We start from the raw sequence: 288,358 nt of genomic DNA, 5'->3' as shown, positions 1-288,358 counted from the left end.
TTGAGGCTGTAATTGCTGCCAAAGGTGCATCAACAAAGTATTGAGCAAAGGCTGTGAATACTTACGTACGTATGATTTCTTAGTTTATTTATCCCTTCCTGACCACTCGAGGCCTCCACAAACTGTTGAAACTTTTAAAAAAGCCTTAAGATGTACCTGTTTAGACAGGCCTTTCACAGCTCTCCATAATTTTGAACTGCTTGCATCTTACTCTTTTATTTCATTTTTATTATCCATTTTAGGTTTTATCTTAAGATTTTCTGCTTTAATCTCTTGTTGATCCTTGGTTTTATTACCTGAGGCCATCAAATAAGTTCCGTATTTGACCAGAATATGCAATCATTGTGAAAACCTTTTTTCCGACAATAAGTAAAACCATAGAAATCGATGAGTGTAACTCGCCTAAACCATCATCATATAAACTGGATATTCGCACTCACTGGACAAAAGCCCCAATGCTTTTAAATGGTAAATGGACTGCATTTATATAGCGCTTTTCCATCTGCATCAGACGCTCAAAGCGCTTTACAAATAATGCCTCACATTCACCCCGATGTCAGGGTGCTGCCATACAAGGCGCTCACTACACACTGGGAGTATTGGGGGATTAAAGACCTTTCCCAAGGGCCTTTAGTGATTTTCCAGTCAGGCTGGGATTTGAACCGAGGATCTTCTGGTCTCAAGCCCAACGCCTTAACCACTAGACCATCACCTCCCCTTTTGTATGGTTTTCCATGTAATAAACCCCATATATACTCGATTTTGTATAAAGGATTTTCACTCACATGGGACAAAATGTCCTGTCTGACCGCAATGTATTTTCATTAAAAACCCCTTGCATATACTGGACAGAGCAGTCTGGACATGCACAGTAACAGAGGTACGAAATTAACTTCAGCACTGACACCAATATGAGGAAAGTGGGTACTATATTTCCGTGATTAAAAAAACCAGCGTTTATTTTTATTTTTTTCAAACTGTGCTCAGACCCAGGACCGCAGTGTCACATTCTGTTCCAATCTGTTCGGCTTGTTTATTAGCAGCGGGGGTGACAGCCAATCAGAGTAGAGCTGCACCGTGACATCAGTGGCTGCTCTCTCCAAAACCGCTTTGTTTTGTGTGTTTATATGTGTGTTTATATATATGTTTGTCATGTTATGAAAAGCTAGCGAGAAATAAACACGTCTAAAACTGAAAACGCTGTTTTTGTAACCTGATAACACCTCTGGAGTCATTTACAAGACATTTTGTGGACGTTAGCATGCACGCTAACTAAAAGCTAACTTCCTATAGAATTAGATTTGTCTCATAATACCTGCAAATGCACAAAGGATGAACTACAAATATTCCTTCATTTGCACAACTTCCGCGCTTGTCAAAAGCTTATGCACACACACAAGGTCTCCTGTAGACCCCGTTAAAACGTAACTACTGTTTTTGATTGATTCATAGTTGGGCTTTATTGAACATGTACAAATTGTACGTAAAACAATAATTAAACAACTGTAAATGATAACACATTGCTCATACAGACAAGGGTATTTTAGCATCATGTTACGTATATTTTTTTCCTGCATCACTTTGAGATTTTTATTAATGAAAGGTGCATTATACATAAAATGTATTATTATTATTAATAATTTTGCAAAAATGTAAAAACAAAAAAAAACTCATGTTGTCATTATGGGGTGTTACATAACAAAACAAACATAACAAACATAACAAAACATGGAAAAAGTGCTGTGAATATTTTCTGGATGCACAAAGGATGAACTACAAATATTCCTTCATTTGCACCGTATGTCAAAGAAATTGTGCTATGGATGTTTGTTCTGTGGGTTTAGACTGTAAATTATCATTTAAAAGATTGAGTAGTGACGTTCTGTCTGAGGAAGAAACATGAGCATGACCTTTGGTTTTGTTTTTCGTCAGTGGTATTTGTGGAAACAGGCCATTTTGCCTCTGATTGGATTTAAACATTCTTTTACAAAACCATATTATTTCTCGTTAGCTTTTACATAACATATGACAAACATATATAAACACACAAAACAAAGCGGTTTTGGAGAGAGCAGCCAACATTTTACAATAATGAATGTTTACCGCAACCTTCTGCCAGTATTTTTTAACTTTTGAACATAAATTTGTTCAAATGCAAAAGGGGAAATTGTGACTCAAACACTTTTTTTTGTGAAATTATGATCATAATTAGAAAAATGACTTTAATTCCTTAATGAATTAAAAGATTTCTCATAAAGCCTTGTTTATATTTGTCATTTTGTTTGTAGAGGGTCAGCAAGAGAGTCACCTGCTGGCTGGAGGGAGTACTGTAACGTTGTGAGTCTATTTTTCCCTGAGGCCATCAAAATATGGTCATCAGGTATTGCGAAGGCTTTGCGTCCGTCTGTCTGTGCTCAGCATAAGTCCAGACCTTGGACAAGTTCAAAGATGGCTAACCTTGACCTATTTTAAGAGGTCAAAATGTCACATTGTTTCCTATTGTTATGCTCATACAGCCAAGGGTATTTTAGCATTGTCTTATATTTTGATTATTCTTCCATTTTGGATTATTCAACCAAAAATGTCAGTGTTGAAAAATATTTTTGAAACTTGCCTGTAATGGAGAATGTAAATGAAAAACAGCTGCAAGATATAAAGATACTTAAGCACTGGGATTTTTGACAGCAAATGTTTATATTTTCTTCCTCACAAAAATGATTTTGTTCACCAGTTTGACCTGTGAAAAAGTTAAAAGCTAAAATCCGGAATACAGACAGCCAGGGACATGGTGGAAGCTGAAGAAGGAAAACTGTTGTGTGAAATTCAGTGAGTAGGTAAGACAGGCACTGGATGAAGGTGAAGTGATTTTGGACAAGTGGAAAAGTACTGCAGATATAGTGAGGTAGACAGCCAGAAGGGTGTGACATCCAGACACAGTGGAAGGAAGACAAGGAGACTGGTGGAACGAAGATGTTCAGGAAAGTATAAGGAGAAAGAGGTTGGTGAAAAAGAATTGGGATAGGTAAAGAAGAGAGTGCAAGCAGGGTGGAGTGGGTGAAGCAAGGATGGATGCCCCTCCACATCTGATGTGGGTTACTGTCCGTCAGGTACCCCTCTATTTTCTTTTGTAGGAGTCCTTAGCCTGTTTGATACCTCTCCCCAGGTCAGTTCTGGCCGTGTTGTAAAGAGCTCTGTCTCCCGTCCTGAAGGCCGAGTTATGAGCTCTAATCAGGGTCTGGATTACCTCTGTCATCCAGGGCTTCCTGTTTGGAAAGACCCGGATGTGTCCTTGGTGATGTTTTCTACACAGCACCTGATATCGAAGAGGACAGACTCAGTGTGTGTGTTTCCAGCTCCTGCTCTTCAAATATGCTCCACTCTCTGTAAGCAAAGCAGTCCTGCAGGTGGGCGAGGGTATTTTCAAACCAGGCATTGATGGTCTGGGTGGCTGGTTTTGTTTGCCTCCTGAGGGGGGTTTAGGCAATCTGTGACTGCAGCTCATCCATCTTGTTTGAAAGGTATCTGGTGTTTGTGAAGAAGACAGATGGTAGCGGAGGTCTGTGCAGTTGGTTCCTTAGCTGGGCTAGCAGGCCTGCCCAGCATCCGTGCTTCTGCTTCCTCTGCCTGCATTGCCTCCGGCGCCTGCGGGGCCCAATAACAAACCACAGGGTGCCCGGCAATCTCGCTGTCTCTGGTGGAATGTAGGTCTGAAAAGGCAGTAATAATTTACATTTTGCCTGAAATCCAATGTCAGGTCTTGGCAGCTATAGGTTCCTGAAACATTCAATAACTTCTTGTCTGTTCTGGAAAGATTTAGTTAGTGGTTTCAGCATACAAAAAACGTAGGGTCCCCAGAAGTGTAAAAAATGGCAGTTTCACAACTTATCCAGTATAACAGATTTCGAGGGGGCAGTGATGATGGCCAAGTGGTTAGTGCACTTATTTTCAAAGTGGGTGGTTTCTGGTTCAAGGCCTACTAATGCCCTTTTGCAGTAACTTTAAGGTCACTTTATAAATAAAATTCTATTCGTTCAATTTTTCCTCAAAAACATTCAGCCCTTCGTTCTTTCTGAGAAATTCTCTCACCCATGTCCAAAGACCGCTTCATCCTCCTGTCGAGTAGATGGCGATAATGTAGCCAACAACCAGTTAGACTAAACGAAGAAGAAGCAGCGAGTCGTGGTTCAGGTCTGGATTCGGATTCTGGTACTGCAGCGATGGTCCAGACATGCTCGGCTTACGGCTGTAAGAACCGGTACCACAAAGACAGAAACATCTCCTTCCACAAGTACGTGAACGGCGCAGCTAGCTCTAGTCGCTATTAGCGGGAGCTGCTTTTAGCTAACGTGACCTTTATAACGCTCCAGGGTTTGTAACGATTTTAAAATAATTTATTACATCACTTTGATCTCTTTCAAAATTATTTAGAACTGTTGAAAACATTAAAGAACAGGCTACAGTTATGGGACATGGAATACATGTGATTGGCTGATAATTGTCACGTGACAACCCCTGTGCCGCCCGATTTGTTAACACGAAATGAAAGTTCTGTTGTGCTCCATGGAGACAAACTGAACCCTGACTAGTCAGGGAGCATGTGAGATTTTTGTGGTGAAAGAAAATAAGCCATCCAGATATCTTGATAGGACGTCACATAATGTGTATACATATATATATATATAAAAACTTGTTGGCAGTCTAAGTTATTGTTTGTTAGTACAGCAGCCTGCATGACAAAGAATATAATTTCTGAGGCTTTGGTACATTTTGTGACTGCAGTTTCTGAATACGACTTATGAACACTGCCATGGGTGTATATATTTTGTGTTGTTTTCTTTCAGAATCTATGTTTCAGTTGCATTCGTGGTTCAAACCTGTCCTTCACACAATGTATTCCATAATTACTGACATAAATATTCACAGCTAGTCAATGGGCCAAGCAGGTTTTTGGTACCACTTATGGTGATTAAACAACACTTAGAATCCAGCCTCAGTGTACCATGGCCTGACACAAAAATGTATGATAGCCATCCCAGGGTTGTAGCTGCAGCCAGGTAGGGGTCAATGAAGAATTACACAGAGGTCAAAATTTAAAAATGCGCCAATCACGTTGAAAAATACATCACATTATTTGTCTGATCATAACAATTTAAAAAAAGTATAGTTTGGACTACCTATGATGGAATGTTCTGGAGTTATGGGGCAAAAACAGCAAAAAGGGTGACAAAGGTCAATTTCAGTTTGTACAGGGGGCAAAATTTAAAGTTGCTCCACTTTAAATAAAAAATTATGTAAACCTTCAGTGATACAGATTAGGTCAAAATTGATGACTGGCTCATGGACTAAGCTATGTCATCAGTGTATTGAGGATTACTATAAAAATAAAAAAAAAATAAAAAATGATATTTTGGTACATTAGAGGTCAACCAGATAGTAACACTGCCATATATCTGAAATGTCTGCAGAGAAAAGACTTTTTCCTGAAATCTAAATTTTTGTGGTGTGGTGTGAGTAAATTGGTGCTGGCACTAACATTTCTTCTACTGCATCTGATAACTTTTTTAACTACTTGTGCAATGTACAGCCAGGTTAAGTTGGATATGCTAACTGTCAAGGTAGCAAGATATGATAGACTTTTCACTTTGAATTATTTGTCAAAGAAAAATAGATGAACTGCTTGTGGTGAAACCTGCAGCACACAACAAAGTCTTGGAATTCATAAGGGAGCGGGAAAAATTTGGTGATGCAGACTATTCTGAAATTAGCAGGTACCTTGGTGGTTTAAAAACTCAAGACCTTGAGTCTCAGACAGGTTCATGGCACCGAAAATGCTATCAGATATCAGTTCATACATGTTCAAGACAGCCAAGGAAACGTATGATAAGCAACAAGCTGCCAGGAAAGGGCCCAGCAGAAGGTGCTCATCTGATCGCCAGCTGTCTGATGGTGGTACTTTTACTCACTCAAAATCAGCTCCATATGACAAAGACTGTTTCTTCTGTGAACATGGAGCATCATACAACAATCCACTGCACATGGTTGCAACAGAAAATGCTGGTCTAACACTCAAAAAGTAGTTGAAAAAAGTGGCAGTGGTGCACAGGAATCAGGGTAGAAGATGCCCATGCCATTGACATAAAATACCACAAGCATTGTTGGGCTACAAATGTCACGCATGTTCTCCACAGATCAGACCAAGCATCTACAAAGTCCGGGATTGTGGATGAGTTTGCTGCTGAGGTTGAGTTTCTATCTCTGGTGGAAAATGAACTACTGAATGGTCAAGTAATAAGCATATGTGTGCACCAGGATGCATACACAAGCAAATAATATGAGGGAACCCACCTGCAGTCGCAAGAAGGTGAAGCTGCTCCTTCAGGGGCAAGTACCAGATATTGAATTTCATAAGCCCAAAGGTGTTGCAATTCAGCTTGCAGAAGACAAGTCTTCAGAAAGTGATGCCAACATGAAAACCCTGTATAATGCTGCACATGTCCTTAGAAGAACTATAAGCAAAGCACACCTCTGGTCTTTTAAGGGATCATTGACAGATGTGAGTGAGGAACATCTTCTAAAGAACATATTGGATGGATTAGCAATGCGTCAAGCCATCATGTGTAAGAACGTGATAAAGCTTTTACATGGCTTTGATATGTCCATTGAGTATAACAAGATCCTGCATGCCGAGTCTCAGATTGCCTCGAGTGTTCTGAAGAGAATGTTAGACAACGATGGAATCTATTTACCACCTGAAATTGTCCCTGGAAGGTTAATTGTTTTTGCAATTGACAGTGTTGACTTTACAGAAGACACCCCTGATGGAAACATACTCTTCATGCAACTGCCATGGCCATATACCAGAGATGCCAACATGGAGATGAAGCTACACAACTGGAGTTAGATGAGCCATCTGGTAGGCGTTTTCATAGTACAGTGACATTACTAGATTGTCCTAAGCCAGCATCTGTGCCACAAAGTCCAACATACTCTACATTTATGGCAAAAGATGATATGCAGCAATATGTTCATGCCAGTATTCCTGACGCAGCTTGGTTTCTGCGGCGTACCCTGCGCAACATAAAGTTGGATTCTGAAGATCCAGAAACACGGTCATATGAAGATGCTTTTCAAAGAAACCTCCCAACTTGGGCTGGGTATCACTCCCTCACTAGCCAAAAGTTAGCTGCAACCAGGTTTGGCACACCACCACTGCTTGCTGCTCCAGCACATGAATTTTCAACTCTTCTTGCCATTCTGAAGAAGGCACAAAGGCTCAGTGAATTCTGTAACAATGATATAATAGTAATATCAACGATCCCATCTCCTACAAACTATGGGTGGAAGCAGGGTGACCAGATCTGGACCCCAGTCATGATGATACAACTGCCAGCACCAGAATCTGTCCTCTACTAATTGTAGCTGCTAGAAATGGTGCCCAACAGGAACACCGTCCTGTTGGGCACTGCAGACATTTGCGGTTGATCAGATGGGGAACATGTCTGTGAGAACTCGGAGAAACAGTTGAAGTCTGTGATGAAATGGATGATGATGATGATGAGATTGAGTGATGATGATGATGAGTGATTAGCAGTACTCACTCACTTATGTGTGCTTTTAGCAACATGTCTGCAAATTTTTATTCATTTGTTTGCTCACCCAAGGCAGTTATGTCATCAACATTTTTATTATTTGTTTCCCCCCAAGAGACATACTTAGTAGTACCAAATGCATTTGTTAGTTGGGTTTTATTTTTCAAATCTTGTGTAACTTGATCCACATGGTCTGTTTTGATTTGTGTATTTATTTTTGTTTATTTATCTCCTCCCTTGGTTTCTTCGTGCATGTTTGGATGTTTGTGGGTGTGGTCTGTTTGATTTGTTTATTTATTATTGTTTGTCGCTGCCCCCCACCCCCGCAGATTTCCTCTGGCGCGTCCGGATGTTTGTGGAAAGTGGGTGGCGGCGATGAGGAGGAACAATTTCAAACCAACTAAGTACAGCAACATCTGCTCGCAGCACTTCACTAAAGACTGCTTCAAGCGAGAGTGCAACAACCGCGTGCTGAAGGAAAACGCCGTGCCGTCGCTTTTCACCTTTAACCTCAACGTCAAGGTCAGGCTCATTTCCATCATGCATCTGCTGACAGCTGTTAGTTTGCTCATAAAGGTCACCATTTAACCAGCTCCTGAGAGTCAGTGATCAGACTCGAGTCATAATCATGAATAATTTATTGTACGAAATATTTTGCCGGTGTTTATAAAATGGGGCGGAGCCAGAAGATGGTAAGTTGACAGACTTGTCAGATGGAACAAAAAATGTTTTGTGTGTTTTCCACCCAACAGCCTGGATCTCTGGAGGATCGTTTCCACCCTGAGATCCATTTCCCCCTCGCTCTGTCTCTGACCTCTGACCCCAGAGTCAATGGGGAGGAGTCTGAGCCCAGGCGGAGCCAGGTTGACTATCGCAGTGACACGGCAGCAGTCTCTTGCGATCACAACTACACAGCTGAAGACTCTGCTCGGCTGAAGACGCGCATCGAGCAGCTGGAGGAGCAGCTGGTGCGCATGCGAAAGAAGCTGAAGACCACGCAGCAGAAATGTCGGCGGCAAGAGCGGCAGCTGAAGAGGATCAAAGCTGCGTGTGAGGCGGCGGCGTGTAGTGAGGGATACATCGTTTTACCCAAACACATCTACCACACACTCAAAGGCAACGAGTAACAGAGATGTGACTAGATGTAGGCGTGGCTAAAAGTCAGTGGAGCATAATGTTGCACAGACTTCAGGTGGCTGTAAAGTTTACCATGATGAAGAACTCTGTCACGAGATAGGACTTGCTGTGATGCCATGTTTAGCGAGACAGCTCACTGAGTTACAGTAATCTGGGGGAAAAAAAAAAAACAAGCTGATGACATCATTCACCTAATGTGACAGCGAAATCATTGTTGCAACTGGCTGATTTCCACCAGGTTGCAATGATACGAGGACATTTTATTGGAGTTCAGCCATTAAGGAATAGAAAGGTTATGATAAATTTGTCTAAAACACAAAAGAGTCGAGTGAGGGAAGCTACCACGACACCCGTACCAGTGGCTGTGGCTGGAGACTCTTGTGGCTGCGGCTGGAGACTCTTGTGGCTGCTGCTTCTCCTGTCACAACTACATGTGAGAGTGGATCTCGGTCACGGGAAATCTGAGACACTGCCAGCTTCAACTTTTTTATGTAATAAATATATATTTAAAGCACAAAGGGAGTGTGGACCTTTTTTATTTAAGGCTAATTTAAAAAAATAAACCGGACTGGATTTAACTGCAGCTGTTTTCACTTCCTAGCTGGTGACTTCAGTTTGTCTCTAATAGTTTTCATAGACTGGCGTCCTTTAAAAGAGGAGTTGTGTGCACAGAGTCACCCGTCAAAGGGGCCAGATTCAGGGTTTCTTACATGCATTTGGTGATGATGAGCAGCAGGTGGCACTGTAGGGCTGTGATGGAGTGAAGGTCTCCTTTAGTTTCTCCTGTGTTTAGGGTGGTTCTGGAATGAAGTCTGTTTTTGGAGATAAAAGCCTTGGCGGCAGCAGAGTTACTCCCACAGAGTGTTAATCCCACCTTCAAGTTTCGGAACAAGGACACGGACTGAGGAGTTGTTTGAGATTCTGTGTTTGACTTCCTTTTTGTCCTCATGGTCCTGTGAGGTACATGTGTTGGGACTAACCCAAAGACACAGCTAACCTGTTTTCCTAATCTGATGTCAGGGGTCAAAGGTTGGGGACTTTCATATTCTGAGACTAGAGAAAAACTGTTTCATTGTTCTGTGACAGCAAAAATGTAAAAGCATGAGCTCTGAAAGGAATCACTGATCACCCATGCTCACGTTAGTGCACAGTTGTAAGATTTGAAGGCTTGTAACCATTGATCCTGGTAATTATGAAATCATTTCATCTTTGTGACCTCATCATAGCAATGCATCATTTGATTAGAAATGACTGATAGAAGCTTCATGTCACCTCTCTAACCCTGTTAGTTGCAACAAAATCCTGAAAAATGTTTGACCAGGGCTGCCCAGATTCTCACACTAAACCAAAGTCCTTGTGTATTATGTGCAAACATGAACCTGTGACTGGTGTAGCAATAGACAAATATCTGTACAATCAAAGCAAAATCTTGAAACTCCTTTGGAGCTGTCGCAGGCGTGTTGGTGGCTCCCCTCATTCATCTCCATGCACTCTCACTCACCTTTAGACACTCCTTTGCATTTTTTTGATTAATTGCTCTAATTAATTTTTGTTTCATTAATTTTTTTGAAGACAGCTGTAAAATTGGTTTATTATAATGCAGGTCTACATTTAAGCAACATTATACCTTGTGTGTCAGATTGAGTTTCAGTAGAAAGACCAGAAATTAAAAAATAAATCCTACAAATGAATATGAAAAGTTTTTATTTTGTGAAGGTAAGCATTGACAGCAGACTGTTTTCTTTATTTTGGTTCTGGTTGAATAAATGTGTTTGACCCAGATACAAACAAATGGCTTCACTTTTTATTTGTTCCTGCGTTCAGCCTCCAGCATCACGTTAGACGCCATGACTGTGATGATAATCTATGCAAATAGAAACTGCCGTAAATAAAATAATCCGCTGCGTTTTGCCCACGGGGGGGGGGGGGGGGGGGGGGGTTGGCTGCTGCTGGTTTGACAGTCTCAGCATTCTATGTTCCTAGCTTTCATGAACTACTCATCTGCTTTGATGAACACTTTGCTCTCATCAAGTGTCTTGAATACACTCTTCAAAAAGTGCATTGTAATGAAAATTTGTCTTTTTGTCATTGATTAATTATGACTATAAAAGTTGCACTGTGTATTTAAAAGAAACATTTGTCTCTGTGTTTGCTTCCTAAGTGTTGGATGTCTTTGGTACCAGGTCTGTTTGGAGGACCCTTGGTGCTGGAATGTCTTTGGTACCAGGTCTCTTTGGAGGAACCTTGGGTACTACTGGAATGTCATTGGAACAAGGTCTCTTTGGAGGAACCTTGAGTACTGCTGGAATGTTGTTGGTACCAGGTTTCTTTGGAGGACCCTTGGGTACTACTGGAATGTCATTGGAACAAGGTCTCTTTGGAGGAACCTTGAGTACTGCTGGAATGTTGTTGGTACCAGGTGTCTTTGAAGGATCCTTGGGTACTGCTGGAATGTCTTTGGAACAAGGTCTCTTTGGATGACCCTTGGGTACTGCTGGAATGTCTTTGGTACCAGGTCTCTTTGGAGGACCCTTGGGTACTGCTGGAATGTCTTTGGTACTAGGTATCTTTGGAGTATCCTTAGGTACTGTTGGAATGTCTTTGGTACCAGGTCTGTTTGGAGGATCCTTGGGTCCCACTGAAATGTCTTTGGAACTAGGTCTCTTTGGAGGAACTAACTGGGGTAGCGCCGAGATGTCTTTGGCTACATCAGCTGAGCTACCACATTTTGTCCACATGGGGTGTTTCTTTGGCCATGATCCAGCGCACAGGGCTCAGTGTTCAGGACACAAGGGCTGGAGAAGGTCAAGGGCATGCCCATTGTTAACCTGGCTGTAGCAGATAGATGTTTACTTTGGCGATGGACCGGTTGTCTGCCTAGGTGTTTGCCATGCAGGGCCCACGGCAGTTCTGTTGTGTGGATGCTTTGACAGGTGGCACCAGCACATGCTCCCACACCTGAACTTCCTACATGTTAGTATTGGCATTTGTACAGTTATTACATTTTCACATAGTAATTATGACAAGATCATCGAGGTTCTGAAGCACCTGAACCATTTTCTTCATGACCAGAATTAAACTTTGTTACTGACTGAAGATGGTGGGGTTCGTACAGGCAGTCTTTTCCTGCAAAGGGCGCTGCAGCACATATGAAATCAGACTTCCTTACCATATTTACCAACACAAACCTGGATGGGTTTTCCGTGATGGGTTATGGTCCTGATGTCCTGGTTCTGGATGCGTCTGAGCATCAGGTGGTGCAGTGCCTTGCTCGAGGGCAGTGTGGGGGTTGGTAGTTTTTCTTGCACACTGATCACCGGTTTGTGTTTAACCTACTTATGCAGAGCGAGTGCTGAGCCGACGGCCTGCAGGATTTAACATTTGCAGCTGTCAGGACAAATTAAACGCCGGTAATCGTCCCGGTGACTCACGTCGAGGACGACGAGGCCGCGCTGATCCATGAAACAGCCCCGATCGTTCCACCGAGACGCCTTCGTCACACACTTCAACAAATATTAATCCATGTGAAAACTGGGACCCGAGCACTTTGATCTGCTTCTATACCGGCCTAAATAATTTGATTATTGATGCTCATGTCCGTATATGAGAGGAAAATTAGATTTGTTTTTCCATCTTTAAATAATATACATTTATTTAATCGTAACAGGAAAAAAGGAAATTTTGAAAGGTAGTTCTAATTTCTGTTTGCCGGTTAAAGTTAATCCCTGCCTCTTTAAATCAAGCCATGTAAAATGTAAATTTATATCATCTTCTCTGAGCCAAAGCCTTGAATTAGAGATGCGCGTGCAAAGGATTAATGGCGCGCTCAGGTCGAGCACGAGCTCGAGCTTAATTGGGGGATAATTGAGACCAAATCAGAAGTGGAGGAATGTCTGCACCCATTTTAAAGGGTCCAGAAGTAATTGGACAGGTGATTTGTTTCCTGTCCGGCTGTTTAACTAGTCGGAAAAAAGACAGAATGGAACATTTTCACAGTCATTTCTAAACGGACCAGAATGCATTGCGATGATAGCCCAAGTGTGTTTCAGACCTGTGACTTCATATCTGATATCATTATAGTTATTTGACAAGATTCTAACGTACCAACAGATTATATTAGCACTTACTTTAATATTAATTATTGTTCTGACTGATCAAACATTATCAGTAATGTTTGCAAAGATTAAAAATGTTTAGAAAACTTTTATTCAAGACACAAAAATGTAGCTTTGAAGCTTTTTGGATATTAAAAAACTAAACCAAACTTTGTGTTTCAGATTATTACAGTGTGTTCTGCTCTGACCTCGCAGATGACAGACCACAGAGCTGTGAGGAGACTCATCTTCTCACTTTGCTGACATTCAGATCAGGTACATCACACACTGTCAGAGTGGGCGGAGGCCTGTGTTGACTCAGTGTGTCTGTGGGTGGAGCATCTGACTCATGCAAAGAACCACAGCCAAAAATCATCTCTCCATCATCCCTCTTTCATCTTTCCATCATCCCCCTTTCATTTCTCCATCATCTCTGTATCATCTTTCCATCATCTCCATAATTCCTCCATCATCCCCTTATCATCTCTCATCATCTCTGTTGTTCATCCACTATCATCTCGCTATTATCTGTCATGTTATCATCATCTCTCCATTATCTGTCCATCATCCTTCTGTCATTCCTCTATCATCTCTCCATAATTCCTGTATCATCTCTCCATCATCCCTCTATTATCATCTCTATTGTTCCTTCACCCACCCTCTGTCATATCCATCATTTGTCTATCATCCCTCTATCGTCTCTTCATAATCCTTCTATCATCTCTCATCTTTTATTATCCTTCCATCATCCCTCATCATCTCTCCATTATCTGTCCATCATCCCTGTATTATATCTCCATTATCTGTCAACATCCCTCTGTCATGTCCCCATCATCACTCCATCATCCCTCTATCATCTCTCCATCATCTCTCTGTCATGTCCTCATCATCACTCTATCGTCTTCCCATCATCTCTCTGTCATGTCCCCATCATCTGACTTTCATGTGGATGATGGTGATGATCAAGTGGTTAAAATGATGGGCTTGTGACTAGAGGAACCTCGGTTCAAAACCCTTTTAGAGTGGAAAATTACTCAGCGACCTTGGGCAAAGTCCTTAATCCCCAAGTTGCTCCTGGTATGTAGTAAGTACCTTGTATGGCAGCATCATGACATCGCTGTGTGAGTAGTTGAATGTGAGGCATCACTGTAAAGCGCTTTGGCCATAAAAGTGCTGTATAAATACAGTCCATTTACCATTTATTCATCATCTCATCATTCCTCCATTATCCTTTGTCAGCACCATGATGAAGCAGTGGTTACTCATCATACATCACAACAAGGAACTCCTGGGGTGATCCCAAGGCTCTGCTCATTCATACCTCACAACAAGGAGATTCTAAGGCAGTGGTGTACAAAGTATTCCAGAAAGGGCCAAGAGGGTGCAGGTTTTCTTTGCAGCCACTGACTCCATCGGGTGATTTCACTGATGAACTCATCACATCTGCTCAAAGTGATGTTAATCAGTGAAATCACCTGCTGGAGTCAGTGGCAGCAAAGAAAACCTGCACCCTCTTGGCCCTTTCTGGAACATTTTGGACACCACTGTTCTAAGGTGAATCTCAGGCTCCGTCCACTTGAACCTTAAAACTGGGAGCTCTCGGGGTGATTCTCAGGCTTCACTAGTTTTTCAAGTATGTAGTACCATGTGATATAACAGTATGATGTGTTACACCTGGATAAATACAACCCCAATTCCAATGAAGTTGGGACGTTGTGTGAAATGTAAATAAAAACCGAATACAATGTGTTGGGAAAGTGTCAGTACACGGACCCACAACAGGGGGCGCAAATGAACGGACAATGGAGAAAGTCAAATAACAAGGCTTTACTGTTGTGAACGTGCACAACGAATACAACCAATCATGGAAATGGACAACAGTCAATTCACAAAAGTGTCGTGTGGGCAGGCTCAAAGATAGGAGACGCCTCTCCAAGGTAAGACCGGAACCACATGGCTTCCTCCGCCACAGGACCCCGGGAATACTGGAGTCGCCAAGTCCCGAACTCCCAGGTGGCCACTGCCTCCGCGTGTCGGACCTGGTACTGCTGGCGAGGAACAAAGAACAGTTAGATGGGGGCGCGTTTGCACCCAAGACTCCGAACAGCAGGGAAGTTACCTCCACCTCTCGTTGGAACAGTAATCCACAATCTAAGCACTAATCCAAAAGGATACACTCCGTCAGCTTTGATACGTTACCTTTCAGGTAGAAACGATATCTCGGCAATGAGGTGGAGATGCTGTCCTGCTGATATACCCCACTGATGATTGCTGTCAGCTGTCTCAGGTGATGGGTGACAGCTGTCACCTTGGCTGCTCCTGTGAGGCGGCGGCGCCCTCTGGTGCCTGGAGCCCGCACTCCAGGCAGGGCGCCCACTGGTGGTGGTGGGCCAGCAGTACCTCCTCTTCAGCGGCCCACACAACAACGATTTGGAAATCCTCTTCAACTTATATTCAATTGAATACACCACAAAGACAAGATATTTAATGTTCAAACTGATAGACTTTTTTGTTTTTTGTGTAAATATTTGCTCATTTTGAAATGGATGCCTGCAACACTTTTCCAAAAAGCTGGGACAGCAGCAACAAAAGGCTGGGAAAGTTGATGAATGCTCAAAGAACACCTGTTTGGAACAATCCACAGGTGAACAGGTTAATTGGAAATAGGTTAGTATCATGAATGGGGATAAAAAGAGCATCCCCAAAAGGCTCAGCCATTCACAAGGAAAGATGAGGCGAGGATCACCACTTTGTGAACAACTGCTTAAAAAAATAGTCCAACAGTTTAAGGACAATGTTTCTCAACGTTCAATTACAAGGAATTTAGGGATTCCATCATCTACAGTCCATAATATTATCAGAAGATTCAGAGAATCTGGAGAACTTTCTACACGTAAGTGGCAAGGCCGAAAACCAACACTGATCGATCCCTCAGGCGGCACTGCATTAAAAACCGATATCATTGTGTAAAGGATCTTACCGCATGGGCTCAGGAACACTTCAGAAAACCACTGTCAGTTAATACAGTTCGTCACTACATCTACAAGTGCAGGTTAAAACTCTACCATGCAAAGCGAAAGCCATACATCAACAACATCCAGAAACGCCGCCACCTTCTCTGGGCCAAGCTCATTTGAAATGAACAGACACAAAGTGGAAAAGTGTGCTGTGGTTTCAGGTTGTTTTTGGAAATCATGGACGCCAGATTGTTACCAGCGCAAAGTTCAAAAGCCAGCATCTGTGATGGTATGGGGGTGTGTTAGTGCCCATGGCATGGGCAACTTACACATCTGTGATGGCACCATCAATGCTGAAAGGTACATCCAGGTGTTGGAGCAACACATGCTGCCATCCAAGCAACGTCTTTTTCAGGGACGTCCCTGCTTATTTCAGCGAGACAAAGCCAAGCCACATTCTGCATGTGTTACAACAGCGTGGCTTCGTAGTAAAAGAGTGTGGGTACTAGACTGGCCTGCCTGCAGTCCAGACCTGTCACCCACTGAAAATGTGTGGCGCATTATGAAGCGCAAAATACAACAACAGAGAAGTCGTACATCAAGCAAAAATGGGAAAGAATTCCACCTACAAAGCTTCAACAATTAGTGTCCTCAGTTCCCAAATGCTTATTGAGTGTTGTTAGAAGGAAAGGTGATGTAACACAGTGGTAAACATACCACTGTCCCAGCTTTTTTGAAATGTGTTTCAGGCATCCATTTCAAAATGAGCAAATATTTGCACAAAAACAATAATGTTTATCAGTTTGAACATTAAATATCTTGTCTTTGTGGTGTATTCAACTGAATAGGTTGAAGAGGATTTGCAAATCATTGTATTCTGTTTTATTTACATTTTATACTCGTACAACGTCCCAACTTCATTGGAACTGGGGTTGAATTACCAGAGCAGTAAGTTACCAGTTCCACTGCCCATTTTACATAAAAGGTGGAGTTGCACCAGGAATGGCATCCAGCATAAAACTTGGGCCAAATCAACAAGCAGATGCATCTCCTATCTCTAGTAATGTTATGTATCATCGTTTCGTAATTTTTTGTTGTTGTTTTTTGTATTGCAGCACTGTGTATTTAAAGTAGTATTACTCATTTATCATGATGGACTGCAGTATTTTGTGCAGAGTATGTGGTATTGCATTTGCGTGCAGTCTTTTAATCTGTTGTGCTATTGCAGTTTTCTGAATATGTTGCAATATTGTCTTGTATTTGAGCAGCTGCGACATGTTTGTGAGCACATCAATGTTCACTGTCAGATCACGTTATTTTGTTTTGTTCTTAACAAACAACATCATCAGAAACACTGAGAAACATTGAGACAGCAAACACAACAGGGACACAGTTCACTGAGCGTGAGTGTGCGCGTGTGGAGGTGTATTAGTCACACAAACAGCAGAAAGCCTCCTGTTTTCACCAAGTGGGTCACTCCATCTGGACCAGAATATGGAACAACAGCAACACAACAACTTCTACTAAACACAGCCTGACTCGCCATAAAAACCAGGAAACATCATCATAAAAAAACAGGAAACAAGAAATCACAAAACAAGACCTTTAAAGAAAAAGTACTTCTACTAAACACAGTCTGATTCAAGAGTAAAACAGAAAATGTCACTGTATTAACCAGGAAACAAGAAATCAGAAAAAACAGAGTTTGAAACCATAAAAACAGGAACTTGAAACCAGCAAGAAGTAGAACTTGAAATGAGAAAAATAAAACTACAAAACAATTCTTGGGTTAATTGTCAGATTTAATCTTGTTTTGTTTTTACACTATAAAAATGTACCACATTATGAAGTGATTATACCTCAGTTCATAAAAGTGCTTTCCTCCCTCAAACAGAAGTTATTTCCCCCATCAAAATTCAGTTTTTGAAGATTTTTATTTATTCATTCATTTGGGACCAAATCCATATTTATTTTCAGACATTTAAACAGTATCTGCTGTGAATCAGACTTTGTTTTAAATGATAGAAAGAAATAAACTCTAACTTGGACATGAAATTATTATTACTAACATTAACATTAATGTTTAACATTAAATGATTTTATTAGCATTAACTATTGTTTGTGTTACTAATAGTGCAACGAAAACCATTAAAAATGTTAACAACCTTGACATTGGTAGTATTCATAACACTGACATTAACATTAAAACATTATTTTTTAATAAACATTCCCATGAAATGACAAACATTTAATGATTTTATTCAACAGTCATGTTTGCAGAATAGTTAACAAATTGAGTTTGTTCTTAATTCCACATGTTTATGGCTGGAAATTGTTAAAATACAAATTCATTTTGAAATTATACACGTTTGTTTGTTTTGTTTTGTTTTTTCCTGTCCATGTGCAGATGGTAAAGCCATGTTCAATCAAACTGTTCTTCAGTCCTGCAGAATAAAAACATGCATGTGATCCAAGTGTCACTGCAAAAAGATAAAAGTTCTGACAAAATGTTTAATCTGCTTCATCTGTTTTGACAGATTCTAATCAGATTATAGTAATTCCTTAAACTCTGAGAATCAAACATGCAGCTGCTCTGGAATGTCAGTGCTTCAAATTATTTAAACTGAACATTTTTACATCTCTCACATCCACAAAATATTTTGAAATGCTCCAACTTCTTCTTAAGCCACATTCAACCCAAAACGTAAGGATTCAACTGCAGAACTGATCCAACCGACTCACCAAGATTCCTGCAACAAAATTTAAATCATCCTGAAAACAGGCGCAGGTAAATTATCAAGCTACAAACGAATCCAAACAGTGATCCAGATCGATTTAAGAGATTAGTCATTTCCACCATGATATCTTAAGACCGGAAAACACCAACAGAGATCCAAAACCAGATCATAGCTTGAGTCGCAACATATTAATGATCTTTGAACTCTCACAAACCGGTAAACATACATGTTTAAGGGTGTCTCAATCTGAGCCGAGTGTCCACAGCGTCCTACTTCCTGTCTGCAATGCCGTTACACAAATCAAAGTATAATGAGCTCAGACTCAAACTTTGAACCCAAACCAGTCCAGACGACTAACATTAGGTAAAAATGAGGAATCAGATCCTCAGAACAAAGACTGAAGTCATCTGAAAACACAGAAACTCAAACAGAAATACATCTTGCCTTTAAAGCTTCGAAATTCAAAAACTTCTACCGGCTTCAAAGATGACCCCCCCCCCCATCTTCATTGTGCTAAACTCCGCCCCCTCGTAACTGGTTTGTTGACAGTATCAGATTAAATCCCACTAAACTGACATCATAAGATGTTTGTAAAAGCTTCCGTCTCAGCTTTTCCTCATGTTGTAATTGCCTGATTTTCTTGCCTCCTCAGCAGCTGGACACCTCCCTCCTGGTGCCTCCACTTCCTGCAGATTTGGCCACAGTTGAATTGACTGTGATTTGGCAGCCGTTGGTCACATGACTCATAACCTTCTGTTTGAGCTGAGTGACCTGTTCGCGTAACATGGAGGCAGTGGAGGCAAGGTCTGAGTTCTGGTTCTTCAGGATCTTAACCTTCTCCTCCAGCCGTGAGATCCTCTCCAGCTTCCTCCTGCGACATTTGGATGCAGCAATGCGGTTGCGAAGCTTCTTGCGCTCAGCTTTGATGCGCTCTTGTGTCTCCAGGTCAACTGGAGAGAGGGAGAGTGGGGAGCTTGTGGGGTCACCTGCTGGGTGAGGTACCTCAGGGACAGTCTGAGGAGCGTCCAGGCTTCGGCCCTGAGACTGGGGAACTCCACTACTTGGACCAGAGCTGCTGCCGTATGCCATCTGTCCGCCAGAGTATGCCATCTGTGTGGGGTTATAGCTGCTGAGGTTTGTGTAGACAGGAACCTCACCAGCTGACATCAGGTTCCTCTGGTAAGATGCCTGGGGATAGGCTGTGCTGGAGGAGGAAGCAGACATGGGGCCTGCTGCCACCAACTGGTTCTGCTTATGAAGATCAGCTAGTGCTTTGACAAAGCCGTCGGCAAAGCCCTCTTGCTCGTTGGTGGCCTGGTTGCGGTAGATGAACGGATTTGTGGTGTTGGAGGCTGTACTTGTGGGTACCAGTCCCTGATTGGACTGGATGATGAGGTGCTCCATGTCAGGAGGCCCCAGCTTCAGCAGGTTCATGTCTGCTGAGGATGACGCTGAAGAATTGCTGGAACCTGTGGAGAACCCAAAGTTGTTAGGGATTCCATCCCTTCCCACAACCACGCCGCCACCACTGAAGTGATGACTTGCTGAGACAGCCTTCTTATTCATCAGCAGCTTGTTTTCTTGGTAACGCTCATATTCACCCATCTGGCTGAAGGTGGCTTTGGCAGGGGAGTCATCATGGTAGAAAAGCGTGTCCATGTTGGTTGTCATTGATGAAGAGCGGTCTCAGAGGAACTCTTCATAATCAGATTAACCCAAATATCAGAGGATTGAAATGCTGTGCTGAGGTCAGCGGGGCGAAGGTGGCATGCTGACCACGGCCCAGTGAGTGCTGCAGGAGGAACAAGAGGACCAAACAGTCAAGGTTGACCTCTGACTTCAAACAAGGAACATCTCCAAAACAATATCTGATGGTTCCTTATGGTAACTACGTTTATTATATGCACCAATAGTGAGTTTTAAGCCACATTAGTAGAGATCTTAAACTACAAATTATAAAAATCAAGTGTAAAAAATGTACAACTTCTAGAAATAATAATAGTTTAGTTTCTTTTTTAAGTACAATGAGATAAATAAGTATTTGAACACCCTGCGTTTTTGCATGTTCTCCCACTTAGAAATCATGGAGGGGTCTGAAATTTTCATCTTAGGTGCATGTCCACTGTGAGAGACGTAATCTAAAAAAAAAAAAAAATCTGGAAATCACAATGTATGATTTTTTTAATAATTTATTTGTATGTTACTGCTGCAAATAAGTTTTTCAACACCTGTGAAAATCAAATCAAATCAATTTTATTTATATAGCGCCAAATCACAACAAACAGTTGCCCCAAGGCGCTTTATATTGTAAGGCAAAGCCATACAATAATTACGGAAAAACCCCAACGGTCAAAACGACCCCCTGTGAGCAAGCACTTGGCGACAGTGGGAAGGAAAAACTCCCTTTTAACAGGAAGAAACCTCCAGCAGAACCAGGCTCAGGGAGGGGCAGTCTTCTGCTGGGACTGGTTGGGGCTGAGGGAGAGAATCAGGAAAAAGACATGCTGTGGAGGGGAGCAGAGATCAATCACTAATGATTAAATGCAGAGTGGTGCATACAGAGCAAAAAGAGAAAGAAACACACAGTGCATCATGGGAACCCCCCAGCAGTCTAAGTCTATAGCAGCATAACTAAGGGATGGTTCAGGGTCACCTGATCCAGCCCTAACTATAAGCTTTAGCAAAAAGGAAAGTTTTAAGCCTAATCTTAAAAGTAGAGAGGGTGTCTGTCTCCCTGATCCGAATTGGGAGCTGGTTCCACAGGAGAGGAGCCTGAAAGCTGAAGGCTCTGCCTCCCATTCTACTCTTAAAAACCCTAGGAACTACAAGTAAGCCTGCAGTCTGAGAGCGAAGCGCTCTATTGGGGTGCTATGGTACTATGAGGTCCCTAAGATAAAATGGGACCTGATTATTCAAAACCTTATAAGTAAGAAGAAGAATTTTAAATTCTATTCTAGAATTAACAGGAAGCCAATGAAGAGAAGCCAATATGGGTGAAATATGCTCTCTCCTTCTAGTCCCTGTCAGTACTCTAGCTGCAGCATTTTGAATTAACTGAAGGCTTTTCAGGGAACTTTTAGGACAACCTGATAATAATGAATTACAATAGTCCAGCCTAGAGGAAATAAATGCATGAATTAGTTTTTCAGCATCACTCTGAGACAAGACCTTTCTAATTTTAGAGATAATGCGCAAATGCAAAAAAGCAGTCCTACATATTTGTTTAATATGCGCATTGAATGACATATCCTGATCAAAAATGACTCCAAAATTTCTCACAGTATTACTAGAGGTCAGGGTAATGCCATCCAGAGTAAGGATCTGGTTAGACACCATGTTTCTAAGATTTGTGGGGCCAAGTACAATAACTTCAGTTTTATCTGAGTTTAAAAGCAGGAAATTAGAGGTCATCCATGTCTTTATGTCTGTAAGACAATCCTGCAGTTTAGCTAATTGGTGTGTGTCCTCTGGCTTCATGGATAGATAAAGCTGGGTATCATCTGCGTAACAATGAAAATTTAAGCAATACTGTCTAATAATACTGCCTAAGGGAAGCATGTATAAAGTGAATAAAATTGGTCCTAGCACAGAACCTTGTGGAACTCCATAATTAACCTTAGTCTGTGAAGAAGATTCCCCATTTACATGAACAAATTGTAATCTATTAGATAAATATGATTCAAACCACTGCAGCGCAGTGCCTTTAATACCTATAGCATGCTCTAATCTCTGTAATAAAATTTTATGGTCAACAGTATCAAAAGCAGCACTGAGGTCTAACAGAACAAGCACAGAGATGAGTCCACTGTCTGAGGCCATAAGAAGATCATTTGTAAACTTCACTAATGCTGTTTCTGTACTATGATGAATTCTAAACCCTGACTGAAACTCTTCAAATAGACCATTCCTCTGCAGATGATCAGTTAGCTGTTTTGCAACTACCCTTTCAAGAATTTTTGAGAGAAAAGGAAGGTTGGAGATTGGCCTATAATTAGCTAAGATAGCTGGGTCAAGTGATGGCTTTTTAAGTAATGGTTTAATTACTGCCACCTTAAAAGCCTGTGGTACATAGCCAACTAATAAAGATAGATTGATCATATTTAAGACCGAAGCATTAATTAATGGTAGGGCTTCCTTGAGCAGCCTGGTAGGAATGGGGTCTAATAGACATGTTGATGGTTTGGAGGAAGTAACTAATGAAAATAACTCAGACAGAACAATCGGAGAGAAAGAGTCTAACCAAATGCCGGCATCACTGAAAGCAGCCAAAGAGAACGATATGTCTTTGGGATGGTTATGAGTAATTTTTTCTCTAATAGTTAAAATTTTATTAGCAAAGAAAGTCATGAAGTCATTACTAGTTAAAATTAAAGGAATACTCAGCTCAATAGAGCTCTGACTCTTTGTCAGCCTGGCTACAGTGCTGAAAAGAAACCTGGGGTTGTTCTTATTTTCTACAATTAGTGATGAGTAGTAAGATGTCCTAGCATTATGGAGGGCTTTTTTATAGAGCAACAGACTCTTTTTCCAGGCTAAGTGAAGATCTTCTAAATTAGTGAGACGCCATTTCCTCTCCAACTTACGGGTTATCTGCTTTAAGCTGCGAGTTTGTGAGTTATACCACGGAGTCAGGCACTTCTGATTTAAGGCTCTCTTTTTCAGAGGAGCTACAGCATCCAAAGTTGTCCTCAAAGAGGATATAAAACTATTGACGAGATAATCTATCTCACTCACAGAGTACTCTGCCCTGTGTTGTATATGGCATTGGAGAACATAAAGAAGGAATCATATCCTTAAACCTAGTTACAGAGCTTTCTGAAAGACTTCTACTGTAATGAAACTTATTCCCCACTGCTGGGTAGTCCATCAGAGTAAATGTAAATGTTATTAAGAAATGATCAGACAGAAGGGGGTTTTCAGGGAATACTGTTAAGTCTAATTTCCATACCATAAGTCAGAACAAGATCTAAGGTATGATTAAAGTGGTGGGTGGACTCATTTACATTTTGAGCAAAGCCAATCGAGTCTAACAATAGATTAAATGCAGTGTTGAGGCTGTCATTCTCAGCATCTGTGTGGATGTTAAAATCGCCCACTATAATTATCTTATCTGAGCTAAGCACTAAGTCAGACAAAAGGTCCGAAAATTCACAGAGAAACTCACAGTAACGACCAGGAGGACAATAGATAACAACAAATAAAACTGGTTTTTGGGACTTCCAATTTGGATGGACAAGACTAAGAGTCAAGCTTTCAAATGAATTAAACCTCTGTCTGGGTTTTTGATTAATTAATAAGCTGGAGTGGAAGATTGCTGCTAATCCTCCGCCTCGGCCACATGCTACGAGCGTTCTGACAGTTAGTGTGACTCGGGGGCGTTGACTCATTTAAACTAACATATTCATCCTGCTGTAACCAGGTTTCTGTAAGGCAGAATAAATCAATATGTTGATCAATTATTATATCATTTACTAACAGGGACTTAGAAGAGAGAGATCTAATGTTTAATCCAAAGTGGGATGGATGCCGTCTCTCCTAACAAGACCAGGTTTTTCCCAGAAGCTTTGCCAATTATCTATGAAGCCCACCTCATTTTTTTTTTTAAATCAATTTAAAATCAATGTTAATATTTGGTACAGTAGCGTTTGTTTGCAATTACAGAGGTCAAATGTTTCCTGTAGTTTTTCACCAGGTTTTCACACACTGCAGCAGGGATTTTGGTCCACTCCTCCATACAGATCTTCTCCAAATCTTTCAGGTTTGGAGTTTCAGCTCCCTCCAAAGATTTTTTATTGAGTTCAGGTCTGCAGACTGGCCAGGCCACTCCAGGACCTTGAAATGCTTCTTACGGAGCCCCTCCTTAGTTGCCCTGGCTGTGTATTTGGGGTCATTGTCATGCTGGAAGACCCAGCCATGACCCATCTTCAATGCTCTTAACTGAGGGAAAGAGGTTGTTTGCCAAAATCTCACAATACATGACCCCATCCATCCTCCCTTCAATACGGTGCAGTCGTCCTGTCCCCTTTGCAGAAGAGCACCCCCAGAGTATGATGTTTCCACCCCCATGCTTCACGGTTGGGATGGTTTTCTTGGGATTGTTCTCATCCTCTAAACATGGTAAGTGGAGTTGATTCCAAAAAGCTCTATTTTGGTCTCATCTGACCACATGACCTTCTCCCATGCCTCCTCTGAATCATCCAGATGGTCACTGGTGAACTTCAAACGGGCCTGGACATGTGCTGGCTTGAGCAGGGGGACCTTGCTGCCCTGCAGGATTTTAAACCATGACAGCTGTTATGTGTCGGACGCAGCCCGGAGAACCGACCAGCGTTTGAAGGACCCAGTATAAAATAAGCAGAGCACGGTACAAAGGATAACAGAGTTTAATGAACATAACAGTGCTGTGAAAAATATAAAAGTGCACGGTCTGACGTGGTGGATTGCGGTGCGCTCCCAGCAGCGCTCAAATCAGTATTCGGTAATGGGTTCTCCAACGCGCACCATCCGGGCGGAGAGCACCCGTAACTGATCCGGATAACTTCTGAACGTCTGCTGCCGCCTTCCCGGCGCGTTACCGTCTCTGCTACCGCTGGGTCCGTGATGTTTGGCCAGAGACTACTGTTATGTGTCGGACGCAGCCTGGAGAACCGACCAGCATTTGAAGGACCCAGTATAAAATAAGCAGAGCACGGTACAAAGGATAACAGAGTTTAATGAACATAACAGTGCTGTGAAAAATATAAAAGTGCGCGGTCTGGCGTGGTGGATTGCGGTGCGCTCCCAGCAGTGCTAACGGTCCGGAGCCAGAACTGGTTCGGACCCAAGGACCCCGCTGACACCCCCCAGGTGGCCGCGACAAACCGAGTCTGTGAAAGAAGGAATCATTGTGAGTCCACACTCAACACACAGAGAGAACGCTCAAAGGTGCACAAACAGCAAACACTTCCTGGCTTAATTACTAATCAGCTTCCCACCCTGCAGGCATGGAACATCCAGTTCACAAACTCACTGCAGCGGAAGCTGATTTAAACGACCAACATACAGCTCAATATAATAAGGTGTGAGGGACACCACATTTACTGACTGTATAAATGTTAGTCACAAAATCTAACGTACCTCAGGAAGTGTGCTGACGAGCATGAGACCTCACCCTCTCCTCTTTCACAGACCATGCATCAAACCTGGATGTTCTCTGCATCCACTGATGATGAGATGGCTCCCGAGACGACGATCTCACCCGTCTGGTCACAAGGTCGAGTCTCTGGCAAATACACACTGTGTACTCCAGTCTTAAATGCCACCATGTTCCAATCCATGTAGATGCACCACAGCTGTGAGTCCTGACGAGCCGCAGGTGATCAGCCTCAGGTGATCAGGGTGAGGTCCTGATAAACTCAGCTACACAGCCACTCAGTCCCAAATGCAAGCCACCTGGAAGGAAAAACAAAAGACAGAAACAAAAAGGCAGCCAGGCCCCCCAGCCATACAACAACAGCATCATGTGTTACTAATGTAATCTTTGTGACTGTGGTCCCAGCTGTCTTCAGGTCATTGACCAGGTCCTCCTGTGTAGTTCTGACCTTTCTCAGAATCATCCTTATCCCACAAAGTGAGATCTTTCATGGAATCCCAGACCGAGGGAGATTGACAGTCATCTTGTGTTTCTTCCACCTTCTAATAAATAATCATAACAGTTGTTGTCTTCTACCAAGCTGCTTGCCCGTTGTCCTGTAGTCCATCCCAGCCTTGTGCAGGTCTACAGTTTTGTCCCTGGTGTCCTTAGACAGCTCTTTGGTCTTGACTATGGTGGACAGGTTGGAGTGTGATTGATTGAGTGTGTGAACAGGTGTGTTTTATACAGGTAACAAGTTCAAACAGGTGCAATTAATACAGGTAAAGAGTGCAGAATAAGAGGGCTTCTTAAAGAAAAATTAACAGGTCTGTGTGAGCCAGAATTCTTGCTGGTTGGTAGGGGTTCAAATACTTATTTGCAGCAGTAACATACAAATAAATTATTAAAAAAAATCATACATTGTGATTTCCGGATTTTTTTTTTTTTTTTTTTTTTTTTTTTTTTAGATTATGTTAATTCTATTGGCTTGTCCTTTTTCTCTTCTGGGTTTCAACAGCAAATCCAATAAACACATAATATTAACATAATTGTGCCGTGGCTTTTTTTGGGGGGGGGGGGGGGGATTTTTTTATTGAAATTTCATTTTTTTTTTGCACCAAACCTAACAAGCTTTGTTTAAAAACTGCAATTCTCTGTATGTGCTGTATTTGTCCCCACCAAATAAACAAACTAAATATGCTTTGATGAAGTATTTATAGGGTGTCCCAAAAAAGTGCCACAAAAATAAAGCCATAGAAAATCTATACACTTTTGGATACTGACATATGTCATCTTGAATGATATCTCAGGGAATTTTATCTCTGGTGTTCATTTCTAATTTCACCTCAGTTTATAAGTTTGGCATTCACAACTTGTGCTTAATATGTGCACCGCTCCTCCAGTTTGGCCAGATTTCCCCTTGTTAACACTGTGAACAGTTCTATCAGTTTGTCTGGAGCTTTTCTAACTGTAAAATGACATTGATATTGTCGTTGGGTTTGCACAATCTATTTGGTCTCAAAGTAGAATTCCACCAGTTTCCCTTTTTGCTAGATTGTAATTTGCATCTTCATTGGATCAGTCTCAAACTACATCAGAAGAAATTCCTCACTGTATAGCTTGATGTTTGAAAAAACAAAACAAACAAACAAACAAACAAAAAAAAAAAACATGATTCAGATTAGATGTTACATAATTAGACTCAAATGATTCTGTGGCACTTTTTTGGGGATACCCTGTATGACCCACATAAGAATTTAAAGAAAAAAAAACTGTGAGAAGAAATAAAGAAAAAATACTGTTAGTATGAGCTCTACAGAAATAATAATTTAGTTTACTATCAGACAATATTGACATTATTATTATTATTATTATTGTAGAGTTTAGCATCAAGGTGTATAATAACTGTTCTACGACATACTAATAATTAAAAATCACAACAGGATAGAAATGTATTACTTGTAATTTACATGTAATAATGAAGACAATTAAAGAAAACCTATAGCTATAATGATAATAAATTAAGGAACAAACTACACAAAACATCAGCTGCATCAATTATCGACCATCTGTGAATCCTCACAATGAATTATTGTTATTGTTTGTAGTAAATATACAGAAAATTATTCGATAAAGATTATAGGCATAATCATGCAGCGCATCTCCATGTTTAGTAATCATTATTATTGATTGCTGAAACGCTTCTCTTCAAGCTCAGATGAATTTGGATCAGTTTTCTGCCAGACCCTCTGATCTGGTCTGTGCAGGATCCAGTCAGGTTGAAAACCGATCAGTCCTCATCACAAACAAACAAACAATAAGATAAGATAATCAATAAATAAATAACTAATACTCACAGAAAGAAAGAGATTGAAAGCTGGTGAGTGATCCCATGAGACAGAAGCTGGAGAATAGAGAGAGAGAGAAGAGAGAGAGAGAGAAGAGAGGGAGAGAGAGAGAGAAGAGAGGGAGGGGGGGAGGTGTATCTGCAGGTCCATTTCAAACTGAAAAGCTGGTTTTTACTGATATTTTGCTTCCTGCAGGGTTTGGTTTGTTTTTTGTAAATCCTGTGTACTGAGAATATTGTCTTGTGGGATCGTAGGAAATGTATTTGGGCTGTTTCCCGTAAAGACGCATTGATAATCCCATGTTTATCATTTCATACTAATATTTACATTTGTTTTTATATAAATGACACTTGTTTTAATCAGAAAACATAGACGAACCCTAGTAGCACCAAAAATTTGAATTTAACATGAAAAAAATTTCCTTCAGAAAAATGCCAAAAATATGCAAATTTTCAGTTCTATTTCGAGGATATGCCATATCTGAGCAAAGATGTTGCATTTGTGAGGCAACTCAGTCCAAAAGAACATGTAAATTTGAATATTAGATAAATTTACTGACAGAGTTGGAAAAACAAAATGCAAATTGCATCATTTTTGCGAAAGTTTTGTCATAATTTTTGCGAAAGTATCAAATACAGTACTTTTTCTGCCAAATAATGTTTTTGTGGCCATACATCTTCTGAAAAATATGATGGAAACCTTGAAATAGCTTAAATAGTTCACAGTTAACCTCTTATATCTCCTAATTGTACCTTAACTAGCAACCACTCAAACCTACAGTTCCAATACTTTTAAAGTATTTGTGAAACATTGAGAACATTATTGGGAAATAGCGTCAAAACATGTCCACTCCAACACATGACAATAAAACATTAGTATGCATTTGCATACATTGCCAGTGATAGGTCCTACCCAGATTTGATAATATGTCATAAAATACATACATAAGTGAAATAAATCTGAAAAAAAAATATGATTTATATATTTATGTATAATTCTCAACAAAAGATTTGATATCAGTGTCCACTCCAACACAAACATCCTATCATGGATATACCATTCAGTGCGGTTAAGTGTATTTTGCTCATCCTACATTTAATATTTATGTGACTAAATTTGCAAATGATCCAGTAAGCATATATTAACAAATATTGTTGGTTATTTGTATAATATAAAATGTTACTGTATTTTATTTTAGAATATGTTATGCTTATCTACCATAAAATATTGTAGTAATTTTTTCCCCAGTGAATTTTTTCCTCAGACACTGATCAGAAATTCGTAAGCAAAATGTATGCATAAAATGTCTTTTTTTACAGAGACATATAATAAACCTTAATGGATGTCCTGTCATGTGGGGCTATGTTAATTTTTGGTTTTGTATTTTCTTTGTATTCAGGTTTGGGTTTTTTTCATTGCTTTACTGCACTCTTGTATTGTGCCTGGGTGTGTCTTGTTCCTTCTCTTTGCCACACCTCTTTGCCAGTTTGTTGTATCTCGTGTCTTTGCTACCAGCCATTTTTACAGTCCTTGTTCCTAGTCATTGCCCCGCTGTGTTTTCTGAACCTTTTGCCTGTTTTTTGACCTCAAGTTAGTCTCATGATTTGGATACTGCTGGTGTTTTTGGCTTCTCTTTTTGTGTACTGACCATTACCTGTATTCTCAGTAAATCTGTTTACTCATTCCACACCTCTGTGTGAGTCTCGCATTTGTGTCTAGCCTTTTTTGAGTACAAGTTCCTGACAGAATTAACTGGCCAAAAATAGACACAGCAGTCTCATCTCCAGTCCATGTTATGCTCTGCGCTCAGAGACAGAAACCTGCGCAGCAGAAGGAGCTTTTGCAGACTCTGTGCTCCAGCATGAGCAAGTTAACAAAGTAACAGGGCCAGCTCATGTCCACCTTAGGCACACAGGTTGGTCTCCTTGTGGAGAGGCTTGAGAAGAATGCACCTATCATAGCGACACCTGAGGCTACGGCGTACCCGCCATTGGGGCGTCAGCAGGAGGCCCATCCTGAATCAGAGACTTTGATTTTTGCAGTCAGCTTTACCACCCAGAGCATTTCTCCGGGAAATCAGGAGCCGTGAAGCCATTCCTCACCTAATGTGAACTGCACTTTTCAAGGCCATTTTGAACTTTTCATCCGATAGCATTCATCATCTCACACCTGTCTGGATGCAACGAGGCTTGGGTCATGGCTGAGTGGAGCTGTCAATCTGACACCTGCTTGTCACTGAACAGCTTCATCAAGGTGTTCAAGCAGGTGTTCCAGTGCATGTCTCTGGTTTGGGAGGCTGCAAGGTCTTTATTGACATTAAGACAAGGTTCGCACCAGATGGCCGACTACAGTATCGACTTCCGCACTTTCATCGCTAAAAGCGAGTGGAACATGGCGGCAATAACCGATGTATTTTCCAAGGACTGTCAGGTTGGATTAAGGACCAGCTTGCAGCAGTCGAGTTACTCAAGGATTTGGACTCTTTCATTGCTCTGCTCATTAGAGGGGACAGAATGCTATTGGAACGACACCAGGAGGTGGGCCACTTCTGTGACTGAAGAGCAGGGATGTCGAGGGGTCAGAACATCTGCAAGGACCTGTCATATCGGGTGACGAGGCCCAATACCCACTACAGAAGATCCAGTGTAGCTGGGACAAACCTGCCCAACTACAGAGGAACATCAGCATCATCAGCAAGAGGGGTGGTGTTTTTACTGTGGCCAGCTAAGGCAGCTGGTTTCAGAATGACAGGTCCGTGTTCCATGCCACCTTCTTCAGTGAGGGTGAGCCAGAACCTGTTAGCACAGAAATGGAACTCAACAAAGTCAAAGCCAAAATTGCTTTCTAAACTACTTCAGAAACTGTTTCCGTATTAATTGACTGGTTCTGGTTCCGTATTAATTGACTGGATGCTAATCTCCTACACCCATCTTTTGCCTGGGAGACAGGTGCAGGAGTCATCTTCTTTTGCCACACCCCCTTAGGTGAATGCCTTAGATGGTAGTACCTTAGTGAGAATCACTGTCCACTCTCTGCCTGTGCAGCTGACCTTTATGGATGGTCACACAGAATCCTTGAGCTTTCATATTTTTGTTAATATGTCACATCCAGTTATTTTAGGGCACCCATGGTTAAAGAAACAAAACCCAAATTTTGATTGGTCCAATTGGCAGATCCTGTCTTGGGGGCTGACTTGCCTGCATATATGCCTGGCCTGATGAGAGGAATCTCAGACACCTCCTAATCCAGATTTGACAGGTGTCCGCACTTGTTATCATGACTTGGCCACAATATTTAGCAAGGCTATGACCAAGTCCTTACCGCCCCACCGTCCATATGATTGGGCTATAGACTTGCTGCCTGGAACCACGCCCCCAAGAGGCAAACTGTATTCACTTTCAGGACCCGAACGACAAGCCATGGATGATTGCATCTAGTAGTCGCTCACCGCTGAACTAATTTGACCATCCTCGACCCCTGCTGGTGTGGGTTTTTTTTTTTTTTTTTTTTTTTTTTGTGGAAAAGAAAGATAAGACACTATGACCTTATCGATTACAGTGGACTTAAATGACATTACAGTGAAAAATATATACTCCCTCCCGTTACTGATGTCAGCTTTTGAGTCACAAGAGGGAGCCAAAGTATTTACCAAACTGGATTTATGTAATACATACCATTTAGTCAGGATACGGCAGGGGGATGAGTGGAAGATGGCGTTTAATATGCCCACAGATCATTATGAATATTTAGTCATGCCATTTGGTCTCACCAACGCTCCCACCACTTTTCAGAACTTGGTTAATGATGTGCTCAGGGATAGTTTTAACTGTTAACCGTTTATGTGTTTGTGTATTTAGATAACATCCTGATCTTCTCCTCCATTGAAGAGATCCATGCACAGCATGTCCGATCTATACTACAGCGGTTACTTCAAAACCAGCTGTACGTGAAGGCGGAGAAATACGAGTTCCAAAAATCCTCAGTATCTTTTCTTGGGTTTGTGCTGTCTGAGGGGGAGGTCAGGATGGATCGTGCCAAGGTAGTAGTTGTGGCTAAGTGGACCTCATGCAGAAAGGTTCAGAAAACACGCACCCGCAAGGAAGTGCAGAGGTTCTTGGGGTTTACTAATTTTTATCAGACGTTCATTCACAATTTCAGTACTGTAGCCTCACCTTATATAATCTCACCTCACCCCAAAGGTCTTTTGTTTGGTCTCCAGAATGTGATGCCTCATTTCATGAACTAAAGCAGTGTCTCACGTCTGCTCCAGTGCTGCTCCTTTCGGATCCCGGTCAGCAGTTCATGGTCAAGGTTGACACCTCAGACATTGGGATAGGAGCCGTGCTATCTCATATATGCCCTACAGATGGTAAACTTCACCCATGTGTCTTATTGTCCAAAAAGCTATCTCCGGCAGAACAAAGTTATTACATTGGTGACAGCGAGCTGCTGGCTGTCATAGTGGCCCTGGAGGAGTGGTGCCATTGGTTGGAGGGGGTCCAGATGCCTTTTCTGGTTTGGACCAACCACAAGAATTTAGAGTATCTAAGATCAGCTAAGCATCTTAATGCTAGGCAGGGCCGCTGGGCACTGTTTTTCAGCTGCTTTGACTTAGTGCTATCTTATCGTCCTGGCTCCAAAAACACAAAACGGTCAGAGAATTTGTCAATGCTTGTCAGTTATGTGCTATGTACAAGCCATCTACTCGCAGCCCACAAGGTCTGTTGGCACCTCCACCTGTTCCTCGGCAGCCTTGGTTGCCCATTTCTGTGGACATTGTCACAGGTCTCCCGAACTCCGTGGCAACACAGTCATCCTGACTGTGGTAGACCAACTCCCCAAGATGGCCCATTTCATTCTTATGCCAAAAGTACCCTCGGCCAAGGAGACGGCCGAGGCAGTTGATACTTATGTTTTCAGATACCATAGTTTCCCACAGGACATTGTATCTGACAGAGGGCCACAGTTCGTGTCTTGGTTCTGGTCCGAGTTTTGCTGGTTCCCGGGAACCATGGTTAGCCTGTCTTCCGGCCATCGCCACGAGTCCAATGGTCAAACTGAACAAATTAACCAAGAATTGGAGAAGGGACTCGGCGTCACGTCCGCTCAACATCCCGCGACCTGGTCGGAACACCTGCTTTGGGTGGAACTTGCACACAACACATTACCATTCTCATCTAGCGGTCTCTCACCTTTTCATATTGTCCATGGTTTTCAACCATCACTGTTTCCATCCACAGACTCAGATTCCCTGGTCCTGTACGCATTGGCGCTGGTAAGGAGATGCAGGAGAACCTGGGAGCAGGGCAGCTGGTCCCTCGTCAAGTCATCGGCCACCTACAAGACGACTGCGGTTCGCAAGAGGACGCCCGCTCCAACCTGTGTTCCAGGCCAAAGAGTTTGGTTGTCTACCGAGCACTTGTTGCTCTGGATGGACTCCAAGAAGCTAGCTCCCAGGTGTGTTGGTCTGTGTCCAATTTCCAAGAATATTCACCCTGTGACTGTCCAGCTTAAGCTCCCCAGGGCCATGCGCGTCCATCCAACGTTCCATGTCCAGCACCAGCACCCTCCACCCACCCAGTTCATCGACGGCGGTCCAGCGTTCACTGTACGGAGGCTCCTGTCTGCTCGTCGTTGGGGCCGGGGATCCAGTATCTGATTGACTGGGAAGGGTATGGTCGGGAACCTCCACGTCTCATACCCAGACGCTTCTGGGCTGTCCGAGGCCAGCCTTTGAGGGGAGATGATGTCATGTGGGGCTGTGTTCATGTTTGGGTTTTGTATTTTCTTTGTATTTAGGTTTGAGTTTTTCATTGCTTTTTGTTCATGGTTTGTTTTGCTTTGTGTTTTTCTTACTGCACGTATTTCTCTTGCGTCTGGATGTGTCTTATTATTGTTGCCCCTTTGTCTTCCCTCCTGTCTTTGCCAGTTCGTTGTACCTTGTGTCTTTGCTACCAGCCTTTTTCACAGTCCTAGTTCCGAGTTATTGCACTGCCATGTTTTCTGAACCTTTTTTGCCTGATTTTTTTACCTCGAGTTAGTCTCATGATTTGGATACCGCTGCTGTTTTTGGCTCGCCTTTTTGTGTACCAGCTATTGCCTGTTTTCTCAGTAAATCCTTTTACTCATTCCACGCGTCTGTGTGAGTCTCACATTTGTGTCCAGCCTTTTTAGGTTCAAGCTTCTGACATGTCCTGGAGTGGACATTTTGTTTGACTGTTTGCAAGGATTGATTTTGATTCTCATTTGAATGAAGGGCAAAAATGATGCTTCATATGTTTGTGAGCAAAGTATGAAAATCCACCACACTCATAATATATAATATGAGGAAATACAACTCAGGAACACTTCGGAAAACCATTGTCAGTTAACACTGTTTGTTGCTACATCTACAAGTGCAAGTTAAAACTCTACCATGCAAAGCTAAAGTCATACATCAACAACATCCAGAAACACTGCCACCTTCTCTGGGCCCGAGCTCATTTGAAATGGACAGACGCAAAGTGGAAAAGTGTGCTGTGGTCTGATGAGTTCACATTTCAGATTGTCTTTGGAAATCATGGACGTTGTGTCCTCTGGACAAAAGAGGAAAAAGACCATCCAGATTGTTACTACTTCAAAAGCCAGCATCTATGATGTTATGGGGGCGTGTTAGTGACCATGGCATGGGCAACTTACACATCTGTGATGGCACTATCAATGCTGAAAGGTACATCCAGGTTTTGGAGCAACACATGCTCAACACATACGAGGTCTGTTAGAAAAGTATCCGACCTTATTATTTTTTTAAAAACCATATGGATTTGAATCACGTGTGATTGCGTCAGATAAGCTTGAACCCTCATGTGCATGCGTGAGTTTCATGCCTGTCGGTTGCGTCATTCGCCTGTGAACAGGCTTTGAGTGAGGTGTGGTCCACCCCTCTCGTCTATTTTTTATTGCAAATAAATGTCTGAACGATTTGGAGCTTTGCTGCATCAATTTTTTTCCGGAAACTGTGAGAGACCTCCAGGTGGACACCGTTCAAAAAATTAATATGGCTTTCAGGGACGATTTTATGGGGATTAAACAGATTACGGGGTGTTACTGCCGCTTTAAGGACGGCCCACAACTGCTGAGAGCGCGGCGCGCTCCCAGCCCCCATCGACAGGCTGACACCCCGCTGGAACAACCAGATCATTTCCAATGTGAAAGCTTTGTTGATCCGGGACCTCGTCTGACTTTCACAAAAAGGCAGAAGATGTGGACATCAGCACTTTTTCCAGCACATTCCACCGTTACAGGAGTTTTTCTTTCATGGAAAGAAAAGCGGAGGGACGCGCCACGGAGCCGTTCATTACGCGGGACAAAACCACCTCGGTGTTGGTCTCTCAGGACAGCTTTCAGGTGGATTTCAGACGGATTCCGGTTGCTTTCCAGTCGTGTGAATATCCGATTGTGATTGTGCATGAGCTGGACATGCCAGAACATGTCCCGTGAGGCTTCATCACAGCGTTGCTTTGCGCCGAGCGGCTGCACCGCGACGCGTGAAACTCCTCCGCACGTCTGTCTTAATGTGCCGGAAAAGTGCTGATGTCCACATCTTTTCACAATTCCTGTGCTAGTCAGATGACATACCGGATCAAGACAGCGTCCAGTTTAAAAATGAATGGCACATTTCACTGTTACAAGAGTTTTTGTCATGGAAAGAGAAGCTGCTCCACCGCGCGTCGCGGTGGAGCTGCTCGACACAAAGCAGCACCGTGATGAAGTCTCACGGGACATGTTCTGGCATGTCCAGCTCATGCACAATCACAATCAGATATTCACACGACTGGAAAGCAACCAGAATCCATCTGAAATCCACCTGAAAGCTGTCCTGAGAGACCAACACCCAGGTGGTTTTGTCCCGCGTAATGAACGGAGCCGTGGCGCGTCCCTCCGCTTTTCTTTCTGAAGCAGCAGGAACTTCGTGGCCGGGACGACGGTGGGGATCGAACCCACGCGGCTCGCACAAAAGACCGTTCCTCTACCAGGTCAGCCAAAGGGGAAAAGACGTTCCCGCTAGCTTGGCTAACGGGAACGTCTTTTCAATTGGGATCCGGGACTTTCATCCCGCTACACATCTCCCCACCATTTGGACTTTCATCCCGCTACATTTCCATGAAAAAAACTCCTGTAACTGGCGCGCAAGGGATTATGGGTTATCTCAATAGGGTGAATGGTTAGCATACCTTTGTGGTATGGAGTTGTGCTTCCTCTCCTTTTAAATTGTATTATTAACAATGGAACACGTCTCAGTCTCACTATATCTAAATTCTGGGTCTGTTAGTGAAGCACAGGTTTAATTGCTGGCAACTACTTTAGTAATCTTTGTGCTTCTCTGTTGATTTGCTGCTGATGAACTAATGCCTTAGGTACTGTTTTCTCAATCTGACTGATTCTGCTCTTTTTCTCTCTGTCTGAGGTGCCACTGCAGGAGGCTGGGACCTAGAATGGAGTAAGCTGATGCTGCATGCTGAAGAATCAAGAACAGACCCTGCTGATAACATCTACAACATCCATCAGGAATCAAGACCTTGAGAGTCTGTAGGCTCGGCTTTTGAGATGGACTTTATACCATTATTTTCTTTTTCTGAGCTGTTTGTAACTTTGTGACTGTTAGAATGGTTTAAGCAGTGGGTCACCCCTCTGAATCTGGTCTGCTTTAGGTTTCTTCCTCAAAACTCCAGAGGGAGTTTTTCCTTACCACTGTCACCTGTGTTCTTGTTCTAGAGGTGGGTAAGGTTAGACCTTACTCATGTGAAGCGGGCACTTTCTTTTTAAATGATGCATTGTATCATTTATAAAGAAAGTGCACTGACCTAGGTCAATAGGTTCTTTTTTGGAGTGGCCAAAGTTGCCCCCTAGGGCCAAAGTAACCCGGATTTACGGTACTACAAATTTGTAAAACTAAGAAAATTGTTGTGTAAAAGTGTAATGACACGGACCCACAACAGGGGGCGTAAATGAACGGTCAATGGAAATAACAAGTAACACTTTTAATGTTGTGAAATGTGCACAACAGTTACAGATGTTGTATGTTGGGGGGTTTGGCTGGATGTTTTTGTGTTGGTTTCTTTTCTTTGCTCTCCAGGTGGTATGCAAACTGGTTTTTGTCTGTGGAGAAGGTGCTGGCAGAAGAGTCCTTCACCCTCATCAGTATGATTTGCAGCACCTGTGGATGATGCTCACGTGCAGACTTAAAGACTTTCAGCTGAAGCAGATAATGAGATGGCGTTCTGCATTTAAGCCATGAGTGATTCAAGCAGAATTGCCGGGAACTCGACCTTGTGACGTTCGTTTGTGAGACGCTGAGGACCGCGCCTGGGTTTGACACATCGTGCCTGTGAAGGAGGACGGGTGAGGGACACATGCTGTCAGCACACATCAGAGGTGATTGATTGTCTGAATAAGTGTTAACAGTAATTTGGTATTTTGTTACGCAGTATATGTGAATATTGATGAGAGTTGTGCAGCTCGCTTCTCACGGCCGTGGCATGCGGACAGATGATCCTCCACCTGTTGTGAGAAGCTGCTCATTTACATAAAGCTTAAATTCAGACCTGAATGTGTTGCTGATAGTGTGTGCCTTTGAAGGATATTAGTTGTAGCTGTTGACTTACCTCACCTCTTCTATCCTTCACAGAGTCAGTTTGTCGTGTCCACCTGGGGGGTGTTCGGCGGTGAATGTGAGTCCAGAAGTGCCGGGCTTCGATCCCTTTGGGCGCTGGAGAGCGCGCCATCCTTCACTCCGCCAGACAAACGCACTTTATGTTATACACTGAGTTTGGCACAAGAGGGGAATAATAAAATTGTTTTGTTTTTTGGAACCGCTTTCTGGTTATTTAGCGCTGGGTTCAGTCAGACGCAGGTCCGCTCCTCAACCCGCGTCGGCACATAACAGTAGTTCCCGGCCATTCTAAAATGGACCCAGCGGCAGAAGTGGTTCCATTTGCCGAAAGAGTTCAAGAACACTTGGAGAAAATATGGGAGCAATTACAGCATCTTGCAAACCAAATTAAATTAACAGATGCCCGCGTTACAGAGCTTGCAGTGCAAGCCGTTCCGCTTCCTGCTGCTCCAGCTGCGGCACCATCGATACCGGTGCAGATAACTCCGTCACCCAGAGATTCAGCTTCCGAACCGATTATTTGTCATCCGGAGCCTTATGCGGGAAACATTGAAGCCTGTGCTCCGTTTTTGATGCAATGTTCTCTGGTTTTTGCTCATACCGTTGCCCAACGGTTGCTGAATCTCAGGCAGGGGAGGCGGAGTGCGGCGGATTATTCTGTGGATTTCCGAATTCTTTCTGCTCAGTCCGGTTGGAATGCCGCAGCTTTACGAGGAGTGTTTGTGGATGGTTTAAATGATTCATTGAAAGACGAGCTAGCAGTCCGTGACGAACCAAAAGATTTAGATGAGCTAATATCTTTGGTTATTCGTCTAGATGATCGGATAAAGGAGCGTGGACGCGAGAGAGGGCAGACATCAGAGCGGGTCTTTTCGTCTCGGGGCTTTCCCCAACACAGATCTGGGCTGCCTCTTCTTCGCCCCACTGAGACTCCTCCGACGGGACCTCTGGCTCCTCTTGCGGATGAGCCCATGCAGCTCGGACGAGCTGAAGTCGCCATATTGCCCCGTCACATAAGCGTCAAGAAAAATAGTGATGACGTATCTCCAGGTGTTCTGGGACAGGCAAAATAATGGACACACAAAAAAAAAAAATTATTTGGGCTGTTTTTGTTTTTTTGTAAGGGGTTATAAATTGTTTGGGGATTTAGAGGCGGTTCTGGTGGAGTGAACGACTGGCGGTTCGGAGCTCGGCTGGACTCAGCCAATCGTTGATTTTTATTATTTGAATTTAGGTATTTTCTGTTTGGGATTGGGTCGTTTTGTTTTGTTGTTTTTTATTTCCCTGCTTCCCTAACCCTAACCTCACTCGCCCTAAGACCGATCGTCTTGTGGGTTGTGGGGTGGTGCAGGTTGGTCACGCTGAGTGTTTCTCAGAAGACCTCTGCACCTAGGGGGTGTTGTCAGGGGCGTTTTTTTTGTGGGTTTGGTTAGGGCCCGGTTCCACTCCAGCCTCGGTCGGCCTTTGACCGTTCGTCATTGGTGTTACCGGGGTGTGGTGCAGCGGGAACATACCTCAGTTGGAGCGGTGGGCCGATCTGTTGCCGTTCGCCATTTCGGTAGTTCCGCTGCTCCCGATAGGCTGGTGGTATGGTCAGGTAGGGGCACCGGACGTATTTCCGGTTTTCCGCTGCGCTTCGGGGTTGGGACCGGGTTAGTTTTTCCTGTTTCCTTCCCCAGCTTGGTAGTTTTGTGCCGTTCGCCAAAATTGAGCCGACAAGGGGCTCTGGGAGTGATCTGGGGTCTTTCGGGGTGCTGGGGGAGGTAACAGGGTTTGTCGGTTGTTTTATTTGCCCCCGGGGTAGTTTAATGAAGTCCGCCGGGGGTTGGATTTTTGTGTTTCTTATGTTTGCTTCCAGGTTCCACCTCCAGGGTTGATGGGACGGTCCTCTGGGGGGGGAATTGGCTTGTGGGGCCGACTAGTCAAGTGTGGCCGGGTCTGGGGTTCCTGGGTTGTGGGGAGGGTGCCTCCTGGGGTTGATGGTACGGTCCTCTGGGGGGCGCTGTTGCTCCATGTGTACCTGGGGACCTCTGTGGGATTCCGGCTTTGGCTGTTTCTCCTGGAACTGGCGGTACAGGTCTTCTGGGGGGTGTTGGGCTCTGCAAGTCATTCTGGGGGGGTTGTTTGTTATTTTTCTTTGTGAATTTATGTTTGTATTGTGTTGTTGGGGCTGTGTTGGGTTTTTCGCTTTGGGAGTTTTTCTTTTCTTCCTGGGGTTGGATGGGATGGTCCCCTGGGGAGGTTTTGGGTGGGTTTTGTGTTTTTCTTGTGTGTTGGGTTGTGTATGGGACTTTTTTGGGGTTTTGTTGATGCCGGCCGGCCTTCCAGCTGCGGTGCCCTGTCCTGCCGTCTGCTGTGGACCTTGGGAGCGTTACGCCGTCTGCTTGCTGTTATGGACCCCGGAGGGAGGTGCTGTTCTCGGGCCTGGTTTGTTCGGTCGCCGGGAGGCTTCCCGTTGATGGGGGGGGTACTGTTGTGTGTTGGGGGGTTTGGCTGGATGTTTTTGTGTTGTTTTCTTTTCTTTGCTCTCCAGGTGGTATGCAAACTGGTTTTTGTCTGTGGAGAAGGTGCTGGCAGAAGAGTCATTCACCCTCATCAGTATGATTTGCAGCACCTGTGGATGATGCTCACGTGCAGACTTAAAGACTTTCAGCTGAAGCAGATAATGAGATGGCGTTCTGCATTTAAGCCATGAGTGATTCAAGCAGAATTGCCGGGAACTCGACCTTGTGACGTTCGTTTGTGAGACGCTGAGGACCGCGCCTGGGTTTGACACATCATGCCTGTGAAGGAGGACGGGTGAGGGACACATGCTGTCAGCACACATCAGAGGTGATTGATTGTCTGAATAAGTGTTAACAGTAATTTGGTATTTTGTTACGCAGTATATGTGAATATTGATGAGAGTTGTGCAGCTCGCTTCTCACGGCCATGGCGTGCGGACAGATGATCCTCCACCTGTTGTGAGAAGCTGCTCATTTACATAAAGCTTAAATTCAGACCTGAATGTGTTGCTGATAGTGTGTGCCTTTGAAGGATATTAGTTGTAGCTGTTGACTTACCTCACCTCTTCTATCCTTCACAGAGTCAGTTTGTCGTGTCCACCTGGGGGGTGTTCGGCGGTGAATGTGAGTCCAGAAGCGCCGGGCTTCGATCCCTTTGGGCGCTGGAGAGCGCGCCGTCCTTCACTCCGCCAGACAAACGCACTTTATGTTGTAGACCGAGTTTTGCACAAGAGGGGGATAATAAAATTGTTTTGTTTTTTGGAACCGCTTTCTGGTTATTTAGCGCTGGGTTCAGTCAGATGCAGGTCCGCTCCTCAACCCGCGTCGGCACATAACAACAGATACAATTCAATACTACAGTCAATTATACAGTTGGTGTCGTGTGGGCAGGCTCGAGGATAGGAGACGCCTGTCCAGATAGGAGTCGGGACCCACACGATTTCCACAGCCAACGGATCTGGAACACACCGGAGCCGCCATGTCCCGAGTCACCAGGTGGCCACCGTCTCCAGCTGTCAGATCGGGTACTGCTGGCAGGAAGCAGAAACAGTCAAGAGTGGGTGTGTGAGCACACACCCAGTAAACAGTCAGCAGAGTTCTGATGATAAAGGGGAGAAAACACCACCTCCCACTCTCACAATATCCACAGTTCGTGCAGATCCCAATTTACACTTAACCGCTGAGGAGCGGGAACGCCAACTCCTCCCGACCAGCTGCAAGTGTAATGGGTTACGTCTGCAAACTCAGAATATATAATTAAACAGCTCTCCATGCCTAGATGCAAAGGATGTTACAACTACGCTTAGCTGCAAGCTTAATGTGTGCAAATTGCACAAGACGGCTGAGTCGTTTACCTGAATACTTCAGATGATTTCTCGGCAGGAGTGTGGTGTCTTCTCCAGGCTTTTATGGATGGCATGATGAGATGATGAGTGACAGCTGTTAGGGTCCCTGAAGCTCCTGGCGGCGAACTGCGCCCTCTGGTGCCTGAAGCCCGTCTACAGGCAGGGCGCCCTCTGGTGTTGGCCAGCAGTACCTCCTCTTCGGGCGACCCACACAACAGGACCCCCCCCCCAACGGGCGCCTCCTGGCGCCCAACCAGGCTTGTCGGGGTGTCGGGTGTAGAAGTCGGCCAGGAGGACCAGGTCCAGAATGAAGCTCCGCTTCACCCAGGAGCGTTCTTCGGGTCCGTACCCCTCCCAGTCTACCAGATATTGGAACCCCCGGCCCCGTCGACGGACGTCCAGAAGCCTGCGGACAGTCCACGCAGGCTCTCCATCGATGATCCGGGCAGCAGACAGTGCGCCACACCCGACGGCATCTCCTGAGGTGGGCCTGGACCGAGGGGACCTCAACCTCTCCCCCCACAGCTGGAAACAATGGGGGCTGGTACCCCAAACACGCGTCAAAGGGGGAGAGGCCGGTGGCAGACGAGACCTGACTGTTATGGGCGTACTCGATCCAGGCCAGGTGTTGACTCCAGGCCGTCGGGTGTGCGGAGGTGACACACCGCAGGGCCTGCTCCAGGTCCTGGTTCGTCCGCTCTGCCTGTCCATTGGTTTGAGGGTGGTACCCGGATGAGAGGCTCACGGTGGCCCCCAGTTCCCTACAGAAACTCCTCCAGACTTGCGAGGACAACTGGGGACCACGATCTGAGACTACGTTCGTGGGGATACCATGCAGACGCACGACATGGTGGACCAGGAGGTCTGCAGTCTCCTGGGCCGTCGGGACCTTCGGGAGGGCCACGAAGTGGGCCGCCTTGGAGAACCGGTCCACTATCGTCAGGATGGTCGTCATACCCTGGGACGCAGGGAGACCCATGACGAAGTCCAGGCCTATGTGGGACCAGGGGCGACGAGACACCGGCAGCGGCTGGAGGAGTCCTTGGGCCTTCTTATGATCAGCCTTGCCCCTGGCACAGGTGGTGCAGGCCTGGACGTACTCCCGGACGTTGGTCTCCATCGACGCCCACCAGAAGCGCTGTCGGACCACTGCCACGGTTCTACGCACCCCTGGGTGACAGGAGAGCTTTGAACCGTGACAGAAGTCCAAGACCGCAGCCCTGGCCTCTGGTGGGACGTACAGCCGGTTCTTAGGTCCATCTCCGGGGTCCGGGTGTCGTGTCAGGGCCTCCCGGACGGTCTTCTCCATGTCCCAGGTGAGGGTTGCGATGACAGTGGACTCGGGGATGATGGTGTCCGGTGGATCCGACAGCTCAGGCCTGACTTCCTCTTCATGCACCCGGGACAGTGCATCGGACTGTTGGTTTTTAGTCCCGGGGCGATACGTGATCTGGAAGTCAAACTGACCAAAGAACAGTGACCAACGGGCTTGCCTGGGGTTCAGACGCTTGGCGGTCCGGATGTATTCCAGGTTCCGATGGTCCGTGAAAACCGTAAAGGGAACCGTGGCTCCCTCCAGAAGGTGTCTCCACTCCTCTTGAGCCTCTTTCACCGCCAGAAGTTCCCGATTGCCGACGTCATATTTCCTCTCAGCCGGGGTCAACCTGTGGGAATAGTAGGCACAAGGATGGAGTACCTTATCGGACTCCCCACTCTGGGACAGCACGGCTCCTATCTCTGAGTCAGAGGCATCCACTTCGACAATAAACTGGCGATCAGGGTCAGGCTGCACAAGAACTGGTGCAGTCGAGAACCGACGTTTCAACTCCTTAAACACGGCTTCGCACCGATCCGACCAGGTGAAGGGAACTTTGGAGGAGGTCAGGGCTGTCAGGGGGCTAACTACCTGACTGTAGCCCTTAATGAACCTCCTGTAGAAATTTGCAAAACCGAGGAACTGTTGCAGTTTCCTACGGCTTGTTGGGTGGGGCCAATCTCTCACCGCCGCAACCTTGGCCGGATCAGGGGCGACGGAGTTGGAGGAGATTATGAACCCCAGGAAGGCCAAAGAAGAGCGGTGGAACTTCTCGCCCTTCACGAACAGCCGGTTCTCCAACAACCGCTGCAGGACCTGACGTACATGCTTGACATGGGTCTCAGGATCCGGAGAAAAGATGAGTATATCGTCCAGATATACAAAGACAAACCGATGCAGGAAGTCCCGCAAGATGTCATTAACCAACGCTTGGAACGTCGTGGGTGCATTGATGAGGCCGAACGGCATGACCAGGTACTCAAAATGACCTAACGGGGTGTTAAATGCCGTCTTCCACTCGTCTCCCTCCCGGATCCAAACCAGGTGATAAGCATTCCTAAGATCCAGTTTAGTGAAAAATTTGGGCTCCATGCAAGGGCGTGAACACTGAATCCAACAGAGGTAACGGGTATCGGTTGCGAACCGTGATCTCGTTCAGCCCTCTGTAATCAATACATGGACGGAGTCCGCCGTCTTTCTTGCCCACAAAAAAGAAACCAGCACCCATCGGGGAGGTGGAGTTCCGGATCAACCCGGCAGCTAAAGAGTCCCGGATGTAGGTCTCCATTGATTCGCGTTCCGGACGTGAGAGGTTGTACAGCCTGCTGGACGGGTACTCAGCGCCCGGTATCAAATCAATGGCACAATCGTACGGATGGTGCGGGGGCAGCGTGAGTGCCAGATCTTTGCTGAAGACGTCAGCAAGGTCATGGTACTCAGCTGGCACCGCCGCCAGATTGGAGGGGACTAAAACCTCCTCCTTAGTTGTCACACCGGGTGGAACCGAGGATCCTAAACACTCCCGGTGGCAGGTTTCGCTCCACTGCGTCACAACCCCAGACGGCCAATCAATCCGGGGATTGTGTTTTAACACCCATGGAAAACCCAAAATCACTCGGGAGGTAGAAGGTGTTACATAAAACACAATCTCCTCCCTGTGATTTCCAGACACAACCATTGTCACTGGCTGTGTCTGATGTGTGATTAGTGGAAGAAGGGTGCCATCTAGTGCCCGTACCGACAGTGGTGATGGTAAGGCCACTAGAGGGAGCCCAACCTCCTTTGCCCATCTGCTATCCAGCAAATTCCCCTCTGACCCCGTGTCCATCAGTGCTGGGGCGTGAAGGGTTAGATCCCCACTCAGGATCGTAACTGGGATGCGTGCAGATCGTCGGGTTCTCCCCGCGTGAGTATTATGACCCACCCTTAGCCCAGTCTCTAAGGACGAGTGCTGCTGTTTTGATCGTTTGGGGCAGTTTTTCTGTGTGTGCTCGGTTGAGCTGCAGAAAAAACACTCCCCACGGACCAGCCTCCTTTGTCTCTGATCTGATCTCATTTTGGTCCTGCTCGTTTCCCTAACAACGGCAGCAGGGGATGCTGTCGTCACGTGGAGTACCCTGGCTGTGGAGCATGGGAAAGACGGCTCCCTTTCGGACCCGGGAGTAAGAGGGACGGCTTGTGCCTGACCACGCCCTTCGTCTCACTCCCGTCGGTGTTCTGTTAATCGGTTGTCTAACCGTATTACCAGGTCGATAAGCCTGTCTAAATCCCGCGGCTCGTCCTTCGCCACCAGCTGCTCCTTAAGGACCAGAGACAGTCTGTTTACAAAGACGGTGCGGAGCGCAACAGCATTCCAGCCGGCTCGCGCTGCAGCGATGTGGAAGTCGACTGCATACTTAGCTGCGCTCCGGCACCCCTGTCTTATCGACAGCAGCACGCTCGAAGCGGTCTCGCCTCTATGAGGGTGGTCGAACACCTGTCTGAACTCCCTCACAAACCCAGTAAATGTCGTTAGGAGCCGGGAATTCTGCTCCCAGAGCGCCGTAGCCCAGGCGCGTGCCTCTCCTCGAAGCAGATTTATAATGTAAGCCACCCGGCTAGCGTCTGATGCGTACATGACGGGACGCTGTGAAAAGACAAGCGAACACTGCATTAAGAAGTCTGCGCACGTCTCGACACAACCTCCGTACAGCTCCGGAGGGCTTATGTATGCTTCAGGGGAAGGAGGGGGGGTTCGTTGAACGACCACTGGAATGTCTGTATCTGGCATTTGGTCAGCAGGAGGAGGTGCTGCAGTGGCACCCTGCGCGCGCGCTTTCACCTGGGCAGTGAGAGCATCCATCCTCCGATTAAGAATCACGTTCTGCTCGGTTACCAAGTCCAACCGAGCAGTGAAAGTGGTTATGATGTGCTGCAGCTCACCTAACACGCCTCCTGCTGGCGCCTGGGCACCTTGCTCTTCCATTGGCTGTTCAAATGATGGTTGACGCCCCTCGGGATCCATGACGATGGCCGAGAAATCCTGTTGTGTAAAAGTGTAATGACACGGACCCACAACAGGGGGCGTAAATGAACGGTCAATGGAAATAACAAGTAACACTTTTAATGTTGTGAAATGTGCACAACAGTTACAGATACAATTCAATACTACAGTCAGTTATACAGTTGGTGTCGTGTGGGCAGGCTCGAGGATAGGAGACGCCTGTCCAGATAGGAGTCGGGACCCACACGATTTCCACCGCCAACGGATCTGGAACACACCGGAGCCGCCAAGTCCCGAGTCACCAGGTGGCCACTGTCTCCAGCTGTCAGATCGGGTACTGCTGGCAGGAAACAGAAACAGTCAACAGTGGGTGTGTGAGCACACACCCAATAAACAGTCAGCAGAGTTCTGATGATAAAGGGGAGGAAACACCACCTCCCACTCTCACAATATCCACAGTTCGTGCAGATCCCAATTTACATTTAACCGCTGAGGAGCGGGAACGCCAACTCCTCCCGACCAGCTGCAAGTGTAATGGGTTACGCCTGCAAACTCAGAATATATAATTAAACAGCTCTCCAAGCCTAGATGCAAAGGACGTTACAACTACGCTTAGCTGCAAGCTTAATGTGTTAAAATTGCACAAGACGGCTGAGTCATTTACCTGAATTCTTCAGATGATTTCTCGGCAGGGGTGTGGCGTCTTCTCCAGGCTTTTATGGATAGCATGATGAGATGATGAGTGACAGCTGTCAGGGTCCCTGAAGCTCCTGGCAACGAACTGCGCCCTGTAGTGCCTGAAGCCCGTCTACAGGCAGGGCGCCCTCTGGTGTTGGCCAGCAGTACCTCCTCTTCGGGCGACCCATGCAACAAAAATTACTGTAAATTTGTAAAACAGGTTTTTTAAAGTCCTCAATTAAATTCTATGCCAAGATATCATAAAATCTTAAGATAACTGATAATAATTGTAACATTGTAAAGAGGTTTGACAGTGTCCTCACATGCAGATTTCTTAAGATGCAACGTCCTTCAGCAAGCATCCTCGTATAATAAACTGTAAATTACACACGTGTAAATGTTCTGTATTCTATATTTGATCGCTATGGGTTTGTGCCCAAATATATATAGTCAAGTCAGTGTCTGTACTTTTTATGTTCAGCTTGTTTATGAGTTTTGCAGTCACATTTTGCAGTCTTGTTCAACCCTTCCCCCACCCCTCCCCAACTTGCTTTTTTATTTGCAAAAATAGTCTGCAATGCTATTGGCATCTTTGTAAGACAATCCAACGCATTGACAATGATACCACTGTTGGCATCATGTGCATGATACCCATTCTAAACCTCATATAGAAGCTGAACATAAAAAGCACAGACACTGACTTCTTTATACAACCCCTGGCAAAAATTATGGAATCACCGGCCTCGGAGGATGTTCATTCAGTTGTTTAATTTTGTAGAAAAAAAGCAGATCACAGACATGACACAAAACTAAAGTCATTTCAAATGGCAACTTTCTGGCTTTAAGAAACACTATAAGAAATCAGGAAAAAAAAATTATGGCAGTCAGTAACGGTTACCTTTTTAGACCAAGCAGAGGGGAAAAAATATGGAATCACTCAATTCTGAGGAAAAAATTATGAAATCATGAAAAACAAAAGAACGGTCCAACACATCACTAGTATTTTGTTGCACCACCTCTGGCTTTTATAACAGCTTGCAGTCTCTGAGGCATGGACTTTGTTGGGAAAGTGTAGAGACACGGACCCACAACAGGGGGCGTCAATGAACGGACAATGGATAAGCCAAAAACAACAATTTACTGTTGTGAAGTGCACAACGAAATACAAACAATCACAGATTTTGGAGTCAATCAATGTACAACGGTGACGTGTGGGCAGGCTCGAGGATAGAAGACGTCTGTCCAGAGAAGAGCTGGGTCCCACACGATTTCCACTGCCAATGGATCTGGAGCACACTGGAGCCGCCAAGTCCTGAGTCCCCAGGTGGCCACCGTCTCCAGCTGTCAGATCTGGTACTGCTGGCAGGAAGCAGAAACAATCAACGGTGGGTGTGTGTGCACACACCCAGCAAAACAGTCAGCAAGCAGTTCCTTTCCAGTGGGGAAAACACCTCCACCTCCTGAAACAGGAACAATAACGTGCAGCGCCTGAGTGACTACTTATCCGAGGAGCGAAGAACGTCATCTCCTCCCAGCTTCCAGCTGCGGACCAGTCAACAGGTTCGCCTGCAAAATGTCCAGAACAACTGTGTGCGTACGGCACCAAAACTACGGCTGAGTGTTTACCTGAATGGTTTGATGATTTCTCGGCAGGAAGGTGGAGTTGCTGCCTGGCTTTTATGGGATGTGGTGATTGATGGTTGATGTGTGACAGCTGTCACTCCAGGCTGCTTCTGGGAGGTGGCTGCGCCCTCTCATGCCTGAAGCCCGCACTTCAGGCAGGGCGCCCTCTGGCGGTGGGCCAGCAGTACCTCCTCTTCAGCGGCCCACACAACAGGACCGGGTCCAGGATGAAGCTCCTCTTCACCCAGGAGCGTTCTTCGGGTCCATAACCCTCCCAGTCCACCAAATACTGGAATCCCCGGCCCTGACGACGGACATCCAGGAGCCTGCGCACAGTCCAAGCAGGCTCCCCGTCGATGATCCGGGCAGGAGGCGGCACCGATCCGGGGGCGCAGAGGGAAGAGATGTGGTACAGTTTGATGCGGGAGACATGGAAAACTGGGTGGATCCGCAGTGAAGCTGGCAGCTTCAGCTTCACTGCGGATCCGGACTGAGAACCTTGAGGATTGTGAATGGTCCAATGTATGGCCGGATCAGGGGCGACGGAGTTGGAGGAGATTATGAACCCCAAGAAGGACAAAGAAGTGCGGTGGAACTCGCACTTCTCGCCCTTCACAAACAGCCGGTTCTCCAACAACCGCTGCAGGACCTGACGTACATGCTTAACATGGGTCTCAGGATCCGGGGAGAAGATGAGGATATCGTCCAGGTATACGAAGACGAACCGATGTAGGAAGTCCCGCAAGACGTCATTAACCAAGGCTTGGAACATCGCGGGCGCATTGGTGAGGCCGAACGGCATGACCAGGTACTCAAAGTGACCTAACTGGGTGTTAAACGCCGTCTTCCACTCGTCTCCCCTCTGGATCCGAACCAGGTGGTACGCATTCCTAAGATCCAATTTAGTGAATATTTGGGCTCCATGCAAGGGCATGAACACCAAATCCAACAGAGGTAATGGGTATCGGTTGCGAACCGTAATTTCGTTCAGCCCTCTGTAATCGATGCATGGACGGAGTCTGCCGTCTTTCTTGCCCACAAAAAAGAAACCTGCACCCATCGGGGAGGTGGAGTTCCGGATCAACCTGGCAGCTAAAGAGTCCCGGATGTAGGTCTCCATTGATTCGCGCTCAGGACGTGAGAGATTGTACAACCTGCTGGACGGGTACTCAACGCCTGGGATCAAATCAATGGCACAATCGTACGGACGGTGTGGGGGAAGAGTGAGTGCCAGATCTTTGCTGAAGACGTCAGCAAGATCATGGTACTTCTCAGGCATCGCCAACAGATTGGGGGGGGACTTTAACCTCCTCATTAGCTGTCACACTGGGTGGAACCGAGGATCCTAAGCGTTCCCGGTGGCAGGTTTTGCTCCACTGCATCACTACCCCAGACGGCCAATCTATCCGGGGATTGTGCTTAACCATCTATGGAAATCCCAAAATCACTCAGGAGGTAGAAGGTGTTACATAAAACACAATCTCCTCCCTGTGGTTCCCAGACACAACCAAGGTCACGGGCTGTGTCTGGTGTGTGATTAATGGGAGAAGGGTGCCATCTAGTGCCCGTACCTTCAATGGTGAAGGTAGAGCCACTAGGGGGAGCCCTATCTCCCTTGCGCATCTGCTATCCAGCAGACTCCCTTCTGACCCCGTGTCCACCAGTGCTGGGGCGTGAAGGGTTAGATCCCCACTCAGGATCATCACTGGGATGCGTGCGGATCTACGGGATTTCCCCGCGTGAATGTTATGGCCCACCCTTAGCCCAGTCTCTAGGGGCAGGCGTTGTAGTTAAACCGCTTGGGGCAGTTCTTTTGTATGTGCTCACTCGAGCCACAAAAAAAACATTCTCCGCGGGCCAGCCTCCGTTGTCTGTCATTAGATTTTACTTTAGCCCTGTTCGTGTCCATGGCTTCGTCAGCAGGGGGAGCTGTAGCCACACGGAGCTCTCCGGTTGTGGAGCATGGGGACGGTGGCACCCTTTCGGACCCGGAAGGAAGAGGGACGGCTCGCGCCCGGCCACGCCCTTCGCCCCGCTCCCGACGATGTTTCTCTAATCGGTTGTCTAACCGTATGACCAGGTCGATAAGCCCGTCAAAATCCAGTGGCTCATCCTTAGCCAGCAGATGCTCCTTCAGGACCGGAGACAGTCCATTTATGAAGGCGGCGTGGAGTGCAACAGTATTCCAGCCGGACCTCGCAGCCGCGATGCAGAAGTCGACTGTATATTCGGCTGCACTCCGACGCCCCTGTCTCATTGACAGCAGCACGGTCGAAGCGGTCTTGTCTCTATTGGGATGATCAAACACTTGTTTAAACTCTCTCACAAACCCAGTATAAGTGGTTAGGAGCTGTGAATTTTGCTCCCAGAGCACCGTAGCCCAGGCGCGTGCCTCTCCTCGAAGCAGAATTATAACATAAGCCACCCGGCTGGCATCTGACGCATACATGACGGGACGCTGTGCAAAGACGAGCGAACACTGCATCAGGAAGTCTGCGCATGTCTCCACACAACCTCCGTACGGCTCCGGAGGGCTTATGTATGCTTCAGGGGACGGTGGGGGGGGATTCGTTGAACCACCACTGGAATGTCTGTATTCGGCACCTGAACAGCAGGAGGAGGAGCTGCAGCAGCGCCCTGCGTGCGTGCTTCCACCTGGGCGGTGAGAGCCTCCATCCTCCGATTGAGAATAACATTCTGCTTGGTCACCAAGTCCAACCGAGCAGTGAAGGCGGTCAAAATTTGCTGCAGCTCACCTAATACGCCTCCTGCCGGCGCCTGTGCACCCTGTGTTTCCATTGGTGGTTCACCCGATGGTTGACGCCCCTCGGAATCCATGACGCTGGCCGAGAAATCCTGTTGGGAAAGTGTAGAGACATGGACCCACAACAGGGGGCGTAAATGAACGGACAATGTATAAGCCAAAAACAACAATTTACTGTTGTGAAGTGCACAACGAAATACAAACAATCACAGATTTTGGAGTCAATCAATGTACAATGGTGACGTGTGGGCAGGCTCGAGGATAGAAGACGTCTGTCCAGAGAAGAGCCGGGTCCCACACGATTTCCACTGCCAACGGATCTGGAGCACACTGGAGCCGCCAAGTCCTGAGTCCCCAGGTGGCCACCGTCTCCAGCTGTCAAATCTGGTACTGCTGGCAGGAAACGGAAACAATCAACAGTGGGTGTGTGTGCACACACCCAGCAAAACAGTCAGCAAGCAGTTTCTTTCCAGTGGGGAAAAACACCTCCACCTCCTGAAACAGGAACAATAACGTGCAGCGCCTGAGTGACTACTTATCCGAGGAGCGAAGAGCGTCGTCTCCTCCCAGCTTCCAGCTGCGGACCAGTCAACAGGTTCGCCTGCAAAATGTCCAGAACAACTGTGTGCGTACGGCACCAAAAATACGGCTGAGTGTTTACCTGAATGGTTTGACGATTTCTCGGCAGGAAGGTGGAGTTGCTGCCCGGCTTTTATGCGATGTGGTGATTGATGGTTGATGTGTGACAGCTGTCACTCCAGGCTGCTTCTGGGAGGTGGCTGCGCCCTCTCGTGCCTGAAGCCCGCACTTCAGGCAGGGCGTCCTCTGGCAGTGGGCCAGCAGTACCTCCTCTTCAGCGGCCCACACAACAAACTTAATGAGTGACAAACAGTACTCTTCATCAATCTGGCTCCAACTTTCTCTGATTTCTGTTGCCAGATCAGCTTTGCAGGTTGGAGCCTTGTCATGGACCATTTTCTTCAACTTCCACCAAAGATTTTCAATTGGATTAAGATCCGGACTATTTGCAGGCCATGACATTGACCCCATGTGTCTTTTTGCAAGGAATGTTTTCACAGTTTTTGCTCTATGGTAAGATGCATTATCATCTTGAAAAATGATTTCATCATCCCCAAACATCCTTTCAATTGATGGGATAAGAAAAGTGTCCAAAATATCAACATAAACTTGTGCATTTATTGATGATGTAATGACAGCCATCTCCCCAGTGCCTTTACCTGACATGCAGCCCCATATCATCAATGACTGTGGAAATTTACATGTTCTGTTCAGACAGTCATCTTTATTTAATCTCATTGGAACGGCACCAAACAAAAGTTCCAGCATCATCACCTTGCCCAATGTAGATTCGAGATTCATCACTGAATATGACTTTCATCCAGTCATCCACAGTCCACAACTGCTTTTCCTTAGCCCATTGTAACCTTGTTTTTTTCTGTTTAGGTGTTAATGATGGCTTTCGTTTAGCTTTTCTGTATGTAAATCCCATTTCCTTTAGGCGGTTTCTTACAATTCGGTCACAGACGTTGACTCCAGTTTCCTCCCATTCATTCCTCATTTGTTTTGTTGTGCATTTTCGATTTTTGAGACATATTGCTTTAAGTTTTCTGTCTTGACGCTTTGATGTCTTCCTTGGTCTACCAGTATGTTTGCCTTTAACAACCTTCCCATGTTGTTTGTATTTGGTCCAGAGTTTAGACACAGCTGACTGTGAACAACCAACATCTTTTGCAACATTGCGTGATGATTTACCCTCTTTTAAGAGTTTGATAATCCTCTCCTTTGTTTCAGTTGACATCTCTCATGTTGGAGCCATGATTCATGTCAGGCCACTTGGTGCAACAGCTCTCCAAGGTGTGATCACTCCTTTTTAGATGCAGACTAACGAGCAGATCTGATTTGATGCAGGTGTTAGTTTGGGGGCTGAAAATTTACAGGGTGATTCCATAATTTATTCCTCAGAATTGAATGAGTCCATATTTTTTTCCCCTCTGCTTGGTCTAAAAAGGTAACTGTTACTGACTGCCACAATTTTTTTTCCTGATTTCTTATAATGTTTCTTAAAGCCAGAAAGTTGCCATTTGAAATGACTTTAGTTTTGTGTCATGTCTGTGATCTGCTTTTTTTCTACAAAATTAAACAACTGAATGAACATCCTCCGAGGCCGGTGATTCCATAATTATTGCCAGGGGTTGTAAATGATGCATTGTATCATTTATAAAGAAAGTGCACTGACCTAGGTCAATAGGTTCTTTTTTGGAGTGGCCAAAGTTGCCCCCTAGGGCCAGCCAAGGCAAAGTAATCCCGGTTTACGGTAATTTTCTTTGCATAAATTTGACATTTTGCTAAAAATAATTTTTGTGAAGTTAAAATATACCGAATATGTTATTTGTAATGTGGCACCGTTTCAAACCTTCAAGATATTTTGGTGGTACTTAAAATGTAAAGTCAAAATTGTAAAAGATACTTAAAATTGTTAGCCAGGTACTTTTTTTTACAGTTGATACACCTTTTGCAATTTCCTTGAGTTTGGAAATCATGCACTTTCCCGTATCAAACTACGTGTTTTACTATAGCCGTGCATCAAGTGTCTTCGGAACCATTCGGGTATTTCCGGAAGTAAACGAGTAATTTTCATCATGGCGGCAGGTCGGAGCGATCAAGTGTCTTCGGAACCATTCGGGTATTTCCGGAAGCAAACGAGTCATTTTCATCATGGCGGCTGGTCGGAACTATCTTTCCCCTGTGCAAATCTTGAGTGAAACAAGGGAGGACCTGAAGGGACTTATACTGTACCTCTAGTTATGATTATTTATTTATCCTTGGATGTCTGTGACCTTTTTTAAAATTGGAAATAAGCATCTTTTGTAAAAACTTTATTGCGTTAATCACTGGTAATAGATTTTATGTTTGTTTTTTCAAGTTTTTGTTTTTTGCTGTCAAAACACGTCAAGTCCGTTTATTCCGTCAGTCCAGGTGGGGGCGCTATTAGATTGTATTATGCAACAATCCAACAAAAGAAAAACCAGCTGCAGACCAAGTCGTTCTACCAATTCCACAAAAGTTTAATTTTCATCATATTTGTTTTAAAATAATAATAATTTCTCGTGTGGTTTCCAAGGTAACAGCACAGACACGGGGCACGAAGGGGCGCGAGGCCTGGAGTGCGCGAGCAGGCGGAAGTAGGAAGTTCTGCAGGTCAGAATTTAAACTTATTAAAATATGTATATGTTAATTTTCTCTGCGCGGTCGTTTGGTGTAAATTAACTCTCTGAGATTGATCCTTCAGGAAAACATTAGTAAAATATTTCCTACTTACTACCCGTTTGTTTGTGTCTTGGATTGCGCCAGTGAGCGTTTCAAAATCACAAACAGCTGTTCAGAAAAAAGTAACTTGTTGAAAGCGCAGTGTCGGAAAATAAAATATATATCACAGGAAAAAATTGCTTAGTCTCTTCTTGCAGCCTGAGCAAATTCACAACTTAAAGAACACTTTATTGTTATGTTTGAAAAATACATACTGCACAGTTTGCCAGAGTTCATAGTGTGCTGTATTTTGGACAATACCTGATCTGTGTTTTTATGTTCAAATTTTCACATTTATAAATGGAATTATGTATCTGTTCATGTGTCTGGGTCCTCGACCTGTGACCTCAAGAGACAATGGGGAAGATCTTCTGGAGTTATGAAATCAAAGGTTGGAGGTGTTTGGTGATGCTGACATCTTTGAAGGAGAAGGAAGGTCCAAGCCTTTAGGGCCTAATTATTAGTTGAGTTAACAGGGTTTTAAAAAGGAATAGTTTGGACCATGCTTAGTTATCATGTTACAAGGTAACATATGTCACATGGCATAGAATCCAATAGACGTTGACCTTGTTTGACCTTTACTTTGGAGAACAAGCATTCAACACAGTCAAAACTTTTTGCATACCAAAATTGGAGCAACTTTAACTTTTGACCCCTGTACAAACTGAAATTGATCTTTGTCACCATTCTTGCTGTTTTTACCACGTAACTCCATAACATTCAGTCACAGATGGTCCAAACTATACCTTTTTGGAATATTTATGATCAGACAAATAATTTGGTGTAGTTTCCAATTTGATTGGAGCGTTTTTAAATTTTGACCCCTGTGTAATTCTTCAATTGACCCCTACTTGACTGCCGACTGAAAATTCCAGTGGCCAGTCGGTTTTTTCAAGAGTAATGTCTAAGACAAATAATGTCGTGTAGTTTTCAATTTGATTGGAGCATTTTTAAGTTTTGACCCCTGTGTAATTCTTCAATTGACCCCTACCTGACTGCCGACTGAAAATTCAAGTGGCCAGTCGTTTTTTTCAAAAGAGTAATGTCTGAGGTGTATTTGTGCCAGATTTGGTGTATCACCATCTGAAGAAATGTTTTAGTTATCTGCTGTACTAGGAGCTGCTTTTCCCTGAGCAAACTGTCTCTGCATTCATATTGAAACTGTTAACACACTTCCACATTTCACAGTCTGTGTAGTTTAGATGTTGATCTTCAGACCATCAGAATTTTTCTGGTGCTGCTGCTTTCAAAATAAAAGCCTCCAATACATGTCGAAATTGTCATTGTTTATTTATTTTTTGTTTTGTCTGTTTTGCAGTGATGAGGACCAGCCGGGCACTGTCCGTTCTGGTGGGCGGAGTCTTCTGCGTAGCGATGATGTCACTGTTCCGTATGCTTGAGCTCATGCAGTGGTCGGAGCGCAGGAGGTCGCCCCCTGATGGACAGCTGGATGTGGTGAGTTTCCTGTTTTCCACGTAAAAATCATGAGTCACACTGTCACAAGTATTGCCTGTTTATTTAAAAAGTGTTAGGTCTGGAACTTCTCAGATTTGTCTTTCTTTAAAATTACTTTTAACTGTTAAAATATAGTTCTTGTATCCAAATTTTTGTCTTTACATTTTAAAAGATAGAAAATACTTCTGATTTAAATTCACTGCATTTGTTCACAGTATGATTATATACATATTTTAAGTGTGTTGTCATTTTTTATAGTGTCTGACCAAATTTCATTTTAAAATGACATAATTAGTTTGTGGTTTTTAGGATTTGTCCCACCTCCTGCATAAGATGAACAGGTTGGAACATCTCCTTGATGAGAATAATCACATGGTTGCTGGACTCCGTGACTCTGTTCTCCGCCAGAGAGCATCATGGGAAGCAGCACATTTAGAATCAAAGGCAGAGGGCGGGACAAATGTGACCTCAGACTATGGCCCCAGACCAGGTGACATGGTTCCTGGTTGCCATTTGGCCAAAGAGATCAAGGACAGGACCAATGGTGTGCAGGTACACTGTTATTTTTGTCCCTTTTCAAAGCTGTGTGACCAAGTGTCAGTGTTTTCAACGGCAAAAGAATGATGCATTTATTTTCATGGTTTTTGCTTTTTGCTTTTGTTTGTTTGTAGCTGCTGGATGTATACAACCTTTTGGCTTTTGACAATCCCGACGGTGGCGCCTGGAAACAAGGATTTGAGATCCGTTACCAAGGCAATGAGTGGGATGATCAGCCTTTGGAGGTTTTCCTGGTTCCTCACTCACACAACGATCCCGGTGAGCAACAAAATATCAGAAATGCCCCAGAGGTGAAAGGAAAATGATTATAATTACTAGCTGAGTTACCCGTTCTATGCACGGGTGATAAAGAAGAATTTTAGCCATGTCATTGTGTATTTCATGTGACTTTAGTTGAGGTGTAGTAAGTTGCATTGCATTGAGTGTATATTGTCATCATTAATTTTTCCAGCAATTTGTAACATCCATGAGACTCAAGTGAATGATGATTAAAAAGGTGACAGCATGTCATATCACAGCAATACTCTGGCATGTTGTATACAGCAGGTACATTTTAATTGAAAAAAATGCACGTGTTAACTCGCACGTGGTGGGCGCTGACCTATTTGGATTGTAATTAAAGTGCACCCTAGCCAGCTGCTCCTACGTAGTAAGTAAACTGTGATGCTTGCTACCTGACCTGAGTACCACGTGAACTGCGAAAATAAGGGCTCCAGTGCGTGGGTCGTGATCTAATATATAAGGCTGACCGTGTGTGTGTGTGTGTGTGTGTGTGTGTGTGTGTGTGTGTGTGTGTGTGTGTGTGTGTTTGCGCACGTACGCTTTCAGTCAAAGGGCCCCATTGACCATACCAAGTTTGGTGGTGATTGCTTATTTACTTTGGCTGTGCATAGTGAGCACACATGCAGTCAGCTTTATATATTGGAATAAAACATTAATCAAACAAGTGTACAAAAATGTTGGAACAAATCAAAGTGTCATATTTACAGTTTTGAAAACTTGCAGTTCAGATGAAATACAATATAAATAAATTAATATCTTCCAGGCTGGTTGAAGACATTTGATGGGTATTATCAGGATCAGACTCGACACATTCTCGACAACATGCTGATTAAACTGAGTGAGGACAGCAGGTACTCATCATCATAATTGTTATCATCATCACTGTTGTGATTTTTATGTCTATTGTCAGTGATAATGTGTAAACTGAAGAGAGTATTTACTCTCTGAATTTAGTCGTTAATGCTTAAAGCTGTTTTCTATACATAATAAATGTCAGAAAATAGTTTAAAAGTTTTCCAGTGACCAAAAACTGAAATTTACATAGCTGTTGTATTTGTGCAGCCAGTACAGTCTGAGTGCTGGACCCGAGCCCCGATAAATGAGGAGGGTTGTGTCAAGAAGGAAATTGGGTGTTTAAAAAAAAGCCAACACAACCATGCAGAGTAAAATTTGAATTTCCATACCAGATTGGTCAAGGCCTGGGTTAACAATGACCACCACCAGTGCCATTGCCCAGCAGGGTGCCAACGAAAATTGGGCTGCTGCCGGGCAAAAAAGTAGAAGAGGAGGAAAACGTCTCCAGAGACAGCAGGAAAAGAGGAAAACTAGAAGGATGGAAGTGAGAGTCAGAGCTGTAAATATTGGTAGTATGACTGGTAAAGGGACAGAGCTGGCTGATATGATGAAGAGGAGAAAGGTAGACATATTGTGTGTGTGCAAGAGACCAAATTGAAGGGACGTAAGAGCAGACGTACAGGCAGTGGGTTCAAGTTGTTGTATCATAGTGTGAATAGGAGGAGAAATGGTGTTGGGGTAATTTTTAAAGGAAGAGTATGTGAGGAGAGCTTGGAGGTGTAGCGAGTGTCTGACAGGGTGGTGAGTATGAAGTTGGAAATTGAAGGGGTGATGATGAATATCATCCGTGCATATATTCCACAGGTAGGTTGTGAGAGGAGGAAGGAGAAAAAAGACTTCTGGAACAAATTAGATGAGGTGGTGGAGAGTGTACTCAAGCATGAAAGAGTGTTGATAGGAGCAGACTTCAATGGACATGTTGGTGAAGGGAACAGAGGTGATGAGGAAGTAATGGGTAGATATGGTATCAAAGACAGGAACGTGGAAGGACAGATGATAGTAGATTTTGCATAAAGGATGGAAATGGCTATGACAGGGGTGATGGCCATGCAATTAAATACACTTATTTCCAGTGCGGAAGGTTCTCAGTTCCACATTGCATCAGGAAGGGCATCCAGCATAAAGCTTGTGTCAAATCAACATGCAGCTCCATCTCTGTTCTCCTGTGGCGACCCTGAGTGAAAACAAGGGAGATACCAAAGGGAATTGCTATGAAAATGGCTGTAGTGAATACCTACTTTAACAAAAGGGATGATCACCAGGTGACATAAGAGTCAAGGAAGGTGTGCACAGGTGGACTCTATCCTTTGTTGGAGATACAACCTAAAATAAATTGGAGATTATAAGGTGGTGGCAGGAGAGAATGTAGCCAGACAGCATCAAGATGGTGGTTTGTAGGATGACTTTAGAGGTGAATAGAGTGTAAGCTTAACTAAGGATCACATGGTGGAAACGGAAGGGGGAAGACGTGTGTGAAATTCAGGGAGGAGGTGAGACAGACTGAATGGAGGGGAAGCCTCTTACCCTCTGCAAGAGTGAAGAGAAAGTCTGCAAGGCAGTAGTGTGACCAGTTATGCTACAGTTTAGAGACGGTCAGTGACCCTAACAAAAAAGACAGAAGGCAGAGCTGGAGATATTGTGATTTTCTTTGGGAGTGATGAGGATGGGCAGGATTAGGAATGAACATATTAGAGGGACTGCACAGGTGGGACAGGTGAGACTGAGATGGTTTGGACATGTGCAGATGTGGAACCCAGGCTACATAGGGAGAAGGATTCTGAGGATTGAGCCACCAGGCAAGAGGAGAAGAGAGAGGCCAAAGAGGAGGGTTATGGATGTGCTGAGGGAGCACATGCAGGTGGTTGGTGAGACATGAAAGTGCAGAGCACAGGATGAGATGGAGATGAATGATCTACTGTGGCGCCCCCTAATGGGAGCAGCAGAAAGAAGAAATTACTGTTCAAAGAACTTTATGGTTTGCATCATCAATGTGACGTTATGATGATCGAGAAATAAAAGCAGACACCGTCAACGTGCAGACTAAAATTCTGGTTACGGGAATTAATAGATCAATGAGAGTCAGATGTTTTACCCACAATGCAAAGTAACCCTCCAATCAGAGTGTTAGACAGGAACTAATTTTAGTGCGCAGTTCTGCTTTCTACCATCAAGAAAGCTTGTTTCAAAACATTAAAGGAAATAATGTTTTGAAACAAGTACACAAATGGCTTGTTTCAAAACAAGCCGTCGGCTGTGCGCACGTCTGTGAGAAAGTTTCTTGACAGTTCTTGTTATTGAACAAAACCGCGTCTCCCTAACCGGATAGAGTTATGACGTCATCACGCTTGCGCGTAGGCGCTGTCTAGCGGGATCTTGAAAATTGTTCATTGAATTGACAAAGTGTGTGTGTGTGTGTGTGTGTGTGTGTGTGTGTGTGTGTGTGTGTGTGTGTGTGTGTGTGTGTGTGTGTGTGTGTGTGTGTGTGTGTGTGCATTTTCTTAGGTCCTACGACTTGAGCATTTAAAGAATTCTTGTTGGCTAAATGATTAACACTGTTTTTGTGTTGTTTTTTGTTGTTCGATTTGTCAGGAGGAAGATGATTTGGGCAGAAATCAGTTATTTTTCCAAATGGTGGGATGACATCGATGACCAGAAGAGGGCAACAGTCAAACAGTAATGTCAGGTTTTTCTTGCCAAATGTTATTATATAGGATATACATATGATATTATATAAATGTTATTATATGGTATATTTTTTTATTTGTGGAAAAAATGCATCCTTAGATAAATTTAAAAACCTCTTTAAATGAGAACTCATGATTAAAAATGGAAAATAAAAGGAATGACACAGTGCATTGCTCTAATAGCGCTATCTCCAGTGCTGCGTGCCGTAAGATGATTGGTTCATTTGGATCCACCTGATATTTTACATTCTAATCCAATTACATTTTTTCTGCAAATCTGATTGGTTAATCGTGTGAGATTTCAGACTGTATAATATCGGGTGTAATGTTGCAAAATATTCGACCGTTTCACATTTAATGTATTACTCCGCACCCTGAACGTCAGCGCATGCTGCTACGCAGATGTCAATCATGGCACTGTTAGCTGAGAGCGAGAGAAAGTTGTGTACTGACGACTATACCAAAATGGGTGAATTTAAGCTACCATACTAAAGTATTAATGGATTACGGTTGCAAATATCCGTTTTGCATTCAGGACTTGACGCACATTAGTGGAAATACCCTGGATTTGGTTGTAGCACGTGGTATTGCTGTCACGAATATTGACATCATGCCGCTAACATCAGTGTTCTCTGATCACTCGTTTATTAAGTTTACAGTTTCGCTGCCGTGCTTTGTGGAACAACAACCTTATTTATCACTATAGCTCAACTCATAACTAAATAACTCAACTCCTCAACTAAAACTGAACGCGAAGCTAGACTGCCTGATGTGTTAGCTTCACATTTGGCAAATACCCAATCAGTAGACAGTCTTGTGGATAGTTTAAACTCAGTGCTCAAAACTACACTCGACATGATTGCCACCTTTGTTAAAATTACGCCCCCTCGAAACAGTCACCTTGGTTCAATGATTACCTGTGTGACCTCAAGCATAAGGCTAGAGGTCTAGAACGGAAATAGCGTAGTTCAAAATTAGAAGTATTCCATCTTGCGTGGCATGATGCTATCTTAGACTGTAAGCATACATTACTGGCTACAAAGCGGACCTATTACTCTGATCAACAAAAACAAGCAGAACTCAAAGTTCTTGTTCAACATGGTGGCAACACTTAGTCATGGACTGTAGTTCGCTCTCATTTTACAGCACAAGATTTCCTGGATTACTTTGGGAAGAAAATAGAAGACATTAGGTTAACCATATCACAGCATGCCTTAACCCAGCCACTACAACTTACTATTGAGGTGGGCTCCATTACTGAGGTATTACCTAGATTTACAGAATTTTATAGTATCTCTCTAGGCATGCTGACGAAACTCGTAACGTGAACAAAAAGCACAACCTGTCTATTTGATCCCATACCAGCAAAACTGTTTAAAGGCCTGTGGCCCACTCTTGGGCCAACTGTGCTGGAAATTATTAATCTTTCTTTAACCTCTGGATCTGTTCCTAAATGTTTCAAATCTGCAGTGATTAAACCATTACTTAAGAAACCTAATCTTGATCCTAGTGTACTGAAAAACTGTCGGTCGATATCAAATATTATTTTGCTCTAAAATTCTGGAAAAGGTGGTTTCACCGCAGCTCGTGGACTATCTTACTGAGAATAATCTCTTTGAGCCACTGCAGTCTGATTTTAGAAAATATCATTCCACAGAGACGGCTCTCACTAAAGTGGTGAATGATCTGCTTGCAATGGATTCAGACACCACTATGGTTCTTGTGATGTTAGATCTCAGTGCTGCATTTGATACCGTGGATCATCATATTCTACTTGATAGGTTGGAAAATCATTTTGGGATTACTGGGAGTGCCCTTGCATGGTTGACGTCATACATGACCAGTCATTCTCACTGTGTTTTGTACAGTAACAGTACCTCTAACCTTAGTGACATGAAATTTGGGGTTCCACAGGGGTCCGTCTTAGGCCCCCTGCTTTTCTCCCTTTATATAGCACCCCTTGGGCACATATTGTGGCGCTTTGGTATTACCTTTCACTGCTGTGCTGATCATACTCAGTTATACATGCCGATAACTGCTGGTCATCTCATCTACATAAAATCCTTAGAAGATTGCCTTGCATCAGTGAGAAGCTGGATGTCTAGAAACTTCCTACTTTTAAACTCTGATAAGACTGAAATGATGGTTCTTGGTCCAGTGAGACATCGGCATCAATTTGACCAGTCAACTCTTAGGCTAGGCTCATGTGTCATACATCACATGGACAAAGTGAGGAACATTGGGGTAATTTTTTATCCTATGTTGTCCTTCGGCCTCCACATTAGGAATATTACGAGGACTGCTTTCTTCCACTTGCAAAATATAGCGAAGCTTCTCTTCTAGATTGGACTACTGCAATGTTCTATTTTCTGGTTTATCACAGTCCAGCATTCGGGCTTTCCATTTGGTTCAAAATGCTGCAGCCACACTTTTGACACGAAGCAGAAAGTTCAACCATATTACACCCATTTTGGCATCCCTTCACTGGCTTCCTGTCCTAGGGAGATCAGATTTTAAGGTTCTGCTACTAGTCTATAAAATTGTTCACGGACTGGCACCTCCTTACGTAGCTGACCTAATTAAACCTTACATACCGGCCCGGGCTTTGCGTTCTCAGGGTGCAGGACTACTTTATGTCCCTAGGGTGAATAAGAAGTCTGCGGGTCACAGAGCTTTCTCTTATCATGCCCCTGTTCTGTGGAATGATCTCCCTGTGTCAGTAAAACAGTCAGATTCTGTGGAGGCTTTCAAGTCCAGACTTAAGACACACTTATTTTCCCTTTCGTATGGCTAGTATACTGGCATAGTATAGTTCTACGCTTTTCACTCTTTTAATTCATCTTATTAGGAAATGGAGCGTGCCACCGCCTCAACTTTACCTAAATTCTGGGTCTTTTAGTGAAGCTTAGGGCTAGTGGCTGGTGTTTTTCCTGTTTTTCCTTGTTGTTTAATGCTGACAAATTATACTGTATTTCTTGTCTTTCTGATGCTTGATTCTGTTTTTTCTCTCTGTTTAAGGTGCAGCTCCATCCAGAGATGGGTGTGGTAAATGTGCTGGAGACCCTCCTGTCCTGTGCACCAACAGCTTTTCCTGTATATTTGTTTTGTGAATTGTTCTGTAATTTATGTCTGTAGCATGACCCAAGCAGAGGGGTCATCCCTTTGAGTCTGGTCTGCTTGAGGTTTCTTCTTCAGAGAGAGATTTTCATTACCACTGCTGTTCTGGGGGTTAGTAAGGTTACACCTTACTTGTGTGAAGCGCCTTGAGCCTACTCTGTTGTAATTTGGCGCTATATAAATGAAAATAAATAGAAAATTGAAATTGTTTTACCGCTAACGTGTCACCGGTAAAGCTCACGTTGTGACTCTGTAACCAGAATGAATGTCCGCAAATCATCAGACAAAACAGGGTTATTCCCTAATTTTCAGAGCCACGAGGCAGCAAGTTTGGTTAGGTTGCCAAACTTACACAGGTGCATCCAATCATGACCTTGAATATTGACTGACAGCAAGTATTTCTCATTGGGTGAACTCATTTAGTGTCTGGTTTTATCACATCAGATTTACAACCCTGCTTCTTACCCAAAAGCTGCTGGGATAGCCCCACCCCATGTTATTTTTAGATTAACGATGTTGTCAAACTGCTACAGACGATCCTCCATTAATTATTAATTTATATGATACTACCTGAAATAGATACTGAGAAACTGCACATTATTTTCTTTTCATTAATTTTTTTTTGTCTTGTTTTAAAAATATATATATTTTCTTTACATTCAGTTTTTCCATTGTTTTGACAGTTTGTTCATGTTTAGGGTTGGAGTTTGGTTTTCCTGTTCTTTTAGCTGTTTGTTTTTCTGTTAATTTTTTTCTTCCCCTCTTGTGTGATTGATCAGGCTGCTGCGGGCCGGTCAGCTGGAGCTGGTGACGGGAGGTTGGGTGATGGCTGATGAAGCTAACTCGCATTATTTCGCTCTGCTCGACCAACTGATGGAGGGACACCAATGGATGCAGCGCCACCTAGGTTCAGATACCAGCTTCTCCACTTGTGTTTTAACAGCTGTTAAATTATGTTAATTTACTAATGTCTTATAAACATTTTTTTAATGAATGCAGGTCTGAAGCCAAGCAACGGCTGGGCTGTGGATCCCTTTGGTCACTCCCCCTCCATGACCTACCTACTGAAGGGGGCGGGGCTTAATGCCATGGTTATTCACCGGGTGCATTACGCTGTCAAGAAGCACTTTGCTCAGCAGCAGACGCTTGAGTTTCTATGGCGACAGAATTGGGGTGGGTATTGGTTTAAAAAGAAAAAACACACATACAAAAAACCCCACTTAGGTTGTCAAATTTTTAAAGCAGAAACAGCCACCCATTCTCCACTCAGTTTTCCCTTGCTCCAAAGAACTCGCTCACTGCTCACTTCAAAACAAAAAACAATCTGCATTGTATTTTACTTTTAGCTTAAACTATAGGCTGACATCAAAATAACAGAGCAGACAAAGTCACACTGAAGCTGAAATGATTCATTTCAAGATGCACTAATGAAATAAAAACCAAAGCTTTCTGTAAAATTAAAGTAACAGACACATATTAACCCCTATCTACATGGATTACATCCGATTATTCACATTTTTGTGGCTCCCTATGTGTCTCATCACAAATTTTAACATGTTTAAGACTTTCCCAGTTGCTCACAATGTTCTATAACTGCGCTTTTACCCCAGATTATACCCGACTGGGTATCCAAATTTAATTTTTAAAATCTTTTTATTTATTTAATTTAATTTTCTACATAAAAAAAATACACAATTGGGTGTCAGATAACAGCAACAAGAAATGACAGAGCTGCCGAGGGTTGTACTTCCTTCAGAGTTGTCTTTGCTGTTTTGGTGGCTTGCCTGACTCGTCTCCTTCACATTTAGTCAGGTTTTGACCATCAGTGTACTGTCCCGTACTTTTCTTTTCTTGACTTCTTTACTCTGATCAATAATAAATTCAGTGACTTTTTGTTCTCTGACTATTAAAGTGATAACTTAGTTGTCATTGTAGAGATTTCTTTTAAAATTATCAAGAATTCAGATTTTTTTAATTTGGCCACATTTGTTTTCAGACCTACTAAACTTCTGATCCAACTCTTGGTCCACATTAATGCGATGACATCACACAGGGCCTGTGGTCTGTTTTCCGTCCTGTTGGTTGTGTGAAAATATTTACATCATATAATGATGTGGAATGGATTCGTAAAAGTGCTTAAGCAGTGTTTTGTTTTTGTGTTTTTGTGTTGTTGTGGGTTTTGTTTGTTTGTTTTCATCATTCTCTGTAGATGGTTGTGGGTGAAAATCCTGTTCAGATTAACGTTAATCATCTTTCTTCATTTTGACACTTGGTTTAAACTGTTCGCCATGTGTTTCTGTGCTGTTTTTTGCCTCCTCATTGGTTGTTGAGCAGTTGAACAGGTGTAACTAATGAAGTGACCTGTGTGTGTGGGGGGGGGGGGGGGGGGGGGGGGGGGGGGGGGGGGGGGGGTGGGCAGCTTCAAAATCAATGTTCTGTTTCTCTTTATATTTGTGTGGTTTAACTTCATTTCTTTTCTGTTTGCTTTCCCTGTAGACTCCTCCTCTCATAGTGACATCACATGTCACATGCTGCCATTCTACAGCTATGATGTTCCGCACACATGCGGACCAAACCCCGCCGTCTGCTGCCAGTTTGACTTCCACCGGCTGCCAGGTGGACGGGTCTTCTGTCCATGGCGGGTGTCGCCTCAGCCAATCACAGAGCAGAACATCAAGGAGAGGTAATGAGGGTGCTCAACCTGTGCAACCCATGATAATCATAATAATTAATCAAGAGCATGTGTCAGTGGCCTGTAGGGGGCGCTGACTTTCGAATGGCCCATTGGTGTGTTTCTGATCAGATTAACAGAAATGTTATATTTAATCTGTAATAATTCATGAAAATGTTTTATACATGTTGAGACCCAAAAGGAGGAAGTTAAACTTTTTAATTCCTGAAGTTTCTTGAAATTAAATTTGTATTTTCTTGAAGCCTTTATATTTAGGAATGTTTTTATTTCATTGTGAATTTAAAAGGAATGTGTTTTTGGGTAACTGTTTGCTTGGTGCTTTCATTTTATCCTGAAGACTCAATGCTTAATTCACAGTTTTGTTTAAACTCAAAAAACCTGAAGTTCTTTCATGTATTTTAAATTTATAAGTATTGTCTGTGTGCACTTCATTAAAAAAAGGGATCTTTATTTTTCCCATCCTTTCAGAGCGAGCCTGCTACTGGACCAGTACAGACAGAAGTCCCGCCTTTTCCGTTCTTCTGTGCTACTTGTTCCTCTCGGAGATGATTTTCGATTTGCTGAGTTGGCTGAGTGGGACGCTCAGTTCATCAATTACCAGAAACTATTTGACTACTATGACCAGCACCCGGAGCTCCACATCAAGGTTAACACAGGGGGCGAAGCCTAAAGCTAGACTGACAGCAGGTTTCATTTTCATTCAGGTGACCTGTACAAATGTGCCAGCTGTGACAATGTTTCTGTGTAGGCTCTCAGTTGTCCAGGTGGTTTCCATAGTAGAGAAGCTTGAATCTTCGACTGGACTGGGTTGCTTGACGCGAGTACGTTTTGCTTCAAATCGCAGAAGCTTCCTCAGCTAAAATTCTTGCTCTGGTGGTCTGACTTCTGTCTTGACTGCTGTAGGCCAGTGACTAAACAGTAGCTCTAATTAGCACCTATTGTGCTCTAGTTAGCACCCTCCTAATGACAGGGCAGCTGTCCCTCTCCTGATGGCTCCCTTGACGACTCTGCTGATGAGGTGAATGACTCATTACCATGAACAAAAGACTGAAACTGCTTTGACCTGAGTACCCCATTGTAAACAGGGGATAAAGCGTGTCTCAGACCCCCTCCCCGGTTAAGGCTGGGTTTCAAACATTTCACAAAGAATGCCTCCTTGACCCTTGATGTATTGGAGTCACTGAGCAGGTTGTTGATCTTGACCTCGTAGTCCGATGTGTTCAGGACCACCGTGCATCTGCCTTTATCCGCTGGCAGGATAAGGATGCTTTGGTCCTTTTGCAGTGCTGACAAAGCTTTCTGTTCTTCTCCTGTGATGTTGGACGGAGGAGGCTTAGCACTGTTCAGCACTGCTGTGACTCTTATTCGGAGGTCCCCAGCTTCTGACTCTGACAGACTTATGTTTAATGGCTGACTCTACTGCAGTGATGTAATCTACTGTCGGTATATGTTTAGGGGTCACTGAGAAATTTAGTCCTTTAGCGAGCACATCCTTTTCTGTCTGTGTAAGAACCCTGTTGGAGAGATTCTTTACCCAATTTTCCCTGTTGTCACTAATTTGTCTGGGTGTATCTTTAAAAATACTCCCACTGAAAGTACGCCTTTTCTGCACTAAAAGGTTGTGAAACTTCCTGATTTGCCGCTCCTTACTTTTTAAATGCTCAGCCATTTGAATTTTAACTATGAACTTTGTGATCTTATTATGGGCCTCTTCCTCCACTAAAGTTTCTAACATTTTGTGCAGACTGTCAAGATTATTTTGGAGGTCTAATATTTTAAAATGAAGCCTTCTAATTCTAAGACCCAAAATCCTCCTAAGGTAACTGTGCTGGATCTTTTCTGCTTTGTGACCTGCTTCTAGTGCCTTTTGCTTCATGCATTTGGGAATAACATTGTTTTGTTTGCATCTCAGGTTAAATTTTAAGTAGTTTCTAAAGTTAGCTATCTTTTTAGCAGTCTTTTCCAGCTTACGTACCAGTGCCAGGGCCTCATGCCCACAGTTGGTCGCAATGTTCTGTGTAGGCTCTCAGTTGTCCAGGTGGTTTCCATAGTAGAGAAGCTTGAATCTTCGACTGGACTGGGTTGCTTGACGCGAGGACGTTTCGCTTCAAATCGCAGAAGCTTCCTCAGCTAAAATTCTTGCTCTGGTGGTCTGACTTCTGTCTTGACTTTTGTAGAGAAGAATAATCAAGAAGTCACAAAAGCTGGAGTTTTAAACCTAACCAGACCCCTCCTACTGAGAGGCAGACTGCTATAGGCCAGTGACTAAACAATAGCTCTAATTAGCACCTATTGTGCTCTAGTTAGCACCCTCCTAATGACAGGGCAGCTGTCCCTCTCCTGATGGCTCCCTTGACGACTCTGCTGATGACGTGAATGACTCATTACCATGAACAAAAGACTGAAACTGCTTTGACCTGAGTACCCCATTGTAAACAGGGGATAAAGCGTGTCTCAGACCCCCTCCCCGGTTAAGGCTGGGTTTCAAACATTTCACAAAGAATGCCTCCTTGACCCTTGATGTATTGGAGTCACTGAGCAGGTTGTTGATCTTGACCTCGTAGTCCGATGTGTTCAGGACCACCGTGCATCTGCCTTTATCCGCTGGCAGGATAAGGATGCTTTGGTCCTTTTGCAGTGCTGACAAAGCTTTCTGTTCTTCTCCTGTGATGTTGGACGGAGGAGGCTTAGCACTGTTCAGCACTGCTGTGACTCTTATTCGGAGGTCCCCAGCTTCTGACTCTGACAGACTTATGTTTAATGGCTGACTCTACTGCAGTGATGTAATCTACTGTCGGTATATGTTTAGGGGTCACTGAGAAATTTAGTCCTTTAGCGAGCACATCCTTTTCTGTCTGTGTAAGAACCCTGTTGGAGAGATTCTTTACCCAATTTTCCCTGTTGTCACTAATTTGTCTGGGTGTATCTTTAAAAATACTCCCACTGAAAGTACGCCTTTTCTGCACTAAAAGGTTGTGAAACTTCCTGATTTGCCGCTCCTTACTTTTTAAATGCTCAGCCATTTGAATTTTAACTATGAACTTTGTGATCTTATTATGGGCCTCTTCCTCCACTAAAGTTTCTAACATTTTGTGCAGACTGTCAAGATTATTTTGGAGGTCTAATATTTTAAAATGAAGCCTTCTAATTCTAAGACCCAAAATCCTCCTAAGGTAACTGTGCTGGATCTTTTCTGCTTTGTGACCTGCTTCTAGTGCCTTTTGCTTCATGCATTTGGGAATAACATTGTTTTGTTTGCATCTCAGGTTAAATTTTAAGTAGTTTCTAAAGTTAGCTATCTTTTTAGCAGTCTTTTCCAGCTTACGTACCAGTGCCAGGGCCTCATGCCCACAGTTGGTCGCAATGTTTCTGTGTAGGCTCTCAGTTGTCCAGGTGGTTTCCATAGTAGAGAAGCTTGAATCTTCGACTGGACTGGGTTGCTTGACGCGAGGACGTTTCGCTTCAAATCGCAGAAGCTTCCTCAGCTAAAATTCTTGCTCTGGTGGTCTGACTTCTGTCTTGACTTTTGTAGAGAAGAATAATCAAGAAGTCACAAAAGCTGGAGTTTTAAACCTAACCAGACCCCTCCTACTGAGAGGCAGACTGCTATAGGCCAGTGACTAAACAATAGCTCTAATTAGCACCTATTGTGCTCTAGTTAGCACCCTCCTAATGACAGGGCAGCTGTCCCTCTCCTGATGGCTCCCTTGACGACTCTGCTGATGACGTGAATGACTCATTACCATGAACAAAAGACTGAAACTGCTTTGACCTGAGTACCCCATTGTAAACAGGGGATAAAGCGTGTCTCAGACCCCCTCCCCGGTTAAGGCTGGGTTTCAAACGTTTCACAAAGAATGCCTCCTTGACCCCTCTCTCAAACCATTTCTTCTCTCTGGCTAATATTTTAACTTCCTTGTCCTCAAATGTGTGGTTAGTGTATTTAAGGTGGAGATGATCCTGGCCTTAGGGTGAACTAATTTCTGTCTCAAGGTGTTAACCGGTTTAAAGTAAACTGGGATTTTGTGCTGTCTGAAGATCCTCTGTAGTTTTTCCCCGAGACACTCCTCTTCTTCTTGTCTCCGTCTCCTGTCTATCTGGTCTCTTTGTTCTCTGTGACTTCTGCACTTTGTTCAGATGCAAACAAAACAATGTTATTCCCAAATGCATGAAGCAAAAGGCACTAGAAGCAGGTCACACAGCAGAAAAGATCCAGCACAGTTATCTTAGGAGGATTTTGGGTCTTAGAATTAGAAGGCTTCATTTTAAAATATTAGACCTCCAAAATAATCTTGATAGTCTGCACAAAATGTTAGAAACTTTAGTGGAGGAAGAGGCCCATAATAAGATCACAAAGTTCATAGTTAAAAGTCAAATGGCTGAGCATTTAAAAAGTAAGGAGCGGCAAATCAGGAAGTTTCACAACCTTTTAGTGCAGAAAAGGCGTACTTTCAGTGGGAGTATTTTTAAAGATACACCCAGACAAATTAGTGACAACAGGGAAAATTGGGTAAAGAATCTCTCCAACAGGGTTCTTACACAGACAGAAAAGGATGTGCTCGCTAAAGGACTAAATTTCTCAGTGACCCCTAAACATATACCGACAGTAGATTACATCACTGCAGTAGAGTCAGCCATTAAACATAACAGTCTGTCAGAGTCAGAAGCTGGGGACCTCCGAATAAGAGTCACAGCAGTGCTGAACAGTGCTAAGCCTCCTCCGTCCAACATCACAGGAGAAGAACGGAAAGCTTTGTCAGCACTGCAAAAGGACCAAAGCATCCTTATCCTGCCAGCGGATAAAGGCAGATGCACGGTGGTCCTGAACACATCGGACTACGAGGCCAAGATCAACAACTTGCTCAGTGACTCCAATACATACAAACGTCTGAAGAGAGACCCCACGAGCGGCTATAAGAAGAAAATCATTAGCTACCTCCAAAACCTGGAGAAAGAGGGGCTCATCGACAGGCAGACATACTACAGACTGTACCCTGGGGACGCCACTCCGTGCATCTATGGACTGCCCAAAATCCACAAACAGCACGTCCCACTCAGGCCTATTGTATGTAGCACAGATTCCATCACGTACAATTTGGCCAAGCACCTCAAGTGGATTTTGGCTCCTCTAGTGGGTAACTCAGAACACCATGTGGAGAACACACAAGAGTTTGTGAACAAGATCAAGGACCTGCAGCTGGGGGCAGATGAAACAATCGTGTCATTTGTTGTGACTTTGTTGTTCACCTGCATCCCCACCGCTGAGGCCATGTCAGCTGTGAGGCAGAGACTGCTGGAGGATGTGTCTCTACTTGAAAGGCCCAAACTCACACCAGACCACATCTGCCAACTCTTGGAGATCTGTCTTACCACGTATTTCCTGTTTAGGGGGAATTACTACAGGCAGATTCATGGTTGTGCGATGGGGTTTCCGGTATCCCCCATTGTGGCCAATCTGTACATGGAGCGAGTGGAGAAGACAGCCTTGATGTCTTTCACGGGCATCTCTCCCAGTCACTGGTTCAGATATGTTGATGACACATGGGTTAAAATCAAGCAACAGGAAGTTGAGGACTTTACAGAACACATCAACTCGGTGGACACCAATATCAAGTTCACACGTGAGGATGCCAGTAACAACCATTTAGCCTTCTTGGACTGTGATCTTATGATTGGAGAGAACAGGCAGCTCCAGACAGGGGTTTACAGAAAACCAACTCACACTGACCAATATCTGCTCTTTGGCTCAAACCACCCCCTTGAACACAAGCTCAGTGTGATCAGGACGCTTCAACACAGACCCCTACAGGCGCCCACAACTGCAGAGGGAAGGGCTAAAGAACAACAACTTGTCCGGAAAGCCCTCACAGTATGTGGGTACCCACGATGGTCCCTGGACAAAGTGCAGAAGTCCCAGAGAACAAAGAGACCAGATAGACAGGAGACGGAGACAAGAAGAAGAGTGTGTCTCCTTTATTTAGCAGGAGTAGGGGAAAAACTACAGAGGATCTTCAGACAGCACAAAATCCCAGTTTACTTTAAACCGGTTAACACCTTGAGACAGAAATTAGTTCACCCTAAGGACAGGATCCCTAGTTACAAACAGAGCAATGTAGTGTATTCTATCAGATGTCAGGAAAACTGTAACGAACACTACATAGGTGAGACTAAGCAACCTTTACACAAAAGGCTATACCAGCACCGCAGAGAGGGCGCCAGTGGACCTCAGTCTGCAGTTCATCTCCACCTTAAAGACACTAATCACACGTTTGAGGACAAGGAAGTTAAAATATTAGCCAGAGAGAAGAAATGGTTTGAGAGAGGGGTCAAGGAGGCATTCTTTGTGAAACGTTTGAAACCCAGCCTTAACCGGGGAGGGGGTCTGAGACACGCTTTATCCCCTGTTTACAATGGGGTACTCAGGTCAAAGCAGTTTCAGTCTTTTGTTCATGGTAATGAGTCATTCACGTCATCAGCAGAGTCGTCAAGGGAGCCATCAGGAGAGGGACAGCTGCCCTGTCATTAGGAGGGTGCTAACTAGAGCACAATAGGTGCTAATTAGAGCTATTGTTTAGTCACTGGCCTCTAGCAGTCTGCCTCTCAGTAGGAGGGGTCTGGTTAGGTTTAAAACTCCAGCTTTTGTGACTTCTTGATTATTCTTCTCTACAAGAGTCAAGACAGAAGTCAGACCACCAGAGCAAGAATTTTAGCTGAGGAAGCTTCTGCGATTTGAAGCGAAACGTCCTTACGTCAAGCAACCCAGTCCAGTCGAAGATTCAAGCTTCTCTATTACAGCTGTGACAACATTCTCCAAGTTACACACAAATGTTGGTTTCACACATCATGTGTATGTGTGTGTGCTACTTCATTAATACCTGGCTACTATGGATGAGCTGATTAGATGTTTTTTCTTGCATTGGTGGTGCTTCATGTCCCATGAAGCAAAATTAATTTAATCGGCACATTGTGTATTTATATATAATGCAGACAAGCATTTGTGGTCACAATCCAATGAATTAATTAGTGTTATCATTACAGCCACAACATGCACGTAAACGGCTTCTTTTGGCCACCGAACAGACAATCGCCTAAGGTGTGAAAACTCAGTGTGTTATCTATTTATTTAATTATTTATGATGCAAAAACTGCCTAGCCAGCAGAAGCTAATGAGCTAAGTGTTGTTCCAGGCAAAAAAACTGCAAATAAAATGTTTCTTGAATTGATGAGCGTACACGAGGTCAATGTGCAACATAATTAAACATTTGAGAACTGTTTTTGGAAAACATTTGATAAAATAATAGACTTATCCTAGCTGATTTGTTGCTGTTTTTGTCTCACACAGTCCAAACAAGTGTTGTTCCAAGTAGTATAAAAGTTGTATTCCCTCTTTTTATTCCAGAGCGTGGTCTTTCAGCTGGGGAACATTATATTGTAAATTTACTCATCCTCCAAGACAAAGAACATTTGTCTCATTCAGAGCTGCTGCTCATTCTTCTTCAGCGGCAGCAGTGGCGGCGAGTATACAGGAGCAGCTTGTCGTATGTGTAGACTGTCATCTTGTGGCTATAATTACCTCCACCAAGGAGTGTTTTCGGTTGTGTTTGTTTGTCTGCCTGTTTGTCAGCAGGATAACTCAAAAAGTTTTGAACGGATTTTGATTAAATTTTGTGGAGTGGTTGGAAATGACAAGAGGAACAAGTGATTAAATTTTAGTGGTGATCCGGATCACGATCCGGATACAGGAATTTTTTTAAAGGATTCTTCACCATTGCGGGATAGAGGGAATTTTGACATTCTAGTTTCTAACTCCACAAAAACAAGGCAGAAAGGTTTGAAAAAAATTAGGGTGTAACATAGTCAAATGTTCTATCAAACAACAAAGTTTGGTGATGATCGGATCCGGATTCCGGATCTGGTGATCCAGAATATGCAAAAATATAGGGAAAATGTCTCAGTGTGAGGTGACAAATGAAGCTAGAGATGCACAACTAACACCAAACTGTAGCTGAATCTGTACTGATTCAGTAAGGTGTCATCAGATTTGATGTAGCTTAAAATGTTATGGAGCTAGATCCAGAAGAAAACCGCCATTACCGAAAAATCGTTTTTATACAATAACTTTTGAACTAATAAAGACATAAAAGTGATTCTAAGTTCTAGTGGTATGTTGTCATGGTCAAGGATGTCAAATATACAGGAAAGAAAAGTGTATGTATCATAGTTTTGGTTGTAATACTGAATTGTTGAATAGATCACTGTACCAAGGAGGGAATCTCTTTAGGGTCAGTGACCCTATGGCCTTGGCGGAAGTTTGCACTCTCTGAGTGCTTCTAGTTGATGATATTTTTCTTTCATATACAAGTCACTTCAGAGTAGTAAAAAACCCTCATGACTTATAGGTCTGAAAACACAGTATTTGTATGGTACATCGGGAATACTTTGACAAGTAGAGACTCTGTTTAATATGTATCCGGCGCTCCCTGCTGTCTTCTAAGGTTATTGCTGGTGTTGTGTTGTAAGTCCACTTATAAGCATTAATATGGCTTAAATGGTCTTTTGGTTTGGTTCCAGGCTCGTTTCGGGACGCTGTCTGATTACTTTGAGGCTCTGCAGCGACGGCTGCATGCCACGGCATCCACACTGCCAACGCTACGAGGCGACTTCTTCACATACGCCGACCGCGACGACCACTACTGGAGCGGGTACTTCACCTCCAGACCGTTTTACAAACATTTAGACCGAACGCTGGAGGCCACACTCAGGTATCTGTCACCTTTGGTATAGTTGGTTTGATGTGACCTTTGACCTGTGCATGCTAATCACACTTCAGAATGAAGCTTGATTATTACAGAAACCTTTCAGACCAGAATTAAGTTGACCACTGAAAAAAGTGACACTGGGTGCAGCATTTTTTTTTTTTTGTTCTGCGTACGATCTGTTCTCACTTCGAGCAACTAAAACAAAAATCTGATATGGGTACAGGGCCTTAAATGTTGCCTTCCTGTGACTTCATGTTTTTCACAGTGTGAAGGACACTGTACCAGTGCACACTTACAGACCCGACATTAAACTCTCTCTCTCTGTCTAACAGAGCGACAGAAATACTCTTCAGCCTGACGTTGGCCGAAATGCATCATTTCCACGGCAACAACCATTCGACCACAGACTTCCCTGTCCGCGAACACTTTAAGCGTTTGTCGGCGGGGAGGCGGAGCCTGGCTCTGTTTCAGCACCATGATGCCATCACTGGCACTGCCCGCGACCCGGTGGTAGTGGACTACGGCACCAGGTAGCTGCTAGTATCTTGTCACAGTTAGCTTATTTGATTATTTAGAAGAAATTCATGAAACTGATGTAAAAACTGAGCTATAGCAACTCAATGTGTTTATCTTTTTGATATTCAATGGCATTAGCCTAGACAAAGGTTATTTCTGATTAAAGCTTTACCATGTTAGCTTGTGAGATTAAAGTTTTGAACTTGGCATTAAAATTTTATCATTAAAGTCAACATGTAAAAACACATTTAGTATTTGTAAAATTTTTGCGCCTGATTTCTTTCAGAAAGTAAATGTTAGCTTTTTAAATTGTTAGCATTGATGATGTGGCACTCCTGTGTCTTTAGCGTTAGCTTGTTTTCTTTTACTCTTTCATGCTGTCTTCTGAAGGATGGTGTCGTCACGGCAACGGTAGCAGGTACTCTGTATTAGTATTTAGCAGTAACATCCATAGTCCCCTTTCATTTAGCATTAGTTGCTAGCATTAACAGCTCATTATACGCTGTGGGTATGTTTGTTTTTACAGTGTAGTTTTTGTTGTTGTTTGACATTAATCACTTGTTTTTGTGTTGTCTGTGTTTTATTAGTGTGATTGCTGTGTAGCACAAATACATTATTTATGTTGTAACATTTAGACTTTGACCTCTGACTTCTAACCTGTTTACATCACTGAGCTGCAGCTTTGTGACGTGCCCTCCTCCCCCTTCCAAGTGCATTTAATATTTTTGGTTCCTTTTCTTTTTTGGTTTTGTAACTAAATTCTGAGGGAGTAGTGCAATTGCTGCAATTTGGCACTGTTGATTTGCTGATGCAGTTGACACTTTCTGAGTATGTGCAGTAATTGGGGGGAGCAGTGGTTCTGTCTTGCAGCCACAGATGTTTTGCACAAATTTTCTTGTATTTAATGATTTATTTATTTGAAATCTGTAAGCTGGACTCTGTGGGATAAAATTAAAATGGTAAAAAGTAGATAAGAAGGCACGCCTGCAAAATGAAATGAAGTACAATAATAACTAGATTTGAGCTCATCCAAACATCAATATCAGACGAATGCTGTATGCATATAATAATTATCATGTGTTGTTTGCTCGTTATCCTGTCAGGGTCACATGGTCTGCTGGAGCCTGTCCCAGCATGCACCGAGAGCAGCAGGGTCACAAAGTAAACCTAATTTCATTTAAATCTGTTCGTGACTTTTTGAGATGTCTTGCGAGCAAACAAACGGGACTAATAACGATTTCCATTAGTGGCACTAACAACAGGCACAAACTCGTTCATGAAAAACCTTAAAATCATATTTTTAAGATTTGTTGCATTTTGGTTGTAAACTTTAACTTCTGTTTTTATTATAATCATATTTGTTTTCACAAAACTTAAATAAAACAGAAAAGTAAAAGAAATTTAGAAAATCTAAAAGTAAAATTTAATATTTCTTTTCCAGGTTATTCCAGTCAATCCTGAACCTGCACCAAGTGCTGCAGAGCTCCGCCCACTGGCTGCTCCTATTGGACAGGAATCAATACAGCCACGATCAGTCTATACCCTTCTTGCAGATGGTGATCTTTGACTCTGTGATTTAATTTCTTTCTGTTACATTTAACGGGCTGGCAGCAAGTTTTACTGAGTTAATTTTCTTAAATTTATCAACATCAGCCAGAAGATTCTGATTCCAAACACTTTCTAACTGAATGTAAACAGTCAAAGGTGTTTTTACCTTATTTGGTCATTGCTGTTTCCTATTTAAATGTTTTATAGTGAAATAATTGCAATCATTTTATGAAACCCTAAAGTTTTACAATATTTTCTGAACATGTTTGGTGAAGCAGATCACATGTCTGAATGCAATGGTCGTATTTGCAGGGTGATGTCACAGCTTCACACGACATGCTGCCGCAGAAAAAGTTGCTGAAGCTGAGCAAGGAGCCCAGGTAAGAGGCGGGGCTTATGAAGAGTAGGCAGAGCCAGAAAACAATCTTTATTATTTGTCAACAATAACAAATCAATAAGTTCATAACTGTATTTTCAACAGAAATGTTGATGTAAATTTCAGTTTATTTGTTGATGTTTCAGTCATCTTGTTTTTCATAATTGACTTATTAATTGGTTTAGGTCCTTGATCATCTTCAACCCGACAGAGCAGCGTCACTCGTCTGTTGTCAGTGTTGTCGTTGATGTGCCGGATGCTCATGTGATTGAAGCAGAAACAGGCCAACCAATGGCTGCACAGATCTCTGCAGTGTGGGAGGAGCCAAGTCGTGCATCCACAAAGAATTTCCAGGTGATTGACGGGGTGGAGACCATTAATGCACTAATGATAATACAGGGGGTGTGTTCAGGGTCAGGTTTTATTTTCTTTCTGCAGCTCTCTTTTGTTGCCGACATCCCTCCACTGGCGCTCGTTGTGTATCATGTGACCAAAGCATCTGCAGGCTCCACCCCCAGGGCAAACTACATATTTCTTCAGCGTAATTTGTCGGGGCCGTTAAAAGTCCAGGTGGACCACTTCCAGGTGTCCCACCACCAAGGGTCCGCGGCAGACGCTTCACTGTCACTAAGCAACAAGTACATCCAAATATGGAGTTCCACTGACAGTGGCTTACTACAGGTCAGACTTTTTCAAATTAACACTTCCTGATGAATAAACAGAATTTGTAATTTAAAAAAAAAAACTGAGTAAAAGTTTTAGGCAGCCTTGTGGGTTTTTTTTTTTTTTTTTTTTTTTTTTTTTTTTGTTTGCTTGTTTTGTTTTGTTTTTGTATTTTTCTAAATTAGTGAAAGACCTATTTTAAAATGTGCATTACATCAGAAAAAGTTAAAATCAAACATTATAGATGTTTTCTTCTTTTTATGAAAACAATAGATGAATTAAAAGCCTGATTATTTTGTAGATTTAGAGTCCAAAGACATGTTCAGTTGATTCATACAGTTGTATGTAAAAGTTTGGGCACCCCTGATAATTTTCATGATTTTCCTTTATAAATCATTGGTTGTCTGGATCAGAAATTTCAGTTAAATATATCATATAGCAGACAAGCTGATATTTGAGAAGTGAAATGAAGTTTATAGTATTTACAGAAAGTGTGCATTTATTTATTTAAAAAAAAACTAGGCAAGTGCATGAATTTGGGCACACTTGTCATGTTACTGATTTTAATACATTTGGCACCAAGTATTGAAACACAAAATTGGTTTGGTAAGCTCACTGACCCTGACCTCCTTACACAGGTGAATCCAATCATGAGAAAGAGTATTTAAGGTGGCCATTTGCAAATGTTTCTCCTCTTTGCATCTCTTCTAATGAGTGGCAACATGGGAACCTCTGAACAACTCTCAAATGACCTGAAAACAAAGATTGTTCAACATCATAGTTTAGGGAAGGATACAAAAAGCTATCTCAGAGATTTCAGCTGTCAGTTTTCACTGTGAGGAACATAGTGAGGAAATGGAAGACCACAGGCACAGTACAAGTTAAGGCCCAACGTGTCAGGCCAAGAAAAATCTCAGAAAACTGAAGTGAAGGATGGTGAGAACAGTCATAGTCAACCCACAGGCCTGCTCCAAAGACCTACAATATGATCTTGCTGCAGATAGTGTCTCTGTGTATCGTTCAACTGTACAGCGCACTTTGCACAAAGAGATGCTGCATGGGAGAGTAATGCAGAGGAAGCCTTTTCTGCATAAACGCCACAGTCAGTCGCTTTAGGTATGCTAAACTACATTTGCACAAGCCAGCTTCATTTTGGAATAAGGTGCTGTGGGCCGATGAAACTAAAATTGAGTTATTTGAACATAACAAGGAGTGGTATCCATGGCAGAAAAAGAACACAGCATTCCAAGAAAACACTTGCTACACACAGTAAAATTTGGAGGTGGTTCCATCATGCTGTGCAGCTGTGTGGCCAGTGCAGGTACTGGGAATGTTGTTAAAGTTGAGGGTCACATGGATTCCAGTCAATATTAGCAGATTCTTGAGAACAATGTTCATGAATGAGTAACAAAGTTGAAGTTGTGCCGGGGCTGGATTTTTCAACAAGACAATGACCCTAAACACTGCTCAAAATCTACTAAGGCATTCATGCAGAGGAACAAGTACAATGTTCTGGAATGGCCATCTCAGTTCCCAGAACTGAATATTATTAAAAATCTGTGGTGTGATTTTTAAGCGGGCTGTCCATGCTCAGAAACCAACAAACCTGACTGAACTGGAGATGTTTTGTAAAGAATAATGGTCCAAAATACCTTCAACCAGAATCCAGACTCTCATTGGAAGCTATAGGAAGTGTTTAGAGGCTGTTATTTCTGCAAAAGGATGATCTACTAAATATTGATGTATTTTTTCTTTTGGGGTGCCCACATTTATGCACCTGCTTAATTTTGTTTAAAACATTATCACACACTTTCTGTAAATCCTATAAACGTCATTTCACTTATCAAATATCACTTTGTTTGTCTGCTATATGATATATTTAACTGAAATTGCTGATCCAAACAACCAATGATTTATAAAGGAAAATCATGGAACTCATCAGGGGTGCCCAAACTTTTACATACTCGTACAACTGTATATTGAAAATAATAGTTATCATCTATCGTCTTTAAAAGCAAAGTGTTGTTACACTTATTATTTCTTTTATTTGCATTTTGTTGTAAATTGTTTGATATTTAGAAACTATCAGTATTTTTACATTATATTTCATTTCTGATTTTTTATTATTTATTTATTTATTCTTATTTCTTTTCTTTTTTTTTTTTGTCTCTTGTAGAAGCTACGTCTCCAGTCTGGCCTCGTCCGTCAGGTCCAAGTCCAATTCCTGTGGTACGGAACTAGAACCGAATGGAACAAGGACAAGAGCGGAGCCTATTTGTTCCTGCCTGGAAAGGAGGGGGCCCAGGTTAAACCAGGACTGAGAAAAGATAAGGGCCTGTTCAAACTGGAGTTGGCAATCCAGCTTGAGCTGGATTCAGTCCGAATTGCTTTCGAGCTGAATAGTGTTCAGACCTGTTTTGCAAATCCGGCTTATCCGAATTCAAGCTGTGTATGTGTGGATCTGGACATCAGAGCACACTCGGTGGATTTTCTTGACAAGAAGGCATCACAGAGAAAGAAGGTTGTTTGCTGTCCTTGCCATTGCAGCCGCACTGAATGCCGCTACAATGAAGAAGATGCTGTGGGTGCACTGTTGTAGTGAGCAGGTTTGACATCATGATCCCCAAGATAGTTGGATTATAGCCACATTTGCATTCAGATGTCAGCAAATCTTGTTCAAATTTGATTTGGATAGAAAACAGTGAGCCTTAATTTTGGTTTGTGCCCTTGAGATTCAGAAAAAAAAAACCTATCCCGCTCGAGCTGGATTGCCAACCCCAATGAAAAGCAGCCAAAACTAGGGCTGTGAAGTGGCTGGGGCTTGACCTGTGTATCTTTGTGCACAGTTTCTCTCTCTCTCTCACACATTAAATCTTAGGTGAACTAGCACATCCAAACACGTTACATCTCTAAAGTTCAGTTTCTTTTACTAGTGTGAGGCTCTGTACCAGAGCCAGCCCTCCAGCGCGTCTCTCTCCACTTGCAGAGATGGTCTGGGGTGCGGCCCAGCTGGACTCTGCTGCAGCTGTATCTAGTGTGACCACAAATAACGTCGGATCACCACCCTCATGTTACTCATATGACCGTTTAACAGTTCTAACTACTAATATTATTATTGCCACTTGGATTATACAGTTTTCAGTTCATTCAACAACATTTGGGTAAAAACAAAGGGTCTAGTTTCTCACCATATTGTTAAACATGAGTTGTGGTCAGCTAGCAAAGCTGTGAAATCCTCCATCTGCTGTGTCTGTAAGAAAAAAAATCTTGTCACATGCATTGTGATTGATTGATAAATCCTTTATTGCAGCATTTATTGGGATGGGACAGGTTTTATATTGGATGGTGGGTAAAGTCATTATTGCAAGAGTTTTAACATTTCTGGTCACATCTGACTTTGCCATTTCAGTCACTTTTACAGAGTGCACGTATGTGTAGGTAACTCTTTCGTTACCATTTCCACTCTATCTATAAAACAGACTATAGAAATGACCTCAGGTTATATTAATCATGTGTGAACACACACATCTGTGTAAAACTGAGTTTTCCACTGTTCTCTGTTATCTCAAGAATGGAGGTGTATAAAGACACATTTGTAAAACACTCAGTGTGACTTTGGATTAGGTGGTTTGAAGTCCACAGCTCTGCATGCAGATAAAATAAAATACTGGTGCTAGGACTGCACCTGTCTCTGTGCTCTATTAGTCTGTCTGGCTTTCTCTCTCTTTGTTTCCTCATTGATTCCAAGTGTCTCTTGCCCCTGCAGCTCTACGAACCCTCCAAACCTCCACTGATTCGTGTTTCCAGAGGTCCGGTTTTCTCTGACATCACTTCCTATTTTCAGCATTTCACTCACACAGTCCGACTGTTCCACGTGGATGGTAAAAATTGTTTTATCTCAAAGTTAGTGCTGTGCAAAATGTTTAGCCTCATTTCATGACTGTAGGTGTCAAACATTTACAGTCATTATATTTTGCACTGTGATGAAACTGTCCACACGCCTACTAGCAAATCAGTGTTTTATTTTTTTAAGTGTGCAACCTCGATTCACTGACACAGGACAACATTCTGAAGGGATAAAGCTGAGAAAATTCAAACTTTGTGCTTTTTTTTAATTACCATGTCTTTACTAAACTAATTTAAAGCTGGCTTTACTGGGCTACACTGGTCTAGAAACCACAAGGACGGGTGAACTCCACAAAACCACAGCACACACAGACGGACTCGAACCCACAAGTGTACCACTGTTTGACGCTTATATTCTTACATTAATGGTTTTGCTCACACGCAGAATTCTTTCACAACAAAAGTTTCTTGTTTTGCCTCTTTTTGTGTGTATCACAGGGCATGCTGGGAGCTCACTGAAGATCTCCAATATGGTGGACATCAGGTCAGAGGTCAACCGTGAGCTTGTCATGCGTCTCGTCACTGATGTTGCCAATGGCAACAGTTTCTACACGGACCTCAACAGCTTCCAGGTTTCTCATTTTGTCTGTCTGTCTGTCCATCTGTGTTGTCTGTCTTTGTGTTTGTGTGTCTGTATGTCTCCGTCTTCTTGCCTGTCAGTCTTTCTGCCTGTGTCCAACAGTTTGTCTCTGTCTGTCTGTCAGTGTCTGTCTGTGCTTCTGTCTCTGTGTGTCTGTCTTTTTCTATATTTTTGTCTGTTCATCTCTGTATGTTTTTCTTTGTGTCTGTGTGTCTCTCTGTGTGTTTCTCTTTATGTCTTTGTCTCTCTGTTTGGTTAAAGTGGTGGGCTTGGGACCAGAGGATCCACTGTTCAAATCCTCATCAGCCTGGAAAATCAGTTGGGGCAAGGTCCTTAATGCCCAAGTTGCCCCTTGTATGTCGTGAGAGCCTTGTATGGCAGCACCCTGATATTGGGGTGTGTGGGTGAGAATGTGATGTGTCATGGTAAAGCACCTTGACCACAAAAGCACTATATACGAAAATGCATCCCATGTATGTCTCACTATTTGTCTCTGTCTGTGTTACTTTTTGCCTGTCTGTGTGTCTTTGTTTCTCTGTGTGTCTGTCTGTTTGTGCCTGTCTTTGTGTGTTTGTCTTGCTGCCTTTTTGTGCCTGTGTGTGTTTGCATATGTTTCTATCCCTGTGTCTGTCTGTGTCTATTGTCTCTGTCTGTTTCTGTGAGGCTATCTCTCTGTGTGTCTTTGTCTCTGTGTCTGTCTGTCTTTGTGCTTGTCTCTGTGTGCCTGTGTCTCTTATTCTATAATTGTTTCATCTTCTCTCTGGAAATATTTTGTGTGTTTTATTTGAACTTTGTCTAAGACTCAGAGTTAACTTTTGTCTGCAGTGGCCCTCGTATCTTTGTTTGTGGGTTTGAGCTGCTCTGCAGGACAATGAATGTCCAAGTCTTTAGGGTCCTGGTGCTTCCCTTGTTACTGTCTGGTTGTGACACCTGGACTCTAACCAGTGGCCTAAGGTGATAACTGAATGTCTTGGAACCGGGCCTCTGTTGAGGATCCCTGGTACCACTGGAATTACTTTGTCTTAAAGGATCATGTGGTGTATTTCTCTGAACATGATCCAGCCTGCTGGTGTTTCAGTGCTGAAGGACCCATCAGCTGGAAAAAGGCTGTGAACACGCCCACATTTCACCTGCTTGCAGTAGATAGATGGTTAGTTTGCTGAAGTCAGGATGGACTGAACGTCAACCTGGGTTGTTGCAAACCAGGACCCAGGGTGGTTCTGTCATGTGTTGGATGCTGTAGTGTAGTGATGTCTGTGGGAGGGGAAACCCTCATGCCATGTTTGAAACGCACCATAAAACTGTCTTCTGATTCTGACTGTTTGTGTTTGTGCAGATGCAGCAGCGTCGGACGCTCTCAAAGCTCCCCCTACAGGCCAACTTTTACCCAATGAGCTCCTCTTCCTTCCTTCAGGATGCATCATCACGTCTGTCTTTGCTGTCGGCTCAGAGTCAGGCCGTAGCCTCGCTGCAACAGGGTCTGATTTTCTACTTCACACAATAAAATATTGATGATTGTAACTGATCATAGAAACCAGTCTGATAGGGGTGCACTGATGCCAATACCAGTATTGGGTATCGGCCTGATCCCGTATGTACATACGTGTACTTGTAATCATAAAACTGCTCCGATACTAGACACCCGATACTCCTTTACAGCAGCGTGATGTCAAACTCTCAATGCTTTGTGTTTGTATTGTGGGTCGATCGCGGCAGCTTGTGGGCAGGCGGAGGTCGCGGTTTGACAGAACTGCCCACTTCTCCACCCGAAGTGTTTGATACTGTGAGTTTTTCATCTGTTTTCTGTAGTACAGCTCAGAGTTGAGTACAGATGTTGTCTGTGAAAGCGGGGTGATGGCAGCACACCTGCACTGAACTTTACAAAGACATTTTTACATTTTTTTTTTCTTTAAAACTCTGTGCTGCTCCGTGTGAGTCCTCGCTAAAAACAGTTGATTCGCACGCATTAACAACACTTGTTTTTTACACCCAAATGCGCTTAAAGTCTCTTTCTGTGGATGCCATGACGTACAAAAGTACTGAAAAATGTACAACAAATTCCCTACTTCTCAATCTGGTCGTGCTTTTTCCATAAATACACATTGTCAAATCTTCCTCCACAGACAGAAAACCAGGGGCGTATCCAGGCGGAGGGGAGGGGGGTGTGTGCTTCCCCCTCCACATATCTAGACTACAGGTCCACTTTTGAAGACAATTTTTCATACTACTACTACTAATACTATAATAATAATAATAATTTTAACAATTAAAATGTTGAGAAAGAATTTAAATGTTGCAAAAATGTTAGAAACAATTTAATAGGTTACTAAAAATTTAATAGTTATATAAACAATGTAGATTATAAATTGGAAGTTTTACTGTTACAGTGCTGTCAACATTTAAATATGGGGTCAAGAAAGATGTCTTCATTTTATTTTTTATAAAACAAGTATTTGTTCATTGTAGTCAAGAAAGGGAGACTATAAAGTCAGTATTGGCAAAATTGGTTATCATTTCCATGTTGAGGTGGCGGGGGGGGTGTTGTCAGCAGCTGCTGAAAGTAACTAGTAATCTAATTTAGTTTTAAAATTGAGTAATCAGTAAAGTAAGTAATCATAAAGTAAGTTACTTTTTCAAAGTAACTGTGGCAGCACTGGTGCTCACAGACATAAGTAAAGTTATTGATGGACAGTTTCAGTTCAGTTATTGATGTTGTACATTTTGTAGTTTTGAAGTCCACAGGTTACATTTCAAATGAGATGTGTGGCATTGTCATGTTTGTTAAGAAACACAGGGTTAATGTTAAAGCACAATTTGTTGTAGTCAAAAAGTGAAGTTACATGATTTAAGTGAAATGTTTGTAAATAAAAGCAAAGCTAATGATATTGGTAGCAGTTACAGTCAAAAAGTAAGGAACAACTGATGAATAAACATTTTCAAAGTCATCATAAAACTAATGGTAACATTAAGTATTTGTATCAGTACTCGGTATCGACGAGTACCCAACTATAAGTACTCATGCTTGTACTTAGTCTGGGAAAAAGTGGTATCGGTGCATCCTTACAGTCTGACTGATTAATAACCTGGTTTAGGCTTCACACGGACACAGAACGCGGTAAATCCACATTCACGCTTCACTACACCTCGGTGCCCAGACATTAGGTGGCACTATAGTACAAAGCTTATTTTAACACCCGGAGACAGAACAAGAAACATTTGTACATTTTCATTCAATCTATCATTCGCTCATCAATGAATTTTTACACACGGGCCATATCTCGAGAATGTAAACTCCCATCTCATTCGTCAGTCATGGCGTATTTACTGTGACAAAGTGAGCGACTGCGGCATCCGTGCGAAGCCTCAAACTACAGTAGGTTGTAGTTGTGACACTTGACCTTTGACCCAGCAGGCCAGCTGGAGGTGGTGTTAGACCGGCGGTTGCAGCAAGATGATAACCGTGGCCTTGGACAGGGCGTGACTGACAACAAACTAACGGCGAGCCATTTTAGCCTGCTGCTGGAGAGCAGGAAGGGTGGATCTCAGGTGAGGGGCAGGTTTTAACTGTCCACTTCCTAACATTTTTCTGTCTGAACCACTAAATATCTCAGGGAAAGTTTTTTTTTTTTTTTTAAACCCGTTTTAGTAAGTATGCGTATGATACAAAAAAAATTATTGTTGAAACATTTTTGATAAAAATTTCTTTGTTTGCGGACACTCTTTCAAATAGGATGTGGGTGGAGCCTTAGTGGAGCAGCTGTCACTGCTAGCCCACCTGACCTCACTCTCTCTATGCCACCCACCAATCACACTTGTTGCTCGTGGTGACAGTCGGCTGCCAAAGCTACGCCCCTTCACACCACTTCAGTCCTCGCTGCCGTGTGACCTTCACCTGTTGAACCTGAAGACACTGGAGGATGAAAAGGTTTGCAAAAACACACCTGTGAGGATTAGAGAGTGCCACCTGTTTCAGATCCATTTCAAATGAACCTTTTGAACTGGTTCCAACTGATCCTGGGTCCTACCGTTCTGGTTTGGGCTGAGGTACATTGTGGGGTAGTTGGTGGCTCTGCCGGCTCATGGTTTGATTTCTTGGTGGTTTCCTGGCTGATGCTCCTTTCTGGTTCTGGTGATTGTGAATTTTTTTTTTTTTTATGCAGAGGACTGTGACTGGCTCACATCGGCCTTGGAACGGGCCGGGGGAGGCACAGGACAACTTTGTGTAACTCCAAAGCTGGTGTGCACTCCATTTTCATCACCTCATATCTCAGAGCAACACCTTGCATATCCATCATGAAAACTGGACATCAAGTTTCAGTGAGCTTACATCACTCCACCTCCAGTTGAGGATGGGTGGTGCCACAGTGGCCAGGAGTCCAGACTAACTCCCAAAAGTTTTGAAGATGTTCAGACTTGGCACAAGTTTAACCATCCTTTCCTGACTTACAGTGATTCTCCTGAGGGACACACGAGCCGTGCTGAGGAGCCACTCAGGAGAACTTGAGGTCCGGCTCAGCCAGGTGCAACAGTTTCTATCAACCTAAAAGTGAAACAGTCGACACGGTGTGTTTAAATGACCCCAACACATCATTTGACTCCTTTACCGTGAGACACCTTTGTGCTGGATCATGTCCAGAGAAACACACCACATGGACAAAATGTGGTAGCTGATGTTCCCTCACAGTGTCAGTGATCCTCCTCATCTGAGTCTCACTGAGTAACCATTCATTTGACACAAAGTCATTCCAGTGAGACCCAAAGATCCTCTACAGAGACCTGGTACCAAAGACATCCAGTTGTCACCTTAGGTCACTGGTTCAAGTCCAAATCTCAGGAAGCACCAGGACCTTTGTTCTCCTGCAGATATCAGCATCACCAAGCACCTTTAACCTCATGACTCCATAGTTCCCAGGCATCTCTGGATCCCAAAGGCCAAGGACCCGGAGATGTGAGCATCACTGCTGAGATCAGTGAAAGTCTCTGCACCCAGTCTATGCATGTATTGAACTGTGGAGGAGCCTGCAGGTGTCCCTGAGGAACACCAGAATTCACTGTGTAGTTAGTGATCCTGCGAATTCTCAGGATGTCCCAGAAAGCAGTCAGGTCAACCAAAATAAATGCTCTGTGAAAATCAACAGAGGCTTCTTTGAGTACATGCAGGGCTATAGTGCAGTCAATGGTTGACCTCTTGGTTGTGAATCCTGACTGTTCTGGTTGTTTCACAGCAAGTAGCTAGAACTGAATCCAGTTAAGAATAATCCTTGCAATCACCTTCCCTGGCACACAGAGCAATGACACCCCTGGAGTTGTTATAATCCATATGATCACCTATTCCTTTCCAGAATAGGACAACAAGTCCTTTCTTTCAGTCTGTAGGAATGATACCTATTTTCCAGATCAAAACAAAGATTGTTGACCTTGCCAGCAGAACAGCATCTCCACCCGCCTGAAGTAGTTCAGCTCTGATGTTGCAGGTCCCTGGAGGTTTCCTACCGTTTGTGGAAATTGCCCCCCCCCCCCCCCCCAAAAAAAGGGGGGGGGTGTCAATGGATTTACTGAAATAGATTTAGTTAGTTTTGTGAACAGATGGGACAAAATCTTATTTATTTTATTTTTCTATTGTAAACAGGAAGCAGGAAGTCCTTCACAGGAAGTGGGTCTTCTCCTCCACAGGAAGGCCTTTGACTGTAGTTGTGCCCCTGTTGTGCCACTTCGTTGCACGTGGAGTGCACACAAGGAGGTGGGGAGTGGGACCCAGTGTGTTTTTTTTGTTGTTTTTTTTTTGTTTGTTTTTTCCAAAAAATGTAGACATTTTGTAATTTTTTATTCTGAAATGCACTTGTTTTATTCCTATCAGGTAGACTTGGACCGTGTTTTTGCTCCTCTTGAGTTTGGTTCTGTTCGTCCCTCTGGACTCACTCTGCTGCATGACCACGATGAGCCTGTGCTGCCATGGCCTCGCATCGTCCGCCTGCAGCCAATGGAAATCACAGCCTTCCGTGTGCAAATCAACTAAAGGGCATTAAAGGGTTTGTTTTTTGTTTTTGTTTTTTTTGTTTGTTTGTTTGTTTGTTTTTTGTGGGATAAAGTTTTCCAGCCAGTGAGCATCCACTTCCTGTGTCACTGCTGCCATGAGAAGCGGCAGTTTTCCTGTGGATCTGTAAATATCAGGAAAGCAGCAAAAACTTTGACTCTCTGGAGCTGCAGGTTTATGACGGGTTTTATTGGGACTAAAGTAATTACATGGGAATGCATAAAGACTGTGTCCTTGTCCAAGAATCTCATGTCCTGAACATTAAAGTTTTGGAGCGGGAACATGCTGCCCTCAGTCCTGGATGACAGCCATTACGGTAGATCACCATATCATTTTCACCTCCCAAAAGTAGCTGTCTGTGTGGGCGTGGCCAGATTACTAGCCAAATTACTGAAATACAAGTAACTATGACAGAATTCTGTTAAGGACAGAGCTGTGTCTGTTGTTGACATCCAAGTGATCCGCTATTTCTTTGTCATGAGGTCAAAGGTCAGAGGTGCTTGATGATGCTGATATCTTTGCAGGAGAATGAAGGTCCAAGTCTTTAGGGTTCTGGTGCTTCCTGAGAATTGGGCTGTAACCATTGACCTAAGGTGACGACTGGATGTCTTTGGTGCTAGGTCTCTGTGGAGGATCCTTGGGTCCCGCTGGAATGACTTTGTGTCCAATGAGCGATTAGTTAGTGAGACTCTTGATGAGTAGGATCTCTGACATCGTAAGGGAACATCAGCTAAAATTTACTGGTCATGTGGTGTGTTTCTCTGGATTTCTCATGATCCAACACACTGGTGCCTCAGTGTTGAGGACCCCAGAGACTGCAGAAGGTCAAGGACACACCCACACTTCACCTGGCTGCAGCAGCTAGATAGTTACTTTGGAGAGGTGGGGATGGATCAGTTTTCTCCTGGGTGGCTGCCAACCAGGACCCAAGGCTGTTCTGTGGTGAAGTGGATGCAGCAGCAGAGCTGCTCCCTAACCCGACCCTTTCCGGAGTCATCAAGTCCTTCGTTTTAGTCTATTGGGATGAAACCTAACAAATTGAAACAAAGATTGTTTACAGCTGCACCAGGAAAAAAACAGACCAGCCCGACAAGGACCCTGGGGCGCCAACAAGGCACCAGGGCCCTGACAAGGCTCAGGGGCTACCTGCTTCTGTCGTAAAACAGACTTCAAAACTTCCTGTCTTTACTGGGACATCAAAACATCAACTTAAAATTAGTAATTCAACCCTGTTGGGCCATCAGATCAGAGTTCATGTCCACTTCTGACAAATTAGAAAACATAAATAAATGCAGGTTTTAAAAAATATGACGTTTTGGCCCATAAAACATACTCGAAATAAAATATAGAAAACCAAAAATACAGTGATTTATGTTGTCAAAATCAATCAGAATCAAATAAATGGACAAATTTTTAATTCAGTAATAACTTGAATATCAGCACTGAAAGGTCAAAGGTCAGTGAGCACATGACCATGTCTTTGATACACCCATGAAAGTAAAAGGTCAAATAGTTTTCAGTGTTTGAATAACCATGCCCCTCTTCTGTAGGGGTGGAGCTAATGGTCGCTATACTGATACAAAGGGAGGAAAAAGATGGATTGATTTTTTTTTTTTTTTTTTTTTTTTTTTTTTTTTTTTAAATAGAATGTAAACTGTTACTATGGCAACTGTCAATCGTGGGTCTATGATGCTGTGTTCCTGCTGAAAATATTCACTGGAGTGGTTTTTTTTTTTTTTTTGTCTCAGAAAAGTGTGTAACTGTGTGTCAATGTGTGAATGTTAATTTAAAATGTCTTTAAAAATAAGATTTTAAAAGCCTTTGTGAATGTTACTATGCACAAATTTATATATTTAATTTTTATGAATACTTACTGTGAAGGAAAATATTTTGATGAAATAATGATTCAAAAAGGAGAAAATCTGAGCAACCATAAATTTATAAATCTTTAAAATGGTCTTCAGTGGTGTTTGAATTTTCTGTTTTTCACTTTTGATTTCTTTTGCTGAGCCAAGTACTTGTGTGTGTGTGTGTGTGTGTGTGTGTGTGTGTGTGTGTGTGTGTGTGTGTGTGTGTGTGTGTGTGTGTGTGTGTGTGTGTGGTTAAATTTGTGGTTTAAAAATAGAGAATAAATTATATTTAAAAAATGTAATTAAATTTGTTTATATTTTTTTATTATGTGATAGGTTCCAGGTAAAATTACATCATTTTCTGTTGACAACAATGCAAAGTGAATCCTGCTTCAAATCTGATTGCTTTATGTGAAGCTTTGTGACTGATTTGTACTATTATTAATATATATCATTTAAGAATCTGTGCCTGAGATTAAAAATATTTGGGAGTCAGATCAGAAGTGTAATTATTCAGACTGCATTAATCAAACTAAACAAAGATAAATGTTACTTTCTTCAACATTACACTCTCCAAAAATCAAATCCATGACACTGGAGTTTAATTTTACCCACAAGAATTTAGAAAACTCTAAATTGTAAAGAAAAAAAAAAAAAGACAAAAGTTCCATCTGACCTGAGGATGTACATCTTAAGACACACACGCACGTGCGCAGAAATATATATAGAGAGAGAGAGAGAGAGAGAGAGAGAGACACTCACTTGGCGGAATGAAATTAAGGGAAATTCTTCATTATTATTATTAAGATGTCACTGAAGAAGCGCCAGCAGAGGGCGCGCCTCGGCCATATGAGGAGGTCACATGATTAAAGCAGGAAGTAGATTTTAATGTTTTGAATCGTTTTTCTGCCTTCTTGAATTATTTTGATTTTAAAAAAAAAATAATTCTGCAATCAAAGGTCACAAAGGCCGCGTCATTTCACAGGTACGTCGTAAATCACCTACATCACATTTTTTAATCCATAAAAGCCTCCGAACGATAAAGATTAAAACATTCTTAATGCTAGTTTGATTCAAATTAATGTTTGATTTGATATGATCTGCTGCAATCACAGCGACAGAGCATAAAATCATAAGTACGTCATAAAATAATAGAAAAAGATAACGTGCAACTGTACACAAACTAATTTGATATTAAACTTGTTTTAGCACAAGTTAACTTCAAACATATTCACATAAATATAAACATAACTAAAAAGATCACAGAACTTAGAGCCGTAATAGTACGTAAACATAACAGAAAGAACATCCTAGAGTTAATATACAGTACAATAAAATAGCACAAATATAAACACTGAAAATCATACATATCATAAAATAAAACATGTTGGCTTGGCAAAGAAAGCAGAGTTAATGTTCTGATTAACTCTTGGGGTCCCTGTGTAGAGAGACAGAGAGAGTCTATATTAAAATTAAGAGTAAATTAAATTATAAATAAATATATCACAATAGTTGGTTAAAAACAGTCGTTACCACAGTTAGTCATTGCCATGTTAAAATTTAATCTTGTAAATGAATCATTTCCAGTAGACAGGGATTTTACCTCTAAATACTTTTAACCTCCTTAAATGTTATTTTATGTTCAATTAGCTGAATGTGGTGGCGCAAGCTGTTCCAATCACGTATTGCAGTAAAAATTAATGAATTTTGAGTGAAACTATTGACCTTTGGTACATAATAACTGCAGCTGTGGTCTGGTATAGCTGTGTATATTGGAACATCTGTTGAACTCATATTACAGTGAGGAAAATAAGTATTTGAACACCCTGCCATTTTGCAAGTTCTCCCACTTAGAAATCATGGAGGGGTCTGAAATTTTCATCTTAGGTGCATGTCCACTGTGAGAGACATAATCTAAAAAAAATCCGGAAATCACAATGTATGATATTTTTTTAAATAGTTTATTTGGATGTTACTGCTGCAAATAAGTATTTGAACACCTGTGAAAATCAATGTTAATATTTGGTACAGTAGCCTTTATTTGCATTTACAGAGGTCAGACGTTTCCTGTAGTTTTTCACCAGGTTTGCACACACTGCAGCAGGGATTTTGGTCCACTCCTACATACAGATCTTCTCTAGATCTTTCAGGTTTGGAGTTTCAGCTCCCTCCAAAGATTTTCTATTGAGTTCAGGTCTGGAGACTGGCCAGGCCACTCCAGGACCTTGAAATGTTTCTTACAGAGCCCCTCCTTAGTTGACCTGGCTGTGTGTTTGGGGTCATCGTCATGCTGGAAGACCCAGCCATGACCCATCTTCAATGCTCTTACTGAGGGAAGGAGGTTGTTTGCCAAAATCTTGCAATACATGACCCCATCCATCCTCCCTTCAATACGGTGCAGTCGTCCTGTCCCCTTTGCAGAAGAACACCCCCAGAGTATGATGTTTGCACCCCCATGCTTCACGGTTGGGATGGTTTTCTTGGGGTCGTTCTCATCCTCTAAACATTGTAAGTGGAGTTGATTCCAAAAAGCTCTATTCTGGTCTCATCTGACCACATGACCTTCTCCCATGCCTCCTCTGGATCATCCAGATGGTCACTGGTGAACTTCAAACGGGCCTGGACATGTGCTGGCTTGAGCAGGGGGACCTCGCTGCCCTGCAGGATTTTAAACCATGACAGCATCATGTGTTACTAATGTAATATTTGTGACTGTGGTCCCAGCTCTCTTCAGGTCATTGACCAGGTCCTCCTGTGTAGTTCTGAGCTTTCTCAGAATCATCCTTACCCCACAAAGTGAGATCTTGCATGGAATCCCAGACCGAGGGAGATTGACAGTCATCTTGTGTTTCTTCCACTTTCTAATAAATAATCATAACAGTTGTCTTCTACCAAACTGCTTGCCTGTTGTCCTGTAGTCCATCCCAGCCTTGTGCAGGTCTACAGTTTTGTCCCTGGTGTCCTTAGACAGCTCTTTGGTCTTGCCTATGGTGGACAGGTTGGAGTGTGATTGATTGATTGTGTGAACAGGTGTCTTTTATACAGGTAACAAGTTCAAACAGGTGCAATTAATACAGGTCAAGAGTGCAGATTAAGAGGGCTTCTTAAAGAAAAATTAACAGGTGTGTGAGCCAGAATTCTTGCTGGTTGGTAGGTGTTCAAATACTTATTTGCAGCAGTAACATAAAAATAAATTATATAAAAAAATCATACATTGTGATTTCCGGATTTATTTATTTTTTTAGATTATGTCTCTCACAGTGAACATGCACCTAAGATGAAAATTTCAGACCCCTCCATGATTTCTAAGTGGGAGAACTTGCAAAACCGCAAGGTGTTCAAATGCTTATTTTCCTCGTTGTATATAGATATATGCTGGGGTAGGTTATGAAATATTTTGTGGGCATGATTGAGTTTTAGTTGGGTGACTCGTAGACCAATGCTGTTGAGTTCCATAGCACCTATGTTATCTTGAGGTTGTTTCTTCAAAATAAATCGGGTTTGTTTGTTTTGAATTATTTGAAGTTTATTCTTTAGTGTTTTATTAAGGCCAAAATACCAAGAGGAACAAGTGTGATCCACGTGACATGGCAGCTATAGAGAGAGTTTTCTTGCTTGGTTTGTTTACAGCAGATGAATTTCTATACAAAAATTTCAGTCTTGAATTTGCCTTTTTGAAAATGGTGTTTACCATTGGCTCACTAGAAAGGGGATGATCCAAAATTGTACCCAAATAAGTAACAGATTTTTTTCTTGCTAATTTCATCTTTGTTGCATTTAACAGTGATATCTTGGACATAATTTACTTCTGACACTTGGTGGGTGGATCGAACCTAATATCGATACCAACGTTGGTATTGATATTGATCGATACCAGTGTAGTGAGATTGATACTTTAGTTTCACTTTCTCTCCTGTACAGTGAGACAAATAAGTATTTGATCCACTGTTGATTTCCCACGTTTTCCCACCTACAAAGAATGGAGAGAGGTCTGTAATTTTTATCATAGGTACACTTCAACTGTTAGAGACATGGGGCCTCATGTATCAATGTTGCGCACTTGTGGTGTAAATTTACGGCGTAAACTTGAAATACACCAAAGTCGCCATGACATGTATCAAGCAGTGCGCACCTGCCCATTTCTGGCGTACGCCTGACATGATCTTGATAAATGCGGCGGGTGGAAACAATCGTAATTATAATAAACACGCCCATAATATTCAGACTCTGCTTCAGACACACCCTCATTTTACGACACTGAAGCCGGGAAGACGGCAATGAAAAAGAACTTCACCAATCACGACGCGTGTCAATAGAGCGTCAAAAGCGGCCGTCGTATCAATTGTTTTGTAGTATATAATCAATAAAGTGTTACAGTGGTCCCTCATTAATCGCTGGAGTTACGTTCTAAAAAATAGCCTGAAATACACGAAACCGCGACGTAGTCAGCGTTATTTTTTACAATTATTATAGACGTTTCAAAGCTGTAAAACCCCTCACTACACAGTTTATACACTTTCTCAATCAGGCATGAACATTTTCTCACTTTTCTCTCGTGTGTAAACACTCTCAAAGTTCAGACCTTAGTAGGAAAATAATACCAAATTGTTTCAGGCCCAAACATTTGTTTGAGAAATAAAAATAGAAAGTTTTCCTATAAATAATTATGATGGCATTTAGAACTAACGAATTAATTTTAACGATCAACGAACGAGGTCGGACACATAAGAAATTATTAATAGTGACTGACCAGTATGTCACAGATCGGGCCTCTGCGTCCTGACCCCGTGCCTTTTTCCACTCACACCTGGCTGCAGGTGTTTGTTTCCGTGTGACAAACACAGTTATGAGTAGTTGTTGGCGCTCTTTTTTCTTCTGGGCAACAAGATTCTTATAAACAGATACACAGAACACAGAACACTGTAAAAAAAGGCATGCAAAATTGGACTAAATACTCCGCGAGACTCCGAGGCCACGACAGGTGAACGGCGTTATAGCGAGGGACCACTGTATTCTCTTTTCACATGTCAATAATTCTTGACATGTGGATATTTGCTCGCTCAATTAATAAGACACGCCTAATCTGTCAGATTTCTTTATTTTTTAAATGTATTTCTGTATTTATTTTATTGTGACAACCGAATGGAGACATCATAACCTGGTTGCAGCACGGGCGAATTAAGGGAATGACGAAACTACAGTTGTTATTATCAACTGTCTTTGCAGTCAGCGCTGTAGCCACGGATCGTGCTCCATAACAATCCCGCAAAAGTGGGATTTGTATTGATTATTATGTAGTATAATCAGAAAAGTGTTATTTATGTAACATATGCATTGATTTGTATAATGGCACTGTTTATCATGTTGATCATCTTCATTTTTATGTGGATTCCAGCGCTGGTTCATTTTGGTGTATAATTTACACACCTCTCGACCTGGTGTATATTTCAGCGCAGCGTACGCCAACGACCACATTGATAAATGTCAAGTAGCACAGCCGTTTTGGCGTACACCCCATATACGCTCAAATATCGCCGTACGCAGCGTTGATACATGAGGCCCATGGTGCGTGTGCATATGTGCTCAATTCCACATTGATTTTGGGATGTACAAACAGAACATGCTTGGATCCATGCGTACGCACACTTTGATACATCTGAATTTTTTTGTGCTTAAGTCAGTTTCTGGGTTTTGGTGTCCGCCATGTTTCAGTAGGAAATTCACACAAGTCTGTACATGAGGCCCCTAAGCTTCAGTTTTCACCGCTGCTACTTATGTTGTTAGTTTTAATAAGTTCCAGTTAGATCTGATATCAAATAAATATTTGTGATACAGAAAACCTCTATTAATCTTCATCACTGAGCCAAAACACTAAAATTTACAAAAACAACTTTGTTTATGACGTCTCTATCCTCTGGTGGACAAATGACAACTGAAATGCACCGACCTTGAACTTTCTTTTCCAATGAGTTGGTTTATCTTGGAAGACTTTAGACAGCACGAATGCATGTGGGTTCAGGTCTCGAGAACAATAGAATTTTTATATGATGCACCAGCGGCCGCTAGTGGCCACCAACAGCACTGCAATCACCAACAAGGTTTCACAGATAACTTGATGGTCCTGTCAGTCTCCATATTCAGGTCAGTGTGCAGGTTAGAAAGTGCCAGCATGAACCAAAGCAGAAAATTCACCTGGATCGATCAGAGCCCAGAGTCACTTTTTACAGATGAATCTTTCGCTGGTAATCTCAAAGAATCATTTCCTGAAGTGTCAAAATGACGTGTCAGTCTTTGGGAATTTTATCCGAGGATTTAAATGTTTTTCCTCATTTCTTTTCACCTCAGTTTGTAGAATGAAGGTTCCTGTAAAATATCTGTAACAGTTTAAAAACAAACACTTTCTTCTCGTTTTATACGTCTGATTCTGCAGCAGCTGGTGAGTGATGAAACCTGCTTTAGAATACTGTTTCAGACTCAATGATCTCTTTAGGAAAGTGGACTTAAAGCTTGAAACAAGTTTTCTGCTTTATGGTGAAACAGGCCAAAAAGTCCTATTCTTCCTGTTTGCAGGGTGAGAGGTCACCATGGGGTCGGCAGTGGAGAGGATGGATGAGTATGTGAGAGAGTATCTGATGTATCGTGGCTTCACGAACGCGCTCAAACACCTGGATACAGACATCAAGGCCGACAAGGAGAAAGGCTTCAGGGTATCTGACATACTCGCCTTTAAATATCAGCAAAAGAATGTCCTGGTGACCAGATGATCAGAAACATTGATCCACTGTTTGTGCAGGTTGACAAGATCATTGAGCAACTGCAGCACCTGGTGTTCACCTTTGACCTGTCCGGTCTGAAGGAGTACTGGCTTTACCTGGACAGACGTCTCTTCTGCAGACTGGAGGAAGTTTACAGAGTCACCGTCAACAAGCTGCGGACCAGCCTGTACAGATATTACATTATCAGCGCCGTCCAGGTAACCTGGAGTTGGACTCAGTCCTAAAACTCTGAGCACATATAGTTCCAGACCTTTATTCTGCAAAAAAAAAAAAAAAAAAATCATTAAAAATTTCTGGGATGGAAACAAAGATTGTTTGCAATGCTACGACAACAGCGTCTCTGCTTGCCTGGAGGATCTCCGCTACAATGCTGAAGATCTCTGCAGCTTTCTCTTCCCACAGTTGTTCCCCACCCTCATCTCTTTTGCAGCCAATGTGATCTCACCAGCATCTGGTGGTTCAGCGGAGATGTCTAACATCCCAGCAGGAGGATCAGCTTGATAAGGCTGCTCAGTTCAATCCTCATCAATGTTCAAGTTGCAGAAGAACACCTACATTCCATTCAGATCTCCAGATGTATCCACATCTGGAAGTCCTCTGGTCTGCAATGTCCAATGAAGCAGTCTGACCATGAAATCTGGCCAGATTTATTCTTGGACACTGATCAGGGAGCAGTCTGCAAGACTCCACAAATGCACAAGAAGGCTGTGGTCAAAATTTACAAACTGGGCGCTTCTGTTGACTCTACAGTTCTGCAGGAACCTCCAGCATTTTCCCACAAGGACATGATCAATCTCCTTGGAACAGCTCCAGGATTAGAACACCATGTGCATCAGTGTGGATCTGGACATTGAAACCAGGGCCCGGTTTCATAAAGAAGTCTAATCTTTTAGATTAGTAACCTTACTTAGTCAACAAAGCTTAGGCGCCTACATTAGCCATCTAATCTCCATTTCACGTCGACAGCTAAACTTGTAGATTACCTGTCTTACATTAGTCAACGATTTTCATAGTCATCGCAGCCTTGCGAATACCGTTGCCAAGAAACATCTCTGATGTGCAACAGTTTTGTTTACTTCCGGGTTGGTCCATCTGCTACAAACATGCCTGAGTCCGAAGCAGTACAGGAGAAGTGCCCTCCGTAAGCATCTCCAATGGATTATTCCGGTCTTGGAACACTCGGTCCAGCCGCAAGTCTCTCCTTCCTTCCTCCTCCATCAAGTGGTGGTACGATAGCTGCCTTTTTTGAGGTAAGACACTGACGTTTTGTCGACTAAAACAAGATTAGCCTCCTCTGTACCAGGCTAAAAACTTTAGTCGGGTAGCGCAAAACTTTAACCGACTAAAGCCGTGGTCACAACCCGCCATACTTGCACGTGCGTGCAGTCTACTTGCAAAAACGTGGGCTAAATTTGGAGATCTGTACGTCGTAAGTACTGCCTCAGTACGAATTTAGGAGCACACAGACACGACGTAGAGGTTTTAGTGCATGCAGGACTTTCGCTGCGGTCAGGCTGCGGATTCACCAGCAGTACAGATGACGCACGCTTTGAGTACTGCCTCAGTACGGATTCAAAGCAGCACATTTTCATTCATTTACTATTGAATTAACCAAATCCGTATGTAGGCAGTACGGTTTACGGCACTCACCACATGGAGGCCGACAGGCTTACATGCACAACGCAGCTTCTCACTTGAACTTGGACTTTATTTCCAAACGTCAGCAACACAGACACTCCACAGCTTCAGTCTGTTAACTAGCTGTAACTTTTCGAGGCAAGTAAACACTCGTACATCTGACCGCTGCAGGCTGGACATGCTCATGCATCGCCGACAGCGGAAAACACCTGCCGCTCCGGTCCCGCTCATAAAAAAGAAAAGCGACCCCACACACACACACACACACACACACACACACACACACTGCTTTATTGTCAACTCTCTTTATCGTTACACTCCTAGAGACGTGCGTTGAACGTACTCCCTCCCTCCTCTTGCTACTGCCTCCGTACGTTTTCACAAAAACGTAGTGGCCGTGGCATCCGCAGAAAACGTACGCCTAAAAAAAAATGCACGGTGGGTTGTGACCGGGGCTTAAGCGCTTTGTGCAACGACTAAGGTCAAAAGATGAGTCGAATAAGTGAGTTTAGTCCAGTAAACATGATTAGACTGCTTTATGAAACCGGGCCCAGGATATACAGTCCTTGTAGCCAGTACTGTCAGATTCTGTGGTCTCACGGAAATCGGTCAGTCGAGCTTGACCTCTGGGGCAGTCACCAAACACCAAGTGATGCTCTGAGTAAAAAGTCTCCCTTACTGAGACGTCACTCGCTGCAGTCAGAGTACAGACCCAGACAGTGTTTGGATCTGAGCCTCATAACTCATTGATTCAGATCAAGGTGACACGTTTTACTGTCACCAACAGATGGTTACCCTCCTGTCGTTCTTTAACACGTTCTCACCTTCACAATTTTGTTATTTACCAACAAGCTGAAGAATGTCTGAGTTTCACTTATTCTGTGAAATTTGTCAATGTCCACATATTTATGGAACTAATGGTTCTGTTTATTGTGAGTTGCACAGATTGATGATTGATTATTAATTGATAAATGTTAGGGCTGGGCAACGTTAACGCGCTAACGTTGCGTTAATTATTGAGGTCATTATCGCCGACAATTTTGTTCCTCCCCTTAACGCTGCGGTTTTTTTTGGGGGGGGGGGGGGGTTTAGCCTTTTATGACTGTTGCTCGTTGCCTTTTATTTTGAAAGCGTCAGTCGGGGGCGAGCTTATGCTGCTGCTTCCTGCTGATTGCTGAGTTCACACAAAAAAACGACACGAGGATCAAGAAAAGTACAGGCTATGCAATTCACAACAAAACAAAATGCAGAAAGACGCCGAACTTTTGAATGGACATTTTCGGTACAAAGTTCTACAGGATCAGGCCCGGATCCAGACCGGTTTGGATCGGTCAAATTTTTTTACGCATCGTTCGTCATCGGTAAAAAAAAAAAAAAAAAAATCTTGAATAATCTCGAATAGCCGAACGTGTCCCCGCGGTGAACACAGCTTTTCGGTGGTTTTCATGTCAACCTATAGTCCGTAAATGATACGAATTTTTCTGAGTTTCAGAGTCATACGGACGTACAAATAAAGTCGGATATTCAGGGTTTGGTCTGTAATAAACTATTTCTGCAGCGCGGCTCCACTTTGAAACCATGAACCATTGAAGCAATGCTTCGATCCAGTAGCTTGTTGGTTCTTTGATTCACTGCTCTTCAGAAACGGCAAGCCGCTTCTTAACCCTTCGCAAAGCCATTAAAATATCGTCAGTCACTTTTGTGTGGATTAAAGTCACTAACTGGGACTCTTGAATCGTCCTCCGTTCCGTTCACACAGCTCGAAACGCTGCGCGGCTGAGACAGAGTCCGGTTGGAATTAATAACTTCAAAATGACACCTCTTTCCAAATGTAATACAGACAAGAAACTACAATCGACTAAAACGTTTTTTTTCCTCCCAAAATGAAACGTGCTGTATTTTCTTTTCAAATTACATCCTGAAGTGAAGCACAGCAGCTCTAAGCTCAGCTCAGATATATGGAAACACATTCATGCCAGTGTGTGAAAGGAAATGCTTTTGACAAAAACTACAGATTTAGTTTATTCCTATTTATGCCCAGAGATCAAGGATTCACCATGTAGAGTTCATTATGTACAAAGTTTAAGGATCCAGTGACCAAATTCATATTTATTTAAGACTCAATAAAATGTTCAATTTCAATTCAATTTAATCGGCTTATAAAGTGCCAAATCACAACAAAACAAATACATCACAATTGTACACATATCAAATTGTGGTATGTGTACAATTGTGACGTATTTGTTGTAGTACATTTAGTCATGGACATGAATATTGTTATTTTGATATGAAACAGGATAACAAATGACCTGCCAGTGGTTTTATATTTGATTTCATTCGTGTGTTTCAGTTGAAATTTACATTTTCAAATTTATGCAATGTTCATTTACATTTTCAAATAAAACTGCTTTTAAGCGGCTTTTGAATTCATTTTTGGGTTTCACATATACCATGCGATTAATCATGATTAATCACAGAAAGCCAGTGAGTTAATGCGATTAAGATTTTTTATGTTTGCCCACCCCTAATAAATATACATTTCCCTCTGAAATCTTTTCTTTTTTCTAGAAAGGAAACACAGAGAAAACTCTGGAGTTTTTCCAGAAACAGGCGGCAGAGCTGCAGGGTCAGGCTGAGTGGCGGGATTGGTTTGTCCTGCCGTTTATCGCTGCCCCTGAGCAGAACCCCACCTTTTCACCGTATTTTTCTCGACAGTGGGCTGACACCTTCCTGGTTTCACTGCACAACTTCCTGTCTGTTCTCTTCCAGTGTGTGCATATCCTTCAGTACTGATTCTTAAAATTGATCAATGAAAAAAATGTTTGCACGTTAAACTGGAGTCTTTCCGGTTTCCAGTCCTTAACTCATTCCACCTCAGCCGGTCTTGTTGAGTTTTGACGCTGAAGTCCAGAAGAGGGCGAATGTGATGGAAGAAAACGAGCAGCTTCGCCAGCTGGTCAGAATCCTCAAAATGACTCTTCAGTTCATTTCAAGAAAATATGAAGCTTAAAATGCAGCCAGGAGACACCTCATCCTGACTTCAGAAAACAGTACAGGGTCCGGAAACACGTCCGAGATGAGCCACAGTATTCTGTCATTGGGCAGTGGTCGTTTGGGCCCAACAATATTTTGAAGCTCTTTTCTAAATTCTTATTTCCATTACAAATTTTTTTCATACTTTGGTAATAGCTCATATCTTTATTGTACACCGTGAGGTTTTCTGGAGGCTTCAGCTAACATAGTGCTGTTGTTGTCCACGGTCCACCTGCAGTCACATGGTACAAATCTGCCACCATCTGTCTCGTTAAGATTACTGTGTTTTGTCACTTTTGCTTTATGACATTAGTCCTAGTTTCAGTTCAGACGTCAGTTTGAGGTTTTGGAGACGACTTCTGTGTGAGTTCAATCAGTGTCTGTCTCCTCCTCACTGCTTTGTCTCCTCCATGGAAATATAGACCTGGAATGGACATCACGTGACTAGCGGCATGCAAACGACGGCCATTACTAAGGGTGGAGAGAGTGCCTTGAGCCAGTTATGGCACCTGTTAAACAGAAGCGAAATGAGGGGAAAAAAGGCAGCCAGTGCTTCACCATCCAAACTGATTCTCTTTAAAGGTCAATAAGAAAACATGCTTGGAATCTAAATGTAATTTTGGACGTCAGTGAAATGTAGCCCAATGTAAAATAATAGAAATTTGTGTGAAATTGTAAAACAAAATATATGCAGTGTAATTGAAAGTCAGTACTCAGTACTAAAATGAACTGTATAATAGCCTTAATGTAGAGTAATTATTTAAAACAAATGTTTATTTTAAAGTCGTTATGTCGCAATTTAATATCGATATACTGAGACTATGACTCAACGCCATAAGTTCTTTTCATTAAGCTGCCTTCACATGCATACAAATATGGAAACAAAAATGTTTAAATATATATATATGTGTGGTGGTACTTTTACCCTGACTGAGGGTCAAAAGTCATAAATTCTGAATGGCTTTATATCGACTTGTAATAAAATGTTAGTAAAAATCATATATATGTTGTTGTCTTTAAAAGACTAGCAGTAATATTACAGTGGAAAAAGCAGCAAGGTAAATGACCACAATGGCAAGGCATACTTCAGATTTATATTTTAATACATAAAAAAATCACAGTAAATGAACAGAATGGCATAGTTTTCACCAAATTTCCACACTTTACATAAAAAAAATTTCTACCCAGGCATGTATGGCTTCATTGGAAAGAGCAATTAAAGGGCTTTAAAACAAGCCTACCTTTATTAAAATCTGTTAACAAATATCAACAATAGAGTGAGAAAAGCAGCACAGTTTGTCATAATTTCCCCAAATTTCTGCATTTTACATAAGTTTGTTTTTCATCCACACATGCATAAGTTCATTGGAAAGAGCTTTCAAAGGGTTTTAAAACAAGCCTACATTTATTAAAATCTGTTAAGAAATAGCGACGCTAGTGCAAAAAAGCGGTCAGTTTATTATTGATGATCTGCACATCTCCACCCTTAGCAATGGCGCCGCCCTGTGTTTAGCGACGCTAATAGACTGAGGTGCGCACGTCCATTCCAGGTCTATATTTCCATGGTCTCCGCCTCACTGCTCTGTCTGACTCCGCCTCACTGCTCTGTCTGACTCCTCCTCACTGCTCTGTCTCCTCACTGCTCTGTCTGACTCCGCCTCACTGCTCTGTCTGATTCCGCCTCACTGCTCTGTCTCCGCCTCACTGCTCTGTCTGACTCCGCCTCACTGCTCTGTCCCCTCCTCACTGCTCTGTCTGACTCCTCCTCACTGCTCTGTCTGACTCCACCTCACTGCTCTGTCTCCTCCTTACTGCTCTGTCTGACTCTGCCTCACTGCTCTGTCTCCTCCTCACTGCTCTGTCTGACTCCGCCTCACTGCTCTGTCTGACGCCGCCTCACTGCTCTGTCTCCTCCTCACTGCTCTGTCTGTCTCCTCCTCACTGCTCTGTCTGACTCCGCCTCACTGCTCTGTCTGACTCCGCCTCACTGCTCTGTCTGACTCCTCCTCACTGCTCTGTCTGACTCCTCCTCACTGCTCTGTCTGACTCCGCCTCACTGCTCTGTCTGACTCCGCCTTACTGCTCTGTCTCCTCCTCACTGCTCTGTCTGACTCCGTCTCACTGCTCTGTCTCCTCCTCACTGCTCTGTCTGTCTCCTCCTTACTGCTCTGTCTGTCTCCGCCTCACTGCTCTGTCTGACTCCACCTCACTGCTCTGTCTGACTCCGCCTCACTGCTCTGTCTGTCTCCTCCTCACTGCTCTGTCTGACTCCGCCTCACTGCTCTGTCTCCTCCTCACTGCTGTGTCTGACTCCTCCTCACTGCTCTGTCTGACTCCGCCTCACTGCTCTGTCTCCTCCTCACTGCTGTCTGACTCCGCCTCACTGCTCTGTCTCCTCACTGCTCTGTCTGACTCCACCTCACTGCTCTGTCTCCTCCTCACTGCTGTGTCTGACTCCTCCTCTCTGCCCTGTCTGTCTCCTCCTCACTGCTCTGTCTGACTCCGCCTAACTGCTCTGTCTGACTCCGCCTCACTGCTCTGTCTCCTCCTCACTACTCTGTCTGACTCCGCCTCACTGCTCTGTCTGACGCCGCCTCACTGCTCTGTCTCCGCCTCACTGCTCTGTCTCCGCCTCACTGCTCTGTCTGACTCCGCCTCACTGCTCTGTCTGACTCCGCCTCACTGCTCTGTCTGACGCCGCCTCACTGCTCTGTCTCCTCCTCACTGCTCTGTCTGACTCCTCCTCACTGCTCTGTCTGACTCCGCCTCACTGCTCTGTCTCCTCCTCACTGCTGTGTCTGACTCCGCCTCACTGCTCTGTCTGACTCCGCCTCACTGCTCTGTCTCCTCCTCACTGCTCTGTCTGACTCCGCCTCACTGCTCTGTCTGACGCCGCCTCACTGCTCTGTCTCCGCCTCACTGCTCTGTCTGACTCCGCCTCACTGCTCTGTCTCCGCCTCACTGCTCTGTCTGACTCCGCCTCACTGCTCTGTCTCCTCCTCACTGCTCTGTCTGACTCCGCCTCACTGCTCGGTCTCCTCCTCACTGCTCTGTCTGTCTCCTCCTCACTGCTCTGTCTGTCTCCTCCTCACTGCTCTGTCTGTCTCCGCCTCACTGCTCTGTCTGACTCCGCCTCACTGCTCTGTCTCCTCCTCACTGCTGTGTCTGACTCCTCCTCACTGCTCTGTCTGACTCCGCCTCACTGCTCTGTCTCCTCCTCACTGCTCTGTCTGTCTCCTCCTCACTGCTCTGTCTGTCTCCTCCTCACTGCTCTGTCTGACTCCGCCTCACTGCTCTGTCTCCTCCTCACTGCTCTGTCTGACTCCGCCTCACTGCTCTGTCTTCTCCTCACTGCTCTGTCTGTCTCCTCCTCACTGCTCTGTCTGACTCCGCCTCACTGCTCTGTCTGACTCTGCCTCACTGCTCTGTCTCCTCCTCACTGTTGTGTCTGACGCCTCCTCACTGCTCTGTCTGACTCCGCCTCACTGCTCTGTCTCCTCCTCACTGCTCTGTCTGTCTCCTCCTCACTGCTCTGTCTGTCTCCTCCTCACTGCTGTCTGACTCCTCCTCACTGCTCTGTCTCCTCCTCACTGCTCTGTCTGACTCCACCTCACTGCTCTGTCTCCGCCTCACTGCTGTGTCTGACTCCTCCTCTCTGCCCTGTCTGACTCCGCCTCACTGCTCTGTCTCCTCCTCACTGCTGTGTCTGACTCCGCCTCACTGCTCTGTCTGACTCCGCCTCACTGCTCTGTCTGTCTCCTCCTCACTGCTCTGTCTGACTCCGCCTCACTGCTCTGTCTGACGCCGCCTCACTGCTCTGTCTGACGCCGCCTCACTGCTCTGTCTCCTTCTCACTGCTCTGTCTGACTCCGCCTCACTGCTCTGTCTGACTCCACCTCACTGCTCTGTCTGACTCCTCCTCACTGCTCTGTCTGACTCCTCCTCACTGCTCTGTCTGACTCCGCCTCACTGCTCTGTCTGACTCCCCCTCACTGCTCTGTCTGACTCCGCCTCACTGCTCTGTCTCCTCCTCACTGCTCTGTCTGACTCCGCCTCCCTGCTTTGTCTCCTCCTCACTGCTCTGTCTGTCTCCTCCTCACTGCTCTGTCTGTCTCCGCCTCACTGCTCTGTCTGACGCCGCCTCACTGCTCTGTCTGTCTCCTCCTCACTGCTCTGTCTGACTCCGCCTCACTGCTCTGTCTGACTCCGCCTCACTGCTCTGTCTGACTCCTCCTCACTGCTCTGTCTGTCTCCTCCTCACTGCTCTGTCTGACTCCGCCTCACTGCTCTGTCTCCTCCTCACTGCTCTGTCTGACTCCGCCTCCCTGCTCTGTCTGACTCCGCCTAACTGCTCTGTCTGTCTCCTCCTCACTTCTCTGTCTGTCTCCTCCTCACTGCTCTGTCTGACTCCGCCTCACTGCTCTGTCTGACGCCGCCTTACTGCTCTGTCTGTCTCCTCCTCACTGCTCTGTCTGACTCCGCCTCACTGCTCTGTCTGACTCCGCCTCACTGCTCTGTCTGACTCCTCCTCACTGCTCTGTCTGTCTCCTCCTCACTGCTCTGTCTGACTCCGCCTCACTGCTCTGTCTCCTCCTCACTGCTCTGTCTCCTCCTCACTGCTCTGTCTGTCTCCTCCTCACTGCTCTGTCTGACTCCGCCTCACTGCTCTGTCTGACTCTGCCTCACTGCTCTGTCTGACTCCGCCTCACTGCTCTGTCTCCTTCTCACTGCACTGTCTGACTCCGCCTCACTGCTCTGTCTCCTCCTCACTGCTCTGTCTGTCTCCTCCTCACTGCTCTGTCTGTCTCCTCCTCACTGCTCTGTCTGACTCCGCCTCACTGCTCTGTCTCCTCCTCACTGCTCTCTCTGTCTCCTCCTCACTGCTGTCTGACTCCGCCTCACTGCTCTGTCTGACTCCGCCTAACTGCTCTGTCTGTCTCCTCCTCACTGCTCTGTCTGTCTCCGCCTCACTGCTCTGTCTGACTCCGCCTCACTGCTCTGTCTGTCTCCTCCTCACTGCTCTGTCTGACTCCGCCTCACTGCTCTGTCTGACTCCTCCTCACTGCTCTGTCTGTCTCCTCCTCACTGCTCTGTCTGACTCCTCCTCACTGCTCTGTCTGACTCCGCCTCACTGCTCTGTCTCCTCCTCACTGCTCTGTCTGACTCCGCCTCACTGCTCTGTCTGTCTCCTCCTCACTGCTCTGTCTGACTCCGCCTCACTGCTCTGTCTGACGCCGCTTCACTGCTCTGTCTCCTCATCACTGCTCTGTCTGACTCCGCCTCACTGCTCTGTCTGACTCCACCTCACTGCTCTGTCTGACTCCTCCTCACTGCTCTGTCTGACTCCTCCTCACTGCTCTGTCTGACTCCGCCTCACTGCTCTGTCTGACTCCTCCTCACTGCTCTGTCTGACTCCGCCTCACTGCTCTGTCTCCTCCTCACTGCTCTGTCTGACTCCGCCTCCCTGCTCTGTCTCCTCCTCACTGCTCTGTCTGACTCCGCCTAACTGCTCTGTCTGTCTCCTCCTCACTGCTCTGTCTGTCTCCTCCTCACTGCTCTGTCTGTCTCCTCCTCACTGCTCTGTCTGACTCCGCCTCACTGCTCTGTCTGACTCCTCCTCACTGCTCTGTCTGTCTCCTCCTCACTGCTCTGTCTGACTCCGCCTCACTGCTCTGTCTCCTCCTCACTGCTCTGTCTGACTCCGCCTCACTGCTCTGACTCTGCCTCACTGCTCTGTCTGACTCCGCCTCACTGCTCTGTCTGACTCCGCCTCACTGCTCTGTCTGTCTCCTCCTCACTGCTCTGTCTCCTCCTCACTGCTCTGTCTGTCTCCTCCTCACTGCTGTCTGACTCCGCCTCACTGCTCTGTCTCCTCCTCACTGCTCTGACTCCTCCTCACTGCTCTGTCTGACTCCGCCTCACTGCTCTGTCTCCTCCTCACTGCTCTGTCTGACTCCGCCTCACTGCTCTGTCTGACTCCTCCTCACTGCACTGTCTCCTCCTCACTGCTCTGTCTGTCTCCTCCTCACTGCGCTGTCTGACTCCGCCTAACTGCTCTGTCTCCTCCTCACTGCTCTGTCTCCTCCTCACTGCTCTGTCTGTCTCCTCCTCACTGCTCTGTCTGACTCCGCCTCACTGCTCTGTCTGTCTCCTCCTCACTGCTCTGTCTGACTCCTCCTCACTGCTCTGTCTGTCTCCTCCTCACTGCTCTGTCTGACTCCGCCTCACTGCTCTGTCTGATGCCGCCTCACTGCTCTGTCTCCTCCTCACTGCTCTGTCTGACTCCTCCTCACTGCTCTGTCTGACTCCACCTCAGTCTTGCAGGCTCTTTGTGGTCTGCTGGAATGTCTGTCTGACTTACAGGATTAGAAGCAGATTCAGAAAGTTGGGATGAATAGTTTGAAGTATGACATCACTTCCTTACACCTAAAAAACAAAAAGAAAAACAGGTTTGAGTTTTGGCGGGGACCTGGGGTGGGGGAGCTGTTCCACTGAGGGATTTCATCTTATTGTTCTGGTTCTGGGTTGATGATGTCAGGATGATCTGACTTATCTGTTTCTTCTCTGTTCTTTTGGTTTCATGTGGCATCCAGCTGTTTGCCCTGCAGGGGGAGACCAAGGACCAGTCTCAGGGAGATCAGGTGGTCCACCACAAGCTGCCAGTTTATGTCCAGAACATGGACCGACTGGGCGACACTGAACTGTGAGACACCAACACATGATGAACCACTTTAAAGCTTCAGTCTTACAGAAACCTGTCAATGTTCAGCTCCATTTCATGAACGAGGCAGTGTTCTGAAGTTTTAAATGATTTAAACCTTTGGGTCTTGATGGTCTTTCCTTTTCCTACCACTTTTATATTTCCTCACTCTGTCCTTCTGTGACCTCAGAGACCTGGTGTCCAGCCAGCGGGCCGTTAGTGCCGCCACCACCCCTTCCAGAAATTTCTTCTCTACATTCCTGCCACAGGGACGGCGGACTCCGGGGAAAATGGCCCACGGTGCCACGGGGGGGTCTTCGCCCAGCCAGGGAGCACTGGGTAGAAAGGAGCCATCGACCAATCAGGTGAGGCTGTCCTGTTTATAGCAGTAGATCAGAACTCAGAACTACCGGAGAAGAACTCAAGCTACAAACCAGTCAGTCAATAAGATGGTGCAGTACCTCCAGTGACCACTAAGTGCTGTGAACAGCAGAAACCACAATGCTGGACATGAAGGTAGAGGTGGATTTTAAAAGCTTCACACACAGCTTATGATCAAAAGCTTTAAGTGGGTTTGAATAATAAAACACTGAGGCTGCATTCACATTATGCATGATATTGTTGTGGTAATGTTAATATTAATATTGTGTCATTTAATGTTGATATTGTGCCGGTTAATGCCGCTGGTGTAAATAACTTAATGTGTGGTAAACACTGTAAGAAGCAGTTTTCCGTGTTTCTGGTTTGTTCGAATCTGTTGCTTGGTTGGTGAGTCTGACAGTGTTTGAAAAATGGATTGATTCTTTCCAGAACGCAAAGTCCAAAGAGGCTCCAGTGAAAGAACCTGTAAATGTCCAGAACCAGCCCACAAACCAGACCACACATTCCAGAACCAAGAGAATCCAAGACTATGAGAAGGAGAGGAAGGAGCTTTTCTCCAAACCACCTCCACAGGTACAAAAATATAGATCATTATAAGATTCCACCATCATGTGCTCGTGTTTATTATATCACATCAAATGTACATATATTATTATTAGTATATTAAAAAAATCTTCAACACATTTTTTTTACAGGATGTTCAAAATTAAACCAAAATATTTCTTTTAGTTTTTGCATCTGGTCTAGTTTGTCCAATTATCACTGACTTTATGTTTTATTGTTAGGTTTATAAAAAGGAAATGATCAAAAATCTTAATTTTTTTCAGGTCCTCATTAAAATCTGCTGCTGTTAACGGTTGTGTACCATGTGGTTTATTGAAGAGTTCTCATCATGTTTGTCTTTTATATGATCAGACGCCAGAGAAGAAGGGGGAGATGGAGGAGGCGGAGCTTCCCGTTGAGGCCTCCCCTGATGCTGTTGACTCTGCCTCTTCATTGACCAACAGGAGCTGTGGAGGGTCTACAGAAGGAGGAGGTGTCTCCATGGAGCAGCCCTTCATCAAGCTCAGCCAGGAGGAATATGGAGAGCATCACTCCTCCATCATGCACTGCAGGTGTGGGTGTGTGTGTGTGTGTGTGTGTGTGTGTGTGTGTGTGTGTGTGTGTGTGTGTGTGTGTGTGTGTGTGTGTGTGTGTGTGTGTGTGTGTGTGTGTGTGTTTCCCTGCTGTTGATTGTAATGTTTTTGCTCTGGTTTTCAGAGTGGACTGTTCAGGTCGCAGAGTTGCGAGTTTAGATGTGGATGGCGTTGTCAAGGTGATACCGCAGTGTTTGCTCACATGACACATTGTTGTCATCGGTCTAAGTGATACATGGTTTCCTTTTCCCAGGTGTGGTCATTTAACCCGTTGATGCAGACCAAAGCTACCATCATGTCCAAGTCTCCTCTGCTTTCTCTGGAGTGGGCTGCCAAACCCGACAGGCTGGTATGAAACCAGCTGAAAAAAGCACTCAGACACTCTGTCTGTCTGTCTGTCTGTCTGTCTGTTTGTTGTTTGTTTGGAGGGGTGTATCCATGAAAGTGATTGTTTGAATGTGTTTCTATCAGCTGGGTGTGGTTATGTCCATGTGTAATATTGATAACAAGAATAATAATGTATTTCTAATCCTCAGAACCATCGTCCCAATATTAATGTCATTAACAGAACCTTTGACACCATGTTAAAAGCCAAAGCAACATGTTAACGTGTCCCCTGACTTTCTGTGTGGATTTCGTCTCAGGGCCTTTTGCTCGGGTAATTTTGAGATCTGATCCTCTTCGTGTCTTCAGCTTCTTTATGACTTTGGGTTTATGGACTTTATGTTTGGGGTTGTCTGGGATTATAATGCTATTGGACCACCAACCTCTGAGCACTGAGCGCAACACAAATTCCAATACCTGCAGAGCCTCCATCATGTTTCACTGTTTCCTCTGTTCCAGTCAAATATTCCCTGAATTCTGGGTCTTCTGCCCATGTCAGAATTTAGACAAAGCCCGTCTGGACCACAGGCAGTTGGTTTCTGTCAAGTCTGAGCTGGAGATGTTCTGATAGTGAAGTCAGCAGGCTGTGTCCTTAATGTGCTGCACTTTGTTTGTCTTGCTAATCGCTGAGTCTGCAGGCTTCCAAGCTGGTTCCTGCCCATCTGTAGAGTTAAACTCTGCCATCCAGGCTGTCATTATGCTAAACTGTCCTGCCATCAGTCCACTTCAAGACCTGTCACCTTGCACATCTGTTTCCTGCACACATACGGTGTCTGGCAGGGCTGGACTAGTATCTGAAAAGGGCCCGGGCACTTTTTGATCATTTTTGTATGTATGTTTTTGAGGGTGAGAGATAGAGAGAGAGGAGGATAAGGTCACTAACTTTTTTTTTCCTGATTATGAGCCCTGATATGAGCCCTGGCCAGTGAATCTCAATGTGAAAAGAAAAAAAAAAAAAAAATATATATATATATATATATATATATATATATATATATATATATATATATATATATATATATATATATATATATATATATATCAATCAATCAATCAATCATTTTTTTTATATAGCGCCAAATCACAACAAACAGTTGCCCCAAGGCGCTTTATATTGTAAGGCAAGGCCATACAATAATTATGTAAAACCCCAACGGTCAAAACGACCCCCTGTGAGCAAGCACTTGGCTACAGTGGGAAGGAAAAACTCCCTTTTAACAGGAAGAAACCTCCAGCAGAACCAGGCTCAGGGAGGGGCAGTCTTCTGCTGGGACTGGTTGGGGCTGAGGGAGAGAATCAGGAATGGTATATATATATATATATATATATATATATATATATATATATATATATATATATATATATATACCATTTTCCTTAAGCAAAAACTGAAAACGGGTCCCACAGACCCAAACACCTTACGAGGGTTAAGCAAAGCAATATTTCACTAACACACACAACACTGTAAGTTGGACATCAAATCTAGTCAGAGCATTATTTGACACCAAAGCTAAGGCATCACTCACACACACACACACACACACACACACACACACACACACACACACACACACACACACACACACACACACACACACACACACACACACACACACACACACACACACACACACACACACAGGTGCTCCAACTCCTAATTCCCTAATGTATTATGTCCTTAAATATAGATGGTCATATGAATAACATGGAAACAGTAGGGAAATTGTGCTGCATAGGCCATGAGGTAAATATGATTTCTGTTAATATACAGTAAGAAAAGGGCTGTGTTGTGCACAACTCCATCTGGGCCGCTATTGTATGTTCTAAGTCTTACTGAATAAAATTAATCCCTTAGTAATAATTTCCTAGGTTAAACATTTTCATACTTTCAACTTACAATTTCTCCAGTCGAGAGATACTGTCAGTGAGCTTACTGAATGTAATGTTAATAACAACCAAAAATATTTTATGCCAATTCCACAGTGTATCACACATGTCCTTCTGCCCCTTCTCACCAGGCTGGCAGTAGCTACTCCACCTTGGAACGGCTACCAGCGATTGCTAAACAGTAGCACAGCTAGTCGGCTTCTTACCTATCCATCTACCACGCCACGAGGCAGCTAATACTTAATACGAGATGTCTTAATAATGACATGGCATGCCATTACAGAAGGAAAAGATTACAAAAATACGTTTTGTATAAAATCATAGTTTCACAACACACGACAAGTAGTAGAGTAGAAATAAGATATTAGTTGGATTTGAGAAAGTGAAAGGGGGGGATGCCATAACTAACACGCACTAGCAATTACTTTAGACACACAGCACAGGTCGTCCTTGTGACAGCTCAAGACAAATGGAAGAGTTCTATATGCTGGCGCAACAATACAAGAGAAGTCAAAGTGTATGAAAATAAATCAAATGGGTACATGTTTGTGACTGATCTGAGTCAGGATGACGACTTAGTCTTAGTTTCAGGCAATAAATGGGAAACGAAACGCCGAAGCGGTGAATAGCTACACTGCATTGGCTAGCTACTAGCAAGTGTTGAGTTGAATTCTAACCTCAATCTCTACCTGCTGGGTCACGTCTCTCTCCGTCTCCGTCTCCTCCTCCTCCTGTTCACTCTGCTCCTCTTGTTCCCCAGCTCTGACAACCATCTCCTCCTCCTCTTCACTCTCCACCACCTGTGCTCTCGACGCCGGTCCCGGGCTAGTTTGAAATGATGGACCGGCGGCCCCACTACCCGAACCCGAGGTCGAGCTTGCGTCGTCTTTTAATTTGTTTTCTTTTTTCCTTTCGCTTCTCAGCTCCACTCTTTTGCTTCTCCATTTTGCGCACAACTCTCCGTTTTCCACTCGAGCTCGGACCGAATAGCCAAAACTTTGAGTGATGACTTGGGTCAGGTGGGGGCCTGTAGGGAGGGGCGGGCCTTCGAGAACCAAGGAATTTCATTGGACTAGCCCAGTGTGCCTCAGGAGAAGCATCCAATGGGCCACTATGTGTCATTTTTTACCGTCGCAATCAATAAAAACTATAATTATATACATATATTTTTTACTGACAGACCTGAGGGGGCCCAAAGTATGTGAGGGCCCGGCGGGATTTGCCCGGTATGCCAGATAACCAGTCCAGCCCTGGTGTCTGTCAACACAATCCGTTAGGTCATTATGGAGCTGACAGTCAGCTTGTCTCCTCACAGTGCTCTTCAACCTGAATCCTGACAAACTGTGTCCTGGCGACCAACGTCCTAATGAGTCTCATTCGAATGACTTGCATCGCAGTGACACACGTGATGTCTCAATAACCTGTTTCCTGATGATTTACATACCAGAGAGTCGTGTCCCAGTGAGCTGCAACCCGATAACCTGCATCCTGACCCGTATCCCAATGACACACGTTCCAGTGACATGTGTTCCAGTGACATGTGTTCCAGTGACATGTGCCCTGACGCCACGCATCCTGATAGCCAGCATTGCGCTAACATGCGCCCTGATGACCTGCGTCCTGATACGTGATGACACATGTTCCGGTGACATGTGTCCTAATGAGCCGCGTTCTAATGACCAGCACACTCACAATAAGCTGCATCCTGATGAGCCACATCCTGAGGACCTGAGCCCAAATGACATGCATCCTAGATGATACAGTATTTCTTTTGTGCTTTATCCACATGAAAATGAGCCTTTGTGTGTGTGTGTGTGTCAGTTGGGGCAAACTGGCAGAGATGCTATGAATGCTGTTAACTTTGTTTCTTCTTTCTTCTCAAAGACCCATCCACCTGGACAATCATGTGCCTTGACATTTCCTCTCTTAGCTATCTAGGCATGCCCCTCTAGATCCACTGAAGTCCCCACTGCAGACTCTCAGGTTTTAGCTGAGAAAATTTTGACAGTTAATGGATCATTATTATATGATGGGCTTACAGGGACTAAGGGATCAAGAAAGTTCTATCTAATCTAATCTACAGGAATTGAACTGTTGAGCCAACGTGTATCTGTATTTATTTGTTTCCAGTTGTTGCTTGGGAGTGGTGTTGGCACAGTGCGACTTTATGATACAGATGCCAAGAAGAACTTATATGAGATGAACATCAATGAAACCTATCCACGGTAAAGCTCCAGTCAGGTTTAACGGTTTATGTACACAGCCAATAACATGGTATTAGCAACACAACCATTCTACTATTCATACACAGACATATATATGAAGTATTTATGGATTAAAATAAACTATAAATTATCCAGTACTGGAGGAGGAGCGACAGTCAGCAATGCCCAGCAGGTAACTCCACCTACCTGTACATGTACAGCTTTTACGTTGTCATTCTTGTATGTCATAGAACAAAAAATAAATTCAAGCTTCTTTATACAAATTAAACTAAAAGAAGTTGAATAAAGTTGAGATTAAATTTTCAGTTTCTCTGAGCCAGGATCTTTTAATAAATTGGTAAATGATCAATGGACTGCATTTATCTCACGCTTTTCCATCTGAATCAGAAGCTCAAACCACTACATTGATCCCTTGTTTTCTCTCTCTCTCTCTCTCTCTCTCACACACACACACACACACACACACACACACACACACACACACACACACACACACACACACACACGCACTGATGTCAGGGTGTGATTAAGTATTTTGTGTGAGTCAGGATCTTGTCTTTGGATAAATTAAGTTGGTTTTTTGTTTGTTTTTTAAGTCTTTGTGAGGATCCTGTCTTTGGGTAAATTAAGGTGGGTTTTTAACTGTCAGGATCTTGTCTTTTGATAAACTGAGTTATTTTTGTCTGTCAGGATCTTTTCTTTGAATAAATTGAGTTTTTTGTGTCAGAATCTTGTCTTTGGATAAACTGAGTTATTTTTATCTGTGTCGGGACCTTCCCTTACCAAAAAGTAGTATATGCAAGTATGTTTCAAGTATACTTCGAGTTTACTTTTTATATACTTATCAGTACTATTTTTTGGTAAGGGTTGTCTTTGAATAAATTGTTTTTGTGTGTTTGTCAGGATCTTGTCTTTCTGGATCTGAGTCATTTTTGTCTGTTTTGGGATCTTGCCTTTGAATAAATTGAGTTTTTTATGTGTCAGAATTTTGTCTTTTGATAAACTGAGTTCTTTTTGTCTGTGTCAGGATCTTGTCTTTGAATAAATTGAGGGTTTTTTGTTTGTGTGTTTTTTTGTTTCAGGATCTTGTCTTTGGCCTGCAGTCCGAGCGGTTCATCCTTTGTGTGTTCTGCGGCAGCGCTCAGTCATTCTGGAAGTGCTGATTCTGTTCCTCGACTTCCGGTTCCAGCTTCTGGACAGCTGCTGCTTTGGGACACAAAGACAGTCAAACAGCAGGTGAGATTTAATTTCACTGAAAGAAGGTACACAAAGAATTAATTTTGACTTCACAGAAATGTGATGCATCAGATTATAAACTCATGTTATTGAGAGCCGAAGTCAAAAGTGTCCAAAATGTCACATAATCTACATTGGTCAAATCCTGTTCCTAAAATACAGTCCTAAAACAAGATAGTACAAATACCCCCATCTAAATGTTAATTTATTGTTGAGGTAGTGGCTACTGACTGAGCTAATAGGTTAACCTAAACCAGTCACGATGACAGTAGGATTTAGTGCTGATAACCTGCAGGAGCCGAGATATTACTGTTGAAGTGTCTGAGAGTCCCTTACCCTCATCCAGTGGTAAAAGAAGAAGAACCAAATGTCACAATCTATGGTTTTCTAGGGGTATTTGTACATCTCAAATACACCTTGCAGTACAGTCTGACTCAAAGCAGTACCAAGATCTCTCCCTGCGGTCACTGGAACCTTCTTTGCAATTTCAGTTTCAATTTATTAATTTATATAGCGCCAACTCACGACAAAGTCGCCCCAAGGTGCTTCACACAATTCACAACAACACAAATTAATCTAAAATCAAAATTAAAAGCAAGAAAAGCACAATAAAAAGATAAAACACAGAAGAATAAAAGGAAATTACAAAGCAAACACAAACAAATTAAATTAATGATAAGACAGTCTAAAAAAGTGGGTCTTCAGTCTTGATTTAAAACTCTCCACCGTGTCAGACTGCCGAATAACAGCAGGTACATTGTTCCAAAGAGTCGGACCATGGTAGGAGGAGGCTCTATACCCCACAGACGTCTTGTTCATCCTCGGAACACACAGAAGCCCTGCGCCCTGTGAACGCAAGGGCCTCGCAGGTACGTAGGGCTTAACCAAGTCCGCCAGGTAAGAAGGTGCCAGTCCATGAACAATTTTATAAACCAACAATAAAACTTTAAAATCCGATCTGGCAGAAACCGGTAGCCAATGAAGGTATGCCAGAATGGGAGTAATGTGGTCAAACCTTCTACTTTGTGTCAAAAGTCTGGCAGCAGCATTCTGTACCAGCTGAAGTCCTCGAATGCTAGACTGTGGCAGGCCAGAAAATAAAACATTACAATAATCCAGTCTGGAAGAAATAAACGCATGTATCAAAGTCTCAGCATCAGCCATAGACAGGATGGGACGAATCCTCACCACATTTCGCAGATGAAAGAAGGCAGCCCTCATAATGTCTCTAATGTAGGGACCAAAAGACAATGTAGGATCGAAAAGTACTCCAAGATTTCTCACTTTGTCCGTATGATGCACAACACACAAACCAAAATTAAGCGCCAACTGGTCAAAATGATGCCGATGTCTGGCTGGACCAAGAACCATCATTTCAGTCTTATCAGAATTCAAGAGTAGGAAATTACTACACAACCAACTTCTCACAGATATAAGGCAATCTTCCAAGGCTTTTATATGGGCAAGATTACCAGCAGTTACCGGCATGTACAATTGAGTATCATCAGCATAAGGCAATCCCGTAATGCCGCAGAATATGCCCAAGGGGCACTATATAAAGTGAGAAAAGCAAGGGGCCTAACACAGACTCCTGTGGAACCCCAAATTTCATTTTACAAAGACCAGAAGTAGTGTTATTATACACAACACAATAAGAACAACTGGACAAGTATGACGTCAGCCAAGCAAGAACACTTCCAGTAATTCCAAAGTAATTTTCCAGCCTATCAAGTAAAACACGATGATCCACAGTATCAAACGCAGCACTAAGATCCAAGACCACTAAAACCATTGTGGTGTCCGAATCCATTGCACACAGAAAATCATTCACCACTCTGGTAAGCGCTGTCTCTGTGGAGTGATGTTTTCTGAAAGCAGACTGAAGTGGCTCAGAAAGATCATTCTCAGTAAGATGATCTACAAGCTGCTGTGAGACCACTTTTTCCAGAATTTTAGAACAGAAAGACAGATTTGATATCGGACTGTAATTATTCAATACACCAGGGTCAAGACCAGATTTCTTAAGCAATGGTTTAATCACTGCAGATTTAAAACACCCAGGAACAGAACCAGAGATTAATGAAAGATTAACAGTTTCCAACACAGTAGGCCCAAGAACGGGCCACAGGTCCTTAAACAATTTTGTTGGCATAGGATCAAATAGGCAGGTTGTGCTTTTTGTAGACATCATGAGCTTTGCTAGCGCGTCTAGTGAAATAGTATCAAATTCTGTAAATCTAGGTGTCACCTCATTATTAACACCCACGTCCACAGCAGGGTGCAGAGATTGAGCCAAAGCATGTTTAAATATGCTCAATCTAATGTCTTCTATTTTCTTCTTAAAGTACTCCAAGAAGTCTTGAGCTATAAACAGAGAAGGACTAACAGGTGACTGACCATGGATAAGAAATGCTACAGTATCAAACAAAAATTTTGAGTTGTGCTTATTTTTATTGATCAAATCTGAATAGTAAGCCTGCTTTGTAGTCCATAGTGCATGCTTATACTCTGCAACTGCATCATGCCATGCAGAGTGGAACACCACTAATTTATAGCTACGCCACTTCCGTTCCAGACCTCTAGCCTTCTGCCTGAAGTCCCGCAAGTAACCATTAAACCAAGGCGACTGCACTTTGGGAAGGTAAGGCCTTAATAAAGGAGGCGCAATCTCATCAAGTGTAGTTTTGAGTACCGAATTCAAACCATCCACCAGACTGTCCACTGATTGAGCATTCTGCAAAGTTAAAGCTAAAAGACCAGGCAATCTGGTTTCAAGTTTAGTCCTAGTTGAAGGTTTAATGCATCGCCACAGTAATAGGCCAGGTTGTTGCTCCACTAAACGCGGTAATGTAAATGTAAACTTAATAAGTGAATGGTCAGAGACCACCGATGCAAGGGGCAGTATACCAACATTCATGACAGCAACACCTCATACCAAAACCAAATCCAGGGTATTACCACTAATATGTGTTGAGCCCTGAATACACTGCTGAAATCCCAATGCATCTACAATCTCCATAAATGATTTACAGAGGGGATCAGAGGGCCGATTCATATGAATGTTAAAATCACCCATAATCAAAATATTATCAGCATTAGTTGACAAGCTAGAAACAAACTCACCAAATTCATCCAGGAATTCAGAATATGGGCCAGGGGGCCTATAAACAATGACAAAATAACACGACTGATGTCCATGCTTCTGCCTTAATATGTAACATCATGGGCAGAGCGGAGAATCAGATGCTCAAACGATCCATACCTGTAACCCCCAACAGTTACTAACGTAAACCTAGACTTATAAATAAAAGCAACACCCCCGCCCTGCTTCATACCACGGGAAACATGACTAAATGTGTATGCCGGTGGGAACACTTCATTCAGGGGAAGAACAACTGTATGTTTAAGCCAGGTTTCACACAAACCAATCATATCCAAATGGTGATCCACAGTTAAATCATTGATCAGCATAGATTTTGAAGACAATGATCTAACATTTATAAGACCCAAACTAAGGACCTTGGGCAGAGTTGACAATTGGACTATTTGGGTTTATGGGTGGTTCCAAAATTACATTTCTAAGATACCTAAAAATAGGTTTAGGCCTGACACAGTCCACACGGATCGCAGGCATCAGACATGAAATATTTAATACAGCAGGAACAACCAGCAGGTCATCCTCGACTCCAGTGTCATTCTATGTAGTAATAGGTACTAAATTTGAAAAACATATCTCCCTGTAAATTCTATGAACAAGTCTACAGGAGCAGGCCACAGCCTCAATCTGATAAATCTCCCTCCAAAAAAACCACTTTCAGCACCTTGGATTGTCCGCACTAAATTCCCCGCTAAACTAGTGGATCCCACACCCACACTCATCCCATATTCTGCGACCTGCTGTATACTCCAAGTGATACCCTCCCTGCAGAGCCCCATCTATATTCGCGGACAAGATGGCAGCTCCCTCTCTAGTAGGGTGACCCAGGTTCCTGGTTCACTGACCATGATGGTGGAAGTTCCCTGATTGGTGGAGGAGCTAATTTGCAGTCTGGTAAACTGTAAGCAAACTGGAACAACCAAATCACTGAATGTTTTAACACCGACCCACAAAATAAAAAGACTTCTGTAAAACTGAAATATAAGTCCCACCTACTTCTCCACAGTACATGAAACCCAGCTAGTGACTGATGATGTCATATTATTTGTGTTGTCAGTCTGGTGACAAACCTTTGACCTGCTGACTTGGTTCTTTTGGGTCCATTCTGTCCTGTGGTTCTGTGGTTTCACTCTCACTCTGAGTCACTGAGTTATCTGCAAAAATAGAAAAGCATTGAGCAGAAAACCGTCTTAACCCAATAGCACTGTGTTTTTTGTGTCTTAGATCCAGTTCTCTTTAGAACCAGAACCAGTGGCCATTAACTGCACCGCCTTCAACCACAATGGAAACCTGCTCGTGACCGGCGCCGCTGATGGAGTCATCAGACTCTTTGGTTTGTTTTCATCACATTTTAAACTCTTTGATGGAGCATTTGGTGATCCAGCTTTTCTAATCACTTTTTATCTCAAAAGTTTGAAACATATCAAACGTTTGCTTCACACTGAACCAGTTCTTCACATTAGCGTCAACTTCACCACCTCTCCTTAAACCACTGAGAACCAAATAACACCAAAAAAGCACATGCAGGCGTGCTCTCAGTGTAACAAAATGTATGTAATGACCGGAGGCTTGTAGGTTCAATCCCACACACAGTCGGGAAATGTGGAAGAACTGAGTTCAGGTTTTTATTAAGGTGCTCTTGAGCAAGTCATTTATCCTTAATTTGCTCCTGCAGCTGAACACCTCACATGGCGACATTGTCGTGTGAACAGGTGACATATGGCCGGAAAGCTGTTGGTACAGTCCAGTTATACTTTGTCCTTTGACTTTTTCCGTACAACCTCAGTCCAGTTACACTTTGACTTTTTCTGTACAACCTCAGTCCAGTTACACTTTGACTTTTTCTGTACAACCTCAGTCCAGTTACACTTTGTCCTTTGACTTTTTCCATACAACCTCAGTCCAGTTACACTTTGACTTTTTCTGTACAACCTCAGTCCAGTTACACTTTGTCCTTTGACTTTTTCCATACAACCTCAGTCCAGTTACACTTTGACTTTTTCTGTACAACCTCAGTCCAGTTACACTTTGTCCTTTGACTTTTTCCATACAACCTCAGTCCAGTTACACTTTGACTTTTTCCATACAACCTCAGTCCAGTTACACTTTGACTTTTTCTGTACAACCTCAGTCCAGTTACTCTTTGACCTTTGACATTCTGCGTACGATCTCAGTCCAGTTACACTTTGACCTTTGACTTTCTCCATGTGACCTCAGCAGTTTATTGTCTTTGCAGATATGCAGCGTTACGAGAGCGTGATGAGCTGGAGGGCTCACGATGGCGAGGTTTACAGTGTGGACTTCAGCTACGATGAAAACACCGTCTTCAGCATCGGAGAGGACAGAAAGGTTGGTAGGCGGAGCCACATTTTAACCACAGCCGGTGCCATAAATGTGAATAATTCAGAGTGTGACTGTGTGTGTCATCAGTTCATTCAGTGGAACATCCATCGCTGTGGGGTCAAACAGTCCGACCAACTTTTACCTCAAGATGCCACCGGACCCTTTGTCCTCTCGGGATACAGCGGATACAAGCAGGTGGGCACAGTTACCATGGAAACAGCAGCTTTACTGCCAGGAACTTTAACCACATTCATATGTGAAGAATACTAAAACTATACACATGTAAATACAATGCCTATAAAAAAAATCCAGATGCCCTGTTTCCATGTTTTTATTGTTTCATGCCATAAATAAATTAAAATTGGCATTTGACAAATAAAAAACTGATCTTTAAATTGAAAGGAAAAACAAATATTGATAACAACAGTGAAATAATGAGAATAATAATAGTAATAAATGAATGATGATGATAAATTATTATTATTATAAAGCACTTTCCTAAACAAAACTAGTGCTTCCCATAATCAGCAAAACATGAATGCACACATGCCTAAATGTGCCCATGATGGTTTTCATTTGGGACAATTAAATGAATAAAGCAGCCACCCATCGCGCATCGTGCCAGCTTCTAGCCTGTTCCCAACCCAACCCAATGCATTTGCGCATCACATATGATTTGAACATTGACGGAATGAAAATGTTTCCTATTAACAAAAACAAATTCATCATGTGATGGCGTCTTTATCGCAATATGTGTGCAGTCAATAGCTCTGATTGCATTAGGGAAACCGTCTCTCGCTGTAAATTGAGCTTTAATGTTGGAATGTGATGTACCTGGATGACATTCAGATGTTTGCATTCCACACAGCTGCCATGGCTCAGCGCAAGGTTGACTGGCACACTCCTGACCAATTGGCCAGCTCCTGCTGGAATGCTCCCATTGCCAGGAAGCCCAGCGTGGTCAGCACCTGTGTGGACACAGACAACCCCTGGTTCCTCACCATATTGTACTCTGAGCCAGCCGCAGTACTGTGCACAGTTCCAGTAACAGTGGCCTCTGTAATCAAAATCATCTTATGAGCCAGTTATCGTCATTTGCAAGTGAATTCTTGCGTTCCCTGAATACACTCTCACCTCAGATTGCACCATTTTGTCACACTCCAGCACATAGATTCCTGAGTGTTGAGAACCCCATTGGCTGGAGAAGACTGAGGACACGCCCACGTTTCATTTGGCTGTAGCAGATACGTAGATGGTTACAGGGATGGACCGGTTGTTTGCCTGAGTGGTTTCCACCCAGGACCCAGGGGCTTATCTGTGGTGTTGTGGATGCAACATGTGCTCCCAGACCTGACTTTTGGACAAAATGACCTTATGATAAAGGACAACTGGATAAACATGAATAATCTAAATTAAATAAACATATCTAATTCAAAATAAAAGCAATCTCTGTAATCAGCACTTTTCTTCAGACGTACTGGTATTTGTTCATCACTGAAATCAGTCACTAATATAAAGACTGACACTGCTTTGTGTCCAAAAAAGGCCTCAGTGGCTGTGATTGGAGAGGTCGTAGACGTGTTTTACTCACATCATCCAGTATTATTTGATTTGATTTGGATCATGTTATTTTTTTGTTTGTTTGTTTTGAGCTCATATTTTATGGTTGTTGATTTGTTTCAAAGAATCTAAGCTTTGCTTCTGTAGTCACACACCTATGCCACAAAGCAGCTCAGAGCTTAATTTCTTTAAAAAATGCTAAATAATTCTGTTTCTTCGGGTTATTCTTTGGGCTGGCTTGACTTCAATTTATTGAAATAAAGCATCTAATGTTTTTTTTTTGTTTGTTTTTTTTTTTGATGAACTGTACTTCAGGTTCAGGTTCCTCGTGGTCGACTCTTCGCCTTTGACTCTGAAGGACAGCACGTTCTGACCTGTTCCAGCTCCGGAGGACTTGTGTACAGGGTTGGCGTCGCATTCACGCTTTCTTCACACCGTTTTTAGATGGCTGATGTTACTGAAACAATCTGAGTATTGTGTCACTTCCTGCCTCCTTCTAGCTGACCAATGGGGAGCCCGCACTGGAGAGCGTGCTGTCGCTGGGTGGGCACAAAGCGCCAGTGGTGACAGTTGATTGGTGCTCGGCGATGGACTGTGGCACGTGTTTGAGCGCCTCAATGGACGGAAAAATCAAAGTGAGCACGCTCCTCGCTCAGAAGTCTTGAGTCCACACTCATCAATCCAGATCCACTCTTCCAGAGTTCTATTAGTTGAGTTCCATTAGACAGAATGGCAGCAAACTGGCAGATGTTCAGATGTTTTAACATACACCCAAATCAAATGTTTATAAAATGTTCCAATGTTGCATCATAATATAAAAATAAAATGTTTTCTCCGGAGTGTAAAAGAGAACTTCACTTTGTCTTTATCTTGCTTTGATTTTCTTCTGTGATTAACCACAACCCAATCCATCTTTAATCTAACCCTGTCATGATCTGGCCCGTTTGGGCCAGCTGTTCTGATTCTGGACTTTGTTGTTTCCTCTTTCATGTTCTGAGCCTTTTGTCTTTTAGTCATGTATAGTCCCGCTTAGGTTATGTCTGATCTTGCTTCATGTTCATGTCAGGTTATCATTAGTTTTGTTTCTGTTATCCCGGTATTTGTCATTCATGTTCACTTAGTCACTTCAGTCCTAGTTTGTTTCTGTTCATTTATGCTTTGGTCTACAGTTCGGTTTATCACTTTTGGCATTTTGCTGTTGTCACAGGTATTGGTCATTATTTATCTCTGATTATGTTCCATTTATTGTTTATCTGTTAAGTCCTTTTATTTATATCGTATAGTCACTGGCTGTCATTCTGTTCATTATTCAGTCTTAGTTTATACTGTCATCTCACCATTGTTTATTGCATTCACTTTTATATTTTGATCTATCTCACTCAGGTTATAGTTAAGATAATTGATTTCTTTGTTTACTGCCATCTTAGTTCTGTCAGGTATGGTTTATATGATTCTGTTTTAGCTCTGTTCATTGTTCTACGTTTCTTTCATGCCAGCCCAAATATGTTCCCACTCCATATCACTGCATCAGCCATTGTGTTTTTGTCTCACTGTTTGTCTGCTTTGTATTTTCACTCACTCCCGCTCTTGCACTTGCTCACGTGTCTGTTACTTTCATCACTCCACTGTTTTCCTGCCTTCACTCTCTTGCACTTACCTTTGTCTTCCCTGGTCACGCCCCCTTCCAGAACCTTCCCTGACACCTGTGTCTTGTTCCACTAATTACATCACCAGTTATTTGAGCCCTCACAGTCTCAGTCCCTTGCTCAGTTGTTGAATGATTTCACTTTCCAGCACTCACATCCTTGCCTTGTTTTGCCTTGTATTCAGCCTGCCGGTATCTGACTTTGTTTTGCTCTTGACCTTGTACTTGTCTTTGCCTCTGATTACCTCCACGCCGTGTTTTTTGACCCCAGCCTGTTTTTTGGACCAAGCCTCAGCCTCACGTCTGTCTGTACCTTTGCCATCGCTACTGGACCTCCTGTGTACCGAATCCCAGCTTGTAATTAAACCTTTTTCTTACACCAGTCTGTTTGTGAGTGTTTTGCATTTGTGTCCTGCTCGGTTTGTGCCACGCCTGACAGAACAATCGAGCCAATCATGGACACAGCAAACTCTCTTCCTGCTGTCTCAGCTGCAAATTTTGCCACCATCTGTGACATTTTTTCAGAAATTGACATCTTTTTTGACTGTTTCCGCTCCTGCTTCACACCCAGGAATAAGTTTATCTCAATCAAGCCCTGGACCTGGTAGAGGCGAACACTTGGCTGTGTAAGTATTTCCCAGACCTGGAAAGGCTGGATGAATTTTTTGCTGCAGGAAAGCTCCCAGCCTGGATTATTCAGCCCGAACGCCACCTGTCATCCAGCCTCTGACTCACAGACACTGACTCCGAGTGGGAGGACATTGAGGATGAGACGACATCTGAGGCTGAAGGTCAGAGGCTTCAAGAAATCGCCACGGTATTTTTTAAAATTCAGGACTTGTTTTTTGAGTTTTTGGGCAGTTCAGATCATTGGCGCAGACAACGTATTTTTTCAGCTTTAGATGAAATATTGCAGGCTGAGCCTGACATTGTGTCTGCGTACCCAGACTTAAATAATATCAAGGTGCTGTTTGTTCAAGGTCAAATCCCACTATATATTGAAGATCCCATGTATTTTTTTTGAGTCTGAACTATATGAACCCGGTTTGAGTCCGCCTCCTCCTATCACCCTCTCTGATGCTGCTATCACACTTCCGCCTTCATCCACATCAGATCCCAAGCTGTCACCTGCAGCGACGCTAACCACGCCCAGCCCATGCCCTATCCCAGCTCCACGACGCTTAGTCACGCAGACGCCACCCGGACCGCAGCAGCCAGGAGGACAGGCGCATGGCCCGTCAGCCACAGTGATGCCACAAATGCCTCGCCAAGCTCCAATCCCAGCACCAAGGAGGAAGCGCTCGTCTCAGCTCCAGGCCTCGGCTCTTGCATACTCCTCCGTCACCAGCGCAGAAGCGCAATTTTTGCCCGACCCTTCGGAAGGGATGACGTCAGTGAGTTCATCCCCAGAGCCATCGGGAAAGTCTACGTCATCATTACGCATATCTGCATTTCCCGGGGCTTCCCCCGGGTCCCCGCCTCCTTGCCAAGCTGAACCATTCATGTATTTTGAAGCACCTGCTGGAAACGTCACAGCTCCTCAGCATTTGGAAGGAGAGCTCTCACCCCCTTGAACCCTCAGCCATGAATCGCGTGAAGCACGCGTCACCAGGCGCAGAGCAACTGACCACACCAGCGCCTACTGTCGGCTCATCGTCTCCGCAGATGCCCTCATCTCCTCAGCTCGCAGCAGCTCTGTCACCCTCTCCCTTGTCTTCAGTGATGGATCCAGGGAGGAACTCCATGCCTCAGCAGTCCACAATGCTCATACCGCTGGGAACCTGTAGCACACATTCACTTCCAGAGCCGCCGGCACCGCTAACGCGGTCTGAACTGCCAGAGCTACTGGAAAACATCACGGCTCCTTGTGAGGCATCTCCCGCAACGTGCCCTCTTCCAGAATCATCAGCATCGTTGGGAGAACCTGCGCCACGCCCATCTTCAGGCAATCTCATCAGATCTGCTCCACCGGCACTTCCACCCTCCGCCAAAGTTTCGGTACCGTTCTCCAAGAAGAATGAAGACGACTCTGCTGGTAGGACTGTTTGCTTGTTTTTTTTGACGTAATAATGGCTTTTGAAATAATATTCCACCTGTTGTGTCCACCAGAAAAACATTATTTTCTTTCCAGTCAGTACCTTTTTGGTTGGACTAAGAACTTCGCCTCTAGGAGTTTGACAATGTTTTTTTCTATTTTATTTTTCTGTGTGCCTTTATGTTTCTGGACCGTGCACTGTTTACATTTTCATTTGAAATGGGTCCATATCCGTAATTACAGTTTTGCTAAGTTTTCAGCCAGGTCTTTTTGTAAAGTCTTTGTTTTTGGTTACCCCCTGAGTACGTGTCACTGGATTTTCTTCCGAATGCAAGCCTTGGTTAAGCATTTCTCTCCCGCACGTTTTTTTGTTTGTCCTGTTTTGTCGGCTCCCTCAGTCCATTTCAAAGGTTTTTTTCATCTATTAAGGTCCATGGTTACTCAGTTCTGCTCCATTAGGGGTTGTGCTGTTGCTTTATTAATTTCTCTTGAGCCTCATAGCACTTATTCTCCCTTTTTTTTATGCTTCTTATGTAAGCCAGATTTTCCCTCAGGCTGTTTACTGGTTTCTTTTTTTTTTTCTGTTCAGTGATTGGGTTAGCTATTTTTGGTTACATCCAGTGCAGGTCTTTATATTTGTTTCTCCACATGTTACTTTCAGATATTGCTTGGGTTTTGTTTCCAGTGTCTTTCAGCAGTTTCACGTTTCCTCAGTTACTTCTGTGGGTTGGCTTTTTCTTTAATGGTTTTTTTTATTTTACCAGGTTCCCCCTCTTAAACAGCTTGTTCATGAGAAAGTTCCCCTCTCTCTCTCTGTGCATTTGTCAAGTTCATAGTCAGTGTGTCCACTACGGCTACCTTTGCCATCGCTACTGGACCTCCTGTGTACTGAATCCCAGCTTGTAATTAAACCTTTTTTCTTACACCAGTCTGTTTGAGCGTTTTGCATTTGTGTCCTGCTCGGTTTGTGCCACGCCTGACAAACCCGAACCCTAGCATAATTCAGTCTCTACACAATCCAGCCTGAATCCCAACACAATCCAGCCTTAATCTAGCCTGAATCCTATCATACAGTAACATACAGCTTGGGACTCTGGCGAGGGCAGACGACTCTAACTCCCACACAGACAGAAAAACTGACTCACACAAGGACAAGAGACTGAAGCATGCTCCACATTGTCCCTACCCCCCTCGTGTCCCCATCCACCACCCCACCTCGGCCCCCGCTCATGCCACTCTGCAGTCTTAGCTGCAGTAGGCCCCCGTTCCAAGATAGCGGCGGCACGACATGCTGCTGCGGCTACCACACACTCACATCGCCTCAATTTGGAAAACGGACTGTTTCAAGTTTAGTGCACATAAACAATGTCAAATGTATATGTGTTGTCTTTAATTCTTGTGTGACATTATTACGGTAAACAAGTAATTGTGGATTAATTGCTGTCTGTGGCAATTTGAGTGTGGATGTAATCTCGTTGTGGTTGCACTTATGACAGTGACAATAAATCTCATGCATAAATCTTGTCCATCATAATCCAGCCTTAATCTAAACCTGAACTCTAAAATAATCCATCTTTCATCTAATCTGGATCCTAACATAATCCATCATTAATATAACATGGAACCCGAACATAATCCATCTTGATCTCACCCAAACCCTAACATAATAATATAACTTGAACTCTAAAATAATCCAGCCTTAATCTAATTTGAATCCTAATGTAATCCAGCCTTAATCTAACCTGAATCCTAATACAATCCAGCCTTAATCTAGCCCAAACTCTATCATAATCCATCATTAATCTTAACCTGAACTCTAAAATCCATCTTGATCTAACCCTAACTTAATACAGCCTCAATATAACCTAAACTCAAACATAATCTGAAACTAAGATAAGGATTAAGTGTTGGACTGCCTGAGTGTCAAATATAGAATGATACACGTCAATGAATCTGAAAGATAAATCGGTGAAGAAAATTTTTCATGAATTTAAATTTCATGATCAGTGGAACTACTCCAACACAGTAGATGGCAGTAATGTGAGCGTGAATCGCATGCACAGATGTGTGGGGGAGAGCGCACAAAACAAATGCACGTGTTGTGGGGGGAGCCGACACTGGCCACGCCACATGTACAACTTCACAGTTGTAGGGGCACTTAGACAAATTTCACATCCAGCTCGACAGTGATTGTCTGCAGACTGTTTTCATGATAGTACAAATGGCCACACATTTTCTCAGTGCCAAACGAGCGGTGTTAGATGTTCATGCGTGTCATTTGGAATTTGGCCGACACCTGCCGCGAGAGGGTTAGATGGACTTGTACAGCGCACACTGTCTTTCAGCCACTGATGTGCACAAATAAATTCGCACTATGTGTGAAGGGGCCCAAACTCGGGACTCCGTCCTCTTCTCTGCATCAAGCTAAAGGAATGGCAATTAAATGGTAAATAGACTGTATTTATATAGCTCTGCATCAGACTCTCAAAGCGCTTTACAAATAATGCCTCACATTCACACCGATGTGAGGGTGCTGCCATACAAGGCGCTCACTACACACCGGGAGCAACTAGGGGATTAAAGACCTTGTCCAAGGGCCCTTACTGATTTGGCAGTCAGGTTGGGATTTGAACCGAGGATCTTCTGGTCTCAAGCCCAACGCCTTAACCACTAGACCATCAGCTCCCCTGCATTGGGATTTGGTCCCGCCGGGTCCCATTGGACCCAGTGCAAAAGGTCCCAGTTGGACCTTTTTAACAGGTCTTACTGCTCTACTTGGGAAAAGCCTGATGTATGTTGATTGTAGACTGACTATATTCATGGTCAGAGGCATTTTTAAGCTTTGAATTTTTTCCACCACAGTGGGCAAAAAAAAACAAAAAACTGTGGTGCTGTTTCTTTAAAAATATGAGGGTTTCTTTGAATTCTATGTACATGCACTAAAAACATACAGGGGTGAAAATTTCATCAATCAAATGTGTACGCATCACAAGAACAGGAACCTAAACAAAGGACAAAAAAAAACCCTTCAGAGCACAGAGGGAGTGTCACTTCATTTTCTAGACAGGACGCCTTTCAACCACTTCATCTAGACATAAAAAATACTTCTTGCCTGATATATTAACGTTTAAAATGTTGTTTAGAACACTGTTAAAGCTGCAATTTTTCTTTTATTCTTTTTATTTTCAAACGTGCTGAGAAATGTGGTTGCTAAACAGCTTCATGCCTATCTATGGCAGGATGTTGTCTGAGCATTTGTTGTCTGTGTTTAGGTCACATCATTCCACACAGTGCACTCATAACGTTATGATGTTAGTGGCTTCTGGTGTAGATTCCATGTAAGTGTTGAATCTAAATGCAGCCTTTGATGCATTTACATCAGCTGTATTTGGCCCTATGGCTGAGATCTTACTTGTCAGGTCTATCACACTCTCATCCAACAACGCTGCACTGCTTTCCACAGTGAATTGCAGGGTACCACAAGGTCCTGCTCAGTGGTGGTTTTTAGTACAGGCCGTACGGGCCGCCGCCCGGGGCACTTTTTTAGCGGGGCGACACTGTGGGCACAAGCACTGAACAAAAATTAATAATAATCTCCACCACTAAATGGTTTTCTTTAGAGGTGGGCAGATCAATCCTAATATCGATAATATTGATATCAACGCTGGTATTGATATTATCAGTTATCAAGGTGTTCACCAATGAATATGGCTTTATACACCCTGAAGAAAACCATACACCCTGCGGCCGACTTGATAACGATTTTATCATATACCTATAAATGATAAATGCACGCAGAACACAATGTGCGTGCTCTGCCTCCGGGGGTACGGATGCGGGACCCGCAAAGAATCCAAGTCATGGCCACGGAGCTCTGCAGCTGCGGTTACCGAGACCATGCAGAGGGCGCTGCGCATCAAAACAGCGAGCGTAGTATGCAGCTCGGCACAGCAGATGGGGGCGGTGTGAGTGGCCCGCTGCAGCGCTTACCGAGCCCGCAGACTCGGTAAGCGCATTGGAGGCAGTGAGAGCAATCGCGATGATGCCGACTGGTGTCACGTACAATTCTTTCCGCCTCGCTTAGGAAGCGGCGCTTGAAACTTGAGGTGGATGGATGATGAAAGAAGCAAAACACCGTTGATATTTTGATGAATTTTTGATGATTGCTTCATTAAACAAATGTACTCGAATGATTATCAGCACGACGGCGAGCTTACAGGCTAACCTCCGCTAACACTAGAAGACAGTTGCAAGTTATGGCTTCTGAAACAAGGGAGAAAAAAAAAAACAAAAAACAGCACAGTTCAGCTGAAGCATTAGTGGATGTTACGTGACACCGGTGGGAAATACACACGTGGAACAAGAGGTGAAGCTCTTAACAGACAGAATATTTTACATCCATTATACTCTTTAAACAATTATAAAATTCAAGAACTTCTTCTTCTTTGTCTTTCGGCTGTTCCCGTTAGGGGTCGCCACAGCAGATCTATCGTTTCCATCACACCCTGTCCTCTGTATCTTCCTCTGTCACACCAACCACCTGCATGTCCTCTCTCAGCACATCCATGAACCTCCTCTTTGGTCTCCCTCTTCTCCTGCCTGGTGGCTCCATCCTCAGCATCCTTCTCCCTATATACCCTGGGTCCCTCCTCTGCACATGTCCAAACCATCTCAGTCTCGCCTCTCTGACTTTGTCTCCAAACCGTCCCACCTGAGCTGTCCCTCTGATATGTTCATTCCTAATCTTGTCCATTCTTGTCACTCCCAAAGAGAATCTCAACATCTTCAGCTCTGCCTCCTGTCTTTTTGTTAGTGCCATTGTCTCTAAACCATACAACATAGCTGGTCTCACTACTGTTTTGTAAACTTTCCCCTTCACTCTTGCTGATATTCTTCAGTCACAAATCACTCCTGCCACCTTTCTCCACCCACTCCACCCTGCCTGCACTCTTCACCTCTTTACCACACTCTCCATTACTTTGAACAGTTGACCCCAAATATTTAAACTTCTACTCCTTGTAACTGCACTATTCCACTGGGCTCCCTCTCGTTCACACACATGTACTCAGTCTTGCTTCTACTGACTTTCATTCCCCTTCTCTCCAAAGCATATCTCCACTTCTCCAGACTAGACTCAACTTGTTCTCTACTCTCACTACAGATCACAATGTCATCTGCAAACATCATAGTCCATGGGGACTCCTGTCTGATCTCATCTGTCAACCTGTCCATCACCACTGCAAACAAGAAAGGACTCAGAGCTGATCCTTGGTGTAATCCCACCTCCACCTTGAATGAGTCTGTCATTCCGGCTGCGCATCTCACCGCTGTCATACTATTCTTGTACATGTCCTGCACTACCCTAACATACTTCTCTGCCACTCCAGACTTCCTCATACAATGCCACAACTCTTCTCTTGGCACCCTATCATAAGCTTTTTCTAAGTCCACAAACACACAATGTAACTCTTTCTGTCCTTCTCTGTACTTTTCCAACAGTATTCTCAGAGCAAACATTGCATCTGTAGTGCTCTTTCTCAGCATGAAACCATATTGCTGCTCACAGATCTTCACCTGTTTTCTAAGCCTAGCTTCTACTACTCTTTCCCATAACTTCATGCTGTGGCTGATCAGCTTTATGCCTCTGTAGTTACTGCAGCTCTGCACATCACCCTTGTTCTTGAAAATAGGAACCAGCACACTTCGTCTCCACTCCTCAGGCATCCTCTCACTTTCCAAGATTTTATTAAACAATCTGGTTAGAAACTCTACTGCCATCTCTCCTAGACATTTCCATGCCTCCATTGGAATGTCATCTGGACCAACTGCCTTTCCACTCTTCATCCTCTTCATAGCAGCCCTCACTTCTTCCTTGCTAATCTCTTGTACTTCCTGATTTACTCTCACCACATCATCCAGCCTTTTCTCTCGCTCATTTTCTTTATTCATCAACTCTTCAAAATATTCCCTCCACCTTCTCAGCACACACTCCTCACTTGTCAGCACATTACCATGTGCATTTTTTACCACCCTAACCTGCTGCACATCCTTTCCAGCTCTGTCCCTTTGTCTGGCCAATCGGTACAAGTCCTTTTCTCCTTCCTTACTATTCAACTTCTTGTACAGCTCGCAATATGCCTTTTCCTTTGCTTTTGCCACGTCTCTTCTCGCCTTATGCCGCATCTCCTTGTACTCCTGTCTACTTTCTTCATCTCTCCGACTATCCCAAAACTTTTTCGTCAACCTCTTTCTCCTTATGCTTTCCTGGACCTCTTCATTCCACCACCAAGTCTCCTTGTCTTCCTTCCACTGTCCAGATATCATACCCAGTACTACCTTAGCTGTCTCCCTCACCACATCTGCAGTACTTTTCCAGTTGTCCAAAATTGCTTCCCCTCCAACTAGTGCTTCGCTCACCTGCTCGCTAAATTTCACACGTCTTCCTCCTTCAGCTTCCACCATCTGATCCTTTGTTGAGCTCACTCTTCTTTTTCTTTATCTCTAGTCATCCTACAAACAACCATCCTATGCTGTCTAGTGACACTTTCTCCTGCTACCACCTTACAGTCTGTGATTTTTTTAGCTTGCATCTCCTATAAAGAATGTAGTCCACCTGTGTGCACCTTCTGTGCTCCTCCCTTTTCTTAAAGTAGGTATTCACCACAGCCATTTCCATCCATTTTGCAAAATCAACTACCATCTGTCCTTCCCCATTCCTATCCTTGATACTATATCTACCCATTACTTCCTCATCACCTCTGTTCCCTTCACCAACATGCCCATTGAAGTCTGCTCCTATCACCACTTTCATGCTTGGGCACACTCTCCACCACCTCATCTAACACACTCCAGAAATCTTCTTTCTCATTCATCTCACAACCTACCTGTGGGGCATATGCACTGATGATATTCATCACCCCTTCAATTTCCAACTTCACACTCATCACCCTGTCAGACACTTGCTTAACCTCCAACACTTTTAACATACTCTTCCTTTAAAATGACCCCAACACCATTTCTCTTCCTGTCCTCACCATGGTACAACAACTTGTACCCACCGCCGATGCTCCTGCTCTTACTTCCCTTCCACTTGGTCTCTTGCAGACATATGTCTACTTTTCTCCATCATATCAGCCAGCTCTGTCCCTTTACCAGTCATACTACCAACATTCAAAGTCCCCACTCATTTCCACCCTTCTAGTTTTCTTCTTCTCCTGCTGTTCGTGGCAACGTTTTCCTCCTCTTCGTCGTTGTCTTCGCTCAGCAGTGGCCCAATTTCCACCGGCACCCTGTTGGGCAATAGCACCGGTGGCGGACGTTGTTAACCCGGGCCGCGACCGATCCGGTATGGGAATTCGATTGAGTCTGCATAGTTGGGTTGGCTTGTTTTACGCCGGATGTGTTATGTGCAGACGCAGGTTGAGGAGCGGACCAACGTCTGACCGAACCCAGCGCTAAATAACCAGAAAGCGATTCCACAAACAAAACGATTTTATTTCCACTCCGGTGCAATAATTAGTGTACAACATAAATATGTGGTTTGTCTGGTGGAGTGAAGGACGGCGCGTTCCCCAGCGCCCAAAAGGATCGAAGCCTCGGCGCTTCTGGACTCAGATTCACCGCCAAACACCCCCCAGGTGGACATGACAAACTGACTCTGTGAAGGATGGAAAAGGTGAGGTAAGTCAACAGAGCTACAGCAAATATCCCTTAGAGGCACACACTATCAGCAACACATTCAGGTCTGAATTTAAGCTTTATGTAAATGAGCAGCTTCTCTCAACAGGTGGAGGATCATCAGTCCGTACGCCACGGCAGTGAGAAGCAAACTGCACAATTCTCATCAATGTTCAAATATACTGCGTAACAAAATGCCAAATTACTATTAACGATCATTCAGACAATAATCACCTCTGTGTGCTGACAGCATGTGTCCCTCACCCGTCCTCCTTCACAGGCACGATGTGTCAAACCCTGGCGCGGTCCTCAGCGTCTCTCAAACGAACGTCACAAGGTCGAGTTCCCAGCAGTTCTGCTTGAACCACTCATGGCTTAAATGCAGAACGCCATCTCATTATCTGCTTCAGCTGAAAGTCTTTAAGTTTACACGTGAGCATCATCCACAGGTGCTGCGAGTCATGAGGCCTGCACGTAAACATCTGCCACAGGTGCAGCTAATAATGCTGATGAGGATGAAGGACTCTTCTGCCAGCACCTTCTCCACAGCCAAAAACCAGTTTGCATACCCCCTGGAGAGCAAAGAAAAGAAAACAAAAACATCCAGCCAAACCCCCCAACACACAACAGGATGCCCTTCCTGACGCAACCCTCATTTATCGGGGCTTGGGACCGGCACTCAGAATGTACTGGCTGCACACCCCATGTGACTGAGTTAAAATTCAAGAACAAACATTGAATTTTCAGTTTCAAACTTTTTCAATTTCAAAATTTTATTTTTTCAATCTTATTTTCAGATTACAAAACTTTTGGCCTGGATTTAGCTCCATACCCCCCCCCCCCCCCCCCCCCCCAACTGGCCGAGGAGTCCCTTCTGTCATCGTTGTCCTTCAGGGGAGATCCTGCTATACAGGATGACCTTCTTGGTGTCATCAGGATGTGGACAGACGATGTCACAGACGTCTTTCAGTAGATCAAAGTTCTCCTGGACATATTCAGGCAGTTTGGTCTGAAAAAGATACAAATATTAGTTAAAAGACTATCAGGTAACTTTTCAGAAGAGTTCTCACAGACACTCATTAAGTCTGTTTTTAATGACGTGGTGTTTTGTAAAGTCATTTATTGATCACAGTTGCTCTGATGAAGATAAAAGCAGATGGAGTGTTTCAGAATGTCATACTTTGTATTTGTCCTGGAAAACTTTTGGCAGCGCCTTGGCCCACAGTCCATGAAGGAAGGTCTGCAGCAGCTCCTTCAGCTTCAGTTCTGGGCTGAGAGCTGCAGGGGACGAAGGAGGGCTGCAGGAGGAAGACAGGAAAGAATTCAGCAGATGATTCTCTCTGTGATACTTTACCATCACTTCACTGTGTGTGACATGAGTTTTATCTCAGCTTTAATTCAACATTTCAACTATTTCACTCTCTCACTGTTCCCTCTTCTTGTTCCCCACAGACACTGATTTACCCTCAAACATCAGACCATCATCTGAACATTTGTCCAAACTAGATATGTGGATGACAGTCAACTCCAGGAGTTGCTCCTAAAGGGGTTTTTGTTGGCAAAAGTCGAGGTGAAAGGTCAAAAACTTGTGCAACAAACACAGCACACATTTGGAGGTGGATTCTAGAATTGCCCAGGTCAGATTAAATCGATGAAGGTGAAGGTCATAGTTGTCAAAAGTAAAAAAAAAAAAAAAAAAAAAAAAAAAAAAAAAAAATGTAACTTCCTCAGTCTGATTTACATGAAACTTGGGACACATTTAGAGGTGGTTTTTGGAACTGACCAGCAAGTTCACATTTTCCTGACCTCCGTTATTGGGGCTGAGCTCATGTCTTCCCATCATTGTTGGCTGACTCCTCCCAGGTCCTTTTGCTGATTTCTACCAAACTTGACATGTCAATGAAAGTTGACCTTCAAGCTGCCCTGAAATAATTAATTTTGACAAAGGTCAAGGTAAAAGAATTTGATTTTCAAATCACAATCGGGTCTTCATGCAACCAAAGTTGGGACTGTGTCCAAATTTTTGCCACTTCATTGGACCAGTTTCTTGTGGCTGTTGGACTGTCCCAGGGCTGTCCCTTGTCAACAATCCTGTTTGTGAGTTTTGTTTTTTCTTATGAACAGGATTTCACAGCTCAGTCAGAAATTGGAGGGTGTCCAGTTTGGTGACCACAGAATCACATCTCTGCTTTTTGCAGCTGATGTGTTTCTGTTGGTGTCAGACTGAGACCTCTGATGTGCACTGGGCATGTTTGAGGCCCAACGTGAAGCTACTAGGATGACAATCAGCACCTCCAAATGGTCATGAGCTTTGGGTAGTGACTGAAACATGATCATGAATAAAAGGGAAATGAGGTCCCTTTGTACAGTATTCCAGTCTTACACTCAGGGACAGGGTGAGATGTTTTAACAGTGAGAAAGACTTGGAGTAGAGCCATGGATCTTTCAGACTGAAAGCAGCCCACAAAGCTGGTTCAGGCATCTACTGAGGATTCCCCCTAATTGTCTCCCCCACCAAGTCTTCCAGGCACGTGGGAGGAGGCCACAGGGAAGACCCAGGACACGCTGGAGGGATTTTATCTCCAGATGTCTTGGGAACACAGAGGGATTCTCCCGAAGGGGATTAAAGGTCAAAACAGGGAAGTTTGGGTTGAGCTGCTTAGTCTGCTGACACATGACCCAGATAACTGGCAAAACTGAATGAATGAATGTGTAGCAAATGTGAGTTAGACTCTGAAATTGCCTTGCCTAGGTCAGCAAGAGGTCAATGATTTGGGTGAAGACACGGTCAAACATCAGACCACCGTAGCTGTTATTGTCTTCATGTCCACAATAAGTCCTCTTACTGAGTCATAAAAAAAGACACAAGGAACCAATGCAAGTGTGTAAGTCCATCTCTAAATCACATCATTCACTCACTGTGCTGAAGGCGGGCGTGAGGACCGGTGTTCTGTCGGGACCATCCTCATGTCCCTCGTCATGATAATGCTGACATTCTCTCTGCTGGAGGTGAATGTCCTGTGAGGGGTCTGAGGTTTGTCTGCAGAGAGAAAGAGAAACAGTCTTCAGCTAAAGTCCAGACCTGTTGAGACAGAGACGTGTGTCTGTCTCACTGCTACTGACTGTACAGATCTGCAGAAATCTGGTCCATCAAACAGAATAATTCAATTAAAGGTGGCAACATAACGAGACACTGACAAAATAAATGTCCACGTCTCTCCTGGACTCAGCAGCTGCACACAAACATTTCCTCAGGTTTAAAGTTGCATCAGGTAAATATGGACCAAACCAAAAGATTTACAAACTTTTCCAAACTGTCTGAAAACCTTTGTCATGACTTTAATGTCATTTTGTATTTATTCTAAGACAACACTGCACATACAACATTCATACTGTCTAAAAATTAAGAAAATGGATATGAAGAATGTTTTTTTTTTTTTTTCCTGAAAAGGGGTTCGAGCCTCAGAGTGACTGACTCAGGAACATCTTGATTGTCTGTTCAGTTCTAATCCAGAAACGTCACTTATGGTTCAAATGGAAAGAAAATGTACAATAAACAAGCAGCAGACAGAGCTGGAAGGGAGTTTGTTTTCAGATACTTTTATCTGTTTGTTTGTGAGATTACGCACAACTTTTCAAGAAGTTTCCAGAATATTTCAGAAGAATGAGCCCCTCAGAGACAACTGACTTGTAATTTCTTTGTGTGGAGCAGCGACAGCAAAGTAAAAGGAGGGTGAGTTAATAGCAGAGAAGCTTGAATATTCGACTGGACTGGGTTACTTGACGTGAGGACGTTTCGCTTCAAATCGCAGAAGCTTCCTCAGCTAAAATTCTTGCTCTGGTAGTCTGACTTCTGTCTTGACTCTTGTAGAGAAGAATAAACAGAAGCTACAAAAGCTGGAGTTTTAAACCTAACCAGACCCCTCCTACTGAAAGGCAGACTGCTATAGGCTAGTGACTAAACAATAGCTCTAATTAGCACCTATTGTGCTGTAGTTAGCACCCTCCTAATGACAGGGCAACAGTCCCTCCTAATGATGGGACGGACCCTCTCCTGATGGCTCCCTTGACGACTCTCCTGATGACGTGAATGACTCATTACCATGAACAAAAGACTGAAACTGCTTTGACCTGAGTACCCCATTGTAAACAGGGGACAAAGTGTGTCACAGACCCCCTCCCCGGTTAAGGCTGGGTTTCAAACGTTTCACAAAGAATGCCTCCTTGACCTCTCTCTCAAACCATTTCTTCTCTCTGGCTAAGATTTTAACTTCCTTGTCCTCAAACGTGTGGTTAGTGCAGGGGTGGGCAGCGAGGACCGAGACAGTGCAGGTTTTCCTTGCAACCAATCCCCTCAGCAGGTGGGTTGCTGATGAGCTTCTCCCCTGAATATAAACACCTGATTGTCAATGAAATCACTTTCTGAGACACCTGATCATGAATGAAATCACCTGCTGAGGTGATTGATTGTAAGGAAAACCTGCAGTGTCTCAGCCCTTCATGGCACATGATTGCCCATCCCTGGGTTAGTGTCTTTAAGGTGGAGATGAACTGCAGACTGAGGTCCACTGGCGCCCTCTCTGCGGTGCTGGTATAGCCTTTTGTGTAAAGGTTGCTTAGTCTCACCTGTGTAGTGTTCGTTACAGTTTTCCTGACATCTGATAGAATACACTACATTGCTCTGTTTGTAACTAGGAATCCTGTCCTTAGGGTGAACTAATTTCTGTCTCAAGGTGTTAACCGGTTTAAAGTAAACTGGGATTTTGTGCTGTCTGAAGATCCTCTGTAGTTTTTCCCCTACTCCTGCTAAATAAGGGAGAGACACTCTTCTTCTTGTCTCCGTCTCCTGTCTGTCTGGTCTCTTTGTTCTCTGGGACTTCTGCACTTTGTCCAGGGACCATCGTGGGTACCCACATACTGTGAGGGCATTCACATCATCAGGAGAGGGTCCGTCCCATCATTAGGAGGGACAGCTGCCCTGTCATTAGGAGAGTGCTAAGTAGAGCACAATAGGTGCTAATGAGAGCTATTGTTTAGTCACTAGCCTATAGCAGTCTGCCTTTCGGTAGGAGGGGTCTGGTTAGGTTTAAAACTCCAGCTTTTGTGGCTTCTGTTTATTCTTCTCTACAAGAGTCAAGACAGAAGTCAGACTACCAGAGGAAGAATTTTAGCTGAGGAAGCTTCTGTGATTTGAAGCGAAACGTCCTTGCGTCAAGTAACCCAGTCCAGTCAAAGATTCAAGTTTCTCTACTATGGAAACCACCTGGACAACTGAGAGCCTACACAGAGGGTGAATTAACGCACAATCATTTTATAAGTTCTTCACATTTCTCCGTTTGTCCTCGGGTCATCACAGCAGATCCACAATGAAGCCGCATGACATGGAAAACCAGCTGGTGTGGCCTTGAGCCAACAACCCTACACGCCAGAAACAAGTGCACAAACCACTTGGCCACCTTCATTTTAAAGAGCATTTTTTGACATTTACTGAGAAAACATGCACACGTGTACATCCACAGAAAGTCTCTTCAGACGACCAGTGTCTGATAAGATTTTCACTGATTCGGTTCCGACATTAAGGGGTTAACTTTGAGCTTGTCCCGTACCTTTATGCTGTTTAGCTGTTTAGCCTGTGATGGTGTTCATGTTCTAACTCAACAGTGGAACAGTTAAAATCATTTTTGTCCCAAGTGAAAAGCTGAATCTAAAAACATATAAAAATAATGCTCAGGTTGAAAAATCCCACAGTTCCCCTTTAAGAGATTATATTCCAAACCAAAACTTACCGTTTAATACTCGCGGTGCAACTGGTCTGACCCTCACATCGCCACTGATCTGGTGTGGTCGGTTCATCTCCTTTGACACCTGCTGAGGGCTTCTCACCTTGGCAGTCAGGTGCTCAGTGGATGAAAAGCACATCATCTGCAAAAGAGTCAAAAACAAACATTGATGTGTATAATCCATGACCACGAGCAGCAGTAAAATATCAGTATCTGGTGTAATTATATGGATATTGGATGGTGTGATAATGGCACATATTGTTTTATCAAGGTAAGTTAAAAATCACAAACATTTATTTTTACATGTTGGCTGTAATCTTGATGTGAAACACCAACTACTGCGTTCAGCATATCAAGTTCATTTGACAAAATATTTCAGCTATTCTCCATAATTTATGTTTATTTTATGCACCTTGTGTTATAGATATATTGTGAAACAGAAGCTACAGTCCCAATTTCATCACTTTCCTCTGTGTGAGGTTGGAACCTTCAGCATCTGATGGTTTGTAAACAAACTGTAAACTTAATCCTGATGTGAAAAAATATTCAACAGGCAGTAAGCATATAATACACAGTAAATCCACCAGTGTAAAATTAACACTGCCAGTGTACATATGGTCCTACTCTGCTCAGAGTGGGACCATATGTTCAATGGCAGTGTTACTTTAACACTGGTGATTTTACTGTGTACAGAAATATGTCCACAACATTGGACACATGACGGTTCTTCAGTCAGTCTGTTTTATCCTTTCTTTGGTTTTCCTTTAGGATCTCACAGGATCACTTGCTTAATATGACTGAAGTCTGATTTCTTCCGTTTAGCATCGCAATATAAGTAGCCCAAATTACTTACTATACATCTTTCCCTTCATAATGTTGTTTCACAGAATTAACAATTAAATTGCCATCCTACAAATAATAAAGTGTGTGTGTGTGTGTGTGTGTGTTTTGGTAGAAATTTGCCTGCTTAAAAAAGTTCTTTCTTTTTGAAATGTGGCTGACAGACACTGATCAAGTCAACCATTTGATCCAAACAAATCACAAACCTCTCCAAATCGATTCTGCTCCATGTGGACGAAGGAGGGCATGCTGAGGAGCAGTGACATCATTGTTCTGTGTCCCATTTGTCTAAAGGCGATGTGTTCTCCAGTTAGCAGCTTGTATTCTGATTTGAGTCGGGTGAGTGACAGTCGCCCCTTGTTCATGTGGAGGATGGCTCGGAGAGTCTTCTGAAACAGTTCAAGATCATCCATCTGTGGAAAAACAAATTCAGAGATAAATAAACAAGCTGAAACAGAAACTCACAAATTTAAAGTTGGAGATGGAGAAAGTGAAAATTATCATCCGTGTCATATCACATATTGAACGTGGACTTTATGCTCCACTGATGGATAAAGTCAAGCTTGAGTAAATCTGCAGTTACTTGGTGGAATATCACTTTAATTTCTCCAGATTATTTTAACATGGCTGAATATTTTGACATATCCTTTCCATTCTGTTATTTAAAAAATCTTATTAAAATGTGACTCAATTCAATGCATTTTAATCAGCAAACAGTTGTATGAATCAATGTCCCCTGTCTGTCTCTGTCTTTATTTACTTGAAGGGAAAATGTGAACTTGGTCACAGACCCACAGACAGCGCCAATTTAATTTAATTTTACTTTTATTTAACCAAGTAGGTCCCAATGGGAGACCTAAAGGGAGAGCGTTCCCCAAAACTCAGAGAAAGAGACTTTGAATGTTCACAATAATTGGAAATAATTATTGAACACATCTGCTGCCCTTGAATTCTTGTTTGTTTTTAGTTTGTTTGTTTTTTTGAAAGGTTTGATCGGAGGTGGCCAATGACAACTATACATCTGGAACAGCAAATAAACAGAAAACAAGTCGAATGGTGCGAATATTTTAAGAATTCTTACTTTGTTGTGAACAGGTCAAGATGTCCAGTTGTTAGTGTTGTTCAAAGTGCATCCAACTACTAACTAGTTTTGTGAACTCCTAACTAGTTGCATTAACCACTGCTGAGTGACAAATGACGTTGGAGCGAGCTGACATCATGTACCCATGGCAAGCCCCCCCCAAAAGCCCAAGCTATGTTAAAATAGATTTCTTTTGAAACAGTTACTTGGTTTAGACTTGTGAGTTTAACTGTAAACAAATGTTGACAAAGTGATTTAAGTATCAGAACCCTTGATTTATTTTCACTCAATAATTTCTATGATTAGAGTGAAACACAAACATAACTACTTACTGACAACTAAAACTGTTAAAACATTAGATGTACCTGATTTTGTAATTTTTATTTAGTTTTAAAGGTATCACTGGAGATCGAGCAATAAAAGTCATTACATACCTGAAAACAAGATAGCTGCTCTGAAGATTGTAAAAGTCCAGCTGTTGAAAGTCTTATTTGCTGTGAACAGGTCAAGATGTTCAGTTGTTAGTGGGTGATTCTTTAACTAGGGGCACTATTGGCCTTGTAAACGTAATTTCCACCACATCATTGCCTTACAATATAAAGCGCCTTGGGGCAACTGTTTGTTGTGATTTGGCGCTATATACATGTGCTCTGATGTCATTGTTTATCTGCATAGAAACTACCCAAACAATCTTTCATACAAACTGTTTAAAGGGACATTACAGTGTTGTGGTGGAAATTACGGCAATAGTGTGGGACAACTACATTTTGTTTAAAAAAAAAAAATCACAACAGTTGTATGACATTAAATACCCCAATTATGTTTTGATTATTTTACTGATATTTTATTGAGATATTTTAAAACATTAGAAAAAACGTTTTTTACCATTCATTTTTATCATTGAAGATCAAAAGTCTGGGTGTGGGACAAGCACAAAACGGCAATATTTGCATATAATGATGCTGAAAAAAGGTGAAAAAGTCATCATAGACTACTAGAACAAATTTCTTAAGACTTTCATTGTAAAGATAACTATAAAAGTGTGAAATTTCCCCTTTTTTCTGTTTTTCATACAATATGATCAAAGGACATAAGTGCCCGTAGTCTAAGAATCACCCTAGTGTTGTTCGAAGCAAATCCAACTGCCAACTAGTTTGTGAACTCCTAGCTATTTGCCTTAACTACTGCTGAATGACAAATGACGTTGGAGCAAGCTGACATCTGGTACCCATGGTAACCAAAAAAAAAACCAACCTAGCTATATTAAAATTAGCACTGATACCACAGTCTCTTGTGCAAAGAGACTGGTAGCGTGTTTTTGAAAACATGGCTGTGATTGGTCCATCTGATACGTCGGCCGCTATTGGCTATCACGCCACGCTCTGTGATTGGCTGGGGCGTAACCGCCGAAAATGTGAAAAACAAACCGAATAGCACTGGTACCATAGTCTCTTTGGAGGAGTGGAACCAACTTACGTTGTAAACAAAGGCAGCAGCCAATCAGAGAGCAGCGTGTCTCAGCCAATCAGTAAAATGTCAGAATACTGACTAAAAGTCACGTGACCAAGTAACCCGATATCGACTCTTTTGCATTGGCTGGAGGAGTGAAACCACTTTTTTTTTTTTTTTTTTGAGTGTCCACTTTTTTATTTTATTTATCCTTCGCTGCCTACTATCGCCGCTTGTTTACTGTAACGTCTGTAATACGGGTGCACTTGAAATGTTGGAGTGGCTTGCTCAGAGTCGCTCTGTACACCTAGATCACTTTTCAATAAAGTTGGAGGATTTGATTTTCTTTTAAAATGTGATTTTGATATCAGTAAGATTCCTTTGAAACTTTCAAAATTTCATAAACAGATTCTTCACTTTTGGAAAATGATATTTACCCATAATTTTTCACCTCACGGAGCAACCTTATGGAATAATAGAGTTATTAACATCAATAGAAAATCACTTTTTAAGGATTGGTATGAGAGACATTTGGTTTGTTACCGATATAATGGATGGGGATGGTGAATTTTGAATTATAGTGTCTTTTCATCTAAATATAAGTTAAAATGTTCTCAATATGAATATAATAAAATCTGTAAGGCTATCCCCCTGCCTTTGATTAGATTGATACAAAATATTAAGAAGAATTCTGATGCTAGATGTCATTTACCTCAGTTAATCATAGATGAAATTCCATTCCATAAATTCCATTCCATTATTTTATTTTTCATACCTTTTTAAGATTGTGGCTTTTTTTCTTGATACCATGTCCAAATCATGTGATGATAATTTACCGGACAATTATCACAAACAGTTTTTAAAATAGTAAAAACAGTCTGTGTATTATTCGTTCACGTGATCTGCGTATGAAACAGGTTCCGACTCCTGTTTCGTGCATTGTACTTCACTTTGACACGACCTCCGAAGCGGCTGCGACTTTGGTACCAGTGTGTCGCGATCTGATCATTCTCTCTCGGTTCTCCTTCGCACGGCCCGATCTATGTCTTCCAGGCGGCCAGACACTTTCGACGGGCTCGGCTACCGCAGCGAGCCGCTGTACGGACCGAACTTCCAGGCCAGAAACACGGCAGCTTCCGCGGAGCTTCAGCAGCACTGGGTCACCACTCCTCCAGACATCCCCGGCAGCCGCAACCTGCACTACGGAGAGCGGACACCGCTGTACGACGAGCCGCCCGGAGAGGCCGCAGGTCCCGGAGCTGCAGGAGGATGGGAAGCACCACAACCCGGTATGCCGCCTGCAGGTAGGTAGGCTACTAATAAACCTGTTAGCTAGCAGGCTAATTTTATTTTAACAACAACAATCAAAATGATTTGAATTGTATTGTGAGAATCAGAACGGAAACATGCTTTGCGTTTTTTGTGCTGTCCTTGGTGATATTTAAATGTGTAGGAATTTTGACATGTATAAATGTAACAAAATAAACCTAAATCAACACTTCTGTCAGGACGAAATGTTAGTTAGCAATGAGCTAATTAGCTAGCAGAAAAGTGCTAGTTAGCTAACATAGCTAGGTAAGATAATAAAGTGAAATAAGATGCTTGCAGAATGTCTTTGTAGGTAATCCTATTTTTAAGGTTCAGGAGTTCCACCAGTTCTTGGATTGATAGTGGAGCAAAGGATTTTCTTTAAACAAAACAGATCAAATTTAGGCTTGCATCACAGATATGTCCTCTGGCAAATTGTAGCTGAACCTTCAAGCCTTCTTTTTAAGAAAATCCTCCTCTATATCACTTCATCTTAAATCAGTGTGACTGGTGATGCAAAACATGCACTATGCACAATTTCACCAATGACAGCCACAGAAGAAACTTCCAAGTTGTCTTGGTGGCTTTCCTCACTCATCAACTTCTTGCACAGTCCCTTACTTTTTGATAACCACGTTCTCCAGATGGGTGTACCATTCTGTTTGTTTTTCTTAAAGATTGATGTACTTGTCCTATAGGACAAGTAGAATGAGAGACTCACTTGTGCTTTTGCTATCCTGACTTGTGCCATATCGGCGTATTTTTTTCAGAATCTGATTCAGTCAGTTTTCATCTGTTTGTCAACAAAGTGCACAGCGGATTTTGTGGAAAAGCTGCACTCCACATCCCCACATGAGGCTATTTTTCACAGGCTGCATTCACATGCACTTGCAGCCCCTCCACTGACTGACAGTTTTGCCAACTGCTAGTGCTTACGGTCTAGGAAAGCTCCTAAACTCATAACAACTTGAAAAAAAAAAAAATTACCTGAGAAAACAGAGGGGATCACCATAAATTTGAAAATCCGCACGATGGCGCTGAGATCCTAAAATGTTGGCACAGCGCCATCATTCCATTAATTAGGAAGAGCCTTTGTCTGTAAATTAGTAATTGTGATGTGTTGGGTTTTTGTTTCATTTTTAAGAAATGGTATATTTTGACCATGGTGCGTCGCCCATGAAATAGGTTTTTCTGAACCCTCATTGGTCATGAACTTTTTATAGCAAGTCCCTTTGGCTGCTCCCTTGTTTGCACTCAGGGTCGCCAGAGCAAATCCGAAGAGGATCTGCATGTTGAGTTGGCACAAGTTTTACACCGGATGCCCCTCCTGATGCAACTCCACATTACATGGAGAAATGTGGCAGGGGTGGGGTTTTGAACCCTGAACCTTCCGCACTGAAACCAAGCATACTAACCACTTGGCCACCACCCCTGCTGGTCATGAACTTTATAAATTTTATATTTATTTATTTAAATGTTAAACATTGTAGATGAATGTGAGATTCCAGGTGATTTTTTATGTTTCTTTCTTTCTTTTCAGAGCAGCTGAATCGCTTTGCTGGCTTCGGAATCGGACTTGTCAGGTTAGAAATGATTTTTGTTCATAAATTAAAGTTCCCAGAGTTGTTTGATTATTGACCTCAGTCTGAAAACATCCATCATGAAAATTCAGTAAACTATATCTTCTATTATACATTCCAAATCTAGTGTATACTAAAGTAGGTAAGTCCCTTCGGCTGCTCCCTTGTTTTAGCACTCGCCAAAGGTGCCCAGGTGGATCTGCATGTTGAATGGGCACAGGTTTTACACCGGATGCCCTTCCTGACGCAACTCCATATTACATGGAGAAATGTGGCGGGGTGGGATTTGAACCCGGAATCTTCTGAACTGAAACCAAGCGCATTAACCACTTGGCCACCACCCCTGCTAGTGTATACTAAAAAAAGAAGAGCAGAGCCACTTAGGTGCCTGGTCTTGAGAACCAGGGATGGTAGGGTGAAAAGCTTTTTTTTATCCCATGGGAACTCTCCCTACCCACCTAAGCAGCTCAAGAATATGGACAACATGTATATAAGTGATATTTACACAATCAGGGTAGTAAACAACATATACAAGAAATATAGTTACTACATAATATTATAGGAGTTAGCTCCTGAAACATAAATGTTCATACAGGAAAAGATTGTAGTATACATCTACCTAGTCTGTAGACTTGTTTTAAAACTACATTATACGAGTAGCTATTATGCTAAGCTATAAATATGGTTATGTTATTATAGAAACAGAAGCTATGATGTAATATGTTTTAGGTTTCTATAGGTTATATACAGTAGTGTTCAGAATAATAGTAGTGCTATGTGACTAAAAAGATTAATCCAGGTTTTGAGTATATTTCTTATTGTTACATGGGAAACAAGGTAACAAACAAGGTAGATTCAGTAGATTCTCACAAATCCAACAAGACCAAGCATTCATGATATGGACACTCTTAAGGCTATGAAATTGGACTATTAGTAAAAAAAAAAAAAAAAAGTAGAAAAGGGGGTGTTCACAATAATAGTAGCGTCTGCTGTTGACGCTACAAACTCAAAACTATTATGTTCCAACTGCTTTTTTTTAGCAATCCTGTGAATCACTAAACAGTATTTAGTTGTATAACCACAGTTTTTCATGATTTCTTCACACCTGCGAGGCATTAATTTTGTTGGTTTGGAACCAAGATTTTGCTCGTTTACTAGTGTGCTTGGGGTCATTGTCTTGTTGAAACACCCATTTCAAGGGCATGTCCTCTTCAGCATAAAGCAACATGACCTCTTCAAGTATTTTGACATATTCAAACTGATCCATGATACCTGGTATGCGGTATATAGGCCCAACACCATAGTAGGAGAAACATGCCCATATCATGATGCTTGCACCACCATGCTTCACTGTCTTCACTGTGAACTGTGGCTTGAATTCAGAGTTTGGGGGTCATCTCACAGACTGTCTGCAGCCCTTGGACCCAAAAAAGAATGATTTTACTCTCATCAGTCCACAAAATATTCCTCCATTTCTCTTTAGGCCAGTTGATTCTTTGGCAAATTGTAACCTCTTCTGCACGTCTTTTATTTAACAGAGGGACTTTGCGGAGGATTCTTGCAAATAAATTAGCTTCACAAAGGGTCTTCTAACTGTCACAGCACTTACAGGTAACTCCAGACTGTCTTTGATCATCCTGGAGCTGATCAATGGGTGTGCCTTTGCCATTTTGGTTATTCTTCTAACCATTTTGATGGTTGTTTTCTGTTTTCTTCCACACGTCTCTGTTTTTTTGTCCATTTTAAAGCATTGGAGATCATTGTAGATGAACAGCCTATACGTTTTTGCACCTGCGTATAAGTTTTACCCTCTCCAATCAACTTTTTAATCAAACTACGCTGTTCTTCTGAACAATGTCTTGAACGTCCCATTTTTCTCAGGCTTTCAAAGAGGCTTCATCCTTAAATAGGGGACACCTGATTCACACCTGTTTGTGTCACAAAATTGATGAACTCACTGACTGAATTCCACACTACTATTATTGTGAACACCCCCTTTTCTACTAATAGCCCAATTTCATAGCCTTAAGAGTGTGCATATCATGAATGCTTGATCTTGTTGGATTTGTGAGAATCTACTGAATCTACTGGTACCTTGTTTCCCATGTAACAGTAAGAAATATACTCAAAACCTGGATTAATCTTTTTAGTCACATAGCACTACTATTATTCTGAACACTGCTGTAGGTTTCATGTATCAGTTATTTAAATAATAGCTTCTTGGCTTATTGTGAAAGGAAAAACTGGCAGCTCTTAAAAACACACAAACAACAAAAAAAAATCCAGCACAGGATCAAAACCCTCTGTAGAAATGAACAAAAAAATCTGGCATTTCCAGAATAAAGTTATCATGTATAGAAAAGATTCCAGAATAATGGTGTGGGGCAGGTAAAGGTGGATAATATGGATCACTGCTTCAGCCTCACAACTGATGTGATTAGCCCCTCTTTACACAGGACAGAGGCAGTTGTGAGTCTGTTGTGCAGCTTAAAATGCACCCCATCCGCAGAGGTGATACGAAAACAATTTTCTATGGAACCGCTTTGGCAGCCCTTGTGTGGTGTTGGTGTCTTACGTGGACTTTGTGTACTACAGATAACGTCATGTTTCCATGGAGATCTACTGCATTTTTGTAATATTGATTATATGCTGGATTTTGAGCGGTTTTCCACATATTTCCTCATTGTTTGTGCACAGAGGGTGAGAAAGAAACAAGATAAATATTTAATGGTTAACTTTTCACGCTCGTTAGTTTGGATTTATCTTGTGTGCGTGCATGTCCCTGTCATTCACCGGTAGTGTCAGCTAAATGTGACATCGCTGGACAAATAAGAGCTTTCACTGGACTTTCTACAGCTGGAAAATAACTGACAGCCATGAAAAATAAACACAGATTTTTTTTTAAAAAACCATTGCGAGGACTGTAAAAAGCCACGTGATTGTTGTCCTCTTCAGCAAACTTGCTTATTTGTCTTTTTCACAGGGCAGGGGTCGAATTAGTATGTGCATGTGCTAGTTTGTGCACGTATTATTCAAGCGGTGCACGTAATTTTATACTGCACTAGCACTGGTGCAAGTAACTTTATCCAAGTTTTATCAACTATAAGCACCAGTAGAATGAACCAATACGATAAGATAAACTTTATTGATCTCACAGAAGAGAAATTCACGTTACGTCAGCTCTTAAGAAAACACACAAGGTGGGTGCAAGTAGAGGAAAATATTCATCAAACAGCGTGTGTAAGATAAGCAATGATAATAATAATACTTGTAACAGTACAAGACATAAGAAATGAGGTAGAAATAGAATGTGTGTGTGTGTGTGTGTGTGTATATATATATATATATATACTATTTCTACCTCATTTCTTATGTCTTGTACTGTTACAAGTATTATTATCATATCATATACATATGCATATATATAAACATGATTGGGATTGAAAAGGAGATAGGAGATAGAAGCATCTTCTTTCCAATATGTGAAATGAGGTTTAGGTGTGGTAAGGTGACATTAGTGCTGGGATTTGTAAACGAGTTGTTATTGCACGTGATTTGTGGACATATTATTGCATGTGGTTATTTCACAGTGTTATTGTACAGTCTGACAGCAGCAGGGAGGAATGGCCTGTGGTATCATTCCTTCTTGCATTGAGGGTGCCCCAGTCTGTCACTGAACTGACAATAAAGGAATAATTAAGGAAAAAAAAACAAATTCCAGTGTGTTGTCTTCGTCTTCCCTGCGTTTTATGACTCTCACACACAGAACGAGTTGCTGTGCTGTATTTGTTGTGGAAAGCTGACAAATGTCACCAGCGGCACTGTCCCTGGGTTCACAACATCCTCATGAGACGTTCCCAATTCGGGGAGTTTCATTATTTGCTGCAGGAGCTGCAGCAAATAACTGGAACTGCAGGAGCTCCAGTTTGAGGTAAACAAAGAAAAGTTAAACAAAGAAAAGAAAAGTTAAACAAAGAAAAGAAAAAAAACTGGCTCCCGCTGCGGTTCCTCGCTCTCTCCCCTCAAACTCTGTCATCATTGTGTTATAAACCAGTCACCATTTGTTTTATTATACATCTGTGTAGTTAATAAAATTATCTTCACAGACAATTAGTTCGCACACGCATGTGAAAAAAAAAACTGGCTGCCGCTGCAGTTCCTTGCTCTCTTTCCACTCAAACTCTGTCATAATTGTGTTATAAACCAGTCACCATTTGTTTTATTATACATCTGTGTAGTTAATAAATAAAATAATCTTCACGGATGATTTGTTTGCGTGTGCACGTGAAAACAAAACAACAAAAAAAAACTGGCTGCCGTTGCAGTTCCTCTCTCTCTCTCCCCTCAAACTCTGTCATAATTGTGTTATAAACCAGTCACCATTTGTTTAATTATACATCTGTGTAGTTAATAAATAAAATAATCTTCACGGATGATTTCTTTGCGTGCGCACGTGAAAAAAAAAACTGTCTGCCGCTGCTGCTCTCCTCTCAAACTCTCCCCAGAGAGGAAGAGTCTGACACATCAGAGGAAGAGTTTTAAGGTTGATATAAGACTGACTTTTGGTTGTGCAAGTAACTTTTTTTTGGTGCAAATAATGTTTTTGCTACTACAACCCCTGGCAAAAAATATGGAATCACCGGCCTCGGAGGATGTTCATTCAGTTGTTTAATTTTGTAGAAAAAAAGCAGATCACAGACATGACACAAAACTAAAGTAATTTGAAATGGCAACTTTCTGGCTTTAAGAAACACTATAAGAAATCAGGAAACAAAATGGTGGCAGCCAGTAATGGTTACTTTTTTAGACCAAGCAGAGGGAAAAAAATATGGAATCACTCAATTCTGAGGAAAAAAATTATGGAATCATGAAAAACAAAAGAATGCTCCAACACATCACTAGTATTTTGTTGCACCACCTCTGGCTTTTATAACAGCTTGCAGTCTCTGAGGCATGGACTTAATGAGTGACAAACAGTACTCTTCATCAGTCTGGCTCCAACTTTCTCTGATTGCTGTTGCCAGATCAGCTTTGCAGGTTGGAGCCTTGTCATGGACCATTTTCTTCAACTTCCACCAAAGATTTTCAATTGGATTAAGATCCGGACTATTTGCAGGCCATGACATTGACCCTATGTGTCTTTTTGCAAGGAATGTTTTCACAGTTTTTGCTCTATGGCAAGATGCATTATCATCTTGAAAAATGATTTCATCGTCCCCAAGCATCCTTTCAATTGATGGGATAAGAAAAGTGTCCAAAATATCAACGTAAACTTGTGCATTTATTGATGATGTAATGACAGCCATCTCTCCAGTGCCTTTACCTGACATGCTGCCCCATATCATCAATGACCTGTGGAAATTTACATGTTCTCTTCAAGCAGTCATCTTTATAAATCTCATTGGAACGGCACCAAACAAAAGTTCCAGCATCATCACCTTGCCCAATGCAGATTCGAGATTCATCACTGAATATGACTTTCATCCAGTCATCCACAGTCCATGATTGCTTTTCCTTAGCCCATTGTAACCTTGTTTTTTCTGTTTAGGTGTTAATGATGGCTTTTGTTTAGCTTTTCTGTATGTAAATCCCATTTCCTTTTGGCGGTTTCTTACAGTTCGGTCACAGACGTTGACTCCAGTTTCCTCCCATTCGTTCCTCATTTGTTTTGTTGTGCATTTTTGATTTTTGAGACATATTGCTTTAAGTTTTCTGTCTTGATGCTTTGATGTCTTCCTTGGTCTACCAGTATGTTTGCCTTTAACAACCTTCCCATGTTTTTTGTATTTGGTCCAGAGTTTAGACACAGCTGACTGTGAACAACCAACATCTTTTGCAACATTGCGTGATGATTTACCCTCTTTTAAGGGTTTGATAATCCCCTCCTTTGTTTCAATTGACATCTCTCATGTTGGAGCCATGATTCATGTCAGTCCACTTGGTGCAACAGCTCTCCAAGGTGTGATCACTCCTTTTTAGATGCAGACTAACGAGCAGATCTGATTTGATGCAGGTGTTAGTTTTGGGGATGAAAATTTACAGGGTGATTCCATAATTTTTTCCTCAGAATTGAGTGATTCCATATTTTTTTTTCCCCTCTGCTTGGTCTAAAAAAGTAACCATTACTGACTGCCACAATTTTTTTTTCTTGATTTCTTATAGTGTTTCTTAAAGCCACAAAGTTGCCATTTGAAATGACTTTAGTTTTGTGTCATGTCTGTGATCTGCTTTTTTCTACAAAATGAAACAACTGAATGAACATCCTCCGAGGCCAGTGACTCCATAATTTTTGCCAGGGGTTGTAGCACCAGTGCAAGTAGGTTAAAAAATGTATTTCAACCCCTGCAGGGTGAGTCAGACTCTGGATTATACAATTTATGGGAAAAAAAAAAGGACAAAACTGTGGTGAGTCCATAGAAGGAACTTAATGTACCTACTTAGTATATATTAAAATGTTCCATGTAAGGTGTTTCAGGCAGGTGCTGTCAGGTGCACGGCGGGGGGAAGCTGAGCACCTCCTTTGTGTCATGCAGGGTTCGACGTGATTTCATGACCGCAAAAGGACCACTGGACAGACCCCCATCCCTGTGTAAAGGGGGTTTAACTGACTCAAAGTTGTTACTCTGAATCTTCATTTTAGTGGCTCTATCTGGAGTTGGGTGATATGACCTAAAGTTAAAGTTGTACAGCCTTTCAGATTTCACCAAACTGACACAAGTTGGTTTCTACTGAAATCCCAGCATTTTGAAACATGCTTTAAAATTATAGCTCATTTTAATGAAGATAACCTATTTATCTGGGGGAATTCCATAACAGATATTTTATTTTCCATGAGTTGTGGGGGTTTCCTCCTCTTTGGGATGTTTTCTATGAAGTCAAAATTAACTGATGGAGGGAGAAAATGCACATAAGAAAAATATTAAAAAATATTTCTGGTCTGGTGGAGGTCCTGTACCTACACAGGGTTCAGACTGATTTCTCACGGTGTTGTGTGCAATGATCTGTATCATGATGATCACACTGGTGTCCCGCTCACCCTCACGTCTAACTTTAACTGTCAAATAAGTTGCCTGATAATTAATGATCTTTATCTCTCTGCAGTCTGTTCACCGAGAATGTGCTCGCTCACCCCTGCATTGTGTTCCGCCGGCAATGCCAGGTATCAGTAACCAATAATCACTTCAGCGTTTGCTTTGGATTACTCGCACTATAATTTGAATGTTTTCCAATGTGAATAACTAATATCACATGAGCAGTCTCAGCTCACAGTCTGAAGTGGGCTTGGCTGGACATTTGCTGACATCACGACTTGTTTTGTATCGTACAGCAGCATCGTGGGGGGGGAGCTTTGTGATGTCTCAGTTGCGCTTCTGTAAGGGAAGCCGTCCCCCTGAAAAGTTTTTATTTTAGGTGCCATTTCCTGCATTATGGTGCATATTTCGCCACAAAATGCAATCACAGAGAAAAACTTTATAACCTGTTTTTTTTTTATTCATTTGAACTTGTATTGTACAATCATAAATTTTATGTTATGATGACAAATCACAAAAAACATTTGAGCTAGCCTATCTTTAGCTAAAAAAGGTGAACAACCTTGCTATACCCTGCTGAATCAAGGTCTGGTACAAATTTATCTAGCTGAGTCACTTGTTGTCGAATAGAGCATTCAGAAACAGCATTCAGCGGGTTTTTTGGTCTCCGTCCACCCCCACCCCAAGATCAGCCCCTGCATTAGCAGAACATTGATTGATCGTCCTCAACGGGTGCAGTTTTCAAGCTAGCTGATACGACGGCTGGTAGTAGTTACAGTTGTTCAGCTGACTGTGGACTGTCTGCTTTTGGAACAGTTTTAATTCCAGTAGAACAGGATTGCTTAAAACTGGATCATGTGACATGGCTAACTACTGTCATTTCTACTTGGGAATGTGTATTTAGAATTTTCCAAATATTGTGTAATTTTTCCGGCCACCGGTTATCAGCAGGGATTATGTTGAACTTGATGCAAACTATTAATCTGATTTATTTGTGGAAATCTTTTGAATCAAATTCAGTGATTTGTGTTAAATTTATTATAGAAATCTGAACAGCTCTTCATATTGTTAATGATAAATAATAAACTTCAAATGAGTGAAGAAGCTGAAACAGAATAACTGGGTTTTTTCACAGATTTGCTGATTTACTAATGAAATGATTGATTAATGTTCTGCCTATTTTAAGTTGTAGGTTTGGTAAGGTGAATAATAGTTTCATCTCTAATGATTGTCATTGATGATAAATGCACTGAATCATAATGTTTCATTATTTATCCACTCCCGTAAAGTTAGGTTTTTAAGTTGTATTTTGAATTCAGGAACTTTTGATTTAAAGTGAACAGTGATTAAAAACGTGTTAATTTGTAAGATTAAAACATGTTTAATCACAAAACTAACATGAATTAATTTTGGAATGAATTTTTATTTTGGCACACACACACACTTAACAAAAAATCTCATCATACAAAACAAAAGAAAACAAAAACTCATAAACATGGCATTGTCTGTTTAAAATTGTTCAATTATTATTGTTTCATTGTGATAATGACGAGCTCTCTGATTGGATGTTTGCTGCTGCAGGTGAACTACCATGCCCGCTGGTACCACCTGACACCTTTCAGTGCTGTCGCTGTCATGTACGGCATCACCAAGGCCCAGGTAACCATGGATACAGCCAATGACTTAATATTGATGGACATGTGATGAATTTAATGACTGGTTGGCTGATCATCAATAATCACACCAGATCAGTGATGTTCTTATGGGAAGAACTTTAGAAGTTCCTGGTGTTGTAAATTTTAGTTTATGAACACAGGACTAAACTGGTAGTTACAAACATTCATCACATCACGGTCTCTTTATGTGACAAATGTCTGTCATTTAAAGACCATTAAGAGAGCAGCGTTGGTCATTCTTGAGTCCTGTGTGAATCACCTGAGAACTTTGAATTGTTGCTGTAACGACTGTTATGTGGCGGTTTCCAGCATTCACCAATCGGATATCAGCTGGTTTAATGTGCAGTGATGTGTTTTCAGGGAGTGACATCTCTGTGGAAAGGAATGGGCAGTACTTTCATCGTGCACGGCGTCACACTTGGAGCTGAGGGCATAATCAGCGAGTTCACACCATTACCACGGTAACCACTAATGTGTACTATGTCTGTAGGACAGTATGTTGCAGGTTTTTTTTTTTTTTTAATAAAGATTTTAACAGTACAACGACATCAATGGCAACACAATTTTTAAGTTGTCTGATGTAGTGCAAGTCAGAAGTACAGGAAGGTTATGTGACATACTGTGTGGTATAATTTTTTTATGCAATCGTCAGAATTACCAGCATCTCTGTTTTTAAATACAGTAAAACTTGCATATAACCAATTCAGGAGGACCATATTACACTGTCGACAGCAAGCAGAATTTTGTTAATAATCATTGGCCTTGAATTACGCCCTGTCTCGTTTCGGTCCCCTGTCTGAGCACAGTTTGAAAATAAATAAATAAAAATAAAAGGCCGGGATTTTAATCACGGAAATATGGTACCCACTTTCATTGAATTGGCGATTGTCAGTGCTGAACTTAATTTCATACCTCTGTTACATCACACATCCAGATTGATCTGTCTGGTATATGCGAGGGGTTTTTAATGGAAGTACATTACAGTGGGGTGGGATGTTTTGTCCGATGTGAACAAAAACCCGTTACACAAAATCCATTATATGCTGTGCTTATTACATGGAAATCCATACAAAAGCATTGGGAGTGTTACTTTTGTCTGGTGAGTGTGAATATATGGTTTATACGATGACCGATTAGGTGAGTTTTACTGTACACATTTTAAAATATCTTCAGAAACAAATGCATGCAAACAAACTAGTTTGGTATAAAATTTTAGTTTGTTGTTTCTGTTTATTTATATATACTCAACAAAAATATAAACGCAACACTTTTGGTTTTGCTCCCATTTTGTATGAGATGAACTGAAAGATCTAAAACTTTTTCCACATACACAATATCACCATTTCCCTCAAATATTGTTCACAAACCAGTCTAAATCTGTGATAGTGAGCACTTCTCCTTTGCTGAGATAATCCATCCCACCTCACAGGTGTGCCATATCAAGATGCTGATTAGACACCATGATTAGTGCACAGGTGTGCCTTAGACTGCCCACAATAAAAGGCCACTCTGAAAGGTGCAGTTTTGTTTTATTGGGGGGGGATACCAGTCAGTATCTGGTGTGACCACCATTTGCCTCATGCAGTACATCACATCTCCTTCACATCATCCGTGAAGAGAACACCTCTCCAACGTGCCAAATGCCAGCAAATGTGAGCATTTGCCCACTCAAGTCGGTTACGACGACGAATTGGAGCCAGGTCGAGACCCCGATGAGGACGACACGCATGCAGATGAGCTTCCCTGAGATGGTTTCTGACAGTTTGTGCAGAAATTCTTTGGTTATGCAAACCGATTGTTTCAGCAGCTGTCCAAGTGGCTGGTCTCAGTCGATCTTGGAGATGAACATGCTGGATGTGGAGGTCCTGGGCTGGTGTGGTTACATGTGGTCTGCGGTTGTGAGGCTGGTTGGATGTACTGCCAAATTCTCTGAAACGCCTTTGGAGACGGCTTATGGTAGAGAAATGAACATTCAATACACGAGCAACAGCTCTGGTTGACATTCCTGCTGTCAGCATGCCAATTGCACGTTCCCTCAAATCTTGCGACATCTGTGGCATTGTGCTGTGTGATAAAACTGCACCTTTCAGAGTGGCCTTTTATTGTGGGCAGTCTAAGGCACACCTGTGCACTAATCATGGTGTCTAATCAGCATCTTGATATGGCACACCTGTGAGGTGGGATGGATTATCTCAGCAAAGGAGAAGTGCTCACTATCACAGATTTAGACTGGTTTGTGAACAATATTTGAGGGAAATGGTGATATTGTGTATGTGGAAAAAGTTTTAGATCTTTGAGTTCATCTCATACAAAATGGGAGCAAAACCAAAAGTGTTGCGTTTATATTTTTGTTGAGTGTATAAACAGAAACAACAAACTGTCGGTACTCGTTTCTTTTAGTGTCGTTTTTATTGTTTTTACACTTTGTTGCATGGAATGTGTCACCGCTCCTGGTGTATGATCGCCAGACTCTTATCAGCGTTCGGGCTTCGCTGGAGAATTTCGCTGTTCCTGGCTCGGGCGGACGGCCAGGGACGCGGCTGCCCCCGCCGCCTGTCTTAGCGTCCGTACCAGACTTTCTACGCCGGCCGCTTGGCGTGTTGCCTCGGCGTCTGCGTCGCAGAGGACGTGGGAAGAGAGGAGGAGTCCGTGTTCGGCTCAGAGTGTGCCTGGCTGTTTCCTGCAAACATGCTCCACGACAATTCATAGCCGGATTCTTCACACCATATGACGGCTACGACGTGCGGCGTTCCCTGACTTTTCGCTATCGGTGGCTCCGGCCGGTTGTCCGGGGTGCCGGGTCTCCACTTCCGCGTCGCCGTCCTGTGAGGAGCTGCAGTCGTGGCTGCGTGCAGGAGAACCTGCACCCGCTCAGTCGTGTCTCCCAGCAGACTGACGTGCGCTCAGTCCGTGTGGCGCTTTTCAACACAAGGTCACTCACAAGTAAGACTTTCATTTTGAATGACTTTTTCTCCAGTCGTGATCTGGACTTTCTCCTGTTAACGGAGACCTGGTTGAAACCAGGTGAAAATAGCGCCTTTTCTGAGCTCCTCCCCCCCGGCTGCTCGTTTTTCAGCTCCCCGCGAGCATCAGGTCGAGGCGGTGGTGTGGCCACGGTTTTTAAAGACAGTTTTAAATGCCGATTTTTATCTTCTAATGTCTACTCCACTTTTGAACTTCAGTTGTTTGTGATGGAGTTCGACTGTCCTGTGCTCTGTGCTGTTGTTTATTGTCCACCAAAATTTAATAAGGATTTTATTCAGGAGTTTTCTGAGTTTCTGGCAGATTTTATCCCAAAATATGACAAATTTTTGGTCTGTGGTGATTTTAATATTCATATCTGTTGTCCTTCTAATCAGCTGGCTGATGATTTTAAAAGCCTCCTGAACTCTTTTGGTCTAACACAAGTTGTGGATGGACCAACACATAATCTTGGACACACCTTGGACCTGGTTATTTCTTTTAGGCTCTCAGTTTCACTTAAGGACATATCAGACATTGCTATTTCAGATCACTTTCCTGTTATTTTTGAATTTATTGCTCCTCCATCTGCTAGTAAGCCACTTGTTCCTGTCTCTCGCCGCCGTTTGGTCACCTCCTCGACAGCGGGGGACTTTGCTGCTGCCTTCATGGACTCTCAGTTTTATGCCATGAATGGACTGGTTTCTCCATTACTCCCAGATAACATCCTCTCTTCTTTCCACTCTACATGCACAGTAATTTTGGACTCTGTTGCACCGATGCGCTGCAAATCCAGGAAATCAAAATCCGACCCCTGGTTAAATGCCACAACCCGTGCCCTCAGGCAACGCTGCAGACGGGCGGAGAGAAAATGGAAAAAGGAAAAACTACAGGTGTCTCTGGGTTTTCTGAGGGACAGTCTAACTGACTATCAGAAGGCTGTGAAGGAGGCAAAAGCACAATATCTGTCTCATATTATTTCGAGCAGTTGTCATTGTCCCAGTGTGTTATTTCAGAGTATAAACTCAGTTGTAAATCCACACACCTCTGTTTTGATGGACGCTACAACCACAACCTGTGAGGAGTTTCTTCAGTTTTTTATTGATAAGGTTTCATCAGTCAGACAGAACGCTGATCAGAACTGTAATGTTGAGTTGTCTGCTCCTCGTGCACATTCTGCTGTGCTCGAACAGTTTGAGCCCATTTCTTTTGCATCTCTCGCTGATGTTGTAAAACACATAAAATCTACAAGTTGTCCTTTTGATGTTGTTCCAGCTAAGGTGCTGAAGGAGGCTTTTAATACTGTTGGGGCGGGTCTCCTAACTTTTATCAGTGCTTGTCTTAGATCAGGGTCTGTTCCAGCTGCTTTTAAACATGCTGTGGTTCAACCTCTTCTTAAAAAACCTCACCTGGACTCATCAGTTTTATCCAATTTTAGACCTGTCTCTCATCTGCCATTTCTATCTAAGGTTTTAGAAAAGGTTGTCTTTTTACAGTTACAATCATTTTTAGAAGACAATCTCATCCTTGAAAAATTCCAGTCTGGGTTTAGATCGCGACACAGCACTGAGTCAGCACTTTTAAAAGTTCATAATGATATTACTCTGTCGGTGGATGCAGGGAATCCTGCTGTGCTGGTTCTGTTGGACCTCACAGCAGCCTTTGATACTGTGGATCACACAGTACTTGTTTCCCGGTTGGAACATTTTATTGGCATTCATGGTACTGCACTTGAATGGTTTAGATCATATTTGGCTGAAAGGAGCTTTTCTGTCATGATTGGGGACCTTTCCTCATCAACTGGTCCTCTGTGCTGTGGAGTGCCGCAGGGATCTGTCCTTGGGCCGATTCTATTTTCTTTGTACATTCTGCCATTGGGGTCAATTATAACCCAGCACAACTTGTCCTTTCATTGTTATGCAGATGATCTGCAAATCTATCTGCCTGTGAGGACTAATGGGAGTGATGCTTTGTCATCATTATTTAATTGTATTCGTGATGTAAAGCAGTGGCTGTCCCGAAACTTCCTTTACCTGAATGATGGTAAAACTGAGATCACGGTGTTTGAGCGCACTGGCATACCAAATGTGGTAACACCAAATTTTGGTGCTTTGGCTAACTATGTAAAACCAGCTGTCAAGAATTTGGGAGTGATATTTGACAGCTGTTTGAGGTTCGATCAACAGATAAATTCTGTTGTCAAAGCTAGTTTTTTCCAACTTCGCCTTTTGGCTAAAATAAAGCACTTACTCAGTAGACGTGATCTTGAGACGGCCATTCATGCTTTCATCAACTCCAGACTTGATTATTGTAATGCACTTTATGCGGGCATTAATCAGTCGTCTCTTGCACGTCTCCAGTTGGTGCAGAATGCTGCTGCTCGTCTTTTGACAAACACTTTTAGACGTGAGCATATTGCGCCCATCCTGTACTCACTCCACTGGCTTCCAGTTCGTTTTAGAATTGATTTTAAAATTTTAATGTTTGTTTTTAAAGCTATTTATGGCCTTGCACCTCCCTACTTGTCTGAAATTTTAACTTTGCGCACCTACAGTAGGACGTTAAAGGCGTCTGGCCAGCTTTACTTAGATGTTCCAAGGTCAAGATATAAACGCTGGGGTGATCATGCTTTCGCGGTAGCTGGCCCCAGACTGTGGAATGAGCTACCTCTTGAGTTACGTACTATTCCTGACCTAGCACTTTTTAAATCTAAGTTAAAGACTTATTTATTTAAACTGGCTTTTAACACTTAGTGGGGAGGTGACATGTTCTGTTATGTTCTTTTTTAATGTGTTGTTTTAAAATTTTATTTTATGTATTTTATTTTTGTAAATTTGTGTTTTTAATGTTAAGCACTTTGGACACCAGTCGGTGCTGTAAAGCGCTTTATAAATAAATGTTGATTGATTGATATATAGACACACACAAAGTTGGTTGGTTTGCATTTATTTCCTTTATGTTGTACTTTAAATAGGTAGCTGTTAATGACAACACACACTGTAGGTAGTGGGGGTGTTTTTAGGTTGGCTGAGGTAGTGAAGAAAAAAAATCCCTCAAAACAACTTTATTTATGAATTGCTTTTAAGACAGTGAAGCTCAAATATGTTGCTGCCTGCATCCATATTGTTGTCACAGTTCATTAAGTGAATGCAGTTTTGGAATGTTTCCAACTTTGTTATTAAGTTTATTTATTTTATGGCCATTTTAAATGACTATATATATATATATATATATATATACACACACACACACAACTACTTGTCTTCACAGGGAGCTTCCTCATCGGTGGAGCTGGAAGCAGCTGTTTGGGCATCTGCTGCTTAAAGGGTGAGTTCATATTTCTTCTTTCTGACAAGACATTTATAGCAACAAAGTACTGCTGCCAACATGACCCAAAACAATACGTGAATGAACAAATCTTTAACAATGTCTAACAAAAAAATGTTGCTACAACCCCAAAAATGACTGAATGAATCTTTACCAAACGTACTGTGGTGGAAATTAATAATCAGTCTAAAACAGTAAAGTGGTTATTACAATATTATATTTTCTCTGTAGAAAAATGTTTGCTCTTATTTTGATTGCACACTAATGTGGCGCTGTCTCCCTGCAGGTTGACTGCTGTCGTGGCATTGCCATTCTACTGTGCGAGCCTCATTGAAACCGTGCAGGTTAATGTCTTATGTCACATTCTGAATCTTTGTTAATGTTCATTCAGCTTTGACTCTGAATGCTTTTTTCCCCATCATGCCTTGCTCTTCACCCCACAGAGTGACATTGTGCGCGATGACGCTTCCTCTGGTCTCCTGGATTGCGTTCGTGAAGGCGTCGCCCGCCTGCTGGGTGTTGGTGCACCACACAGCCGCCGGCTCCTCCCCCTCAGAGCCCTGCTCCTCCCTGCTGCGCTTCATGCTGTGCTGCGTTACGCCATTTCTGGTGTTGTCCAGAAGATGGCACTGTGGTTGCACCAGCGTTCCAAGAAGCAGCAACAAGAAACCTCTAATCCTCTGGATGCCTACTTCCCTGAGCTGACGGCATCGTGGGCGGGTTCTCTGGTTGCTGACATCATTGTGTACCCGCTGGAAACAACACTGCACCGTCTCAGCCTGCAGGGCACGCGCACCATCATTGACGCCACTGATGGAATCACTGGGACAGGAAATGGAAGTGGCCCACTGGTTTTGCCCGTCAACACTCAGTACGATGGTTTCCGTGACTGTCTCTCTGCTATTCGACGGAAAGAGGGGTGGGGAGGGTTTTACCGAGGCTTTGGAGCACTTGTGACACAGTATGTGTTACACTGCACCCTGCTGGCTGCTGCCAGGACTGCACTGAGACTGCTGCTCCTGGAGGGTGGCAAAGGGGCACTGGACAGCTAGATGGCCGTTACCGTGGAGACATAGCATCACTTCCCTGGACAACTTGACAAGAGGGTGAAAATATCAGAAGTTTCAGTCGCTTTTTTTTTTTTTTTTTTTTTTAAACACATTTATGAATATTAAATATCATTATCCAAAAAAGTCAGTAATGCCATAAATAGCATTTTCCAGAATTCCTAAAATGCAAAATATGAAATTGATAAATCTCCATGCGGGTTACTATAGTTAAGGATCACAGCTCAACATGCTAAGAGCATACAATGGCCATGGATCACTGTCATCATGGCTATAAGGACCGAGAATGTTGCTTTCGTGTGACGACACGACTCTGGATGTATGCATGTTTCTGTGGTGATGCTGCACCTGGAACAGAAGAAAAGACATCTGAGACTCATTGTTTACTTCAGAATCAACACACGGCGGCCTGCTGATGTGAAACCATTTGCGGGCTCCGAGTTTGACCTGAAAGAAATGTTGTTCTGAAAATGCAGAGTTACTTCCTTCTAAGATGTTTGTTTATATGTATAAATACACCAATAAATTTACTGTTTTATTTAAATGTTTGAAGCTTTTCTTGTAAAAAAAAATTGTTAAAAAAATAAATATTGAAGTCAAATTTTAAAATATGTATAAATGACATTGCATATTTTAGTTACATTCTTGGAAATATTTTCTTTACGCTGAACACAAATTTGGGGAAATGGGGGCACTCGTGTCTGAGGGGGTTAAGCTGCAATCAGCATGCTGCAGAATGTGGTTTAGTTGAAATCTCAGCCAGGGCAAACTGTGCTGTCTCTCTCTCTCTCTCTCCCTGTCTGTAATAAAGGCTGAAAAATGCTTAAAAAAAAAAAAAAAAATTGGGGAGATTTGTGACTGTAGATTTTCTGTGAAATTTGAAATAAAATGATTAAATAATTGACTTTTCTTAAAATCCTCATTGTTCATCAAGTCATAGTTAAAACAAAGTTGAATGAGTTTAAGCGTCTTTGTTTTTAAACTGATACTTAGTTCTTATAAACTTTCTCTTCAGTTTATTTTTACTGAATTCCTGCTTCCTTACTTTAAAAATGACATTAACATGCTCAAAAGTTTATATTTCTTGTTCTTAGTCCCACCCACTAAGAGGGAGGGAAATAATGGATGAGGCAAGTACCCATCTTGCTACTCCTTTGGTACATGAACAGAGACCTCTGTCAAATCTGGATAAAATGATGGGCTTGAGACCGTTGTCGCAGTCAGAGCGGCCCCCCCCTTCTGATTGATCCCCCTGCCTTCACTGCGCATGCATCATTTCGGAGTATCAGCAGCGATTCGCTGATTTATCACTTTGTTTCTACTTAAAACTGCACTCCAGTCATCTATCTCAGCGAGAGATCTCTGAAGCTTTGGTACAACAATCATTTCCACATAACTTCAGCATTATTTCATAATAAAAAACGGAGACCGATCACAGCGCGACACCAGCACATTTAAGACTGACTCCCTGAGTCTGACTACCGATCAAAGGGAATAATGTTATTAACCATCAGCTGATAAAGTAAAACTTCTTAAGTCATTCTAAAGTCAGTTTTAATCAGAAACGTAATAATCTGTTAATCACTGCTAATGCTCCAACGTGATGCATGCGCAGTGAAGGCAGGGGGACCGATCAGAATGCGACAAAGGGTTCCCAGACTAGTGTAGAGGATCGCTCAGACTAGGAGAGTGCTGAGACCCTGACACCAGATCCAGGTAAAGTCTGGGTCATGATGTGAATAGAAATACATTACGATCAGATGGAACAGGAGGCACTGAACATCTACAGTGAATCCTGGATCAAGACGTGCGTCTCATTTAATGAGCCAGTCAAAATTTCCTGTGAATTTTTTTTTTCTTCTGTCAAATGTATTTGATCCATTGTCAAAATGTGAAAGCAGCAACATGTTGGCTGCTTTCACTGCACAGCCTGTAGGCTGCGGCCCGAGTCTCACGGTGTGAAATAAAAAAACGGTAGGACTTTTAATCACGGAAATGACTCCGGTCCCCCATGCGGGGGTTTAATGGAAATACATTGCGAACGGACGGGACATTTTAAACGATGTGAGCGAAAATCTGTTGTACAAAGTCCGTTATATATGGTGTTTATTACATGGAAAACAATACAAAAACTTTGGGACTTTTTTTGTCCAGTGACTGCAAATATCGGTTTAAGTGAGTTTTATTACTGTACGTGGGACTGAACAATATGCCTCTTTAAACTTTGACGATGAAGTCGGCTTCCATGCCACACGGCTGACTTTATTTTCCCAAATGTTACTTCTGTTCGGATCTGAAGGGAATCTGTATATCTTGAAACCTTTGTGCCTCCAAATGCACAACCCGGCATTTTTAGTGAATAAATAAATAAAATAGCTGGATTTACATGCAGACAGATTAACAGCCAACGCTATTTTGAACCCAAGATGGCACCGTGAGTCACGTGACCGATTTTTTTTCGACTTGTGTCGCCACTCTACTACAAACAAGCGGAACGCTTTTTCGCGTTCATAGTTTCCGGTCGGCACTTTGGTCCCGCCCCCTCCTCTCACAGCTGCTCGGTATTCAGTCCCTTTTGGTAATTTTTCGCATTACTTTGTTTTTAATCCGACAAACTTTCCTGGCTGCTACCGGACATGTCGGCCGGCGGCAGCTCTTTGTTCTCCGGGTTCCGGGTCCTTGGACTTTACGCCAACCACGTGCCGCACGCGCTGCGCTACCACAAGAAACACCGCGAGTTTTACCTGGTGACGGCGGCGGGAAAACGTCTGCACACGCACAACGTAAGTCCACACCGGTCTACACGCACACTGCTTCGTTTTTACGCCTGACCAGTTTACACGGCAACAATCACAAATGTACGCCAAATGTTTGCCGCCATATTGTGAGGGGCAATCCACAGCAATATGCCACGCCCACAAGCAGGTTAAAACTATCCATCAGACGGATTCGAACCAGAACGTAAATCTGTTCTCGTGCGATGGAATTTTACACTTTTCACGTTTTCGTCGTCATCGTTTTAACGTTAAAAGTTTGACTTTATTTGAGATAAAGTTAGACTTTTTAGTATTTGGTTTAATACTGGATGTGCAGCATCATACAAAAGTAGATTTATGGTGATGGTTTTTATGATGTGCAGTAAAGTGTAGCTGCTGAACACAGCAAATTTAAGGCTGCCCTGATTGTAAGAAGTGTTATTAATGAATGGATTGATTTATTGGTGATCGATTGTGTTGTTCATCAGGTGAACAGGCTGGGCATCGTGGCTGTGAGTGAGTATCTGAACGCCACAGACTTTTTAGTTTGGTTCACTGTTCTGCCCTTGTGATCTTCTGATGGCATTTGATGTGGTTTCCTAGGTAACAGCCTGTCAGAAGACATCACATGCATTGCAGCAGACAGGATGTTGGTGTTTGCCGCCGCTGGCCGTGTCATCAGTGCCTTCGCCAGAAACAAAGAGGTCAAACTAACAATCTAACAAAAACATTAATTTGTTCTTTGTTTTACAATTTCCTTCATGTTCTTAAAGCTGTACAGTTGCTGAACTTTTTTATGACTTGCATTTTTTCTCTTTCAATATGCAAATAATAAACAAAAAGAAATATAAAATGCTTTCTTCCCCAACATAGTCTTCAAATAATGAATGTTTGAGTTCAATGGTACAAATATTTAATGAGTTGAATGGTTTGTTCCAGCTTTCACTGAATTAAATAGTCGTTCCATTGAAAGAATGTAAAAACATTCATTATTTGTATATATAACGGCTAAAATAGATCCTTGTCATTTGATATTTTATTAATTTATAAACAGAAAAGAGACTTACATTTTAAGATAAGACTTTAGCAGATCAAAGATCAGAAATTTGTGTTACTTATTCAGTACAACACAATTCATAAACACAAACAAGACAGATATTTCACAAACAATCCATGCAACAAAAATTTACTCGCATTGCGGCCTTGATAATGTTGTTATGGATTAAGCTCCTTATTTAGTTTAAGTATCAACTGATGCACAAAAAACTGTGGAACACTGTATTGATTTTGGTGTTCCACTGCTGCTGAAGTTCAAATTGTGACATGTAGTCCGTGATGCTGTGCACTGACTTCGGACTTTCATTAAAAAATAAAACGACTTTGTGTAGTTCCTCAGTCCAGCCAAAAATCACGTCAGCTTTTCATGCAGGATTTTAAACTATGACAGTGTGTGTTACTAATGTAATCTTTGCAACTGTGGTCCCAGCTCTCTTCAGGTCATTGACCAGGTCCTCCCATGTATTTCTGGGCTTTCTCAGAATCATCCTTACTCCACGAATTGAGGTCTTGCATAGAATCCCAGACCGAGGGAGATTGACAGTCATCTTGTGTTTCTTCCACTTTATAATAAATAATCATAACAATTTTTGCCTTCTCACCAAGCTGCTTGCCTGTTGTCCATCCCTGCCTTGTGCAGGTCTATAATTTTGTCCCTGGTGTCCTTTGATAGCTCTTTGGTCTTGGCCATGGTGGATAGGTTGGAGTGTGATTGATTGAGTGTGTGAACAGGTGTCTTTTATACAGGTAACAAGTTCAAACAGGTGCAATTAATACAGGTGCAGAATAGGAGTTTTTCTTAAAGAAAAAGTAACAGGTCTGTGAGAGCCAGAATTCCTGCTGGTTGGTAGGTGATCAAATACTTATTTCATGCACTAAAATACAAATAAATTATTTAAAAATCATACAGTGTGATTTTTCTGAATTTTATTTTTGACAGTTGAAGTGTACCTACAATAAAAATTACAAACCTCTCCATTCTTTGAAGGTGCAAAGTCAACAGTGGATCAAATACTTAATTGCCTCAGTGTACCTGTAACAGAAAAATAATGGTATCAGAGTATTCTCCCGTTAGGGTGACGTTACCTTGCCATCGGAGGGAGAGGAAAATGTCACTCTGGGGGATCTCTAAATCTTATCTGATTGAGTTCAAATTTGGTCTGCACCTATAAAACCCCAAGTGGAACAAAAACAACATGTGGCCCGAAGTCTCACACCTTTTTTTTTTTCACTATATAATATGAACCCCCTAACACGCATGTTCTCCTGTAGATGGCATAACAAGAAAAATAAAATATTGGTAATGGAATTCCCCCTAGATAAATACATTCTCTTCATTATAATGAGCTGTAATTTTGAAAGGTGTTTCAAAATAAACTGATATTATAATACTAGGATTTCAGTAAAAATAGGTCCCTTCGGCTGCTCCCTTGTTTGTACTCGGGGTCGCCACAGCAAATCCAAGGTGGATCTGCATGTTGAATTGGCACAGGTTTTACGCCAGATGCCCTTCCTGACGCAACTCCACATTACATGGAGAAATGTGGCAGGGGTGGGATTTGAACCCGGAACCTTCTGCACTGAAACCAAGCACATTAACCTCTTGGCCACCACCCTTGTAGAAACTAAATTTTGCCAGTTTTGTGAAATTTGAAGGATGCAGTATTTTAGTTGTATTTATTTGTATTTGATCTGTTTTTGTATTTAATTACAAAAAAATTTGACGCCAAAAATAAATTAATAAATGAAACTCTGAGATAGAAGTATTCACTATATCCAGGTGCTGAAGTGTTACCATGGTTACAGACAGGCAGTTTGTTGTTAGAATTACAGGTGGGTAAATTAAACTTCTCATCCAGGTGCTGATGTGTTGCCGTGGTTACAGGTGGTGATGCAGTACCACGGACACAGACAGGATGTTCGGCTGCTGCTTCCTCTTGGTGATCAGCTGATCTCTGCTGACAGCAGTGGTGATGTCATCGTGTGGGACGTCCAGGGCGGTGGTGAGCAGCAGGGGGTGTGGCATAATGGAATGGATTATTTTAGGCATGTGAATCTCATCACTGACAACGATTCGATACACTTCTCGATACACTACCAGTGATAAGATACATATTGCGATACATGACGATACTGTCAATACGATGCAATACGATTCACCCCTGTTCCCGATTTGATGTCATTTGATATGTATTTGATGGCAATTCAATTACTCACAATGCGATACGATTTGATGCAATATGATGTGATTCAGCATGATGCAAAGAAATTATACCAAAAATGTAAATGGAAAATCAGAAGCTGCAATTCAGTATCATGGTATTGGTACTATGGTATTCTTCTGATTCTACTAGAGACAGAGAATTTGTTTTACTCCTTATAAGCAGCAAATTTACCAGATTCAACATTAAGGAACAGGAATCAGTTCCCTCATATTTAGAACCTGTTTGATCACACTGTCAGAACTTAAACAGTACAGTAAACTGTAGACAACATCACTCTCAATGAGTGGCTGAATGTACCGCCTTGGCATTTGAGATACTTTTCTCACCAGTTTTGTGAGTTAGGGGGTGCAGCGGCAGCCACGGCATTCTTTCCAATCAACCTGCCGCTTGTGAAGTTTCCCATCTTTTTTTTTTTCTTTTAAGCCAAAATAATTCCAAACATCTGATTTAAATGTTTTAGGTGCGTCAAAAATATCCTAAAACTGCTTGCACTGTTGTCGTGGGCCTCCATTTTGAAATAGATTTGTTGCGGTAGAAATATGCTTTGCTTTCACGATTCCGTCCATGGTGCATTCAATGTGCGTCGGGAAAAAATCAGTGCAAGCATGCAGTGATTGATGCATCGCGATTTCATCCGTCAATTGAATCGATGCACACTGAATGAATCAATACACTCGCATCGCGCACGTTTGTATCTAGATAACAATTTGTATCAGTTAATCTCCACATCCCTAGATTATTTCATTTGTCTGGTGCCTCATCTTTTTTCTTCCTGCAGACATCTATCTGCGACTGCAGTTTGACCCTGTGACCTTTGACCTGTCAGCCATGATGCATCCCAGCACCTACCTGAACAAGGTGCTGCTGGGAAGTTCCCAGGGTGCACTGCAGCTCTGGAACATCAAGACTAGGTTAGCATGTTAGTAGCTGGGCTAATGGGTCTTGCTAATGTTTTTCACTATGACACTGACAGTTGATCAACATTTATTATGAGCAAAGACAAACAAAATCTTTTTTCTTCTTTTTTTAAAAATTGCATTCATTTATTTATTTTTCTCAGTAAGATGCTGTACACGTTCCCTGGTTGGGCAGCAGGGGTCACTATTCTGCAGCAGGTCTGTCCTTAAGCACAGTATTATAAACACATCACACAGTGGTTGTAGTGACATGTTCATTGATTAGTAACAGACAGAATTTAAATTTCACTTGCTCTTATGTCTAATTTTGCAGAGTCCAGCAGTGGACGTAGTTGGTGTTGGCATGGCAACAGGTCGCATTGTCATTCATAACATCCGATTGGATGAGACGCTCATGAGCTTCACTCAGGAGTGGGGACCAATCAGCTCGCTGGCCTTCCGAACAGGTGCTGCAGCTTGCTGTTGTTACACTGTGTACTTATGTGGTGGTGATGTCATCATCCATGAAAACACACAGAGAAAACTGATGAGACTGTGAGGGTACAAACGAGGGTTAAGTGCATTATGCAGCTCGGGTCGATGGAACTTTAATCAAAAATGTTCTGTGGGCCCACTTTAACATGTCATAAAAGCTTCAGGATGCAGGAGTCTGTCGGTCTGAATTCTCGGACCCCGGACGTGGCGGAGTATAACACATGGTTTTTGTGTGGTCCAGTATCTGTTAAATGCTTTCAGCAAAACTCTGCACAATCAATAACTACTGAGAGGCCAGAACTATCAGACAGCCACACTTCTTCAGAGTCTGCTGCAATGGAGGCACAGTTTAGGGACAGCTGGACCGTGTGGTTCAGGTCCATGCGGTCCTGACCAGTTTTACTTCTGTACTTGAACCCAGTTAAGTCAGAACAAAACCAATAAAATGCTTTTTAGAGATGGATATTCACCCACAAAAACAAATAAACATTTTCTAAAATAAAACAATTGGCTCAAAGTAATTGACTTGTTGAAAATGTTTAGAACTCTATTCCCGCTCATCTGTCTGCATGCATCACTTCCTGTGGTTGTGTGAAGTAGTGGACAGTTCATGATGGCTGACATCATGATGCTACGTCCCCTCACCCCACCACACTGAGTCCATTGTGGTATGCTAAATGATCTTTAATGTATGTCAGTCACAGACAAATGAAGGCGATTCTTTATTTCTAGGAGAAACAGCTGAGATGAGGTGAGATTGCGCTGGGCGGCCCACGGCCCGCATGCTGTCTGCGCTGAAATGAGGCCAAATGTCCTGTGGGGAGACATTCTGCTGCTCAGCGTGAAATTTGTACATGTGCAGGAAAAACAGATACCTAGAAGAGTTCAGCTGTCTGAAGTCACGCAGAGAATGTGCTGGAGGCTCCAGCAGTAGAAAAATGACTTCCTGATGTGCAGAATATTGACAATGACTCTGCTTCTCTGAATGTAAATTTAAGTTATAACCCTGTTGTGTCTGATGATTTGCAGATGTTAATGCTGGATTTTCTGGTCGCAAATTGAGTTTTACCGGCGACTTGTTAACGGAGCTGGTAAAAAGGAGTTTTACCAGTGATGCGTTAATGGAGCTAGTAAAATGGATAGTTGCGACCGTAATCCAGCATTAACGTCCACAAATCATCAGATACAAGGGGGCTATTCCCATTCTAATCCAGTTCCATCGTTTGCACGGTTTATTTTTCTGTAAGTAATTTGACCTGGAACCGTGTTTTCAGCGAAGCTTACCATAGTAACAGCGTCTTCATGCCAAACTGGAAATTCTGTGAGCAGACCCACAGATTTCTCCATGTTGTCAACTGCATTGAGTAATCCGCATCAATACTTTCGTATGGTATCTTAAATTCGCCCATTTTGGCATTGTTGTTGCTCCGCCACTTTCGCTCGCTCTCAGCCGACAGCGTCATTATTGACATCTGAGTAGCAACACGTGCAGTCAGGGTGTGGAGTAATACATCAAATGTGAAACGGTCGAATATTTTTCCTCCGTCAAACGCGATATTTTATGGTCTGAAATCACACACCATTAAGCAATCAGATTTGCGGAACAAATGTAATTGGATTAGAATTATGATTTAACTTTAATATAATTTGTGCATAAAATAAAGTACAGGCCCACCAACCCTAATGTGAAGTATAGAACTGGTTGAGGGCAAGTTCCAGACGTGTTGGCCCACCCCACATCATAACGCTCACATATGTGTCTCCCAGATGGTCCTCCTGTCATGGCGTCCGGGAGTCCACAAGGCCACATTGCATTCTGGGATCTTGAGCGTCGCCAGCTTGTTGCCCAGCAGAGAGATGCCCACAGAACAGCCATCAGTGCGGCAACCTTCCTACATGGGGAACCACTGTTGGTCACCAGTGGAGCCGACAATGCTATCAAGGTAACTGTGTCTGAAAACATTTTGTGGTCAAAGAAAAAACTTTTGAAGAACCATTATGACAAACACCAACTCCACGTTCAGAAAACTCACAGCATCCTTTCATTTATTTGTTGATGGCATTGTTGACTTCAGGGCCCACATTTCCTGTTTGTGACCTTGTTGTCCCTCTTGTATCCTCAGTTCACATTTATAAGCTACAACATGACCTTTTGAACTTGTTGGCTCTTGTCGACTCGGAGGTCTCCCATATTGTTGAAGCAGCCAAGCTTTAAGTACTTAACTGTGCACTGAACATAAAACATGAGCAAAGAAGACAGACCAGTCCGTCCCCTGGAGATGAAGACCGCGGTCTGATGCTACAGTCACATTAGCTACAAACGACTGCAACATGCAGTTGCCTTTGTCGCTCCATGAGCGTTCTTGGGTTGTGCACACGAGCATTTCTGTAATATGTCTTGTAAATCACTTCAGAGGTGAATATTGTTTATGATTGATTGACTGATTGATAGAGGGGCTTTATTGAACATGTACAAATTGTACGTAAGACAATAGGATCTTAATAATTAATATAACATTAAATGTATAATCACACACACACATATATATATAATCACCCATATATAACTGCAGATTATAAAGAAGACAATACTCATACGGCTGAGAGTATTTTAGAATTGCATTATATTTTTAATGTCCATTAGCAGGAGATTGCTCTGCTTTACTAAAACAGCCCAGCGTCTAAAATCCAGACCCAGCAGAACTAATACTAAATGGTAGCTGCAGCTAATTCTAATGAAAGAGAACAGCAGAGAAAAGGGGCATAATCAGAGATCACCCTGTGACCTGCTGACCTTTATTGTGATTTTTGAACCTTTAGAACACAAAGTAGGCCTGCATTTGGGGAATACAGAACACATGAAGGAACATAATGCATCAGGGTCAGGCAGCTGCAAAATTCCATCGTTAATGACTGATGGTCATCGCAATGTGGTGCTGCAGCTGTGCCACGCCCTCTGTGCAGTCTGATGGTGCTCTGACATAGCATTCTGGTGGAGATATGAAGAGGAGTTTGTCTGCCTGGAGTTATGTGCTGGAAATGTATTTTCTGCATCTGGTATGTTTTTTTTTTTTTTTTGTCTCTCTCTAATGCCTCTATTGCTGGACAGATAGTGAAAGTTCTTATAGCCATAAAGCAAAGTTTTGTGACCATAAAAGGCTATTCAGGGCGGCTCTTTATCTGAATGAGCCTTCACGTGCACGAGATAAGATCACCTGTACAAAAAATTGATCAACACCAGTGGCTTAGTTTCTTGCACATCTTGAACTTTGCGTGACTTTGGAAACACTGATGAGCTGAATGTGTTGATGGAAACTGAGCTAAAAGGTTCTGTCGGAGGGCCCAGGGCCGAGCATCAGCTCACCCCCCCCCCCCCCCTTTTTTATTTTATTTTTTTATTTTTTGGAGAAAGTTTGTTAAATACCCACCCGAAATTAAATTCAATTAAATTACAAGGAACACATTTAATGAATGAGGAAAGGACAAAAAAATGGACACAAATGGGGCAGTTATTTGTGATTTACTTTTTATTTGTGATGAAATCAGACATTTTTTGAAACAAGCGTTCCGACGGACTTAATGTTGGCCGTGCTCACGCGTCGGCACCCCCCCACCCACCCCCCTCTTCAGGTAGAATTTTGCATGGAGGGCTCTGGGCCCTCTGACAGGAGAATTATCTTTATTCTCCAATCAGCTCATTTATTTGGAAGAAGTTTGTCTTAGAGAGAGAGAGATTAAAACCCTTGCTCATGGGCACTTCCTGTCTCATTGGGGAATTGACGCTATGACCTGTTTACATGACATTGAACACATCTTGTGTGATTATATCTGCATCAACAGGAAGCAGATTATTATGATTTCCTGTGTATTTTGGTGTTTTTCACAGCGAGCGCAGCAGTCTGCTGAAGTTTTTTCTGTTCCTGTTTACTTTGCTTTGAATACAGTTTCCTGTTTGATGGATCTGAATGTCGCACTATACGTGTGTGTGTGTGTATATGTATGTGTTTGTATATATGTGTGTGTGTATGTATATATATATATATATATATATATATATATATATATATATATATATATATATATATATGTGTGTGTGTGTGTGTATATACACTCCACGTGCACGCACACACAAGCACAGCTAAGTCTAATAAGTACAGCAAGTGCGGTCAGGTTGAGGCTATGCTGCACTGATTAAAGTTGAGTCTCAGCCTTTGAGATCATCTTCTATAAACTGCATACAACGTGAAAATCGCAGCACAAAAGACCATTTGGTCTCAGTGTGTAAAATAATGACAGCCTCCACTTTTTATGAACTTTTCCTGATAAATAATCAATCATTTCAGGTGTGGATATTTGATCAGGAGGGGGGTGGAGCTAGGTTACTGCGGAGTCGACAGGGCCACAGTGCCCCACCCACCACAATCCGTCACCATGGGAACGATGGAAAAAACATCCTCAGTGCAGGTACGTAGCATTTTATCGCTAAACGTGTTTACCCTTGTTTGTAAACAAACGTTTGATAATGTTTTCTAACATTATTTCTGACACATTTAGAATAAATGATGATCATTTTGTGGTTCGACAGGACAGGACGGGACGCTACAGTCGTTCTCCACTGTGCATGAGCGTTTCAACAAGAACCTGGGTCACGGTCAGTTAATCTTCAGTCCTGGACAAAGTTTGACTTTTATTTTATGCAGAAATCTGGCATTCGTCTTTTTTAGAACTCGATCTATGACTGAAGAAGTTCATAAATACGACACTGATGATCCAATGTCTTTCTGATGTAGGGACGTGTATAAAAATTCTATCCCATACCAATATAAAATCTGACTGTGAATTCAGAAGGAACATGAAACACCCTTTGAAATTACATGTGATTATCTTAAGTATTAAGGAAGTTATGAATGTTTTTGTGCTGGGAATCAAGCTTTTCCTGGCCTTAATGAATAGATGAAACAGTAGGGCCTTTGTGACAGAGTTGCACATGTTCCTTCATATTTTTTCTCATAACTTTCTTAATATCCAATATATCTCCATGAAATTTTCAGGAATGATGGATTACCACCTGTCCTTCATTTTAAATGATATATTATCTCAACACTGGCAGTCACTGGATTTTGGCGATAGACCAGAATCTTTTGAAACGGCCAGTCCTTCTAAAATTCAGCATAAATGAAGAGAAATACTTGCTCTTTATTCCCTATACATTGATTTTTAATCCCTATTCTTCTTTCCGGTGCAATTTAAGTGACTTTGATGAAGCAAAGACAAGAAATCAGGTAACTTCTTTCTCTGATTGCCTGTGATGAAAATTCGAACACAAGGTGGGAGCTGGGCTATTCTTCTACGTCATTGGCCTAAAAATAGATCAGGATGTCCCTCCAACAGCCAATAGCAACGTGAATCGCAGGAAACTCCCTGTGTGACTCCCGGAAATGTGGTCACATGCAATTATGCAGAACCTAATCGAGGCGTTGGCCTACTTATCCACATCCCTATCCAGTGATGGGCACCGCTAACCAAAAAGTTAGCTTCGATAACCATTAATCAGATAACTGAAAAGTTATCTTTTATGACAATAAACCGATAAACTGCTAAAAATGTATCTTTATTACAGATAACCGATAACTATTAGTATTGATTTTGACGCAGCCACATCAGATTACACTGTCGACTTCTGATAAACCAGTTTCACTTTAAGCGCCGCAGGGGCTTCTGGGTAAATTGAAGGATCACAAATACAAAGAACACATGAAAAATGAGTAAATAAAACCCCAAACACTGTCATCATCTTTCAAAAGCAGTAACACAGTATTAGAAGTCACAGTTTATCTCGGTATTACATACACCGTCATTTACAAGCTAAAAGCTGCTGCTTTTTTCGCATGCTTTGAACCCTGCCGCTTAAACATCCGAAATGCATCTAGTATTAATGCATTGAATGGCAGAGTAAAATACACGTAGTAAATATAAATTCTTACCTGTTAGTTTCATTGGAATTCATCTCAATAAATAATCCACATTTTAAATCCAAAACGGTGTCTAAACGTTAAGAAAAGTACCTCCCTCTGGACACACAGCTGCGCCATGAGAGCTCCTCTCCCCCACCGAGTCTTGGCGATTAAATTACAGCCACAAAGAAATAAAATAATGTTAAAGTCTGTTTTGTTTTTGTGTCGAGTGGACAAGCCACTGTAACGTCCAAAGTGAACCTGAACTACACTACCCACAATGCTCCCTGCGTCGACCGGTCAATCACGTTTTGCGCTCAATGATGACGTCATCAGAAAGTGACAGGCAGCCAGTCTGCACCGTGGCTAGAAACATACAACAAGGGTTTACAAACGTTTTTGACCGTTATCGGAAAATGTTATCGGACTGAAATTTATCGGAAGATAATTGGTCTGATGAGGGATAAGTTTTAAAACTTATCTGAAAAGCTAATCCGATGGCAAAAACATTAGCTTAGATAATTATCTGCTATCGGATTAGCTGAACTGTGCCCACCACTGTCCCTATCTGATGCTGCATTCACACGCTGCACACGGCCGCAGTGCCGTTAAGCAGTTCCTCAGACAAACCAGATCAGACTGTGTCGATTGAAGAATATCAGTTAGAAAAAAAAAATCATATACGGTTGTTTTTCCTTTCTTCCTTCCTTTCAGAAACTTTGGTCTAAACCTCCTGTAAGGTCTTGATGGTTTTATATGAGAAATGTGGATCTGGGAAGAACCTAAAACTAGCTTGACATCTGAAGCGACCATGATGCTACATAGCAATGGGTTTGTTTTTGTTCAGGTTCCATTAACAAGAAGAAAGAGCGGAAGAAGAAGAAAGGGCTGCGGTATGAGGAGCTGAGACTTCCTGCTATTACAGGTTTCTCCTCTGGTGGGTGCTGTAGCAGTTAATTAAAAATAAGTAAATAAATCAGTTAAGGTTTTATACTAAGGAGTTCTCTGTTGATTGGCAGCTGCTGCCCGTCAGTCAGACTGGGACAGCATTGTCGCGTGTCATCGTGGTCGCCTAGCAACTACCACCTGGAACTACCAGCAGTGCACTATGGGCAATCACCATTTGCTACCACCTGGAACCCACGGTGATGCCATAGCAACGGTAATGCCAGCTGCTGTCTTTGATGTGACTTAACTCCTCCCCCTAATTTCACTAAAGTTCACTTGACTTTCCATTTGTCTTGACAGGCCGTCGACATTACTTCCTGTGGTAATTTTACAGTGATTGGTTTGTCGAGCGGGCGGGTTGACACGTATAACCTGCAGTCTGGTCTGCATCGCGGTTGCTACGGTGACAATGAGAAAGGTATGGTTTGAATTGTTTGTTGCTGGAAGTTCAGTATTTTGTCACTTTAACTGGCTCCTTCTTTGTAGCGCACAGTGGCCAGGTACGAGGCGTGGCGGTCGATGCACTGAACCAGGTGATGCTGTCCACGGGATCTGATAGGCTTCTGAAATTTTGGCGTTTCAAGACCAAGAAACAGGAAGAGGAGCTGCAACTGAATGCATCACCAGCTAGCATGTTGCTGCACAGAGACAGGTGGCTAACTATCATGCGACCAGCTAGTGTGATGCTACATAGCGTTGGTTGGCTAACTATCATGCGACCAGCTAGTGTGATGCTACATAGCGTTGGTTGGCTAACTATCATGTGATCAGCTAGCATGATGCTACATAGCAATGGGTAACTAACTATCATGTGACCAGCTAGTATGATACTACATAATGACGGGTGGCTAGCTATCGTGACTAGCTAGGGCAATGCTACATAGCCATGGGTGGCTAACTATCGTGACCAGCTAGAATGATGCTACATAATGATGGGTGGCTAACAATCATGACCAGCAAGCGTGATGCTACATAGTGGTGGGTGGCTGAACGATTATCTGTTTCTTGGTGTTTGTTTTTAGCCATCTTAATGTGTGACATAAACTGATTGTTGTGGTTCTAACTGAACATTTGCTCACTCACTCTGTTGACTTTGATGGATGAGGGGAGAAATAGTGCTGTGTTGTTAGCGTGACTTTTTCTGGTCTGTATATCATGCTGATCTAACAGTGTCCACGCCCCCTTTTCCTGACTGCAGAATTCTGACTGTTCTTTCAGCTTTGCCACACAAGATCTGAATCATGGTTAAAGTTTAAAATTTAGCTGCTCTATTAATGGATTACTGATTCATTTTTAATGTTTTTTTTTTTTTTTTAATGGAATCCCTTTTTTGCAGTGGTATGCTAGCATTAGCGCTTGATGACTTCACCTTGTTGTGGTCGACACTGAAACGCGACGAATCGTGAGGAAATTTGCTGGTCACCAAGGCAACATCAATGACATGGTGAGTCCATTAGTGCTAATGTGGCTAATGTTACAAGCTAACTGAGCTAATGCTTCGTACCTTGAGAGTTTAAAGAAAATGAAATTTGATTTTCAGACTTTCAGCCCAGATGGCCGTTGGCTGGTTACAGTGGGGATGGACTGCACCATCCGGACCTGGGATCTTCCATCTGGATGGTAAGAGTTCAACAAAGACTCCTTGAGCCTGTAATGTGGTTGATGGTTTGAGTCCTCCTAATAGTAATTAAAAAGAAGAAAACAGTCTGATAAAGTCATGAAAAATAAAACGTGGATAAAAACTTATTGATCCTTTAAAAGACTTTAGAATCCATTTTTATAAATTGCTCAATTTAAAAATCATGTCTTTAAAAATGTGATTACTTTTACTTGCACCTTAAATTTGAGATTTTCTGGTTTTGAGTATTATTTCTCAAGTTTTTTTAATAATTTGAACAGAAAAATATGAACAAGATGTGCTAAAAATGTTTGTAATTTTGTTTTTGTTCAGCCTTGTTGATTGCTTCCTGGTTTCCATGGCACCGGTGGCGGCATCTATGTCGCCAACAGGAGACTTCCTAGCGACAGCACACGTGGACAGCGTGGGGATCCACCTCTGGTCTGACCCAGTCAGCTTTCAGTATTTAACTATTTTCACAATGTGATGTTTGACAGGATCTGGCTCATGACCAGAAGCAGGCCGGGTCAGGGAGGGCAGACCTTGCTGGATCTGGATTCTCAGAATCAACAAAGTGCAGTTCAAGTTAAATTAATTTAAACAAACAAACAAATCATCTGATGCTACCTTAAATGTTTTGACCTTAAAAATATTCCAGTGAAGATTCAAAAGGTTTAATTTATGATTTAATCCCGTATGGACCCAAACACAATGAGCCACCTTTATGGATTGGCTGACCGATCTGTGGTTCTGAACCATGATGACGAAGACAACAGACTCAAATGCATTTATTTAATAAAGACTGAGCATTTGACTGTGGAAACAGGAAGAAACCAAAACATAACTTTTTTTACTGTAACATTCCAAACAAGAGTTACGAATGTAACTACAGTTCTATGAATTCCGGATGACTGCCAGAGGGCAGTGGTTTAGCACCTGGATAACTACATGTGCGCAGCACAGAGGTCGAGAATATATACCAACAAAGTCACGCCATTGGATGTGACCTGGGTGACGTCACTGGTTGTCTTTATATACCGGACACCCAGCGTTCGCTTCTTTTCGGAATGAACTCGCAAGACTCTGTGACAAGCAACTCTGGCGGTCATCCGGAATTCATAGAACCGTAGTTACATTCGTAACTCTTGTTCTATTTCATTCCTCCTGACTGCCAGAGGGCGGTGCTTTAGCCCCTGGATGACTTAATACCAACAGGGTCATGAAGAGTCACACTCACCTCGCATCAGCAGTGGGGAGTGGAGGCAGACAACATTGCTGAAGTCACCGCAGGAGGAGCAGCCACATTCAGTCTGTAATAGCGGGCAAAGGTACAGGACGAAGCCCACGTAGCAGCAGCACAAATATCACTCAAAGGGACACCTCTCAGTGCAGCCCAGGAGGTGGTCACCCCTCTGGTGGAATGGCACGTAACCTTAGGAGGCTAAAGACCTCTGGACCTGTATACTTGTAAAATGGCATCCACGACCCAATGTGAGAGTTGCTGCTTTGAGACAGCACAGCCTCTTTTGTGATCACCATAATACACAAACAGGGCATCCGTTTTCCGGATCCCGGCAGTCGCACTAATGTACTGCTTCAACATTCGGACAGGACACAGGGAACCTGAAACAGATAATCCTGGATCAGAATGCGGGGCATACACAGCCAAGGAAACTGGCTGGTTAACATGAAAGGTTGAAATTCTCTTGAGTGAAAAGGACGGATTAGGCCACAGCGTAACCCCAGATCCGTCAGAATTGCATCGCAAACAGTCATCAGTGACTGATAGGGCATGGAGCTCTCCCACCCGCTTAGCTGAAGATAGTGCAAGTAGAAAGGCAGTCTTCACTGACACCCATTTAAGATCAGCACTTTCAACTGGTTCGAAAGGGGATAAGCTTAACCCTCCAGGACTAGAGGAAGGTCCCATGAAGGTACGCGTGCAAGCCTTGGAGGCCGCAAACGTACAGCACCTTTCAAAAAATGACACACTAAGAGATGTGAACCCACTGACTGGCCATCAACGTAGATGTGCCGGGCAGAGATTGCAGCAACATAAACCTTCAAGGTAGCAGCAGAAAGTCCTTTCTCCAGCAGTTCTTGTAAATATTTGAGGAGAATAGGCACAGGGCAACGCTCCGGGTCTAACTTTTGGTTCTCACGCCACCGCGCAAACAGCTTCCATCTGTTGTCATACAAAGCCCTGGTAGAAGCAGCACGTGAATTAAGGATAGCCTGAACAACAGCCTGGTCACAAGAACTTAACAATGAGTCCGACCCCTCAATGGCCACACATACAGTTGAAGACATTCTGGGTGAGGGTGCCAAATCCTCCCCTGTAGCTGTGACAACAAATCCTTCCTCTCCGGGAGAGCCCAAGGTTCCCCCTTGAGGAGTTTGTAAATCATGGGAAACCAAATCCTCCCTGGCCAGAACGGAGCAACCAGCAGCACCCTGTGGCTGCTCTGGTCTATCCTGTGCAGTGTCAACATTAGCAGTGGGAGAGGAGGGAAGGCATAAAGGAGGCAATCCCGCCACGGGTGAGCCAATGCATCCTGCCCCAGCGGGCTGTCTGGTTCCGAGAGGGAGTACCACCGTGGGCAATGTGTCGAGGTGCTTGAAGCGAAATGGTCCACTTCTGCTACACCATACTTCTGCCAGATCATTTGGACCACAATTGGTGTCAGTCTCCACTCTCCCGGTGGTGGTTTCTGTCTGGAGAGTAAATCCGTAGTGCCGTTCTGTACGCCGGGCAGATGAACTGCTCTGACACTTTGAAGGCGAGGCAACGCCCATAAGAGAAGCCTCCGAGTTTCTGCCAATGAGTGATTGGACCTGGTGCCCCCCTGATGGTTTATGTGATAGGCTGTTGACGTGTTGTCTGACCGGACAAGAACATGTCTTCCTCTCAGGGCCAGGAGGAAATGCTTGAGAGCCAGTCGCACAGCGAGAAGCTCCAGCACGTTTATGTGTTGGAGTCTCTCCTGAGGACTCCAGACACCCCTCACCATCATGTGATTCCACACGGCCCCCCAATCTTTGAGTGATGCATCTGTAACAACCACCTCTCGGCAAGAAGGGACGGAGCCTAGAGGGACACCCTTGCAGATGAAGTCCACGTTCTCCCAGGGTCTGAAGTGCAGAAGGCACTGGTTGGAGAGTCGTACAAGCCTGTGCTGATGCAACTTTGAGTTGAGGCCGAGGTTGTTGATCCATATCTGTAGGGGACGTAAAAACAGAAGTCCCAAAGGTACCACTAGCGACATTGCAATCAATTGGCCCATCAACCGGAGCAGTAAACCAAAAGGCAGCGTCACAGCCCGTTGAAAGTGTGAGACGAGACGAATTACATCGTCCACTCTCTGCGGGGATGGCGATGCAGTCATAGTCAGACATTTGATGGCAATGCCGATGAAGGTTGTTTGTTGACTGGGAACAAGAGAACTCTTTGCAAAGTTCACTGCGAGTCCTAACTGAGAGACATGGTTCAGTAGAACAGCTGTCGTTGTGCGCCAGGTCCTGAGTCGGAGCGCAGACAAGCCAATCGTCTAAGTAGGGTAGATTCTTAATCCAAGAGCTTGCAGTGGGGCTAGTGCTGCAGCCATACATCTGGTAAATGTACGAGGGGCAAGAGAGAGGCTGAAAGGAAGCACCCTGAACTGGTATGCCTGACCTTCGAAAGCAAAGCGGAGAAACTGCCTGTGACGAGGCGCCACTGACATGGAAATAGGCATCCTTTAAGTCAACACTTGTGAACCAGTCTCCTGGTGTGATAGCTTAAAGGATGTATACTGTGCGGAGCATGTGTAACTGCAGCACTTTGAGATAACGATTCAGATGTCGGAGATCAATGATGGGATGAAAGCCGCCATCCTTCTTTGGAACAAGGAAGTAAATTGAATAGAACCCCCTGAGCTGGTCTGAACTGTGAACTGGCTCTATGGCCCCCTTCTTCAGGAGTTCCAAAATCTCCCGTTGTACGGCGGCAGACTGCACCGAGTCGGAAACAGCAGTATCCTACCCATTGAACTTTGGAGGACGACATCTGAACCTGAATTCTGTAACCCTCGAACAAGGTTGAAATGACCCATGGGTCTTGAACTTGAGCCTCCCAGTGGCTGAGATGATTTCGTGAAAAACGGCTGAGGGCCAAACGTTGGCAGTCAGACCCGACCACCTCTGCCTCGCATCCCTGAGGACCTCTGGGCGCGATTACTGGAAGCTCTGTGAAACTGTTCAGTTCTCGGGGGTCTGCCCATATGCTCTGAAAGGCAGGCCGCTGGGAGAGCTGGCCTCAACTGCGAAAGCACATGCAGCTCTGGGAGTAGGTGGGAGCCTGGATGTAGAGTGAAAGCTGTAGCACGTCTGACTGGCTGAGGTCTGGAAGACCGGTGTAGGTCAACAAACTGTCACCGAGATTTACTAGGCCTCAACAGCACGCTCCAAAGTTTGTTGGGGCCGCAAGTCCAATACTTGGCCTGGAAGAACCGGCAGTGAACAGAGTGTGTCTCTGCAGGATTCCGACAGGGGGGACTGCGCAAGCCACACCTGACACCTAGTGATCGTAAGGGTTGACATTAGTCTGCCAAGCTCTCTGGACATATAAGCAAAGGTTTGGAGTGAGGCATCACTAAGACTTTGAGTAGCATCATCAACCTCTGCCTCCCTCAAAGACTTGAGGAAGGCAAGGGCTAAATGGGACAGTGAGTTGCCTAGGCAACCAATGCGAGCAGCTATGTCAAATCAAATCAATTTTATTTATATAGCACCAAATCACAACAAACAGTTGCCCCAAGGCGCTTTATATTGTAAGACAAAAGCCATACAGTAATTACAGAAAAACCCCAACAGTCAAAATGACCATAGCTTTTGTTGAGGAGGTCATCAGTGACCCTACACTGAGGTTGTGGGCAGCGGGCATCCGGCCGAGCAGCATCAGCCAGAGCCACAGCCAGGTTCGCAATAATGCTGTCAATGGCGGGCATACGGTTTGGACCATACTGCGCCGAATCACACACAGAGCTAAGGGCTCTGCAGTCCTACGATAGATGGGTTAATGATTGGGGTCTGCCCCAACATCGGTGGAGCTCCTCGATATATGGTTGTGAAACTGGAACGTTGAAACTCAGGCTTCTGAGTGACTTTGAAACAGGCACTTGAAGCGGTGGTTCTCCCGCAGGGGATTGTCGACCCAAGCCTGGATAAAGCCAACTGAACAGCTTGCTTGACAAAGGATAGTCCAGGTCCAGTTGCGGCAGGGGACTGTGCCTCAGAGGTGTGAGAGCCCACTAATGAATGGCTTGGAGAAGACCCCCTCTCATCCTGATCCTCCACACAGTTTATATCACTTGTCATGTACAAGGAATCAGTCGCAGCATAGCATGACATCTTCCTCCTGCTGAGTAACTACATTGGTCTGATCAGCCTCATTAGGGACAACAGGAACTGTCACAGCATCCCTAGGCTGTAGATTCAGAAGCAAGGACTTAATCTGAGCAAACTCAGGAGTCAACGTTTTGACCTTTTCAGCCAAAGCATGGTCATGAGTAACCTTCTTAGCAGAAGGGGCTCCTGCATGTGGGCGTTTATGGTGCTTTGGTTCCTTCCTGTCGCACTAGACATTCCACTTTCCAATGCCGCAAGTCTAGCAGATCTCTCTGCCAGTGGCATGCTGGCACAATTAAGGCAGGCATCGCCAGTCAGGGCTTCCCTCAGGTGTCCGATCCCAAGACACGAGGGACAAAACATGTGTCCATCATCTGGGCTCAAGGGAGCCAAACAGGTACTACAGCCATGCAACAAAGGCCCTGTCAACATTGTGAACTGCATGCAGATGGCTAATGCAAGCCCTGATGGTTACAGATAGAAAGACAAAGCGTGAATCACACGCAGTGTAAATAATAACACAAGGCACGGAGCATGAATCACTCGCAGCGTAATGCTAACACGAGGCACGGAGCCTGAAGCGCTCACAGCCGTAGACTTGACACGAGGCACAGAGCGTGAAGCGCTCACAATGTAAAAGTTAACACGATGCACACAGCCGAAAAACTCACAGCCCAAGTGCTAAGTCACTTAAAGCAATGACGACAACACTAGCTGCTAGCGGAGCTGTTAAACTTAGCAAAATGGCGGCAGCGCAGAAGAAGTACTTCAAGGAGTGAGGAACACTCACGGCAAGCCCAGCACAGTACACTATACTGGTTCTGATACACACACTACCACGTAGTTAACGGGGTTAGTGACACAACTAAACAAATAGCCAGCTTTCGTCAAAACAACACAGCTAATGTGCACAGAGGAAAATACCCAGCAGGGCAGCGGCGAAGGCGCGCACCCAGCGTTTAGGAAGGTGTACTCACGATAGGCATCAGTCAAAGATACAAAAAAACGGTGAAGCCGTGTCTTGCAGCCTCTGGAGGATGTGTGCAGTGCACGTAGCTCCAACCGAAGGTGGGTTGTGAGGCTACAAGCGAGAGCGGCAATTGCAGCTAAATGCGTTCTCAACCTCTAAGAATGCGAGAATGTAGAAAAGAAGCGAGTGCTGGGTGCATCTGGTATATAAAGACAACCAGTGATGTCACCCAGGTCACATCCAATGGCGCAACTTTGTTGGTATATATTCTCAACCTCTGTGCTGCGCACATGTAGTTATCCATGTGCTAAAGCACCGCCCTCTGGCGGTCAGGAGCAATGAAATAGAATACACCAGTTATGTGTCCTAGTTAGTAACAGTCAGTGGTGGGCACAGCTAACCAAAAAGTTAGCTTCGATAACTGGTAATCAGCTAACTGAAAAGTGATCTTTTTAATGCTAAACCGATAAACTGCTTAAAAACTTATCGGAAGCTACAGATAACCAATAACTTTAAATTTTGCCTCCCATACGCTCTCAGCTACTAAGAAGCTGATTTTGAGTTTAAACACTGCCAAAGCTTCTGATAGAACCAATGGCGATCACAAACCCAAACAGCCAGTGAGCCAGCGCTTCTGTCTTTGTGCACTCTGCCCCCTGCTGTAGGAAAACATCATTTACCCTGACAGGATACAGTGGTCCTGCGATGAGGCAGAGTTCTTGAAATGGAAATCAGGTTTGAATTATGGTTTTGTCTTAAAAATACAATTATTCCGGATAGAATAATTACATTATTGTAAACTCTTAAAATGTACAAAGTGATATATAACACATATCTGTTAATTTTAAAATAATGCACTAATTCTGAAGATTTGAATATTAACACACAGATCTCCAAAGGGGATTATGGGTAACTAAGCCTCCGCTCATACTGATTAGTTGAGTCATTCATTCTATGTAAAAACCAACACAAGTGAGTCAATGTAACGTGTTGGTGTTTACAAATAAATGTGCTTTTGTAAAATATCATTTTTTTTTCCATTTGTATAAAAAAAAAAAGAAGAAATTGTCAAGATCCCGCTAGACAGCGCCTAAGGGCACATGTGATGACATCACAACTCTATCCGGTTAGGGAGACAAGGTTTCTTTCAATAACAAAAACTGTCAAAAAACTTTCTTGTGTGCGGTTGGAGTTTTGTGGCAATAGGAATCGCCTTTTGAATGCTTGAATAATGATGTGTCGCACAAAGAACTCAAATAATAGTGAAAACATGTTTGGTGCGGTGTTATAACAGATCAATCACTCGCTCTGTGAGGCGTCATAACATCAAGCCTGGTTCACATGGCAAGATAATTAGGCTGATATTGGACCCGATCGTCCCCTTCTGACAATCTTAAGGGCGCCCGACAATCGTGATGACGCTAAATATGACCTTATCAGATATTTCTGCCGTGTGTGGTTTGTAAGAGCGCTCTGATCTGCTCAGAAGGACGTGAGGAGCTAAATGTAACATGCATCAATCAGAAAGCGAGGTGTCTGACCTGTGAATGTTCGTGTGTGAAATCTGTGTGTTGACTGTGTGGCTGACACCACACACTGTACAACTAAACCTGTCAGATCTATGATTTTTTTTTTTTTTATCTCCACGTGTGGGGTCTCTCAGGTTTTGGAAACCTACAGATAATTTTTAAAATCCTGCGGTCGACAACACTGTGATGTAACCGATCGCCAGTAGATGGCAGTGTTCTATGCATTTTGATGCCGGTTATATCACACGGCCTGAATCACAATTGAACATACTTTTCGGCTTTTGGAAAAGCAACCTGGGCTTCTTCTGGCATTTTTACATAAAACAAACACAATAACATCTATAAACCCAGAGAATATATTCATGAGAGTTTTAGGCACAATATACAAAGAGTTTAATGCTGTTGTCCGTATGGAGCCTGATCAGAGCATCTCAAATGCATTTCTTGTGTTGTGAATACCCATAATGCACTGTGCACACACCATGTCCACACTAAAACTTTCAAAATTAGTGCATTACTTTAAAACTAAAACATATATCTGATATTATAAAACTTCAGACGTGACGTTAATTTAAATAATTTGTCCAAAATTAGTTTGGTTAAAATTTTAACCATAAGTTAAAACTGTATGCCTCTGGATGATTTGGGTGCTATTGCAGCGCATTAGTGTCAGGTCAAAAGAAATGAGTTTTTTGTTTTCTATGACCAGTTCTCCTTTGCCTGCAGAGGATACAGCGGTTTCTTCTGGAACCAGCTCTTCTCTGTTTGTAGAGGATAAAACTGTGCATCTACTACAAAAGCTACGTCTGCAAAAATGTTAGCGGTCTAAAAATTATCAGACCAAAACTTATCAGAAGATAGTTGGTCCAATGATGGTTTTCAAAGTTATCTGAAAAGCTAATCCGATAATGAAAACATTATCTTCAATTAGCGGAACTGTGCCCACCACTGGTAACAGTACACAACAGTTAGTATTTTATGGCGACGCCGAAGAAACCGATACCCAAATTCAATAACCTCCTACAGTTCCTCAAATGATCACTTGAGGACCCAGAAGTGAGTCGCTCACTATAGATTTATGGCCTGAAACAAACAAACAAAAAAACAGTTTTGGTCTCTGGCTAGCTTGTATTTTTTTCTTTTTAAATACATCAGTTTAAATAGTTTAAACCATAAAATTATGAAAAATTAAGCATGGTCCAAACAGCCACGAGCTAGCCATTAGCAGTGGTTGCTAGCTGCTGTGGCATCAAACGTGTTTGTCCTTCCTGAGTAATTTTTTATTTATTGTGAGATAGTGTGGCGTTGATCATACTAACAGATCTGCTGAGGATTCTGAGCTCCAGTGTTTCTGCTGAGTGACATTTCACTGTGTAATTTGTATATTAGCACTAATAAGCAGGTGTTGATAGGTTCGTGACATTATCTTAACTGAACCGCTTCCTAACCACCCATGTATAAGAAGCATCGCATGAATAAAACATCCAACCACAGTTATCCTGTTAACTTTGAAATAGGTTGCCACGTTCTACCCATATTCATCACTCTGGTCCACTCTCTTTTTTTTTTCACCTTTTTATGGGCTGGCTGGGAGGTAGGTGGAGTCGGGCACTGCTGAGACAGCAACATTTGTAACTGCCCCTTTTGAAAGAGGTGTGAAGTTGCAGAGTTTTTTTGTTGTTTGTTTAGGTGTTTTTAGAATTTGTTGTCACTGCTTAATTATTTCTGTCCTGCTGATTGGGTGACACTGCAGCTTGTTTCCCCACAGGACCAATCAGAGCCTGTGTGGCCCGGTGGGGCTCCGCCCACTTCCCTCAGACTATCAGGCAGCTGAGGAGATGTTGCCAGGCGTTGCAGCAGGTTTGTTGTGTTGTCCAAACGGGCTCCACGGTCTTTGGTGGTGACGTAACAGCCTCACTTTTCCTGCCAGATGAACTGGAACAGGATGTGACATCAGAGGAGATGGATGATGACTATGAGACGGCGGAGCAGTTGGGGCTGAAGCTGGTGACGTTGTCGTTGCTGCCGGAGTCTCGCTGGAAGAGTCTGCTGCACCTGGATATCATCAAGGTTAGCGTGTTCATGCTAGCAGGAAGTATCATTAAAGTTTCCCATAAAAAAAAAAAAAAACTCTTTGTTTTTCCAGAAAAGGAACAAACCTGTAGCACCCCCTGTGGCGCCTGCCGCTGCACCTTTTTTCCTGCCCACTCTGCCTGGTGTGGCGCCACGCTTCCTGTTACCCATGGCAACCAATCAGGAGCAACAGGTAATTCTTCTGCTGATGGATCTGGCGTCTGATTGGTCCAGTTATTAAACAACCTGTCAGTCATTCTGAACATTCAGCAGCTTCATGTGTTTTGGGTGTTCCTTTTTTATGTACCATGTCAGGCTCTGTCCTCCTGTGGATCCAAACTAATCTGTTCCATACAACGATTTCTCATATTTATGTTCTGAATGTTTGTGCTCAAGATGAGTTCTTCCAAAAAAAAACCCAAAAAAACAAAAACCTAGGATGTTAATCTGATCCAAATTTTACTTTGATGTGACATTTAAAAGGTGCTCCATATATTAAACAAAGAGGCAACAACTGCCAACTCCCCACAAAATTATTATTTTTTTATAGCAACTATAAATAAAATTTTCATTGATTAAAAATGACTAAAGATTTGCAGTAATCATTTTCATTACATGGGACTAATTTAAGTCACAGTGATGTCAGAAAAGTTTTTTTTTTCTTTTTTTTAACTGTCATATGACATTGTGATGTGACATCACAATGACTGTTTACTGATTCATGTGACTTAAAATCCTTTTTGCTCACCTTGACCTTTGACTTGCATATGAATGTCATGTTGAAATGTTTTCACAATCACATGAAGTCGGCCACACAGACGGACGCATATATACACACAGACATATACTGACGGACACACACTCAGAAGGATCCTGGTAAATGATAGTCAGAATTGGTTTATGTCGTTTCAGTCAAAGGTGCTGCATTTGAACTCATTGGATCAGAGGTCAGAGTTCAGCTCGGCTCTGGAAGTAGCTGCTCAGTCAGGGTCATGTGAGTGTCTTTTCCTGCAGGCTTTTATTTTGAAGTTCAGTGGTTATATAAAAAAATGATTTCACATTTCTTTAAATTTTTGATGTTTTTAATTCATTGGGAAATTTAAATGTTTTTTTGCATCAATAGTTTATTTAAAAAATGTTTATTAAATGTTAATGAATTTCTTCTTGGTGGTTTGTTTTTCCCCATCCAGTTGAACGCTCGCTGCATATCTTGAAAGACTGCGGTCCATCAGCGATCTACGTGGAGTTTGCTGCTCTTGCAGCCGAAGGAGGAGGAGCCAACAGCCTTCTGCGAGCCTTCATCCAAATGATTGACAACATGTTGACCACTGGGCGGGACTTTGATTTGGCACACGCTTACCTGGCGCTTTTCCTAAAGGTGAGCGTCTTCCTGATTTTCACATTCTGTTGAAAACAGGCTGTCTGTTGAAGCTCAGTGTTTGGACCTCGTGTGAAGACCTGTTAAGAAGAACCGCCTTTATTGCATTGAACCATGCGAATTACAGTTAGACACAATCCAACCACTAGGGGCAGTGGGCAGCTACAGTCGAGCGCCCGGAGACCGACTCCAGATGTAGAAAGGCTGCTTTGCTAAGGGGCAGAGAAAGGAGCACACCCTGAATAAGCATGTTTTTGTTTGAGGGAGCCCACACAGATATGGGGAGAACATGTAAACTCCACAGAGGAAGGACCAGACGTGAAGTGATCCCAAGACCTACTTGCTGTGAGGCAAGAGTGCTACCCACTAAGCCACCGTGCCACCCCCACAGTATCTTTGTGCCACTGATTGTGCACTTGCAGTGTCCTCAAGTCTGAATTTATGACACTTTTCTATTTGATAATTGTAGAAAAACCCAAGCTGTAGATTTTTTTTCTTTTCATTTTGACCTTTTGGCCTGCAACAAATGACTTCACCACCCCACACACACACACACACACACACACACACATACTTTTCTGTTCAACTGAAGCATAAAGTGTGTAAAACGTCACCTCCTGTTTCTGCTTGATATGTCAAATTTTGCACGCAGTAGACACCTAAAATACTTCAAAATTGGATTGATTACTGTATTTTATGGACTGTAAGTCTCATTTCCAAGATGGGGCCATGTACGGTCATCTCGGTAGACTTTTTTGTGTGTGTGTGTTTGTGTTACTCTTGTGATTTGCAACGGTCGCTGGACCTCTTTCACCCAGGCAGAGCTCATGAAAATCAGGGGAACAACGCCAGTGGTTTTGTTTCCCATTTTTCTCGAGCCTTCAGTGGATTTATTGGTGATCTTGGCCAAAGGTGCCTTCACCTTTGTCCACGCAGTGAAACGCCAGAGGTGGGAGATGCGCCGATGACGCCATACACCGCTTCTAGGAATCTTCCTCTCCCACGTGCACTATAATAAAATGGACAAACTCTAGGTATTGATCGATACCAGACTCTGCGCTGCAGCTGGCAGGCTTCCATCTTTCTAGAGCGCATCGCGGCGCAGGCCTCTCGGGCAAAACGAAGGGTGGGGGAATCTTGTTTTTACATCAACAGTGGTAGTTGTAACAACGTGCCAGTGATCCAACAGCACTGTTCTTCTGATCTGGAAACCTTTTTTTACTTCACTTCATCCTCCAGCATGTGGACTCCCTAGGAACCTACACCAGGATTCTGTTTGTTGACTTCAGCTCTGCTGTCAATATGATCATCCCAGCCCTGCTGCAGGACAAGCCCTCTCAGCTTGGCATGCCTGACTCCACCTGGAGGTGGATCACTGACTTCCTGTCGATCAGGAGGCAGCATGTGGAGATGGGAGGGTATATCTATGACACGTTCATCAGCATCAGATCCCCCCAAGGCTGCATTCTTTCTCCTCTGTTCTTCTCCGTGTACACCAACAGCTGTACCTCTAGTCACGAACCTGTGAAACTCCTGAAGTTCGCAGATGATATGTCCCTCATTGGACTCAGCTCTGATGGGGGCGAGTTTGCCTGCAGATGGGAGATCGACCACCTGGTGCAGACAGAACAATCTGAAGCTCAAAGCCCTCAAGACAGTGGAAATGTTTATTGAATTTGGAAAGTACCTAGTCCTGGCCGCCTCCATCACCCTTTCTGACTCCCTAGTTGCCATTGTGTAGTCTTTCTGCTACCTGGGGATCATCATCACCCAGGACCTCAAGTGGGAGCTTAACGTCAGCTCTCTCATCAAGAGAGCATAACAGAGGATGTACTTTCTGAGACAACTGAGGAAGTTCAACTACACTGCCATCATTGAGTCCATCCTCTGTGCTTTCATCACCGTCTGGTACGCTGCTGCCACTGCCAAGGACAGGAACAGACTGCAGCCTTATCATCTGTGAAGCAGAGCAGGTGATTGACTGCAATCTGCCATCCCTACAGAACCTGTACACCTCCAGAGTTCTGAAGCGAGGAAGGAAGATTGTGGCCAATCCCTCCCACCCAGGACAGAAACTTTTTGTCACCCTCTCCTCTGGTAAAGTCTGAGGTCCATCAGGACCAAAATGTCAAGATACAAAAACAGCTTCTTTCCATCCACAGCTAGATGAATAAATAACTCCAGAGACCACCACTTATCCTGCCCCCCCAACCACCCATAAAGTACAGATTGGTCATCCCTGCACTGAAAGGTGCTGTACCTCAGTCACCTGTTTTTGCAGGGTCCCATTTACTTATATTTAATAGTGAATGTAGGTTTGCCTATTTGACTCTTTTACTTCTTACAGAAGTGTTTTTCTTTTATTGTTTATGCACCAATAACACCAGATCAGATTCCTTGGTTATGCAAAATTACTTGGCAAAAATTCAATTCTGATTTTGATATTTTTCCTCTGTTATCAACTCTTTATTTTGGGGATTTGGGGGATTCTTATTTTCATAAGAAAAAAAAATCTAAGTGTTACTCAAAATTTTCATTTCTGATCCCCCCCCCCCAGCTTCATCTTCACGCCTTGTCTCAAGATGCTATTGCCATGGAGGCATTGCTCCGTCTTTCCTCACGGCTGGAGTCAGGCTGGGCAGAGCTAAGGGCATCATTTGACCAATCGCTGTGCCTGCTGGCGTACAGCAAGAGCGCGTTGTTGTGATGGTGAACACACATTTGTAATGTTTTTCCTATTCAGAGACACTCAGTCTTATTTTTGCTGTTATAAATGACTGAAACTTGAACAAAGTTTTTTTTTTTTTTTCCTAACCTTGAAGATAAAACAGACTTCGGATCTGGATTCAGCTTGACTGGAGGCACCTAAAACCAGTCAATGAATTCATCACTTAAATAGAACTGTTTCAATAGCGTGAAACCCACAAGAACAGCTGAGCAAGAAGGTGACAGAAGAGCACCAAAAACTCTCTAAAATGGGGGCCTTTTGGTACAACAGTGGACCTTCCACAAGTGGTTCACATTGAGCAGTGACATCCCAGGGCTGGTGTTCATTAAAGTTGTAATGCAGAAGAACATTGTCACTTGTTTCCACTTGATGCAGTTGCCGTCATTACACCAGTGTCCTCTAAATAAGACCGCCTCTTGTGCTCCTGTCTGTGGTGGTTTCAAGATGAGTTCTGCCAAGTTCATTTCTGCCATCACAACATTTGTACCTTACACCACAATAATCCAGGTCTGACGTCCAATACTGGTAGGACATAAAAGGGTGCTTCTTTAACTACGGGCACTATTGGCCTTGTAAATGTAATTTCCACCACACCATTGCCTTAAAATATAAAGCCCCTTGGGGCAACTGTTGTGATTTGGCGCTATATACATGTGCTCTGATGTCACTGTTTATCTCCATAGAAACTACCTAAACAATCTTTCATACTTAACTGTTTAAAGGGACATTCGTGTTGTGGTGGAAATTACGGCAATAGTGTGGGACAACTACATTTTGTTTAAAAAAAAAAAAAAAAAATCACAACAGTTGTATGACATTGAATACCCCAATTATGTTTTGATTATTTTACTGATATTTTATTCAGAGATATTTTAAAACATTAGAAAAAATGTTTCTTTACCATTCATTTTTATCATTGAAGATCAAAAGTCTGGGTGTGGGACAAGCACAAAACGGCAATATTTGCATATAATGATGCTGAAAAAACGTGAAAAAAATCATCATAGACTACTAGAACAAATTTCTTAACACACTTTCATTGTAAAGATAACTATAAAAGTGTGAAATTTCCCTTTTTCTGTTTTTCATACAATATAATCAAAGGACATAATAAGTGCCCGTAGTCTAAGAATCACCCAAAAGCAAGACGTGCCTTCATCACGCATGTACATTTTGCCTGCACACATCACCAATCACGTAAAGCGGCAAAATATGAATTTGACGCTGAGTTATGGCCACTGCAGAAGATTAAGAAGAAAAACAGTATGAGGAGCAAGGGGGAAAGAATCCTTCATGCTGCTTCCTGTGAGATGCATCTGAAACATTAAACTGTCACTTCAGTGCTTCACCTCAGGGAGCTTTGGTGGCAGTAAACTGTTAATGCATCCTGGTGCGCTGGGAAGCTCCACACATCTGGCATCCAAATCTGGGCCAAGACTCGCCTGAATTAAACAAAAACACACTTTAATGACCCTCAAAGGTTTTGGGAGAATCTTTGCTCCACAGACATCCTGTTTTTATCAAACCATCAAACATGTCTGACATGAAGTGGACACCTTGCCCCACAAATTGTGTGATCTGAGCATCCTGAAGGAGAACGTTTGAGCATCAGCAATCTGCACTCAACACAACAATCTGTAAAAGTTCAGAATACTTCATGCACAGAGATGTGACACACTGAGCTCAGCCTCCACTGGACACAGAGGGTTGTGGGTAAATCAGGTGGCTCATTGGTTGAATTAGTGCTGCTGGCAGGTGTTACGGCAGTTTCCTCTTTGTTCTTCTGTTCAGTTTCCAGGCACATGCACATATGCAAGTATTAGAGTGCGTACTCACAATGCTGCCTACTTAACATGAATGTCCCTTCTTGGAGAGCGAGCCACCATTTTCACACTGGGCAAAATATTGACAAAGTGCCCTGATAGGAAATGTGCCCGTGTGCATTTTCACTGCGGACATAAATACGCCAGTGAACACACATGGAAAAATGCTTGCAAAATACATGTCAGAATACTGTTCTTACCTGGATATTGAGCCAGTAAAATGAATTTACATTAAATTATGTAAGGAAAGTATTAAACTTACCCTGACACCCACACATTCCAAAATATTAGTGTTGGAAGTTTACAGAGCCGATCTGTTTCAGCTTCAATCAATTCCTTTGTGGATGATCATTCATGAATCACATTTTATTCCAGGCACGACCGGGCAACATCAAGGTACAGAAGTTGAACTTGAACATGTCATAATTCAAAGAAGTCATGTCACCTTGATCCATGCACAAATTTGATCCCTACATTGCGCCATGGAATTTGTCGTGCCAATGCGACCTGCTTTTGTCCCACTTGACACCGCGCTATATAAAAATAAAATGATTACGTAGCCGATGGCGCATTTGCTCTCAGAACTTGGCTGATGAAACCATTCTGTCATTGCTCCCATTGTCTCGTGCTCGTCGTACCGTGGAGAACGCATTTGGAATCTTATCTCAAAGTATTATTTATATATTGTAATGGATTGGTAAAAGAATTGTATTTTCATTCCTTCTTATGCATTAGCTAATGTATCTATAAAATTATGTTTATTATAGATGTAACATCTTGTCATAATCATTCAGATGCGCTGCCATTATGATGAGATGTTACATCTCGTCATAATCAAAATGCAACTGTTTTATCAATTCATTACTATACATTATGACCTTTGAGACTATTCCAAATGCATTCTCCGCCATACGACGCCCAAGACAATGCAGCTGTGATTTAATTTAACCTTTATTTAAGTAGGGTAGTCCCACTGAGATAGAGATCTCTTTTACAAGGGAGACCTGGATGGACAGTTATAAAGTTTCCAATTCACCTAACTTGCATATCTTTGGAGATCATTACTCTGTGATTCTGGGAGCGATGAGAGGTTCTGAGACCGAATATGTCATCGGCTATGAAATGTTTTATTTTTACATAGCGTGGTGTCAAGTGGGACAAAGGTTGGGCACATTGGCAGGACGAACGGCGTGGCAGTGCGAGGATCAAATCTGTGCAAATGCCAAAGTGGTTTTAGTGTTGAAAGTTTACACAGATCGGATATGATTCAGCTTCTGAATTCTGCAGACATAAGGCACAATATCGCCATACACACAATCTAGGCTGGGCACACAGGCCACATTAATTCCACATGGTAAATCCATTTTTGTATCATACTGAATTAAGGTTTGAATAAAATTCCATTCCATGTGGTTTCTCAGTCCTCAAATTGGGTACAGGCTCTTCAAAAGTTACAGTAAAAATCCAATAATCAGTGCTTTTGCAGATGATCATTCATGAGTCAATACTGTATATACATGGTATAGAACTTCATATTCATGCATTGCCCAGGCATGACGCTCTGCAAGATACACTAGTTTATTGCCCAAAAGTCACAGAAAAAGCAACAAGAATAACCAAAATTACTTACTTATGGAAGGAAATGTCTCCCTTCTTCCTCTGGTTGCAGCATTGCCAACATGAGCAGCTTTCCAGCATTTTCCAGCTGTTTCTTTATGAGATGAGCGCGTGCTGGCCACCGAGTTGCCTGGCTTCAAAATGGAGAGCATGTCCCCTTGCCGGTGTCACAGACTGAACAGTCTCCCCTAAAAATCGGTCTGCCCTGCCTACATTGCCCATGCATCATTTTGGAGATCAGCAGCGTCATTTCTGAGCGTCAGTGATTCACCAATTATCACCTGGTTTCTGCTTCAAACTGCACTGCAGTCATCATCTATCTCAGCGACAGATATCTGAAGCTTTTGGACAACAATCATTTCCACATAAATTCAGCATTATCTCATCCTAAAAAACGGGGGAATGATCCGAGCGTCACAACAGCTGCTGCGGTGCCTACGTCATTTCAGAGCATCAGTAACAACTTGCCAATTATCGCTTCATTTTCTGCTTAACTGACTTAGAATGATTTAAGAAGTTTTACCTTGTCATCTGATGGTTAATAATCACGTTATTCCCTTTGATCGCTTTGGGTGTAGAGAGACAGTCTCAGATGTGCTGCTGTGGTCCAAAATGACGCATTCGCAGTAAAGGCAGGGCAGACCAATTTTTAGGGGAGACCGTTCGGACTGCGACACTGAGGCGTGCCTCAGTGCGACTGTGCTCTGTAGTACTCATATCTGTGGGCACATCACACCACACTGCCCCCAGTCGCTATTTTGATCTGTGCTGGCATGCAGCAACATGCAAATGTTTTAGGCATATTTAATGTGATAGTTAAAAAAAAAAAAATTCTGTGTGGAATAGAATGTTTTGTAAGAGAGAGAGAGAGAGAAAATGTGTAAAAGTTTTGTACTTTCTAAAATATGTATTAAGTTTTTCCTGTAAAATGGTACACTATTGCTCAAGGTTTGTCTTTATTACAATTTGCTTGAATATTTGAAATTTTTATATTATATATACATACTTGCAAACAATACAGTATTAAAGAACATTCAACAATATTCAGATATTGATACTTTAAAACAAATCAGTTCATTAGTTTTAATAGCTGTTAATCCTCAATATAAACTAGAGCACTGCGCAAACCTCCGCCAACAAACACTAGTTTCCAATTCCACAAAATTTTACCTTGGGGAAAAAATATTCACAGTCAAAGTCCTGTTAGAAGTGGTTTTTTATAAGCTAAATTAGATGTGATCAAATGTCAGGACCAGTGTTGCCACAGTTACTTTGAAAACGTAATCCAATTACTGATTACTCCTTGAAAAAGTAACTTAGTTACTTTACTGATTACTCAATTGTAAAAGTAACTAAGTTAGATTACTAGTTACGTTTTAAGTTACTTTCCCCAGCTGCCGACAACAACCCTCTGCCACCTCAACATGACAATGATACCTGTTTTGCCAAAACTCACTTTATAGTCACCCTTTCTTGACTTCAATGAAAATAAATACTTGTTTTATAAAAAGTAAAATAAAGACCTCTTTCTTGACCTCATATTTAACTGTTGACAGCAATTTCTAACTTACATTGTTTATAAATGTAACTTAAATTCTTTCTAACATTTTTCTAACATTTAAATTCTCTCTAAACGTTTTACTTGTCGAAATTATTATTATTTTAAGTAGTTGTAGTAAAAAACCGGCTTCAAAACTGGACCTTTAATCTAGCGGTGTTGTGGGGGGGCACATCCCTGCCCCATGCCCCCATTCCATCTGGATTCGCCCCTGCTTTGGCGTTTGAGCACAAAGAATGGATAACATTTATTTATGCAGAAAACATGACCAGATTTACAGGTAAGAAAGTTTTATTGCGTTTTCACATCATGTGGTCCTCAGAAAGAGAGTTTAGGTGCATTTGAGTGGAAAATAGTGTTAGTTGTTGATGTGTTGCAGAGATTCAGCTGATTTTAGCAGTAGATACGGAGCGGCTCGGAGAAAAAAAAAAAGCATAAAAATGTCTTTGTAAAGCTTAGTGCAGGTGTGCTATTGTCACCACGCATTAAGAGGTGAGGACGAGTCGTAGCTGTTGCAAAAAAACAAAACAAAACGCGGATGAAAAGCTCACAGCTTGCTTAAAGTGGGCAGTTCAGTCGAACCCCGACCCCCTGCCCACGGACCAAGTTTAATGCTGCTATCGACCCACAATGCAAAAATAATAGTAATGCACAGTGACTCGGAGAAGTAACTTTAATCTGATTACTGATTTGTAAAGATTAACGCGTTAGATTACTCGTTACTAAAAAAAAGCGGTCAGATTAGAGTAACGCGTTACTGGCATCACTGTTCAGGACTATGTATTTAGTTAATGCACTTGATGTATTTTGTGGTGGTGTCAAGTTGGGTTTTTTTTTTCTCTCAACTTTTTTGGTTTCTGAATTCTTTTTCAGGTAATTTTCACATAACTTATCTCTGCTATGTACAATTTGTCATTACTTTTTGGCATTTGGTTTCTGACTGATAACTGGAAGATAGACAGGCATAAAGTTGGAACTTCAATGCAATTTTGGTGGTGTAGGTAAATCCATAACAGAAAAATGAGAGTGACTGAGGCACTTTCGATTGAGATATAATGTAAAATGTAGAGCTAGACGATAATCGGCTGGGCCGATTATCAGTTTGTGGGCTTTTCAATATTAAATTCAAGTGTCCTCAAAATCCACAATCCAGATCAGATCTGGATCCAGCTTTGTCTTTCAAATATCAGTGTGATTGGGGTACGTTTGATTAAGATATAAAATTTAAATGGCCACAACATCTGTAATCTGAATCAGATCCGGATCAAACATTGTCAGCTGATGAAGGATGCCATCTATATTATAATGGCCATGTGGCCTCTGTGTGTGTGTCTATGTGTATGGCTTTGATCATGGAGAAACCAGGGAGAGCTGGCATTTGTCATTTGGTATGCTTATATTTTGGGTCAAGGATGAACACTGCGAAAATGGAAAGGACTAATATTTTTGGAGAAGTTAGGGATATTAGCTAACAACAGTGAACAATGGACATTGTGCTGCAATGCACCATGAGAGTCCGGGGTTTTGGGGATTTAAAGTTGTTATTGTGGTTCATGTTAGTTTAACAGTGGTTAGTGTTATTGATTTGTGTTTTCAATTGGTTTAGTCAGTTTAGTTAAGTGTCATGTTGCCAGGACAATAACTGAATTAAGTGTCATGTTTCCATTCCATAAGTGAAAACTGTACTGCGTGTGAGCAGGTGTGGATGGATTGAACCGTGGTTGTGACAACTTGCAGGTGACCTTCAAAATAAAATGATTTGTTACTGTGAAAGTCATTTATTTTCTCAAAGATCATTAAAACAATCATGGATAGATTGGGGGGGATAGCTACTTCCTTTAGACAATTTTGGACACATGAAGTGATTCTTAAGAAGAATGAGCTTCTTAACAGTTTATTCAGTTTGATTCCAGCATTTATGACAAACATCTTTTTTCCTTCATGCTGCTTTAAACCGCAAAATTCATTCATTAAAGTCATTAACAAAAATTCACAGTAAGTAAATGTAAAAATGTTCCTATGATCACACAAAAGTCTAATTTCATTCTCAAAATCAGAGCAAGACACGGTCAATGATTGAGAAAGATGTGGTCAGGATGTGTCTAACATCAGCTCTTCTGCATTTAAAGTGACAAGCACAATAAAGTTAGATATTTTTGGCTCCAAACTTTCATCAGCTGGAAAAGACGTTAAACGTTTTCAGAATTTTGTCAGAGTAAATGTATTTAAAAAAAAAAAAAAAAATCACATCAGTTGTTATGGTTTGAAAGATGCTAGTTGGACTTTACGGGGCAAAATGAGTCAGAACCATCAGAACTTTAACTGATGACCATTAAGTGACTGAGACCCAGCACATAAGTTCATTTCTGGCTCCACCTCTGCTGCTGCTGATCTTTAACCTGATGCTGTCATAGTTAACTGTGTCACATTACCCAGTTTTATAAAAAAAAAAAAAAAAAAAAGCAGGTCAAGCCACACCCAGTTTTGTCCATCACATGGTTAAAATAATTTCTAATTTCTAATCAAAAGTGTGACATGGAGATTAAAAAAAAAAAGTACCTGAATCCCAATTGGTCCAGGGGGGAGGTTCCGCCCACCTCAGTGTGACTCAGTAACACAAAACCTACATTTACATAAAGAGCAACTGAAAATAAATATCAAAACCAGCACACTTTAAGTGGACATTAAGGCAGCAGGTGTCTAAATTTTAGGCTTGGGGGGGGGGGGGGGTCAACTATAAAATTTAGCAAAAAAAAAAAAAAAACTATTTGAATCGAACTGTATAAATTAAAATAACTGACAGCTCAGAATTTTATTTACATTGTGCACATGAATTATTTAATGTTATTTATGAAATACTGGTCGTCTAAATTAAATTAAAATTCTAAAACTTCATGATTGCTAACAAAAGCTACACGCTAATGATTCAGCTAGTAGCAACTAATATTGGCACAATATAAAAGGTTTATGTTTTGACCAATCAGATGCTTCTGAGCTGAGCTCTGATTGGCTACCTGGAAAAATAGTTACAGTGTAAGATAATTAACTGTTAATACAGCAGCTAGTGTTTGGTGTCACCAAGGTTACAGTTTAGCATCTCTGTTTGTTATGTTAGCAACCATGTGTATTTGGCTAGCAATCGTGTTACAGTAAAGTTTGGCTGAACAACATGCTAGCTAGTGGCAGTGTTCTGTGATGTCGACCACCACTGCCTTCTGCCAGCTAAACAGGAAGTAGCCCATACCCGCGCCTGCTGCCACGGCCACACAGAGGTAACCATTGTACGTCATGAAGACAAGCATCAGGAAGTAGCTGACGACCACCTGGATGATGTGAAGCAGTGTCTGCAGGAAGTGGGCAGGGCTCAACATCCGCTGCCTAGGAAGACAAATGTCATACGCTTAGCATTAGCATGGAGGCATTTTAATGCAACCTGACAATATTTAATACAAAAACATTTCATAAAAAGTCGTCGGTTTGATGAAGGACGGAGCCATAACCCCCAGTCATCCAATCAGACTGTCCTCTACAAGCTAAACTTTCTGTGCAGCTTTAAAGTGCCTGAAAAGATCTTTTCCTGGAAAGGGGTGAGGAACTCATTCCTGATGAGACTTGGATTCATGAGTCTGGTCCAACTATGAGACAGTATGAAATTCAAACCACTGAAAAAGAACAAATACAATCGCAATTCCCCAGTCTACTGAAGTGGGTGGGGCAACAAACTGCTTTGTATTAAGCTTGCAGAGTTATTTTCCTCACGTGCTGATGAACGGAAAGCTGATCTGTTACTGCACCAACAGTGTTTCAGAGTGACGCAGCATTTTCTGAGATGAAAAAGGTGAGAAAACAAAGCATTTGTACATGACAAAAACTGAGGATTTCTATAATAATGACTTCAATGCATATACAAGTACGTGTCCCTCTGACTAAATTATACAATAAAGGCTTTATCAATTAATCATAAAGCACAGACTACAAGATTTTTACAGTGGCAGATGATGACAGAGGATTTCACAGCTTTGCTCACTGACCACGATTCACGTTCATCAAGGTGAGAAACCAGACTCATTTGTAATCCAAATGTTGTTAAGCCAAAGACTGTATTATCCAAGTAGCAATAATAACATTAACTTAAACTGAACATTCGTGTCAGTGACACAACATTAGTGTTCTGGTGTTGTTTATGATCACGCTACATACAGCCGAGTCCAGCTGGACCGCTCCCCAGACCACCTCTGCAAGTCACAAACTAGACTTTGGGGGTGTAATGCACTCAAGCGCGATCCAGCGTGAACTTAGTCCCAGAAATAAAACTGAATGACCGGTTAAAAAAAGGAACGTTTTTTTATAATGATGTGATGACATCATCGATATCAGCTGAAAAAAAATTATAATTACAAAGTTTTTCAAATATTAAAGAATTGTTTATCAGTGTAGATTTTGTCTCAAATCATTTTGACAATGAAACAGAAAATATTTAACCCTGAACCTCGTAAAGTCATTTTCAGTCAGTCACGTTTTCATTTTTTCATTCTAGTAAAAAAAAAAAAAAAGACAACTTTTAAATGCAAAAACAAGAGAGCTAATATACAAAACGCCTGGTTTGAGACAGAAACCACCACCACCAGAAATGTGACATTTTACCTGGGAAACAGTGCTGAGAGGTGGGACTTGAGTGAGGCAGGAAGTTCTGTCTTTGCTCTGTCAGCTGACTGGCTAATGTGAACACATGACATCAGTGTAGCCTTTAGTTTTTCTGCTTTCTCTCATTTCTTTATTTGGAGTCATGTCATTTCATCACAACAGCAGCAGCTTTGATTCTTTGTGGCCTAACGAGTGTTTCGCTCATTTACTGAAATATATGTTTGGTTTATTTAAGGATCTGTTTCACTGCTGAGCTGCAACAAAGCCGCAAGAGCAAACAAACACTTTATCAGACACAAAGGGATGAGTTCTATAACCAAAGAAAACACACCATTCATCTAAATGTCACTTCAGATATTTATCAGTCTCACCATCACCACTGACAGATTTAAGTTGTTTTTGCATCATTGTCATGGATGTTGCGTAAAATGTTTTATTTTTAGTACTTTATCAACATGGACTTTAATACAATCAATTTCTAATCCCAGCTGTGGAATTTACTATTTGTTTTTGTAAGACTAAAGGCCCACTGACACGAACATGACCTTGATTCACGCACTTGCACACACGTTGTTGTGGCGATCCCACCCGTTGTGATCCCAGCTGGACGCCGTGCTTTGTTCCACTGCCTGCCACGCTGCGTATGTAAAATATTTATTTCATAGCGGATTAATCATTTTCTCTGCAAGTTGTCTGTTGAAAATGGCTCTAATTGCTTCCTGAATCACAGAGGACTGCTCCAGCAACACCGTTCATGCACGCGCTGGACAAAAGCATTTTGAGCCGTCTAAAAAGGTAATTATTTGTCATGTTTACATTGTCATGGCTTGGTAAAACAGTTGCATGTTCTTTCCTTCTTGTCTGTGGCTATTAAAGTATGTTTGTGATAGATTTAACATCTCGTTATAATCCTTTAGACGAGCTGCGCTCCGACGCGATCCGCTGACACAATCACTCACTCTGTTCACTTCTTCTTTACTCCACTTGATGAGCTGCATGTCGTGTTGGTGAGCAGATCGTGCCACGTAGCACAACATTTATGCAGGAAAGATTTTTTGAACATTTCAAAATTGTCAATTGCACAATACATGTTGATTACCATATTTTCCGCACCATAAGGTGCACCTAAAAGCCTTAAATTTTCACAAAAATCGGCCGTGCGCCCTATAATCCGGTGCGCCTTATGTGCGCACTGAATTCCAAAATCTGTAAAAACGACCAATGTTGTCTTTGACCGTCGGAATATCGGACCATTTCCCGCTGACACAAGGACGTAATACGTAAAGTACGTACGCTAGCAGAGTAGAGTACGTACCCTGGCAGCGATAAACCAATTGGAGAACATTACGTAATACGTAAAGTACGTACGCTGGTAGCGTAGAGTACGTACGCTGCCAGCGATAAACCAATCAGAGAAGAGTCCGTGAGTCTGTGGTACGTACACTTACCTCCACCACTCCTCCGGTAGTTACCGTATACTACAGGTATCCTGCAAAACAACATGTTTGTCTAAGGACCCCGAAAATGGTGCCAGCGAAGAGACATGCTTACGAGGCACAATTCAAACTGCAAGCTATCAGTTACGCGGTTGTTCATGGGAATAGAGCAGCTGTGAGAGGAAACAAGAAAATGAAGTGCGCCAAGTTAAAAAGACCAAATGGAGTTTCCGCAGAAACAAAGCGAGGTGGCCACAGCTAGAAGACCAGCTGTTCAATTCAGACACAGAAGATGAAGACTTAGATGGATTTGTGACAGAACCATAATAAAAAATAATGTGAGTACCATATTGTTAAATACCGGTAGTTCAAAGTTGTTAAAAAGTTAAAATAAACTCACCGTTTTGCTTCCGTGACCTTTTTTTTTTTTGTAGACTATATGTTTTAGCGTGCGCCTTTTGTAAGGGTTAAGTACCCGCTAATTGAGGCCGCGCCTTATAATCCGGTGCGCCTTTTGTAAGGGTTAAGTACCCGCTAATTGAGGCCGCGCCTTATAATCTGGTGCGCCTTATGGTGCAGAAAATACGGTAATTGATAGGTGATTTGAAATGTTGCTGCAAAACCTGTTCACCAGCGCTTCCTACATAACCCGTAGTTTACAGGAAACTGAAACATGAATCAGAATTCCTGTTTCAACTAAAATTCACTTCTGACAAAAGTCAAGAATTAAAGTTCTGTTGGTGTTATATAGATTTTAATTATCTATCATTTTTTTTGTTGTTGTTTAATGTTAATTTAAAACTAGTAAGTAAGTCCCTTCGGCTGCTCCCTTGTTTGCGCTCGGGGTAGCCACAGCAATTCCAAGGTGGATCTGCATGTTGAATTGGCACAGATTTTATGCCGGATGCCCTTCCTGACGCAACTCCACATTACATAGAGAAATGTGGCAGGGGTGGGATTTGAACCTGGAACCTTCTGCACTCAAACCAAGTGCTTTAACCACTTGCCCACCACCCCTGCTCATGTTAATTTAAAACAATTTAATTGTATTAATTTTGTTGCTAATTTGAAACTGTTGCTAAACAGACTGTTTTTTTTTTTTTCCTTTCCATTTTTTGAATAAATGAGTTTAAAGACATTTTTTGGCGGAGGAAACAACACAGATGCTAACGACCGGGTTCCTCTTCAGCAGCTGCACACTTCAGAGGCTGAAATCATCCGTTGTTTACATTGTAAGTGGCGCTATTAGGCTGTCCCACTTCAAAGGCTGCTTGTAAAGCAGTCGACTTTTGGAGCCTTCTTTCCCCTGAAAAGGAAGGATACAACAGGTGTATCCTTCATGTCCCAAACAATCCCATGAGTCATTGCAGAATTAAAAAAAAAAGAAAAAAGGGACTCTTTCAGGCTCCACATGTACACCTGTACATAAGTAATATTTATAAATAAAGCATACAAAATTCTGAAAAACTATTATTAAACTACGGGTTACGCCCACAACACTAGCTTGTTACACATAACTGCCAGGGTTGCCAGGCGACAGTTGTAGCGTGGCGATAAGCTCATGATGCAATAGCTAAATGCTCCATGAATACACAGTCTCATTTCAAAGCTGTTTGTTCGATCTCTGTGGTCTCGAAAGGTTAGATCTTCAAGGACACAGCCTTAGAAGGATGCAGTCCCTGAACTGGGATACAGCCTGCCAACAATAATAAATAAACAAAAGTACTACATCATTTTAAATTGAATAAAAATCAGTCTAAGCTCATTTTCAAAAATGATCGACATTCAGTTAGGTTAGGTGGATTGTAAATTTTAAATTGTCCATAAGTGTGCATGCAGGTGTGAATGTGTTTGTTTGTCTATATGTGGCCCCGCCTTGCAATCTATGACTGCTGGGATAGGCTCCAGCTCCCCATGACCCTTAAGTGGACTAAGCAGTTGAAAATGAGTGATGAGTGAGTGTGACATTCAGATTTACTTCTCAGGAACTTTTTCAATCAAACAAGTTGAGATTTTTTTTTTTTTTTTATTAAACCAGCAGCTAGCTGCTTGTTAGCATTAGTGACCTACCCGACCGTCTTGTGTGTCTCCATCAGCACTGTGCCGTCACTTCCTGGCAGAGGCATCGAGTTGTAGCGCACGTTGACCTGACTGCGGCGCAGCAGAATCTCACGGCCAATTTTCAGCCCCTCATAGAAGACAGCCAACAGGAAAACACCAATACACGCAGCAACCATCTCTGATTGGACCAAAATAAATTAGCATTAATGTCAAGAAACAATCAGCAGTCCTCTCTGTGATCCTTAGACAGTGAAAATGATTGAGGAAAAAGTATTCAGAAAATATAATTTACAAAAAAAAGATACAGAGCAAAGAAAATTATTTAATTAAAATAATAATAATAATAATATCAGAATCCCCAATCCCAGCCCCTTGTCCACAAAAAAGTGATTCATTGTTTTGAGTAAACAAATAAATGCTCATTTTGGCTGAATTAACTTCAGCATTTATTATTAACCATAGGGGAGTGCCTGAGGTTTTGTCTGCTATTACAATTCACCCATTAAATGAAGTTATGATAACACATTTGACAATCAAAACAAATAAAACTAAAAAGAATTTTCTTTGGATCAAAAAAAAAAAAGTAAAAGTAAAAAATGAATATTATTTTTTGGGCGGTCCATCAGCCTGTCTTCAGTACATGGGGGAGTAAAGCACTTGTCTAAAAGATGGCAGAGAGACACAGAGGACGAGTTCTGACCTCCAGCTGAGTTGATGACCAAACTGCTGAACAGCAGCTCCACATGACTGCAGCCAAAATAAAAGGTCATCGCCTAGGCAACAACACAGTCAATAAAAAACAACATTGTTTTAGTTTTAGCCACTTTCAGTTATTGTAGAAAAATCAAACACACAAAAGATGGGCTTAGCTATGTTCTGGACAGGAAACAAATGTGGAGTGACGCAAATTCATCTTAACGGGCTAATGCTAATAAACAACGCACATGCTAGTGCACATACATGCCATGCATGTACATGCTGTGTACTGACTGCAGCCTATTATTTTAGGTTCCAGCAGGTGGCAGCATGGAACATAATTCACTCCAGAACATTTGATCTGTGTCAGTGGTGAGTCACTAATCTGCAGTACAGAAGAAAAGTTTTTGTCCATTCTTAAATGCTGGATTTACGTTCTGGTTCTGCTGTGGATTTAATCATATTTCTCCATGTAACTGCTATCTTAATTCATTTTTTTCAGGTGAAAGTGAGCACCTTATCCAGCAGGTGGCAGTCTCTACAGAACATGAAACTAAATTTTTTTTTTTTTTTCCACTGACTGATCTGTTGGATCAAATTTAAGCACAAACTCTTGTTTATCCATGTTATGAGCTGTTTTAACACATCGCCATTCTGTTTGAGTTGATGGACAAGCTAATTAATTACCTAGGTAACCTAGCTATTTGTGTTGCGTTAATCTTTTAGTGCTGTAGGTTAGCTTGCTGCAGTGACACGTCCCTTACCATTCCTCCATGGTTCCCATCAGACCCTCCTCCATGGTTCCCATCAGACCCTCCTCCATGGTGATGAGTCGTGACAGGTGGAGGAGTGATGTGTTGGTGATGGTGGTTGCCACTGTCCGTTACCATTAAGCTGTGGTTCATGGCTGGAAGGAGCCAATCAGAGACAAGCATTCAAATTCTTAACTAGTAAGAATTTTGATAAATGAAAAGATAATTTAAATTAATTAACCTTTTACATTCTCATGTATTATTTTCACTGTGATGACAAAGTCTAAATAATCAGACAATTTTATTTTAATTGTTTAACGTTATACAAACACATTGATAAAATACGAGTATGTGCAAATATCTGACACAAATATTCAATTATTATGATGATTTTAGCCCTACGACAGACTGACATACTGTCCAGGGTGTAGCCCCGCCTCACGACCTATGACTGCTGGGATAGGCTCCAGCGCCCCTGGACCCCCCGGCAACCCTTAATTGGATTAAGCAGGTATAGAAAACGGATGGATGGAAGATGACGTTATATGTTTTTTCTTGAAAAGAAGTAACAATCAGCTGCTGTTTGTTTTAAATTTGTTTTAATCAAATTCTCAGTCATCACATTTTCTTTGATCTTTGTGTGACTTGGTGAATTCTGATTGGTTCAGTCTGGTGACAACTTCCTGGGGGGTGAACACGCCGGATGACACTCACAAGCTGAGGTTAACAAACAGTTGCAACCTAAATTCTATTTCAAGTTGCTATAAAGAATGTTTTAAACGTTAATCAGCTGTTTTCTGCTATAATATTCGGCGGAGTGATGGCATCCTGCAGGAATGCACCATCTGTCAGTTTTTAATGCGACCATTTCTGTTTGATGTTTTCAGGACCAGACTGGCCATGTGCAACCATTCAGAATCCCTTTATACAAAGTAGCGACAACTGAGAACATGGCGCCATTTTGGGGCCAATTGTACTGAACTACTGAATGAACCTTTTATGTGTTCAACATTTTTTAATCAGTTAACCACATACAGCAACACATCCAGGTACAAGTACTATCAAAATAAATATAAGAATAGTTAAGCTATTAAATTTACATAAATGTACAATTTATGATGATTTATTTAATTAATTTAAAGCCTGATTTACGCTTCAGCAACTGTAACTCCGTGTCATGTAATGCCGTCGATGAGCGTGACAGTTTTAAAGTTCTCTGTCGCTGGATTGTGCTTTATTCTGAAATAATCTGATCCTCAACAAGCTTTTCATTCTAATCAACTTCCAATTCAAAGGTAAGGTGTACAATTTCCTCTTTTTCCGACTCCATGTTGTAAATTTTCAGACTTTTCTGCCAAATGTATCTGATCCATTATCGTAATGTAATCAGTGTGTGCACTGCAAAAACTAATCAAATACGAGAGGAAAGAGTGAAACCAGAAAAGTGTCAAATCACAGCCTTTAGGGGTGTCTGATTTAACAGGTGCATGTCAGGCTGCGGGTCCGAGTCTGAGCATGGTTTGAAAAAATAATCACGGAAATGACTCCAGTCTCACTTTACTTGAATCTGTGAGTGTCAACGCTGAACTTAAATTTTGTACTTCTGTGACTGGGCACATCCAGACTGCTCTGTCCGGTACATGCGAGGGGTTTTTAATGGAAATACATTGCGATCGGACAGGACATTTTATCCGATGTGAGCGAAAATCCTACTAAATCTGTTATATACGGTGTTTATTACATGGAAAACAATACAAAAACACTGGGACTTTTTTTGTCCAGTGACTGGGAATATCCGGTTTATACAATGACGGTTTAGGTGAGTTTTACTGTACATGGGACTAAACAAAGCTTTGACAATGAATTTGGTTTCCATCTCACATAGCTGACATTATTTTCCCAAATTTTTCTTCTGTTCAGCTCTGACGGGAATCTGTACATCTTACGCCCTTGTTGTATCTATTTGTGCATCCAAATGCACAACAACCCGGCATTTTCAGAAAATAAATAAATAAAACAGCTGCATTTACATGCAGACAGCTCAATAGCGAACACTCTGCCACATATGATGGCAGAGAGTAAACTCATTCCCCAGAAGCTGAAAGCTCAGAAGTTAAAAGGCATCCAACCATCAGAGACATTAGGTGACTGACATACAGTTGGGAGTCTGTGACTTCCAACCTCCAGAAATTAATTCGGAATTAACTTGTTTAAAATATATTTCAGGACTTATCAAACAACAGCAAGGGCAGCAGGCTGAATAAAACAAGTGTTTAGGATTTAAAATGTGATTAAATTAGCAATATATAGCGTCTTACCTCAAGCCGTCCAGAGAGTATGCCAGCGCCACAGATAACAGTATTTATGAAAGTCGCACCAGCCAATCACATCATCCTACATCCATTGCTATGGTAACACCCCTGACATCACTGAGCGGATGTCCTGCTATAATTTCATTGGCTGTCAGGCCCTGAGGCCAGAAGAGGCAGCACCAGCCAATCAAACTTCCCAAAGTGCCGTCTGCTACCAGCCAATTAGAATCAAAAGAGATTAAGGAAGGTCAAGCTTTGCTAGCGGCCAAATGGCAGACTCTTTGATTCTCCAATTTATTATTTTTTCCATGTTTCACTCTATGTCACACCGGGTTTCTACATTCAGAGTAGAGATGGATGTTGTTGGTTCATCAGTACCGCCAACTACCAGGTCGTCAGTACTATGAACTACCAGGTCATCGGCACCGCCAACTATCATGTCGTCCGTACCATAGACATTATATACGTAGAGACCTCATAGACTGCCGCTGCCTATTGGAGCTGACATATCAGCGCGGCCGCCATGCTGGGTGGGTCCCTATTGTTCCCCCAGTGCATTTATTTATACTGCAGAAGGTGTATCCCCAACGACAATAACCTGTAACTCCCCAAATTTTTACCCGATTTTCACACATTTTGGTTTGTTAGAAACAGCAGAGATTTAGTTACGATACAGGATGCTGTCACACATTAAAAATATGTACTTTCATACTGAAGACTTTGTCTTATGCTTTTTAACAAAGACATATGGTATGGCCTATAGATAAATGTATAAATTAATAAATTATAAAATTAATTAAAGAAACAAGTTTGGATTGTTAATTTGGATTTAATTTCCTCTCTCTCTCACACACACACACACACACACACACACACACACACACACACACACACACACACACACACACACACACACACACACACACACCCCATCACTTTAATTTCCTCTGCTTCGCTCACCAGGTTTTGCTACAAAGATTAACATTTTTCAAGGCCAGGAAAAAAAGCAATATAATTCCAGGGTCTTAAACTACCTTGTTAGGCTTGCAACTGGGGCTGGGGAGCTAAAACCCTTGAAAAGAACTATGCTGCACAGCTTCTTGCGTGTGATGGTATTCTAACTCCAGTGTAGTTAATTCAGTGTTTCAGCATTTCCCATAATGCCCCTGGCGGCCGCTTGCACTTCCAAGAATGCACCGCGGTGCCAGCAGAGTTCCGCTGTCTCACAGTGCATGTAAACAATGGCAAAGCGAGGATGTGGATGGCGTTAATTTAGTGACTTCACGGGCGATTATGTTGATTATACGAGGTCTATTAGAAAAGTATCCGACCTTATTATTTTTTTCAAAAACCATATGGATTTGAATCACGTGTGATTACATCAGACATGCTTGAACCCTCGTGGGCATGCGAGAGTTTTTTGTCAGTTACGTCATTCGCCTGTGGGCAGTCTTTGAGTGAGGAGTCGCCCACTCTCTCGTTGATTTTTTCATTGTTTAGGAATGGCTCAGAGACTGCTGCTTTGTTTGATCAAATTTTTTTCAAAACTGTAAGGCACAACTGAGTGGACACCATTCGATAAATTCAGCTGGTTTTCGGTAAAAATTTTAACGGCTGATGAGAGATTTTGGTCTGGTAGTGTCGCTTTAAGGACAGCCCACGGCGCCTGGCGGCGATCTGCGCTTCGAGGCGGCAGCGTCTCGCCGTTTTAAGTTGAAAACTTCCACATTTCAGGCTCTGTTGACCCAGTAAGTCCTCAGAGAACAGAGAACTTTCAGAAGAAGTCGGCATGAGGAGTTTATTCGGACATTCCATTGTTAACGGACATTTTGTAATGAAAGAACGTGCGGGCAGAGTTGCATGTCGGGCCGGACCCGACCGCGGGGGGTCACGACAGGAAAAACACCTCCGTTGGAAACCTTAACGGGCAAGTTGGAACATGCCCAAGCTGTTAAACAATTTCTCAGTTACTCACTTGTTGAAAGCCATCAAAAGCCGCCTGAATTTTACAAATGGTTTTCAACACAGAGGTGTTTTTCCTGTCGCGGCGCACACAGATTTGCCGAGTTGTCACGGAAACGACTCGGTGAATTTGCGTGCACGTCTTTCATTACAAAATGTCCTTAACAGTGGAATGTCCGCATAAAGTCCTCATGCCGGCCTCTTCTGAATCTTCTCTGTTCTCTCACGACGTCCTGGGTGAATTAAGCCTTAAATTAGGATGTTTTCAGGTCGAAACAGGCCGACGACGGCGCCTGAAAGCGCCGCACGACGTCCCGCTGCATGGGAAGTCCTTACACCGACAGAAACACCCCATAATCTCTCATCAGCCGTTAAACTTTTCACCGAAAACCAGCTTAATTTCTCGAATAGTGTCCACTCGAATATTCCTCATCGGTCCAGAAAAAATTTTGATAAAGCAACGTGCGCTGTCTCGAGCAGCGTGTGAAACAAAGGAATTCAGCCGAGAGGGCGGGACCACATCTCACTCAAGGCCTGCCCACAGGGAAATGACGTCACCGACGCGTGAAAAAACTCACGCATGCGCACGAGGGTTCAAGCATGATTGGTGTAATCGCACGTCATTCAAATCCATATAGTTAAAAAAAAAGGCTCGGTTTATTATCTAATAGACCTCGTACACTCTCCCAAGTTGAGAGGGTTATCACCTGTGATGGACTTCTGCTGTGCCCCGATGTTGTCTTATTGTCCATACTTCATGAGATGTGTTTACACTGTGATTGCTGAGCTCCTGACACCTGAACTCTGCTGAAACCGACCTCTCGCATGAGTCACAGACCGCCAAACGGCGCGAGATTCACAACTGTGAAACACCGAATTTTGCGATGTGGTGCAGCCTTACTTTGTGAAATACAGACACCAAAAATGACAGAAGCATGAAATAAATTGGGTTTCTGTAATGTGCTCCCCGAGTAAGAACACATCCTCTGACCCAATCTCCGCCCAAACGAAATGATTGAAGGACACACTGACACCTTGTTCTCTTTGCCAAGTGTGATTTTGGCGAATCACACGCTCTCCTGCTCTGACCACCTTCACTGTTCCCTCTGTGGGGATTATATTATATTATAATAATATATTATATTATTACAAATGGTGTGAGTGAGTCACTTTGGCTGCTCCCTTGTTTTGCACTCAGGGTCACCACAGAAAATCCAAGGTGGATCTGCATGTTGAATTGGCACAAGTTTTACTCCGGATGCCCTTCCTGACGCAACCCCACATTACATGTGCAGGGGTGGGGTTTCAACCGGGAACCTTCCGCACTGAAACCAAGTGCACTAACCACTGGGCCACCACCCCTGCACATAATATTGCAAATGATAAAATAACCAAAACTATTGTTCAATCTTATTTGTGAAAGGTAATCCCGCGTGATCTGGTTTCTATACTGCACAGGTTATTGCAACCGTAAGCAGCACAAAATACCAGTATATTTGCTCACTCTCCATTGACTCCAGTTGACTCTGGTACTAGCCTACTGTGAAGAGACCCATCCAATATGGAGGCGATGCGGGATTATGTTGCAGCAAGTAATGAGGCGTCTACGTATATAATGTCTATGGTCAATACTACAAACTACCATCAGCACCGCCAACTAACAACTTGATGGCAATGCCGACTAACAGGTAAATCAGTACCTTGAACTAACAAGACCCCAGTGGCTAGAGAAGGTCAAGGGCACACCCACTTACCACCTGTCAAGGTCACACCCATTTTTCCACCAAACCAAGACGTGCCCATTTTTACCCAAGGCCAAAATATGGTCATCAGGTACTGCAAAGAATTTGCATCCATCTGTCTGTGCTCAGCATAAGTCCAGTCCTATTACTGCTAGCATCTTCAAATTCACAGGGACCATTCTTGGGACACAGACCTTGGACAAGTTCAAAGATGGTTAACCTTGACCTATTTTAAGAGGTCAAAAGGTCACATTGTTTCTGATTTTTATGCTCATATGGCTGAGGGTATTTTAGCATTGCATTATATTTAACTTTGTCAAGGACATACAACCCCTGGCAAAAATAATGGAATCACCGGCCTCGGAGGATGTTCATTCAGTTGTTTAATTTTGTAGAAAAAAAGCAGATCACAGACATGACACAAAACTAAAGTCATTTCAAATGGCAACTTTCTGGCTTTAAGAAACACTCTAAGAAATCAAGAAAAAAAATTGTGGCAGTCAGTAACAGTTACTTTTTTAGACCAAGCAGAGGGAAAAAAATATGGAATCACTCAATTCTGAGGAATAAATTATGGAATCACCCTGTAAATTTTCATCCCCAAAACTAACACCTGCATCAAATCAGATCTGCTTGTTAGTCTGCATCTAAAAAGGAGTGATCACATCTTGGAGAGCTGTTGCACCAAGTTGACTGACATGAATCATGGCTCCAACACAAGAGATGTCAACTGAAACAAAGGAGAGGATTATCAAACTCTTAAAAGAGGGTAAATCATCACGCAATGTTGCAAAAGATGTTGGTTGTTCACAGACAGCTGTGTCTAAACTCTGGACAAAATACAAACATGGGAAGGTTGTTAAAGGCAAACATACTGGTAGACCAAGGAAGACATCAAAGCGTCAATACAGAAAACTTAAAGCAATATGTCTCAAAAATCGAAAATGCACAACAAATGAGGAATGAATGGGAGGAAACTGGATTCAACGTCTGTGACCGAACTGTAAGAAACCGCCAAAAGGAAATGGGATTTACATACAGAAAAGCTATACGAAAGCCAACATTAACACCTAAACAGAAAAAAACAAGGTTACAATGGGCTAAGGAAAAGCAATTGTGGACTGTGGATGACTGGATGAAAGTCATATTCAGTGATGAATCTCGAATCTGCATTTGGCAAGGTGATGCTGCTGGAACTTTTGTTTGGTGCCGTTCCAATGACATTTATAAAGATGACTGCCTGAAGAGAACATGTAAATTTCCACAGTCACTGATGATATGGGGCTGCATGTCAGGTAAAGGCACTGGGGAGATGGCTGTCATTACATCATCAATAAATGCACATGTTTACGTTGATATTTTGGACACTTTTCTTATCCCATCAATTGAAAGGATGTTTGGGGATGATATCATTTTCAAGATGATAATGCATCTTGCCATAGAGCAAAAACTGTGCAAACATTCCTTGCAAAAAGACACCTAGGGTCAACGTCATGGCCTGCAAATAGTCCGGATCTTAATCCAATTGAAAATCTTTGGTGGAAGTTGAAGAAAATGGTCCATGACAAGGCTCCAACCTGCAAAGCTGATCTGGCAACAGCAATCAGAGAAAGTTGGAGCCAGATTGATGAAGAGTACTGTTTGTCACTCATTAAGTCCATGCCTCAGAGACTGCAAGCTGTTGGGTGATTCTTAGACTACGGCACTTTTATGTCCCTTGATCATATTTTATGAAAAAAAGAAAAAATGGGAAATTTCACACTTTTATAGTTATCTTTACAATGAAAGTGTTTTAAGAAATTTGTTCTAGTAGTCTATGATGACTTTTTCACCTTTTTTCAGCATCATTATATGCAAATATTGCCGTTTTGTGCTTGTCCCACACCCAGACTTATGATCTTCAATGATAAAAATGAACAGTAAACAAACGTTTTTTCTAATGTTTTAAAATATCTCTGAATAAAATATCAGTAAAATGATCAAAACATAATTGGGGTATTCAGTGTCATACAACTGTTGTGATTTTTTTTAAACAAAATGTAGTTGTCCCACGCTATTGCCGTAATTTCCACCACAACAATAATGTCCCTTTAAAAAGTTTGTATGAAAGATTGTTTGGGTAGTTTCTATGGAGATAAACAGTAACATCAGAGCACATGTATATAGCGCCAAATCACAACAAACAGTTGCCCCAAGGCGCTTTATATTGTAAGGCAATGGTGTGGTGGAAATTACATTTACAAGGCCAATAGTGCCCGTAGTTAAAGAATCACCCTGTTATAAAAGCCAGAGGTGGTGCAACAAAATACTAGTGATGTGTTAAGCGTTTTGTTTTTCATGATTCCATAATTTTTTCCTCAGAATTGAGTGATTCCATATTTTTTTTTCCACTGCTTGGTCTAAAAAAGTAACCGTTACTGACTGCCACAATTTTTTTTCCTGATTTCTTATAGTGTTTCTTAAAGCCAGAAAGTTGCCATTTGAAATGACGTTAGTTTTGTGTCATGTCTGTGATCTGCTTTTTTTCTACAAAATTAAACAACTGAATGAACATCCTCCGAGGCCGGTGATTCCATCATTTTTGCCAGGGGTTGTCCATGGCAGACACGCCAAAATTTGATCCCCGGGCAAGATACGCCCACATTTCACTTGGCTGTACCAGATGGATGGTTACTCTGAAGATGGGGGGGCTGGACCGATTGTCTATCCAGCTGGCTGCCATCCAGAACCCGGGACAGGTCTGTGGTTCCGTAGTGTCATGGATGCGGTAAGTGGACACGGTGCCTTACCTGACTTGCCTCACATTCCGCAGCAGCAGATGACGCTAATGAGTCATTAAAAGTAAAACAACAAAGAAGAAGCCACACACGCACGCAGCCGCGTGCCCGTCAGTGTGTTTTTCCTATGTGCGCGTGCGGCTATCACGATGTCAGGTGGCGCACTCACCTGTCAGTATTTCGGGACTGGTTGTGAATCCCGTTTGCTCCGGTTAGTTTTGTTTGTCTCCAGATCGGATTCTAGTCGACTCAAACGAAGAAGGGAAAGTCAAACTTCTCTCCGCCGTCTGACCCCTTCCGCCTGCCTGCGTAATGACGTCAATACGCACGATACGAAGAAAGCTGTTTTAGACCAATCACCAGGCGAGATTTCTGGGTGCTGGGCGTCGCTTTAATGGCGCCACGTCACCGGGTCGACCTCAAAAATATATAAGTAAATAAATAATAATAATAATAAAAAAAATACTGCTTCCCAGAAACAGATTAAAAAAAACGCCAACAAATAGGAACATTAATAAATATGAGTAATGACTTTGACATCCTAAACTGTGAAGTTTTATCGTACTATTATTCATTAACTTAGTTAGTACAGAAACCCTTTCTTGTGTGTTAGTAGTTTATTAACACGTTTTATTAGTTTTTCAGGTCGATGTCATTTACAAAAAGTGATAAAAGTGAATATATCAGCAGTTCAGCCTTCACTGGCTGCACGTAAAGCTGTGCACGATCGAAGTCCTGCAGAGATTAAAAACAAAAGCTAAACAGTGAAAGAATTATTTGTTCTAGAACACAGTTTGCAAGCATGTGAGGAATGACAGCTGAAATTAGTCCAAAATGACACAAGAAAAATGAATTTAAAATATGTTATAGCCCAAAGCTGGGGAAATTATTACAAACAATGTCATGACATGCCTCTGTGGACCTTTGATCCCACCAGGGTTCAAAAATCAGAGATCTGATGATAAACCTTATGGTGTCTGCTGGCAGAGTTGCACAATAAAAGCACAGGCTTTCTCAATTTATTTATTTATTACGTTTGTTTAACACTAGGATTGAGATCTCTTGCGCTAAGGGAGACCTGGGCAATTGTAAAGTTTCCACTTCACCTAACCTGCATGTCTTAAATGTGGGTTGAAACCCAAGCACTCGGAGAAACTCACGCAAACACAGGGAGAACTGATCTAATGTCAACGTACCTTATGAAAAAGGATGAAAATCATCTTTCGGGGAAAAACAATTACAAATGAAGTATAAACAAGAGTAAAACAAATAAACATTACAAAATCATACATACAGTATCACCAAAGGTTGTCTTTGGGTCCAGGTCTCTGTGGAGGATCTTTGGGTCCCACTGGAATTACTTTGTATCAGTTGAGTGGTTACTTAGTGAGACTCAGACGAGGAGGATCATTGACAGTGAGAGAGAACATCAGTTAACACATTTAGTCCATGCGGTGTTTCAACGTAGGTGTCTCAATGTCGTGGGAACCTGGTTGCCGTGAGGTTTGGAGGCGACCCAGTCATGTTGAAGAAGTGACCCGGGCTGTTTGAAGTTTGGAGGCATTTATGAGAAGCAGCACTGAAGTTCCTGGTGAAGCTGTAGGACCCGTTCTTGACAAACGATGCGATGAAACGTCACTGAATGGACATAACTGGCTGCTGATGGAAGGTGTGTGGCTTTATTTACAGCAGAGAAGCATCACAGAATGCACAACACAGAAAGGAAGGGGAGATGAAAGGTTTAATGACAAATGTGCAGGGGGCTCAAAGAGTCGAGAGGAGTCTCTCTGGAAAAGGTTATGACCTAGAATAAAATATACAGGATGTGCACAAGAACATTCAGGGTGAAAGTAGGACAGATCAGCTCAAAGGTCAGACATGGAGCAGCAAGAACAAGAACAAAGTTCTGCAGGAATAACTGAGGAACAACAATCTGCTGTGGTGACCTTTGACCTTCAGGATAAAAGAACAACAGGAGCCGTGTGTTGAGATTTAAGGTGATTTATGAACTTTGACCTCCCATAAAAGGGTTACAGGAAGCGTTTTGAGCACTTCCCATTTTAAAACCAATATTTTGAGTTGAAGATTAAAATTATGCATATTTTAAAAAGCCAAAGGTCATATGGCTTAGTGACAGGAAACCAAATTTACCGTGTTCAGTCCACTGCTGTGATTGGTTGGAATCAAACTGTTCAATTTAAATGATCAAACTGAGCCAATAAGTAATGTCTATATTTATTTCATCATCGCAAACAACTTCACAATGAAAAGCTTTTAGCAAGAATCTGACATCAGTGATAATATCAGCAAATATGATCCTTTCACAAACGTGGGTATGTTATTTTGGATTTTATTTTTTTTTTTCCTCATTTTACCAAATAAATTGCAGAAAACAACAGGAACTGATGGAAATGGTGTCATTACATAGTTTTTCCAGTAACGGGCACTCAGCATAACTTTCAATGCTGTCAAACATGGCTGGAACCCCCATCACCCTGTGGTAACATTAACAACAAGAGACAGAGGCAAAGCGACTAGCTGCCATTCATTTTCAATCAGAGTGGACGTTTACAGCAACAAGAAAAGTGATCACCATGCCACCACCTAAGCAGGGCCAAAATAGATGAGAATTCTATTTTATGTAAATGTTGAGTGATACAGTATGACTGTTAAAGCGAGTGAAGGCAGCGTGATGTATGTTGGCTGGTTAATTATATATTTATAATAAAATCCATGTTTAATCTGTAAAGAATCAAACCTCAATTACATTTTTTTCACAAGGGTTTGAAAACACAAGATGGCTTAGCAGTTAGCAGCTGCTTCACAACAAGAAGGTTGTGGGATTGCTTCCCAGCTGGTCTTTTCTGTGTGACACTGCATGTTCTCCCCGTGTTTGTGTGGATTCCTTCAGGGTGCTCAGGCTTCATCTCACTTTCAAAGACATGCAGGTTAGGTGAACTGGAAACTTTAAAATTGACCGCAAGCGTGAATGCGTTTGTCTATATGTGGTCCTGCGACAGACTGATGTGGCGTCCAGAGAGTACCAAGGCTCATGCCCTGCGACCGCTGGGATAAGCTCCAGCCCCGCCGTGACCCTTGAACAGAGAAGGCATGTATAAAGGATTGAAGGCTTTGATAATGAAATGTTAGGAATAATCGTCATGTTTTGTATATATCAATTACATCGTGAATTTGTTACTCCTCATTATTAGTATCATAGCTCTCGCCTACCCGAAATCCTTATTGGTTGGAAACTACTTTTAGCACAGCTCTGTCCAGCGACTCAGCTTTGAGAATCGAGTACAAGAGACCCTTCTCTTGCTTGGCTAGTTTCAGGGCGTGGTCAAATCAGGAAGTTTGTTTTGATTTTATTTATGTGCCAAAAGTGATGATATCAAAAACTAACATCAGGGATCAACGTGTGTCACAAACACTGGTCACATTATCAACTTCATTATAAATTACGGCAGTCAAATGTTTTACCAGCAGGAGGTGCAAAAAATTATCAAAGCTCAAAAAGACAAAAATAACTTAACATTACAGTAACATTCTGACTGTAAGGGTATGAAAGAAAGAATACATACACCACTAAAACACTGAATATTAATTTGAACACACACAAAATGATGCACAATCATCATCATAAAAAACAACAACAACAAAGTAGCTAATTCTTAGAGCATCCGTTACTCTGCCATGTTCCCGGATTCTCTTCAGCCGGCCACGCGGTAGTTGGTGTGAAACTCGGGCTGGATGTCACAGACGTGATGCAGCAATTCTTCCAGCACTGCCTCCCTGTTGCCAGAGTAACTGGTTTGGATTCGGCTCATTCGCTCAGCTGTGTCACGATCCACCTCAACGGCACTGTTGCCATGGGAACCAAGAGCCTAGCACCAGAAAAGTGGAGCATTACTGTTAGCACTGATGCTAAATGCTAATACATAATGCAGTGCTTTATATTTAAACAATTATGAAGACACAAAAATATTTGGAAAAACTCAATTGTTGCAAAATATCACAACTGAATTAAAATATTTATATTAAAACAATCTTTCACAGTGAATTTAGTTTCAAATCCAAATAAAACATGAACATAATCAATAAAAATAGGACTCTATTAAAGGAAACAGTCAAAAAGTGATTAAAGGTGTTTTTTGTCATAAAAAATAAACCAGATATTTATATGGAATAATTAGGAATATTAACATGTAATATTTTACAAAGGGTTTAGTTTAAGAGACATACAGCAGCTTCTTTGGTCTTAAATTCTTTGTCTCTTTGCAGGCGGTACTGTTCAATTTCTGCCTGAGCTTCTTCCTTTGCCTGCTTCAGACGCCGGTTCTTTCCTGCAGGGGGTGACACAGCCAAGAGACAAAGGCTTTAGTGTGATTCTGCCTTCTTTATGGTTCAAGAGTGGTTTCACCTCACATCAATATTCTGGACATCCACAGACAGCAGGTTCTGGGTTCAAAGCCCACCCATCCACAGAGTTGTCTTATTATTATTATTATTTCATATTTTAAAACAGGGGCAGCCAAAATAATCAGTTGAAGAGAAGCCAAACCACAGCATTATGTGTATTGTCCCACATTTTATCTGACAAAGGAACATGAACTAATGTTGGAACCATTAATCTGATTTTAATGTCTATTTCGGGTCTTTGCTCCAGGCCGGACTCATTTTCTGCAGACAAGAGAAAATCCAGACATCGCAGAGGAACAGAGTGTTCTTTGCACCTCTTACTGCTATTTGACATTTTATATCAAATTATAACTTTACATTTTCAGATCTGTGCAAATAAAGGTAAACTGTTGACAGCATTCACACCAAATCAGCTTTTGTTGAATTTCATGCAGATGTTTACATCTCATCTTCATCGCTTCAAAAGCAGAAAGTTTTTCCCCTCCGTAGGTTGCACAATTAATGCTCAAAATATTTCAATGGACTTTTTGTTGTTGTTCTACTGTATATTTCATGTAATTTGCCAGAGTTGACCTCTGTCAGTTATCTTCTGTCCAAACTTTCACCACCACTTTTTTTGGAAAGCTCTGTCAATACTTCACACATAATGATAATCTACTGACATTGTGCCTCATTCACCAATATCTTCTTAAGAAACATCTTATATTCCTTCTTAAGCTATCCTTAAGAAGGTTCTTAAGAAAACGCCATGTCAGATCCATCAACATGTTTTTAAACTGCAGAAGTGTTCGCAGCTGTGTTCTTAATTTGGTGAATCCCATCTCTTCGTAAACTGAAAGTGTGTGCCTGGTGAGCCTAAATCAACATATGATTAGCATAAGTAACAGTCCATCAATGCCCATAAAAGGGCACGGAACTGCACTGCCGTGTCCAGATGCAAATTTCATAAGGAGGAAACAAAATACCGATAGCAAAACAAAAATCTATTTCAGCGCAGCATGCTAAGAGAAGAAGACCTGTGGCAGTTCAGAGGAGGAGGTAATGCTGCATAATTGTAATTCATAATTCATTTTATTGGTTAAAAAAAGTATACAATTTGTATATATCAACACATCATAAAGACAACAACAAAAAAGTAAAAAAACAAAACAAAAATCATTAAAACCTAGTGGTGTTACTATAACACAAATCATAATTTCATTTAAATCATCCACACTAGGCGAGGAAACCCCATACCAAGGCAAACTATTCTACAACATAATAGCTCTATTGGTGAAAATATTTTTCCTTATATTCAATCTAGACCTTACAACCTCAAGGATCAGCCCATGGCCACAAAGGCCAGTATATCTTCTCATTTCAAAGAAAATTTAAAAAATTATATTTTCATGTCCATGTAAGATTTTGTACATTTCAATTATATCACCTCTAGTGTGTCTATCTTCTAAAGTAGTTAAACCGAGTCCAGAAAGTCTATCCATATAGGACATATGTTGCAACTCAGATACCAAATTAGTGCAGGAAATTAGCAAAAAAGAAATGGTTCGATTCAATATCCGACACCAAAAAAAAAAAAAAAATCTCAAAATCCAGACGGGAGACGCAGCAGAATGGAGGGGGAACACCACACACCCAAAAGCTATCCGAGATGGACCAGCACATCGGGGCCATCATGGGGGAGATGGCATTCTCAGGTAGGCTATGGGAAAAATAGATCATTTAATTCCCCCACCCTACTTTTTAGGAGTACCATGAGTGTCTGGATACAGACCTGGGAACCAAGGCAACGCTCCCACCCCCTCCCTGTGCGGCTGCTACTCCACTTGATTAATGTTAAAGTGCTGGCAAACCGTAAAAACTGAAGTTCACCAGCTGCCTTGTAAATGTGAGTTAATTCAACTGAATATCATTTAACTCGCCTTAAAGATAAGCTTCGTCTCAACTCACAATTAGTGAAGACAATGGATAGCTTTAAGTTAAAATTTTGAAAACCTATAAACCTGAGTCCAATACTTGCCATTACAAGTGGAGTAAATGAGAAGACATAAGTTCACTTAAATTAATGGGGCTATCATTTTTTACAGTGTTGTCATCGTACCTTCGGCTGCTCCCTTGTTTGCACTCGGGGTTGCCACAGCAAATCCGATGTGGATCTGCATGTTGATTTGGTACATGGTTTACGCTGGATGCCTTTTCTAATGCAACTCCACATTACAAGGAGAAATGTGGCAGGGGTGGGGTATGAACGGGAATTTTCCGCACTGAAACCAAGCACACCAACCACTTGGCCACCACCCCTGTATTTTTTTTTTTTTTTTTACAGTGTACATTGAATTTATTTTTAATAAAAGAAATACTCTGTTAAATGACCAAAACATAACATATAATACTGAACAGCAATATCATGGACATATCACTGCAATATCGTATTTTTATGACCTTCACAAAAGCAGACAACACAACCAACGTGACAACATGTCAGCACTGAAATGTGCGTAAGACTACTCCTGAGTGTTCGTAGGATTTGTTCTTACCCAAGAACAAATCCCGGACAGGAAAACATTCATAAATGCCACAATCTTCATAAGCAGGACTTAGGAACAAATTTGTTCTTAAGAACGGTTCGTGAATGAGGCCCATTATCCTTGCTGTTTTTCACCTGTCCAGCAGAAGTCCTCAGTGTGTTCCTGCCTTTGCCAGTCACCTGATGTCATAAAGCCTTGTAGACCTGCACAGTAACAGCCACTTTTTGTCCTTTTGGTAGTTTTTTTTAAGCCGTTTATTTCCACACTTCCTATTGTATGTTCCTGTCATCACTCTTTGTTCCTCATACAAACAGTTAACAGTTTAGATTTAGTCCCAGGTCCAACCAACCTGACATGAAACCAGGTTTGTCTAAAACCAATCCAACAAAACAAAAAGAAGTTGGTAGAAAAATCTAGTCGGAACAGTTTTATTGTAATTTAATTTTGTGTATAAAATTAAAAAGAATGTTCCTAAAAATTACAAGTCAATTTTATTTTTTTTTAAATTGCAACAACATATATAATTTTAACTTTTCATTCACTTTTCATAAAACTTTCTATTTGTCAGATGTAAAATGTATAAGATTTTTTTTTAAGTTTCTATGCAGGATTTTTCTTATGAAAATTTAGTCAGCAGTCATTCTTATGTTCAAAGAAAACTGTCCATTTTTACACTTTCACATCTGAAAGCAGGTTTCACAAAACGCCAAGACTTCAATTGAAAGACCAAAAACGCTTTTACACAAATAAAAACATGCTAAAGTGGAGAATCGACGGATTTTCGACTTTCAACAGAACATTGTCCACCAGCTGTCGCTATTTTGTACTTCGAAACAACACGACTCGATAAATTCAGTATAATAACAAGCTTCACTGTCCCAGTGTTATTATTATTAATATTACTGGCTATAACATAACACTTTTAATAGGTTTTATTCATAAGAACTCACGTTTGCGGGCGTCAGCGACTTTCTCCGCGGCTCTTTTTTCGGCCTGAAGCAGCTGCTGGATCCCCTGAGACTGAGAGGCCATTATTCAGCAAACAACAACAAATAAACAACCAACAAACAAACAACCACGAATAAGAGTCCTTTTAACACCGAAACGAAAGAAGGTCGACAGAAGATTTCTGCAGTCAGCTGATGCTGCGTCACTACTTCCGCTTCTTCAATTACTGCCAGATAACAATGAAAGTAGCGGCACTCACTGCCACCTAGTGCACGGGAGTAGACAGATTCAGAAGACTTGTAGAACAGATTAACAGAGACAAAGTCGACATAAAGAGCAGAATAGAAGAAAAATAATCATATCAGATGAAAATAAATTGAAGATAAACATCTGTATTGGCAGTTCTGGTGTCTGTTATGAACCTTGCAAAAATTCACAGGGGGCCCCATTCATCACCATGATTCATGTGCCCAGCCCTGTCTATGCTCCAGTAATCATACCAAAATAATGTTTGAAAAAGTGTAAGTTTAAATAAATGTTATTTTATGTAGGGGCCCCTATGAGTCCATGTATTGCCACAGTGATGGGAAGCTCCGGCTATTCTCAGGGTCAGTATCTAGGTGCGGCTATCCAGGGGCGGGTTTTTGTGGTGAAAACATTGCCAAGCTCAGTACAAATACATGTAATTTGGTCACTTCTCAAAGGGGTCAAACTCGTTCGTCAATAAAGTCAATTTAATGTACAATGGCTCATTTTAGGTCATCTTAGTGTATAAATCTCACCATTCCAGGCAATGATAGCTGTCAGCTGCCCGTTAGAAGCAAGTTAAACAAAACAAAAAAAACGACTGATTTCAATAAAACAGCATACAGACCAAGTGTGTTGTCACAGAGCGGCCAGTCCCGGAAGCACGAATTCTCACTTTAGGATTGAACACTTTATCAAAGTGATGTAGCACCGACCTTGAGATTATAGTTTAAAGTTAACTTTATAGAGCCCCTACTGGCCTGCGGACCTAAGCAGCGATTCTGTATATCAAGATAAAATGACTTTTTAGCACTGAGACATTCATTTTCTGCATCTTATCTGGGTCCGGATCGTGGTGGGAGTAGACCAAGTAGGACAGGGCACACTTCCCTTTTCTTGGACAAGTCCTCAAACTTTTTCTGGGTATCCTGAGGCATTCCCAAGGCATGTGGAAATATAATCCCTCCATCTTGTCCTGGATCTTTCTCTCAGTTGTACAGTAGTGTTCAGAATAATAGTAGTGCTATGTGACTAAAAAGATTAATCTAGGTTTTGAGTATATTTCTTATTGCTACATGGGAAACAAGGTACCAGTAGATTCTCACAAATACAAGACCAAGCATCCAATCCAGATACTCAATAGAGGAATCTCATTTCCGCTGCAGCTGCTTGTATTTGTAAACTTGTTCTTTATTCACTCAAAGTTCATGACCACAGGAGCGCAAGTTGATTGGTAAATCAAGAATCTCAACTTCCGGAGCTCCTTTTTCACCAAAATGGTCTTGTTAGATAATATCTGTGCTAAGTCTTTATGTTAGCTATCAAATATTTGTGTTATTTGTTTGGAAGTTCTGAGAAATATAAGTTAAGTTTCACTTCCATATGTCCAAGTTTCAGACACAGGGAGATCTCCCCCTTTTGGTGAGAGCCAGTAACATTAGAAATGTGAGACTAAACCACACCCATTGTTAACACCCAAATAAAAGTGTTGTACAAGCTACTTCGTGTGCCTTCACAAGATGGACACAGGCCTGGTTTTTGTCGTGACCTATTTGGTTCTTGGTAAGGGGCAGTAAATTACATGAAAGAAACGGGTAAAAATAACAGTCTGGTGTAGTGTCCACAGGACCTCAGACACAGTGCCAATCCATCTGTTGAGCCAACAATTACATATTTTCCATTATTACCCCGAGTCATAAACAACATGACCCTGAGAAACTGAAACTCCTTCACTTGGGGCAATCTCCCCTGACCCAGAGGGGACAATCCATCCTTTTCCAACAGAGGACCAGGGTCTCAGAATTGGAGGTACTGATTCTCATTGCAGTTGCTTCACTCTGCCTCAAACCTGCTCAGGGTGCATTGGTGGTAACTGTCTGATGAAGCATACAGAACCACATCTGCAAAAAGCAGAGATGCAACTGTGAGGTCACCAGACTGGAAATCCTGTCCATAAAGATCATGATCAGGATTGGTGACAAGGGACAGCCCTGGTGGAGTCCAACACCCACCAGAAACAGGTATGATGTTATGCTCCTACTTTACCGGTTGCAGTGGTTCCATTACCCCATGCTACTACATTTATATGACACATCTTGATTTATTTAGAAATAAATAAACATATGCAAAAAAATATTTTTTATCAATAAAACAAACTTATTTGCATTGTGGTCCTCAGAAAAAATAAAATAAACCAAGGCAAATGAATTCATATTATTAGCAACGGAACAGGACTCAGCCTCACTATATCTAAATTCTGGGTCTGTTATTGAAGCACAGGGCTAGCTGCTGGTGACCATTTTAGTAATCTCTCTGCTTCCGTTGATTTACTACTGGAGCAGACTAAGGTGCTGTTATCTCCAGCTGACAGACCCTGCTCTTTTAACTCTCTGTCCGAGGTGTCGGTGCTGCTTTCAGAGGATCAGACTAATCTTACACAGACATTTGACATCTGCAATCAGAAGTATTCAGGAGCTGAAACTACAGATTCTGCACCAAGATGGCTCATTTGTACTTTAGTAACTTTTTTCTTATTGCTCCTAAAAACCTTGTAACTGTGTTTGGACTAAGCAGTGGGTCACCCCTCTGAGTCTGGTCTGCTTGAGGTTTCTCCCTCAAAAACACCAGAGTGAGTTTTTCCTAGCCACTGTCTCCTGTGTGCCTGCTCAGGGAGGTTGGTAAGGTTAGATACCTTTGTGAAACACCTTGAGGCAGCATTGCTGTGATTTGGTGCTCTATGCAAAATCAATTGAATTGAGGTGGGGATAGGGTTAGGTCACTGGGTGAGAGGTGGGGTTGACCCCGGACAGGCCGCCAGTCTATTCACAGAGCAGACCCGTATGGATAAACACATTCACAATGGTCAGTTTAAAGAGGGAACCCATGCCAACAAAGGCAGAACATGCAAAGTCCACACAGAATGGACCAAGTGGGAAGAGAACCTGGAACCTTCAACGGTGTTAACCGCTAAAACAGCATGCTGCCTCAGTATTAATATGAACACATTAATTACAAACACATTATAAAAAGTTTAAACATTCTAAATGCGAACAAGAATGAGTTCAATATAATAAACGAGTTCTTACTGTTTTTGGGAAACCTTAAAAACAGTAAACATTTCGGTCACCTGCAGACTGACACCAAGTGGGCAACTTACGATAAAATCCTGACTCAACTCACAGATTAAATGTTTTACAGTCTGAGGCTCTGTAACATATCTGGTAATTATCACAGGAAGGAAGTCCATTTAACAGTTATGGCTGGTTCAGAAACAGAAATAAAAAAAAACAAAAAACAACTAACGGTGCCATCTAATGGCCACAAGGACTCTGTATCTTTCAATTTTATTTTGGCTGTTTATTCAGGGATCCTCACATACATCAGCGGGTTAAACAAATCAGCTGGTTTAATTTATCCTATGTAAAGTCAGTCCACAAAAACTTTTATAAATCTGATTCTTTAAATCAGGACATAAAACATGGAACCAATAACCTATCAGTAAAAACACAAGTGATCCTTTATTGAAGTATAAAACAGAGACTCACACAGTTAGATCCATAAATATTTGCAACTTTTTTCTTTAAGTTTATTCAGTGGGGTTCTGATGTGACTGGTCCCAAACTAAAGCAGACAGTTTTTATGAGCTCACTCGTTACACTGTGATTGACAGCGCCGTCCCCATCCAAATACTTATGGACCTCAAAGTACACACAGAACAGTAGCGCAGCTCAATTCTTCTGTTGTGACTTCAGTCAGATAGCCACAGTTTGAAGGTTCTGTCGTAAGAACTTGTGGCAATCAATTTCCCGTCAGGTGACACATCCACGCCCATCACCTTCAAACAAAATGCTAACGTTAACGATCATCATCAATAATCAATCATCACGATCAGTTTGTAAACGATCAACCAACATGTCCAGCTGGTAAACAATCTCCCCAATCAATCTGTAAATAATCAACACAACCAGTTTGTAAATTACGGAAGCGTATTGCATTCACTTGATAAATTTTTTTTGGTTTGTTTTTCAGAGTAATTATTTGTGTTTTCTGAGTAATTTATTTTTTGTCTGTTTTTCAGAATAATTATTTCTGTTTTCTGAGTAATTTATTTTTAGGTTTTTTGACTATTTTTTTCCTTTTTTTTTTTTTTTTTTTTTTTTTTTTGAGTAATTATTTTCCTGTTTTTCAGAGTTATTTTTTTGTTGTTCTGTTTTTCGTGGTAATCCCCCCACTATTTTCCGGAGTAATTTTTTTTTTCTGAAATAGTCCTCAGGTGCCTGCGTAGAGTCCACAAACCAATGATAATGCCATCTATATGACTTAAAGACAGGACAATCTCCCAGTGTCTTAAACCCAGATAAAAGTAAAACTTGATTAAACCGAACAATGTCATGTTTGTTACCAAATCGAGCTCTCAATGAATGAATACGTCTTCAAATGCTCTCTAAACTCAGAAAAAATTGGTCCAAAAAACAGAAGAAAAATATTCAGAAAATCACGAAAAATTACTCTGAAAAAGCAACCATAAAAATAAATTACTCTGAAAAACAGAAATAATTATTCCAAAAAAACAGACAAAAAATAAATTACTCAGAAAAACAGAAATAATTATTATGAAAAACAGACAAAAATAAATTACTCAGAAAAACAAATAATTATTCCAAAAAAGAAACCAAAAAATAAATTACTCAGAAAACCAAAACAAAAAAAATTAATTTATCAAGTGGATGCAATATGCTTCTGTAGTAAATAACCAACCCCATCACTTTGTAAATAGTCAATCAATACGCCCAGTTTGTAAATAATCAAGCTGATCAATTTGTAAATAATCAATCAACACGGAATGTCTCTACCTTCCCCTCATGTCCAGCCAGCGTCTTGAGTGGTGTCCAGCCTGGGTGACTCCAAACCTTCGCTGTGTTATCGTACGCTCCCGTCAACAGGAAATGACCATCGGTGGCTACAATCAACAAATAATGTGAGGCCAGAAAAACAAACAAACAGAATATTAAAGACACAGCGTGCACGTAACTATCGCAAAAGACTGTGTCGTGTTTCTGAATAATGACAGCTGCTTTAAACTGTTGCCAAGGGGCCACACAAACAAACAAAACAAAAAAACTGTCTGTTTTTCTGGTTTGACCCAAAAGCTCATAAAGGACTTCAGTGACAAACTGGACTTCAGTGACATTTGATTCTGGAACCACACAGTTCTGATTTGTTCTTGTCAATAAGAAACCAAAGGTGCTGAAAACTGAAGCTAAAAAGCTGCAGCTCCTCAAATGGCTACTTGAGGTTCCAAAAAGGTGTCACCCCGTGTAGACGCCCACAAAAGGTCAAGTTCACAGCCTGGAACAAAAAATGCTTTTGGTCTTTATAGCTGGATTTTTGCTTTCTAACTCACCTGTTCAAACTCTTTGAAGCCATAAAGGTACAAATAATTACGGGCATGCTTGCTTTAAGTGACCGGCGAGTGTGCACCACAGAGACAGAAGAACTAGAATGCCCGTTTGTTTCACTGTTTATCACTAGCTACTTCATTTATCTTCATATGTGGCAAATGTGTGCATGGGCGCAATTTGGTGGGGGATAGGAGGGACATGTCCCACCCCACCTTTTCAACCGGGGGGACAAAATATGGTATGTCCCCCCCACTTTCTGACATATATGTGTGTACTTGAAACATGCTATGCCAGTCTTATGTGCAAACCCATGTCAGAATAGTATCTTTGTTTCTGCAAGTTTGTATTTTTAGCAGCATTGACTTGTTTACAACACCTGTTTCTTGTTTGTCACATTTGGAATTTTCTGGGACTGCATTTGCCCAGATTTGAAACCAAAAATAGTTGCCTCTAGGGACTAGTGTCTACACATAAGTATCAATGGTCCATATGCTAATTTACTAAATTCTGAAAGTTAGAAAAGGAAATCAGAAAAGCTATCTGGGACCTCAGAAAGACCATCTGCAATTATTGCTTGATCTTCAAAATCAGTCTATGCAAGCGAAATTATGTTCAGTATGAGTGTTGTCATTAGTGCCACTTCGAAAATTAAATTCATGATAAGTAATTTATCCTAAACTTATGATCTGTTGTTTTTTCAAACTTATGCAAAAACAAATCTTGAGAAAAAAATACAGTATGCGATAGTTAATAATTATTAAGAGCCTGTTCTTTCATATTTATGAATACATTTTACCACATTGCAGTTGTTTTTTTTAATGAGAACTCAACCTGTCATTCTTTTTGACTTCTACACATGTGGTGATACCTTATTTACACCAGGATGTTAATAAAATCAATGCTGGCTATTCTCAGAATAAAGTACTTATAGCCATAGTTTCAAATTGTATAAGTCAAATGGTGTCCACTTTATGGTCTTCTCAAAACATTAAAATTACTGTTCTGGATGCTCGGAATGCATCTGAGCTTATCTAGAAACCGTTGGCTTCTGGGGGCCTAAAGCCGCCCCCAGACCCCCGGCCTATGGGCTTCGGCCCTGCGGGCCTCGCACTTTGTCTCCCCCAATTTCTAGTTCTAAATTGCACCACTGAATGTGTGTAAATGACTTCTAGCTGTGTGTGATACGGTTGTTTTAACTGAAGGAAAATCATCAAGTTCAAATTTATATTTGTTTCTTGTCATCAAGGCAAACGTAACCCGAGTTACAAGGAGGATTGGATGGCCATGAGATAGGTGGAGCCAGATGTCAGGTAGGCAGAGTCACACACTGCCAAGATGGTAACATCCAAAGTCAACCCATGAAGCTGTTGAGAAATAAATCTATGCTTCTAGTTCATGAGCTTAGAATTTAACATGACCAGAATCAATTATGTTAAATACGAGTATACAATTCAAATTTCATGTGTTTTTTCTGTCAACTTCATTTGTTCATATTCATTCATTCTTGCACTTCAGGACTGCAACACATTTAAAACAAAAGAAATTGTGACAGACCAAGCAGGGCTAGTAATGAGGTTAAAAAATTAAATAATCACACCATTTCAAACAGGTGATTATAATCATGATTTGGCAGAAAAGCAGGATCCATGAAAGGCTGAGTCAGTCTGTCAAATGTGTGAGAAAGCTATTGAAATGTTTAAAAATGACATTCCTCAAAGATGGGGAGGGTTTAGAAGAAGAAATATGCAAACAGTGCAAAATATCATTAAACAATTCAAGGAATCTGGAGGAATTTCACTGCTTCAAGGGTGCAAACCTAAACTGAAGACCCATGACTTCTGATCCCTCAGATGGCACTGCATCATTCATCAATAGCTGGTATATGGAACTATGTGTAGATCTATGTATATGTCTATACACAGATCTGTGTCTAGGTCTACACGTGTGAATGGAAAAAAAAAATGTGTGTGTGTGTGTGTGTATATATATATATATATATATATATATATATATATATATATATATATATATATATATATATATATATACATACACACACACACACAAGGGTAGGCTGAAAAGTTCTAAGGCTCACTATAATGCAGTTAATGCATTACTCCTTCATGGGGAGCCTTAGAACGTTTCAGCCTACCCTCGTATGTGTGTGTGTGTGTGTGTGTGTGTATGCATATATCTCCCTAGGAGAGCCAGAAGGCGGCAATACAAAATAAAAAATAAAATAAAATAAAATCAGTGTTACGTTGGAAGCGGACAGCAGACAGCAGGTTTTGGTGGGCGGGGACTGTGTACAGACACTTCCTGTTCCTCAGCTCCCACACCTTACATGTGTTATCACCACTTCCTGTTGCCAGGTGATACCTGAAGAATACACATTCAAAATAAAAGCACTTGAGAAGACTATCTGACACAAAGAAAAAACAAATCCAGCAATCAAATGCACAATAATAAATGTGTGTGTGTGTGTTATTTCTGTTACATGTGTCACAAGATCTCAAACAAGCTGTTTCAGGTTTAAAGGATGTTTGTAGCAGGACAACTAAATAAATAAATAATCTGTGAAAACTCTCAATATGTAAAAATGCAAAAGGCAGACAAATACTGGTTTTGCAGAATATGACTCCAATAATTATCTTGTTTGAATTTAAACTATTTTTATTTTCAAATCAGTGTTGCAGTGCTGATTTATGTACTGCAGATGCACAGAAATAATTATTAATGTCCAAATTAATAGATATTTGGTGTTATTTGTTCTTGTGATTATCATTTGTATTGCTGAATGTGAAAGAAATTGCCCTTAGGGGATAATAAAGATATCTTGATCTTGATTTTTTTTTTTTTTTTTTTTTTTGATTTATTAAAGAAATATTTCTGGCTTGGCAGGAGTTCTTGTTGGCCTGTCAGTCTGCCAGGCCTGCACCATTAGAGGGGAAACATGGTTCTTTCTTCTCTAATGAAACAATGTTTGTCTGATCAGCAAAACCTCACAGACATGCAGAATGTTACAAAGCACACGTGGTTCATGCAAAACTTGTGACCTGTTACTGCTGTCATGTTAAAGTGTCTGGACACAAAATAAAAATTCCTTTAAAACAAAAGAGTAAATCTGGCTCTGTGATTGGCTGACCCATTGGGGGAGAAATGCAGGCTGTAGATCTCCTTCAGATGTCCCTCCAAGAAAACGACACAACGCCCAGTACGAAGGTCCCACACCCTGCCAAAGGCATCCAGCCCTCTGATTGGACAACAGCCAGAGCAGGCGGGGCCACAGGCAAACAAGATTTAAGATGTTACAGTATAATAAACACAAACAAACAGAATTGAAACACTGAGATTTTACCACATTTTTTCATGGTATTATCGTGGTAATAATAGTTTGAAGAAGTAGTACGTATATGTGTAGTCTGTGTAGTACTTGTGTGTGCAAACTACAAGCACACAACATGGTATTGTAAAAGATATAAAAGGACAGCTTAAATATGAAAAGAAATACTACTGTGGTACTGTGTACAATTAACAGTGGGATTAATAACAGTACTACTGCTTCAGACAACAAATATAGTACATCAGTGTTTCCCAAACCTAGTCCTGCATGGGAACCTAAAGTACTGCAGATTTTCCATGTCTCCCTGTTCTAAGTGCACATAAAGAACCAAACCAGGTGTGTTCCATTATTCAGCCAGCTGCTGATTGGCTAAATACACCTTGTTTGAACACACTAGGGACAAATGGAAAATGTGGAGTACTTTGGTCCCCGAGGACCAGGATTGGTAAACCCTGTACTACCTCATTTTAATTACTAAACATCAACATTAAAACATGCATTTACAAAGAGTGTACAGCATGGGCACTGTGTGTACTGCATATGTACTGTGTGTATTACCCTGTAGCAGCCAGTGAGCCATCAGGGTGGAAGTGGAGGTCATGAACTCCTTTGCTGTGTCCTTCCTGGTGCAGAATCTCCTCCTGAGCCTCGAGGTCCCACAGACGCCATGAATGATCATAGCTAAAACACAGAGACACACAGACTGCAGGGGGCGCCATGCAAAAACACTCCAGCTGATTCGCACTGTGATTGGGTAAATCAGAATCAGACTTTATAGGGAACAGCAGTCTCGCTTGAACTCCTGCGTGATATCGCGGGATCTGTCAACTTCCGGGGACAGCCTGCACAAACACAGCATCGCTTCTAAAAATGGTGTACTGCTTTGTTTTCAGCTGCAATCACCAAACCAGCTGCGAAAAGTGCAGGTTCTTTTTTTTTTTTTTTTGGTTCCCAGTGGAGAAGGGAAGACAAGGCAAATAGGAGAGGTCGTGGCAGTAGGTGTTAGCCTACACACCTTGACAGAGTAGCTGTGTTCTCTCGCCTGCACAACCGCCTCGACATGTTTGAGCTCCGGGTCATAAATAAACTGCAACATATGTCCCCCTTCCACTGCATTGTCACTTTTTCTTTGCATTTTCACTTTGTTAGCCGTGTAATTTGCCCAAAACCCAGAGAAAGTGCCATATTTCTGATGGGGACAGACGAGGGCTGTCCCTGGTTGTCTGTCCCCGGTTGTAAAATTATGCTCTTTCATTTTACCCCTTTAGTGCCCACCCTCAAACAAGACTATGGTTCCCTACTGTCAAGGCAAAACAATCAAGAAAAAACAAGTCAAAAAGGTAATAGACCAAGAATAAAACTGAAGTCATAAAACTACTGACTGAAAAGTACATAAATGCACTTGAAAAAAATTCAGAATAAATAAGAGTTCACTTAAAAACGAGTAAAATGTCTCAAATTACAGCTTCACATCTTTGAACTACACTGTGCACCTGCTGTGAGGCAGAAAGTGCCCTTGTTTTAGGGCCTCCCAGAGGGCAGACATGCAAACAGATGATAGCAGGGATGAGAAGAGTCTTTTGTCAAGTTCTGTGCTATTTTCTTGATTTTTTTTTTGCTGTTCCACACTGGACAGACTGGCGTCCTATCCAGTCTGTACCTCGCCTCACGCTCTATGTCTTTTGGGATAGGCTCCAGCTCCTCGTGACCCTTAATTGGACTAAGTGGTTGAAGATGAGTGTGTGTGTTCCACACTGTGACTGCAAACATTCCACAGACATCGTATCATCCACAAATGCCAACAAGATCCAATCAGCTGTTGCCCTGTGGTCCTCTGAGATGTAGGGGGACTTCGGAGGCATGGCGTGTTGTCCACGACGCCATGCACGGCTGTCCAGGACACCAGCCAGGCCGTATGTGTCACCTGTCAAGTGGTTGGGGATAGTGAATGCTATGGTAGACCCTCCTGGCACATTGTGGCAACCTTGAACATGGGGGGCATTATGGGTCTTGATCTGGTGGGTGATACCTGGCATTGGGGATTTGTATCCTTTGTTTCCTGCAGCAGGTTTGGTACACCGTTCACTGGGTGACTGTTCAGAGTAATGTTCTTGTCTTTGCGTGCTACCTTTGCAGGCTGCTCTGTGGTACTTGCTCTCGCTGCATGGTCATGTGGCTGTGTCTCAATTCAGGGGCTGTGTGGCACTGATGCAACTTTCACACACTGCACATACAGCCATAGTTTTCTCATGTGGTTCCACACACTCGCGTAAGTCACAACATGTCAAGTATTTCTGTGATTACTGCAGTTATCTTGACTGCCTCCTGCAGGAAGTATGATTTGTTGTTTGTTTACACTTTCTCTTTTCACAGTCGTCATTGGCATCTTTGTTGTTACAAACACAGTTATTTGTTGGTATTGGTGCTGTTTGCTATCACCTCCTTAACTGATGTGAAAATAAAAGGAAGCAGCAAATCACTGCTGTAAAATTAAATATAACGCAATACTAAAATACCCTCAGCTGTATGTAATCAATGAACGAGTATGTAGAAAGAATGTGACCTTTTGACCCCTTAGAATAGGTCAAGGTTAGCCATCTTTGAACCTCTCCAAGGTCTGTGTCCCAAGAATGTTCCCTGTGAATTTGAAGAGTCTGGCAGTAATAGGACTGGAGCTATGCTGAGCACAGACAGACAGACAGACGAATGGAAAGTCTTTGCAATACCCGATGGTCATATCTTATCATGGCTTCGAGTAAAAATAGTAAATATTCTTGATTATGTGAGCTGTGAACCACACTTACAAATCAAATCAAATCAATTTTATTTATATAGCACCAAATCACAACAAACAGTTGCCCCAAGGTGCTTTATATTGTAAGGCAAAAGCCATACAATAATTACAGAAAAACCCCAACAGTCAAAACGACCCCCTGTGAGCAAGCACTTGGCGACAGTGGGAAGGAAAAACTCCCTTTTAACAGGAAGAAACCTCCAGCTCAGGGAGGGGCAGTCTTCTGCTTGGACTGGTTGGGGCTGAGGGGAGAGAATCAGGAAAAAGACATGCTGTGGAAGAGAGCAGAGATCAATCACTAATGATTAAATGCAGAGTGGTGCATACAGAGCAAAAAGAGAAAGAAACACTCAGTGAATCATGGGAACCCCCCAGAAGTCTAGGTCTATAGCAGCATAACTAAGGGATGGTTCAGGGTCACCTGATCCAGCCCTAACTATAAGCTTTAGCAAAAAGGAAAGTTTTAAACCTAATCTTAAAAGTAGAGAGGGTGTCTGTCTCCCTGATCCGAATTGGGAGCTGGTTCCAGAGGAGAGGAGCCTGAAAGCTGAAGGCTCTGCCTCCCATTCTACTCTTAAAAACCCTAGGAACTACAAGTAAGCCTGCAGTCTGAGAGCGACGCGCTCTATTGGGGTGATATGGTACTATGAGGTCCCTAAGATAACAAGGACCAATCAGAAACACAGAGTAAACATTTTTACCATGTGGTCCCCAGGAACCTTCCAGAAGGATGCCACGCCACCCGAGACACTCGCTCACTGTGACCCTCAATGTCCGCCATCGGCTCATCACTATGTTGACAACACAGACAGACAAATACATTTAGATGCTGAGTGTTAACAAAGAGAAGAAGAGGCAGGGGGAGGAGCTCAAATTCAACAAGCGCACAAATTTCAATTCAAATTCATTCAATTGATTTATTTATTCAGCTCTGGTGGCTCTGTGATAGGCTGGCATCCTGTCCAGGGTGAATCCCATTTCTCGCCCTAGGACTACTGGTATAGGCTCCTTCCCCCTGTGACCCTTGATTGGAGTAAGCGGGTATAGAAAATGAATGGATGAATGAAAATACAGCACCAAATCACAACAAAATCACCTCAAGATCCTATACATCAGTAAGGTTCAAACCTTACCCAGCCCATAAGCAAGCACCTTGATAACAACTGCCTCTGGGTTTTTTTATTATGGAAAGAAACCTGAAGTAGACTGGACTCAGCAGGGAGACCATCTGCTGCAGTCACAGTAACAGCAATAAAAACATGCTGTCCAGAGTTCACGCAACATAACAAGGTTAATCCCCCCCACCCCCAACGCAGCTGGTCCTGATGTGTCTCTTCGATTCCCACAAGGCAGGAGTTCAGACAAGGAACATAGCAGAGAATCAGTAAGACCAACCTCTGGTGATGGTCTAGTGGTTAAAGCGTTGGGCTTGAGAAGAGAGGATCCTCGGTTTGAATTCCAGCCTGACTGGAAAATCACTAAGGGCAAGGTCCTTATTCCCCTACTTGCTCCTGGTTTGTAGTGAGTACCTTATATGGCAGTACCCTCACATCGGAGTGAATGTGAGGCATTATTTGCAAAGCACTTTGAGCATCTGATGCAGATGGAAAAGCGCTATATAAATGCGGTCCATTTACCATTTAGAAAATGGACAACCTAAACCAATCATTAATGATCATCAACCCACGTATTTGGTTGTGGAGGCTGTTTCTGTAGCACACGCGCAAATGTCTTCCTCTTTTGTCTTCTCTGGCAGGAGTGGAAAAAAGAACTTCCCCTTTATCATTTGTGGAAAAACGCATGACGTAAATCAATCAAAACCACCAACCCCACATGGATTGATCAACAACCCCACATGTGGGTGCTGCTCAGAAAAAAGAAAAAGCCACCGTGTCTGTGTGTGTATGTATATATATATATATATATATAATATTTACATTTATGAGCTTTTGACAAGAGTGGAAGTTGGCGCTTTTGACAAGAGTGGAAGTTGGCTTGTTTGCCTTGTTTGGGTCGCCATGGCAAATCCAAGGTGGATCTGCATGTTGAATTGGCACAGGTTTTACAGGGGTGGGATTTGAACCCGGAGCCTTCTGAACTGAAACCAAGCGCATTAACCACTTGGCCACCACCCCTGTAACAGTGTTTTCAGTTTTAGAAGTCTTTTTATTTCTCACTAGCCTTTATAGAATATATGAGAAACATGTTACAGGAACACATAAATCAAGCGGTTTTACAGAGACCCGCCACTGACGTCATGGTGCCCCTCTACTCTGATTGGCTGCCACTCCCGCCACTCAAAAACAAACAAACAAACAAACAAAAAACCCAGAATGAAACAATGTGACTTTTAAACCTCTTAAAATAGGTCAACGTTAGCCATTTTGGAACTTGTCCCAAGAATATCTGAAGACTGGCAGTAATTGGAACTGCATTTATGCCGAGCACAGAAAGACAGACGGACGGACGCAAAGTCTTTGCAATACCCGATGGCCAAATTTGATGGCCTTGGGTAAAAATAGTTTGTTAAACATGATTGTGGTTTTCATAGTAAAAAAACAAAACAAAAAAACTTTTTTCTATTTGGATTTTATGTTTTTGTGTGAATTTAGGTTCATTGTGTTAATACAGTATGTCAGAATGAAAGAAAAACTGAAAAGTCACACAGATGAGGTTGCACTGAAAAAAAAGACACCAAACAAAGCAAAGTAAACAGGTTTTTTAAAAGGTAAATTATGACGGTAAAACCAAAAGTAGTCAAAATGAGCAATTATACCCTGGACTCCAGAGGATTAACATTGATTTAACACTATAATATGCTCACTGGCAGAAAAGTCCTGTACTCGGATAACGAGTGCCACCTCACGATGGAAGTTGGACTCCACATCATTCTCCCTGTGCAATCGTTGATTCCAGCACTACCCAAGGATCCTCCAGAGAGAATTTTCATGCCCCACCTCCATTTTGTCTCCTCCCCATCGACCCCATCGACCCCCCCCATGTGTTTTCTCTTATTTACTCTTCCTGTTACCATGTCTCTTTGTGTCCTACCTCTCCAGGTTCCAAAGCTTCACTGACCCATCGGCAGCACATGAGGCTAGATTGACATCTGATTGGTCCAAAGCGACTCCAGCCTGTGGGCGGAAAACCACCGCACCCACGTTGGTGCTGTGGCCTTCAACCAATCAGAGAGCAGGAAAACAATATTCAGAAACACATTAAGCGGGCAAAATTGTTATTGTATTAGATAATTTAATGTGGTATCATACAGTTGATTTTATTTAGACAAGTGCACAGATTAAGGAAAAAAATACTAACAAAATTTCTCGTGCCTGTAATGTTTGTGCAACACTGAGCACAAAAAATAACATTTTTTCATTAACACCTTCCAAAATATCAGAATATCACAATTAATGCCATAAACAGTAACGGTCATCAAATACTGCGTCAAACTAAAACTAAGAGGAAGGACTGATGAAATGAAAATGATGAAAACTGTAACCTCACCTCGCAGTGTGCGAATCAGGCTGCATTCTGGGATGGACCATAGCTTGCACAAACCGCTCCTGCACACGCCATTAACACGTCATGCTAACGATTCCATTGCACATAGTAGCTGTTTTTCTCAATGGAAAATTATCACTTGCTGTTGATGAAGTTAAAAAGGGCGGGGCACGTTACCATGAAGCAGTGGCTAATATTTTGGAGTCGGGGCTGAAGTGGCAGAAACTGATTGGCCGGTCATCACCAATCTGACTGCAGAAATTGTTCAGATTCTGAAGAAAAACAAACAAACAGAGAACTGACTGCTGTTGAGTGATTCCATGACCTATCAGCTGGTCAATAGACTGATTACTTTCTAATAGCTGACTGATCGCTGAGGATATCTGAATAAAGTTATCAATCAAAATGATGCCAACCCTCAGGCTCTTGTGCAGCTCTTGCTGTCGGAGCGTCCTGGTTGCCTCGGAAACTTCCCTCTGTGCTCGCGCTGCCTCCAGGCGCCACATGCCTCTGAGGAACCAATCACAGAAAGTGACCGGACGTGCTCACGTGATTACATCCGTGCAGGAACGCCACTTCTAACATTTTCCTAGAGCTCGGTGTGCATTTTTACAGACGCAGCAGAAGATGAGAAAGTTTTCAAGTCTTATGTTCATCAATTAACTGAGAAATTAGATCAGTTTTTAGCCAAATGTTCCTCAACAGAGACTGAAATCCTACAAAAGAAATTTATATGTTTTCATTCAGTGCAGATCCACAAAGTGCTTTAAAATGAAGACACACACACACACACACACACACACTTCCTATGTCCCTGATTGGTTGGTTTGTTGCCAGCACTCACCGAGGCAGAGAGTATCGAGCTAACCAGAGGCGTGCTTCCTTCAGGGAGGCGGAGCCTTCGTGGTACCATGTCTGTTGGCACTGATTGGTCAGCATAAATAAATTCACATTAGACAAATTATCTTCATTTTTATAACTTTCACTGAAGTTTCACTTTTTAAAATATGAACAGTTTATGTAATTCCTGTCAGGCCCGCTGGTCCATCAAGCCGGAGCTTCTCCCCGGTTCTATGACACAGCACCACCTGTTGGGCTCAGTTAGAATCACATGAACGTTCGTAAAAAAATTCATTTAATCAGTGTTCTGCCTTCACCTCTTCCTGCGACCTTTTGGCACTCTCCTCATCCTTTCTGGATTTCTTCAGAGCGTCTGGCCCAATAACAGACAGAATACTGCGCAACCTGATGGAAGCAGACAAACAAACAATCAGTGCCACAAAGAGAGACTGATTCACACCACAGAACAAAAAGTACAAAGCCAAACTCATCCATTTCTAAACCAGCGCTGGATTCAAACAGGTTTGAAACTACACTCAACAAAAATATAAACGCAACACTTTTGGTTTTGCTCCCATTTTGTATGAGATGAACTCAAAGATCTAAAACTTTTTCCACATACACAATATCACCATTTCCCTCAAATATTGTTCACAAACCAGTCTAAATCTGTGACAGTGAGCACTTCTCCTTTGCTGAGATAATCCATCCCACCTCACAGGTGTGCCATATCAAGATGCTGATCAGACACCATGATTAGTGCACAGGTGTGCCTTAGACTGCCCACAATAAAAGGTCACTCTGAAAGGTGCAGTTTTATCACACAGCACAATGCCACAGATGTCGCAAGATTTGAGGGAGCGTGCAATTGGCATGCTGACAGCAGGAATGTCAACCAGAGCTGTTGCTCGTGTATTGAATGTTCATTTCTCTACCATAAGCCGTCTCCAAAGGCGTTTCAGAGAATTTGGCAGTACATCCAACCAGCCTCACAACCGCAGACCACATGTAACCACACCAGCCCAGGACCTCCACAGCCAGCATTTTCACCTCCAAGATCATCTGAGACCAGCCACTCGGACAGCTGCTGAAACAATCGGTTTGCATAACCAAAGAATTTCTGCACAAAATGTCAGAAACTGTCTCAGGGAAGCTCATCTGCATGCTCGTCGTCCTCATCGGGGTCTCGACCTGACACCAGTTCGTCGTCGTAACCGACTTGAGTGGGCAAATGCTCACATTCGCTGGCGTTTGGCACGTTGGAGAGGTGTTCTCTCCACGGATGAATCCCGGTTCACACTGTTCAGGGCAGATGGCAGACAGCATGTGTGGCGTCGTGTGGGTGAGCGGTTTTCTGATGTCAATGTTGTGGATCGAGTGGCCCATGGTGGCAGCGGGGTTATGGTATGGGCAGGCGTCTGTTATGGACGAAGAACACAGGTGCATTTTATTGATGGCATTTTGAACGCACAGAGATACCGTGACGAGATCCTGAGGCCCATTGTTGTGCCATACATCCAAGAACATCACCTCATGTTGCAGCAGGATAATGCACGGCCCCATGTTGCAAGGATTTGTACACAATTCTTGGAAGCTGAAAATGTCCCAGTTCTTGCATGGCCGGCATACTCACCAGACATGTCACCCATTGAGCATGTTTGGGATGCTCTGGACCGGCATATACAACAGCGTGTACCAGTTCCTGCCAATATCCAGCAACTTTGCACAGCCATTGAAGAGGAGTGGACCAACATCCCACAGGCCACAATTGACAACCTGATCAACTCTGTGCGAAGGAGATGTGTTGCACTGCATGAGGCAAATGGTGGTCACACCAGATACTGACTGGTATCCCCCCCAATAAAACAAAACTGCACCTTTCAGAGTGGCCTTTTATTGTGGGCAGTCTAAGGCACACCTGTGCACTAATCATGATGTCTAATCAGCATCTTGGTATGGCACACCTGTGAGGTGGGGATGGATTATCTCAGCAAAGGAGAAGTGCTCACTATCACAGATTTAGACTGGTTTGTGAACAGTATTTGAGGGAAATGGTGATATTGTGTATGTGGAAAAAGTTTTAGATCTTTGAGTTCATCTCATACAAAATGGGAGCAAAACCAAAAGTGTTGCGTTTATATTTTTGTTGAGTGTAGTTAAAGAAGCTGATTTTTTCCCTTCCACAGAAGAAGGTGGAAGGAAATCTTTAAAACAAACACGTTTACCCACCTCTCTCTGCGGTCAGCTGGACCCTCCCCAAACAGTGTGATTGGCTCTCCCAGAGCTCGGAGGCCGGCCTTCACCTCAGCGTCATCTGTGGAGACTGTGATCTGCCGCGCTCGCCGCCGCCTCTCGAACTCAGCTAACGCCTCCTGCTGCCGCTCGTTGACCCGCTCCTCCAGCTCCAGAGTCTCTCCTGCAAGGGATCATGGGACATGGCTTTCAAGTGTACTTTGCTCATTTCAAATATTTTATTGTCACACAACTTTATTAGTTTTCTCAAACAGTGTAGAAATTGTGTTTTTTTTTTTGTGAAATAATGTTTCATATTTTTGTGTTTAAAATAAAGTGGTGTCACCTCAGTCGTGGAATTCATGTCACTGCTTGAACTGTTTTTATTTTCTGACTTTGAAACTTTATTTCAGATTTACTTTTGTTTGCTTCAAATGACATCACGAGTTTGTTTTTTTTGTTTTTTTTGTACTTTTCCCTCTCATTGTTACCAACCAGAGGAGATGTTGATGTTTCCCGCCTCAATTCCAGCTTTGACAGCATCACTTCCTGTCTTTGAGCCACTTGTTGCATGTGCGCTCAGCCGCTCGCGCTCCTTTTCCTCCAGGCTTCCATAGAAAACACGACTCTTCTTCACAGGTGGTGCTGCCTCGTCTTCGTCAGACATTTCAACATCTGTTGTTGCCTCTGAGTGGCTGCAATGAAAATTAAAAATACACTTCAAAGAATTAACGGATTCCAGAAGAAATTCTGCCATCTCAGCGAAAAAGAAAAAGAAACAGACATCAACACTGACACAAGGATTCAAAAAAAAAAAAAAAGGATTCAAAAGAATTTATTGTCATACGCACAGAAGAACATGTTCCCTGCACAATGAAATGTGTCTACTGCATTTAACCCATCCTAATTCCCAGTAGGAGCAGAAGTCGCCATTAGGCGCCCGGGGACCAGCTCCAGATGTACATCTCTGCCTTGGTCAACAGCAAGGCTGAGCAAACCAAGACCGACCCATAACAAACGACACACACATAACACACAACACACATAGGTCGGCCCGGTACATAAACATATATTGAAAAGCAAAACACAAGGGAAAAGGAGAAAAAAAACCCTCATAGCTGCTGCGTTACACAGCAGCAATGAGGAAAAAAAATCCCCATCAGCACAGAAAAACAATAATCACACAGACAAAACAAGGACGCAGGACGACAACCGAGATTTGAAGGTCCAGTTTATCAGAACACTCCGGAGGCAGCCTATTTGGCGCCGTCAACGGCCTTGTCTGACAATCCTAGAGAGGGAGGGGCTCAGCCCTGAGCAGTCCACTGTCCACAGTCAACGTCAGAGCTGGAGAAGTTGAGGGGAGGGGGGGATGACCAGGGAGCGAGGCTTAAGTGTTGATCTTCTGAGGAGGTTTTTTATCACAGCGACCTTGAAGTGCAGCTGTGTTGGGGAGGCCAAATAAATAACCAGATTAGCAGATGCCTGAAAGATTCCACAGTTCTGAGAACAGAGTGGCTCTCAATGCATCTGAATGTAGAATGTGGTCTTCACAGACGGTCAAAGCGGGTTTCCAGAGCTGTATTTTGAACAGCTTAAGGTAATTATTTTTAATGTTTTTTTTATAGCTTGATAAAACAGTTCCTTGCTGTAAAAGTATGTCTGTATGTTGATGTCTGTTGTATGTAAAAGTATGTTGATTTAATATCTTGTTAATGGTTCACTGTGTGTGCGCACTGAGGCAGGACCTGAAAGACTATTTTTGGAGGGGCTCCTCCTCTTGCGCACACAATTGCACCTGCTCTGTGCACTGGACTCTATATAAAATAATTATTTTGTAGCGGATTAATAATTTTCTGTCAAACCTTGGATGCCGACAATACCTGTAATCACTTCTGGAATTAATGTATCACATGAGCTCCGCTGTGTGTGCGCACTGACGCAGTGACTCCTCATCACGCTTCAAACGAGCATTTAGGCAGAATGCCAGCTCACAAAAGAGTGATATTTCAGACATACTGGACGAACACAAAGTTAAAATTTTGGTGACTGCGTGAAAGTGGATGTGTGTTTAAAGCCATGGAAGATAATAACTCCAGTGGAGCAGCTAAGAGCAGGAGCTGTGCGGCAACATAGGTGGAGAGCGCGCAAAAGACCGATTTTGAAGACATAACACAAAGTTAAAAGTTGTATCATGGTGACTTGTAAGCTGCGGAAGAAATAAAGAAACATACATATATATATATTAAAAATGATCCACAGGTGTATATAATAAAACGGCCACCTCATTCTGTATGCAGAACGGCACCGCGCGCAAAAGAGCGCTTTTGCAGAAATAAACAGACGAACACAAAGTCAAAAGTGGAATCATGTTGTAAAAATGACTGTGCTTAAAGCCAGGGAAAAAATAAAGCCAGCAAGCCACGGATGGAACGGAAGCCAGAAAGAGCAGAGAGGCAGCTGTCCATGAAAGGACAACGGCAGCGCGCGCAAAAGAGTGATTTTGCAGAAATAAATGGACAAACATAAAGTTTTGTGTGTTTAAAGCCGCAAAAAAAAAAAAAAAAAAAAAAAAAGCCAGAGAGCCGCGGAGCCAGCGAGGAGCACAGAGGCGGCTCTCCAGGAACCCGTGGTTCGGGTCAGGCTGGTCTGGTGCATTACAGGTGGACTGCAGCCTGGCGCACAGCGCACAACTGCGGAACTGTGATGGAGTGTCTATTTTTGGACTGCGTTTAAAAAAAAAAAAGAAGGGACATCTTTAAATGCTGCTGTGAATCTGTGAATTGAAAACCCACACTTTAAAGGGACCAGGTGTGGGAGGGCTGGAGGTTTGGACCAAACTCATGCCTAAACGTGCGCCAACATGGCGTTATCATGGCGCTATCATGGCACTACGTGGCTTAGTGTGGCTGATGCGAGCCATTCAAGGCTGTAATGACAGGTCGGTCGTGGCTCACTAGAGGCTGCTACGCGGCACATGCGGGGTACAGAGAGGCACATAGTGGCACCTTCATAGTGGATACGTGATAGATGAAAACGGGTCATTCTTCAAATAATCACCCCACACCCATGCGTGGCTCCTTCTTCAGCCTTCATTATTCGGTGGGGCCGAGGCTTTATGGATGTTAGCGTGCATGCACCAGGAATGCGCATCAAGCAAGTAGGTCAGGTTAAAGGTCATCTCAAAACCTCAAGTGTGTGCACCATAGACTGTATATATACTGGACACAGCCTGCGTGAAGTCACCCACTTGTTTTCTACAGAGACCCAGAACAGGCGATATGAAGCCCATGTCTGGACATCACCATGCTCACAGCAGCTGAATGATGAACTCATTACTGCATAAAGGGGCAGCGCGTGAGTGGCTCCGTGTGTGAAAGACACCTGAACACGGCTCTCTCTTAGAGTCCAAACTACCTAACCTCTGTTCGAGTGTTTATTAAATTAAATTTTGGGTGACTGTGTGATGGTTCTCCTAACAGTTTACTTTGTTGTGGACATTAAAAGCTACGAGCCGCATATTTTCTCAGTAATCATGCATTAAGTACACCTAAAGGATGAAGCTATCAACAGCTGCTAAAAGTGCTAATACCATTAGCATAGAACATTAAATCCGACAAGCATTCATATAAGGATTTTCTCAGTGAAAAAATTCTGGTGGAGGTTGCACTGAATATTTTTTGTGAATGTAATATTTTGAGATTGTAATATTGCTAGATTGTCTTAATTGAAACTTAATCATGTCACTAAAAACAAAGTTGTCCTTCGAAGAGGAGGGTGGTGGCAGGGAAAACAAAAAAATCCGACAAGACTTTCACTTAGCGTGAATATTGCAAAAGACATCTTAGATGATCCGTTAGGATTTTTTTTTTTACCTCATCAAGTCATATTATTCCAGGTTTTTGTAAAATCCAAAATGACAGACACAGCCTCCACAACCAACCGTATCACGTGGACACTGAGTTAAGAAGTGAAGACACTGGGCTCAGTCACTGTCACTCAAAGTGAAATGACCATTAATGTGCCTGAGTATGTGCTTTAGAACGCGGGTTTATCAACAGCTGATACTGATGTTAACATGACCGGCATGCACCTGTTTTTTTTTTTTTGTCCTTCCACAGTAACTTTTGTTCGTACCACAGCATTCAGAACCTTTTCTATGCAGTTTGATTAAAAAGGGCCCTGGAGAGCAAGGACATACTCTATTTGCCCTATTGAGGTTTCAAATCCTGCAAAATCTCAAAAAACTTTAGAGAGATCGTCACTCTGCAAGATGTCATTAACAGAGAATAGCCCGACAACTGGCCCGGCTATGAATTGGGCCAGATACTGGCCTCCATCTTGGAGTGAGATTTCCCTCTCCTAAACAACCAATAGGAGAGCAGCGCTCGCGCCACATCACCGTGAAGCTGATGCATGGGATGACATCAGCGTCTCGGCCACTCTTCGGCTAGATGAGAGAGGCCAGTATCTGGCCCAATTCAGGGCCAGCTGTTGGGCTACACTGAGAACTGCATTGAGTCAGTCTGTTAAAGCTGCAATTTAACCACTGAACACAGACGTCATTAACATCGCAACATAAAACTCTTTGTATATTGTGCCTAAAACTCTCATGACTATATTATCTGGGCTTTTACACATTATTGTGTTTGTTTTATGTAAACATGTGAGAAGCTCAGGTTGTTTCTCTGCTATTTTCAGTGGGAATCGCCGTGAGCTGCGATCGCTTCCTGTTCATGTCGTTCTGGGGGAAAGTGAAGTTTGCTCTTTAATGCCCTGCTTATTGTCCTTTACAACACTGTTCCACAGTAGTCTGAAATTCTGTTTGCATTTATGAAGTTCCACGCAGGTTAAACATAACAGACACAGAATATTTTGAATATTTGTTTTAGCAAGTTTTCAGGGTCTCATGCATGCAGTCTCTTATTAACGTGATGAAAAGCATAAAAAATACATTTTGGTAGCATAATGTTCATTTGCAATTGTCGTCATGTGGTTTCTCTTTGTTGTTTAGGATGCAGTGACTTTCGGGCACGCAAGGGATTATCATATCTCAATAGGGCAAATGAACACCAACATGGGATCTCAAAGGAAGATCATGCCTTGCCAACCTTTTGGAAACATTAGAGGAGTGGACAGAAGCTCTGGACAATGGCCGTGATGTAGATGTAGTGTATTTGTCCCTAACCCTAAGCCTGACTATCAAAAAGCCTTTCACACAGCTACCCACAAAACACTTTTACATAAAATGCAGAAATACAGAATTGGGGGTAGAATTATAGCCTGGGTCGGGAACTTCTTATTTGACAGGCAAATGAAAGTTAACATCTATGCCAAGCATTGGTACTGGGACCAGTACTGTTCCTGAGATGGTGAGATCTGGAGGTCAGTAAGAAACCAAGACGACATCACAGAACGTCAGCGTGACCTTGATGCACCCAGTAACTGATCTGATTCCTGGCTGCACTGAAATGAATGTAAATAAAGCATCATTGAACAGACAAGAAAAAAAGTCTGGATGGCAAAAGTCGGAGTCAGATGCTGGAAGACAACAGAGTGGAATTGGAACAGTTTCTGTGGCAAATCTAGTGTGCAGTAGTGGCACAGAAAAGAAAAATTGGGCAGCTAGTTTCAAATTTAATAAAAATGTAACTTAATAAATGGATCTAAATCCGCTAAAACAGAGATAGAAGCGAGGATTCGGTAGCGTCACGTTTTTGTCTCGGCCAGGGGCTAAAGTAGAGACACGGACACCAGAAAGGTTTAAATATTCCATGAGATCAAGTTAAATTTGATTTAAACTCACCGGCGACCGAAAACAAAACGAAGCGTCCGAACAACGCACGACCGGAAGTACTATGACGTCAGCGCCGGTTCCACTTCTTCTTCGTGTATGCAAATAGCAGCACAAGGCAGTAAGAGACTAAAGTGGGAAAAATTGCGAAAGAAAACTGGGAATATAGCGACACTGTAAGTTTATTATATTAAAGTCTGTTTGTCAGAAACGTTTAATCTGGGAAGTGTGCTTCGTTCCGAGCTAATGATCGTTTGTTCTGCCGTACAACATGTTAACTGATTAGCATAGCATGTATGTGTACAGATCTACAGCTGAGATCAAGGTATAAAATAGTAGAAACGGAACATTCTCTGGACATTGACGCCATCTAGTGGAAGTCATAACTTTTTTTTTTTTTACTTTGACGTTTCCAAGTCTTAATTTTTTTTCTTGTCCACCCCCAAGTTGTTTGAAGAAAAGATGCTGCGGCGGAAACCGACTCGACTGGAGCTGAAAATCGACGACACTGAAGAGTTTGAGAGTGTCAAAAAAGAGCTGGAGGTTCGAAAGTCTGAGTGAGGATCTTTGGGAACCAGTTAAAGCATAAAATAAATGAAATGTTCCTGGGTTTTCAGCTGTATCAAATACATTTTGGCACATTTTTGACAGTTGTGTCCAGTGCAGATTTCAGTAACCTCCTGATGCTCAGAGCTCGTCTCCTCACCAGAGCTTCATAATAAAAGGATTTTAATGTCAGACCAGTGGCCACATGAGCCAGAACAGCATTTTATTGTGGAAAGGGCACCAGCAAACATTAAGGGTGCTGTGAGGGGGAGGCGAATGTCTGCTAAAGATCCTAGGATCCATTCCTTGTCAGACCAGAAAATCAGTACAGTGCTGCTGATCATAGTCCTTCATCCCAGCAGCTCTCTGACATCAGTGTGTGATATGTCTGTCTTACTGCTGTAAAGCGCTTTGACTTAAACACGCAAAAAAAAAAATATTTTCAATTCAATTTAATAGATTGCTCATAACCAAATCCATGGTATGGAGCACAAACAAAAACAAATTCATACTTTGACAAAAGGAAAACACTAGAAATCAAAATTCAGTACAAATCCAGTCGTCCAAATCTACATAATTTGGTCACATGAATAGTTCTTACCAACACAACTCAAATTCATGAATAAATTCTTTTATTATTGTAACGGGTTCCAGTCCATGCAAAATCAGCAACACTGCTTTTAATTTAGTTTTGTTCTGCGACTATGTTCTTTATTGTCCAAACACTGGACATGATCTAAATAAAATACAACAGATTCAGAGTCATCATGTTTATAGCAAGATGTGTTTGGACACAGCAGATATGTTTCAATTGGGAAATGTATAGGTTTATTTCATTCGGAGTGGTTCGTTTGGAGTTTCCAAACAGTGCTCTGTCTGGTTTAGTTTAATTACTTCTGGAACATTGTGTGGGGGATTTAAGCCTTAGATCCATCCAAACTTTGCGTTTGGTGAAACTTACTTTAAAACCTTTAGAACAGTGTGTCATCATCAAACAGCTGTTGGCTGCTACAAAGGCTCATGGGAAATATAGTTTATGGAAACTAAACTTAAGTGGGCAAACAATTGAAGTCGTTTTGAGACTTGTGGCTTGTTATTGAAGAGTGGCTTGTCAGACTGACATTGTTTTGTGCAAAACGAAAAGTCATCTGTTGTGATACTTGTAGTGACTCTTTACATAACCATGACAATGACTTTATAAAAAATGTCTTTCAGGCCATAAAACACCAGCGAGAAGAGGCGGAGTCAGTCACTGCAGCAGGCCATGTGGACATCATCAGGGGTGGAGCCTCTGCATCTTCATCAGCTGTGCCATCAAAGGCGGAGCTTATCAACGAGAGGATAGGCTATAAGCCCCACCCCAAACCTGCCACACTACCCACGTTATTTGGAAGCCTGCAGTTCTGAATGTGTCACTGTGGCAACATCGCTTCTCATTTTTTTTTTGTTTATATGAACTCAAGAGGTAAACATTTGTTTTTGTTTACTTTTAAATCCACCGTGCACAAAACCAGAGTCTGATCCAGATCCAACACAGCGTCACGTGTGAATGTTCATTTTATTTTCAGATAAACTGCTTCACTTAAAACCAGATTATTTAATAAAAGATCAAATCATCATAATTGAACTGTTTTGTTAATAAATGTTTTTTTTTTTTTTTTAAATCAGAAAGCTGATTTTTTTTTCCCCCCCTGGTCAACCGACTAATCAATAGACTCAAAGGACTGCTGTTATGAAGATGTGAACGCAATCTGGATTGGCTCGTAGAAATGGACTCAGTGAACAGCATCGGTTTAACTTCATATTCATAAGTTTAATGAATAAATGGTCAGAAAAGGCTTTCAGAAATGACTGTTTTTTTTAAAATTGACATTGTATAAAGCTTAAAAATGAGTAACAATTATTTTATTAAATTCAGGAAAACAAAAGGACTCCGAATAAAACCAATCAGCTCTTGACTTCCTGTAGTGGTGGAACAGATCACATTCAAGCTCTGATCGAGACACTTAGTAAAGGATGTGGCTAGCAGTTAGGGGTGCTTGCCCACGTATGGCAGTTCTGTGGTGTGGATGTGGCAGCAGAGCTGCTCCCAGATCTGATGGCATTAATTTTTTCATGCTTTATTTATTTTAAATGTAGTTATAACAGGGGTGGTGGCCAAGTGGTTAGTACACTTGATTGTAGCGCGGAAGGTTCCCGGTTTAAACCCCACCGTCACGTTTCTCCATGTAATTTGGAGTTGCTTCAGGGAGAGCAGTCAAAATCAACACGTAGATCCACCATGGATCTGCTGTGGTAACCCAGAGTGAAAAACAAGGGAGCAGCCAAAGGGACTTACTTTTATTTACTTTAAATGTAGCTAGTTCTACTTCTGCCACAACAGGAAGTCTGTGCTGATTCAGCCTCCTCAAGCGGTGTCGCTTCAATAAAGAAGAGGAAACGTTTTCTTCAATACAATTTATTTTCATAATAAAAGATATAATATTAAACAGCATAAACAAACAGTTAGTGTTTGGAAGCAGTGTAAACTAACATGTATAAATTCAAAAACCTAAAAACATTTGTAGTTATTTACAGTGACAGCAGGCAGCTATCTGTAGCTCCACCCTCATGTGGTAAATGTCAGCCAATCAGTTTTCTTTTTGTCATTTGTAATTTTAAAACAACCAGGAAAAATGTAATTTTATTTATTACTACATATTAAACTCATCAATTTAAATAAAATTATAGAAAATTTCAGGTTTTGAGAAAACTACGAAATTCTTCAATGACTAACTTTGTTTAAGGTCATGTGGGTGTGGCTTGACGTGAGTAATTGACAGACAAGTTGATTTTCAGCGGGAGGAATCAATATAAAAATAAATAAATAAAAAAAATCAAAAATGCAGAAAGTGATTTTAAAAAATATATTTGATAACAAAGCATTTTAGTGTTTAATGACATTTAGTTTTTTTTTTTTCTTTAAAGTCCAATGTGTGGCACTATGTTCCCATGACAACAACTCAGTTTTCCAACAATCAGTCAATTTTAAGTGTATAATGTAAATTGTGGAAAGGTACTGCTTTGGCTGTAGCATTATAAAATGATCACATTGATAACTGCTTCTGCTTACTGTATGTCAGTCTTATGCTAACAGCAGATAATACTGTTCCGTCTTTATGAATTCATTCTAAACATACATCATTTGATGATATTAGAGTAACTTCATTCATCAGTGCTGACATTAGCACCGATAAGCCATTCTTTTTTCTCCACAAATTTTAGAAAATGTAGTGATTTCGAAGAAACACTGAGTTAAATGCTAGTGTTCACAAGTACAGTGCATCCAAAAAGTTTTCATAGCGTGGCACTTTATCCACCAACACATAAAAAAAAAAAAAAAAAAATCCCCTAAAAAGTCTATACACAATTCTCTATGACGATGTGAAAATGTTTTCTTTATATATATATATATATATATATATATATATATATATATATATATATATACACACACACACACACACAACCCCTGGCAAAAATTATGGAATCACCGGCCTCGGAGGATGTTCATTCAGTTGTTTAATTTTGTAGAAAAAAGCAGATCATAGACATGACACAAAACTAAAGTCATTTCAAATGGCAACTTTCTGGCTTTAAGAAACACTATAAGAAATCAGGAAAAAAAATTGGCAGTCAGTAACAGTTTTTTAGACCAAGCAGAGGGAAAAAAATATGGAATCACTCAATTCCGAGGAAAAAATTATGGAATCATGAAAAACAAAAGAACGCTCCAACACATCACTAGTATTTTGTTGCACCACCTCTGGCTTTTATAACAGCTTGCAGTCTCTGAGGCATGGACTTAATGAGTGACACACAGTACTCTTCATCAATCTGGCAGATCAGCTTTGCAGGTTGGAGCCTTGTCATGGATCATTTTCTTCAACTTCCACCAAAGATTTTCAATTGGATTAAGATCCGGACTATTTGCAGGCCATGACATTGACCCTATGTGTCTTTTTGCAAGGAATGTTTTCACACTTTTTGCTCTATGGCAAGATGCATTATCATCTTGAAAAATGATTTCATCATCCCCAAACATCCTTTCAATTGATGGGATAAGAAAAGTGTCCAAAATATCAACGTAGACTTGTGCATTTATTGATGATGTAATGACAGCCATCTCCCCAGTGCCTTTACCTGACATGCAGCCCCATATCATCAATGACTGTGGAAATTTACATGTTCTCTTCAGGCAGTCATCTTTATAAATCTCATTGGAACGGTACCAAACAAAAGTTCCAGCATCATCACCTTGCCCAATGCAGATTCATCACTGAATATGACTTTCATCCAGTCATCCACAGTCCACGATTGCTTTTCCTTAAATGATTGTAACCTTGTTTTTTTCTGTTTAGGTGTTAATGATGGCTTTCGTTTACCTTTTCTGTATGTAAATCCCATTTCCTTTAGGCGGTTTCTTACAGTTCGGTCACAGACGTTGACTCCAGTTTCCTCCCATTCGTTCCTCATTTGTTTTGTTGTGCGTTTTCGATTTTTGAGACATACTGCTTTAAGTTTTCTGTCTTGACGCTTTGATGTCTTCCTTGGTCTACCAGTATGTTTGCCTTTAACAACCTTCCCATGTTGTTTGTATTTGGTTCACAGTTTAGACACAGCTGACTGTGAACAACCAACATCTTTTGCAACATTGCATGATGATTTACCCTCTTTTAAGAGTTTGATAATCCTCTCCTTTGTTTCATCTGACATCTCTCGTGTTGGAGCCCTGATTCATGTCAGTCCACTTGGTGCAACAGCTCTCCAAGGTGTGATCACTCCTTTTTAGATGCAGACTAACGAGCAGATGTGATTTGATGCAGGTGTTAGTTGTGGGGATGAAAATTTACAGGGTGATTCCATAATTTATTCCTCAGAATTGAGTGAGTCCATATTTTTTTTCCCTCTGCTTGGTCTAAAAAAGTAACCGTTACTGACAGCCACAATTTTTTTTTCTTGATTTCTTATAGTGTTTCTTAAAGCCAGAAAGTTGCCATTTGAAATGACTTTAGTTTTGTGTCATGTCTGTGATCTGCTTTTTTTCTACAAAATTAAACAACTGAATGAACATCCTCCGAGGCCGGTGATTCCATAATTTTTTGCCAGGCATTGTATATACACACACACACACATATATATAAAAAAACTAAAATCACATGTATATAGGTATTCACAACCTTTGCCATGAAGCTCAAAATTGAGCTCAGGTGCATCCTGTTTCCACTGATCATCCTTGAGATGTTGCTACAGCTTAATTGGAGGCCACCTGGGGTAAATTCAGTTGATTGGACATGATTTGGAAAGGCACACACCTGTCTACATATAAGGTCCCACAGTTGTCAGTGCACGTCAGAGCACAAACCAAGCATGAAGTCAAAAGGAATTGTATGTAGACCTCTGAGATGGGATTGTCTCTAGACAGAAATCTGTTGAAGGGTACAGAAACATTTCTGCTGCTTGGAAGGTCCCAATGAGCATAGTGGCCTCCATCATCTGTAACTAAAAGAGGTTCGGATCCACCAGGACTCTTTCTGGAGCTGGCTGTCAGTCTAAACTGAGCAATCGGGGGAGAAGGGTCTTAGTCAGGGAGGTGACCAAGAACCCGATGGATACTCTGTCAGAGCTCCTGCATTCCTCTGTGGAGAGAGGAGAACCTTCCAGGAGGACAACTATCTTTGCAGCAGTCCACCAATCAGGCCTGTAAGGTAGATTGGCCAGATGGAAGCCACTCCTTAGTAAAAGGCACATGGCAGCCCCCCTGGAGTTTGCCAAAAGGCACCTGAAGGACTCTCAGTCCATAAGAAACAAAATTCTCTGGTATGAAAACACAAAGTTTGCACTCTTTGACGTGAATGCCAGGCATCATGTTTGGAGGAAACCAGGCACCATCCCTACAGTGAAGCATGGTGGCAGCATCATGCTGTGGGGATGTTTTTCAGTGGCAGGAACTGGGAGACGGTTCATCTTTCAGTAGGACGATGACCCTAGGCACACAGCCAAGATATCAAAGGAGTGGCTTCAGGACAACTCTGTGAATGTCCTTGAGTGGCCCAGCCAGAGCACAGACCTGAAACCTATTGAACATCTCTGGAGAGATCTGAAAATGGCTGTTCATCAACACTCCCCATCCAACCTGACGGAGCTTGAGAGGTGCTGCAAAGAGGAATGGGAAAAACTGTCCAAATATAGGTGCACCAAGCTTGTGGCATCATATTCAAGAAGACTTGAGGCTGTAATTGCTGACAAAGGTGCATCAATAAAGTATTGAGCAAAGGATGTGAATACTTATGCACATGTGATTTCTTACATTTTTAACAAATTTGCAAAATTAAAAAAAATAAATAAATAAAATAAAAAAAGAGTTGTCATTATGGGGTACTGTGAGTAGAGAAAAATAAATTTACTCCATTTTGGAATAAGGCTTTAACATAAAATATAGAAAAAGTGAAGCACTGTGAATATTTTTCAGATACACTGTCCCACCTCCTGACCACGCCCACTTACAGGTGCAGGCCTTTCACCTGCGGACATGTCAGTATTTGGTTAGTTTTGATTGCAGCTATTTTGATTAATTACATTTATTGTTCCTTTTCTTGTTTTACTTTTCTGGTGTTTTGCCAAATGGTGCTAATTTTTTCACAGTTTGTCAAACTTTCAGTTTCACATACGTTTGACATGCTTTTTTAAGAGGATTTTTACCACAACATTTTCACACATTTTTTGGCATTAGCGTCAGCCAAAGCTCTTCGCACCTGGAACCCACAGAAACCTCTCTTTATTTCTTCTTGACGGCAGCGAGGTCGCGCTGCAGCTCTGAGAACTTGGGCCGGTCCTCAGGTTTATACTCCCAGCAACGCTGCATCACTTTGTAGATGTCATCAGGACAACGCTGAGGACATGTCATTCTGTATCCTGTAAACAGGGACAATGGGGAGGAGCCAAGGACAGAGGAAAGTGGGTAACGTATCTGAGAAATCACACCTTTTACCGCTTTCTGTTATTTTGCAGCTTTGTTGCAGTAAAAGCTCTGATTTCTATAGTGCTCATAAACTCTTATTTCTTACAAATGTTCATAAATTAAATGTTAAAATCGAGTACCAAACTTTCGTCCTGAAACTGAGTCTGAGTTCCAGAAGCAGTATTTCCTCAAATAGCCACCTCTCGGGCTCCAAAAGCAAGTTGCTCCACATTAAAATGTTAAACATCTATAGGCTGGGACAGAAAACGCTTTTGGTCTCTTTTGGCTGTTTCCACCTTCAAGATGTGAATTTTTTTTTGTTTTTTTATATATATATAACATCTTTTTAATGTTATTAATTAGGGGTGTGGTCACTTTGATTCACAGCTAGGGTATGCTGACGGGTGTTAGACTTCCTGTAGTGAATATGTAGCCACAAGCGAGCTGCTGTGTACTCGACCATGTTTGTATCTTCTGAGCATTTCACTACAAATACCTGTCTCACTCTATAGTTGGTACGGATCATTTAAGAAGTCTGTGCACCAGTGAAATTTCATTATTTAATTTGTATATTAACAGCGTTAGAACAAATTAGGAGGTATCAAGAGCCTGGTGATGTTATCTCCACAGTTACAGTGGCACCAAACCTCCAGCTACAAAAACCATGTCCACAAAAAATGTGTTAATAAAACACCCAAACCACAGTTAGCCTATTAGCTTTAGCTTGTTTGTTAACTGCCAGATGGGGTAGGGGAGAGGGCGTGGTCAGACTTCATTCATCCTGCCCAAATCATGCAGGTTTTGCCCACTCTCCACCCCTTTGCCCAGTTATGGGTTGGCAAAGAGGAAGGTAGAGTCCGGCACATTTGGATTGCTGTTGTTGTTATAACCCAGTTACTGGAAAGCCTCATACTGTTTTTGCTGTTGTTTTCTTACCAGTCTCCACCTGCTCCCGGGCCTGCTGATTGGTCATGCCTGGGTAAGGACACATCCCCAGGCTAAAGGTTTCCCATAGCAAGATGCCGTAACTCCAAACGTCACTCTCTGAGCTGTAGCGGCCTGCAGCAGCCAGTCACAACACCACACACAGCAGCCAATCAGAGTCAGTGCATTCAGGAGCATGGAAAACAAAAATAGTTTATTTTACCTTGCAGAAACAAAATGTTATGTAGATGCTAGATGGTGACCTGCAGTGTGTGCTGGGATCCGTGCTTTGGAATGATCCAACAAGAAGCTCACACTGTCCACAAAATCTATACATCTGTGGTGGATGATGGTCATCCAGGTATTATGGACAAAGATGTCAGATGTCACAAATATTGGTGGTGAATTATACTGATGTGAAACTGTGCTTTCATTTCACAGGAGTGTGGGCGCAGTCTCAAATGAAAACTGGTGTTGTTCCAGGATGTGTTCCGGCTCCTACACTGTTCAGCGTTTGCATGGACTGTGTGCTGGGCACGGTGATTGGCCAAGTTGTGGAAACCAGCTACTTACGTGCTTTTATCAGCAAGGAATGGTTTACTGACCTCGACTTTCTGGACGATGCTGTGATCTTTGTGGAATCAATGGATATTCTGATTGCAGCATCGCAGAAGATGAGTGAGGAAACTGAGTGTCTGGGTTTGCCCTGGATCCAGACTAAGGTTCAGGCTTTTAATGGCCATCAGACATGTATCTGTATGTGGTGAAAGTGTGGAACTTGTAAACAGATTCACTGATCTCAGCGGTGGTGTTCATGTCTCTAGGTTCTCAGCCTTTTGAATCCAGAAAGGACTGGGAAGAGTTTTTGGAGTCATTAGGTCAAAGGTGTTTGGTGATGCTGATATCTTTGCAGGAGAACAAAGTTCCAAGTCTTGAGGGTCCTGGTGCTTCCTGTGTCACTGTCTGGGTGTCAGACGTGGACACCAACTAATGACTTAAGGCGATGACTGGATGTCTTTGGTACCAGGTCTCTGTGGAGAATCCAATGTGGTGTGGCTCTCTGGACATGATCCAGCATGCAGGTGACTCCGTGTTGAAGACCACCATGGCTGGAGAAGGCTACGGACCTGACCATGTATCACTTGGCTGTTACTGTGAGATGTGGGGATGGACTAGAGGTCTGCCTGGGTGGTTGCCATCCATGACCCAACACCAGTTTGCAGGGTGGTGAATGCAGCAACACCAGCACATGTTCCAAGACCTTACTTAATTTTGGCCTTATTTTCGTCTGCTCCAATAGCGCAGGCTGGAGCAAGTGCAGCAGTGGGATAAGAGTTGGGCTACCAACCAACAGACTGTTTTAATTCCAGGTGCTTCAGGTTACCTGTCAGTGTCCTTTGATTTGCAGGGTCTCAGTCCACTGAGCTGGAAATGGGTACCAGCCATGACTAAGGATGTGTGATTGAAATAGAGCTGTAGACTCTCAATCACTTCATGCCATGGTGTCTGGGTTTAAAGATTGGCCTGATGGACATGGGGGCCTGGGTCGGACTTACAGCTCTTCTTAGAGTGGCAATGTAAACATGTGGATGCGGTATCCATCTTATTTACATCACTGGTCAGTCCCATTTATAATGAGGTCAAACACCAAGGCAGTTTATCAAAAATTATAAATTAATAAAATAATACAGCACCCAAAATGCTCTGCTCCCACAGCAGAACCTAGGTACTGATGGGATATGCAGTTGTTACCATAGTTGAGGGCTTCTGGAGCTGTCCACTTGATGGGAATCTGTTTGAGACCAGATGAGGAGTAAATGCCGTCATCCTCCTGCCGACTCATCCCAAAGTCACTGATCTTCAACACGTTACCTTCTCCAACCAGACAGTTCCTGGCTGCCAGGTCTCTGAGGGTAGACAGGTCAGAGAGACAAACAGAGAGAAGCCCTTACAGAAAGCTGTACTCAAACTCTTGAATATCATCCTAAATTATGAGTGAAACCAAAGTACTATTACCACAGCTTACCAAAGTGGAAACAACCTGGACTCTAATAATTCCAGAGCAGGAACAGATATGATCTACAAGTGGATCATCTGCAAACCTTCTGTCGGATCAGGGTCCTGACAGTTAATTTAGACAAAACCAGAATTATGATACTGCAGTAAAGTCCCAGGGATCAGGGAAACCAAAGTAAGTTCTTCTTGGGCTCAGCTGACACTGAACAAACACACGATTACACATATTTAGGAATAAAAATCACATCCACAGGAAATTTTAAAGTGGCTGTAAATGACCTCACAGAGAAGGGAAGGGGACCTTCCTCCTCTATAAAGAAATCTTCAAGCATCAATATACCCATTAGAGTATTCAAATATGTAACTGAACCAATTATACTGTATGGTAGTGAAGTCTGGGGCCCTCTTGTAAATCAAGATTTGCAAGAGTATTCTCCAAGTCCACCAGAACACCCCAAACAATGGATGCAGAGCCGAGCTAGGCCGCTTTCCCTTTTCAATTACAATTCACACAAGAGCTATCAAAACAAGTGACCCCCCAACTCCTACTTTTACAAAGTTCGGCAGTCCCTTCAGCCAGGTGACCCCTCAGCTCCTCTAACAGCACCAGGCCTCAGGACAGCCCCCACACAATCTGGACCAACAAAACTACAACCCCTGGCAAAAATTATGGAATCACCGGCCTCGGAGGATGTTCATTCAGTTGTTTAATTTTGTAGAAAAAAAGCAGATCACAGACATGACACAAAACTAAAGTCATTTCAAATGGCAACTTTCTGGCTTTAAGAAACACTATAGGAAATCAAGAAAAAAAGATTGTGGCAGTCAGTAACGGTTACTTTTTTAGACCAAGCAGAGGAAAAAAATATGGAATCACTCAATTCTGAGGAAAAATTATGGAATCACCCTGTAAATTTTCATCCCCAAAACTAACACCTGCATCATATCAGATCTGCTCGTTAGTCTGCATCTAAAAAGGAGTGAACACACCTTGGAGAGCTGTTGCACCAAGTGGACTGACATGAATCATGGCTCCAACACGAGAGATGTCAATTGAAACAAAGGAGAGGATTATCAAACTCTTAAAAGAGAGTAAATCATCACGCAATATTGCAAAAGATGTTGGTTGTTCACAGTCAGCTGTGTCTAAACTCTGGACCAAATACAAACAACATGGGAAGGTTGTTAAAGGCAAACATACTGGTAGACCAAGGAAGACAAAGCGTCAAGACAGACAACTTAAAGCAATATGTCTCAAAAATTGAAAAATGTACAACAAAACAAATGAGGAACGAATGGGAGGAAACTGGAGTCAACGTCTGTGACCGAACTGTAAGAAACCGCCTAAAGGAAATGGGATTTACATACAGAAAAGCTAAACGAAAGGCATCATTAACACCTAAACAGAAAAAAACAAGGTTACAATGGGCTAAGGAAAAGCAATTGTGGACTGTGGATGACTGGATGAAAGTCATATTCAGTGATGAATCTTGAATCTGCATTGGGCAAGATGATGATGCTGGAACTTTTGTTTGGTGCCTTTCCAATGAGATTTATAAAGATGACTGCCTGAAGAGAACATGTAAATTTCCACAGTCATTGATGATATGGGGCTGCATGTCAGGTAAAGGCACTGGGGAGATGGCTGTCATTACATCATCAATAAATGCACAAGTTTATGTTGATATTTTGGATAATTGAAAGGATGTTTGGGGATGATGAAATCATTTTTCAAGATGATAATGCATCTTGCCATAGAGCAAAAACTGCAAAAACATTCCTTGCAAAAAGACACATAGGGTCAATGTCATGGCACAGGGTCAATGTCAATGAGCAGATCTGATTTGATGCATGTGTTAATTTGGGGGATGAAAATTTACAGGGTGATTCCATAATTTTTTCCTCAGAATTGAGTGATTCCATATTTTTTTCCTCTGCTTGGTCTAAAAAAGTAACCGTTACTGACTGCCACAATCTTTTTTTCTTGATTTCTTATAGTGTTTCTTAAAGCCAGAAAGTTGCCATTTGAAATGACTTTAGTTTTGTGTCATGTCTGTGATCTGCTTTTTTTCTACAAAATTAAACAACTGAATGAACATCCTCTGAGGCCGGTGATTCCATAATTTTTGCCAGGGGTTGTATAGCAAAAAAAAAAAAAAAAAAAAAAGATTATAAATCTTGTACTGGGACAAGTCAAATCCACAAAGACAGGTGCAGCAAAATATGTCCAATCCTGACACAGCCTGGACACATGACATCTATAGTTAAAAAAAAGTCCATTCAACGATCCTCATCACAGTTCAACATAATCCAACCACTAGGAGTCCAGTGTCCAGCGACCAGCTCTAGAGTTACAAAGACTGCATCAGACAAGGAGAAAGGAGCATGACCCTCATGTGCACGTGGAGAACATGCAAATTCCGCACAGGAAGGAACTGGGCATGGGCAGAATCAAACCTCGGACAGCGGGTGGTGTGTTTGTTTACACGTACCTGTGGATACAGTTCTTACTCTCCAGGTACGCCATGCCGGCGGCAGCATCAACAGCAAAGCGAATCAGTTGTTTCGTCTTCAAATCATCTTTCTTTTTCCTCAGAAACGACAGAAAGTCACCACCTGAAAGAGGATGCATCAATTAAAAATAAAATACAAACATGACAAATAAAACAAACAGTTAAGAGCTCAGGTCAGTTCTGATCTGGGAGTATGCAACAGTGCTGCACACCACTGCATCCACCTTTAGAAACAGAAAACACTCAGATATTACTCAGCCAGGTGCTACCAGGGCATGTTCTTGCCTCACCCAGTTGTTGGGTCCTCAGCACTGAGGTTCCACATGGCCATAGCGATGGTGTTCCTTCACAATGTCAGTGATCCTCTTCATATAAGTCTCACTAAATAATCACTCATTTGAATCAAAGTCATGTCAGAGGGACCCAAGGAGCCTCCAAAGAGACCTGGTACCAAAGACATCCAGCCAACACCTCTGGTTACAGTCCAAGTCTCACAACTATACAGTAAGACAAGAAGTACCAGGACCCTAAAGACTTGGACCTTTGTTCCAGAGGCCTCAGAGGATCTTCCCAGGTGCCTCTGGATCTTAAAGGCGGAGTAACTTGCTACTTGGATGAGTGCCAAATGTGGTGAGGAAGACCAACAGGAAGTCCAGCTGTTGTGACTAAACAAGCATGAGGTTCATGACACTACAGGTTTTCAGTAGTCTTCAGTATCTGTCCCTAACAACATGACATATCTCATTAGCTACACAAGCAGTAGCTGAAATACAGTATTAATGTCAATGTCCACCTCCGGTCTACCATGTCCTATGGGGCACCTCTGAACACTGGAGTCATGATGCACCAACTCAATGTCCCAAACTTTTTGCTGAGTCAAGGAGCACTGAACCAGTTTCATCATGGTTCCCAGATCTGTGACAAATTAAGTTTTTTCTGACCACTGTTGCCTGCGTGCTTGCTCAGGGGGTGGGTAAGTTTATACCTCACCGTGGTGAAGCACCTTGGGCTGACTTATGTTGTGATTTGGCGCTATATAAATAAACTGAACTGAATTGAAAATGTCCATCCTCTCTTCTGTGATGTCTCCTAGGTCACATCTGGAATGTCTTTTTCTTTTGAAATCACGTTTCCTGTTGTACTGTCTAGTTTCAATGTGTTGGCACTGCATTGTGGCTCTACAGTGCTTCTAGTGGTTAGTTAGAGATGAGTAACATAAAGCTCGACCGGTGCCACAAAGGCTGATGTGAAGTGGTGTGTTATTGCTAATGACAGATCACTGAATGCATGTTTCATTAACAAATGTGAAATATTTAGCTTCAGGAATTAAGAGATATAAGATCTGCACACCAGGCACCAGCTCCATGACAATGTAGATTGGCTGCCTCTGTGTGCAAATGCCGATCAGCTTGACGATGTTTGGATGGTCATATTGCTTCAGGATCCTGTAACCAATCACACAAAAGCAGCACAAATCAGTGTCCAATTACAAAGCAGCTCCTGATAGAAAAATTATTCAATATGCATTCCTTTAAAATCTGTATTTCACAGACATTTACTAGTAACCACTCAGAAAACAGCATGAGATTGACAGATTAGAGGATTTAAAAATTGTGCTACTGCTCTGGTCCTTCTTCTGTCCTCCAGGAGGATGAGAACCAAAAGAGCCAATGGCTTCAATGAGTCATAGACTGTGATGTGGGAGTTAATTACACAAGAACATGATTTTGGAGAGCGCAAATGAGATGGTGGACTGCTAACCGTAAATTGAGGGCTAATGATCAACCACGGGTCCCTCCAAAATCATGTTATTGTATAATTAGACGGTCATGATTTAAAAGTGTTACGCAGCATGCATTTTGCTTTCATTCAGACCTGGCCTCAGATAGGAAGCGGATCTTCAGCTCTGGAGGTAAATCCTCCTTACATGTTTTGACTGCCACTGGCATTTTGTCACGCTGCAGCATCCCTTTGAAGACCTCACCAAAGTTCCCCTGGAACCCAAACAACAGGGGCATGATGGTTATTGGAGGAAGATTAACAGGTTAGTACTGAATCAGAACTTATGCTTAACAGAATCACAAAAAAACGATTAAGTATTTTATAAGAAGTTTTGAACTGATCTGGAACAGAATCCACATTTGGAGGTGTATATATATATATATATATATATATGATGACCTGTCATGATAACTACAGTATAGATGTAACATGTCCTTAAAGGGTCAAACAGGAAAAACACAATTACTTTTAACCTGTGAAAATTATTTTTAAATTTACACATAACAGATCATTAAATCATCATAAAATGAAAACAGTGATATGTTTCAATCTGTGTTCTGGTAATAAAACATACACACAAAATAAATAAAACTACAAGAGTGACGTGTATTATTTAAGGCTTGAATTTCTGGGCTCCATTTGATTCTTTTGAGATGACAACTGATTTAGAATCCATTCACCCACGAGACACACTACTACAGATCACAATCCTGGACCCAGATGTCAGGGGGGAGTATGAAGGTTTTCTTTGGTATTTATCACCTCAGCAGGTGGTTTCATAGATGACCAGGACTGTAAATTGAGGGGAGGAGCTTATTAACAAATCCATCTGCTGAGGACATCAGTTGCAAAGAAAAACCTGCACCATGGTGATACTTTATAGTCTACCCTGGGATTTGACAATATCAGGGATATCAATAATCGTGCATCAGGTCCATGTTAATGATGACTGATTTTGTGCACATCATGTATCTAGACATTTAAATTAAAAGCTGAATTTAAAACATGTCTAAAAGACAGAACCATGTGGTACAAAAAGGACCTCTATGATTGCTCACCTTGCCCAGGAGCTCTCCAAGCACCACCTCTTCATGATTCAGGATCCACTTTTTATCCTGCACACAGAAAAAATTACAGTCAGTCACACATTCAGTTAAACCTCAACACTTCCAAGCAATCAGCTCTGCAAAACAAAGAGAGACACAGAGGGTACCACGTCAGTACACAAGTGCACACAAAGGGTACCGCGTCAGTACGCAAGCGCACACAGAGGGTGCTGTGTCAGTATACAGCCGGCTTATGAGAGAACGGGTACCTTTACGACAGAGTTCAGCAGAATGACACCAGACTTCTTGGTGATGACCTGCTTAGTGGAGAAATGATGTTCGATGAGCTGGGGGATGGTGGAAAAGCCCGTCCCTTCAAAACGGTACTGATTCTACCAGAAGAGATACCAAAACAAGTAGACGATGGGTTTTATAACATTGTACTCAAGACACCTTTTTTTTTTTTGTAAGCTTCATAGTATAACTGACCAGAAACGATGTAGGTAAATCAGCTTCTATCAAACCAGGTTTTTACACATCTTTACCATTAGATTTACATTCTTAATTTTAACATCTCTGGACATTTTTTTTCCCATCTACAAACTGTTTCACAAATATTCTGTTTTTTTAAATTATACATTACTTCCTGGGTTGATATATCAATAATGTCCTGACCAATCAGAATGCAGGTTGGTTTACATACATCAGCATACTGGATGATGAAGTGTCGCCGCTGGTCATCAGAAAACACCGACAGTACGTACTCGCCCGGTTTGCCATGGCTCTCCCTCACCAGGAAGTCGCCCTGTTGCCGTAGTAACTCCTGGGCCTCCGTGCGGGGGATGGCACCATGGTACCACTCCTGCTCTTGCAGAGGACGCTCTGATGTCGGGATGACATCAAAAAATTGCTGCAAGATGCATATATCATCAGCACTGTACAAATCCTTTAGAGACATTACGATGGGCCTGTCTGCTTGGAGTGTGATCTCTCCTATATATCGAGATACACGGGCTACCATACCTTTTATTGTATGATTTATTATGATTCCAATACATATTTCATTAGAGAGCAGTGTAACTCTGTCTCACCGAGGTGGAGGAGCCAAGCATAGCTTTGGGCGATCGGATCATGCCAGCGAACGAGTGCCGCAGCGTGTCGAAACGAGAACTCTTCTCCTTCCCTTTGTCCTGAAGCAGAAAACAAAGAGTTCAAGTAGCCCACGCAGACAGAAAGTTTTACTTTGAAAAGTCTGATGAAGTACCACAGAGCCCAGAGAGTGGCCATCATCTTCATATGGCGGTGGCGGGGGAGGTGAGGTGGCAGCAGCCATCTTAGCTTCGAGCAGCACCTTCTGAGAGGCGAGGCGAGCCTGGGAGCCTCGTAACGACTGGACGGTGTGACGGAGCTCAAGCAGAGACAACTTCTGACTGAGAAGAACCACGCAGCTGCAGAGGATGACAGGTAATGAATGAAGGAGAAGAAAGGCATCATGGGAGTGAAAACACAGAGAAGAGAGCACAGCTCACTCGCTTTTCCTCTCCGCACTTTGCTGACTCGTCTGGATTTTGGTATCAAGGTCATCAGCCAAGGCCTCCTTCAGCCTCAGGTTCTGCTGAATCAGCACCAGCTCCTCTGTGGCTGATGACAACCTGGACCAACAAAGAAAAGACATCAGGCATATTCTGAAACAAATGTGTGTGTCCCAAACAAGAAAGTGACAAATGTTGCTGACTGGTTCTTAACATTTAATGTTCTGTACATTTCAGGAAGGCAGTGTTTATATTTTGAAAGTTCCAGGAAGGTTTTGTCCATGACTGCTGGAGACTTTTACTTTGGAAGGTGTTAGATGAGGTTAGTTACATCCTCACATGGCGTGTAGACTGTCAGCCGTCAGGGTGTTCCACAGGATCTCATTGGCTGGCAGGTTATCTGTCTCCTCCAACAGCGACATGTCAAAATCCACGACTGCCTCCGGCGTCTCAGGAGACCTAAGTACAGACATGCAATCTGCTCTATCCCAAAAGAAGACTTTCAATCTTCTTCCATCTTATTTTAATTCTGAGGCAGAGTCAAAGTCAGAGCTCAACACTAGGTTGTAAAAGCATCAACGCACAAACTGACAGGAATCGCACATACTGACCGGAATGCATCAATGAACTGCTGGTACTCAGCCAGCGGGTCGATCTGCTGCACAGCGGCAGAAATCTCCTGATGAATTTTAACGATTTCATCTGTCAGCAGACTGCTGATCTCGTAGTATTCCTCCAGAATGCTCCGCCTATGACAACACATAAAATCAAAATGTACATGTTAGCATTCACATATTAGCAGGACGCAGCAGACATACTTAAGATTTTCCATCGTGGCATCATAATGGCGACAAAAGCTCGAGAAAAACAAGACAAACGAAAGAAAATTTACTTCCTCAAGACATACATGTTGAACTGAAACATACAAGCAAGAAAAAAGTTACAAATTATACCTACAGCTAATCTAAATACACAGTGAGCATGTGTGTAGGACTTACAGAGCGAGTGTCATGTCCTCCTGCATTCTCTGGAGGGCATCCAGCAGGGCTGGTGCAGCATGCTGCCGGTGGTCATTCTGTTGTGTACGTGCGCCGCACACTGCCAGTACGTACTGGTTGTGAAGGTTGTGCAATTTTGACGTCGCTTTGTCATAGCGTTCACGGGCCCGCTCAACCTCTCTGCCTGTTATTGGACAAGAGAGAGAAGTGGTAGAATGATTCAATGACTTCACAAACAGATCCAGGAAAACAAACAAACAAACAAAAAAAAAAAACTTTTGAGAAGTAGGTTATAATTTTAGTAACAAATTACAGTTGATTTTTTACATTTATTTTTTGTGTTAACCACCTGTAATTGTCAGTGGACGTAAAGATGAGACAACAGGGGATTTGTAATAATGTCTCTGATCAAGGGTGGTGTTCAAACATCTACCATATTGTTATAATGCGTCACCTGTGTCAGAGAGAACGTTGTGAGGCTCAGACTCTCTTGTTTCTATTAGTCATAAACACAACATTCTAGCATTTTCACTTTCTGTATTCACACACAGTAAATAACATCAGTCATACACTTGACTATTTCTACATGCAGTGGAAAAAATAATCAAGGTCATCTGACATGCAATCCACAGTCTAATGATAAGACTATGACATATCATACAAAATAATTCATACAACTGAAATTCCTGCACACACGCATGCAGTGTGGTGCCACCACATGCACAGTCAGCGTATGTAAAGGATTTTTCAGCTCTTACAAAAAAAAAAAAAAAAAAAAGGAAACAACATTCTAAAAACTCATGTGTCAAAATCCACATGCAGACCTTAAAATGTTTTATCGGTCATGAACTTTAAGCTTGATGATTAAAAGAGTCAGACATGAAAACACACACAAATATACACACAGTAAATAGAAGAAGAAACCTTTTGAGACAGCCTCTCTGTACTTTTCTTTGGCGTTGTTGGCGTCACGACTCAACTGACGGTACGTTGCCTTCAGTTTATCCAAGTCAGTCCTTGTTACCTAGCAACAAGCATCACCACACATCTGTCAATTATTTAAAATTCATTCATTAACTCACCTGTGGGAGGTGATAATCAAGTGGTTAAAGCAGGTTTATAATCCAAGAATACTCTGTTCAAATTCCCATCAGAGCAGAAAACACTTTGGGGCCAAAGTTGCCCCTGGTGTGTAGTGAGCCCCTCGCATAGCAGCACCCTGGCACCAGTGTCAGCACTTTGATCATAAAAGCACTGTATAAATGAAGCCCATTTACCATTTTTAAAGGTCCACACTGCTACGGTTGTGGTCAGAAGTTCACATACTCATCATGGGCGTGAATATCATGGTCATTTTAGGCTTTTAAATTTGTCTGAGCTGTTCTTTTGTCAGGGTAGAATGATTCTACAGCAAACATCATTAATGACTTAAAAAAAAAAAACAAGAATTATGTTCACAAATTTAAATTTATTTTGGATCTTCTCTCATCCATACAGGGTCAAATTTATACATACAAACACAAAAATAAACATACACCCCACAAATATTTGCTTAAATGTCCCTGAGCAAGCTGCACCTCGACCAGATGCTTCTGGTAGCCACCAACAAGCTTCTAGCGTAATTCTGGCTGGATATCTGACCACTCTTCTTGGCAGAATTGGTACTGTTCATTTAAGTTCGTTGGTTTCCTGGCAAAACTTGGCTTTTAAATGTAGTCCACAAATTTTCCAAACGGCTGAGGTTGGGGCTTTGGGAAGGCCATTCCAGAAGCTTAATATTAGTCTGCTTTATCCAACACACAACCAGTTTTGATATGTGCTTGGGATCATTGTCCTGTTAGAACACTCAATTGTGGCTAAGTTTCAACCATCTAGCTGTTGATTTGAGGTGACATTCAAGAATTTGGAGGTGGTCATTCACTGTTCAATACACTTTGTGCAATGCACCTGTACCACTGGCAACAAAACAACCACAGAGCATGATGCTACCACCACCATACTTGACAGTCGGTATAGTGTTCTTAGGTTTGAAAGCCTCACCTTTACTCTTTCAAGTGTACCTCTTGTCTTTGTGGCCAAATAGCTCAAAGGTCTCATCTGACCAAAAATGTTTCTCCAGAAGGAATTTGACTTGTCCATATGGGCAGCTACAATTTTCAGTCTAGCTTGAAGGTGTTGATTTTGGAGGAGAGACTTCTGGCTTGGTCAACACCCTCTCAATCCATAGTGATGTAAAACTAGCTTCACTGTGGAAAGTGACATGTTCCAACAGTTCCTGGGTGGTTCCTGAACATTCTATCCAAAGTCCTCTCATCTGAGGGTGACAGTTTGGGTCTTCTTCCAGACCTTAGCAAAGTGGTGACACATCCAACTACCGTACCTTGTACTTACGTGCAGTTGGCTAAACTTATGATCTTGGAATCTGCAGTTGCTTAGAAATGGCTCCAAGAGATCTTCCCAACTTGCGTAAATCTACAGTTCTCCTTCTTAGATCTTCACCGAGTTCCTTGGACTTTCCCATTGTTCTGAGTATTGATCATTCCACTGAGTACTGTCAAACACATCCTTTTTATGCTGGCAAAGAGAAACGATCAGTTGTAACTAATCATAATCACAGAGGAATTAAAAAGCCTTGTCACGTTAAAAGTTAAGACTGTAGGAGCTTGGAGTCGAGCCGCTGCTCCTCCACGTTGAAAGGAGTCAGTTGAGGTGGCTCGAGCATCTTTTCCGGATGCCCCCTGGACGCCTCGCTGGAGAGGTGTTCCGGGCATGTCCCATTGGGAGGAGGCCCCGGGGAAGACCCAGGACACGCTGGAGGGACGACATCTCTCGGCTGGCTTGGGAACGCCTTGGGGTTCCCCCGGAGGAGCTGGGGGAGTTGTGTGTGTGGATCGGGAGGTCTGGGCGGCTTTGTTTGAGCTGCTGCCCCCGCGACCCGACTCCGGATAAAGCAGAAGAAAATGGATGGATGGATATAATTCTGATGCTGTGTGGATTAGAGAAGATCCTAAATAAATTCATATTCCAATTTGTTTTCAAAATTCATTAATGATGTTTGCTATAAAATCATTCCACCCTTGCAAAAGAACAGCTCAATGACATCATTAAAAGCCCTGAATTACCATGACATTCAGTCCATGTAAACTTCAGACCACAACTGCACACGCCAGCACTGATCTTATATCTGGCTACAGTCTGCTCATCTTCAAAGTGACAGCGGTAAATGAAGACCCCAGAAAACAGAGTAGAAGAAGCTCAGAGAGGAATCAGCTAGCCTAGCATACTACATAATCTTATAATAAGGTTTCCTTTGTGCAGAACTGTGTGTACTGCTCAACATTTGAGAAACATCAAGCTCCTTTGTTCTTTGCTGTGGATCGAACCCATCACCTGATCACAGCAGCAATTTCAACCAATCAGCTTCTTTTGACATGCAGCAAGGATGGGTCTACGCTGAAACAGTTGCACATAGCTGTAGGAAGTGGGGTTGCAGGGGGTGTTCTTGCACAATTCACTGGGGGGGCGGACAACACATGTCCAGCTACTTTTCAGACTATTGAGGCTTGCTGGATGATTTGTTTTTTTGTTTTTTTTAAACACAATGATTTGAAGTTTCTCTGGTTGAATCCAGTGATCTTAGAGCAAAACACAAAAAGACTCTTCAGACAGTTTCTGTTTTTAACATCACGCTGCAAAACCAACAAATTTTTATTGGTTAACATTCTATGTAACAAACGAATCATAATTTATCTTGCATAAAAGCACTACTTCTAAATCCTCCACAGTAAAACATGGGGTACCTCAGTGTTCTATTTAAGGTCCTTTGTCAATTTCACTTTATAAAACACGTCTTAGGCAGAAAATGTAAAACTAAAGAATTACTTTTCACACTCTGCTTAAACATGCCCATCAGCACAAATAATTTCTCATATTAGAAATTTGGAGGATTGTCTGGGAAAGTTAGCCAAAGGACAATAATTCAGGCTGAAGTCAGTTGGGCCAAAGGTTGGATTTTCACCCAGTCAAAATGGGTTTAGGATGTCTGCGAACAAATGACAAGGATAGACATTATGTAGAAAAGGCATCTATGTTTTGCAGCACTAAAACTCACACAGCCAACTATATATAGCTATGAGTAAATGTCCATAAAAGAACATCAAGATTCTAACTCTAAACAGACTATTTCAAGACAACTAAGGCACTTTCACAGACAGAGTTGGTTACCACAATACTCTTTTTTTTTTTTAAACAAGCATTCCAAGAGTGATCCCAACACATCGGAAATACAGTACAGGAAGCAAAGGAGCTAAGTGGGAGTAAAAATGCTACAAATGAGGCCAAAACATTGTTTGTGATAAAGCATAAGTATGGTACTATGTTATCAATGAGTCATATGATTATCCTTAGTTGTACATTTCATACTCTATTTATAAAAATTTCAGTTATGCTGAAAAATTTGTCACTTTTTCCTAAGTGACAGTATTTCTTATTAATACTTGCTTTATTAATACTTTGCCACCACATCAAAGTTATTCCTACATCCAGAGGAGCAAAATGAAAATGTAAGTTTACAACATAAAATGTTTGTGTGGTTTGTTCATATTTAAAAAGGCAGAATGTACAATATTTGGTCTCCCTACATCAGTCTTCCTCAAAGAGTGGTATGTTGCACATGGACCACTGGTGGTGGTCAGTGAGTGACACCCCCCGCCCCCAGTACTCACTGAGTATGCTGGTAAAACATCAAATTTTCCATAAATATTAACATTGGGCTGTAATATGTAATTCAAAGTAGTGAAATGGTCTGAAAAAGATTGAGAACCACTGCTCTAGACATCAGTTAATCTTTGCTTATAAAAATATACAATAGAGTAGTTGTGACAATGAGAAGGACACAAGTACAATGACAAGGGTGAGAAAACAATGAGAAGGGTGCGAGAATGCAGTGAGAACAACGAAAAGGGTGTGACCGTGCCATGAGAATACTGAAAAGGAGATTTCCCAGCACACCTTGTAACTGTGACTCTCCAGCTGCTGGTGCAGATTCTGGTAGCTCTTCTTCACTTGCTGTTTGTCTCGGATCAGTGTTGCCAGACGATGTAAAGGACCAGAGTTCAGCTCATCAGCATGGCTCCGCATCACCCGACCCAGCGCCTCGGTTTGGCGAATCACCTGAGACCATGACTGACACAAAGAGAAAGACTTTGACATGATCACAGATATAACCTGAAAAAAAACTGTCTGCTTTATTTAATGAACAAAGGTGTGACTTATAAGGCTCCTGTTACTGAGTTAAGCTGACATCACATGACACTATGATTATGTGAGAAAGCACTGAGGACTCTCCCAGATGTCCAAACACTGATTCAAGCTTTTGTGCCCATCTTTTTAAACCCCTTCATAAAAACTAGTTTTCTATCAATATAATGCATATGTTGCTTTTTTGTTGTAAATATCATCTAACTGGAATGAAAGTTTACAAAGTTCTTGACATTGTAAATCAGAATACTTTCTGGTAACTTAGCTTCTTTAATCTTAATTTCATTTTTGAATTTTTGGATACTATTCAAATTATCTCTCTTCTTTGTATTTGCCTGGGCAATCAGTTTATTGCTAATATGCTTTTGAGGCTACCCATACTGTTGCAATGTGCGCTGTACTGCCAATATTTATTTTGAAGAAAGCTCTTCTCCCAAAGCCTTTTTGAAATTTTTGTCTTGTAATGGAGAAATATTCATCCTCCACCTTCCTCTCCGTTCCAAGTCCCAATCCATGTTAATACCTAAACCCACTGCTGCGTGATCTGTTAGAGCAATATTACAACTTAACACATTGTTTATTAGGGATGCTGCAATTAAAAATAAATCTATCCTAGAATGTGATTGATGACAATGGGAGAAGATTGTATATTCTCTATCATTCGGGTTTGTCAGCCTTCATGTCTGTTAGATCCATATCTTTATTCAGTATGTGAATTACTGCCCTGTCTGTAATCATTTCAGGGGCCTTAAACGTTTGCCTTTCATCTCTCCTAGTACCTTACTCACCTGGCAAAAAAACAAAAAAAAACTGGTTCTGGCTTATTAGCAGTGTAAATGTTGGACAAAACCATCTGCTGACCTTCTAGTGATGCCTGCCTATGAATAATTCTTCCTTCTTCATCACCCCTTTACACTTACTACTGAAACAGCTGTGGAAAACATGACCTATCCATCCTTTTTTAAACTTCATTGCTTCCTCATTCTCCATATGGATTTCCTGAATAAAAAAATATATCTGCCTGGTTATTCTTCAAATATGATATTATTATTCTTCTTTCAAATGGATTCCCACATCCATTTATATTCCAGGTTACAAATTTAATACAAGTCCCCTTCATGACTATTAAATACCATATTAACAATCAAATAACACCCCTGCCCCATGTCCATTTTATCTTAGATATAAAAAAAAAAATACTAACATTCATACCTTTAAAGTACCAACATATGTCCTTTTCTCTTAAAATATAACACTCAGAACAAGAACAGTTTTGAAAGAACACCCAGAACAAGAAAAAAATAAACAAAATCAAACTGTAAATCTTTGGGCTGGCCCAACTGTATTTATATTACACCACCACAGCCACCATAAAAAAAGCAAAAACAAAAATGGATTTAAGCTTTTCAGTCCGTGGAATGTAGCAGGTTAACTGCTCCTTTAAGACCTGCTCCTGTCAGCTCAGTGAGCCACTCTCCTGTCCACAGCTTAATTCACCTGTTCATAGCTCGTCATAATAGTTCTGTTCTCCTCACTCAGTTTGTTCAATCCTGATCTGCAGCCTGGTATCATTAATAAATGTCATATATAATATATATAATATCAGGAAACACTGAAAGTCGGCATCCTTCCCACTCCAAGCCGTGCTTTGCTTTGGCTGCATTGATCATCTTGTCCTTTGCTGACTGTCTAAAAAGTGGATCACAACCAGTTTGGGTGGCCACTCTGCATTATTTGGTGGGGGTACAAAGGCACGGTGGGCCCGTTCAATTTTAAATCTGTGGTCAATATTGATGCCGAGCCCCTCCACCAAAATCTTTTTTATCTAGCTGAGGAGCGTCTCATTTGTTCTGTATGCTTCTTTCAGTCCAATCAGCTTCATGTTGTTTCTTTCACTATGATTCTCCAAAATTTGTAGGTTCCACGTGTTCTTTATTTGTTTAGCTCGGCTTCCTCCATCATTCACTAACCTCTCAGAAGTGTCCTCCAGGCAGGTTATGCACCCCTCAGCCTCCACTGCCATTTTAAGATCTGGAATCGATTCCTTAATCGTAGACACATCCGTAACAACACTCTGCAGTGTAGTATTCATTTTAGTAATTTCAACAAGCAACTTATCCATGCCAACTGTTGTTTGTAACATGCCTGGGGGAGGAGAGAATCTCCCACCTTCTCGTAATCTTCTTGTGCAGGGCTCCTTCAGGTAGTAACGTGGTCTGTAGTTTTAAAGTACTTTAACATCGACATTATGTCTTATTTGAACATTTATACTGTCCTCAGGTGGAATTTATGTTTCACTGAGATACTGGAGGGCAGCACGGTGGCTTAGTGGTTAGCACTGTTGCCTCACAACGAGAAGGTTGTGGGTTCAATTCCCGTGGCCTTTCTGTGTGGAGTTTGCATGTTCTCCCCGTGTTTGCGTGGGTTTCCTCCGGGTGCTCCGGTTTCCTCCCACATCCAAAGACATGCGGGTTAGGTGGATTGGAATCTTTAAAATTGTCCGTAGGTGTGTGTGTGGGTGTGTCTGTGTTTGTTTGTCTATTTGTGGCCCTGAGACAGACTAGCGTCCTGTCCTGGGTGTACCCTGCCTCGCGCTCTATGACTGCTGGGATAGGCTCCAGCCTCCCGCGACCCTTAATTGGACTAAGCGGTAGAAGATGGATGGATGGATGGATGGATGAGATACTGGAGCAATAGTTATTGATAATATAAGAACTCTCAATTTACCTTATTAGCACGTTTTATTTGTGGAAGAGTGGAGACACTAAAAAGCCGTCATCTTGTTCATCGTCCCCACGCGACTCCAAAATTTCACATTTTCACATAATGTAAAATCAATACACTTTACAACTGACAGCCTCTATAGACATTAATACAGCATTTCTTCACCATGCAAGATGGAAAAATAGCAATGCATGACATCATCATAGCACGTATATGTCCAAACATGGAGCAACTTTTACCTCCCACATAATTTTAGAATGGACAACTGAAGAGATATTTTGCTTTCAGTGCAAATGTGAAAGGGTGAAAGAGACCGAATCAGCATCATCCCCATCTGTCTCCTGTGGACAATGCACCAGCTGTGATGTACATTTGTCACAAATGCACTGTGACTTCTAGCTAGTATTAGCTTACCTTGCTAACAGTACTGACATAGTCAGCAGCTTCGTGCTTCTCAGTTTGCTGAGTCATGCTGAGAAGGAGGGCAGCGTACTCCTTATCACTCTTCACCCTCAGAGTCATGAAACGTTTCACTGTCTCCAGGAGCTTCATGGTGTCATCACATTCACCACACAAACACAAGATGGCTGACAGTTTATATGGTTGAAACTCATTTATGGTTGGAATATTATGGACTATAACATTTCAGATGCTGTTACCTTTATCTCCCAGTCCTGCAGTTTCAGTAATCCCTCGTGGGAATTCTTCAAATCCCGACCAAATCCCATCCTGTATCACACACACTACCATCGAGAGTGAGGGAGGAGTGACTGCATGGTCCTCTGCACAAAGAACGAAGAAACGCAGGCTAACAGAAGAGCACACTTTCAAACACAGTTTTACATCCAGCCACAATTCAACAATAGCAAAAGGTTGACTATTTCCTGATGACTTACTTTCATAACAATGTTTAAAATCAGGTCAAACATTTACACAGTTGGGCTGTTTCACAGTCAGAGTACACAAGTATGTGTCACTGGCACCCCCCAAAAAATCAAAGTGGTTACTTAAATTTATTCATCTATTATCTAACTGGGTACTTAAATGCTTGTCAGATGTTTGTATATATGTGCTCACACATATAAGCTGCTATACTTTCTGGAGAGGACTTTTTTAGCTAAGATAATTGATGTGTAAATTATACAGACTAAGATTAGTGCAATCTACCCATATATACTATTTACTAAAAACAACTGACAGTAAATATGTACTCAGAGTATATAACTGCTATTGTGCTTCTGCATTCTCAAATAGTGATGGACTATAAGCATTTACAGAGAGGACAGTTTTTGACAGATGGAGATGCAGTGATGCGCCAAAATGCAAGTCCCTTTTCTGTTGTTTGCAAATTAATATAAAATGACAAGGATCTATTTTAGCCGTTATATAAAACAAATAATTAATGTTTCGCCTCACTGAATGCTATGTTCCAGCTTTTACCTCATGAAATATTCATACCATTGAACTTAGAAACAGTCATTATTTGTATAATGTGCAATATCCACTGCCAATGAAATATCCACAGCTTTGTACAGACTTTTCTCTATTTTTATATGCAATCTATTTTTTGCCACTATGTTCTTGGAATTTATTTATTTTTTAAATTTGCGCTCTGGACATACCTCTTTCATTCGGTTAAATTTTATGTTTATTTTTTTCTTCTCCAGAACTTTCAAGTCTGCACATGGTTTACTCAGGTTTATATTTGCACTGAAAGGCTTGCACTTACCTTTCGTTGTACTTGTTACAATGACAAAGAATCTGTATCTGCATCTGTAGTTTTTGCCCTCCCTCCATGTAGCTGAAAGCCTTAGCTAATAAGTAATTTGCAGATTCACATTAACAGCACAAAATAAAATCGTTACATCAATTATACTGCAATGTCAAATAAGGATGTATTGGTCCAGATGTATGTAAAAATATCTCAAATAATGTCACATGCATATTTACAAGATATTTCTGAGACTGTGCTCAAAACTCTTCAGAACCCAGTCTCCCCAACACACACACGAACAAAACAATATATTAACAGTGTTGCCACAGTTACTTTAGTTATAAAGTAACTACTAATAAAGTAACTAGCAATCTAATTTAAGTACTTTTAAAATTGAGTAAACAGTAAAGTAATGTTACTCTTTCAATGAGTAATCAGTAATCAGATTACCTTTTCAAAGTAACTGTGGCAATAATGGTTATCAATTACATAAATGCAAAAATTAACCTTAACCTTAAACTGGTCTGCCAGTGCTGATTTCTGATTTCAGTTTTACAGTTATGATTGTGATTACTGTAAAATTTAAGATAACAGGTTAATAAGTTACAGTGTTGAAGTGATTACTGTAAATTTTAAGATAACAGGTTAAAAACAGAGTTATGATTGTGATTACTGTAAAATTTCAAAAGACAGGTTAACAGCAGTTATAGAGGTGTGACTAATTACTGTAAAATTTCAGATAGGTTAATAACAGTTTAAAAGTTGTGCCTGTAAAAGTTAAGAGTTGTGATTGTGATTACTGTAAAGTTTACAGTAATCACAATCACAACTCTTAACTTTTACAGTTACAGTTTACAGTTTACAGTGTAAACTGTAAGATAAGTTAAAAACAGAGTTGTGATTGTGATTACTGTATAACAGGTTAATAACAGAGTTACTTGTGATTGTGATTACTGTAAATTTTAAGAGTTATGAAAATTCAGTAAGGTATGTCTTCTATAATACATTCTAATTCTAAGGTAGAACTCTACTAGTGTATACTAAGGTATATCTAAATATCTAAAAAAGAAGAGTAGAAGAGAAGAGAAGAGGAGAATAGAGTAGAGTAGAGCCACTTAGGTGCAAGGTCTTGAGAACCAGGGATGGTACAGTCACTTGCCCAGTTCCGGATCATTACCAGTTCCGGATCACTGCTGTAGTATTTGCACCGCCGTTTCTCGTAATCAGCGAGAATCATCTAATACTTGGTACCAATGGAAAGACTGATGTTTTGTCTACAAACGACCACAAGCTCGACCGGATCCAGCCATCCTTGTGATCAGCAGAGGAATCAAAACATCCGGTCTCGGTGGTGTGCGTGCGTTTTCTAACTCACTCATTCCTGCAAGTGTGAAAGTGACGATCACTAAGAAGTAGCAAAGGTGAGTTAGCCATTCAGTGTCATTGGTTCTAGAGTGGGAAAACACTTACTTACATGGGTAGAAAATGTCAGTGTGTTATGTCTTGCTGTTTAATTGCTGCACGCATTTATCTCTGAGGCGAAAATTTGCCGGTTGTGGATCACTGAAGCAGCAGCATCGTGTCAGCACTTGTGAGCCATGTGTACTTTGGGGGTCATCTCAACATCACGAATGGGCATGAATGTGGGGGCTTTTACCCTCCTTTGCTCTCCATCTCTAAGAATATAAGGTATGAAATGATAGCAAGTTGGGGCATCCTGACCCACTTCATTGAGTTAAAAGCTTAGGGGGAGATGCCAAATCAAAGAAAGATCCACAAAAATCAAAGTGATCCATTTCCGGCAAATAGTTGCACCACACATAATGTGGCTTCACACTTTAAGGGCTACCCCATCCTGACTTCTTCAGCTAGATAACATCCAAATACCCAATAAAGGATATTCAGTTGCATTATGGCTCCGTATATCGGGACTTTCAAAAAAGTGATCCAGAACTGGGCAACTGACTGTAGTTTATCTCTGTAAAAGTTAAGATAACAGGTTAATGCCAGAGTTGTGATTGTGATTACTGTAAAAAATTGATAACAGACTAATAAATCATTCAGCTGTGATTGGGTTTAATGTGAAATTTAAGATAGACATAACAGTTATTCAGTTGTCATTGGGATGACTACAAATTTCTGATAAAAGGTTAATACGGTTCAGCTCACATGCTAATAACAGCTAAGCTAGCAGGCTAATAACAACTAAGCCACCTTCATGCTAACAGCTGCTGTGCTCTTTCCATTAGTACTCTGACAGATCTTCAGAAATTAAAATAAGCTACAGCAGTAGTGGAAAAGTTTGCTTCTCTGTGATCCCACTTTGAAGCTTTTTTTGCGGACCTTAAAGGAGTCAGAAAAGAGGTTCTTTTTCCACTCATCAGTCACCGTTTTGACACAGACACACACCGGAAAACACCTGTTTGAAGCAGCAGACGGCCTGTCAGTCACCGCGATTCCCTGTGGTTCTTCACCGGTGTCATTTCTTCTCTTTTCCCTCCAATTCGTTGTTTTTCACTCTTATTCTCCTGCCGTCCAGCTGACAAGCTAACGGCTAACAGGGCGGGGCTACAGCGGGGGAAGGGGGATTCAAGGCGCCATGTTGTCACCCACATTGTGATATTATTGGTCAATTAGGTGAAAAGGTGCGGAATAGTTAAGATGTAAATCAAAATAGATGACTTAAAATTCAAAGCTCATCATTACATTTTCCAAATAGTGAAGGCACTCATTTTTCGACAGCAAAATGTTCGTATGCATGTTCCTTTTCATGAAAGGGCCATGGGTTAAGTGCCAAGATGGCGCCTGTTTGTGATGTGACCTACAATACTTTGAATAATTATGGAGAAGAAAATCGATTTTTTTAAAGTAAACGACTTATTAATGCTGTTTGTAAATAATCATAAAACTGAAGTATTAATACATATCCTGTGTGCCTTACATTCCAAAAGTAACAACCTTTATTTGGAAGTTTTTGTTTCGTTTTGCTGCTCCCGTCCACAGTAGATCATCCGTCCCCATCTCACCCTGTCCTCTGCATCTTCCTCTGGCTCACCAACCACCTGCACGTCCTCTCCCTCAGCACATCCAGCACTGGCCTCCCTGTTCACCTCCTGTCTGATGGCTCCATCCTCAGCATTTTTCTCCCTGTGTACCCTGGGTTCCACGATCTGCATATGTCCAAACCATCTCAACAATCTCACCTCTCTGACTTGGTCTCCAAACATCCCACCTGAGCTGTCCCTCTAGTCTTTGGTCTTACACACACACACACACACACACACACACACACACACACACACACACACACACACACACACACACACACACACACACACACACACACACACACACACACACACAAGGTATATGCTGTCTGTGCCCAGCATAAGTCCAGTCCTTGCTGCCATGGTCTTCAAATTCACAGGGAACATTTTTGGGACACAGACATTGGACAAGTTCAAAGATGACTAAACTTGACAAATTTTAAGAGGTATTTTAAGGGGTTAAAAACTCACATTGTGTTTCATATTTTTAAGATATGAATGATGATGCAAATCCGTTTTTGTTGTTTTTTTTTTTTTTGTTTTTTTTTGGAGGGGGCGGGTGACAGCCAATCAGAGTAGAACAGCACTGTGACATCAGTGGCTGGTCTCTCTGGTGCTCCAAAACTGCTTCTTTTATGGGGTAAATATAATGTTTCTCATATATTATGTAAAGGCTAGTGAGAAATAAGCACTTCTAAAACTAAAAATGTTTTTGTAACCTGATAACACCTCTGAAGTGATTTACAAGACATCTCGCGGACATTAGTATGGTGACGTCACTGACTGGTGTTGCTAGCTGCTAACTCCGCTTTGTTTCTGGCTAAATCTAACATCTTTCTCGTATATATGTGAACGCTGGCCACAAATACACACTTCTAAAACTGAAAATGCTGTTTTTATAACCTGATAACACTTCTGGAGTGATTTACAAGACATCTCGCAGACATTAGTCTGCATGCGCATCACACGCGGTCAAAGGTAAATTCCAGTCTTTTCAAGAACTCATGTATGCACATGCACGCCCTATAGGGTGTGCATGTGCATACATGAGTATACTGCAGACACCTGAGTATGCAGACACATGAGTATACTGCAGACACCTTTAAAACATAAATAAAATATTGTATTGATTGATTAAGTTTATTCTGCAACATCAATATAAACTTTGAACTTTGGTTCCACACTGTTCTTTGGTCCAACATTTTTTTCATTCATGGAATATTAATACCTATTCTGTCCACAGCGGATGTACATATTGATTCATGCCTTTGTCTTGTCTAGAAAAGATTATTAAATTCCTTCCTGTTGCAACTTCACCTTATATGGAGTTTGGGCCAGGGTGGTCTTGAACTCAGAACTTTATACTTTGGAAACATGGGATACAAGAGAACTTGGCCTGGTGCATCCTCTGCCCTAGGTGTGAACTGGGCTCAGGGCTTACCCTACCTCTAACTCAACCCTAACCGTAACCCGGGCCATGTTCTTAATCCAAGGTGAGTTTTCTTGTTACCGAAACAAGCGTACTACCGCTTATTTTCTGGTTTATTGCAGTCCAGCATCAGAGGTCTTCAAATGGTTCAAAATGCTGCTTGAGTTCTGACCAGGAGAAGACAGTTTGACCATATTACCCAGTTTTGGCCTCCCTTCTGAAAAGGTGAGACAGATCCCAGAGCAGACAAAAATACAGACAGCAGGTGGTTTTATTGCTCACAGTGATGTGTCCTACATGCTGACTGTACAGAAAAAGATCATTGTCCGCGAAATATGTAGGAATTTGCATAGAAACCACTTTTTTGTATAACTTTTCAAAGGCAATGAAAAAAATGAAAATGGAACTACGAATTTACAAACACCTCAAATGCAAATCTGATTTATTAAGAAGAGATTCTATAAGAGTTTTGAAGCTAACAGGAACACTTTCAGTATTGAGCAACAGATTTACAATATTCTGCATCAAGAGCTTGAATGTTAATCAGAGATCTTTAACAGGAGGTCAGGAAAGCAAGTAGTACATTTATCACCCATTGCAATCTTGGACAGATTCTGTATAAATAATATCAATTAGCGTGTTGCCCGTGGGGATCAATGGGGTCTAGATTGGGTAGTGTTTATAAAATAGGTAGCTGACATTTTTCAAGGGTTGTAATAAGTTGCACAAAGTTTCTATAATGAGTTGAAATGGTGTGTGATTCCAGAATGTTTTTAGAACCTTTGACCTTAGACCTCAGACCTCAACACTTTTTTGAAGAACTCAAAACTTTTATTTCCTTTAAATTACAGAATTTTTATAACATGTAAATAGCAAGATTGGTGTTGATTGCTTAATTACGGTGGCTATGCATAGTGAACAGGCTCACGTGGTCAGCTTATGAAACAACACGCTCAGAACACTTTTTGTGCTCCATCTTTGTCAACTAATTTCACGGTGTACGTTACGTGCAGTCAAATCGCCTTTCTTCAAGTCCTCATGAGAGTAAAGTAGTTAGGAAAGGACACTAGGAGCTCAGGAGGTCATTTTTCTGACAACATTCAGATCAAGATTGAGAACCACTAGTTGTTGGTTTAAACGTAAATATATCGTCTGCCACTAGAGGTCAGTGTTGTAAGCGGGCTATCAGAGGGCGGAACAGCAAAGACGTGGCCCCTCCTCAGAAATAGGAATGAACAGGTCCAGTTTCTGTTAAACCGGTTTAAAACAGCACAGATCGAGATGTGGAAGAAGCAGATCCACACAGTGAGCACTCATATTCGAGTACTGACTTTAGCAGAGGCCTAAAACACTCAAACCCAAACTCCGATCATCACAACGGACCAGGCCGACTCAGCCAGTCAGGTCCATAAGTATTTGGACGGTATTTTGCCTCTGCCACCAGCAAAATAGAGTTAAAATATTGAAATTATTTTTTTTTTTCCTTTGCTTTTGTTTTGATTTTTGAATAGCATTGTCCGCAACACTTTAGCAAATATTAACTAATACTCCAAAATGAAAGGAAGTGGCTACTGGTAACCGGACTATTTAGCCGGTTACGGCTATTTAGCTGGTAAACTTAGTAGAGGTAATTTATGGGATGCTATCATTTCAAACTGGTGCATATTTATAAGGGAAATCACTCAAAATTTCTTAATATTACATTGGACCTATTAGATTTTAGCATGTATAAGGTCAATATAAAGGACACATATATATGTAAAATGTAGGTTTGAGGAAAAACAATGTAGTTTCAAATTTATAACTTTATTCATCCAACTTTATTGTTCCCAAACAAGAATAATACCCTATAAAAATATAGAGTGGTATTATTAACCACGCAGATTACACAAAATGCATATAAAAACTATTTCCATATTATCTGAAATCTCAACTGGTTCAAACAAAGTCTATATTCACAATGTTTTATAGAAATGTTTCATTTTTGACCAGTTGATATGATGTCACACCAGCACACATCAAGAACATTTTACATGACCCCATGAGTTTCACACCCTTTGTATTGTGTGAAAGCATGATGAGAAGTGATTGTTTTCAGGGGTGGTGGCCAAGTGGTTAGTGCACTTGGTTTCGGCACAGAAGGTTCCTGGTTCAAACTCAACCCTGTCACATTTCTCCGGTGTAAAACGTGCCAATTCAACGTGCAAGATCCAAGCTGCGGAGACCTCGAGTAAAAAACAAGGGAGCAGCTGAAGGGACTTACTTTAGTAATGACTGTTGTCATGATCAATACACCACATCATTACTTGATAATACCTCTTCATATCTCTATGTATAAATGATTAATGATCATGGGGAGGAGATAAAAGTAATAATATATAGGAGTACTCACTGTCCCTTCTTAACACCATACACTTACCATTGTTACACGAGTGTGGGATTTGACCATTACTGTTTCACTCAATATAATATGGACCACATAATACCCAAATAATATAATGAATGAAATAATATTTGACAATTTTGAGTGGTTTCCCTTATAAATATGCACCAATTTACAATTTGAAATGATAACATCCCATACATGACCTCGATTAAGTTTACAGCTACTGGCATACAGGCTGCATGACCAGTAACCGGCTAAATAGTCTAGTTACCGGCTACGTAAACACTTCCAAAATGAAATGAACTGAGTGAGAGACACAGAGACGACAGAGAGACAGACAGAGGGATGGACAGACACAGAGACAGAAAGGGAGACACACATACAGACAGATATACATACAGAGGGATGGACAGACACACACACACAGAGAGAGAGAGAGAGAGAGAGAGAGAGATTGCGGGTTGGACTGGTGAAACCGGTTCGGGTGTGGCGATCGAGCAGCTTAGCAGCAGCAGAAGTTTGATTTTGTTCTCTGCGACAGAAAGAAAAGATTAAGAAGCTTCAATCGTCTGTTTGAGACCAACAGCAAGAACAAAGAAAAGGTGATTAATGATGTTTTTGGTTGTTTTATTCTAAAAGTGGACAATAATTTAATTGTTTCAGAATGTTTAAATATCAGATTTTAATCTGACGTTTTCCAAGTGCTGCAAACTTTACTAGTAAAGACACAAAAGATTACAATAGAATTTTTTATGAGGAACATCACAGATTTACTTGAGGCCGCACGAGCACTATGTGTGTGTGTATGTCTATGTGCGCACGCACGCGTGTATGTGTGAGATCATAGTCATAAAGTGTTGTAGAAATGGGGTCTGTTTACAAACATGAACTGCATTGAACTTTAAAAAAAATTATACATCTAATTTAAAAAGAATCCAGGCTTCATTGTATTATTTATATGTCCTATTTAATCTCCGTGTAAACAAATTTCTACAATATAATTGATAGAGCCCGACCGATATATTGGTCAGCCGATATTATCGGCCGATATAAGCCCTTTTCAAAGTACTCACTATCGGCCGAAATTTTGCCGATAGAACGCCAATAATTTCTCATAAACAGAACAGTTAGTGAAATAATGTTTGTGTCGCAATGTAAAATGTCCTTGCGCTGTTTGTCCAGTAGATGGAGCTCTGACTCCATTCAAGTGAGAGCTGCTTACACCCCTGCTTAAATGTGTCACGCCCCCGTAGTTCACGTTACACTGCACTGATCGGCTGATAAAAGCATACAAGTAAGTTTATAAGGATGCTGTTTGTAATAACTTTGTGATTACATTCACCCCACATTTCTCCCGTTTCAGTTCAACTCAGTTTGATTAACTCAGTTTATGTAGTAATGTGTCAAATGCACTTCATTGCGTCGGTCATGCTTTTAATTAAGCACACGTTGTGTAGACCTTATTTTTAGCATGAAAAACTTTCGTTTACTGCTAAGAGGTTGAAACATTCAGATTCACTGGTCGTCTGGAAGGGTTCTGGCAATTACTACCGTTCGCCATTAACCCTCTGGGGCCGACGCCGTTGTATACGACACCACTTTACTAAATTGTAAATAACTTTTTAATGATATAAGACAGAAATTTACTTTTTTTTTTTTGCTGAAAAGTTAACTCTGCGGACATTCGATCCACTGTCGGCCATCTTGGTACTCCTCATAGAAGATGTGTGATGACGTGCACAATGTTAGTGTCCAATTGGAATTGGTTCTCTGTCACATGGTTTTCCAAAATCCAATCGTAGGGCAGATTTACCTCACGTGATATGGCAAAGATCGTTTTCAGGAGTGATATCTTACTAGTTGGCCCGCTTGAATAGCCCCTTAACTGCTCCAATTGCATTTTTGCATTTTTTGAACTTGAAAATTCTTCTCTGTTATAAAGTTAATCAATATGACAAAGCTTCAGCTTTTAGCTCATACCTTTTTTGTTAAGGGCACAAAAAAGAACATTTTATTCATTAAAAAAAATAATATCGGCTGATTTATCGGTTATCGGCAAATCAGCCGATTTATCGATTTTTGGCATTTTTTTTCATCCAAATATCGTTTTCGGCATCGGCCTCAAAAAATCCATATCGGTCAGGCTCTAATACTTGAAATGAAATACAAATATCAATGCCAAAAGAACAATGTGGATGAATATGTGTTTGTGTCAACTAATTCATCACTTTTACAGCTACTTTTCTTCTGATCAGTCAGAGGATGGACACATGCAAGTTTCCAAGTTAGTGAATATGTCCTCAATTAAAGAAGTAATCCATTACTTTAATTGTTTCACAGCAGTTATGTAAAAAACCCAGACCGCAGTTCATTAGTTCATTTTAAATTGTTTATTTTAGTTCACATTTTAGATTGTATTAAAGTATCTAGTACATTGGCTTGTTTTAAAAGACTGTATAAAAATAATATATTAACTTGTTATATTTTGAGTAATTAAGTAAATTGCCTGTGTGGCTATTTTTTGTTTGTTTGTCTGTTGTATTACTCTCTTTGTTTCACTGTGTTACATTACTGACTGTTTTTTTTTTTTTTTTGTATTTATTTTTTGTTTGTACACAGAAACTGATGCACGGGGTGGCCGTTTATAAGCTTCTGCTTCTGCCCACACCCTTTCAGCCGCACTAAGTTGGTAAATTGTTTGAGTTTTGTTCTATATGTCTTAATTTTTGTTTTCTTTTGACTTGTTTTGTAAATGAGAGATTTTGTTTGTGCGTGCTGAATAAGCCATTCATTCATTCATTCAAAGTTCAAGTCAATCAAAAATTCTGAGTTTACTCAAAAAGCAAGACCATGTTACACAAACTTGAAATATTAAGTAAGTCAAAAGTTTTCATTAAAAAAAATTAGGTTACACTACTTAATATGGTCATTTGGTCAATGATCTGAATTTTCTTGTTCATAATAACCATCTCCATATTTTAAGGGGGTATTTCAAAAATATTTGTGTTAACACCAACTCCTACTATGAGACCCAACAGACTAGTCCCTTTTCAATTGTGACCATCCATCAGAGGGGGCTGCAGAAACACTGACACACTTGTTGCACAAGAAAAGCTTCAACAAATGCTGTTAGCATTGGAGTTGTTTTAAATCTCTTCATATTTGGTGATGGGGTCATGCTGTATTAACACCCTGTGTGACAGCTGATGGTCAGATTTAAACCAATATGACACCTTCACCGCTTCAAGAATTACTGGTTGTGCGGGAGGTCACATGACGTCAACATCATGGCTAAAGTGGCTGATCCACACAAACATGTTTGTGGGTGTGTGACTCGGCATTCTGTGAGACTGAGCCTGACTCCACCTCTGCCAGCTAATGTGCAACAACATTGTGTTTATTGTGGGGAAAATTGCCGGTATTGGTATCAGAACTGTGTATGTGGTGAAAGTGTTGAACTTGTAGAGATGTTCACGGATCTCAGCACTGACGTTCATGTTTCTGGGTCCTTGGCCTTTGAGATCCAGAGACGCCTGGGAGGATCTTATGAAGTCATGGTCAGAGTTGTTTGGTGATGCTGATGCCTTTGCATGAAAACAAAGGTCCAAGTCTTCAGGGTCCCTGTGCTTCCTGATATTCTGTCTGGTTGTCAGACTTAGACACTAACTAGTGAACTAAGGGTACAACTGGATGTCTTTGGTATTCAGATGAGGAGGATCGCTGATATTGTGAGGGAACATCAGCTACCACATTTTATGCATGTGGTGTGTTTATCTGTGCATGATTCAGCACAAAGGTGCCTCCGTGTTGAGGACCTCAGTGGCTGGAGAAACTCAAGGACACGCCCACATTTCACTGAGCTGTGGTAAATACGTAGATGTTACTTTGTAGATTGGGGGATAGAATGGTTGTCGCCATCCAAGGTGGTTCCATGGTGTTGTGGATGCAGCAAAGCGCAGCACCAGCACATGCTCCCAGACTTGACTTGTATTTGTTGTTTTTGTCCTGTTTGTAATTTTGTTGGATTTTCTTGTACAATGATAATGAAGACCTTCTAATTCTAATTTCTATTTCCAATTTGTAATTCTAATTGAGATATTAGCTGGACCATGTCTGAAGGAATGACTGAGATGAGAGATGATTTCATTATATATCTTAATAACACTATGGCACCACCTACAGAGGGAGGGGTCTCGCTAGGTGGGGAAAAGATGAAGCTCAGTGGTCGGGGCTGGGAAAACATCTTGTCCAGTCAGCTGGAGAGGACTCTATTGATGATCTCTTGTTTTCTTTTCTCTCTCTGTCTTTCCACCCTTCTTTCAAGTAATCAGTTTCCTCTTTTCTCATTTCCACAGAGTTCTCTCATCCTAATGCCGTCTCAGGTCCCTTCTTCATTTTGACTGGACGGCTGCCTGTTTTAGCTTCGCTCTCCTCTCTTTAACCAACATGTCATCCAAACTCGACATCTCATTGACAAACCCTTATAGTGATGTGTCCATCCCTCGTGCCACGCTCCGCCCATCTGAAGGCGGTGCCACAGTAATAGCCAATCCAGCGGCTTTAAACAGTTCCGATGGCAACCCGTACAATGCCTCAGTGGGCTCCGTCTCACCACCGCCTTATACAGTCAAAGAGGACAGAGGAGGGGAGGAGGAGAGTAGGCGGTGCGCTGCCTGCTGCTACCGCTGCAGGAGGAAGTGACGTCTTCAAGATGCCGTAACATCAGCATTCTGATTGGCTGGTGATGTGGTTTTTTTTTCAAAGTTGCTCTTGCTGGATTTGAACGTGAAGTGCTGACATAACCTTTAACCCCTAACCCTTAACCCTGACCTCCTAAACCATAGAAGCCAGACGTTCACACTTCGCTGGAGTTGAACAACATAAAAATAAACGCCTGAAAAGTCCTCTGAGAGTCTCCCTGCTGTTTTCTACCTAAGGAAAGATGGATGAAAAGAAAGAATACTAGGAGGGAAGAAGGACATGAGGAAGAAATGACCAGAACCACCGCCCCCCCCCCCAAAAACCCCCAAACCAAAACATGAAAGGTCACAAAAGCCATTTCGGTGACCATCAAAAGCAAAGTTTATATTCTTAAAGGTATCAGCTAACTTTGAAACAGACAAGGCAGAAAGAAATACAACTTAATAAAATCTGACAAGAAAATTTAAAAAGGGATCTGGAAAGTAATTTAGCACCGTTTTACTTTTATGAAAATTATTGAAATTAAAACATTTTATTCATTGTCAATAGCACAACTGAGAAGCAAAAAATGCTGAAGCTTTTTTCTGACAAGAATTACATATATATTAATATAGATTTTTTTTTATCTTATTGTGTTAAATACATCAGCAGTTCATGTGAAAATGAATTTTCTGCCACAATTTAACAGCAATGTATGTATGAAGTTCATTATAAGCCTTTTTTGTTAGAATGTGATTTTTTTAAACTATAATGTCTAGCAGTTTTGAGGTAAATGAACTGATATTTTTTAATTGTGTTCTTTGTATTTTACTCTTTTTTCATTTGTCAAAGGAAATATTTGTATTTTGAAAAAGTGTCCAAATTATTTATATTTTTAGCAGAATGAAGGACTTTTAAAATATAAAAATATTTTCTTCTGTTGTGACATTACAGACTGTGGTGTACAATCTGTGTTATTTATAGTGCTTTTATTTTGAAATATCCAGGGAGACTGGAAGCAGGGGTGCTGAGTGGAGTCCCGCTATTCAATTAAGGGACTCTAGTGCTGAGGAGGTTGCAGTACCCCCTGCTGGTGAGGAGCTGTAGTTGTAAGGGAAATATGTTTACTGAATAAAGCAATTTTAAAAGCTTTTTTCTCTATTTATTTCAATAGTAGCATAATTTCCCCAAAACAACCTTTTATTTTTAATTAAATTTGATTCAAGTTTTATTGTCTGTGTTTTAGATGCACAAACAGACAGATAGATGACAGGGCAGATGAACTGGTTACAGCATTTGATAAACTGGGTTATTTCTTGTTTTGTCTTGTTGTTATCCATATACAGTGGAATTGATGAGGGCAAAAC

General features: G+C 42.2%; 11 protein-coding genes and 1 long non-coding RNA gene across 20 annotated transcripts; 7 read left to right on the top strand and 5 right to left on the bottom strand.

Moving 5' to 3' along the window:
• Positions 1 to 4,145: 4,145 nt before the first annotated feature.
• On the top strand, positions 4,146 to 9,818 carry thap1 (THAP domain containing, apoptosis associated protein 1). The gene is made up of 3 exons (XM_034192811.1): positions 4,146 to 4,288; positions 7,919 to 8,111; positions 8,342 to 9,818. Exons 1-3 carry the CDS (start codon positions 4,218 to 4,220, stop codon positions 8,714 to 8,716), a joined length of 639 nt encoding a protein of 212 aa, XP_034048702.1. The 5' UTR covers positions 4,146 to 4,217; the 3' UTR covers positions 8,717 to 9,818.
• Positions 9,819 to 18,205: 8,387 nt separating this feature from the next.
• june (JunE proto-oncogene, AP-1 transcription factor subunit) lies at positions 18,206 to 20,389 on the bottom strand. Its single transcript, XM_034192885.1, has one exon. The coding sequence runs from the start codon at positions 20,184 to 20,186 to the stop codon at positions 19,164 to 19,166; it is 1,023 nt and encodes a 340-aa protein (XP_034048776.1). The 5' UTR covers positions 20,187 to 20,389; the 3' UTR covers positions 18,206 to 19,163.
• Positions 20,390 to 53,678: 33,289 nt separating this feature from the next.
• man2a1 (mannosidase, alpha, class 2A, member 1) lies at positions 53,679 to 90,538 on the top strand. 2 transcript variants are annotated; one of them, XM_034191962.1, is made up of 25 exons: positions 53,679 to 53,836; positions 53,982 to 54,058; positions 55,485 to 55,621; positions 55,931 to 56,173; positions 56,293 to 56,437; positions 57,225 to 57,312; positions 59,906 to 59,989; positions 63,897 to 64,024; positions 64,117 to 64,290; positions 65,614 to 65,800; positions 66,278 to 66,455; positions 74,381 to 74,571; positions 74,901 to 75,098; positions 76,526 to 76,640; positions 76,945 to 77,012; positions 77,194 to 77,362; positions 77,447 to 77,689; positions 79,848 to 79,976; positions 81,438 to 81,552; positions 82,016 to 82,149; positions 83,494 to 83,635; positions 85,570 to 85,703; positions 85,888 to 86,082; positions 87,787 to 87,897; positions 88,015 to 90,538. In XM_034191962.1, exons 3-25 carry the CDS (start codon positions 55,487 to 55,489, stop codon positions 88,171 to 88,173), a joined length of 3,465 nt encoding a protein of 1,154 aa, XP_034047853.1. In that variant the 5' UTR covers positions 53,679 to 53,836; positions 53,982 to 54,058; positions 55,485 to 55,486; the 3' UTR covers positions 88,174 to 90,538. The 2 variants fall into 2 exon arrangements, 1 of the variants encoding a protein (XP_034047853.1); XR_004565958.1 differs by lacking the exons at positions 53,679 to 53,836; positions 85,888 to 86,082; positions 87,787 to 87,897; positions 88,015 to 90,538 and having other exon boundaries at positions 53,858 to 54,058; positions 82,016 to 82,163.
• A 364-nt stretch (positions 90,539 to 90,902) lies between these two features.
• wdr91 (WD repeat domain 91) lies at positions 90,903 to 123,349 on the top strand. Of its 3 annotated transcripts, XM_034192440.1 has the most exons (18): positions 90,932 to 91,027; positions 96,613 to 96,748; positions 96,835 to 97,014; positions 101,024 to 101,231; positions 101,329 to 101,411; positions 108,082 to 108,191; positions 108,379 to 108,553; positions 108,999 to 109,142; positions 109,485 to 109,684; positions 109,830 to 109,884; positions 109,959 to 110,054; positions 114,107 to 114,201; positions 115,284 to 115,437; positions 119,819 to 119,927; positions 120,831 to 120,943; positions 121,025 to 121,132; positions 122,813 to 122,902; positions 122,998 to 123,349. In XM_034192440.1, the coding sequence occupies exons 2-18, from the start codon at positions 96,626 to 96,628 to the stop codon at positions 123,160 to 123,162; spliced, it is 2,208 nt and encodes a 735-aa protein (XP_034048331.1). In that variant the 5' UTR covers positions 90,932 to 91,027; positions 96,613 to 96,625; the 3' UTR covers positions 123,163 to 123,349. The 3 variants fall into 3 exon arrangements, with proteins under 3 accessions (XP_034048332.1, XP_034048333.1, XP_034048331.1); XM_034192441.1 differs by lacking the exons at positions 101,024 to 101,231; positions 101,329 to 101,411 and having other exon boundaries at positions 90,903 to 91,026; positions 96,612 to 96,748; XM_034192442.1 differs by lacking the exons at positions 120,831 to 120,943; positions 121,025 to 121,132; positions 122,813 to 122,902; positions 122,998 to 123,349 and having other exon boundaries at positions 90,903 to 91,026; positions 96,612 to 96,748; positions 119,819 to 120,123.
• Positions 123,350 to 143,910: 20,561 nt separating this feature from the next.
• On the top strand, positions 143,911 to 162,531 carry slc25a46 (solute carrier family 25 member 46). The gene is made up of 8 exons (XM_034192585.1): positions 143,911 to 144,308; positions 145,853 to 145,895; positions 152,994 to 153,051; positions 154,505 to 154,582; positions 154,960 to 155,060; positions 160,831 to 160,887; positions 161,174 to 161,231; positions 161,331 to 162,531. The coding sequence occupies exons 1-8, from the start codon at positions 144,047 to 144,049 to the stop codon at positions 161,937 to 161,939; spliced, it is 1,266 nt and encodes a 421-aa protein (XP_034048476.1). The 5' UTR covers positions 143,911 to 144,046; the 3' UTR covers positions 161,940 to 162,531.
• Positions 162,532 to 164,499: 1,968 nt separating this feature from the next.
• On the top strand, positions 164,500 to 192,186 carry wdr36 (WD repeat domain 36). Its single transcript, XM_034192579.1, is given in 24 exon segments — positions 164,500 to 164,737; positions 165,199 to 165,226; positions 165,314 to 165,414; positions 167,652 to 167,769; positions 168,770 to 168,902; positions 169,052 to 169,106; positions 169,222 to 169,354; positions 171,150 to 171,325; positions 173,726 to 173,846; positions 173,968 to 174,033; positions 176,184 to 176,273; positions 176,356 to 176,498; positions 176,585 to 176,702; positions 176,771 to 176,936; positions 177,621 to 177,655; positions 177,658 to 177,728; positions 177,825 to 177,904; positions 178,236 to 178,343; positions 187,555 to 187,646; positions 187,717 to 187,856; positions 187,933 to 188,052; positions 188,772 to 188,853; positions 189,050 to 189,237; positions 191,795 to 192,186. Coding segments are annotated over 24 exon segments (2,661 nt in total). The 5' UTR covers positions 164,500 to 164,590; the 3' UTR covers positions 191,945 to 192,186.
• A 6,539-nt stretch (positions 192,187 to 198,725) lies between these two features.
• slc31a1 (solute carrier family 31 member 1) lies at positions 198,726 to 215,688 on the bottom strand. 2 transcript variants are annotated; one of them, XM_034191635.1, is made up of 6 exons: positions 215,515 to 215,688; positions 206,565 to 206,707; positions 205,805 to 205,877; positions 205,114 to 205,282; positions 201,608 to 201,679; positions 200,379 to 200,787 (listed from the first exon to the last, which is right to left on the bottom strand). In XM_034191635.1, the coding sequence occupies exons 2-6, from the start codon at positions 206,703 to 206,705 to the stop codon at positions 200,661 to 200,663; spliced, it is 582 nt and encodes a 193-aa protein (XP_034047526.1). In that variant the 5' UTR covers positions 206,706 to 206,707; positions 215,515 to 215,688; the 3' UTR covers positions 200,379 to 200,660. The 2 variants fall into 2 exon arrangements, with proteins under 2 accessions (XP_034047524.1, XP_034047526.1); XM_034191633.1 differs by lacking the exons at positions 200,379 to 200,787; positions 201,608 to 201,679 and adding an exon at positions 198,726 to 200,341 and having other exon boundaries at positions 206,565 to 206,706; positions 215,514 to 215,684.
• A 1,874-nt stretch (positions 215,689 to 217,562) lies between these two features.
• atp6v1g1 (ATPase H+ transporting V1 subunit G1) lies at positions 217,563 to 223,484 on the bottom strand. Its single transcript, XM_034191636.1, has 3 exons — positions 223,243 to 223,484; positions 219,591 to 219,691; positions 217,563 to 219,232 (listed from the first exon to the last, which is right to left on the bottom strand). Exons 1-3 carry the CDS (start codon positions 223,322 to 223,324, stop codon positions 219,059 to 219,061), a joined length of 357 nt encoding a protein of 118 aa, XP_034047527.1. The 5' UTR covers positions 223,325 to 223,484; the 3' UTR covers positions 217,563 to 219,058.
• A 3,495-nt stretch (positions 223,485 to 226,979) lies between these two features.
• prpf4 (PRP4 pre-mRNA processing factor 4 homolog (yeast)) lies at positions 226,980 to 247,449 on the bottom strand. Its single transcript, XM_034191459.1, has 15 exons — positions 247,408 to 247,449; positions 242,097 to 242,296; positions 241,599 to 241,785; positions 239,687 to 239,774; positions 239,374 to 239,453; positions 238,946 to 239,039; positions 238,707 to 238,801; positions 238,533 to 238,591; positions 238,077 to 238,200; positions 235,727 to 235,816; positions 232,790 to 232,912; positions 232,034 to 232,141; positions 231,149 to 231,267; positions 228,340 to 228,446; positions 226,980 to 227,321 (listed from the first exon to the last, which is right to left on the bottom strand). Exons 2-15 carry the CDS (start codon positions 242,266 to 242,268, stop codon positions 227,235 to 227,237), a joined length of 1,533 nt encoding a protein of 510 aa, XP_034047350.1. The 5' UTR covers positions 242,269 to 242,296; positions 247,408 to 247,449; the 3' UTR covers positions 226,980 to 227,234.
• A 4-nt stretch (positions 247,450 to 247,453) lies between these two features.
• cdc26 (cell division cycle 26 homolog) lies at positions 247,454 to 249,600 on the top strand. Of its 2 annotated transcripts, none has more exons than XM_034191460.1 (3): positions 247,454 to 247,571; positions 247,846 to 247,938; positions 249,157 to 249,600. In XM_034191460.1, exons 2-3 carry the CDS (start codon positions 247,858 to 247,860, stop codon positions 249,346 to 249,348), a joined length of 273 nt encoding a protein of 90 aa, XP_034047351.1. In that variant the 5' UTR covers positions 247,454 to 247,571; positions 247,846 to 247,857; the 3' UTR covers positions 249,349 to 249,600. The 2 variants fall into 2 exon arrangements, with proteins under 2 accessions (XP_034047351.1, XP_034047352.1); XM_034191461.1 differs by having other exon boundaries at positions 247,476 to 247,571; positions 247,843 to 247,938.
• Positions 249,601 to 254,592: 4,992 nt separating this feature from the next.
• On the bottom strand, positions 254,593 to 278,006 carry fer (fer (fps/fes related) tyrosine kinase). Of its 4 annotated transcripts, none has more exons than XM_034191457.1 (20): positions 277,869 to 278,006; positions 274,395 to 274,517; positions 274,150 to 274,281; positions 270,763 to 270,936; positions 266,677 to 266,776; positions 265,753 to 265,936; positions 265,366 to 265,503; positions 265,094 to 265,213; positions 264,752 to 264,874; positions 264,487 to 264,670; positions 264,314 to 264,412; positions 263,926 to 264,132; positions 263,492 to 263,614; positions 263,235 to 263,291; positions 262,270 to 262,388; positions 261,745 to 261,839; positions 260,374 to 260,497; positions 257,618 to 257,772; positions 255,878 to 256,000; positions 254,759 to 254,895 (listed from the first exon to the last, which is right to left on the bottom strand). In XM_034191457.1, the coding sequence occupies exons 2-20, from the start codon at positions 274,461 to 274,463 to the stop codon at positions 254,759 to 254,761; spliced, it is 2,463 nt and encodes an 820-aa protein (XP_034047348.1). In that variant the 5' UTR covers positions 274,464 to 274,517; positions 277,869 to 278,006. The 4 variants fall into 4 exon arrangements, with proteins under 4 accessions (XP_034047349.1, XP_034047348.1, XP_034047347.1 ...); XM_034191456.1 differs by having other exon boundaries at positions 277,793 to 278,005; XM_034191455.1 differs by having other exon boundaries at positions 277,859 to 278,004.
• A 4,699-nt stretch (positions 278,007 to 282,705) lies between these two features.
• Positions 282,706 to 288,141, top strand: LOC117529212. The gene is made up of 4 exons (XR_004565950.1): positions 282,706 to 282,913; positions 284,548 to 284,595; positions 284,931 to 285,000; positions 286,667 to 288,141. It is a non-coding gene; the product is annotated as an uncharacterized LOC117529212 (long non-coding RNA).
• Positions 288,142 to 288,358: the final 217 nt, after the last annotated feature.

This window comes from Thalassophryne amazonica, chromosome 17, assembly GCF_902500255.1.
Source record: "Thalassophryne amazonica chromosome 17, fThaAma1.1, whole genome shotgun sequence".
In the NCBI taxonomy this organism is placed as follows: Eukaryota; Metazoa; Chordata; class Actinopteri; order Batrachoidiformes; family Batrachoididae; genus Thalassophryne; species Thalassophryne amazonica.
The sequence above is the reverse complement of the archived record's forward strand: the minus strand, read 5'-3'. Positions and strand labels throughout refer to the sequence as shown.

What these genes read in the sequence shown, in the direction of transcription:
- thap1 (XM_034192811.1), top strand. Translation starts at nt 4,218, where the DNA reads ATGGTCCAGACATGCTCGGCTTACGGCTGTAAGAACCGGTACCACAAA. An exon ending in AGAAACATCTCCTTCCACAA is followed by an intron (nt 4,289 to 7,918) that starts GTACGTGAACGG and finishes CCACCCCCGCAG; the next exon opens with ATTTCCTCTGGCGCGTCCGG. An exon ending in CCTTTAACCTCAACGTCAAG is followed by an intron (nt 8,112 to 8,341) that starts GTCAGGCTCATT and finishes TCCACCCAACAG; the next exon opens with CCTGGATCTCTGGAGGATCG.
- june (XM_034192885.1), bottom strand. Translation starts at nt 20,186, where the DNA reads ATGACAACCAACATGGACACGCTTTTCTACCATGATGACTCCCCTGCC.
- man2a1 (XM_034191962.1), top strand. Translation starts at nt 55,487, where the DNA reads ATGAGGACCAGCCGGGCACTGTCCGTTCTGGTGGGCGGAGTCTTCTGC. An exon ending in GTAGTGGACTACGGCACCAG is followed by an intron (nt 75,099 to 76,525) that starts GTAGCTGCTAGT and finishes TTTCTTTTCCAG; the next exon opens with GTTATTCCAGTCAATCCTGA. An exon ending in CGTAGCCTCGCTGCAACAGG is followed by an intron (nt 83,636 to 85,569) that starts GTCTGATTTTCT and finishes TTGACCCAGCAG; the next exon opens with GCCAGCTGGAGGTGGTGTTA.
- wdr91 (XM_034192440.1), top strand. Translation starts at nt 96,626, where the DNA reads ATGGGGTCGGCAGTGGAGAGGATGGATGAGTATGTGAGAGAGTATCTG. An exon ending in TCCTCCATCATGCACTGCAG is followed by an intron (nt 109,685 to 109,829) that starts GTGTGGGTGTGT and finishes TCTGGTTTTCAG; the next exon opens with AGTGGACTGTTCAGGTCGCA. An exon ending in CTGCCAAACCCGACAGGCTG is followed by an intron (nt 110,055 to 114,106) that starts GTATGAAACCAG and finishes ATTTGTTTCCAG; the next exon opens with TTGTTGCTTGGGAGTGGTGT.
- slc25a46 (XM_034192585.1), top strand. Translation starts at nt 144,047, where the DNA reads ATGTCTTCCAGGCGGCCAGACACTTTCGACGGGCTCGGCTACCGCAGC. An exon ending in TGTTCCGCCGGCAATGCCAG is followed by an intron (nt 153,052 to 154,504) that starts GTATCAGTAACC and finishes TTGCTGCTGCAG; the next exon opens with GTGAACTACCATGCCCGCTG. An exon ending in ACGGCATCACCAAGGCCCAG is followed by an intron (nt 154,583 to 154,959) that starts GTAACCATGGAT and finishes ATGTGTTTTCAG; the next exon opens with GGAGTGACATCTCTGTGGAA.
- slc31a1 (XM_034191633.1), bottom strand. Translation starts at nt 206,705, where the DNA reads ATGAACCACAGCTTAATGGTAACGGACAGTGGCAACCACCATCACCAA. An exon ending in ATGGGAACCATGGAGGAATG is followed by an intron (nt 205,878 to 206,564) that starts GTAAGGGACGTG and finishes GTTGTTGCCTAG; the next exon opens with GCGATGACCTTTTATTTTGG. An exon ending in GAGACACACAAGACGGTCGG is followed by an intron (nt 200,342 to 205,113) that starts GTAGGTCACTAA and finishes TTGTCTTCCTAG; the next exon opens with GCAGCGGATGTTGAGCCCTG.
- atp6v1g1 (XM_034191636.1), bottom strand. Translation starts at nt 223,324, where the DNA reads ATGGCCTCTCAGTCTCAGGGGATCCAGCAGCTGCTTCAGGCCGAAAAA. An exon ending in AGTCGCTGACGCCCGCAAAC is followed by an intron (nt 219,692 to 223,242) that starts GTGAGTTCTTAT and finishes CACCCCCTGCAG; the next exon opens with GAAAGAACCGGCGTCTGAAG. An exon ending in TTAAGACCAAAGAAGCTGCT is followed by an intron (nt 219,233 to 219,590) that starts GTATGTCTCTTA and finishes TTCTGGTGCTAG; the next exon opens with GCTCTTGGTTCCCATGGCAA.
- prpf4 (XM_034191459.1), bottom strand. Translation starts at nt 242,268, where the DNA reads ATGTCTGACGAAGACGAGGCAGCACCACCTGTGAAGAAGAGTCGTGTT. An exon ending in AAGCTTTGGAACCTGGAGAG is followed by an intron (nt 235,817 to 238,076) that starts GTAGGACACAAA and finishes TTGTCAACATAG; the next exon opens with TGATGAGCCGATGGCGGACA. An exon ending in AGGTTCCTGGGGACCACATG is followed by an intron (nt 232,913 to 235,726) that starts GTAAAAATGTTT and finishes TCTGTGTTTTAG; the next exon opens with CTATGATCATTCATGGCGTC.
- cdc26 (XM_034191460.1), top strand. Translation starts at nt 247,858, where the DNA reads ATGCTGCGGCGGAAACCGACTCGACTGGAGCTGAAAATCGACGACACT. An exon ending in GTGTCAAAAAAGAGCTGGAG is followed by an intron (nt 247,939 to 249,156) that starts GTTCGAAAGTCT and finishes AATGTCTTTCAG; the next exon opens with GCCATAAAACACCAGCGAGA.
- fer (XM_034191457.1), bottom strand. Translation starts at nt 274,463, where the DNA reads ATGGGATTTGGTCGGGATTTGAAGAATTCCCACGAGGGATTACTGAAA. An exon ending in AGTGCGGAGAGGAAAAGCGA is followed by an intron (nt 264,671 to 264,751) that starts GTGAGCTGTGCT and finishes CATCCTCTGCAG; the next exon opens with CTGCGTGGTTCTTCTCAGTC. An exon ending in TCCAGAAGCCCTCAACTATG is followed by an intron (nt 256,001 to 257,617) that starts GTAACAACTGCA and finishes TGGCTGCTGCAG; the next exon opens with GCCGCTACAGCTCAGAGAGT.